Here is a 254,812-nt window from a genome sequence, read left to right as displayed (position 1 = left end):
CAAGTTGCTGCACAGAATGGTGCAAAATCTACATAGTGAGCTTCAACTCCAAGAAAGCAGACAATAATATTCCGTAAAAGCACAGTCTGTAAATGCCATCTCATCTGGGGCACTGACAGACAACCCTGAGGTCCAGAGGTGAGGTCACATATTTTTTTAAACACACAAGAACTGACAAAATAAGTGAGGCTATTATGGACAAAACAGCAGCCAGAAAATGAAGTCAGATTACAAGGTTTTGGTATAACAAAAGGTCATCTCTGTAGCTATGCAGACAGTAAAGGCTAGCCCAGAAAGTCCTGAAAATTCCCAAAGAGACGAAGAGGATTTAAAGGCTACTAAAATATTTCTGTGCATAAAGATGAGTGGTCAGCAGTAAATGCCTCAAAACCCAGCAGATGACATTTGAAAGTGGTGAGGAGACCAGTTTCTTAAATCACATTATTTAAGTAGCAAAGTTCATTTTGGGCACTGGCAACAAAGATGCTTCCCCTTTCTTTTTCATCTTGTGCTCTTGCAGTGGCTGTCATTCTGGGATGGGATTCACGTTACTCTTCAGTTAGTTTTCCATTTGCCTCAAAGTCTTCCTTTTAAAACATGCTCTCAATGTTGTTCTTGTACATACCATGTTGATGTCTATCAATCTTTTCATCCTTGAGGACAATCCCCAGACATATGGAACTGTGGTAATACAGCTGCATGGAGATGAATGCAAGCAAACATTCCCATTTACTTAGAAATTAAATATGCCACAACAATAAAAGGCACGAGCTCAACACCTGCTGCTTCCTACTTGATGACTTCAGTTCCTCTTCCACATGCTCTTCCTGCACCAGTGTTCAAAACCTGTGGCACCGGTGGTAGCTGTGGCTCTGTCTGGACTGACATGATGGTCACATTTTGGAGGAACTGGACTGGCTCTGGGCTTATCTGAGACAACCTGAGCTGTGCATGTCCCTTTGACTGGCTGGGCTGCACAGGCACCTCTGGGGCTGAGGGGTCTGGCCTGTGTTTTTGCAAAGCTGCTGTCTGTCAATTATCTGCTTAAGTGGAGATGCTGTGTGTTTGTGGGGGGACATCAAAGCTCCCCTGGTTCCACTCCAGGGTGGGTGCTCATTTACAGCAAAGCCTCCGAGCGGCATTTGGGCCTAATTCCTGCAGAAAGGCAGCTCCGCTGCCAGCTGTTACAACTCCACTGACCTAATTCGGGAGCTGGGGGCCAGCAAGTGCCGTCCCTGCTCATCATCCCACACCAGCAGCCTGGCTCTGGTGTCCCTGCAGTGTCCTTTGGGTCCTGAGTCATTGCTGTGGTAGTCATGGCTCTGTGGGGCAGTGGGGCCCAAATTTGTGGCTGGCCACAGTGGGCACGCAGCTGGCAGCATCCTGCCCTGCTGAGCCCTGTGGGATGGGCACAGTGTGGGGCTCAGTGCTGGGGGTGCTGAGCTGGTTTGCTGCACCATGGGCTGGGTTTTAGGGGATGTCTGCCTTCAGATAGGGGGGATTTGGGGCAGGGATGTTAAATCCCTGTGGGTCCCCTGGGAGCAGGGTCAGAGATGGACAGGAGGTGGTACACCACAACCTGGCAAGCAAGTGAAAATTTTGCTGATCAGCATGGCTTTCTCCTTCTCAGGGACCCCAGTAGAGAGGCAGTGGTGTGGGAATGGGTGCTGGGCTTGGGGTGCTGAGAGCTGCTGGAGGTCTGTTTCCCCATCCCTTACTTGCTGTTTTTTTTTGCCAGTTCTGCATCTGGCTGGGTCAAGAGCCTGACTCTGGCTGCAGGTGCACAGGCTTGTGCGGAAAGGACCACAGACAGCCTTCAGATATCGTTTATCAGAAAAATAACCATGATTTTGCATTTTGTCCTCAACCCACGTTTGCTGTCCTTCCTGATCTTATCAGCTTCTGTTTACTAGGCTGGTTTCAAGTACCCAGAGCTGGCTCCAACCCTGGAGAGCAACCCATGCAGAGCGACACTGCGGCTGGGTCCATGCCATGCAGGAGCTCAGCTTGGACATCCTGGCCATGGGCCCACCATTGTTGCTGGCTCAGGGGGTCCTCAAGCAATCTGCTCGTGCTGCAGAGGCACCAGCTTTTCAGTCTGAAACACCAGGACAGGAAGGTAGAAACACTTTCTCGGACAAAAACTTGCAAGATTCCTGAATGGACAGCACTGCAAAATTATGTGGCAGGTGCTTGGCACATGGTGCCCATGGAAGAGGTGACACCTGGCAGGGGGGATGGCTCTCCACCAGCTTCCCAAATGACTTCAGTTCCCAGCCAGCTCTTGCCAAATAAGCTGTGAAACAACTGGGTTGCAGCTTCCATGTTTTTATGAACCCCTCATTACCTACGGAGATGGTGGGTTAGTGGTTGGGTGCTGCACACTGACCAAAGTCTCCATCCTCTGGGTGGAGATGATGCCTCACGCAAAGCCTCCTGTGCCACTGCTTTTGGCGTAGTAAAGATGAAGGTTGCTTCCTTGGGCCCAGCAAGGAGCACGAGGTAACTGGTTGCACGGTGTTGGGAGGTGATTTATTAGTGCTGAACTTCTCGTTAACCTCACAGAGGAAGAGCTTGGCCCCTGTCCGAGCCGGGGAAGGTAGCAGGGCTGAAGCCAAAGACACAACAGGACGAACTCCGTGTTCTTGGCAGCTCTGGGTCTTGAGCTACTACCTCAGGGAGTCATCAGCCTGTGGCAAGCGTATCTGAAATCCAGTCACCAGCTAACCCTGGTGTGAAGCAAGCACCATCAGGGGTTACCTGCCCTTGGGTTCAGAGGCAGCCTGCTTTCCACAGCTGGCACCAATGCAGTAGATGTTGGGCCTGCATTCTGCAGGTGGCTCAGGAGAAGGAGGCTCATAAAAACATCTAGTTCGGTGTCTCCTTCTCTGGCTGATTCCCCATCCCACAGGACAAAAAAAGGTGGCTGAGACTCCAGCAGCAGGGAGGTAGCACCCCAGCCACCTTGGTGCATGGCTCACCCTGCCTGGAGAGCCATGCCCAAGCCCTACCTGGGGTATTACTCCCCACTGTCTCAGGATGAGGAGGCGAGGAGAGCCTCAGCAAGGATGCCTGAGGGCCATGTGTATGCCCAGGTCTAGGGTTGGGATGGTTTGGGGTAGAAACATTGTGAGCTTCCCCAAAATCTCAGCTTGGTTCCAACTGCTGCTGAAATACAGTGGGACCTGGGTGCCTTGGATAGATCAGCATGGCTCCAGAGGCAGATCCCTGTTCGAGTGTTGGTGATCCCATCCTAAGACAGACAAGAAGAGAAATTCCTGCTTGGAGGACCCAGGTTTGAGAGCTGGGCTGGGGACACAGCCCCACTCTGTGCTTTGGTGTGGGGTTGGCACTGTTGGCCCCAGCTATCTTAACTAGTGGGCAAGGACAGGAGAAGCCAAACACCTTCACCAAAACCCATTGACACACCACATAGTGTTGGCTCGCTGTTGGCTCACCGCACCGCTGCAAGCCAGGAGGGAGGAACAACGCAGGAAGGAATTGTGCATTAGGGAGAGGCACTATTCCCACTTAATTTTAGCAGCAGCCAGTGGTGTTTATGGGAATTTCTTCTTCTTACGTGTTGCTGTTGATTGCCTGTTGGTCACCAGCAGCAGACAGATGTGGGGATGCTCCCCGAGGATGCTCTCTCTGGGTAGGCATAGTAAAGCAAGCACTGCTTTGTGATGGCTCAGGCCCTGCTGGGAGGCTATCATGCTGTTCCAGGCTGTGTATCTTCATTAGTGTTTAATGGCATAGCTTGTTTAATTAGCACACCTGCTCAGTGGTGGGAAATGGCTGGATGGCACTCTGAAGCCTCGTGCATCACCTCTCCTGGACAGAGCAGAGCAGAGCAGGGCTCTGCAGGCTCTGGAAACACACCAACAGCTGCACAGGGCAGAGCAGAAAAGGCTCAGGCTCATCACCAACCCCAAAGATCCCAGCACCTTCCTGGGGTGTTAGCTGTGAGTGATTGCTGACCCCCATCAGCTGGGATGCAATCCCCTGCAACTGCCGGTTGTATGGCTCAGGTTATACAGGGAACCAGAGGCTGTTGTTTTGTGGCTGTGTTTCCACTCTGGTCCATGTGCTGTTGCAGTGGTGACCTCAGGAGAGAGATTTCCAGCATCTGAGGGCAGGGGTGACTGGTAAATCCTTCTAAGTGAGGGGGGAAAGGAAGTTTTTAGACCTAAATTGTTGTATCTCATATTCATTCTATATAGCTTAAGAAGCCAAATTTTATGTGCTGAGATTCAAACCCTTCTTTGACAAAGATTTTGGGTTTAAGGTAGTTCATCATAGCTCCTTACACAGTGTGCTTTACCTCCTAAACGTATCTGGGGGCTGCTGTCCCTGTAATGGAAACCAAAGCATGAGCGGGTTGTAGGGCTTGGTGGTGAAAAGAAGAAACAAGTTCTAGGGTTTTAAGTCCCTGCTGTGGGGCAGCTGATGTGCAGCTCTGTGTGGAGCAAAATGGTGTGCTTGGGAAGGAGAGGTGCTGTGAGATGTTCGGTGGCTGTCCAAAAAAGCATTGCAGCTAGCAGTAAAGAGCAACAGTTTACTAATGGCGAGAGGGGCTGAAATTAATTGTTCAAAAAGCAGCCTTGGGGGATGGATTCATGGTTTCTTAATGTGCCAAACCACGCTGAGGAATGTGGCTTGGCTGGAGAGCTGCCTGAGGTAGGTCTGGCAGCACTCCTGACCCTGGGGTATGCAAGGAGCTGCATACCCATACACATGCTGCTGTGCAGCTGAATGGGGAAAGCCACGAGTTCGTCTGCCCTGATGGCCTGGTTCACGTTTTGGGGTTGGAACTGGGCGATCTGTAAGGCCCCTTCCAGCCCAAACCACTCCGTAACTCCATGTGGGCATGGCACTGAGGGACTTGGTCTAGTGGTGGGGCTCAGCAGCTTGGGCTGGTGACTGGACATGATGACTGTGAGGGTCTCTTCCAACCTAGGTGGTTCTCCGTGGCTGCATAACTCCTGGCCCGTGGCACAGGTGGCTTTCTGCATTCTGGAGCCTTCTGTAGTCATCCACACCAGCACTGCTATCTGTGCTCCTTGTTCTTCTTCCCTGGACAGACCGCATGGGGAAGATGCAGTCACATCTTCATGCCATGAGTTGCAGAATCCCTGTGTAATTCCTGCTGTGTCCAGTGCAAAGGAGCTTCTAGCCAACCTGAGCCTCTGGGTGTGAGCAGTTGTGCTGGTACCAACAGCTCTGTCCCCTCGGCCACTGAGATTTTCATTCACTGGACTTACGTACAGCTCCGGACACTGTTTTTGGGTGACAGTGTTGAGTTGCTTTTCCAAGAGTGACAAGCAACAGCTGGTGCTGTGCGGAGGGGAAAGCTGTCCTCCTGTGCTGCCTTCAAGGGCAGAGAGGGGAGCAGCAGTTTGTCATTCAAAACATGCTGCTGCAGTAGGCGATGCTCGTGTGCCTTCCCTGCTGGCTGGAGGGGAAGGACAAGCTCCCAGCGGTCAGCTTTTTATCCCCAAATCTGTCTGAATTAAAAGGCAATGCAGGACTTCAAAGCCCCCGTGCAGAGGTCAGTCACCGCCTGACCGAGTGGGTGATGGAAGGAGCTGCCTTGGGCCTGCTCCATGAGGTGTGAGCAAACATTGCCTCACCAGCCAGGACGAGCCCCACAGGGCCACTGCTGTCCCTGGCCCTGGGCTGCAGGTGACCCCACACCCTTCTCTTGGGGCAGTGACAGCAAAGCTAGCCCAAAAAAATCAGTCTTGTCCAGGCAAGGATCAGTCTTTCCTCATCTGCCCTGCTCGCTGCCTTCTGGCATCACGCCTTTCTCACAAGCGCGCTGTGCAGACTTGTTTTCCAGCAAACACTGGTGTTTTGTAATTTTTTGGCAAGTGAGGTGAGCCCTTTGCAGTTGTCTGAACTTTGCATTTGTTTAAGCAATTTGCGGCTGTGTCCTTTGGAGGGGTCACTTGTCCGAGCCTGCTGGAGCAGAGAAGAGCTGTGGTGTGGGCCCTGGCCTTCCTGCTCTCCTCTCCACCCGAGCATTGGCTGCCTGCAGGTGATGCAAGGTGGGCTTAGCTTCGCTCTGTTTGCTCTGTTTGCCTCACTTTACTACTGTAATCCTCTGTAGTTACTGACCACGTGCAGCTCTGAAGCAGCGGGGATGCTGCAGGAGAGTGGAGGCACATCTCACAGCTGGAGAAGCCCGCAGGAAGGCTGGTAATGAAGGGTTAGCAATTCCCATCTCCTGAGCCTCCATCCTGTGCTCTGCAGGGCAGACCCCCCTGCTGGCTGCAGCTCTAAAGCAAGAGCAGCTGTTGCCTGTCAATGGGAGCAGGATAGCAGGTCCGTGTATCGATGCTTCTCAATTAACAGAATTGTCTGAGTTTCTTTGCTGGCACAGAAATGTATTCTTCACATAGCTGTGTGCCCTGCATCGCAAAATGGTCACTGCTGCTATTTTTGTATGTGTTTTCCCAAGCAGTTTTTAGTTTTCTGGGTATCTGCTCCTTGTATGATCTTGCTGCTTAGCCAGTGATGAGGATGAAGTAAGAAAAGGGAAAGTGCTCAGTTTTTCCGTTTGGGTAACCAGCTGGAGGCACCCTGCAAGGATCTTGCTTTTTCAAAACATCGAACACCCTCTGAAACTTTGATCTTTTTGCAATGTTTAATCTGGGCACCCCTAAAAAGGCATCATCTTAAATCACTGATGTATTTTGAAAACTCAGGCCAAGATGTGGCAGCTGGCAGCAGGCAGGGTGACCAGCACAAGGCCACAGAGCCCCTACATCTTCGCTGCTGTTTTGGCCTTCTCTGTGCTCTTCTCCACCAGCTGTTGCAAGGAGGGGTGGAGGTGGGGAAAGAGGATTTAATCCATTTAATCTCATGTCCCTGATCAGAGCAGTTCTCCATGACCATGACCTGCTCTTGCCTGAAGGGGGAAAGCTGTGCAATGAAGGGATTTAGCATCTACATGTAGGCTCCCTACAAGGTGGGAACCAAGCTTGTGTTGGGAGGGAAGTGCCCCTGTGCAAAGCCCCCCAGCTGCTGCTTGTGGCAAAAAGCTACCCTAGCATCCAGGTTGTGTTCCTCTTCCAGAGCACCTGTAACTGATGGAAAGATTTCCTCCTGAACGTGATTCCTGCTCAGTGTCATGCCTGGTGGGCTCACACAGACATTTTTCCCCTGCCTTGATCCCTATGTTTTTCTGCCCTCCCCATGGGCAGAGCACCCCTGTGTTCCAGTTGTGTTCTCCTCTCTCCAGAGCAGACAAAGTCTGTCTTGTTTCCTCAGGACAAAGAGGATAAAGTTCCTCAGCCACAGGCATCGCACAGTGTCTGCCAAATTCAGCTGGTCCCTAGCTGATATTTCTACCGCTGGGCCTGGGTTGGTTCACAAGCCAAGGCTTCCATGTAGCCTTTGGTCCTGAAGGACTTCAGTTTAACTTCTTCCTCTCTGTGTCTTGGAGGGAGGGAATAAAACCCCGTCTTCTGAGTGCCATCCCATACAGAGCTACATTTGGGGGTTAGAGACAGGTGGGCAGCAAGTTTCTAAGCTCCGGGAAAGAGTTTGGGAAGCACGAAGCATTGGCTTGACCCTGGTTCCAGTGGAGTCAGGTGTGAAATTCCAGCTGACATTCCTGGGAGCAGTGTCAGGCCAATGCCCAGCAGCTTGGAAAACTCCCACCCCTTCAAAGCCACATTCACTGCAGGCATCTCTGGTTGTAGAGAGCTCTCTGTATGGCCAAAGCCTTCCCAATAAATATCAGGCTCGCAGTCTCATGCAAGTGGGTTGCCCTGTGCTGCCTTTGGATGTGCACCACTTTCATGTGGGATGGAGATGCTCCGAAGGTGGCCTTCCATGTGGTGTTTCTCTTGGTTGCAAACCAACCCAACAGCACAAAGTCCAGAGCAGGGGGGAGAGAGAGGGGGAGATCCTGCCTGTCTGAAGCTGAAAGGAAGAAATTAATCAGAAATGATTAATATTTCCCTGCTGGTATAGCTCCTCTGGGGTTATTCCTCCCTGCCTTGACTTTTATTAATATTTTTTAATGCAGCCTTTATTGATCTGATATCCACACCAGGATGGCACCCCTGTGATGTGTAACAAGCAGGCGGAGGGTGGAGAGCTGCGAGCACAGATGCCTCTGCAGCCCTGCTGGAGAGGATGGTGGGGAGCTGGCTGTGCTGCGAGGCAGCGTGCAGGGGGCTGGGGAAATGGCAGGCATTTCTGCATGTCCCGGCTGGCATCTGGTGCAGGGAAGGAGTGTGAGGGGAGAGGGAAAAAGGCACGCTCGTTTCGCAGAGCTGGATGCCAGTTTTGTCTTTGCTTTCACTGCCTTGCCAGTTCCTGGCATTGAAAATTGTGACACAGCTCAGCCTTCACCAGAAAACATGCGACTGGTGTAAAAACATCCTCATCTGAGCAAAAAAAAAAAAAAAAACAAAAAACAAACAAACAAACAAAAAAAAAAACCAGCAGTAAATGCCTGGCTCTTTCTTTCCCCCTTCAGGGGGATGAAAGTGCATTTTCAAGCACTCCTCTGCAGGCTGGGGTGATGAGTGAGAGTTGATGCCCTTCCATCAGTGTCCAGAGCCTCCATTTCTCCTTTGCATTTCTTGGATTTGGATGCCCCCTGCCCAGAAGTCTGATGTGAAAAAACTCCTAGGTCATGCATAGGTGAAAGCCAAGCTGGGTTGAGGAGAGAAATGTGGCTGTGCTTCTATATTAGCAACACCTCCTGGAGATAAAGCCAGTTCTGCCTGGGATGTGATCTTTCCAGTAAAACTTCCCTTTGCTCTAAAGGAAAGCTAAAGAGAAAACTGTGAGGGTTTTCAGGTGTTGTTTGGGCCTACCTCCTCTCCCATATTTTGTTTCAAAGCAGTAAATGCTGTGCTTGGTCAAATGTTCCTGCCCGCTGCTGCCACCGCCTCCCCATCTTATGTTTCTAGCACCAGCCAAAATCTGTCAGCAGAAGCCCAAGTGCACTTCCTGACCTGCCAGCCCACTCAAAGCATCCTAGCCATCCCAGCTGGCTTCCCTTGACCTTCACCCAGGGCTTACAGGAGCAGATTTTTCTCTTTCCATTGATGCTGGGACATCCAAGTCTATATGGGGCACCTGTGCGAGCCTTGATTAGAAAACTCTATGCGTTTCCTCCTTCACCTCTTTCAGCACCTGCTGTGTCTTAGCAGATGCACCTGTATGTTATAGACCACATTTGCATGCAGGATTGAGCTGTGGGAAACATAAAGGATCTGTTACACAGGTACTCACGCCACTGGAGCACTCCATGCTGGAGTACAAGGTAGTTTTGGGGAGGAGAGGCACCAGGAATATTTAATGATAAACCTATTTTCTAAAGGACTTGCAACTGCCTGTAAGAAAATGTGCAGTATCTTTGCATTCCCCGTCAATTTCTGGGCTGAAACACAGAGAGCAAAGATTTGCTTCAAGGGACCATAGTATTTATAGTCATTGCCCACATATTGAAAATCAAGCGTATCTGGTTTTTCATTAACCAGAAAGAAGCAAACAAAATCGAAGATTGTTCCTTCAAGAGGCAGTTTATGCTCACTGAGTTGAAACAAATATCTTTATTTCATTTTGTGGAGCTGTTTTGTAAGCAATTACTTTCATCCTTAGCCCTTATAGTTGTTACATGCTGGTAAAATTTTTCCCACAGCCAAGGCACTTATCATTGGCAAATGGCTTCTCCATAAAACTCCAGACAGCTCTCTGGGAATTTTATTTGCTAAAGAGATGACAGCTGAGTGAAATATGCTTCCCCAACACCTTTTTACACTGTTTGAGCTTGATTGGATGCCGCCGTTGGAGACAAACTTGTTCACCAGAGTTTTGAGAATCTCAGCAGGAACACAAGCTTGTGGGGAGCATAATTTAGTCTGATGTGGTTGTAGCCACCAGGGCTACCTTCTACTGCTCACATCGTGCCTTTGTGCAAAAGGATGCAGCCCTCCTGGTTTCATTGTGACCACAGGCATCCTAAAGACAAGCAAGTACTCATGTGCTGTGTCGGGACAGAGCTCAGGAAAAGAGAGAAGAAAAAATATTCTCATTACTGAAGACTTATGGCAGTAGCATTTATGGGGAAGATGCTTGCACTGTACAAGGCATGTTGTAAGGAAAGCTCGGATCCAGACCCGGCAGAGTTTTTCTGTGTAGATTTTAAATGACTTTATTCTGGGAAACCACCGGTGTTTCAGCTGCTGCCTGTTCCTGGCGAAGACAGCTCTTGTGCCCAAGGGGTTTGCAAGATTCTTGTCATATTTCTTTTAATGGAGAAAAAATAAGCAAGTGGGACTGTCCCTAGCAATGTCTTCAGTCCATATCGACACGAACAGCAGCCAAAGACAAACATCTTGGTCTCTTCGTGACAATTGTGGGGATGAGTCACGGAGGTACAGACCTGCTCCATGTCTGCAGGGATGGCCAGGCACTGATAACTGCTGGTGGCTGGCCAGAAAGGGTTTAACCCGGTGGCACGGGGAGGCACGCACAACTTGGGCTCTGTCTGTGAAGCACTGTGTCCCCCAGGCCCTGATCTGGCCGCTGCCTTCGGTCTTGCTGGCTGCAGCCTTGGAGCCTCCCATCCCCACGTTTCCTGATGCCCAGAAAGCTGAGCAGGCAACGCCAGCTCCGTATGGGTGACAGAGATCTATTTTGGGGAGGTGGGTTAGATTTACAAGCACAAGCATGTGCCTGCCGTGGCGAATGGCTTGGATGAACCAAAATGTTAGCGCATCCTGTTTATGCTGCAGCCCAGACAGTGGGAGAAGTATTTTTAAACAAAAATGCAGATCATGCCGTAATCTCTCTCCGTTTAGGAAACAAACGTTGTTGCCACAATGCAAAACAAACATCTTCCCAAAGTTTGGGATTCCTTTCCCTTAAGCTGTCTGCACAAGAGAAATGCTGACTTTTTCCCTCCTCTTCGGATTTCCTCACTGCGGTCCTGTGATAGATCCAGTGGAGAAATGTTTGTCATAGGTAACAGTTTCACATGTTTGCATTTCACAGCATGCCAGGAATTTGATTGCTGAACAGTCATTGTTTTGAAATGTCAGGGGTGTCTGTCCAAATTGACCGACTGCTCCTTGCACTGCAAGCAGATGCTTGTGTTTTGACAACCTCTTTGTATCAAAAGAGAAAGAAACCACAATGGCTAAAAATTGCTCTGTTTGCTAAAAATACTGCAGACAGGAATAGAAAGCTCATGGTGCTGTTTTGTAGACTCACGTGTGCTTTGGATTTTATTATAGGATCAGAGCTGCCAAGCTACGCTGAAGGCTGTGGCTGAACTTCCATTACAAGCCTGCTTTTGGCTTCTCCCCCAGACCACAAAAGAGTTCACAGATGCTGCAAAATCAGTAGGCAGGCAGCCCTCAGGATGGAGGCAGGGTTGCTTTGCTGTTCTCTATCACTGGATTTTGAACTAGGGTGCCTGGAGCAGCCCGGCTGTGTGGAGCATCATCCTGCCTGGGATGGGGCTGGAAATGGTTGCTGGCATCCCAGGGAGTGCTAGGTCTTGCCCTTCCCGCATTACACCTATGGTCTGTGCTGGACAATGGTGGGGAAATCTGGGCTGAAAATCAGGCTTTGTCCTGTCATTTCTGATAGTTCCTCATGCCAGTGAATGACAATATTAGCATATAAGGAACCAAACAATGACCCCCAGCTCCACTGTTGCCTTTTTATGTGTCAAAGTTGAAGGAGTAAAAGTTTCAGGATGGCTTTGAAATGAGCACCTCCCCAGTGTGCTATATTGGGCTGACACCACTTCATCACCCTCCCTGCTTTCCCCTCTTATTTTTTTATTGTGGTTTTATTTAGCATCCAGAATACATCACTTTGCAAGAGCTTAACCTATAAAAAGCAACAAGTAGGCTGAAGCCCAGCTCAGCTGGGACCAGCTCTGCCACTCAGAGTTGTCAAAGCCCGTTTGCAGAGCACACACTGAGGAGGAAAACAGCAATACCTGAGGGGGCTAACCCAGATAATGTGAGCAGCACCATCTCTGCTATCGTTAGCAGTGAAGAACGGCTGCTGCAGGTCATTACAGTAAGGAGCCAAGTAGGCAGAAAAGTGCTGTGAGATTTTTCCCAGTGGTACCACTGAGCAGAGAGGCTAATTCATGGCCCTGCCTTGCACCATTGCCTCTCTTGGTCAGGATACATCTGCACTGCGGCGCAATGCACGAGGGACTCGAAACACCTTGCAGCTGGCGGTAACAATGATAATGCTAATAAATAAGATTGTTTGCTTGTGAAATGACCATTTGTTCCAAAATAGTCCTTATTAATAGCACAGGGATGGTGGTGGCCATCTGGGGCCTCAGCTATGCAAACCACTAAAAGAATTTGCTCAGCCTTCGCTTTGCTCTGCGGCCGACACGGATCCGCGCTGCTGCTGTTTTTGTCCTAGGTCAAATGGGTGCTAAATTTGGTGAACGTTTCCTTGGTGAAATCTACTTCCAGTCAAAACAGCTATTTGTTGCTCTACATATTTCATAACGTGACAAAGAAAAGCATGAAGTGGTATTGACCCTCTGAGTAATGCCGCTGCCTCCAGGAGATTCGCCCACTTGATGAATTTGTCCTGTTTTGTTTCTTAATGGTTTTTCAGAGCTAGTTGAATTTTGCTTGTGCAGATAAGGAAAGGGACTCAAACCAGAAACTGCATCCATGAATGCCCCAAAATTCATTTGGCCTCTGGGACACTGAGTCCAAGGAACCAGACCTCATCTGAAATAAAACCTCGGGGCTGCTTATAGCGCGTGGACACCAGCTGCTTTAGTCCATTCACCTATGGGGCTGAATTACTTGCTAATTATAGCCTCTGGGCATACCTTTACACCCTGCAGAGCTATGCCAGCCCTCCCGACAGGCTGGCTGGGGTTTTTACCCAGATCTGTTGCTGTCAAGTGCTGGGGCTACATCCCAGCACACAGCCAGCTCTGACGGCATGATGCCAGCCAGGGCGTTTTGCATTGCCAGCCCGCCAGGTTGAAGCCGTGATGCCCTCCGGTCCCTCTGCCCTCCCTGTTTGGCCCTGTGGGTGGCTGAGGAGCTACTTATGTTGTTGTGGAGTTTGGGGGGTCATTTTGCATCTGGTCTGGTGGGAGGTGTCCCTGCCCACGGCAGGGGGTTGGAATTAGATGAACTTTTTAAGGTCCCTTCCAACCCAAACCATTCTGTGATTCGATGTTTCGTGTCTACAGGGAAAGAATTAACAGTAATATCTTCATTTTCCCATTCATCTGTGGCTACCGCCTCTGCCACAAGTGTAGGGAGTTGCTTTTGTGCAGACAGCCTAACTGAGGGCTTGTCGTCAGTGGGGCACTGGAGGCTAGGTGGGGATGAAGGGGACGAGACTAGGGAGTGAAGAGAGGTAGATGAGGTGAAAAGGAAGGAGACATGGGTGGGAGGATAAAGAAATGGGGGCCTTGGAGCTGTTTTTAAGAGGAGGCTGATGGGGGTGCCAAGTTAGCAGATAAATGCAGAGAACTATATATAGATACAACTACAGGTGCCCAGGTAAACATGTATTTTAAGAGATTATAAACAATAACAAAATGTTATTAGATGTCATACACATATATAGATACAAATGACTTCTGCAATCGGTACTCGTCAGTGCTCATATCAGCAGTGATTTATAAATACAGCACAACGGAGCCATTGTTCTCTAAATAGCCTGCTATTCTGTCCCAGTGTAACGTTTGCAAAAAGCAGGAGACAAATGGTAATGTAGGTAAGAGACGCAAATTGCACAGAAGCAGAATGATACCTCCTGGGGCACATGCTGGAGGAAGCTCAGCTCTCACAGCCGTTAGGAGGTCTCTGGCAGCAGTATGTGCTTTGTGAGGGAAGGACGTGTTTGGGACATTGCTTGGGTGCTGTTCACTGCACGCTTCATTCTTCTCCAGTGAAGTCCAGGGAAAGTCCCGAGCCGGTACCAAACTACTGCTCAGAATTTCAGAAGTTTTTTATTTATTGCACGGGTAAGGATGTAGGGACTTAGCCGTGGCACCAACCAAGCAGAAGAAAATGAGATCTTAAACCTCCAGGAGCTTACCTGGAGGTCTGGTCTCACCTACTGGGCTGGGATGGCCCTTACAAACCTGTTACACCCTTACAAGCTCACTGTGCTTATAAAGGTGAGAGGAGCCGGGCACTGGGGAAGCCAGTGAAGGATCCAGTTATAGCCCCTTGTCATTGTTGTCCTGCCTTTGTACGTGAATCTTGGAGAAAGGAGCCCAGGCACTTCCAGGAATTAAGAAAGCATTTATTAAAACCAATATGTCTCCGCACAGGTGCTAATCTCTGGGGCACTGCACAAGGTCCATGGCTAGAGATCTTTGAGAGCAGGTCATTCATATCCTTTGAGGATGTGACTTCTTTGATGTCCCTTCCAGAACTGGTTTCTGTGACTCTGTAACAACACATTACAATCTGCCCTTTTATCTTTACAACTAAACATTCTATGGACTTCTTCCCTTGTTACAAAAGTAGGTGCTGACCCTGACTTGTGCAGAGCAGGATCCCAGTGCCTGGCTGGTCCCTTAATCACTTCACCAGCTGAAGGTAGCCCTAAAACATGGACATGAGATTGGAAATCAGAGGATAATCCTGGCGAAGCTTTGTCACTGAGATAATACAGAAGTGCTTCAATTAAATATAAAAGCCCCATGGTCTCTTTAATCCAGCAGTTTAAGACTCTTTTCTTTATTTTTTATTTTTTTAATGCCTGTCCACAACAGTCAGTCTCCTTTGTTTTGATTTTTTGCCGTGGCTCAGCATTTCCCTTCTGGCTTGAGAAAGGCTGATAAGATGTCAGGAGCTGGGATGCCAGGAGCTGAGCCAGGTGATAAGATCACCGAGGAAAAATGCAATCAAATGCCTTCTTGGTCTGTGTCAGCCTCTGAGCCACAGCTGCCTGGCAGCTCTTGACCTGGTGGTGATCTTAGGGCTGATCCACCTGCTGTTTTGGCATCCATCGAACTATTTACATTTGGCTGTATGCTTCAGGGGTGGCTTTGCCCCACTTTCTTGTGCTCACGTGCACAGGACCCTGCCACTGCACTGCCCCACCTCTGACAAGGCTGTGTTTGAAGAACCATGGCTTTCTCTTCATTTTAAGCCTGCCACCTTCATGTAGCATCCATTAAATAAATAAAAAAAACAAAACAAACAAACAAAAAAAAACGTAGTGAAGCGTCCATAAGACTCATGCAGCTCAACAGATTTCAAAGTGATCTTTTCTTCTGCTGTCAGTGACTGAGTGTTGTTCTCCTGTCAGGAAAATCGGCTCCTGCTAGCATCTAATCCAGAGACAAAGCTGAAAAATGACAGTTTGATTCTCCGTTGGGTACATCTAAATATTTCATTGCCATTATTGCACAAGCTAGGGTTCCCTCTGTGCTATAATATGGCATAACGAGGATACAGATCTCAGAAACAGGCTTTCTTAATTTACATCTCACAAGACTTGTTTGTCAAATACAACCAGAGCAATTGCCTGCTTTCCATCTCTGAAATGTGCTAGCAATAAGCTGAAAATCTAACAGGATACACATATTTGGCAGGCTCTTTCCAAGGTTTGTATCAGCCCTACTGCTGGATTCAATAAATACAGATGATTCAAACCTTTTCACACATCTTCTTAAATATTCTCCTCTCAAAAAAAAAAGAAAAAGAAGAAAAAAAAAAAGCCTAAAACAATTTGTGAAAACACTTAAGAAATGTTAAGGTATATTTCTTCACAAAATTTTTCATGTAGTGTGAAACTGGATTTATTGGTAAGTTGGAAATGCTGCTTATGTTGGGTTAAAACTCCTCTAGCGTTTCTGGTTAAATGGGTGCATACTGAGCCAGAGAGAAATTGAATTAATTTCTTGACATCCGTCTCTGGTGGCATCCAGCTATGTTGCCCACTGCAGCTTGAGCACTGTCCAGTCAGATACTTTCTCAAATTAATTCTCACAGCACCTGATGGTAAAACAGGAAAATGAGAGCAGGAGATTAGAGGACAGCTTTTCTAGGGCTTGAGGATCCTTCAGTCACTGAACAGCGGCTGCTGGGATTCTCAAAAACATAACTTCTGCTGAAACAGATAAGATCCCTGGGAAAAGAGAAGTCTTTCAGCTCCTGGTAGTTGCTGCTGTGCTTTCCCAGCTGGTCCAGTTGCCTCTAGAAATGCTGTACCCGCAGCAGAGGTTTGTAGGAAGCCACAGGGCAAGGAGCAGCGGTGGGCTCCCTGCCTCCCCAAGCCAAGGTTAACACAAGCTGGCATTTTCCTGTGTGCTCAGACAAGCTGCTCATGTTGTCTTCCCTTCACCTGCCATCCATCTCTCAATTTAAGGCACCACAAAGTCAGCCAAGCCACAGAAGCCAACAGTGGTCCATGCAGCCATGGCCAGGCCTTGCATGGGGCTGCTTTGCCACTTGCTGCAATCCCACGTGCATGGCTTGAAGGGCGCCATACGCTCTATTTATCCTTCTGGTTTTCATTCTTAGGCTTTGAGTTAAGTTTCCTTCCTAACAGGTGTTGTTCTGAATGAATTAAGCGGTCACTGCTCATCCTAATTGACTGGCTGTAGTGAAAGTTAACAGTGCTAATTATGTCTCTCACACCTTCTTCCTATTTTTGTCTCCTGCTGCTGAATGCAGTGGAGAAGTCACTGTGTGAAAGCCCTACAGCCAGGTGGATTTCTTTGCAAAAAACATCTTCTGCACAGCAGGGAGGTTAACAGGATGTGATATTATTAGCTGTAAACCCAGGTCTCTAGGCTGGCTCTGCGTTGATACATGATTGAATGTTCACTCTTGGTGTTCAGTGATTTCTGACAAATGTCTCTCCACCCATTGCTGATCCTCGTTTACAGTGGGCTATAAATCAAGGCAGGTTTGACCAACAATATACACAATGGGTAAGGCTGCAAGGGTGTTTGTCCAGCTTTGGGAGTGCAGTGTGGCTGTTCTTAGAGCTTGTTGTCCACGTGGCTATGCGAGGTCACCACGATGTGTGCCCTGAGAGCGTTTGCACAAGTGAGCTCCTTGCAGTTTCCCAAGGAGCTGCTTTGCTGCATGCCGTGCACTTTCCCTCTTCCCAGGTCATGCTGCTATGAAAACCTGCACTTCAAGCTGAGCATGTTTTTCCTTTACCTGTTTGCCATCACCATCAGGTTATGCTGTTAAAGATCTTACACACAGAGTGAAATATGAGTATCTTGAGTGTTTCAGCTCTGTGTTGTTAGTAGAGAAGTAAAACTTCTCTCCCAGAAATGTGGGGGGGCTGCAAATTTTCCAGCTAGAAACAAATACTTTGGAGAGAAATAGCGTTGCAAAATGCAACAGTTCTTTAGCAATGGTAATTTATTGCCCAGCCTTCACTTGCTGATTAACACTGTCAGTGCCTTCATTGATAAGCTTCCTGTGACACTCAGCATTCACATGCCATATGTTTCCTTACCATTTATCTTGGCAGATGTGGACGTAGAGGCAGTAAAAGGTGAAATGCCTTGGCAAAGGTCACTGAGCAGATATAGGAATTGGGAAGGGAAGGTGATAACTTTGACATATTTCCTTAGGTACACGTTGTGGGGCCACCAGTCCTGCCTGAGCCTCATGAGGTCCCAGGCAGACATGGTCTTGTACCAGCAGGACATGAGGTCCCAGGTAGTACACGGGGGCTTGGGGCATAGGAGAAGGATGAGGATTTTCCAAGGTGGAAATAGAGCTGTTAGGGGGTGACCATGTTTAATTAAAAGCAAAAACATAAAATGGGCATTTTTTTTGGCATGTTACACTTTTTTGTAAATGCTGTTACTATTCATGTGGCCAACCAGATGGACAAAATTCTCATGTACATGGCCACTGTTACATCAGCTCCAGGAGTTTGCCACTTTAGACAAGCAAAGAATTGGGCTTGTAACATGCATTTATTGTGTCCTTTTGTCCTAAGACCTGTAGTATACAAGACTTCATCTGCTGGAATATCACAAGCTTTACATTTTTTTTTCCTGAACGTTATTTAATATATTTCTCAGGTTTTGTCTTTGGAAGGAAACAATATGAATACTTATACACATACCTACAGAGGCTTACTTCAGTATGTAACTGAGACTGCTTTTATTCCAGTTTGCCATTTTGGAAGGAGGTTAAGACAAACCACAAACCAAAGCACACAGAATAAATATCCCTCCAGGCCTAGTTTTGCTAGTATAACTTTTATCCATTTACATAAGCAGCAAAACTTTCCCAGATGGATTAGTCTTTGGGGGTGTTTTCTAACCCCAATGTTGTCATTCATTTTTTTTGTTTGTTTTTGTTTTGTTTGTTCGTTTGTTTGTTGGGCCCACCAGAAAAACTATGATGAAATAAAGAAGGTGGAGAAATTCTCTTATCAGAGTGACATTCCTTGTCACTCTGGGTGTTCACCTTCTAGCATCCATCACCCGAGGCCCTGGGTGATGGATGCTGGAAGGACTGACCCTGTACTGTTAACCAGCTAATCTCAGTAGCTCGAAACTAGATTTTTTTCATAAATTATGAGGGGAAACAAGCAGAGGAAAGCTAGCAGATCCTTTTGAGCTCCCTGACAGGAAAGCAGCATTCAGACATCTCATTAAGCGTGGGGACAACTTTGTGTAGGTTTGTTATCAGATGTAAGGACATTTGTAAAATCTGCTTCATCGATGCATGAGGCAGTTCTTGGGAGATTTAAAATGAAAAGCCCAGAGCTGCTTTCTCATCCTATGGTTCTTTTCAAGGATTCACACAATGTCTGAGGTGGGAAGGGACCTCTGGAGGACACCTGGTTCAACCCCTGCTCAGGAAGAGCCACTTAGAATGGGTTGCCCAGGACCACATCCAGGCAGCTTTTGAAGATCTCCGAGGAGGCTCCACCACCACCCTGGGCAGCCTGCGCCAGTGCTCTGTCACCTACACAGTACAGAAATGTTTTAGACTGCAAAAATATGCAAAGAAGAGCAGGGACAGAATGGAGAAATCCACCCAGGGCAGTGGGGATGGTCCTACAGCGTTTGTCCCATCACACGGACATCAAACAACTTGAATTACTTTTCCTCCTTCTGTCCTGGCTGCAGTATTGTACAACAGGACCAAAAGCTGCCACTGGAGCTCACCTGATGTGTCTTCATAGAAAAAGCCATTTCTGGCATTGGGCTTCCCACATTCTGGCACATCTCTGAGCGTGGTCCTTGGGCATGCAGCAGGGTGGGCATGTGGCTGGAAATCATGGCCTGCCTGTATCTGTCTGCCTCGTTCCCTTCGCGTTGTACTGTGAGGATAAGGTCTGTGGGATGAATGTGGGTCTTAACCTTGGCTGTAACTCTGTGGCTTGTAGATGAGGTTCCCTTTAAGAGAGCGTAAGCCTCGAAGCGTTTTAAAAAAGATAGATCCTGCCAGATTGGGCAGAGTCAGTGAAGATTTATATTCTAGTGATTTCTTGAATTTCCCTTTATTCCCATGTTAAACATTTTTCCTCCCAGATGCTTTCAGTGTACCACAAGTGCCAAACAAAAGGACTGGGAGCACTTCAGAGGACAACCTGGCAGTGCTCTAAGTATTGCTTCACCTTACTCTTGCTGAACTTAAAAGGTGGTGACTTTCCACCACGGGCCTCCTGGATCTTCCAGTCCATTTTAGAAACTAATGTAAAGCTCCAGGAAGAATGTGGACCTGGAGGATGTAAAGCAAACTGTGGAAAAATGGGAGTGCTGGGGAAGATATACAGTGAACGTATACTTACTATATTTGGAAGCCAGAGTGTGTGCACTTCCAGCAGCTGTGAGCAATAACATTACAAAGGAAAAAAACTACTTAATGGGTTCCTGCCTGCAACTGTGCCGCGGTTTTGAACAGCCGGGGTATGAAAGGCAACAGTGCCCAAATTTCACTTACAGCCCATGGGGCAGCTGGGTGTTTGCAGAGATCCAGAGCACCGATAATGTACAGCCACATTTTGCTGAAAGCACCCACAACCCTGGTGAGTTGCTCTCTGAAATACTCTGTCTGCCTCTTGAGCAGTGATGTTGCCAGCATTTGCAGTTTCTGTGCTTGAGCCTGTTCTCAAATCAGCAATTAGCTGGATTCTAGGAAAACTTTAGTCATCTCCCCCTTCCTGGGAAACATCACATCAGCACTGTGTCTTCCAACTCCCTATTAAAAATCTTTTGAAATGTGGCAAGTTGCATTTGAGTAGGATCTGCGTGAAGCTAGCAGTCTGCCCAGTTTGGCCAAAAGCTGGGAGCAAAAGCACAGTGCAGTGACACCCTCAGCTCTCATGTTCAGGTGCTGCCTGACCAGATCCATCTCCTGCCTGCCAGCCACAAGGAATGCAGGTTTTTATTATATTTGATAAAATTTAATGAATGTTTCTGGAGTTGGGGATATTAAAGTGATCTGCGTGCTGGAACAGAGCTCGCGCCCTGGACTAGCACAAGCTCAGTCTTTGTAATGCTGCTTGAACTTTTCAGACCACGTAGTCCACCACAACTGACCCAAACACTGATGGCCATGGGTCATCTTTGTGCTCGGAGCTTATCAGACCAAAATCTGGACCTGCCTGTAATTAGATGTGGGAGAGAGAAATCATAATGGATCATCACGGCCTCTGTTCTTTGAACCCCCGCAGGGCTCCCCAGAAGGGGAGCAGCCTCTCAGAAGGGAGGGTGGGCAAGCTGGTAGCCATGGGCTAGTTGGCTTTTTGGACTCTCTCATTGCCCTTGTGCTGAAACATGCCCAAGGCAGTGGAAATATATGGTGCAGGGATACTCACACAATCGAAAAGCTAGGAGGGCTTTAAATATAACGGAGCACAAAGGTATGGCTTTAACTTTTAAGGTATGTTTTTGTGTAGGAAAAGGAGAAGCCCTGGAGAAACACAGTGAGCGAAATGAGAGGTATTTAGGGCATTCAGTGCTGTCAAGAGATCTGGAGAGGAAAATTTTCTGCTTGACTAGTGAAACTATATACACTGCCATACACTCAGGTAGACCCATATTTTGGTGGAAAACTAGAGACGAGGCAGATCTGTTCTAACTTCACTACAGTTCCTTTCATCAGACGTATAAAGCTCTAACAAAATATAATTTAGAGAAAAAAGATCTTTGCCATGGCAGAACTGAAGCAAAATGTCTTACATTTTTTATGGTCTCTGTTTCTAAAAATATAAATGACTAATTGAAATCATAAAATATTAACAAAGGCAGTAATCCACATTTACAGATAATGCTGAATTACCCCTGAAGACATTCTTAAATATGAGTTTAATGGACACTTTTGAACAGGACGAGCAGGTTTCTTCTCAGCAGCTCCAATCCTCTGGGGAGAAGCTTCAGGGAACCACCAAAGCCCATCACCTTGTGCTTGGCCTTGCCATGTGGTCCCAGACACCACAGCACACTGCAGGGTTTGTCTTCCCCAAGAGACATCCCCAAGAGACAGCTGGGCCAGGATGCTCAGCTCTCTCCCAGGCTGTGCTGCACTCCGTAGTAATAACATGATTATATTTTTAAAGTTGTGCTTTTGGGCTGTGCGCACCACAGTGAAGGGACTGACCCCGCTCCAGAGCACTCACACTTGTAAAAATATTAACTTTCCCCCAGGAAAAGCTCAGCTATCTGAGGCAGATTTCAGGCACTGGTCCAGGAAACTATGAAAGTTGAAGGCTGTGGAAAACCATCCAATGGACAGATGTGGTGAGATTTCAGTCAGCAGGAGGGTTTTCTCACATCCCTCCTGCCTCCAAGTCAGTCAAGGAGTATGTCCTCAAAGCCCAGGTGAACTTTACTGTCCCTCAGTTAGCTAAGAAATGGAGATGGAATTTGCCCAAACCATCAGAAATCTGGAAGCAATTTAGAAGGTGAAATCAGAGGTGTCAAGTGAGAAAGAGGGATTTTCAGTGGTGAACCCCCAAACTGTCCAACTGTTTGTGTTTCACCAAGTGTATCCTTCCCAGGGAAGGTGCGAAAAGGATCAGGAAAGGTTCATTTCTAACCACAGCTTTCTTACAAAAGAGCATTTGAAGGGAAGTGCTGTATATCATGCAGGCATAGGTGTCCTGGGCTCATTTCCACCTCATCTGTGCAGGATATCTCACCTGCATGCAAGATTTTTTAGCCTACAACCTATAAGTAGCATCCATTCCCTACAATGTGCAAAACGTATTAGCAAAAGGATTTTTGGTGCACTTTCCTTTATTCTTTATTGTTGCTATTAATATGGGAAAATGCACTTCTAACATTGTTACACCAATAAAATGCTTAATTATAGACCAGGCCATAACACACCTGCTGTGTGGGCCATGAAGAACTTAATGAAGTCATTTTATTGATTTACCATAAATCATGATAAAAACTTGAGGAATATATCTCAAGAGAAAGAGTTGTATTTGGTAAAATAGAACTCATTTTCTCTTTATTAATAGGATAAGTTTGTTTCTTACTGAAGTTTTTGTCAAGTAATACTGTGTTTCTGCAAGGAGAGTGGACTTGAGGGTTCATGATGCCATTTCAAAATCAAATTCAAGCAAAATAAAGTTCAACATCTTGCACTTTCACCACATTGGTAGGATGTTCAAAGTTCTTTATAAACAAACTCTAAATCAAATAATAACCCTTATTATAAGCAAGCAAATTATTTTAGTCCCATTTTATAGACAAGGTGACTGAAACAGAGGGTTGAACCAGCTTGACAGGGTGCAGGGAGGAGAATCCATGGGGAATCCATGCTTATAATAAATTGGCCCATTCCTAAGAGCTTTATGGAAGGTGAGAGTGGACAGTGAAGCCCAATATCAAGAAAAAGGTTATTCCATAAACATCTTGGGCTTAAGGGTGGGTGTCCCAAAAGGATGAGAATGCCAGTGGTAAAAATGTTCAGAAATGTATTTCTTCAAGCAAAAGCCTATTTTCCAGCCATAGACAGGAGCTGCTTGTGTTAGACAAGCTGTTTCACTTCACCATAACTCAGTTTTCCACCTGGAAAACCTACCTTGCTGAGTTTCACACCCCCTGGTGTGGATGGAAAGCTGCACAGAAGTCATCTGTGGCCCGAGAGCAGGTAGGCAGCTGGGGCTGTCCCGAGTGAGGACTTCGTGGGGAAGCAGGCTGGATGGGCCTGCAAATGTTGCTGGGGAATAGCCTCAGGATTATTGATTTAAAAAAAAACAACAAAGGAGCAAGCCACCTACAGTGAGAGCATGATGTCATCTGCCATAGCCTCCCCAGATTTTGGTACTGCAAGTAGGTATTTATGAATGTGGTCTTTACAAACTGCTCTAAATACTTTTTGAAGAGGTTTACAAATCTGCTTAGCTTCCAAAATGTTTTATTTTATGGTTTCTACAGTGGTCCCTTAATCTACAATGGAAGCATGTTCTAGGTAGGAGACAGATGATGACACAGGGATAAAATGACCTTTCCTTCTCCTTCGAAGAGGTAACATGCGCACAGCATGGATTATTATGGCTTTATTAGAGAGTTTCTCTTTCCCTTCTTGGCTTCTAATTTCATGATCATTTTTATCTGTTTAAAAAAAAACATTTTTTTTTTCATAGGCTGAGTACCATTTTCCCCTGCATTTTTTCCTCCCTGTTTACTTTTTATCAATTCACACACAGAAATGCATGAATCTGAGCTGAACTTTCCAATTAATTGTATCTGAAGGGATTTGAAATTAGGTCAGACAAGTTCGGACATCCCTACAGGATAATCCTGCTGCTGTGCAACATTGCCAGACATACTGCAAATGGTACATGCTCCTGTTGGAGGTGATTCATGTTCGCAGGACTGAAAAGAGAAGTGGAGATGTACTAAGTGATTAGAGTCCAAGTATGGGAAAATCAGCAGCAATCCTGCTGCTGGGGGGTGTTCACAGTAGTCATTCACTGTCTGGGAAGGACACTATGCTGGACTTCCCTGCTTTTGTTGCAGTAAATCTGGAAACAACATCGCTGTAGCAAAGTGCTCGACTGGGTCTCAGTGGTTGTCACCCCCCTGCATGCCACAGTTGCTCAGAAAGTCACCAGTGACAGATGGGGAAAAAGCAGCTCTCCCTGCTTCAAAGGCATGGGCTGCTGCCATCGGAGCCAGCTTCTCTTCTTCACGCAGGTCCTCTCTGCTTGTCACCAAGCATGAAGGAAACTCTGCGAACTAAGCTTCAGAACATGAAGAGTGATGTCCTTCACCACTGCCAAGGCAGGGCTCAGTGCAAAGAGCTGAACAGCACTGACTCCATACAGTCAAGGACGTTTCCCCCTCTTGTTCCTTTGCAAGATAAGCTATTCCCAGTTTTGATGCTGGATATTAGCTCCTCCTGGAAAGGCAGTTTCACAGAGCAATTGAAATGTGCTAACAAGGTCCAGCACTTCCCTTGTGTAGTGCGCACAAGGAAAAATGTGTCGCTCTGAGGAGAGCTTCATTGCATGAGAAACAGTACAAACACGCACAATGCAACAAGACACTGGTGGGAACAGCCAGTGGCCTTGACATTAGGTGCAGATGTACAGAGACAGGGCTGAGCCCATCTCAGAGGGTCCTGGCAGTTTCCAAATATTCTTGTAAAAAGGCATTTCCATCCCCATTTGGATTTTCCTCTTTGTAATACACAATAAATGTTTGTTCATTGTCTTTTGTAAAAACAAGGAGTTCTGTTTGAGGAACAGGAGTTGTGAAAACTCCCTGCTGAAGGAAGGAGCAGTATAATGCTTGGCTAGACACTATGAAAATTCTTTTGCTTAATGTAACAAAAAAGAGAACCCCCCCCCCCTTCTCTCCTTCTGCATCTCAGTTGCCTCTTTTGTTTAAAGACCCTGCTGCAAACCTCATGTAACCATCTCCTGATAAATTGCTAAACTAGTGTATCAACATCCTGCCTTCCTGTCTCACGCTGGGCCAACATGACCAAATAAAAAAAAAAAAGTTGAACCACAACGCCGAGGAAGACTATGGCCTTCATCTTCACGACCACCAGAGGAACAGAGACGACCCCCTAGCAACAGTGCGCGCAGTCACAGAATATACCAGGATGTGCTGCGTAATCCCGGAATTACCAAGATATAAAAAGGGACCCTGGCGGGGGTGAGGTGTGCGCCGTTGGTGGAGCCGAGACTCCCCGGCCGCCCAGCGCTGTTTTGCTTGCTGTTGCTTACTCAATAAATTCCTTCCTATTATTAATGCAATGCCCTCTGAAAATTAATCAAGGGGGCAACTTATAACACTCTTGGTGGCCCAGCCAGCCCAAGCCAAACTAAAGACTCATTCCTCTTCCTCTCTTGGTTACTCTTCCTCTTTCACCCCAGACCTCGTGGTGGGGCTGGTAACACTGCTTGCAAGGATATGGGTAACCACCTTAAAACAGCAATGTGAGTTAAAAATAACTCCCAGAAAAGCCTCAGGAGAGAGGGAGGCTAATGGAAAATTTGGCACTGAAATGGTTTACTGCAAATGAGTACTCGGTCACTCTTGGGTGCTCAAGAGACCTCACGTTCTTGTTTTTCCATCACTTCTTTGCTCTTTTCCTCCTCCTCTTCTTTCCCCACCTCTAGGGATTTGGCGTGTTTATGGGAGTTAAAGCAAGTTGCCACTTGGCAAACCAGAAAGCCTTGACCAGCAACCCAAACGCCTCTTATTCTGCTCCAGGACATGCTGGTGAGGTCAGAGGAAGTTTCCTCCTCTTGAGCCATTCCCAGAACATCCCAGCTTCTCTGAGAAAGGCCATGCTGATGACCGAGATAAATGCATGGAAGATTTGAGAAACACGAGCAGAGTTCACAGCTCGTTGTGTGCAATTAGTCTTGGTGAAGCCAGAGCTATTTTCCCCACTGGTTCTGCCTCTTCCTATTGCCTCTTCACCAGCAGCATGCTGCCCTTTGCAGGTTCAGCCTCAGCACCCTGCAGGTGTGATGGCATCAGACATACACGGAGAAGGTCACTTGCCTTGAGGGGATTTAAGTGACATGGACTTGAGCGTGGAGACTTTGGTGCAGTGGAAGGGATGTGCTGCTGTTTGGTTGAAAAAATGGGGAAATAATTAAAAAAAAAAAAAAAAAAGGGAAATGTGTATATGTTCTGGGTCTGGCTGGAATGTTAACTTTCCCGGCAGCAGCCCATACAGTGCCATACTCTGTACTTGTAGCTGGAACAGCAGTGTTATCACACCAGTGTTGTGTCTACTGCTGAGCAGCAGTGGCACAGTATTAGGCCTTTCTCTAACCCTCCTAGGGGGTGGGCAAAAAGTGAGGAGAGAAACATCACTAGGGCAGCTGACCTAAACCAATCAAAGGGATACTCCATACCATGTGATGTCACACTCAGCAATAAAAGGTGGAAACTGGAAGAAGAGGGGAGGGGTGGGCTCTCGGGAAAACATTGGTCCTCCTCTCGAACACCGGCTGCGTGCGTTGAGGCCTTGCTTCAAGGACGTGGTCAATCATCGCTCATTTGTGGGAAGTAGAGAGTAATTTCTTTCCTCTGCACTTCCATATAGCCTTCATTTATTTTGTTTGTTTGTTTTCCTCCCTTCTTTTTATTTTCCCTTTTCCCCTCCCTTTTCCCCTTTCCCTTTTTATTTCCCCTTAGTTAAATTGTCTAGTTCATGGTAGTCTTTATTTAATCATTATAAATATTTCCCTTTAATTAAATTATCCTTATCTCAACCCGTGAGTTGTTCTTTGCTTTACTTCTCCCCCTCCTCATCTAAAGGAGTTGTGGGGTTTAGCTGCCCAGCACGGTAAAATCACCACAGTATAGGAAATTGTCGGTTCCTGTCCTTGCTGCAGAAGACATGCAACTCCATGCTGTTCTTCTGCTGAGGTCTAAGTGGGAGTAGACGTGTCAGCAGGAGGAATATACAGCTCTCTCCCAAGTAAGGGAGATCTCCTTGATCTCTGAAATGAAGATCTGAGTCCAGCAGCAGGAGGATTAATCATTTTAGATTTAAAATTAAGTGAAGATACAACGTGAAAACTTCAGTCCAACATATCATGGCTGAGGAAATTGTGTCATCGAAGTTGACACCAAAACTTGCTTTCTTAAAAATGGAGGAGCTATACTAAAATCCCCCCTTCCTTCATGACTGGGTTTTTACCTGCGTCTAGTAGCAGAATCAAGTTTTGTTTTTTGTTTTTGTTTTGTTTTGTTTGTTTGTTTGTTTTCCAAACCCAAATCAGGGTAGTTTGAGGAGACAGCCTCAGTATTTGAGTGCAGGGTGCCCAGCAGAGGTGCAGCACACCCTGCTGCACTCTGCTCACTCCCAGCTCACCACAGAGCATCTCATGGAGGTCTCTCCCTCAAGTGGCTGCCTGCTGGGGCTGCCTTCACCACCTGCAGGGCCTCGTGGTATGCACTAAGGGGAAGGTTGGGACACTCTGGAGAATCCAAAGTGGAGAAGAGCTCCCTGGAGGTGCTGCTCTGGTTGTACCCCTGGTCACGGCAAAGCCACGAAGACAGCGGGTTGCTTTCAGACATTGTGCGTCTGCTGAGCAGCCCTGGTTATCTGCTCAGTGTGCCCAGTGAGTCCACTCAAGCCCCAAGCAGCAGGAAGCTGGTCTTCTGCAGAAACTCCAAACTCCTGTATTTTGGGCCATTACTACCTCTGATGGGAATGCTTGTACACTTGGGATCTACATTCCTGCCTCCTACTTCTGCTGCTATAGTAAAAAGCATCAAAAGCTGGTGTGTAGTTCAAAGCATTTGCTTTGATACAGTCTTGAGTATCCACAGATGTGGGTATTAAAGCATCCTAGTTTTCAGTAATAGGTCACACCATGTTTGCAGATTTTATTAACTTGAATCAAACAAGATAAATTTCATTTAGCTTTCACCATGTAACCACTATGAAAAATGTCAGCTGATCTGGGTTTAAAAAAAAAAAAAAAAGTGAAAAAGAAAGGAAGTATTTAAAGGAAGTATTTTTAACTCCAATTCAATGCACAGCAGTAAGCCCCCCAAGATGTGTGTATTAACAAGGAGGGAGAGTGGTGCAGAGGCAGGGATGAATAGCCTTGGAGAAAGAGGAAAAAAAAGAAAGAGGAACTTCATAAGTTATTATTGCTGTTGCTGTCTTCTTATCTTGAACTGAGTACAAGAAACAATTGAATTACAGTGAAATAATTACTGGGCTAATGCAGGCAGACAGGCAATTGCAATATTCCCAGAGTTTTCTTCCTTCCCTTTCCTGAAAATACTTAAAATAATTGGTAAACAAAGTGGGTTATTTATAAACACAGGCAGACTACACAGCCCCAAACAGTACAGCTAAGCACTGAGAATGGAAACAATTATTTGCCTGGGATTTGGAGTTATTTAAAGGAGAAGCTTCCCCTCAGCAAAAGGTGCTGTGTGCCAGGGGAGCTCGCTTTGCAGCTTGCTGTTCAACACCCCAGCTGCTGTAAGGATCTACCTGGCGATGCTGAACATACAGTTTTCACCCCTAATGAGGTGTTTAGTGGCTGTCAGACGGAGCACCTCAGTAATTTGTTTCCCTTCCAGGGGCTAACCATCACATCAGAAGGGAAAGGGCAGCTACCAGCCTTGACATTTCACTGGTCCCCATTAGGGCTGGGAAAATTATCATCGCCCTGTTTACTGCAGGGCAAGGAACTCCCCTGGTGCCAGCAACACAGATCGATTTTTTTTTTCTTATTTCCATTATAGCATACCCTGTCAGAGCTAAACACAGCAGAATGGTTGACAGAGGAATCATCTCTGCTCAGAAAAGCTCACAAGGCAACCTCAGCCAGATGAGGAGCTCCTCCTGAAAGCCAGCTCATTAGGTGCTATGGGAAAGTATCTAACGGGATGCTAGCTCCTCACTGGCTTTTTTTTTTTTTTTTTTTTTTTTTTTTTTAAAGCATCAGGTTTTCTAACTCAGCACAGGCCATCTCTAATCAGTCTGGTTTTTAAGCCTCAGCTGTCAGCTGCTTGCAAGCAGTTTCTGAGAGCAAAGCAAGGAACAGTTTGCAAAGGCTTTTTCAGCACAGACCAAGGTAAATAGCTTATTTTGTTTTGGTTGTCTTGTACCATGTATGTGTTGTTTTGCTGAGACACAGACTGGTGTGCCAAGCAGTAGGGTGTGTAGCCCTCCATGGCCACAGAGCTGTAGCTTAACCTCCCTGCCAGAGCTGCCTGTTGGGTGAAATGAGGCTGCATGTTATTGATTTCCATGACAAACGTAATGCAAGAAGTCAGTCCATCCCAAGGATGGGAAGTCCTATTAAAAATTACTAGTAGAGCCCACTGATAATGCTGAAATACAGAGAACTTCTTGTTCTTTTGGGGTATTGGTTGGCTCAGTAAAGATAAGCTGTGTGGTGTATTGCATATATTCTCCTCTGATAGATGAGTGTATCCCATTCTGCTGATATCTGATAATCCTTGTGCTCTGGAAGTGTGTGGCTGTGTATGGTCAGGTGTGCAGGTGGGGCTGTAAAAAGGAATAGGGAAAAGACAGCTGTGTAGGACAGGAGCTTATTAAAAAGTGAATATTTAAACCAGAAATCTCTTCCTTTCTATTTTTTTCCCCCTTGTCTCCACATTACCCGTATCTTCTGTCTAGAACTGGATTCTGGGAAACTGCCAGCATGGAGCATCACTCCAGTCCTTGGCTCTGACTCTGAGCCAGCCTTACAGTGAGGCAGCTTTAGTGGGATTGGTATTGGCTTAATAGGAAGAAGAACATGGTGTCCTGATTTCCCCAGGTTAGATGGGCTTTCTCTATGCCGTGATGCTTGGCAGAAGCCTGTCTTTCATCCTCTCCTACGCCAAAGTCTCTAGCTCTGCAAAGGTAACATCACAATAAAGGCTTGTCATACCTATTGACAGTTATGTCAGTCTGTAAAAACAGCTCCGAGTGAACAAAAATAGCTTTGACAGAATGAATTATAGTGTTCTGTTTTATGACTAATTCCAGTGCCTTGGTGAGATAACTCAGATACTGTCACAGTTAAGACTGTATGACACCTTAGTTAACTGAGATTAAGCCAGGAGTCAGGGTTATTTTAGCACTTCGTCTGTATGTGCTTTTGAAATGGACTTTGCCAAGTGCCTTTCCCGCCCTACAGTTTCAGCTAGTAAGAGATTTAACGTTTTCACGTTTTCCCTGCTCTATCACAGCCAATTATCTATTTATCTTAATCTGTCCTCTCCTAGCTGCAGCACAAACTATCTCTGCCAGAAGATGGTACCATAACCACTGCATGCTCATTTATCATAATGCACATAGGTGCCAGAGGATGACTTCTAGCAAAAAAAAAAAAAAAAGCCAACACCTAAGTGTGCATGTACAATCACTAAGTCAGCAAAACCAGTGAGACTAAACTCACAGCAAAATAAGCAGCTTCTTGAAAGAACTGTTGCATGGAGAGTAGTGATGTCCCACCTCATGAAAGGTCTTCCTGTTTATTTGGCTGCACTACATGATCTCGACTGCCTTCATGGGTGGTGGTAGGGAAGGGAAGGCTGCTGTATGGAGGGCCCTTCTGTGCTGTGGCAAAAATAACAGCTCCCAGAGAAGCAGACCAAAGTTCTCCTCATTTGGACTATTCCCCCTCATGCTCTGCAGTATGGCTATATATGAACAGCATGCTGCGTGGACGTAGCTGAAGCTGTTGGTATTCACTTGGTTGCTTGGGTCCCCTTAGTCATGGGGTTATAGGGTGAAAACTTCCAGGGGGGGTATTCCTATTTTAATTGCCTCTGCATTACTCAGTTGTACTCTGTCATTTATCACACAGCAGGAGACAGTTATCCAGAGCCTGTGCTTCGTTCTGTTGCATGTCACCTCATCTAAAATTAACAAATAGGATAGTATTTATTTTATTTAGTAGTTTTAAGGATCAAACACAGAATAGGGGTTTTAGCTGAAGAGTTAGATGCTACAATTCATTCTGACATAGTCAAGGATAAAAATGGATAAGAAGAAACCTTTTCATAGCTAAGCTTTTTATCTGAGAAGCCTTATGGTATATAGCTTTATCTTATTAATACATTAATCTAAGAGTCAGGTGGGCAAGATTTCACAGTCCAGAAATAAAAATGTTACAAGCAATGATTCAAATGCAATACGTGACCATGCCAAAAGCCTTCACAGTACAGTAACGTTTTGTTTTCATGTCCATACAGAAATTCCAGAAATTTATGGATATTGCTTTAAGAAACTGGGGAGCTGGCAGGAGAGGTTGGTGAAGGAGGCTATTTTCTTGATGCATGCAGAATCATGCAGTGTCTGGATGATGTATCTTGAAACAAATGGTTCTCAACATTTTCTCTCCTTTCTGGCTTGACTTTACAGGATTGTCTGCATGTAGCATATGCAATGGAGTAGTTCCAGGGTTAAGGGGAAAGCCTGAGACATATCAAGACCTGTGATTTCAGGCATTTAATTTTATTCTCTAGCTTTTCAGTTGTTTAAAAAAAAAAAGTTAATGGCACCTCCAGCTGTAACAAAGATGGCATGAAGAAAGACTTCTGTGATATTCCTGATGTGCTTTGATTAGAAAGAATGTGTGGTGGTGGTGGTGGGAACCCCAGCAGATGATTTACAATCCCTCATTGTTAGTTTTTTATTTCTCAGCCGTGCCCCTTTGAAAAGTGTAGCAGAGCAAGTTCTTCTTCTTCTCTCTTTTTCTTTTTTTCCCAGCCTTTTCCTGACATTTTTAAGCTTTAAATGTTAATGCAATTAAATGCTAATTCAACTTCAGCCTCTAACAAACACAGCGTGCATTTTTCATACTCAGAAAGCCTCACAGAAGTGTGGGAGTTCACTTCTTTTCCTTCAGTTTCCTCAAGTTTTGGAAACTCTACATCCAAAAGTGATGCCAGAAAACCACAACCTATGTCCTGTGATGTGACCATTAAAATGCAGAAAAGCATAGCTATGGAAAAAACTGCAGGCATTTTAAACCTGAAAACCTGGCCAGAATGATGTATTGTATTGCAGGGCTATCTTATTAACACAATTAGTCATCATCTGATTATTTAATATTGATGTTACCAAATACAATAACTACAAGCTAGGAAGAACTGACAGTTTCATCCAGTATGGAGCAGAATCTTAATGTGACTTTAGTATTTGATGTTTTTTCTTCTGAGAGATGGCAGATCTTTTTTACTGTGGGAGATGGAGATTTATTTGTATTATGTATTCTGTACTGGGCTGTGCTTTCAAATGGGGAAAGGGTCTGCCTCCTGAAGCCAAGGCAATTGTCCCTTTCTGTGTTGATGCAGTATGTTGTCCAATGACTATGAACCCGTCATGGTATCTGTATTTTGCTTTTTAAACAAATAAGTTAAGGGAAAATCTTCCTGTTGTCAATAATGATATTTCTTAATAAGCCATTCGGTTTTTCTCTCTTAAAATTAACCCCACGCATCACACAGAGTGACAGCAGAATATAAGCTCTGTGATGTTTCTGTCAGAAGGGTGAGGTTCTTTTCTCAGGGAAAACAAAACAAACTCTACTTGACTAGGGAGTCTCTCTGCTGGATCATCTCCAAAAAGCTTTAACAGAAGACTTTCAGATTTAGTTGCACAGTGTTAACAGACCATTATCTCAATTTTTGAAGAACCAGAAAGAAAAAAAAAAAAGAAAAGAAACATTGATTATTTGAGAACAAATGGATGAGGGGTTGGTTTGTTCATTTTTGTTTGTTTTATCCAACTTCTTCAACTATCAAAAGTATCTTTCAACTAATATAGATGAAGCTAGTTCATCAGATTAAATTGGGATGTTTCTCCCCAAGGATCTGCCAAGAATGGAAATGAGAGTACCAGTCCCACACCACCCAACCCTCTATTCACCTCTTCTCTTTCCCATAGTGGTGCTGTCTACATCTCACCAAGCTCTACCACTGCTTCTGTCTATCAAGACAAGTCCAAGACCACCATCTTCTACAGAACTTCCTTTATGTTAGAAGGGAAATCACATAGTGTAATACCCTAGTTATAGTAAAGGGGTACTTCAGTTACATGAGGTGGCTCATGACCATCTATGGTTGGGCTTTAAAGATCTCCACAGGTAGATTTCTGAGCTTCTCTGGACTCCTGCCCCAAGGCTGCACCACTCTCATGGGGATATCTGTGTGTGTGGGGGGGTGAAGATTGCTCAGAATTTTCTGCTGTAATGGAACGCATTTGAAGAGGTTATTAATAACTCTTATTAATACTAATAAGTAGGAGTAGCACAGTGAGAAAGGACAAAACCACACCAGCAAGCTGGCAGAGCCTTATGAGCAGAGTAGAGAAGAGAAGAAACAACTGACCCAACTGCGAGGGCACTGGGGTGCTGAGAGAAGCCCTTGTGCCGTCTGATGCTTCCTCTCCCTTACCCATTGCAGCCCGTTCTGTTGATTTGCTGCCACTGATAGCTCCAAGACATAAGGAGCTGTAAAAAGCACAGTCATAAAGAGTGGGAGTGTATGCCAAGTGAAAGGAAGGAGGTGGTACAGAAGGTGGGAAGCAAAGAAAACTGCTGGGTAACTCGGTCCTGGATCTTAATTGCTTCTCAGTGGGCCTGATTAGGAACTACTTGTGACACCATCATACACAAGAGAGTTGTTAAGAGAAGACGTGCACAACTTAGAAGACAGCACGGAGAGAGCTGGCTATCTTCTCTGTAGGCAGCCCTTGAGCTTTATCCAATGATTTAAAATATGTGAATATTAAATATCTGTCCCTACAAAGTGACATAGTAAAGTGAGGTGAACCCCTTTTCAGCTGGTTCTTCATCTGTTCCTTTAACAACTTATATTAGTCAAATATTAGAGATTTTCAAGACTTTGGGAAAAAACAAAATTCTTAAAAGATGCCTTAGGGTTTTCTGAACAGTGAATTTAGAACAATTGTTAGACATTTGTGACAACTGTCAGACACTTTTAGCAAGAATGTCTTTTCTAACAGAGTAAATTTTGTTCAGATATTCCCCTTTCCTAAGTTTCTTTTAAAAGTTTAATTCAACTTTCAATTTTAAATCAATATTACAGTTCACTTCTTATTAAATGTTCCAGTTCTAGAAAGTGAAACTACTTGATACGATCTTGCTGAACATTTTAATTAAAACCGTGCTTTATAGGATGTATGAGGAACTTCCTAGAGAATGGCAGACACCCCTATTTTGGCTTTTATATAAGTTGCTGTTTTGTTGTTGTTTATTTCTTTACTTTTGTCTGTTTTTTGTTCTTTCACTTGGTTTAAGGTAGGATCAATTCTTGGCCTGATTTTTTGCTTCCATGCACAAAGCCTGGCCTGATCTCCTGGGAATCTCTAACTCCTTCCTGAAGTCCAAAGGGAAGCATGCACCTGGCACTGCTGAGGGGCTTGCAGACACCTTGGGGAACTCGTCTGTGAGTGGTCATCTAGGTCTTAATATCCTTTAGTAGTTGGTGCAACGTTTCTACTGGGCAGTGCACCCCAAACTAGTCCTGCCAGGGCCTACGCTTGGGAAAACCAGATGAAATTCAAAGCTTAAGAAAGGGGAAACTACAGCGCCTTCACTGATCTGAGGGATCTTTTCTAACACTTTCTTTCATCATTTGTTCTTGTGAAACAGAGTCATCATTGTGCCTTAAACAATCACCAGCCTACATCCAAACTGAATTGGAAAATTTGTGTCACCTTATCTAAAAGCAGTGAGGACAAAAGCATACAGATGGAGCAAAATTCCTTCCCTATTTCTTTTCAATCTACTGCAAAGCCAGCAAGAACCACTGAGTGTTTGTCTTTGGCAGAATTAGCCCTTTGAAAGCCAGATGGTATCAGGATCAATTGATGTGAATGCCATTTAGTGTTCCTGCCAACTGCTAGCGTACATGGCTGCCTATCTCAAACACACCTGTGAAAGCCACGTGCTGATACCCTTCCTCAGGTTGGGCAATCCACTGCTCTCCAGCTAGGCATACTGATGCTAGAGAAAGTTGGATTCAGTGAGGGCAGTGCAGATGGCAGATCCTCATACACAGCATGCAATGACAGGCCTGGGTCCAAAGACCTCCCAGAGCTGAGCCAGAAGCCATTAGAAATATGCAGACCTCTATTGATAGATAATCTCCAAAACAGTTGGAGATTATACCGGGTTGTATTTTCACCTTGCTGTCTGAAATCATACTGTCCTATGCTATTAGGAGTAATGCTGGCAAACAGTGATGTGCAATGGAAAAAGCTGAAGGGAAAAAAAAAAAAATCAGTCACCCCATTTCTGTGCAGCACCAAGGCTGTACTGCACCTAACATCTACTGTTTGCTTAGTTTGAGTAGCTCATACCTGACAGTTTGAGAGGTAAAACTCATCCAGCTACGGTGGACAGCTTGATGACTGCCTGGTGGTGCTGGATGTCAGATAGGCCAGGGGAATTGGTGTATCCAGAAGAGGCTCCTGAAGCCCCAGGCATGAAGGTCACCATGCACTCAGCCCTATATCAGCATGTAGAGTGAACTCACATCCAGTTTGGGATGGCAATATGTTATATAGGTATACATACTGAAGGAGCAGCATTTGTCTTCCCAGATGTGTTTGGTTGCCAAAGCATCATGTGCCTGCACATGTACGCGAGAAACACAGTCAGAGTCAGCAACTGGCACCCTTGGGATGGAGCCTTAGTCAGCATAAGCACAGTCATTTGCCCAACCATTCCTCTGAGCTTATTATGCTCAATGACTGTCCCATCTTCTCTCTGTCATGCTGGTGACACACCAGCATCCCCCGAGGTCACTTGCAAGGTGACGAGGTAGAGACACATGGCACCTTGCAGCATCAGGAGACAGGAAAGTCTCCTGAATCATGGGATGAGCACCCCTGTGTCCCATAATTGCCTGCCACTGCTAGGTTAAAGGCAGACATGCTCTATGACTAACAGGGGAGGAATGTGGCTCACCTACCAGGTGGCAAGGGTGTGTGACATGGCTCTGTGCAGGGTGAAATTGGAATTAATCAACTGCCTGTTTTGGGACATTTGGGGAAAACATTTAAAGCTGATTTCTTATTACTTAGAGAGATTGTCTTTAAAGCAGGAGGTTCTGGGGGCTGTTCTGAACCACAGCAAAGTCTGAAAATCCATCAAAGGAAAAACCTACATCCTACAATGTTCAGAGCAATGTTTGTGTAGAAAGTACAGCTATCTAATATCTGCTGTGTTGTTTTTATGTTGTCATGCTAAAAAATACACCAGGCGAATATCCTGCAGAGTGTGGGGAGCTCATGTTGCTGACATAATACAAAAGCTTGCGTAAGATGGCAGCAGCTATTTTTTTTCTCTCATGGCTCTGCAAACTTTGGAAAAGCCTGTCTAAAACAGGTAATGCTTGGCTAGAAAAAGGATTGGAGCTCTGGGTGTGACCTCACTGATAACGTCATGCACTGTAAAAAGAACACCGTGACATCCTATGTAATTTAAGCCCATATTTAGCCAGCAAACTCCTCATCTCAGGCTACGTTCATCAAGTTTTTCTTGTGTTCAACAGTACTTCACAGTCCCTGTGATTTCAATTAGGCTGTTTACCAGAGTATATATTACTCGGCATCAGCGACAACCAGCAACTAGGCTTGAAATAGTAAAATCTTGAGGGCTGTGGGATTTGTTTTGGAGGAGCCATTTGTTTTTTGTGACTTGTACAACATCTGGCAGTTAGTAATTCATCAATTCTTTGGTATGATGGCTCTAAGCATCATGTTTTTGACTGTAATTGTGTCATTGCATAGCTATCTTCCTAATCATGTCATCAGGATTAATGAGATCAGCTAGAAACAGCCTTTGGTCTCTACCCAGTAGGATACACTGATGATTCCTGTTTATACTGTGAGCCTTTCCTGACCCATCTGTGGCTCAGTTATTCCTCAGTTTGCATGGATGCTGTGTTTTTTTCTTCCCTAGGTCTCTGCCAAAGCTCATCTTATCAGTTCTGGAACATCCCTCTGATCTGTGAAGACTACTTGGAAATTTGACCCCACCTGCCAAAGTCCTTGCAGGCCATCCAGCCTGGTGCCACCCACAAACTTTGTAAGTATACTTTCATCCCCTACCATCAATCTGCTGTTTCTGTCCAGTCCCTCAAGCCAGTTGCCCTGTCAAAGAAAAAAAGTGAGCTTGGTAAAGCCATGCTGCTTTTATTTTTTTGACCACCTAACATACTTACAATGATTATTTGTACCAGGATCTTTCTAGGGATCAAAGTCAGGTTTAATAGAGCCTTCATTTTCTGTTTGAAATAGATCAGTGCTGTTCAGCTCTAGGTGCTTAAGGACTTGCCTGTCCTTCAGTGGTTCAGCTCACACTAGCTACATAGATGCTCTGCTGTAAATTCCACCAGCTGCTGCTGATCTGAGGATACCTGTCTCCTCTAAGTAGCCATCCTCTATGGCCCGATTCTAGAGGAAGACCTCTATATGGTTCTGCTTTCCTACCTCCTCTACATTTTCATTTGAACAAGCCTGACTTTCATGTGGACAACTATGCCAGTTAATTTGACCAAAAGCACATTCAACCTGCTCGGGTAAAACAGCAGGCATTGTTTTGAATCATTCTGGGTATCCTTCCTCTGCCTTTCTCCTATGGGAATTAGATCAAACCTTCCCGGAAGATGTTGTAATGATTATGCAGCTAGGTGTCGCTTGTTTGGGAGGTTCCCCAGAGAAGTTCAAAGTCTACTGGGAGTGGCTGAGGTCATGAAACCATTTTAATTGTTGGTGCAGAACTTGAAATGTGAGAGACTTTCTCAAGAGAGTAGTGCAGAGAACAAAAAAGATTTTAATGTGAGAAAGATGCTATGTTTATGAGAAAAGTCTTAAACAAAAGATCTTATATTCATTTCATAAACAAATGACCTGATCCTAACAGAGCTATGGATTTATACTGGAGCTCCATCCTCTATAGGTCTCATCTGAGACTCTGGCTGAGGGAAAAAATGATTAAAAAAAAACAAAACACTATACTTTGTGTTTTTTGTTTGTTTGTTTCTTTTACCTTAACAAGCAGAAATTTACACATGAAGAGACAGAAAACAAACGAATCTTAGCACAAGCAAACAATATGCAGACCTTACTGCTCCTTATATTTAAGGAAAAATATGGGTCCAAGTTTTGTTTCTGTGAATAATTTCAGGATCTAAAGAACAACTAGTCATGTGAAAGAAAAACAGAGACTGAGCAATTAAGTTTTTATACCAAAAAAAAACCACAAACACACAAGCAAACAACAACAACAAATCATACAAAAATAAATACCCCAAATGGCAGAAGTTATGTGTAATGTAAAAGTCTGAGCAGAATTGTATTAGCTAATTTAACAGCTGCAGAACTGCTTTCTTCTAAAAAGCTCCTTGTATGAAATAACTAACTAGTGTTCATGAATGTCTTTGAAAAGTCAAAAGTAAGCATGAAATGTATTTTGTTAACCACTTTTTTTTTTTTTAACAAGAAAACTGATGATAATATTTTAATTCTTCATTTACCTAGAAAGGTGAAGTACCTACAATTAAGGTATAGATGATAAAGATGATAAACAATGCAAAATAATAATTTCTTCAGTGAAATAATAAAATGATTAGGAAGTAGGCTTCAATATTTATCTTTATTTCTGGTATTAAACATGCTTAGCACTTGAGATGCCTAAAATCTTTTTGCCCACTTTTTTTTTTTTTTTTTTTTTTTTTTTCATGAAAATCCACTGGACACTTGCTTCTCAGTGGAACCACTGAAATCTTGCCCAGGGTGACTACTGAGACACCTTGATCACAAGTCACAAATCCTGTCTCCATCCCCTTCCAGAATCACAAAATGGTGATTTATGGGCATTTTTACAAGAGGTCTGCCAGACTGGGCCTCAAAGAAAACATTAGCTGTTATACAGGTCCACATGCCTCTAGTCTGGGAAGTTCAGGAGTTGCCACCACCACTGGAGGCCTGCTTCTATAAGACATGGCCTTGGTGTCTGCCTGGGGCGAAGGAAGGCCTGTATTTTCGAATTCCTTTCTGGTTCTGTGACCCCAGGGGCACCTGAGTAATTAACAGTGCCACCTCTGATGTGGGGGATGAAAATGAAATTCCCCCACTGTCTAAGGAAAATGAAAATCTTATCCCAAGCTCTGTAGGAGAACGTCCTCTCTGATGTGGCTCGCTCTCATTTACCTCCAGGATGTTTCACCGTGCGCTAATGAAAGAGCCAGTGGTTAGGATCTCCTGTGGGAGGGAGAGATTGGGGTTTCAGACCCAACAGCAACCAAACGGAAGGCCTAACTGAGGCATAAAGATGAGTCACTTCTGCTCGCCCTTCTGAAGTAGCATTTATCTGTAGGATGTGACACCCGTAACTTGGCAACCCGGCACCCATGACATCACTTAATCTTTTTGCAACCAGTCTGGCAGCCATGTAAAATGTCTTACAGGAAAAAAAGCTCACACCACAGACATTGGATGGCTAAGAAAATAACATCCATGTGATTGTGTTCCCTGCTGCTCTGCGTGTCACTCCCTCCCCAAGGTTTTTATTAGCATGTGGGCTAATTTCAAGCCAATTTGACAGAGAGGCTAAATATCTCAAAAATGCCAAGTTCCTACAAATGCCACAAAATGAATGGCCACATAGTACAGAGACATCCAAATCAATGGCACTGTTGAGAGACTGATGTATATTCAATGTTGTTACCATACATCAGAAAATCAATGGAGGAAAGAGCCATCAGAAATCAGACTTCACAAGTTCCACTGCTCATGAAATTGCGAACTCCTACTTGTTATCACTTGTCTTAATAAAAAAATCTGTCTGTTTTCTGCCTCAGGCCTCTGTTACAAGTGTTAATGAAGATCTACTCTCAGAAGGAAACAATTATTTTAATAAGTCCTTTTAATAAAAATATAAATATTGCAATTATTCAGTTTCCTGTTCAAGTCCTTGCCCGCTAAGAGCCCAGTGCAGCAGGTCTAAAAACATGCTCTCTGGGTGACTTCCTGAGAGCACGTTACAGTTCCTCCTCCCCTGCAGACAAAAGGACTCTTTCCATGGGTTTGGATGGAGCCCAGGCCCTGTAACCTCCACCCGCTGAGTGGGGCTGTGGCATTTTAGAGAATTCCAGTAGAGGAGTCTGCAGTAGGAATGATCCCATTGCAAGTGCTCTTCCTCCTGGGCACCTTTTCTTTCCACGAGAAGGAAACCTGTTAAAAAGGGTAACACATGCAAACAACTTATACTTGGAACAGCCCGGTAACAGCCATCCACGTGTGATTCTCCTTTGAGGTCTGTGATGCATGACCACTCTGCAGTGCCAAGCCCCTGACTCCCAAAGGCTGTGTGAGCATGAGCTGGGAAAGGCACTACTATCACATGGCAGGCTGGTAGGAATCGCAGCTGTGGCCTGAAGACTGAAGTCGAACTTTGTGGTATTCTCTTGAGCAACACCTCCTGGCTCCTTCTGTCCTTCATGGAACATCTTATTGGTTCAGAGTCTCTGCAACATAGATGATGCATCTTGGAAAATATGAAGATAGATTTTAAGGCCATCTTAAAATCTTGAGAAGTTAAGCCTTAAAAATGTAGTGCCCTCCAGGCTGACTCTTTGTATGACTTCAGTCATAAGACATTGCTCAGCAGCATCTGCATCAGCAATATCTTCATCCACTCCATCGCTATGGGTTTAGGCAATTCCATATCCTTCTTAAACATTTAATTTGAAGGTGTTGGAGAAATTCCTTCTCATCAATAAGTTTAGTTTGTTTTCTTCTTTCCTTTTACAAACGGCTGTTGGGCTGTGATAAAATAGTTACTTCCTCACTACCCACTTTACTGTGCTTCATACTGATATACGAAAGCACTACATAGGATGGCTGATGGTTGCTAGCAAGGGCCTTTTGAGGGGGGTCCTTCCTTGTCCTCTCACTGTGGAAGCCCACCTGGCCCTTCAAGGTGCTCCTCAGCTTCACATCCTCACCATGGCAAAACTTCATTTTGCCTGCGCTGAGAAGCTTTTAAGCCAGCCTTGGTGGGCAGCCAGCTGCTTGGTTGTCAATAAGCTGCAGATCCTGAGGAATAAGCCACCCATGGCGTCTTGGAGCCCTATAACCTGTTTGGGCTGACAGAGGTCCAGGAAACCCAGATTTGTGGCTTCTTGTCACATGAAGTGGTAAGCAGCCCAGGGGAGGCTCCCTGCCTGCCACTGTGTACCTGCAGATCATAATAAATCATTGAGCTTGTGATTGGGTTGAAGATAAACCGTAATATCTACCCTTGTTTCACAAGAGCTATTTTCTGTGCATGCACTGGCTGTCAGTAATTTTTGCCATTGTTTTTTCAATCATTTACTGGCTACACCTTGTTGTTAGTTCTCTCATGGTAATGGATTGCTTAACACCGATGTCAAGACAGTACTTTTTTTTTTTTAACCTTTTAAAATACAGACCAAAGCTGTACATTTTCACACCTTTTGGCACTTTTCTGAGAATACCAAGACGTGTCATAAGTTGACTCAAAGCTCAGTAAACTCCCTGCAACTCTCCTTTTCATAGTCTTGCCAAAAAGAATCAGGGTAAAGGGCTAATGGAGTGATATTCCCCCTCCTCACTGTTGCATCCCCATTAGTGTAGGTCATACTCTGGGTTAGGTGATGGGACACCCACTGCATAACCCTGAGCTCTGCATCCTCATCCAGACTGCAGCTGTGTCCAGCCTTGCATATTATCTTCATGCTGCAGATGCAAAAAGTGTTGAGTAGTTGCTGACAATAGAAAATGCTGGACAGGAGTGATGCCTGTCATCTTTCTGGAGATGCTCCTGCCTTTTGTCTGAGATGCAGAAAAGCTGGCGCTGCCTGTAGTCATGGGGGTACACCTCAAATGGATTTTGGTGCTTTTCAGCTTCAAAACTTATTTAATGAGCCTGAATCAATTCTAACCAACCTATGGTAGAAAGCAGAAGAGTGTGTATTATTGAGATAATAGTATTGAGATATTATTGAGATAAAAGTATTGAGATAACAGCTTCTGGAGCTATTACAGTAATAATATTGCCTCGCAAAGAATACTCAGATGAGTGGTTAATTGTTTCCAGCTCTGTGCTAGTATCATTCCAGCAGAATTAGGCCCAGCATGACTTCTGCTGCATTGGCCACTGTTATTGCAGTGCACAGAGCACTTTCCAGTAGACATGGAAGCATTTAATCACCTAAGCGAGCACTTTCACCGCTCCAGCAGTCAGCAAAGAGCCAGTGCCCTAATGCAGCAAGTACCTATTCCAGTAATGATAATTTGCTAACTCTAAAGCTTGGGCAGGGAGAAGAGAAATGTGCGATCTGCAGCAGAATATCTAGTGCAAATGTCACAGCAGCAGTGCCCATGTGCAAGCTAAAAGTCTGGTGCAGCCTGTGCTTCCTAATTCGCATCACATTCCCCTTCCCTTTAATCAAGAAGCTACACAAATTCAGCTTTTTATTTCAGGTGAACCCAAATAATTTCCATTAATTTACCATGGAAAATGCATACATAAGCCGCTATTGCAAGCTGATTAGCTTTTTGTGAGGGCCAGTCCAGAGCCTTGATGTTGAAAATGCTCACGCACCGTGTTCTGGCTGGATAAACGAAACGTATGTGAACTGTCAGCATTGGGGTGCGTAGCTGGCACCTGCAAGCATATGTTGCTCCTTCCTTCAATTGTCCTCCCCCTTCCTTGCAATTACACCCACCGATTATATTTAGGATTCATTGACATTGCAGTCACTTCTGTGTGGGCATGGTCGAGCTGGTTTGGAGTGAGCTCATTTGGCTCCAGATAGCACTGCAGCCAGCCCAGCATGGGGCTTGGTGCAACAGAAGCCAGATAAACACCTCGGTGCCTTTACCAACACTGACTGCAGTGGGCTGCTGCAGCTTTTGGGACACGAATGAGGTTCTTTAACACCATCTGAGGCACACGGGCAATAAGCAGCAAGGATTTCAAGGCGGGGCAGTGGTGCTGTGTGCCAGGGAGAGGCTGGGTGTGCACCAGGGCTGGTGGGCTGAGGCAGATAGGCTAACTTATTGAGGGGGGATCACTGTCCCGAGGGCTCGAGCTGTGCCCCCAAATCTGAACCACCACCACCAAGACATGCAACTGCGTGAAGCAAACCAAAACCTGTGGAGATAATTAACTAACTCTTGCCCCTCCAGCTGCGGGGCTGGGTCTGAGCCTTCACGGGGTGCCCCAGGGGGTGGCTAAGTGCACGGAGGGTGCTCGGGGACGGCCCACGGCGGCCAGGCCGCAGCGGGGACCGCCTGTCCCCCCTCCTGCGCCCGGGGAGGCGGGGATGGAGGCGGTGGTGCTGCCAGGCCCCGCCTGGGCCGGCTGAGGGGCGGGCGCTGCCGCCAAGCTCCTACAACCGCCGGCGGGGCCGGGCAGCGGTAGGAGCCGGCGGGGGCTGCGGGGCTGGGGCGGGCAGGGAGGCGGGGGCAGCTCGGTCGGGGCAGCGCGGCCGCCTCTCCCCGCTGACCGGCGGACAGACAGCGGGCGGCTGGTGGACCCGCAGGAGGAAGAGGAGGAAGAAGAAGAAGGGTGCGGGAGTACTCTGTGGTTGCTGACCGAGCGTTTTGGGGTCTGTCCCCCACCATCCAGGCACCCGTGGGGTCCATGAGTCCCGGGCTTGCAGCCCCCCTCGGCTTGGGTAGCTCGGCGGTGTGGTAGTGGCAGTGAGATGGGGGGCAACCTGGGCTGCCACCGCTCCATCCCCCGGGACCCCGGCGACCTGTGCCACAGCCGCAAGTTCAGCGCGGCGTGCAACTTCAGCAACATCCTGGTCAACCAGGAGAGGCTCAACATCAACACGGCCACGGAGGAGGAGCTGATGACCCTGCCCGGGGTCACCCGGGTGGTGGCCCAGAACATCGTGGAGTACCGCGAGTACATCGGCGGCTTCAAGAAGGTGGAGGACCTGGCGCTGGTCAGCGGGGTTGGGGCGGCCAAGTTGGAGCAGGTCAAGTTCGAGATCTGCGTGAGCAGCAAGGGCAGCTCGGCGCAGCACTCGCCCAGCTCCCTGCGGAAGGACCCGGCCTCTGAGCACCACCTGTCCGCCACCAAGATCAACATCAACACCGCTACACCGGCACAGCTCATGAGCATCCGCGGCATCACGGAGAAGATTGCCAACAGCATCGTGGACTACCGGAAGGAGCATGGGCCCTTCAAAAGTATCGAGGACCTGGTGAGGATGAACTGCATCAACTCCTCCTTCCTAGACAAAATCAGGCATCAGATTTTTGCAGAGAGGTCCCGGCCCCCTTCGACAAACACCAATGGTGGCCTCAACTTCACGGCCAAGCCTCATCCCAGCCCCACTTCACTAAGCCTCCAGAGCGAGGACTTGGATTTTCCCCCCGGGGGCCCAACCCAGATCATCTCCACTCGCCCGTCGGTGGAGATGTTCGGGGGGCTGAGGGACGGCAGACCCGTGCTGAGGGTGGCCACCTGGAACCTGCAGAGCTGCTCCGTTGAGAAGGCCAACAACCCGGGCGTGCGGGAGGTCGTCTGCATGACGCTGCTGGAGAACAGGTAAGAGGCAGCGCTTGTCTGGTAGTCCCAGCTTCCCATGGGATCCTAGGTCGATGCCTTTTGGGTTTTAGAGCAGTGCAATGTCCCATTGTGATCCTGGTACTTTGCATGCCTCATTGCTTCCTGGGATTATTAAATGCTTCCTGCTTCTTGTGGTGGATTTCTGATTGAGTCCTAATGCTGGGGCTGCAGTCACTGTCCCATGGTGGAGCCACCGTAGTCCTTAGAAGGTGATAGCCCACCTGAGGATGTGCATGGGTATTTATGCTCATCAGTATGGGAAAGATTGAGCTGTTACGGTTGGTCGCAGTGGGCCTGCTAAGACTTGTTACTGTGGTCGAGGACAGGTTCTTCATCAAGGCGCGAGCCTTTTGAACAGGTTACAGGCTTGTCTTCCCTACCAGAAGCCAGGAGGGAATACCAGGAGAAGGGTTGCTCTGTGTATACCCTGTTTCTCACAGTGTTTTCCCAAGCATCTTAGTGCCACTTGGGGAGGCTGGATACAGAGCTGCTTCTGCCTTTCTCAGAGCCTTGCAGCAGTTATGTTCTCATTGCCAAGCTGAGACCTTCCAGTGTTTCTTCTCAAAAAAGTTTTGTTTGGGTGGTGACCTCCTTAACCTCAGTGTTGGGGCTGTAGTCTGCCCTCTCTTGGACCCACTCTTCATTGGGGGAGGGAAATCAAAAGACTTCAGAGCACACTCAGTATGTTTTGGGCAGTGTAATGAGCGTGGAATACCACAGCTTGTCTCATGAGGGTGACACAGGTCATTAACAAGCAGTCATCGGGTGCTTGCTAATCTGGGGGTGCTGCTCATCTGCAAGGTGTGGGTCAGTTCCCTGGGCTGCCCCCGTGCCAGGTTGGTGCAAACCCACTGCATCTTCCCTCTGCCCTGGTGGCAGGGCACCTGCTGGGGAGAGCTGGGCTGCTGACACTTGCTCCGCGCAGCCAGCCAGCCCTGATTTCGCTGGGTTTATGGGCATGGAGCAAGATCTGTTTGTGGTGTGGTCAGTGGCTGGGCTGACCTTTGCTACTAAAGGGGGATAGTGCTTCTCCTGTTCATGGCTGAGAAGCCAAGAGCAATTCTTGTAAGGTAGGCACATAGCAGAGCTGGGGGTATCTCTCTGCCAAAATACCTCGTTGCTATATTCTCTGCTTTCTATAAGTTCGTAAGAATGCAATGAGGGTTTCACAGTAACTTTTGCCCTCTCCTTTCCACGTGTTAAATCTGTCCCAGTGGGTCTGGTGTTTGGTTTATGGCACTGGGAAGCTTACTTTGCTCTCTGGCTTCTGTTCAAACTCCCAGCTGGAAATCAGTACAGACAGGTGACTCTCAGACTACTGAAGAGGGGATACGGTGGGGAAAGGAAACGCTGACAAACTGTTATCCTTGGGAGTGCCGAGAGGCCTGTCCTTCTCTGGTACTGGCCTGCCGTGCTGCATAACAGCTATTGTCGGTGTGCTGGCAGAGGTCAGGCATGCTAGAAAGACAGCGACAGTGTTTTGGCATCCTGCATCGTGGTACCGTGTTCCTGGGCAGGGACACCTCTGTGCTGCTTTCCCCCTGCCCTGCTGCGTGCTGTTTGGGCGCCTGATGCTCCGACACAGGAAGCATCTCTCACACTCCAGCCACGACTGCTCGATAGCCAAAATGGGGATGACAGCCCAGCTAGGATTATTAGGTCCCAGTTCTGGAAGAGAAGTGGCTTTGGGGATTTCTGTGCCTTTGTTCATCTTAGAGCCTCGTCTGGTCAAGTGTTAACTGTCTGCCACTTCTGCATCTTCAGCATTGGTGGGGCATCCAAAACAACCCGCCTGTTAAAAAGGATAAGCAAAGAAAGTGACATATAAAATAAGCCTGCATGTGCATGCAGTGTGATCATAACTGTTTGTTTTGCTTTGTTTTATTTTTTAGCCTGCATGGCACTTTTTATCCAGCTTAACCCAGCAGGTACGCGGGTGTGCTGGGGGGTGTGAGTGGGCTCTCTGAAACCTTGAGATTTTCAAGGAACCTGCTACAAGGAGTTTTTTCATGCTGTTCCGTTTAATTGCACAAATACCATCAATCACATGGGGAGAGCATGGGGCAATTGTTCTCTGTACTTGACCACACTTGTGGTAAGTCGGAAAGAAATGAGTGAGTGATGTGCATCCACAGACAGGCCTGTGAAAGCTTCCTGGGAAAGTAAATGTGGGAACAGAGAAGTGGACACAATGCAGGAATAAAAGTATATGTTAGGAAAAGTCTTACTCAGCACCTCAGTGAGCAACGAGAAGGAATTTCCTCTTGCTCGTGCTGTGTAGCTGCAGTCTGTGGAGCTTTGTAGCTGTAAAACAAACTTTGCAGAGCTAAGAAGCTGTCTGTGTGTGTGAAGTCCACGGTCTGCCTCCCAGCCCCAGCTTCCTGGACCCTGGAAACTGATAAAAATGACTTGCAAACTAATCTTTGCCCAGGTGAATCAGCTTCTTACTAATCTTTTACTTCTTACTAACTAATCTTTTGCTTCTTCAGTCAAGAAAACATAATTGCACAGGGCTTATCAGTGCTTCAGCCTACCAAAATCAGTGCAGTATGGAAGGTGCGTGCTTAAGGAGCTCAGCGGATGGCCCATACTTGGTCCTAGCTGGAAACATGAGCAGCAAAGCTTTTTCTGGTGGATCTGAAGGTTATTTAGCCTGACAGCTTAGCTTGTGGGAGCGTCTGCCTGCCTGCCTGCCTTGCTAATGCACTTTGTGCACCACTGTCTGCATGTAAATAAGCGTGCTGCTGCGTGCTCGTACCGTGCGGTCCTGTGTGGTCTCAGGGGCTGGAGGGTTGCTTTGTGGCAGAATGTGTGACAGCCTGCCTCCCATAGCTTTCTAAATCCAGGAAAAATGTGCAGCATGTCAAGAAGACGGTTTTAAAAACATTAAGGAGCCACAAGGAATCTTAGTCTGAGCTGGAGATCTCTGTCCAGGGACTCTCATGCCAGTTGAAATGCTGGTTTTAGTGCTTCTTTCTTGTTTGTGGCTTTTTTTCCCTCCTGTCTGGTTCACCTCAAATAGCTTTGAGACCCCTTGGGCTTGTTCTTTCAGGCATTAGCAAGGAGGGGAATTGCTGCTCATTTCCAGGTGAGGCCAGACGATGAGCTTCTTCAAGCCTTGGGCAGCCTTTGCACTGGGAGAGCAGTGTTGCAGAAAGGGAAAAGGACAATGCCTTCATTTGTTTTTATTTCATTTAAGGAAAAAAATAAGGCAAGAAAAGGTCAAACTTCACACAGAGAAATCTGCTGGAGGAGGGAAAATATACTCCACACTCTCCCCACAGTGCTAAATTTCTTAAGAATAGCAGCAAGAGGAGTGTGTACCAAATAAGTGAGTATGACTGCTACTGCTAAGCTATTTTGAAATCCACCACTGCGGTACGAAAATAGAGAAATACAGCAAGGTCCTCAGTCTCTTTCTTATATTTCAAGGATCTATGTTTATGACTGTGTTTGGAGTGGAGGACAGAGGTGTTTTCATTCAGAGGAGTAGAGAGTAATTTTAGAAGATTAACATGGTGAATGTGGAGGCGAGCATGACACTTAATTGGATTAAAGTATCAAATGTGGGTGAATTTGCCCAAACCCATGGCATTTCTTGCAGATGTGGTACAGCAGATGTGGGATTTGTTTAAGGCAGGACAGAGCTGGCATTCCTTGCAGGCCGCAGGTCGTCTCTTCCTGCTGCCATCAGCTCTCGAGGCTGGGGAGAAGTCACCAACAGTTCATTTGCACCTCAAAAAAAAAAAAAAAAAAAAGTAGCATGAGTTTGGCATGGCGAGTTCAGATCGAATGCACCTGCACCTGCTTCTTCATGGGGAGGATTTGCAGCCCCAGTGGAGATGTTTTCTCTGGCCAAGGTCAGCAGAAGAACACGAGGGTTGTCCCCTACCTGAGGGAAGCGAATGCTTTCCTCTCTTCATCCATACCTGCATGAAACTTCTCCCTCCTGGCCATAAACTGAGCTCGTGGCTGCTGTGGCACCCCACGACTGCTCTCTCTGGCTTGGATGTGCTGCGTGACTGCAGGGTGACACAGGTGAGTGTTGTGCCAGCTGATGCACAGAGCACCCTGGGGATACATCTTCTAGTTTAATTGCTTGCTTGGAAGTTTGCTTGTAGCTGAGGGCAGCAATTAGCTGTGCATGTTCCCCAGCACGTTTTGTGGGGGAGGCTTTCCAACTGGTGGAAATTGTGCTTCACAGTACCGAGCAGGAACTTTTTGAAGACTTTTTTTTTTTTTTTTTTTTTTTTTTTTGCCTTGTAATGATACTTTGCAATAGAGTAAATGGAAATTGACAGTCTGAAAGCCTCACTCTCTCACTCTTGAACCCTCGCTCTCTCAAAAAATAAATAATACTAATTAAAAAAAAAGCATGTGGTGGGAAGATGATGAAGCGCTAGGGTTGGGGCTCACATTCCAGGGACCGTGGCTCTGGCTCCTTCCAGATGTCAGGCGACTCAGTCTGGCCTTTTCCTCTGCTGCTGTCTAAGCTCAGCTTGTTGGTGCAGTTAGCCCTTCCTGATGCAAAATGTGTGTAATGAAGCCTTAACACCTGTTGCACAAACTGCTGTAGAGCAACAAACACAGGTGCTATTGTGAGACTGTGATTTCCCTCTCCTCTTGGAATGGTTTCCCTGTTGGTTCTTGTCTGTTACCTTTTCCAACATGCCAGCCCCTCTTCCCCCAGCACTGCGACCCGTTAGCTGTCTGCAGCTGGGTTTAACGTCAGCAGAGAGGTCTGTAAGGTAAGAATTTGGTATGCTGTCCCTCGCTTTCCTTTGCTCAGAGACCTGTGTGAGGGCTCCTGCTGCAGGAAGGTGAAGCTCGGCCCCAACCTGCCTCCCAAAAGGCAGCGGGCGGACAGGCATTCCCCTGGTAATGCTTGGATTTCAACACCTCTTCCCCAACAAGCTGGGAGAGCCTACAGGGACCAAGGGCAAGGAGAAAGTGGTTGCTTCTTTAGGAAGGATCAGGTGGTGGACCTCCAACCTGCTGCTTTGTGGTCATGTTTCCCAGCAGAATGATGGAAAGGGAACATATCCCCCACACAGACAGCATCTGGTAGTAGTAGCAGCAGCTCTTGCATGCCCCAGAGGCTCGGCACCAGGCTGCATTTGTCATTTCTCTCCCGTCACCGCCACTCTCGGCGACCCGGCAGAGCCCTGAGGTGTTTCTGCTCTGTGTCTCTTTCTGTGTCTGTTTGTTTTTTCTCCGTCAGGCTAATGCTGTGCTGGGGCCCTGCCAAGAATAATTCCCCTGCAATAAAAGAGCAGGAAAGAGGCCTGGCTCAAGTAACTCGGCTGTGCTAGTAAGTCTTAAACTGCAAAAGAACAAATGCACCCTCCCCTCCTTATGTAATGTGTAGGAAATCCTGCCTTCTGCGACTCCAGGAAAACGCTTGAGAATAAAGGGGTTTTTGAGATGGTATATTCTAGGCGTACTTTCCAAAGAGGTTTCGTTATGAACACTGCAAGTAGAGATGCATGTCAAGCCATTCAATTGCATCTCATGATACCTCTGAGGACAAAAATTGGGGTGGGTTTGTGTGGGTTTTGTTGTTACTGTTGTTTTTTTTGTCCTCTAACCCTGTGACCTTTGCAGGGACTTTCTCTTTTAAAGGGTGATCAGGGCATCTGGCTTTCTTTCACGTGTAACTGAGCTTATTCCTTGAACATCTGAGCAACTGTCCCTAAGCAGCCCTTTCTACCTGTGTGCCACCCTTAAAGATGAGAATGTGGCTGGAGGAACAGCGTAGGTAAAGGTCAGCTCATCCACGGAAAATAAAACCTACTTTTCCCCTGACTTTTATTCTGATCTTCCCCTGCCCCTGCTGTTTGTACCACAGAGCCTGACTGAAATGGAACGGATCAGCGAGGAGAGCATTTGTTATATACAGATAACGTTTCCAACATGTGGACTCGATACATCTGGCAGCACTTAATGTCTGCATAGTTTCAATCCATGCCTTCGGGGCTATTCTGCATGTTTGTTTCACATCACTGGGTTCAAGTTGCAGGTTGCAGGTATTCTGGTAAATCTGAGCTGCCAAATTTACTTCTGCAGGATTTGCTGTATCCTGCACAGCAAATATCGAATGGATCAGCTGACTTGCGGTGACAGGCAGGTGAAGCAAGTAATCAGCGTTTTATTGCCTGCTTCAGGGACCACAAGGCTATAACCTCATCCTGCTTGGCTTCTCAGAAGAGTTACGCTGCCTGAGTATAGAGAGCTCACAGTACAGCCCTGGGAGCAGTAGTCTTGTAGCTGCAGCTTAAGAAGAGCAACAGGAGCACCCCTGAAGGCAAAAGGTGCTGGTGCTGCTGTCCTTACCAGGAAAGGATGGGGGCAAGCCAAGCCAAGGGGCTACGAACATGGGAACTGAATCCCCCAAATTCCTGACATCATGCGAGTGGAAACTCGGTCAGCCCTGCTTAACTAGGGGAAAACACCGTCTCTGCAGCCAGGTGCTGGCCTGGCTTGCAGCTCATGCTGTGATCTCCAGCTGTGCTAAGCAGGGACGTTTCGTAAATGCTGGATTTACAGATTCAGCTGCACCCTCCCTGCTGCCAGAGGTCGGCTCAGCGTGGCTGTTGCCGTTGCGCTGGTAGGAGAGCCGTGCTGCTCCAGCCTGTAATTAGCATTCCCTGAAGTCACTGGGAGCCCTGCCCAAATAACAATTTCCAGGCTCGGCCAGATGAGCAGGGAGAAGTTGATAGGACACAGATTATAGCGTGCATATAACTTATTTTTAAACGGCTTTGTTCTTCGTAGCAGCGCAGGTGTAAGCTGACATATGCAAGCACAGCGGCCTCACAAAATAATTACAACCGGCTGCAGTAATTTCTCAGCGCTATTATATGGTGGGGCGATGGAGACAAGAACTGTGGCACGTTATTAATAACGGTGGTTAAAAATAGGAACACAATTGCTATTTCATTTCCAGATTATTTATTTTTTTTTTTTTTTACAAGGGGGGACTTTGCGAGCTCTGATTCACTGGAGAATAATGCTGCTGGCAAAGGAGTGTCTGAGCGCTCAAAAAGCTTTGGCAAGGTGCGGGTGAGACCTCCCGAGCAGCTCCTCTCCCATGCCAGAGGTGAGGATGTGCTTTCCCTCTGCCCAGGGGTTGTCTGCTCCTCCCTCCCCTGGCGTGGGTAGCACGTCTACTCCGTGGTCAAGTCGGGTGCTGCTTTCCAGCACGACACATATTTTAGAGCAGCTGGGAAGATCAGCCCTGCTGACCTCGTTTCCATCCTCATGGTGGGGAGGTTTTAAAGGCAGGAGCCAGGCTTCAGCCCTGCACTGTTATTTCCAGTGCTGCTGGTAAAATTACTAGAGGCTGGTAATTAAGAGGTTACTGGAGAAAGATGGTTACCCTGATTGTGCCCCCTGCGTGGCCAGATGTTCCAGAAGTTGAACAGCGCATGAATAATAAGAAAAATAGTTCATATGGAAAAGAACATTTGAGATCATATTGTCATAGATGGTAGTGCTGGCCTGCTGTGGTTATTAAACATGCTGTATCTGCAGCGGGATGAGTCCAGCAGGCAGTCCCCAGCGACCTATATGTTGAGTTATTTTTTTCCCCCTACTCCATGGACCACGCTCCAGGGCGTGTTGATTCATTGCAGTGACTGTCTAAACGGGGCAACGCGGGGCTGTTCGGAGATACCCAGCTTTATTCTGAACAATTCAGGTGAGTTTCAGACCGGGCATTGTGCTGCATTTTTCCAGGGCTCCAGCTGAGCTAATTAACCTTGTTTCCATCCATGGTTCTCTCCCCCCGGAGCTGGGTTGTGCTGGGCTGTTTGCAGCATCCCAGCCAGCTCATGTGGTTTGGGTTCCTCTAGCTAATGCTGGCATACTCACTTCTGGTTTGTGAGGGCACCTCGGTGCTCTGCGGGCTGTCTGTCTGCCCCATGTCTGTGTGGGACTGTGAGGCAGTGCAGTAATGCCCCCCTGCTCTTAAGTCCCACCAGACAAAGCTATTCCTGGGAGCAATTCGTGCCTTAGATTTATATGGATGAGGAAGAAGAGAAGGAGTTGGGAAGTTTCCTTCTGCTTGCCTTTTTTCCTTTCTTTTAAGTGGTTCAGGTGAAGCTGTCTAGCTGCTGTAAGGATTCAGCTATGGCAGCTGTCTAAATTGTTCACAGCTGAGCTAATTTTTAATGGGTTAGTGAACGGCTAATTGATCAACAAGGATTTTGCTTTGTGGTGTGGTGGCAGGTTTCCTGCCCTAAATCCCTTGTGCTTGTAATATGCTGTTAGTCATGCAAAAAATTATGTGCCCTTTTTTCGCCTAACAAGGGGAAAAGAGCATGAACCTCTCCTGGGTACAGCGCAGAGAGGCTGTTGCTTTTGTTTTGGGAGTTCTCCTTCGGCTCCTTTTTATTTATAGCTGAGTTTTCTCCACTTCTCCCTTGCTGGTCTGTCTGTCATATGCTTGTGGTCACAGCGAGCGCACGCTGCCCCGCTCCGATGGCCTTTTCTCCAGCGCTGCTCGTGGCACTTGCCGATCAATGACCTCCCTGAGGTTTGGCTGGTGGAGATGTTAGCCAGCTTTCTGCTGAGCTGGAAGTGGCCTGCTGGTGCATACATAGCAGATGCTAACTTAGGGCTCCTGTTTGGTCTCTTTGTGTGCTCTCTGTAAGCAAGTAAGACCAAGTTCATCGCTAGCTTATTGCCGCCAAATCACAGAGTGCTATGCCAGAAGCGATTCTAATTTGGTGCTGAAAAATTAACTGCAAAATATTCAAGTCTGTTGCTTTTTAATGTATATGAAGGAAGTCCATGGTCATAATGCACAAAGTGACTGCCTTGTTCCTCCTTTCTCCTTGTAAGCAGACAGAAATGTGTAGAAGTGTGAATTCCTACGAGGGGGGATTATCCTTAGCTGGAACAACCCCTACCATCCGATTCAGAACCACTTGCCTCGTAAGCAAGGTGGTGATTTTGTGGTGGTAACGCCATCTTCAGCTGCTGTAAGCAGATGTGGCTCATCCTCTGCCCGCAGAGCTGGGGACCACCAGCACGAGGGAGGGCCACCTTAGTGACCCCTCAGAGTTGTTCTCCTATTGTGGTGTGTGTGAGTGGCGGTGGTAAGGTGCACACCAGCACCACGCCACGTGGAAGAGGAAGTCTGCTGCAGCAACCCGAGGTTCCCACTGCTTATAAAATGTCACAGCTGCTGTTGAATTAAGAGAGAAAGTAAATGTCATTGGAGAACAGGAAAATGCTGCAGCAGCACCTGACTCGGCTTTGCAACTGTTACACGGGCCAGCTGGAGTTTAGCTATGATTTTGGCAGCAACAGTTTCGGGCTTTCTGTCTATCCACATCTTCCTGCTGTTCCTTTGTAGTGCTCCTTCCCTTATCTCTCCCTGTGTTTACATTCCCAGTTCATAATCGATGCAAAGCAAACTACGAGCACTGCCAACTGTCCTCTGCACTGGCCTCCCTAAGGAAAACATGCTGTTGAGCAATGAGCAGGATGGCATCACACCTTCATTTTCTGCAGCAGAAGGGGATGAGGGAGGTTTGAACCCAAAAACTGGCAGCCAGGGTTTTACCATAGGCAAGAATCCAGGTAGTGGAAATTTGGGTTTGCTTCCAACGTATCTCACAGGGATCTGTTGAAAAAGATTGTTCCTTGGTTACCAAAAAAATAATTTAAAAAATCTGAATTTCTTGCTCTTAATCACTTCCAATTTCAGTGATGGAAGTATTAACACAGAAAATGAAATTGTGGCTTAAGGGACAATATAGAAGTTCTGAGGCTGAACAGTCCTCAGTCAACAGCTCATGGATTTAATAGATATTTGTGCAACTTCAACACAGAGCTGTTGGCCATAAAAATGCTGGAAAAACTACCTATAGATAAAGGTTGTACTGCACAAGCAAAAGCCCTATCTAAGCATGTGATATTTCCCATTTCTTTTTTAAACTGAGAACACTTGGACTTTGCTGTGGTTTGTCTCACTTCACCTTCTGCTGCAAGTCCCATTTTGACTTTTTTTTTCTGCTTTGTGTAAAGCTGATTTTGTGAGCTCTGAAGTGCACATCTGTGCGCCCATTTAGGCAAAATGCAAGTGAAAGTAAGAAGATACACAATAATCTGTCCATCAATTCTCAAGTTGAAAGGAAACTACCTCTATCTTTGATCTGACCCTTACATTTGCTCTTCTAACCTGAATGTGCCCCCCTCCTTCCTCATCCTCTCTCCAGGCCTACTGAACTAAAGCCTTTTTTGTTGGCTTTGCTTGGCTTGCCACACCTTTAGTGCTTCCAGTTAGCCCAAGTATGTTTTGATCAAGCCTTTGCTTTCAAGCTACCAGGCTTGAATTGTGTTATCTTCCACCTGCCTGCAAGGCCAAGAACTCAAGTTCCCTTTGATCATTCTTGACATTTCCTCAAAATCATGCTAACACTGTCTTCTGTTCCAAGATGTGCTGCAGTATTTCTTTCTCCTCTTCTGAAGCCTCTTGGCAGGCAGTTTGAAAATCGGTGTCTTTTAAGGTATTTCAAGTTTTAGGCAAAACCTGCTTGAAAAGTGTAGACTTTATTTTGGAGGGTATTGCAAATTCTGGCAAACAGAGGAGGCTCCTGTACCATTGCTTTGAAGGAAGAAAGTAGTTAAGTTTTAAATTTCTGTTACTCAGATGGGATTAAACTTCTTCAGATGGGACTTTTAACTTCCAGACGTGTTGGACATGGAATTATTTTTATCTTGCAAGAGTGATTGTCCAAAAGGAATTTGTATGTACGTTTGGAGCTGAGCAGCACAACCACCCAGAACTATTTCGCTGCCTTCAGTTGAGCCTTTCTGGTTTTGCCAAGCTGCAGTGCCACTTCACAATTGCTGTTTCATATGCATCTTGTCTTACTAAAGATAGTGCCTGGAGACATCAACTCTGGGAGGAAAGACTGATGAATTTATGTCAGGAGGATCTTTTTGTCTAGCAGTTCTTCAGCACAGAGTGCTATTAAGCATGTCTCTTAAAAATAGAAAGTACTGAAGGAATATCAGCTCTGTCATGGTTGTGTCATTCATCATCAGTGTGTAGATATGGCTTGATTTGGCTAAATCCTGGTATTTGTAGGAATATGTCTGAAGTTGTCCATACAAAACTCTCTATGGCCTGACTTTAAAATACCTAATGGTGCATTTTAGGGTATTCTTTGAAGTCTATAGCCAGAGCAACACTAAGTGGAAGTACTGTCCTAGTTGGTATATAAGTGTGTTTTTCATTGGGAACATAAGTATGATCTGAAAACTCTTCTGCAGGAGACTTCAGAAGTGTCTACATTGTTATTCTGTTGTTGGTTTTTTGTTATCCCAGGGATTTTTTTCCCTAATTTTGAGGTCTTCCCAGGGTCATTGTATCCCAAAGACTTGATCAAATGTTGTCTATAAGCTTTGCACACTCTATTTACTGCGAGGCAATTTCACAGTGCCTGGGAACAAAGGTCTTGCAATAGCTTGAGTCCACTGTCCCAGGAAAGCACAGAGGTTGTTGCTACCATTTTCATTACCGCTGGTGCTCGGTTCAAGTTGTACCTCCCAGGTGGTAACTTGGGACTGGTAGAAATCACGGAGACTGGTAGAGCTGGGGCTCCTTGTTCAGCAAACCCAGCTGGTTCCCTCCTCCTGTGGTAGGCTGCAGGCTGCTCTGCCTTGCTATGGTGCAAGGATGGAGGAAGATGCTTGGCCACGTACCATCACAGGCAGCTTGGGAAGCACGGGCATGTGGAGTTCTCCCACTGCAAAAATAATTGATGCTAAAGGAGAACTGTTGAACCTTTTCTCCATTTAGTGCCACCTGAACTCCAGCAGGGAAACAAATTGAACTTGGAAAATGCTGCTTAATGACACGTCTGTGTAGTTTCCTTATTCCCTGTTTCCACCCTCCTGTCTGCTGCAGCCCGTCAAACACTTGTGCATTTCCCTGACACCCTGTTTTAACATCCCCTTTTCCATACTGTCGCTTTGTCTTATGAGTGTGCTGAATGGCGTCTGGATATTTTAGTACTGTGTTATTGCCTATAGGTGTTAAATCATGAGTTTGGTTGTTTTTATAGGTTGATTTTACTACATAACTTCGGGAGGCAGTCACGTTAACAAAACCAGTAAAAATCACACCTCTTCAAATAACCTGAAATGCTTGCTGTGTAGCAATGATTAGTTTATCCTCAGAATAATCAAGAAATGGGAATGAGAATAGTGTTGTAAAAGGGATGTAATTTCCACTTCATGTACTTTGTAGACCAGCAGGTGCATAAGTACCATTGAGGAAAAAAACACCAGAGCCCGGTTTATATTACTTTAAGCCCAATATTGATCCAGGAAAACAGTCACCAGGGTGCAATGTTCTCACTTATGTTCACTAGGAGTGCCTTATGTTACCTTCTTTGCCACTTCATCACTGTTTTTTGGGGGGTTATCACCTGTTCAGACTGGAGAAGAAAGTGTACTGCAACACACTGGGGTGGAGGAAGGCATTAAGTCGCAGCAGCTGGCAGAACATTGGGGTGAAACCACGGGGAACATCTTGGTAGGCATCCACCTGACTCCGATTCACATCATGCACATAGCATGCTAAGAGCTACTTTATTGGCCTTGGAGCTCTCCCTGTAACATGGGAAGCATGTGTAAAGCTGCATGAGGTGTAAGACTGCACTGCTGGGCTGAGCCCAACCCAGTTCACGAAGCACTGTATCTTCCCATCATCACTTTCTGAAGTACGATTGTGCTTCAGTTTTAATATCTGGGGAGCTCCTCTTCTGGCCAAGCAGGCTTTCTCATTCCCACAGAAGGTTTGTGTTTCTAAGTCTATTTTGCATTGAAGCCTCTGACCTAAATAAGGTTAAGAAGCTGGACAACACGATTAACACTGAATGCCAGAGAGGAGAAGAAAAGGAGAGGAAGAAAAAAAAAAAAAAAAGCTGAGCTTGAGCCACTGTTCTCTGCATTCACAGGCACTGTCTGCGTGCAGTGCTCTTGTGTCCTTATGCTTTAAAGGCCATTCTTATGTCCAGACATCCCCAAGCCTGGCACGCAGGGGTAGTCTTTGACTGGGAAGCTTTCAGAACTTCTTCCTGTGTGTCATTGTGAAGTTTGAAGCTGGGACTGCTTCCAGCTTGCTGAAGACACTCTGCCATTGTTTCCCCCTAATCCCCTCCTCCTTGCAGAATATGGTGTTTATGGAGGATAGCATGTTCTCTGGCTTGCTTTCTGTGCAGAAACACAAGCAGCAGTTCATGGGAATAACGTAACCCTGAATTAGCGATGAGCCAAGGCAGAGGACAGTTGTGTGGCGTGATGGTGGTACGAGTGGTTGGCTCCATGGATTTCTCCAAGTGATGCTTAGCTACCAGGGCTGCCTCTGGGCAGGGCTCAATGTCTCTGCTCACTGGCCGATCATCAAGAAGCACAAACTTTTGGCACTGTGGGCCTTCTGGTTTTCAGCATGAAGAAACAGTGCTTCCCTCTTGACCCTGCTTGCAGTCATTTGGGGGATTTGCTGCTGCTTTGCTATTTCTTTGTGTGCAGGTAGCCAGGGGAAATAAAAGCAGGTTAATAGAACAGGGAGGAAAGGACTTTCCCAGCCTTTTTTCTTCCCAAACACAAGTACAATGAGAAAACAAAATGCTGGGCAAAAAATATATTTCTATACGTGCATGTCTTTTACAAGGGCAGAAATTTAGCACAGAAATTTAGCCTTGGAAGCTTGGATTACATTATTTATAATCCCCATGATGTAGTGATAGTTGTATTATTGATCTCAAGTGGCATTGAGATTAACCTGACTGGTATCAGGAGTGAACATTACTGCTCCAGATTTTGTACAGTTCTTGAAGCATTTGAGAGCCTAAGGAGACAAAGCAGATAAAGGATGAAAAGCAAATTTAACCCAGTCAGGTTATTTCCCCTTTTCCTGCCTTCAAGCAGTGAAGTCAGACTGGAGTCAGAGCTTCTTCCAGTACACCAGATTGTGCTTCTTTTCCCTCTCGTTCACCTTGTGATATTATTTATTATCTGTGGGCCTGTGCAGTGCTAAAGGACTTGATGTGAGGAGAGAGGAGGCTGGAGTGGGATGTGGTCTGAGGTACAGGGAGGTGTGACGGAGGAGCTCGTGCACACCATTCAGCAGTTTGTCTCCTCTTCAGGGTGTCTCCTCCTAATCACTGGAACCCGTGAACAGTTTTAATCACGAATACCGGCCAGCTCCATCCTAAATCAATGGCATACAGATATAGAAGTCACCTCTACAGGACTGGGCCCTAACCTTCAGTCATTGCCAGTTCTGAAAGTTCAGAAACCATGAAGATAGCCCATAAAAAAATAAAATAACAGGATTAATTGGAGCTACGTCTACCAAGTGTGCGGCCAGTTGTAATCGAGAGACTGAAGCCTGGGCTGTGTGGCGTGCCTGCAGGCTGGCTGCAAGGCCCTGGCAGACAGAGGCATGCTGCTGCACCCCCTCCGGTTAACCCACATCCCTTTTGCCTGTCACATCCTGTAGACAAGATGGGTGTTCCCCTTCTTGAAACGGCCTTTTGAACACTGCTGTGTTTTGGGATGGGGGTGGGGAGGGAGGGAAGGCAAAGCCGGACACCCCTGCAGGTGGGTTGCATGCCACGGGAGAGGTTGCTGGCAGCAGTGTTGACCAACTCCTCACTGTAGTGTTTTCCTGACGGGGCTGATCCCAGCTGAGTGTTGGCTCACCCCGTGAGGTTACCAAACTCCTCGTCACGCTGCCTCTGTGCCCGCCGTCCCTGCTTACTCATCGCAGGAGGCTGACACCCCGGCTCTGCCTCCCTCGCTGTGTGGTGAGGCAGCGCGGGTTTATCTGACTGCTCTGAGACCAAACAAAAAGTCCACCAATGCTGTGTACACACCTGGAGCTGAACCCAAACAGCTCAGGTTTCTTTGCTAGGCAGGAGGCGAGCAGTTGCTGGTGGCCATTTGCCTGCTCAGCCCATGGGCTCTGCTAGCCTTCAGACATTGGGAAGGCAGGATCTAGCCATAGGCAGTGATAGAATGAGGAGCCCTATCTAAAGGGGATTTTAAGCTGAAAGAGCGTAGATTTAGATCAGACATTAGGAAGAAACCCTTCGCTGTGAGGGTGGTGAGACAGGTTGCCCAGAGAAGCTGTGGGTGTCCCATCCCTGGAGCTGTTCAAGGCCAGGCTGGATGGGGCTTTGGCCAACCTGATCTAGGGGATGGCATCCCTGCCTATGGCAGGGGGTTGGAGTTAGATGATCTTTGAGGTCCCTTCCAACCCAAGCTGTTCTGTGATTCTTCCACTGCTCTTCAGGGCTGTGGGAAAGAGGAATGTGTTCCCAGCCCTCTGCAGGGGAGAGGGAAGCACCTGTGTTGAGGTGCTCATCTCAATTGTTAAACCGTGCTTCAGGGCTAAGAGTAAAGTTTGTGCCTGACATATTCTTGCTCTTCTTCGAATGGCAAAAGGAAAGTTTGAAATGCTCCTTTCTGCTCCCTTCTTACACTTTGCTTTTCTGGGAAAGCTGTTCTTAACATTTTTCTGTGTGATTGCATCTTGAGCTGTGACGTGCATTGTCATCTCCTCTTGTCTTCCTGAAAGAGGAAGGGATGATGACTGTCTTTTCTCTTTGCGGCCTTCTTTCACAAAGCCTCTTCTTCCTGTGTTACTACATGCTCATTTTCTTGAGCTCCTTTCCCAGAGGATGGTGTCAATTCAAGATGACCTTATTCAGAGTGAGATGCCAAATTGCAATCTTGTCCTCAGCTTTTTCCTTCAGTGTAGTACTCCTGAATGATGACATTTTTGTATTTTGTATTTTTTCCTTTTTTTTTTTTTTTTTTTTCTTCTTCCCCTTCAGGCTCGGTGACTTGGCTGGTCTTTCCCTGAGTATTGGGGTTCAAGGCACAGGGGAAGGGATGATTTATTTTATTTCACGTACATAGGCCATAGCAGAGTTAACATTTGAATAATTTTTGATTGTTTAAACTATCGAAAGACAGCGAACATCCAAGTGGCCACAGCCAGGTCTGCTGCATGACAGAGCTGCTGCCTTATTCTCTAAGGACCATCCCCTTGGGCCTGTCGTCTCTTTCTTCTTCCTCCTCCTCCTCCTCTCACAACGTGAACTGTTGCACTTGGTCCATGTCAGGACATTGCAGCCACCATCAAATCCCAAGTCCTGCTGGCACTATGCTCGAAGAACAACCAGCCTGGCATGGAGACAGCAACCCCACAAAATGCTACTCCGTGGACTCTAACAGCAGGATAAGGCATGGAGGTTTTCTTTCTCTTTGGATGTTCTGGCCAGCAAGACTGTAAAACAAAAGACATCCCGTTAGAGAAATTAGCGTGTTGCTGTGTCTTGAAGCTTCAATACCTTTATATATGCTACACAGCTGCATAAAAATTCTTCGTTTTGTCAAAGTAAATGGCAAAGGTAATTGGCTCATGAATGAAAATGAGTTTGGAGGTAGAAAGCCTTGAATTTAGTCATGGAAGAATAAATAGGAAAACAAATGAAATTACCTTTTTGATGCATATGGGCTGTGCAGAAATGCTATAATTATCCCTATTAGAAGTCCAATAAACTCTATTAACCTTTCTTACACTGCGTAATGTCAGGCACTTTATTTTCCCCTCGTACTTCCAGTAATACAGAGGTTGTGTGATGACAGCTGCTTTTCTCTTTTCTCTTTAGAGCTGAAAAGACATGTTTTTTGTTGGTGGGATTCTTTTTTCTGCCTAACCAAGGGAGATAAGAGAACTTCCTCTTATTAAATCCTGTGGCAATGCAATCCCAGCCACATAATATCTGACTGAATGCTGAGCCATGTGCCTTTGGCAGTTTTTATTTTTATTAGAGAGACAGCATTTCTCTTCTTTGAACATGAATCCTAGTAACCCCAAAGATGTCTGGCTGGATCCTTGCCGGCAGGGGGTTACTTCAGTTCAGTGAGTTCAATCTGCTCAGGGTTCACAGCAGCCTGGATCCAAAGCACCTGAAGCATTTGTGATATGCAGCGTGAGCAAGGCACAGAAGATGGCAAGAATCATGTGTGCAGAAAAGTCTTCGTTCTCTGGCCCTCTGAGAGGCTTTAATTTTATTTTAGTTTTAAAAACAAACAGAAAAACAACACCTCACAGCCTTTCAAAATTAGGAGGATTTGGGGTTTTGCTTTGAAGTTCACTTGTGCCTGCTCTAGAAGAAAACCTTTGGTGACAGAGCTGCCAGCACATTCAGCTATAGTCCCTTGTTGCACACCTGGTGAAGCGGATATGACAAGTGCTCCTTGCTTCAGAGCTTAAACCACCCACAAACTGGCTGGTGAGAGCAAATTCCCCCATAGGCACAGTGCTCTGTAATTCACGCAGGGGTCATTTTTACAGGTTTTTGTAGTAGCTGTTTACGTGACTGTGCCCTGCTTATGTACAGAGACAGCATGCTGTATGAATTTGAGTCCCAGTGGCAGTTCGTAGGTGTCCGTGTTTCACCATAGCTGCCTAATGAAATGAATGTTGATTGCAGTCCTCCCAGCCTGTGTGATTCCTTAGGTGCTCTGCTTTGGGTTTTATTTTATCCTGGTTTTATTTATTTATTTATTTATTTGTTTTTTAAATAGTGCATGACCTTTTAAGACTAAGCTGTAGCTGTTCAGTGTTCAGGGATTTGTTTGACACACTTTAAGAAAGAGGCAGCCTAAAACTGCTGCTGCCTGCCTGAGCCTTTCTGAGAAGGAGACCATGTTTTTTGCTAGTGCTTTCCTGTGCTTCTAACCTAGCACTGGTCAACCATGTGCTGAATGTCAGCCAAATCTGTCCGATGAAATGAACCTGGTTCTGCTAGACTTATTCTTAAAAGTAACTACCAGCGATGGCTAGGTCTTCAAAGGAAACTTACGTTTAGCTCTATGTCTCAAATAGTTTTGAGTTTCACGTGCCCCATTTCTGAGTAGTGCCAAAGAGGCTTTAAGTTTCAGTTCATTTGACATCCTCTGATTCCTTCACATTAGAAAATCCTTACAAACCAGCATTTGCCCGAAACTGTAGCCGGAGTTATAGCTAGGAAATATTTGTCCAAATTAAAAAAAAAAAAAAAAAAAAAGAGCGGGGGGGAGGGAGGGAGGGGAGCACAGAGGCTATTAAAAAATCAGACCAATGACCCAAGTAGCAAAGAGTAAATGCTGAAGTAATGGACATTGCATTAAGGCTTTCTTTAAATCTGAAGTAGGAGTCATTTGCACTATATAATTAACACTTACATAATGTATATGCTTTCATATGCTGTGAAATGTCTAAACAAAGCATTAAAAATTGAAGTGGTCTAAGAGGAGAAGGCGATGGCTTGGGTTGGTAGCCACTCTGGATCTGTCCCATCTCCGTCTCTTCTCTGATGTGATATTGGACAAGAGTCTTCACTTCTCTGGAGCTTCAGGCATGTTCTCAGCATCTCTTAAGAAACACGTGTTTCTGAGATCCTCCGTGTAGCTGTTTGTTCCTCTTTCTCAGTGCCCAGTGCTGATCCAGGTTAATCTGGGAGCTGCCTGTCTGTGAAGTAAATTGGCTTCACTTAAACAGCTGCTGAACGTGGCTTACTGACTGGGAGTGGTGACTGCTTAACCCATTTTATCTGCAGTTGCCAGAGAAAGTCAGACTGAGCCTTGGCCGCCCATCTGTATGTGCTGGGGGCCGTGCTGCTTGCCCCTTTTGGGGAGGCAGGGCTGTGCCATGTGGCTCTTCCAGGAGGGCAGACGTGACCCTAAAGTGGGGAATGGGATGGCTGGCGGTGCTGAGAGGTTGTGTTGTATTGCTAAGTGGCTCTGCTGTGCTCCGTCAAGGCCTGGCCACACCACCAATTTCCTTGCACGGTGAGATAGCTTATCAGATTGGATCGCTTGGAGACTGACACTGCGGTGCATTAAGCTTTTTTTATTGCTGTTTTATTTGTCTTATAAAAAGTGGGGAGGTCATGACTGATGCCCTTGAGCTAGCATAAACTGTACTAAAAACCACATGTGGGCCTGGTTTCATTGCTGTTCTATCCTCACGGGGTCCCTGGATTGATGACAGTCTGTCTGAGCTGTGGTGGAGAACCACCACTCTGTTGACCAAGAAGAAACCATGAGCTGCCTTGCTCCTGTGCACAGTCCTCAACTGCATGAAAGCAGTTACTGCATGTCCCATCGTACACAGCCTTTTTTGCAGTTGTTGACTGGAGGATGGTTAATCCGCTTGTGTGACAGCACACATTATTGCTAGCAACATAAGCTGGTTAGGTACCCATATGACACTCCTAATTTGAAACTTGTTATTCCACATATAAATATTCCACAGCTTAACACTTTCAATGATACCCTACATGAGATCAACTTTAGATTTTACTTTCAGGTAATTTTTTTTTTCAGGTCATTTTAATGAGATTCTTCCACTGATGAGGTTCATGCTGGTCTCAAATCATGAGATACTAGAACAAAAAAGATTACTGTGATAAGTGAATGTAAAATTACTCAGCTGTTCTATTTTCTATGTGTATATTAGAATAAGGGAAAAACTTTCAGCTATGCTTGCTTCAAGGGAATTCTTAGTATGGCACACTAATAAGCCCATGCCAGAAAATGCCTTGAGCTCAGGAGAAGCTGAAATAAATGCTTAGGCAACCCCCTTGCTCCTTGGGTGTGACGTGACTGTGGTTTACTGGTGGGTGACACATCCCCTCTGTAGCATTTGCCAGTGAGAAGTTTCACGTGGGAAATTTTCCATGGAGGGCACCTTCAGTCTGGAGAGCAGCTTCAAACCGACCAGGAAGCTTGGGAGCCACCAGATGAGAAGGCTGTATGGAGAGTGGTGGCATCCCATTACGTCAGAGGGGGATGGGACAGGGGGGAAGTGGAAGAGCTGCTTGGCTTCTTTACTGTGTGTCTCAGTGTCTTTTGAAGAGACTGGCACAGGTCATTGTCAGGGGGAAAAAGTACAAGACTTGACTCATCTGTCTAGTCAGATAAAGCTATTCCTATGTCAATAAAGACTGTTACTGTACCATGTATTTATTACGCAGGGTAATTGTCCTTTATAATGAGTAATACATTTTTATGCTGTGTAACAGTGCGTAATTCAGGGGAGTGGCTACAGCGGCAGATGGTAACCCTTCAATCCAGAAGATCCTGGAGAAACATGACTGGGCCAGCAGAAACCTTATGAAGCTCAACAGGAAACCCAGATCCCAGCACTGTGGGTGAAATAGCCCCTTGCTTTAATACAAGTGGGCGGCTGGCTTCCTTACTCAGAAACTGGTGCAACACTGGAAGAGGTTCTCTCAAGGCAGTAGTGTCTCATGTTTTTGGAGGTTCTCAGGACTCAACTGAGTGAGGCCACAGCTGACCTCAGGATAGTTCCTTGTGGTAGTCGTGACTTTGAGGGGCTTGTTGCCTCAGACGGTCCCTTCTGACCAATGTTTCTGTGGTTGTGGTACTACTGGAGACAGAAATTCAGGATTTGGTTGATGGAAGATCATTCTCTGCACTACACACAGTGTCCAGGAATTTTCTAGGAGGCAGTAGGGAAAAGTAAATGGTAGTACGCTGTGAAATAGGCCGTAACATGCTCTGCTATACATTTGTTGCATGATTTCTGTTTGAGTGTTGGGTGGTCTGTTCCTTCTGCTTAGTGTAGCTCTGCTGGAAAATCCTGCCAGCAAACCGAGTAGACGCTTTGTGGAAGAAAGCAGTTGTCGGGGAGAGCGCTGAGTCAGCCATTTCCCTGACTTTGAGAGCTGGGGAAGGTTTACATTCTCACCAGGGTTAGAGTTACAGATATGTGATGCATCCCCTGGGGGGTTAAAACCTTTCTGCGTTACTCCAATACTTGGAGCAAAGGCTATATGAGGCTGTGGCTTTTGGCTAACCTGAGGCTTGAGCCTCGTGTAGCCCCTGTCGCTCTTCAGAGCCATCGTTAGAGGCAAAATAACCAGACTGATAGAAAGCCCACCTGGTTTGCCATTTGGGTAAACATTATAAATGACACTCCCAATGCCCCTGAGGCTCCTGTCTCCACTTCACTGCAGTATCACACTATGTTGTAGATGAAGCTGGTAGGATACTTTTGTAATTAATTCTTGGTTTTTAGCTTCTCACCTTTTTGTGGCAGTTGTTCTTTTTATCTCATTTGTGCTTTCTGTGGCCTCTTGCAGATGTAACCTCAGCATCATCTGATGGTTATTTTTTGAGTACAACAGCCTTAGCTTCTCTGGTGACCTTTGTGTGTAGCTTCTGTGGAAGCAAAACTCAGGATGATTTAATGCCAACTCCAGTTGTGAGTTGGCTAATTTAGTTGTCTTCAGTGGTGTGTCTGGATGTGAAAGGTTTGGGTGCCTGCAACACAGAGGAGTGCCGTCTTTACTGGTGTGGGAAACTCATTTTTTTTGCCTTTTCTCCCTCTGCCTGCTTCTTCTGACAGTTTCCAATTTCTTTACTTCACATTTCAGAATGTGCAGCTGACCTCAGTTTTAGGAGGATGCATGCCTGTTTGTATGCCTTCAAAGCGTGCAAATTGTTCTTTTTTTTTTCTTTCTATTTTTTTAAGGAAAGTGGGCTAGCCAAGAGACAGTTTTGAAGAAGTCATGTCTATCGCATCCCTTTTTCCACCATATGGTATAGATGCTATAACAAGAACAACCCAGTAGTTAGCAGTCGATCTTGCCACTATCTATGTTTGTTGTGCCAGAGATAGATGTGCTGACTGAAACGCTTTGCTCCATTGAAGTGGAAACTTTACATTGTTAGGCTAGGCCTGCACCAGGGCCTCTCACCAGGGCAAGAATGCAGGGGTGTTATTCTGTCAGGAGACCTGGTAGATACACAGTTATTTGTCTTAATTGTACCCGATACAGGCTGTGGATGAGGCCTTACTGGTCAGGCCCGTGGCTGGTGACAGTGCTGGAAACAGGAGGAACGGAGTCATCCGAGACCTAGAAATACTTCCGCTTGTATTCTTGCTTGAAATGTCTGTTTTGGATGCTGGTGTTAGTAAACTGCCATGATGATCCTGAGGCATGTACGTGCCTGAATATGTGCATGTATATTTTTAGAGTACCTCCTGACTGCTTAAGCAAACACTTTCCTTTATGATTGCTAATTCCTGTGCCTTACTGTTCATTTCCTTAATATCACTGAAGAAGCCAAAATGGCTTCTGGTGCAGTATGAAGATTTTTGGAAGGGTGGTGGAAAAAATGCAGGGGTTGAGGAGAGTTTGTGGGTGCTGGAGGCCTGCCGCATACTCTTGCAGGGCACTGGAGCATCGAAGTCATGTTGTGAGCTCCCGGAGCTCCACACTGTAAAGTCCATTGGGCTTTTAGCCATGCAGTGGGAAGTCCTTAAGACATACAGTCTGCCTGCTATGGCATTTTCTGCTTTATTCTCTACCTGCTGTAATGACACACTTTTTTTTATCCCTCCTCTGGAAATGTCTTTGAATTTGTAAGACAACAGAAGCTGGTCAGGAAAATGCTGTAGAGGAAAATACACTCGACCAAAGTGCTGATCTTGATCTCTCTAGTGCTTCTTTCCCTTCATCACAGTGCCACTTCTCAGTAACTTCACAGCATTTCTCTGAGCACCTCTTGTGTATGTTCTCCTGTTTTAATCCCCAGTGTTCAGCCTTTCCACCGCTTAACCAATTCTAGATCGACGTAAGGTATTCTGAGTAAAATGTTCATATGAAATGCACAATTGTTGTGGAGCGCTGCCAGACTCTTAAAAGTAGGAGCCAGCTTTTCAGGGCCGTTGTCTTTGTTAAGAGCATATTACAAAAGACTTTGAAGTTCTATATTCAGATTCAGCCAGGAAGCTTCAATACTCTTTGTGTAAAGCCAGACTAAACTTTACAGGCACTCGGATACCACCAGCTGATTCTGGGTCACGTACCACCAACCATACATTGTTGCAGGGACGCAAAGGTAAATTCTTCAAATAGAGTCCCTGTTAATTGCTTTGCACCCCAAGCCCCCCACATTTTATCGGTAGCTTTGTTCCTTGTGGCAGCACGATAGCATATTGATACACCCTCTCCCAGAGATGACACTTCGGTTTAATTAAGGACTGGTCTGTTTTTCCACTGCTGCAATAAGGTGGGATTAGATTGGAAAAGGTGCCGTTTCTGGAACAAAGAGGCCCTACCTAAGCAGGGAATGATTCAGAAGATCCAGAAAAAGAGCCAAATGCCAGACACCACTTACACTATAATATAATGCCTATATTTGGAAGCTCTAAGTCACCTCTGATTTTATGAGCTTCTAATTTTTGTTTTAAATCTTGGTCTCCTCCCTTGTTGGACAGATTTGAATAATTCAGTGCAAGTTAAATAACTTGCTCATGTCCAGTTTTAATGACTCAGAAGAAATCAATGTTGCCACAAACACAACACTCTTTGTAAGCCTGTGTCTTCCTGCAGAGTTATGAGGAAAAAGACTTACTCTGAAAAGTGTTTTAAAAATAGTAATAATCCTAAAACTGTGAACATTGTACAAAGCATTTTCCATAATATCAAAACGATTAGATGTAAGGCAAACCAGTTTGAAGGGAGACATTGTTATTCTTAGCTACAAATAGTGAGAAATACAATATGGAAGAGGGAGAATACATTTTGCCACAATACAAATGCAAATAAAAGCCACCCTCTCCCTTTTCTTAATACGGGCAACTTTTTTTGGCTTACTGTCGCCAGAAGCAAGTTGAAACAGAGGGGTTGAAACAATGTGTGTATTTTTCATGAGTAAATATGGCTGTTTTTTCTGGCTTGCAGTAGTATCCCCTTATGCTGCCTGAATTATCGTGTAGTCAAGTCCTTGGCACAGGAGTAATGCGTGAAGGAGTAGGTGGAAGTGGTGACAGAGAAGCCTCCTGGATTGCCCAGCCTGAGTTTTGAATGATTTTGGAAGTAAATCTGCATTGCCAGTGTCTGCACCTGGTTGCTGCTAGAAGATACATGAAGACAAGATTGCTGTGTTCAGTATAATTTAATGTATGTATTTGATTTGCTTGCTCTTTATTCACTAGGTCACTACTCTATAATCACTGAGTTACTGGCAGTCTCAGGCCTTTCATGGTTTGATCTCATGCCTTTGGGAGTTTGGGGGTTGTTTTCAAATGTCTGGTCTACTTTAAAATCTCTTTTAGAATTAAAAAAAAATCAACAAGTAATGAGTTAGAACCGACTGATCCTTTTGAGCCGTTTGTCTAATTAACCTTTGCGTTTCAGGAATCGGGTTTGGTACTGTTCAATTAAGTGCAGTGTATCTCAGCCCTTAATAACCAACATCTCTTCCAAAGACTTTGGAAACCTTCCATAACGCTTACTTTTATTACTGCTGCCACTCTCCTGGCATTGCACCAGCTTGAGGAGAAAGAGTTGGGGAAGAATAGGAAAAAATAAGATGCCAGCAGAAGAAAAGTCTGTAGGATGGCTTCTAACTTAGCAAACAAATAGTTTCTGGAAAGTGCAGTTAGCTCTGGGCTCATGTCTTCAGTACTCCACACCCTGAGTTGAGGTAGGACAGCAAATGTGTGAACATAATGCAAGTAGAGTGCTTCTGTGCACATGTGTGCTGCATGCACCCAAAAGGATGCTCCTTCTGTAACTTCCTCAGGTTTAAAAGTTTGAGGGAACCTTCAGAAAGAGAGATTTTACGCAAGTGGAAATGATTGATGATGTCCAGTCTCCTTCCCCCTTTTCCGGACAAGGAAAGAATAATGTCTGATATGTAATCCTTTATCTGGAGATGAAGATAAACAGGGTTTCCCTGCTGCTCTTAATCCCCTTTAAAACAGAGAAGCCTATCATTCTTGTTGAGCATCAGTGTCTCGCAGTTCAGAAGATACCTTTTCTGGGTAGATGGACGAGAAAAGAACGATATTACTATGGGCATTGTTACCTTTTAAGTTGCAGAGAACCCAGGATTTTTGGTCAGCTCCCCTCTTAATTTTGTGGTGAATCTGTTGTGGAGTCTTCTCTTTGGATATCTTCAAAAGCCACCTAGACATGGTCACGGGCAACGTGCTCCAGGTGGCCCTGCCTAAGCCAGGGGCGTTGGACCTGACGTCCTCCAGAAGTCCCTTCCCACCTCAAGCAGTCCGTGATTCTGTTACACGTGGGCATCTGTGCTTTCTGCTGCTGCTTGTGGTTTGGGTCATTGTGCAAGCATGTCTTACTGCCTTCCAGAGAGCCAGGAAGAAGTTGGATTCTCTTGCAACTTTCTGTTTTTGCACTCGTGCTTTGGCAGTACGTGCAGATCAGGGTTTACGAGTCGTCTATTGCAAAAGCATAGCTATGCTGAAACCAGAGCATCAGTTAAGCCTAAGTCAGACCTTTGATATAAAGTGCATTGCTCCTACAAAATGATGGCCCCATATCTGTTGTACCGCAGATGTAGGAAGGAGAATGGCAAGGAGAGAGCGGCATGCCAGAGAGGATTGAGAGCACCATGGGACTCAGGAGATCGCTGAAAAAAAAAAAAAAAAAGGAAAACAGTACTAAACTACTTACTTTTTCTCCAGTCTGTTGCTGCTTCTCAGATGCCGCTGTTTCACCCTTTAACGCTCTGTACTAAGCATCCATAATTCATGTTTTCCCCCTTTTAGTTCCATTACGGTTTCCTTTCTCTCTGTAACAAATACTCCAGCCGCTCACACAACATAACAGGACCCACGGATGCAAACATCGGGGGAGCAGCATTTGTCCAGCAGGCATTAGGCTGGCAATTTGCCTGATGAATTGCAACTTCTCTGCTCCTTCCATTTACTCCTGGTTCTGTTCCCAGCTGTGGAGCCTTGATGTGCTTTTTGATTTTAAACCTTTATGCAGGCAAATCAATGGTGACCAGGCATCGAAGAACAGCTGCTTTAGCTGCTTTCATCCAAAATAAGAGACTGCGAGAGAGTACCGCTGAATGGATGGATGTGTGTGTGTATGTATATACAGGGGTGTGTATGTGTGTATGTCTATAAAAGAAAATGTGGCTCATGGGTTTTATCCTAATTTCTCCTTACTGTAAAAATACTTTTTCCTGAGACTCTTCCAAGTCATTTCGTTGTGCCATTACATGGTGGCTGGTCTCCAAGCAATATGGCATGGTACACCCACCCAGGGCTGTCGGTGTATTTCACGAGCTCTCTGGTGGCTTCCAGCAGCCAGTAGACATGGCAGCAGGCACAAATTTTCCCTCCATTTGAGGAGTGATTGAGAAGACACAGATGATTTTAGTGGAAAAGGAGAAACTGATTTTATTTCCCTGTCAGACTTCATATGGGTAGATGAAGGAAGTTTATGAGGATCAAAGTCATTAAGTGTGCTGTTTTTCTTTCTTTTGCCTGCTTTTACATGTATTAGTACTGTTGTGTTTGTTTGTTTGTTTGTTTGTTTGCGTGTCACTTTTTGGCTGTTATCTCTCCCCAACGTTACCAAAGAAGCATGTTATCATTGCCTCTGCTCTTCTGCCTGTACTTACAACAATTAAAACCCAGCTCATCACAGTCCTTAGCATCATGCTGTCAGCAGCTGGCTGTAGCGGGGTTGTTCCTCCCTCTTATGACCGCTGCAGTAAACTTGTAATTGCAGCAGCCCCCTCCACAGCCCATAAGCACCACTGCCCTCCTCCTTATTCACCCTGTCATCTGGTGAGCACTGAAAGAAGTGCTGGGGCTGTAGGCTGGCCTGGTGGAGATGAGTCGGAGTGTGCTGTTTGGCAGGGACCTGGGAACTCAAGTCAAGCCCTGGGACCACAGCTGTGAGTGGGTGGCTGATGGGGAGTGCTTCAGTAGCCAGCTCCCTACAGGTACCAGGGGCTATGAGCACAGCTTAGCTGTGTTTTTTCACCCTGTTTTTTATTTTTTGACTCTCGTCTGCGTCTCTTACCACTGAACTGATTTATGAGTAAAGTCAGTTTGTATACGTATGCAAAAGCATTTCAGCGTAAAGATTTGATGATATATGTGTTGGGGCGGGTGGTCTTGGACTATTCATTTGCATTAACCCCAACATGAATCTGTTATCAAGCACTTCATTATAGGCATTTATTCTGGGTGCTTAAAAAGGATTGATTCTGGGATATGTAAATCATCCATAAAACTTCTCTGTGGACCATGGTTATGGGGTCTAATCTTAAGAACAAACTGGAACATTTTATGGGAGGGAGGAGGGAATGATTTAATAATGCTTAAAATAATTGCTTGTGCTCAAGTGGTTTTTGCATAGGCTATTTGTAATAATATCTGTGATTCTAGATGAAGTGGGATTTGGTACAGCTGTATGCTGAAGAAGGAGCCAGAGAGCTAAGAGAAGTCATAGAGCAAATTGAAATCAGTTCTCAGTTCACGTTGCTGCCATATGAGAAACCCAACTGAGTGAGTGGGCTGGTGCAGAAAGCAGAAAGGACTGCAGAGGATCATTACTCGCCCTGATAGACCCACAGGCAGGAGGGAGGCAACCAGTGCTGGCTGGCCAGGGAGCTCTGCTGCTCTGAGCTGGTTATGGAGGCTGGCTGATGAGTCAGAAAAGCAAAGCAGTAACACATCTGGCCGTGCTGGCATGCCTGGAGACTCATGCTGCACTGACTGCTTGCAGGGTAATGCGGCACGGGGAGCTCAGGTGCAGGCTCCAAGCAGTGCCACTCTCCTGGTGGTGACTTGCTGCTTTACCATCACAGCACCTAGTTGCTTCTGCAGGAGGCTGTGATGCATTAAACACTTCAAGAACCAGTCAATCACCCAGCTTGCTCTTTCTCACTCCCTCCTCTTCCCATTTTTCCTGAAATCACCAGGCTCTGCGCTGAATGGGGACCTCACCTCCGGAGTGTGGTTGGCTCAGCTGGTGCAGGTCACTGTGCTCGTGCCAAGAGCAAGTGGGATGTGGGGGAAGTGGGAGGTGAAGAGCTCAAACTGGGAGGTGAAGGGCAGTACAAAACTGTGATGATGGCTCATGGTGAACAGGAACGCCCCAACCAGCAAGGAACCTGTCAGTGAGTTTGCAGCAGTGCTAAGGGTTGCTTTAATTATTCCTGCAGTGGGGTACATGGGATTAGAGAGAGGAACTCAGTGCTACTTGTTTTGAAGTTGCATGCTTTTAGGGAAGGATTGCAACGTTGCCCTGAGGAGTAGAAATACTCTGTAGCTATAGGCATTCCCTCAGCACCATGACTAATCTGGAAACCTGAAGGAATTCCCCTTCAGAGAGAAAATGCTGTGTGTCACCGGCGGCCAAAAAGAAAAAAGAAGTCATGTGTTTCCTTGACAGCACATCATGTTTGCATATTTTTACTGCTGTAGGAGAGTTCTTCATCCTGATCACTGCATGCATTCAAGTATCTTGAGTGTGCTAGGGTGCAAGGATATTAATCTCAGTAGCTTTTTAAAATAGATTGTGGAAAGTAATTGAGTCAGTAAGTACTTTTAATACAGGTTTGGGTACAACCAGGGCCTCTTTCATCATGTCAGTATAGTTCCTTGCAGTACAGCTTTGTTAACGGTGTACTTGAAAGCTGGTGGGTGAGAGCAGCTAGCCAAAAGGTTTCTTCAGGAAATAACGTTTTTCTACAACTTCATTTATGAGTTAGTGTTCACATACTGCAGGTGAGGGTGAAAGAAATGGTATCAGGGTATGTAAACAGAGCACATAAACATAGCGTTGTACAGACAGCTCTGCCTTCAGCATCATCCTTCAGTACCTGTCGTTGCATTTCTGCATTATCAGAGCTGTCCCCCAGGGACTAGGTAGCCGTTTTCCCTTCTACTCTGAAATCCTCAGCAAAAGCATAAGCCACAGTGTATGTGGGCGTGTGCTGCTTTCACTACTTGTCGGATAAAAAAATAGCCAAAATAAGCAGCCTGTTCGTTTGTTTTTCCCCAAAGCGTGAAACCCCCAAAGCAGCAGCTTTAAAACAAGCTGCATTTCTAAGCCGACATTGCATGAAGTAGCACATAGAAACGTTACTTGGAGTCACTGGAAGAGAGAGCAGTAAATAACTGGCTATCGAGAGCAATTTTCCAGGCCGTGAACTGTAACCCAGGGCAGAGGCAGCATCAGTGCCAGTGTTTTGAGGAAACAAGTGTCTTGTGGCTGGCCGTGTGAAGGTGACGCCTGAGTGGAAAACAGTGAGGACCCTTAGGAAAATATGGGGAAAACATTGATCTCTGTAAGTTTAGAGCAGTAGAGGAAAGTCTTTTTCTCAGCAGGAGTCAAGCGCACAGGCCACGAAAACTGTTCTTGCCAATGGTGTAATAGTGTTTAATTCAGTTTTGGTTCTGGCTCTGTATATCCAATATCTCTGCAGGATCTAAATGTTTTGTGGGCAGGAGGACAGCATCTCTCTAAATATAATGAGGTAAAGTGAAAAGGATTCATGCTCCCTTCTTTATCACTCATTTTTCTGTAACTCAGTACACTTTGTTTTAAATAAAAGCATGCTGGCTGAAGGAATTTTTGTGGGGCTTTATTACTGTAAATGGCAATGAGGATAGGTGTGTACAATGAGATGATGATCTCAGATGGAAACGGTGCTTGCATTTTGGCATTCTGCTTCATCTTTCTTCTGCAGCTATTGAGTGTCAGATAATTAATGTTAGTAAAATAGATTGGTAAATTGGTAGAAGCATCAGCAACCTCAATGGATATTTTCTACCTTTTGATGATGAAGTGTTCAAAGTCTCATGCGACTGCTGGCTTCAAAAGGAAAACACAAAAGTAATTTGCATAGTTAAAAAGACACTGTTGAACAGCTTGTGAAAGGGAATGGCAAAATACTAGCTTTCACTACGTGCAGAGGGGCTTGAAGCAGTCTTTGCAGCAGACTTTGCCATATGTCGGCTTTGTGCTTTCCCTGAGCCCCTTCCCGTCCTGCTGGTGTGTGTGTGTGCAGCATGGGGTGTTCTCCACACCATGACAGATCGTGCGCCCCTTGCCACTGTGGCGGTAGTACTTCAGTGGAGTACCTTTCCTTCCTGATCGTCCCTTTGTTTTCTGAACCATCTCTAACGCTCTTTGTCTTAGCAATAATAGGCTCTACAGACTGGGAATGCGCAGCCTGGGGCTATTCATAATTCATTAGATGTAGACTTTTTATGATGCTTTTGAAAACATCTGAAAACTGGAAGTACGTTAAAGTGAAAGCACACGCATGTTTAGGGTGTTAGGCTGTGAATACTTGTAATGGAAAGCACTGTAATACAGTAGAAGGACATAACCAAAGCTATGTTTTGCTGACTGCCATTACAGGATGGTACATAATTAATGTACCAGAGCATTGGTGGGTGTTGGAGGATTATGCAACATTGTCGGCTGAATATGAGCCAGCAGTCTGCCCAGGTGGCCAAGAAGGCCAACGGCATCCTGGCTTGTATCAGAAACAGAGTGACCAGCAGGGCTAGGGAGGTGATCGTCCCCCTGTACTCACAGAATCACACAGAATCACAGAATTTCTAGGTTGGAAGAGACCTCAAGATCATCGAGTCCAACCTCTAACCTAACACTAACAGTCCCCACTAAACCATATCCCTAAGCTCTACATCTAAACGCCTTTTGAAGACTTCCAGGGATGGTGACTCCACCACCTCCCTGGGCAGCCTGTTCCAATGCCTCACAACTCTTTCAGTAAAGAAGGTCTTCCTAACATCTAACCTAAAACTCCCCTGGCACAACTTTAGCCCATCCCCCCTCGTCCTGTCACCAGGCACGTGGGAGAACAGGCCAACCCCCACCTCTCTACAGCCTCCTTTAAGGTATCTGTAGAGAGCGATAACGTCGCCCCTGAGCCTCCTCTTCTCCAGGCTGAACAAGCCCAGCTCCTTCAGCCGCTCCTCGTAGGACTTGTTCTCCAGGCCCCTCACCAGCTTCGTCGCCCTTCTCTGGACCCGCTCAAGCACCTCGATGTCCTTCTTGTAGCGAGGGGCCCGGCTCTGGTGAGGCCGCACCTCGAGTACTGTGTTCAGTTTTGGGCCCCTCGCTACAAGAAGGACATTGAGGTGCTTGAGCGGGTCCAGAGAAGGGCGACAAAGCTGGTGAGGGGCCTGGAGAACAAGTCCTACGAGGAGCGGCTGAGGGAGCTGGGCTTGTTCAGCCTGGAGAAGAGGAGGCTCAGGGGCGACCTTATCGCTCTCTACAGATACCTTAAAGGAGGCTGTAGTGAGGTGGGGGTTGGCCTGTTCTCCCACGTGCCTGGTGACAGGACGAGGGGGAATGGGCTTAAGTTGCGCCAGGGGAGTTTTAGGTTAGATGTTAGGAAGAACTTCTTTACTGAAAAGGTTGTTAGGCACTGGAACAGGCTGCCCAGGGAGGTGGTGGAGTCACCATCCCTGGAAGTCTTTAAAAGACGTTTAGATGTAGAGCTTAGGGATATGGTTTAGTGGGGACTGTTAGTGTTAGGTTAGAGGTTGGACTCGATGATCTTGAGGTCTCTTCCAACCTAGAAATTCTGTGATTCTGTGATTCTGATTCTGCTCTGAGGTTTGGAACAGCTGAAAAAACTTCTTGTAGAACACGGCAAAGTAAATCCTCTGACAGTCTGCTACATCAGCTATGCACGCAGTATTGAATAGGAGCTTTTTACTGTCCTGTCCTGGGTCTGTCTAGAGTCACGAGAGTGATTTAAACAATATTTGAATGCATCATTTGGCTCTTCCACTGCAAAACAAATGTTTGTGTATCTCTGAGTAAAGAAAGTTATCTTCAGGACTACAAGTATAGTATACTAAGCAACAGGTTTTAAGACTGGGTAATGGAGGTCATTACCTAAGTCATGCATCTGTTGGTCTCTGTTGGTGGGAAAAAAAATGTTTTTTTTTGTAATGGAGAAGACTGAAGTGGTGAGTTCAGCATGGAATGGATTTAAAAGTCTACAGTGACTGAAAAAGAATGGGGAATGTCCAATAGGCCCTCCTCCTGATGTGCTCTTATGTTTTAGTTAAATGTCATTGGGAGTAGCCTTAACATCTCTAGTTTCACCTGCTTTCAGGCTCCTACCCATCCTGGGAGCCTTTCAGTTTGGTGGGGATGCAATAAAATCTCTTCTTGATATTCCTTAGTCTAGAAAGGAAGAAAAGACTGGGCTTTTGCAGTAACTGGCGACACGTACAAGTAACTGAAGTTGAAGAAGAGTGGATAATTTATGATTACTTGTTAAACCAATCAAGAAAGTGTAGAAGTGGAACAAGGTTCTTTTACATACCTTGATTTAGAAGTAATTTTACCTGAGTTACCTGTCTTGCAGGGCAAAATCCTGCTTGCGTAACTCTGAGTCTTGCTGAAGTGAATGCAATTCAGTGAGTAGAGTTTAGCCTATAGAGGAATGATTCAGTATATGAAGAAATTGGGGTTTGCTTAACAAGTGGCTTTACAAGGACAACGATTATTGATTGCTGTCTATTCACCCTGCTTTCAGTTACGCATGTTTCCTTCCTATCCCCCTCAAATTTTTTTAGCTGGGTTGCCTTAGGTACAGTACCTCATATATAATACGGTAAATTCCCTGGAATGGCTACTGTGAGACTCATGGAGACCTGTTGATACTGAAGAACAGAGCTGACTAAAAATGATAGCAATGTTTAGATTCTTTCCCAGTGCTCATCGTTCAGAAGATCCTTCAGTATTAGTTTGGGTTATTAAAAATGTAATGATTAATGCAGGCTCTCTGTAAAGTGAACTCAGATATGCTTGTAAAGCAGAAAGCAGAAAATCTCTTTGGAACAGCTAAAGCAAAGCAAAGTAATACTGTTTCTCTCTTTCTTTAGTTGATTATATCCTGAGTGTTTTTTTTATCTATACTTCTATAAATTTCTTTGAGGTGAGAAAATAAGAAGAGAACTTCAGTTCTGCTCTTACTTGTGTTTCTGTAATGCTTGCAATAGTGTGATTCATTCTTTTTTTTCTCTTGTGTGTTTTTTTTTCTTGCAGTATCAAGCTTTTGGCTGTGCAGGAGCTGGTTGATAGAGAAGCACTGGAAAAGGTATTTAAAATATATGTAATACAAGAGTAATAATTAACTGGAGCTCATAAAGACCTCTGTTAGCAGGGCTTCTTAACTCTGTGGAATTTAATGTGGTACGTCTTTCTAGCTGCATAGGACATGAAGTAAGGGGGGGGCACATTTTGTTGAAGTTGACTGCATGGAATAAGCAATGCCTCTAGTCTGCCCGAATCAGCTTTCCCGAAATTGATCCTTGCTAACAGCTTGGAGAGGTAGATGACTTGAACTGACAAGAACGAATGTCTGAAGAAGGAAGAGCATCTCCGGAGCCCCGTTTGAACACAGAGAATGGAAGAAGATGCCTTGGAAGAAATGTGGTTTAACTTAGTGATGAAGGATCAGCGCAGCTGGCTGCTCAGTGTGTTCAATGTCAGCCCTAATGACACTAGCTGAGTGCATGATGTGTCAATCTGAGCTCTCCTCACATCTGCACCAGGGAGCTGCTTTATGCTTGGGTATTTGGGGAGGTGAGGGACCTGCCATCCATCAGCCCTCTTCGGGATAACAGGGTTTGCAAAGAGCCAGTGCTCACTCAGCACAGCAAGGAGGAGCCCTAATGAGTTTTTCATTGGCTTTGGGCAACTTTAATTTTGATAGAAGGAGCTGATTTTGTTAAAAGGTAGTGACAGAAGACTGGGAAGGTGATACTGTGACTTTTTACATGTGAAGAAAACAAGGTTCGTAAACACTTCTTTTGCAAAATAGGTTAATTATAGTTGTTTGCAGTAGTCAGCTTCTCTGATATCTCATACCCTATAAATTTCTCACCTTTTTGTCAGGCATGAACCTCCCTTTGGCCCAAGGCCTCCTAAAACAAGGCTTGGCCAGAGAGTGACGTCAGCCTGGTGGGAATTGCTGTTTTTGCCATTGTTTGTAGCTTTGCAGGAAGCTTTTCAGAAAAGCTCTGCATTAGAAAAATGATCTTTCTAAATTGAGCTCTCTGAATATTTGATATCTACTTTCATACAATGCCAAGATTAAAGAAATTAAAAAGCCTGTTTAGCCCTCTGGAAAACAACAGTATGGAATTATGTAAGTTCAAAGAAATTGGCTGTCTTTATTTGTTAAATAAAGGAGGAAAAAAAGTAGGCTAGAAAAAAAATTCTTGTCCTGCCTGCTTGCAAAATCGGGCTTGAAAATACGTGCTGAATTTTATATTCATAAACCTTTAATCTGTATTGTATTGCAGGAATACAGAATATTATTAAATAATACTTCAATATTCATTACAAAATTGATCTTCTGTATTTTCAAGGGAAAGATTCTTTAAGCTAGCTATGGACGTAGTAACCTAAATGTGTTTTTCCCGTACAACACTTTCTAGGCTATTATATTTCCTTGACGACAGTTATATATGACAGTTTCAAACTTCTGTAACCTGTTTATTTCTAAAATTCAGCACTCAGCTTTGAAAGTGCTGTTACATATTTTTGATACTCGCATGAAAACTCAAAATGAGTAAAAACACTTTGATGAACAACAGTGTCCCCTGAAAAGACATGGGCTCACAGGAGTGTTTGTACTGCAGAGTAGCTCCATTAAATCAAATCACAGTGAAGTGCATGTATAGCAAATGTCCTCAGGGTCTTGAGACAGCATAAGAAAATGATCTGGCATGGCAAAACACGGTTTGCTGTTATCTGTTTGCAATGTTATTATGGGCTGGGAGAGGAGGCACCTGAAGCAAAAGGCTGTTGAAGCTCCTGCAGCTTGCAAGCAGTCTGGGAGCTGCTACTGAACTGCTGGGGTCTTAAGAAGATAGCAGCCCTCCCCACGGTATGTCGCAGGAGTATTTGTGTTCTCTCAGTGGGGTGCTGTAGTGAAGTTCAAAAGTGGTGTATCTGTTACTTACGGAAAAAAGAAAAAAAAATCAATTCTGTTATACATAGTCTTATATAGTTCATTATAAACCTTAGTGATATGGTTTAGTGGAGGACTTGTTAGTGTTAGGTCAGAGGTTGGACTAGGTGATTCTGGAGGTCTCTTCCAACCTAGATGATTCTGTGATTCTGTAATTATCTTCATATGTTTTTCCCACCTTGGCCACTGAAAATTATCCCACTGTGAGAAGCTTTGTGTTATGCAAGCACTGTTTGTTTAATTTTCAAAGTCCTGATGTGTGTCAGGGCAAATTTGGCCAAGTGGTCCCTTAAGCCAAATATCTACCATGATTTGTTGTATTTACGTCCAGAGTTGACAAGACAGAAGGGGTGATTGACAAGATTTAATTGTAGATCCTGTCTCTGGACAAAGTTGTCTGAGCCTTGGTGCTGCTCATCGGGTGCTTGTTTCTCTGTGGTGCTGCTGGCACTTGTATGCACCCCAGCATCCCATTAATACAAACAGGAAAATAATCAGTGGACTCAGTGAAATGGGACCAGGTCACGCAACAAGAACAAGAGTCATCTTTACTTGGAGAAAATTCTGGGTTGAAGACAGGCTTGTTTGTGTTTATTTTGGCCATATTCTGTCAGACCATTCCAGCAGTTACCTTGCATGGCATGGGGGAGGATATTTGCTTCCTAACCCAGCTCACCCTGGCTGTCACGGGCCAGTGTTGCTGACGTGCTGGCATTCCTCTGCTTCAGAAGTGCCGCTGCTGCCAGGGGCAGTCACTAACGCAGGCAGTGAGATGCCAAGTGATGTCTCACCTCTGTGACAGCCTCATTCCCAGTAGGGTTCAAGGCCACCCAGGCTTCAGAGAAAAATGTTTCGAGTACACAGGTGTGCTGGCACTTACAGAAGCACGTAGAAGATCCTGTAAGAAGCATCATTTCCTCTTCTAGGAGCACAGCTCTGGGGGAGACCTCCAGGGTCACTATTGCCCCAAGGTGTTTTTGAATACTTTACCCAGTCTAATTTTGTGAAGTCCTTAATTGCAGATGAAGAACTCCAGAGGACTTGGCAAGTGTTAATTGCATTTATTTGGCAAAGGGGAAAAAATAATTTTCTCAAGAAACGTGCTGTTTTTGTAGTTTAAAAATAAATCTGTTTAGGTAATTAGCAAGTTGATCTGCTTAGCCAGGTGACATTTCACATCGGTTTCTGTTTTAGTGTTCAAATCCATCATGCCTTTCTCTATGCAACAAGTATGCCAAAACAATGCTGTCACTGGTGCTTGATGCCAGCAGAATGTGTAGGGAGAGTTGTCCTCAGAATACTTCTGTCTTTGTTGTGCTGCAGACGTGGTATGTTCTCTTCACAATAAGAGCAAACGCACCACTGACAAAAATCTGGGGCCACATTCTCAGCTGTAGTAAATTAGTTCACTTTTGCTAAATTTCAGCAGAGATACTTCAGTTTGTGTTAGTTGTTCCTCCAACCTGTATGTTTAAAAGGAAGGGTGAAGGTGTTCTCTCTCTACACTCGAGGTGGAGTGCTCTGTACTTTTGTATATTTTGTGTGTCCACTGCAGGGGACGTTTACTTCATTCTTTAGTTTGTGATAGACCATCCCAGCACACCATACATATATATGGCACAGGAGACTTGAAGGTGAACAGAAACCTCCACAGTATTTATTTCAGTAAAAGCAAAACTTAAGGCAGATGCAGAGCTGGAGACCAAACTGAAACTGGTAGGGAGGCTTCCATTAACTGCAGTCAGCCTTGGATCTGTACTGCCAAGTCCAGGTAGATGACGTTGGTCGGTCTTCCCTTGTTGACTGATGCAGTCACTCCATCACAGAAGGCCACCAGCTTGGTCAGGCACGATTTGCCCTTAGTGAAGCTGTACTGACTGTCTTGGATCACCTCCTTGTCATGCATGTGCCTTGATACTGCTTCCAGGAGGACCTGCTCCATGATCTACCCAGGCACAGAGGTGAGGCTCACTGGTCTGTAGTTCCCCAAGTCTTCCTTTCTACCCTTTTTAGAACTGTGAGTGGTTTCCCTTTTTCTAGTCACTGGGGACTTTGCCTGGTTGCCATGATTTTTCAAATATGATGGAGAGTGGCTTGCCAACTACATCAGCCAGTTCCCTCAGGACACTGGGATGCATGGCATCAGGCTCCATAGACTTGTAGCTAGAGACCGCTTTCTTGAAACTTGTTCAGTTTCATCGGGTGGTCTTGAACCTGCTCTTCACTTACAGTGGGTGGGACATTGAAACCCAGCCCCCATCTACAGGTTCAGGGAAATGAGAGATGTGGGAAGCCTGACTAGCAGTGAAGACTGAGGCAGAGAATTGTTGAGTACCTCAGCCTTCTCCATGTCTGTCATTACCAGTTCTGCCTTCTCATCCATCAGAAGGGACACACTCTCCCTGGTCTTTCTTTTCTGAGCAATGTACCTACAGAATCCCTTCTAGTTATTCTTTGCACTCCTTGCCAAGCTCAGTTCCATCCATGCCGTGGCTTTCCTGATCCCATCTCTGCACATCTTCTCAGGCCACATGCCCTTAATCCCACTGCCTGTGCACTTCCGTCTTGTGCCTCAGTTTGCCCAGCAGGTCTTGCACAGCTGTCCCGCTTTCCTACCTTCCCTGGATTTCTTAGAGCTGTTGTGCTCTCAGAAAAGTGCCATTAAAGAGTTGCCAGCTCTGATCAGTTCCCCTGTCCCTAAGAACAGTGTTCCAGGAATTATTTAAATAACTGGAATTTCACTTGTCCTGACTTTGCTCTTTGCCAGGCCCATATTCCTCAGATCACAAACTCAGCCATGGCGTGGTCACTGCAGCCCAGGCTGCCTCCAGTCTCAGCCTCGTCAACAAGTTGGTCTGTGCTGGGGAGCACCAGGCCCAGCAATGCTTCTCCTCTGCTTGGTTTGCCACAAACCTGGGCCACGAAGTTACCCTTAGTGCACCACAGGAGTCTCCTGGGTTGCTCGCGGCCTGCTGTGCAGCTCTCCCAGCAGACGTCCAGGGGTTGAGGTCCCCATCAGGATGAGAGCCTGCAAGCGTCACGCTCCTTGTAGCTGAAGCAGGAAGGCCTCAGCAGCAGGCTCCCTTTGGCCAGGCGGGCTGTAGCAGACCTGTCCTCTGGTGTTCCGGCCTTAACTTCTACCCACAAGCTCTCATCCTGCAGTGGTTGTTTCTCAGAGGCAGCTCTTCATAATCTATCCGTGTCTTAACACAGAGGGCAACACCCCCACCCTTCCTTCCCTGACTATCTCTTCTGTAAAGCTTGTAGCCCTCGATTCAAGTGTTCCAGCTGTGTGATTTGTCCCACCACATTTCCATGATAGCAATTAGATCATAGTTTTCTAATTGCACTGTGGCTTCCAACTCCTTCTGCTTGTTTTCCTGTGTGTGTTGGTGTGTAAGTGCTGTGTGCACTTCAGCTGGGCTATTGGTCACATCACCAAAATGCCTTTGAGTGGTGAACACAGTGAGTAATGTCGTCCACTTTTACAGGATAAGACCCAAGAGATCGGGGCAAAAAGGAGAATTTGTTTCTTTCCAGTTGCATCGCTCTAGCAGAGGAATTTCAGCTACTGTGAAAAATGAGTTTATAAAACACTACAGCATTCCCTGATGTCGCATTTGCCTTTCTACACAGCACATGGAGAATTTTAACTAGAAATTTGCTTTTGTTTTCTTGATCCAGTGTACTGTTTCCTCCAGATATTATCTGAACATAAAAAGTATGACGTCAATTGAGGTTCCAGAATTTCCAGTATGAAATGCATCTGCTGGAGGTTTTTATTTATCTTTTGTCTGCTTTTGAGTAGATTGAGCCAGATCAGTGTTTAATCGTGATTAAACCCATTGTAATCTCTGTTCTTTATAAAATCCCTCTCAGAGCAGGGCAGGTTGTTTATTTGTGAAAGGTTATCCCTAGGAGCTTTGCGGTGTTTGGAAGAGAGGTCCTGTTTTCCATTTGCATGGGCAAGCATGGGCACATGGCTTTTCTTGCATAGATATAAATATGTTTGTGTGCGCACTTGCTAGGGCAGTTGGAATGGCACTATAATGTGCCTTGACATGGAGCAGCGGGTCACCCAAGGACATTTATCTGGCCCATCACCGTGGTAAATGCACTGAGTGGTTGGTTGTGCAGTAAATACTGCCCTTGCAGGCAAACATTACACCTTGGGTTCTGGCCTGTGCAAGCCTGGGAGCTGCCGCCAAAGTCTCCTATAGGAGACTTGCCGCTGACTCACTCAGGACCTTTGTTCAGTCTTTTCCAGCCCTTTTGCTGCCTCATTTTTCTGTTCCCCATTCCTAGAGAGAAGTGGTGCCAAGCCTCCCTGCGTACCCTTTGCCTAATTCAACTTCATGATTCATCAGCTGAGGTTGGTACTCCTGCCCTGTTCCACTGGAGCCACCAAGGAGGCAGTGATTGACTGCTCCCAGTAAAAGGAGATTATTCCAACAGAGAGCCTGGCTGAGTTTATTTTAATTATTTTCTCACATTATTCTCTATTACTTACCCTCTTTTCTCCAACATCCTACCTCTATCTCTGTCTTCCCTTTCTCTTGCTTCTTTATCCGAGTGCAGATAATACTCAAAGGCACAGTCTTTTACTTACCCTTCATCCCCTGTGTCCAGAAATTTCATGGTAAAGGGAAGTAACCTGTTGTTGTACCTATGTCATTGAACCACTTCCACATGATTAGAGCCAGAAGCCATAGGTTTCGTTGGAATGATTCTTGGGGAGGGCATAAGCCCAACCCAGACTTCATACGGGTATAAATGAAATGTGTTCTGCACCATAGGAAGCACAGGCTCAAACCTACTTACACCGCTGGTTTATTTGATCTTGGTTGGATGTTTTTCTCTAGTTGCATTTCGCATCTTTTTTCTCATGAAACAATGCTGTACACATCACTGGGAGCCATGGAGAACATGGGTTGCTCTTAAAATGTCATTTAGGAGGGCACTGTTAGTTTTCCCCAAAGCATGGCTGTGTGTCTCTAGGAACTAGTGGTATGGGGATTGCTCATTATATTAATCGGCTTTTTGTTATTGTTGTTGTTTTTTTGTTTGTTTGCGGTATCTAATTCTGTCCATGGACAGAAGCTAAACTTATCCATTAGTGAAATCATAACTATACTTACAGACCAAGGAGAAACAGAAAATGTGTACTTAGAAATGCTAGCATGTGTTTAACTTCAGTTTGTGGGTGGTAGAAGTAACGTGAAGAGTCCTTAATCTAATGATTTTTCATGTCATGTCTTTCTTCTATAAAATGGTAGAAGACAAAGCCAGTTCATAGAACAGGACTAGTTTTGAGCAGTCAGCAGTTTTGAGGAAGGTTCTTTTTGTCTGCATTTTTCTTCCCCCTACTTTTTAATACATTGACATGGCAGCAAAAGTTTTGTAATATCAGCCTAAATCATGTTTTGTTTTTTTTTTGTTTTTGTTTTTTTTTATGTGGAGTAAGTAATTCATTTACTCCCTCCAGGGAGCCAGAGAGCATTGCATCTGTTTGATCAGAGCTTTGGTCAGGGCTTGAGGGCAGTCTCCTGGACTCGGTTGAAAAGGTGCTACTGGTAGAAGACAGACCATCTATTACTCACACAAACCTTTAAATAAAGAATGTGCTGTTTCAGAGGGGAGTGAGTGTCAAATCAGACTCTTTGCATTAAGGACTAGAGGTGTGAACAATAATTTAGAAAAAGTGTATGAGATTAAAAAAAAAAAAGTGAGATTACATGTCCTAATGCCTGTAAGAGATCCTTCTAATAATAAGCATCCAAGAAAGAAGTAATGGAATAGGATACAAGACAGATATAAATAGCTTTACAGAAGGTGGCACAGTGTCCTGTAATGTAGTGTAATCTGAAGTGTAATTCCTGAAGGAATGATATTTGAGACTGACAATGGTTGTGAATCATATTACATTACTCTTCTCTTCCTTGTTTTTGTATTCTTATCATGGGAAAGAATGCTTCCTCTAAATAGAGATGTAAATCAGCTGGGGAAAACAGTATTCTAACAGTAGGAAAAGAATGGGTGGAAGTAAAATGCCCTGTGAATTACAGTTTTTGATGAAAGTCTCTGTAGAGGAGGTGTCCAAATTGTGGTCTTGTAATAATGAGGGCCGTTTGATTTTCCTTTTTGTCAGTGAAGTTCTCATAACATGCTGTTTTTATTCCTTCTCATTCTACACATCAGCACAGTCCAGTTCATCTTTATCTCTACTTACATCCCAGAAGTTTAAAAAAGAAAAAAAAAAAAAAAAAAAGACAAAAAAAAAAGACAAAAACCCCAACACTTTACTTGTACTTATGGACATGAGTAGACTTTACCATTGTGGTAGAGTGAGATTTAATTACCTTACGTGTTTAAGCAGCTTTCCTTGATTAATAACCCTCAAGACTGTATGATTTCCCCATTCCCCTTTGGTTTTGTTCTTCCTTTGTATTAGCACATTTTTTCCCATACTCCTTTCCTTTGGCTAAAGGTAGTGTGCAGGTAAGGAGACTCAGATCATGGGAAATAGCTCTCTGGCTTGGTTTGTTTATTTTTAATTGGTGAACAAGAAACCAGTTCTTATCACTCCTGGGTCTCATGTTTCATAGGCTGATTTTTTATTTGCCTTCTGTGTTAAGGGCTGGGTTCTGATGAATTGATTTTCAACTTATGTAGACCCGGTGAGTGCTGGATGAGTAAGGTCCTTGTCACGTATTATGGTCTTGCACCACGCCACAGAAATTGATAGGAGCTTCCCCGTTGCATGACAAAAGCATTGGCTCACTAAATGGGGGGCTATTTTTATTTTTAGCCAAGGAACTAAAAATAAAAGAAGGGTTCCCAGAAAGCTACTGACTTCTGGTTACCTGGTGCCTTATATCTAATCCAAATGAGCATGCAGTTTAGCTTTCCAACATTCACTGGGCAAGCTGTGGCTCTGCAAAGTGGTGGCTGTGATGGTACAAAATGAAGTACGTGTGCTCTTGCTGAGCATACAATACCTTACCTTGTGGAAGACTTGGAGCTCTATATTGGTCACTGCTTGAGGCACTATCTGTAATAGTACACGTATAGTATCTCCCCCCAAAAAGAAAAAAGTCTGAGCCCTCAGTGCTTTAATAATGTCAATAATACTTTTCTAAGCATACGTCTGTGTTCCCTGAGAGGTGCATCTGCTTTTTCTGATGGCTGAAGAGGTGGCAAGATGAAACTTGTCTTCTTCATTTGGAAATAATGAGATGGGGAAGAAATGTGAAAAAGCAAATGAACGTTTACAGCAGGCAATGTAGTAACAAGTAAATAATTCAACTGTGTTGTGGCTATGATTTTAGCACAGCCAACTGCTTGAGCAGACAGCTTTATAACAATGTAGGAAAAGCGCTTGAACTCATCCACTCATCTCTTGTAAAAGCAGCTTGATGAAAAAGATACGCTTGTAATCATGAGGGTTTCTTTTTTATTCTTCTTTATACCATATTAGCTCCTATTATTGCTGTTAATGATTATACTGCCTACTTACGCAGACTAAAACACTCATTTGAATGAATTGCAAGGCTTTATGGACCATCCTTGACAAGCTCTTGAGGCTCAATTCCAGTATTATGTTTTAAAAAAAGCGCTCAAGGGTAGGCAAAGAAGTCTGCGGGAAATGTCTTCTGCAAAATGAGTCTTTCCCATGAAGTACAAGGAAAAAGCTCAGCTTGTAATGGAAATGTGAGAAATTGAAAACCCATAAAACTGCTCCTACGCACAGGTTGGCCAATATGGATGTTCTCTTTCATAGCAAAAAGGCAGCCTATATTTCCACCAAATACGTGAAGGCTGTTTCCCATTAAATGGCAGCCTGGCTGAAAGATGTTTCATAGCCCATTTTGACAATAGGTAGTCGAGCATCCAGTGATTTTTTAATAGAGTCCCTGGCACTTAAAGTGTGTTATGATAGTTATCTTCTTTCAGTTGTTGTTTCACTGTTCTGCACCAAAGGTTTCCGTGTCTTCCTTTTCAAGCCCTATAAAAAGACATTGTTTATATAAATAGTAACTTTTGTTCGGAATGAAGCTAGATGAAGGTGCCAGTGAATGATCTAAATTGTTGTCCCAGGAACACCATGATTAAAAGACAAGCATAGAGCTGTTTTTATGGGCTACAATCCTTTTTTTAATCATATAGTCAAAGATAAAGAATGTAATTTCCTCTCAGGTATTACAAAAAAATAAGCAGTTGGGTGACTGTGGTGAGCTCATCTGGGAGGACAGTGTAGAAACTCATTGTTGATTCTTTCCAAAATAAGTGCTCAGAAAGGAAAACAAATCACTTGGGAGTGCAAACTTATGTTCCTACCACTTCCCAACTGATCCTGTAAAACCTAACTTAAAAAAAAATCTGCTTTGGTTCAAACAGGTTCATGTATGGAAACAAATCATTACACACTTTTGATAATTGAGATAATGTTAAGTTTATCAGCATAATTATTTCCCGCACATTCACAAATTACAATGGGTGAGTAACACAGCAGCTGCAGAAGAGAGCCTTGTGTTCCAGCTTGGTTCAAATCCATGGGCTGACTCAAAAATTGGCCAGATTCCTTAAGGGACTCAGATACCTGTTGTGAGGGTGACATGTTTTGTTTTAAAAACTGTGAGTCCTTGAATGCTTTGCTCTGGTGTTCCGCTGATAACGGGAGTTATGCCCAGACTGACCCCAATCTCAGCACTTCAGTTTCTAGCCTGTGCCTGCGCATAGCTTGGCTTGAAAAAGCGCCTTCCTCATCCTGTCTCCTCCGAGGAGTTCAATCCAGGAGGTTTCCTTTCTTGTGTATTAAGCTTAGAAATGGTCTTTGCAGCAAAGCCTGGAGTTCAGGACATGAATCACCTCGCTGGGCAGCAAGGCTGCAGGCTGGTAGACGTTTGCTCTCCAGTCCTTGACATGGTGCTTGAAGCACTCATTTGGAAGTGAAGAATCTGATCCTCAGAAGAAGGAAATCCTTCCTTCATGGGTGTCTGTCAGAAATACCGGGTTGCTGTCTAAGCAGCAGCACATTTTCCAGGCACCACTGAGCTATGCTCAAACTGATGGAAAAGCCGAAGGTGCCTCCCTTATGATGGGCCACTACTTGGGATCCCAAGCAGAAAAAGTCATCTGCTTGCCACCATGTGCTCTCTGTCCAGGAGACTGGAAAAGGACAGGTATAACCTGCATTTCTGAACTCATTGTCTTCTCTTGGCTTGCTCCTGGCATCCCCTTTGCAAAAGAGGAAGCCCTGGGTACCTAACTGGGAGAGTAGGAATGGACTGCACAGCTGGTGCCAGATGATGGAAACTGGCTGATGAAAAACTCCCATTATATGTGGTTTGGAGGGAGCTCTCATATTTACCAACATGTCCATGTTTGTATGTGCATGTTGGCACAACAAATGAGCTTTCTGTGCCCACAGTCTGCACAAACAAAAAGAGGTGATGGTTGTGCCTGCAGGTGCAGCTTTATGTGTGAAGCCAGGTGCTGGTTAGGGATTTGGCTGAATGCTTGGTGCTGAAGGGCTCTGCCTCAGTTTTGCTGCTTGTGATGGGTTTATGGAGCCATTTGAAGGATTCATTAGATATAATGTTTGTGCAGAGCGTGGAGGATGACAGGATTTACTCAATCATCAATGTTTTGTTTTAGCTCCCAGAGTGACAAACCAGTAAATAGAGAATGGAAAGGTGTTGCCCCGGGTCTCGATGACACAGAGCAAACAGGGCACGCTAACATGGCAGGACGGCTCGATAACCTCGCCGAGAGTAGTCCTGTCTCTGTGACATTTTCAGTAGATTTGTTCCTTATCTTTACTTCCATCACAGAATTTTTCTCCTAAACTTTATAACTTGGCTTCTGTAAACCACACTTCTAAAAAAATATTTCTTCACTAACATCTTCATTGTAGAATTATTCTCAAGAGGGAGAAAGAGAAATCTTCTCCAACAGGAAATGTATTGATATGTCTGAGATCTTGTTGCATGTGGAGTTTTGTTCTCCTTTGGAAACACTAATAATTATCGGTCTAGCTGTCTTCCGCCTGCCAAGTTTTATTTACCTTTATGTAATGTCAATACTCAAAGAACACAATCAATAAATATTATGAAATGCTTCATGATGGCTTCCTGGAAGGGACTAATTGAATGGGCATGTATACAACATTATAGCTTAACACAGGACCACCTCTACTTCCTCTGCATTATTTATGTGGTTCACCTGCAAGTGCATCCCCCATGCCAGTGTTTGTGTTCATCTACTTGTTGTTTGAGTCCAGAATTTTTGGCTACCTCTGCAAACAGGATATGGATACACTTCAGGGAAAGGCAAACAAGCAAGAGACTATGCTATTGTCAGTAGGAAATAGGATCCAGTGTTGATTCTGTTTTAGGCTATAGCCGTAATAACACTTCCTTCTCTGCAGTTATGTTTGGTTATTCAAGAACCCATACACAACTGATGTTCCTCTGTGTCCCTTTGCTTAGCTGCTCCTGCCTGCGGGGATGTGGATGCCAAGTGCTTTTCTCTTGCAGCCCTAACCTGTTTTCTTACCCCAGCCTCTGTAGTGAGTCCAGGAAAATACAACCACCACAAAGATCTCCCCCAGCTAATTCTGCTTCTTCCTCATCTCAAACGTGATCTAACAAAACACTCTGTTTCTTCAGGAGCATCAATGTCACATCAGGGTGCTTTATGTGAAAACTGAAGGTGTTGGTTTCAAAAATGTTCTCAGTGTTTCTGCTCCCAGCTTTCTGGGTCAGGCTCGATTAGGGAGCACCAGCTGTAGCTGTGTCCTGTAGATGGTTGATTGGGTAAGGTTTGCAGGTTCTCAAGTCTGCATTTTGAGTTGGAAATAGAAGTACAGTCCACTCTTGGATTTATAAAGAAAATAAAGGGTAGCGTACATTTAATTCTAGGAACATTTGTATGTTACGGAGTACCCAGTGATGGAGCAGAAGAAATATATATTGAAGGATGGATTAATAGTGCTAGCGCCAGATGGTCTTGTGAAGCCATTGTCAGTTTTGTTACATCTTCTATCTGGAATATTTTAGATCATGCTTCAGGATGGGAGTTTTATTGCCAGAGGAATCAGGTTTGGAGGGGGTAGGGTGGCTTTGAAAAAGGTGGTGAATTTTGACCTAATTGTTATACATTTTTTGTTGTTGTTTTTGCGGATGATGAAAGTCTCCTTTTCAGCTATTACCAGCTCCTGTGCTCTTCACAACTCATACTCCAAGTCTCTTTCACCACGGAGATGTCAAATCTTTACTAATGTGCCATCTCTTAACATATGTGAAACGGTAAGGAACTGATAGAAGTTTCATACGCATCTCCTGTACTCATTAAAGTTGCTCCCCCTAGTGCCTGTTAAAAATAAAGGAACTGTGCATATTTAACATTCAGAAATAGCATGTTTATTCCCTAAGCTCTCTTCTCTCCCCTTTCTTAAGAGGAACTAAAATCATCTTTGCTTTGAAGAAGTAAGTTGTTATTTACATTTAATGCAGTGCCCTTTTGGCCTGAAAGCATCTGTGGTAATTAAACAAAATGAACATTTAATTGCCCTGAGTGCCTTTCTAAAGTTCAGGCGATGATTATTGCACTGAGACAAGGCGTATTGTGCCACAATAACAGGCTCACACTGGAAGCTCCTCCTTACAGTTCCTTCTTGCCTCGCTCTCTTTACAGCCTGTGCTCTGACTGCAGGTCTGAAATTAAAATATCTACAGACGAGGCTGATAAGAAATGCACAATTACATCTAGCCTTATTAGGCCCTAAGGCATTGTTTTCCTGGGTCACCTTGATCTCCTAAGTGTGTAAAGGAGTAGTGAGTGCGTCCTCTTTTCAGGCAAGGGATGCTCACCTCAAAGGAGGTCCCCATCTCAGTGTGGTCCCCAGCCCTTGTACTGTAGGAGTTACACCTGATGGGGCAAGCTGTGTGCATGGAGTGGTGTGCCTGTCGGGCCTACTCTGCCTGATTTTGGAGTGGCTGCACAAACAGCACCTCAAAAGCAAGTAAAGATTACCCAGGGCACCCTGAACCTGTCCAAGACACAGTGCCTTCCCTCTCCTGTTCCTACTCTAATGTGTGTTTCCTCAGCTTCTTCCAGCTGCCCGGTGTAAGCTCGTTCCTGTACCTGTCTGCTTCTGGAGTGGCCAGGAGCAGTCAGCATGGGCTCCTTATCAGGGGAAACAGAGCAGTTCCGTCTTTGGATCCTCCCTTTGTGGGTGAATGATGGGTTGAAGACGAACAGAGGCCGTGGGGCTTGCCCCAGTTCTGGGAGTGGTGGCTCTTGACTCCTCGCATTTCACATGCTGGTAGCAGGCAGGTGGCTGTCACAGGGGGTCACTTTTCAGGGGCAGACAGCTTTTTACCTAGAGTGTGACTGGAGCCTGTGTGCTGCTGCATTCCCACACCCTGGATGCACTGCTTATCCAAAACCACTTAGCACTGAGCTGCAAGAGAGACCATGAAGGCATACATGTAGGTATGATACAGGGACAGTCTGTATAAAAGAGCCCTTGTGCTGTTGATATGGCAGTATCTATTTGAGTTTTGACTTGGTTATGTACAGGATTTAATAAAGAAAGACGATTTTGTTCAGGAAACTTGCAATCTGAAAGGCTCTTTAGAAAAAAAAAAAAAAAAGAAAGCTAGAACTTTATTCCTTATGAGGATTTTGGGGGAAAATGTTCTGACTGAGATTTTCATTTTGATTTTTCTTTACCACATGAGAAGAAGCTCCCCAGAAAGATTGATATAGATCTAACTTTGCGAAAGAAGAAAGGGTGTTTTTTCACGCCCAATGTAGGCCATGAGCTTGTCTGTAGATTTTTACTGTACAAGGGAAGCTGTAATTGTGTTTGCTCTTGGGCTTTGTGGGCAGAACAATGTGATTTAAGAAATGCCCTTCTCACTTCAGCAGAGAATGTGACCTAAGCAAGTATTCTGCAAGAGCTTCAAAATCTGTGTGCCTGTAAGCCCTGAAAAACGGGCACAAATTAAAGTCAGCTGCTGTAGGGGATGCTCTCAGTTGCTAAAACTGTACCCAGAGCAGGCTGATGCCTTTTTCTGAACAAACCATATAATTTTATTTGTCATCTTTTTCTTTGAGCAAAGTTAAATCAGGGCCTTAAGGAAATCAATTTGGAGGAAATATTCAAACTAGTTGATTGCAGATGCTCTTTTTAATAAAGCGGTGGTTTCTGTAGTATTTATTCAGCCCTGCTATATCCTTTGTGCTGTCCACTAGGCAGCTGCAACCTGGAGATAAGTTAACTCTTTTGTTGGTTTACAGTAAAACTCCTAACTTCATTTTTTTCCCCCGTGGTTGCTGATTTATGTTATTTAAATGTTAGAAAACTCATTCAGCAAATGCATGCAGTTTAAAGGCAGCAGAACAACATCAGGAATGATAATTATTACTGCTGTGACTTACTATGTGTGTGTGTTATGATTTCACCTAGCCTTCAGTCCAGAGCAGAGCTCCGTTCTCAGGCTGTGCAAATGCTCTGTGTGCCTCGTTGTTTAATAAACCAGCACAGCCCTAGCACTGCTTGAAGCTATATAACGACCAGTGATGCAGTACACACAGCATCTTGAATAAGAAGTTCCAGCAAATCTCTACATTTCAGAAAAGTTTCTTAAAGGATCTTAACGGATGTGCCAGACATTTTCTCTTTTGAGTGTGAATGCCTCTTGGCTTTCCAAGACAAGAAAGATTGCTTTTTGCGTTGTGTGTACTTTAGAGGTAAATGCTTACAGCTTCAGCATCCAGGGTACTGAACTTACAGACAAGGCAGTTAGTAAAAGAGCAGGTTTTGATTTTTCTTTTTGAAACAAAAGATGAAATAGACATGTGAATAAGAACAAGTGGTAAGTTGGAAAGGGGGTAGCCATTCCCCGTTCCAGTAAGGAGAACAGCTGTCCCATCCTTTGCTGATACCCACATCAGAAACGTTTATATCCATGCAGATTTGCACCACAACTGTTCAAACTGTGTTTGGCCAGAAGCATGACCCACCACAGAGAACCATCACTGAGGTTATTGTGTTCCTTGAAATCCTTCTTTGTTAAATCGCTATTTCTGTTGGGCTGACATTTGGGTTACAAGCTTTTGTCTGAAGATGTTTTTTCACTGCGAAAACCTCTGTTTCAGTGCAGCTCTTCCAGTGTCAGATAAATTAAAGAAAAAAAAAAAAAGAAAGAAAGAAAATGCACATTGAAAGTCTCTTACTGTTTCACAGTGATTACTTTTTAATAGCTTCTTTCCCCGAAGCCACAGCTGCTGTGTGCATGCACTTCTACACAGCCAGGGTGTGCTGATGCCTGGTGTCCCTGCCAGCATCCAGCTGGGGTCTGTCTTGACCTGACAGTAGCTTTGCAGAGGGCTCAAACTCCTCCTATTAAGCTTTATTCTGAACCCCCTGGCAAAAAGTATTTCATAGCATCTGCATAAAGGGGATCCAGGTTTTCCAAGGCATAGTCTTTTTTGTTGTTGTTGTTAAATTGTTATTTCCAAATTTTTGGAAATTGTTATCTCCAAATTTGTTAAATTGTTATTATCCAAGTGGATGTGGGGTCTTTTCCAGGGTGTCCACAGTCCCAGTACCCTTGATCTGTTGGATGTTACTGCACAGTCTTTATAGCTCTGACCATATGCCTGGCAGTGTGAATGTGTCCAAGTTCTGTGGCTGTACAGCAATGTCCAGGACAACCAGCATCTCTGGGGAGCCCCAGAAAGATCTGCTATGTGTGAAAATGTGCAGCCAAGCCCTTCCTGCACAGGGAGTCTCAGGCATCCATAAAGCATCTGTCATACCACAATACAGCTGCATATGGTGCATATGGTGGTATTACAGCATGTATATTGTATATGCATGGCTGCAAAATGCCACGTGAAGCAGCAGCATTTCTATTGCCAGCATCTCTGGAAAGGCTGGAAATGTTACGCACAGCTCCTGCAGTAGTTTACAGGGTTTGTGTCTGCTATGTGTTTTATGCTGGTAGTTTATTACTTGCCCATTGAAATGCAGATGTTGAAATGCGCCCTGTAGCACTGAGGTTCTCCTTCCTCTGATTTATCACCCCTTGCAGTACCCGCAACGTGCCCTCGGGCACATTGGCTTGTTTGAGGTTTCTTAGCCTGAGCTCTCAGCTTCCTCGACTTCACCACACCGACTCATTGCTTCTTTACAAACAGCTTTTGAACCGTAACCCCTCAAAATCAGTTTGTCAGCTGAGTACTGGCTGTTGGGTCTATCCTCCACCCTTCCTTCGGCTTCTTCCCCACGGCCGAGGGGAGAGCAGCCAGCCCTCCTACATAGGGGCTTCCTGCCCCTGACAGCCCCCCTGCTGCTCTCCCAGCGGCACTTTGTGGGAAAAGAGCCTAAGGGAGAGACTTAGGCACTTTTAGAATATGTTCTGCTTGCCATGTTTGTGCCATTTTAACCCAATCTCCAAATAGTGACGAGACCCTGGGACAGGTCCCAGACCACCTCCTGCGCAAACTTTCGGGGGGCAGAGGTTTTGTGTTCCTCATGTCTGCTCAGTGTGCTTTTGTGCTTTCTGGGTTAGCCGGCTTCCCCTTCCAGGGCTGGCCTAGGCTATTGTGCTGCTGAAAAATTTGAGCTTAAATTTTGTAGCTAGCATAAACTGGTGCAGCTTCCTTGACCTCAGATTTGTAGGTGGGCTTTCATTTAACATTTCAGTAGAGACGATAGCCTGTGTTTCACAGCATATCTTATCAATGCCTCTTTGCGTGCTTTTTGCAGGTTTTTTTAAAGCCCTAGGAAGCTTATCTTTTTTTTTTTTTTTCTCTCTCTCTCTCTCTCTAGTTTTGTATGGAGCTGAACCAGCCAACGCTGCCAAACATCCGCAAGTGGAAGGGCCCTAGAGGATGTTGGAAGGGTGTTGTTTCCGAAAAACCCTCAGGCCAGCTACATAAGGTACATTAATCCCTACGTTTGAACTTTTGCTTCAATTTTTTTTGCCTTTAACCAAGGACATATTCTTAATCTGTTTAAGGCAAAACATTTTGCAAATCCTTCTGGCAAGGTTTGCAGCTTTTTTTTTTTTTTAAAGCTGACTCTTCAAATGGCATTCGGTTTGACTGTGCTATTGATTATTTGGAAGAGTTGTTCTCCCCCGTCCGTGGCATACTTTTAAGGAGGAAGGTGTCCATGTGTTTAGGGGAGGTATGACAGATAAAAACAGTACAGAAATACAGAAAAAAGGCTACACTGTAGGACAAGGAAGGAGCCCATTGTTTTGCCCCTTACATGCTGCAGTACTTCTGATTTTTTTCTGCTGGTCAGCTGAGCTTGCTCTGTTATACAGCACTGGCTGGAATTTGGAAGAGCTTCCAGTTTTCCTAGTTTACAAACGAAGACCCTACAGAGGAGCTGCTCAGCATGCCGTCCTCGTCTGGCAGAGGAGCTTATCGTGCACATTCCCTAAAGTGCCATACAAGTATCTTTGAAATATGCCTTGGACTCTATTGAAAATCAGCAATTTCATCCAGATAGGGATGTAAGGATGAAGGACTCCCCAGATTATGGGAGAAATCTGTGGCCAAACTAAGAATAAAAATGTTACTTACTGACTCTCCCTTTTAGGTGCTTTTACAGAAGGGAAGTCTGGCTATGCTACAGCACCCTACACTAAGCCAAAAAGCCTTTTCTACCCCTTAGGTTAGTTGATGGGTTCGTTAGGTTTGAACATTGTGCACACAAACACAATGCAATGAAATAATGCAGTGGTACTCCGAATGTATAGCATCTTTGGCACAGAGCGATCTCAAGACACTCTGCAGGGCTAAATAAGGCAAAATAGTGGTTGGTGCATAGGTTTGTGCTCCCACTCATCCCAGTCATTTGGCCTTCTACCAAACACTGATATTGGCCACTGGGTTGATGGAAAATCTGGAGCTAGGGAATAGAGGGGGGCTGCTGACATCTGTTTTATTCTTCTACATCTTTTCTTGTAGCCTACTTGGTTTTCAGACATTAAAATACTGACAAAATTATTCCACCAGTTTCAAGTCTAAAACTGGCCAAATGGGCTACAGAAGGATTTTAGCCAACCTTAATACTTTCTTTCAAGGCTCAGTGGAAGACAGCAGAGCATATAATACTTGTTTTTTTGCAACTGAAATGGAAGACGTTTCCTTGAGATGAATTTAACTATGATTCACTAAGAGAAACAGGTTTGAATGATACCAAGGCAAATCCTGTCTGTGCGATGAGAGGGGAGGCTTGACAGGCTTTGAATTAGATACTGCTGCTGGTGTAATGAGTGCAGCTGGGAATGCCACGGTCCCAAGTAGTCTAAAAAAGCATGAAGGATGATAGACACCGGGATGAAAGGAGTGGAGAACTGAACATGAAGCACTTGAGCTACAAAAGAGAGAGAGAAGATTGACAGGGCTGAGAGGTCTAGACCAGATGTCGTGCCAAGAGGCTGAACGAGCCTGGATATTTTTAGCTCGTGCACGACAGAAGTCTGCAAGATCGCATATGGTGTGGAGAGAAGGAACGGGAAAAGATGGCTTGCAGCAGTGTGCCAGTGCTGGGAAGAGCCTGTCAGGGCAAACACCAGCCTCTGCACACCCCAGCTTCCCTTATGCTCTGCTTGTAAATGTCTGCCACTGGCAGAGATGGGATGCTGGAGACATAGGCTCCTGCTCAGGGTTAGGCAAAAAAAATATCCTTATTTTCTGATGGGCAACAAGCTATCTTATTATTGACCACACTGAGAAGAATCAGATTCCTTGCCAGAAACAGCAGGAAATGAAGGACATGTATCAGTCCATACATGCACACAGGAGGCTGCACCTTTATCTCTTGCTGCTGCAGCAGTCCTGAATGCACTCTACCTGTATAAGATAAAGCAGCTTATTAAATTGTTGGCTGGGGCACGCAGTGCTCAGGTTGCCTGGGTGTCTGATAGCCAGCATGCAAGTGCAAGTGGCAAAGCAATGTGCATTTCAACTCGGTGTGCTCGGCTTTCAGTGAAGCCATTGGGGCTGCCTGTTCCTCCCACACCTCCTGGGGGTTTTGGCCAGGGCAAAACACAGGAGCTTTTCCGCCAGTTCTTGTTATCTCCTACGGGTAATCTAGGGTGCTGTTTCTCCCTTACACCTGTGCACAGCAAGGTAGACTTCCTACCCTCAGCAGGTGCCAGGCCAGGATAGAAACTTTTTCCCACCTCTGCGTATTTTGGGAGTGATGTACACCACTCCAGTACCAACAGTGACACTGAAGTACTGAGACATTTGGGTGAAAGTTTCATCTAGGAGACTGCATTTGGGCAGAACATTTTGTTTTTACCATCTTTTTTTTTTTTTTTCCTGTTCTCTTGTTTTAATTGCAGGGAGTTGAATACTCTGGGTTCCTCTGGGATACGACAGCTGGCATTGAGCTGAAAGATGCCTCTTCTCAGGAGAATGTACAGACTAATGGCAATGGGAAGCATTTGTATCCTCACCCGTATCTTGCACGTTTCAAGGTAACTCATTTGTGCCAACAGACCCTTGCAGAGATGAGCTTTTATTTAAAAAAAAAAAAAAAAAGGACAAGAAGTTGGAAAGAGGCACAGTCTACTAATAGATAAAAACTTGCACAAGACTAATCCATTTCATCAGATCAACACTCTGTCATGGCTTGATTAAAATAAAGTGCTTAGTGGGCCTTGATAGGTAAGGTGGATCACCAGGATCATTCCTTCCCCCTGCTACTGTGGGAGAGAGCCATGCTGCAAGGGAGCATTTAGGTATGTGTGTGTGGGGGGTGGATCTTCAGTAGTGTCTGCAGTCTGATAGAGTGACAGCAGTCACCTGTCACCTTCCCTGGCTTTTGGAGAGGTGAGTGAGTATCCAGCAGCAGGCAATCACAGCTCCGTGGTTCTGGTCAGTGCCATATATCAGGGGTGGAGATGGGGTGAGTGTAGGCAGAATGGATGTTTACAGAAGGTTTTGTGCTCCTGAGAGGCTCGGGGCTGATCTCTTACATCACTGACATAGCGTAGAGTTTCCATTTTAAGGCTTCTTCACTAGGCTGCACCCATGTACAAGAAAGCATTTTGGAAACTGACTCTTTCCAAGCTGTTCTGCATATGCTTGAGTGAATGTACAACCCCTTTCTCCATACAGGCTGTGGTGGAGAGTTCCAGTTTGGTGAATTTGACATCTCTGGTAATGCTTTCAGAGAAGTTTCTAATAAATATAGACAAGTTAAATTAGGAGTAAGTATTACTTGTGCCATGCAATGAAGTGAGTCCCAGAAAGTAAGAAGATTGCAGGGAGCCAACCGCCCATTTCAAGGTGCATTACATTTCATGGCTGATCTCTGTGACAGGCCAAGGCCAATCGTAGGAGAGTAGTAATTAGTCCATGTAACAATGACAACATTATTTGTAGCTTATTAGTGGTTTTGCAGTCAGATTCTCACTGCAACTGCTGTGGAAAGAAGCTGTGTGCTTATGAAAATCAGTTTCCCCAGAACTGTAAGGGTATTAGGCTGTTGCAAGAAGAGGTGCAAAATGTGTTCCCTGTCTTCCCAAAACACCAAGACAAAACAAAATACACTGTATGTGGAGCGAAGTGGGTCCTAGTCACCAGGATTTAGTGCTGGAAGTATGTGGAATAGGTGAATTGCTTGGTGACCTTTCTTGCCCTGTATTGATTTCCCTCCTTGCTCCCGCAGTTTGGGATGAATGATCTGACACTGGTTAACCTTCACCTGGCCTTGGCATCCACAGCAGGGGAGAACACAGGGAAGAACCATGACAGCCACAAACTAGCAACCTTTGCACAGACTTTGCAGGAGACTCTGAAAGGTACAGTGTTGTCTTCCTTCCAGTTAGCACACACACGCTGGTCATCGTGCCTAATCAAGAGGAATTTATATATATATATGTAACTGTCTCAGTGCAGTTTTCAAAAATATCCTCATCAGCTTTAGATTGTCTTTACCTTTATTTGAATGCTTCACAGTGTGGCAAATCTGTTTTTAATCTGCTCATTACCTTTTAATCTATTATAATTAATGCAAATAGCACAGGGTTCCCTACTGGCTTTGACTCCACTTTTCAAGTGAAACTCCTTGTGATTTTATGGTAGTGTTAGAGCAAGTTCAGCCAAAGAAAAAAAAAAGAAAAAAAAAAGACATCTGGCTTATTTTGGAAAACTCAATGCAAGTCAGAAGATGCCCACTAATGAGAAAAGAGACCAGAAACTAGCTTTCGTACATGGGTGTAATATGCAGAATAATTTTGTTGTTTGCAGATAAGTTGCTCTGGTTTTACACCAAGATGAGGGATACCAGAATTTAGATCTCAACCTGAGCAATTTAATGGACAGCTGAAATTCTTTGCCACATTTCTGAGAATTGATTCTTATTCTGAGGCTTGCAGATTAAACTGTTTCCTGTAGAGCAGAACAGCAGGTTTCAGATAATAAGTGGTGTTTATATTGGTGATCTTTTCATAGGAATTGAAAAATCTAGCCCTTTGCTTACTGCTTAACAAGGACACAAAAGGGTTAAAAGGTTAGATACATTTTCTACTTTGCACAGTTTTGCAAGGTTGGTCACTTGGAAGCATTAAAATCCTAATGCAAGATGTATTTGCAGTTTTTTATATGTTTCACTGTTTTTCCTTTTAAGCTGCAAGAGTCCAGTCAGAGCTATTTTTAAGTGTTATGAATTTAAGTATTTATCCACATACCTTGAAAATGAAAAGGATGAAGGCAAACAAAAGGATCATTTGTTTAATCCCAGAAGGCCAAATCGGGACACAGATAAATGTGTAGCGCTTCCAAAGTCAACAGAGTTGCATTTCCGCTGCATCTAAATTTAGACTGTTGACATTAGGGTTTCTTTTTAGTTTGTGCTTTTATTTTCATATGGTGGGCATGTTACTGGAGCGTATTTGTTCTTGACTTGATCTGTCACAGAGCTTCAAATTCCTCCAAACTTGTGGTGTGCAGGTCTTCTTTCATAAACAAATGGTTTTTCACACGTTATTTTCAGTACTGAATTACCCTACCAAAATAAATGTCGTGCTTAAAATTACCGCCGTCCTTCATTTTTTCTCCAAAGCAATCCATAAAATATGGTTAATTAAGACTGATTTTCCTGTGGATACTCCTTTAAGTGTGAGTTTCTGTTCCCATTTTGCAAACAGGCACCTTATTTGCTGTCTTTCATTCTTACAAAGGGACATGTGAGCATCCAAGGGAAGGTAGTTATTACGCACAGTCTCGTGTAATGTCTCCATTCCCCAGAGCAGTGGTGTCCCCATATTTCTTCCATCAGACAAGTGGATCTGGCATCTCTTTTCCCTCCTTCTCTTTCCCTTCAGCAGCACCAGAGGGACTCAAGTCTTTGCTGTGGCCACATGGCCACAAAGATGCCATCCTGGATGTGCTGGACCCAGGGATCAGGGAGTTGGCTTAGTCATTTTCTCCCATCTGGCTTGTCCATATTGCACAGACTACCCATGCATCAGGCTTAGAAGACCTTTGAGAGGCAGCATCTTACCAGCTGATGTGATGTCACATCCTTCTCATGATCTGGTTTTCACTCTCTTCAGGAGGAATTTAGGGGTTTAAGAGTCTGGTTCATTAGGGGACTGATTCAGGGCATGGGGAAGTCAGGAGAGAGTGTCCTACAGGGGTCTCTTTGGACTGCTGTGAAACCAAGGAGGCTTTCACAGTCCCTGCAGAACAGCAGAATTCAACATTGCAGACTTTCCGCAGGTGGTTGCCTTTGTCTCTGTGCACTGGAAGTCCAGTCCCTCAGCTGCTTGCATCAGCACGCAGCTGATGTGCAGGCTGGTGCCCTAGCAGCAGTGCTCAGTCGCTCCACAGAGGGGACCAGAGTTAAGGCAGGGCTTTTCTTTTCTGGGGCACACCCAGGAGAACCCAGACAGATTTGTTTCCTTTGCTCTGGCTGTTTGGTGTCCATTGGGGGCAACAGGAGGCAGATCAGACTGAAACCACAAGGCTGCTGCTCGTGGTATTGCTGTCACAGGAGCTGGCAGAATTAGTGAGCCAGGATGAGGGGAAGTGCAGCTGGCGGTTATCTAGACCATTGATGCTCTCATCTGCCTCTTCTGCTCAGCGCAGGTGGGCTGCACAGCCTTTCTCCCAGGGATTTGCAGCAAGGTGGAACCCAAGAAGCTTCTGGCAGAGGGGACCAGAAGTAACCCTTTGCCTCGGTGATATGCTGGCAAACTGGGTTTTGGCTTCTTGAATGGTTGCTGCACCCCATCTATTCCATCTCTGTCTGCTTTATGTTGCATTAGGATTTTATGCTTAGCTGTTCTGCATGAGAAAGTTTAAAACAGCAAAGAATACAGTGACTCATTTCCTGTGCATACTCCAGACCGACTTTGTACCTGCTTCCACAAACATGTCTACGTGTTGATTGTTTTATCCTCTGCTATTTTTAAATTGTTGAGAACTGAACAGTCAGTTAGAATTTCCACTTCTGATTATGATTTTTTTAATATATTTTTCACGTAAGGCTGGAATTGGCTAAAAGAAATATATTAAGTGCAGGATCGAGGTGCTGTTGCTAGGATTCCTGCTTGCCTGCCATTTGTAATCTGCATTAAGGGTATGCCCTGGAGCTTTCTGTAGTGGCCTTACTGCTTCGTATCACTAGGCTAAGAGCATGGCAGAAGCCAACTGCTGCCTTGGCCATTAAGCAAGCATTAGTCCGGAAGGACTGCAGCAGCATGGTCACCTCTGAGCACCCAGTTACGGCTGCCCTGTGATGCGATTTCCTTGCAGCCTCATGGCACCCAGGTGTAATGTCATCAGGTTCATCCTCCACGTCCTGGCAAGTGAGAGATCTTGGGTTTTTTGCAGTGAGATGCATGCAAAACTGCCAGCTCTCAGCAAGCTTGCTGCTCAGCATTGTGCAGGAATGGAAGCCCATCTGGCCAAGATGTGAGCTGTAAAGGTGGAAGGTGACATTTTGGAGGCACCATTCAAGCACTTTATTCAGGTCATGCGAGAAAAACAGTTCCCTCCAGGGGATTTGGTCCTTCCCCATTAGACAAGCACTGATTTTCATTTGGGTTTTGATGGAGCTTAAAATAACTTGGGTTTGGGTTTGTTTTTTATTTCTTCTAGAGGTAGGTAAGTCACTACCACTAACACTTTGCAGAATAATATTTAAATATCATGTCATGTGAAGTATGGTTTTTGACTTGCAAAGGGCAGAAGAAACACAAGTAGTTTCATTATTTTTTCATCACCCCTCTGCATCCTAGCAAGCATCATGTTTTAAAGTTGTTTTTTTGTTTGTTTGTTTGTTTTAAGTCATAAGCTATCAATCTCTCTGCACTCCTGCCCTCTCCCAATCCCTTTTTGAAGCACTGCAAGCAGAGCAGTGCAATAGATTTTGTTGTTTAACTTCTGCTCCCTCTCCTGGCTAGCTACTTCTACAGCAACAGCAGCCAACAAATAGCTTTATCCATAAGAGCTGCATATGGTAGAGCAATCACTTGGTCCACCCCTCTGCCTCCACACTTCAACCCCAGAAAGCAAAGGGGCTTACAGAATAGAATTGTTTTCTTCTCTGAAGTCAGCTCTGTTATAATTTTTGGGATATTTGTGCATCCCTGTTGCAGCTTCCTCCTTCCCCAGTACCAAGCTCTGCATTGCAGCAGTGTCTTTGCTCAGCTATCACAGTCCTGGAGCTCATCACACCTTTCTGGCAGGGGGTTGAGATGGGCACCGGAGCATGTCCATTCTCCTCTTACCTGGTGCACAGCTGGGATATCTCTGTCTACAGCAGTGGAGCTCTGAAGAGCACATGCTGTGGGTATAAAATTAAGGTCCAGTGTTTCCTTTCTCATTCAGTTAGGATTGGAAATAAAATATAAGTGAGGTAATCATATTTCCACGGAAAGATGGGATTTTTGGATGAGCATTTCAAGTAATTTCCATGGTTTCTTTGGAAATTCAGCCCTAGCCAAATTCGAAGACATCGCAAGTTAAATAGTATCTCTTCAGCCATCTGGGAGAATGAAAGCTTCTATAGCCAGTAAGTGTCTGTGGGGTTTGCGAACTAATAACCTCCTGCTATCAGGACTGCAGGCTGCTACTCAGGTTTCTTCTTTGAGATTTCTTCATTGCACAGGCTTAGAATGAGCACTGCACTTTCAGGGTTCTGATATATACTACCAAAAGCCTGTGTCTTCCAGGAATTATCACAAAAATATCCTTGACTCTTACAGGAAAGCTATAAAAAGAAAATGTCAGGGCAGGTTGGAGCCAATATGTATATCTTGCAGAAGAATTAAAAAAGAAGCTTACAAAGTCACAGATTTATAAAAGCCTCTAAGACCAGAAATGCTAGTCTTCGGATTTGTCACTGTCTGTGAGCAGCAAGCACAGGATGCCAGTGTAATCAAGATATTTAGAACCAAACAAGAAACATGTACTGGATGTTTTTTATTGTCCTGAACAGAAGGGCCATGAGTAAACACCCAGTGAAAAAGGCTTTAAGCAGCATTGCTTTCAATAGTTCAGAGTAAAGTCAGCTTTGCTACAAAGTATTTGTATATTTCTTCCTTCTGTTATCTCCCCTTCTTGAATTTAGGGAGCGGATATCCAGTACTTCCTTACATTTATTTTTTTCTTTCCATTTTTCTTGTTTTCCAGGAGAAAAAGACGTGATCATCCTGGGAGATTTTAACCAGGCTCCCGACAGCAGTGACCATGACATACTGAGGAAAGAGAAGTTCCATCACTTGGTCCCTTCAGGTACCTTCACCAATATCAGCACAAAGAACCCCCAAGGATCCAAGTCACTGGACAATATCTGGATCAGCCGCAGCTTGAAAAAGGTTTTCACAGGTAGAGTTTCTGCTTAGGTGTCATAAACCTGTGTGTGGTTAGCGGTGCGTGGCGAATGTGGGGGCTGTAGTGACTTCCTACGGCTGCTGGTGAGGCTGCCTTCAATTACTGGGCATGCTGAATAGTTCTTTTGCAAGCTTGTGGAAATGCTTAAATCCAGGCATCCCTTCCACATTAATCTTGTTTCTCTGCAATTCTTTTTCATGCAGGCCACTGGGCTGTTGTGCGGGAAGGTCTCACAAACCCATGGATCCCTGATAACTGGTCCTGGGGCGGGGTGGCTTCGGACCACTGCCCTGTGTTAGCTGAATTTTACATGGAAAAGGACTGGAACAGGAAGGAGGTGACACGGAATGGAAATGGGGTGACTCTTGAGCGCAACGACTTGAACACTAAGCACGAACGATGATATGAACCAGGGGGTGTCTCCTGGTCCCCGAGGAGCAGTCCGTATCTCTGTTTGCTTGAGACTTAGCTGCAGAGCAGAGCTGCCTCCCCCTCTCCCTCCTTCCCATCATCCTCCCCGCGTCAAGAAAACATCAGCACTTGACTTTGATGGCTGTTGCTCTCTGTCCCTCACGGACAGTTTTTGGGACAGTTACTGTCTCATGGCAGTAGAGCAATCTGTAACTTTTTATGGGCACACAATGGACATTGCCTGGAGATCTGGATGAGAACTGTACAGAAAATAAAGTGTACTTTTAATACTGTATGGGATCTTTGCTAAACTGCAGTGAAACAGGGCTTTGCTGCCATGGTGTGTGTGATGGTTACTTTTCTTTGCTGCCTTGTAAATTGAGGGGAGTAGCAGAGGCCACAAAAAGAAAGACACTAAATTCTTGGCAATTCCTAAGTGCAGCTCAGCACTTGCAAAAACTGCTGAAGGGAAGGGGGCCAGGTCCCTACATGAGCAGAAGGACCTGAGTAGTCCCTCATGCCCAGAGAAGCGCCATTCCTCCTAAGCCCAGTGCGGGCGTGGACACCTCTCATCCTTCCCTTCCTCTCCCTGCTTCTGAGCAGGGTGCATTTTGTCCTAGAAGGGCTTCACAGAGCTCAGCTTTGGCTTTTAGTTTAATGTTCAGCATTCAGTGATATTTTTTCCTGCATGTTAGCTGTCAGGAGCTGGTAAAGCACTGACTCATCCCTTTGTAGGACCTGGTTCACTTCTCTACCTGTCAGCACTCAAGGCAGTGCCCTTTGCTTTGGTTCCTGTTGGGGATCTCACAGGAACAGCCCTGGTCCTCTGGCCACTGGCATAGCAATCAAAGCAAGCTTCTAGAGCAAGGAGGGAGGATCAAAGAGGTAGGTGTGCTGCACCCACCTCTGCCCATCAGTTCTGCTGGGAGCCTTGTTTTCAATTTCTGCTTCTGGAAGAACAGGCAGTTCTGCATCCCTCTCCTAAGCTCATAAGCCTGTTTCAGGCACCATTAAAAGGAGTCTGAATATGGCATATGATCATCATACGTAGAGCAGGGATGATGTCTGCTTCCAACGTGGGGTTCTCCTATGCAGTTTTGTTTCTGTGCATGTCCTGAGCAGGGAGGAGGACTTTGGTCAACAAGCTGCCATGTAGTGCCTGGGAAGGAGCATCGAATTAACCAAGTACAAAAAACTCGTGAAGTAGCAATTAATAGAAAGTGACCTAGAGGGGAGAAACTTATAAGGACTGGAAAAAGCAATTCAGCACCTACAAAAGCAATACATTGCGTGTGAAAGGCACAGAGCTGCCCGCTAACCCAGCGCGTTCTGCTCCAGAGTCCGGTTTGACCACGCAGCATATTTTAATGCTGAGTGAAAAGAAAAGCTCTCTGACATGACTTACTGTGCTATAAAGGGAAAAATACTCCTGACAGCAGTGCCAAACCAAGGAGATGCTATAACTGAGGGTGTTACAGCAAAACAATGTAATATTCTCATAGCATCTTTGTGAGTTTAACTTTCCGAAAGACCGTCTAATTTCAGGCAGCAACAACTCACATGCAAACACATGTGGCTGAATATTTCAGATGGTGTTTCTTACTGTATATGCCAAACTAAAACTGAAGCAGGGTGGGATAGCCTAGGTACGACTCTGCTCTGCAATTGGTTTTAACTATGGGCTAATAGCCCTGCATGCTGCGAGAACCTCATTTGAGTACAGGCAAGGAGAAGGAAGCTCTTTGCCACAGATCCAGCTGGCAGCTGGATTCTTCTGAGTTTGCTTGGGGAAGAGACATTTTTTTTCTCTCTCGTCTCAGCCTCACATCACAGCAAAAATCCTGCTGGATTGTTTAAGGTTAGAGAGAAGATAATCGAACAGATCAGAGAAGCCAGCTCGGGTAAATTGGCTCTGAACGGCAAACAGGTTACTGCAGGAAACGGTGGCTTGGGGTCCTGTAGCAATCTGCTACCATTAGGTTTCAGGCAAAGCAATAAATGTGCTGTTAGGAAAGAGGCATATTGTCTGCCTCCTGACCGCCTGCCAGTGCGCAATTGCACATTGTGCAGAAGGTGAAATTGTAGTTCATGTTTCCACAAACACATCCTTGTTCTTAAGGCACTGTGCACATGCTCACACCACAGTAGAGGGAGGTTTCATTGACATTTCAAGTGATTCAGTGGATGACTAAGATTTCAGAGCATCAGAAAAAATGTACCTTCACTTTCTCAGCACTCCCTGTTGAAAATGGGAGATGCAAGCATTTGTCCCAAATCATTAAAAAAGGTAGCGAGAGAGCTGGGTTCCAGCTTTGGTTCTAGCTTCTTGCTACTGCTTTGTCCTCTTCCAGTAGACGTAATTTTGCTGTTTCCCCTTACTTTGATCCAAGTAGCTCTCCTGGAACACTGCAAAGTATAGGTTAGGGTGCAATGGAGTTACCATAGTCCCATGGTCAAATGAACACCACAGGAGGTGTGTGGCAGTAAAATCCCTGAGATCCCCGAGAATGTGCTCCCTCTCGCGCATCTTGAAGCTGTTATCTGTGGGCTGTGGTAGGTGGGTAATGTCTGCTGCCCGCTGGGAGCACAGGTGACCTCTGCACCCACCTGGGTATAATTTGGCTTGAGGAAAATTTCATCCTGTGTTTGTTGCTACCTGTGAGACCCTCGTGCTTTCTGGATATTACCACACTGGAAGGCTGCTATGGCTTCACAGCTATGGAAATAAAACTTGAAAGGCCCGGATCCCCTTTAATCTGCTGCAGGTGTGAAGGAAGAGCAAGATGGATCCTACAGAGCATGGGGAGGAGGACAGGGGAGTCTGGTACCTGCTGGTGGAGCCCTCCCTCATGTGGAGGGTCACTGCGAGGTATGCACCTGGTTAGTTCATGGTGGGGAGCAGCACTGCCTGACTGTTTTCATATCTTCACTTTTTTTGTTACTTTTTTTTTTTTTTTTAAAAAAAAAAGAGCTTGCTTTGCTTTTTGTCTCCAATCTTCTTGCAGGATGGTAAGGTTATTGTGAGACTCTTTCCCTCTTGGGTTTTGGAGGTCCCCAAAAGCATTTGTTGTATTGTGGCGGCTCAAAAACTGAAGCGGTGGCTGGTGTCCTCCTGCTTCTACCGGCAACTGTGACTCTGGAGGCAATCTTGAGTAGCAATTTTATGTTAACATTCTTAATAGCAGAGGCAATGCTAGCCCAGATCTCTGTGGCTTTATTCCCCTTGCAGTGCTGAGGGAAGCAGCAACAAGGGAGATGGTGCAAAGAGAAACAGGGAGACTTGCAAAAGACCTGTTGTAGCCATGGCCTAAAACACAATCTGCACCTACGTGCTTTGAGCTCCTCTCCCTGGGGTTATGTTCGAGGTTGAATCACGTGTCTATAGACTGTTTAGGTACAGCTTTATTTTTCTGAAGCATAGTCACTTCTGCAAGGCAAGTCAGCTCACTTGTGCATGATGAAGGGTGTTGGAGCCCTTCCCTGCCTGCTGGAGGTGAAATTTGGCTGCTTCTTACAGCTCCTCTCTTCTCCTGACCATGTGCCAGCTCCAGATTTTCCCTGGCTTCTAAAATACTCACAGCCAATTATTTTCCTTTCTTGTTTGCTCTGACCTGATTACTTCAGGGCAAAGCCTCTGCCTTGTTCTGTGGGATTACACAATTAAGCATATTTATTCAGCAAGTGTTAGTTTGGTCTTACGGCTTTGCAGTGTTAAACTAAACAGGGATGTAAATTTTTGGAAAAAGGAGTTGTGATACATGAGGGATGTTTTGGGGAGCTCTAAGGAGCAAACACAAATAACTGTCCTGGAAATGAATTTCCAAGAGCCTGGTGGTGACAGCAGTGGGCTGAATATATCCAGGTTCAGCAAAGGTGTGAGCTTGATCAAACAAGGTTAACAGCGTGGGTCTTGGCGCTAAGCCCTCGCAGAAATTAGTGATCAGCATCCTTTAAAGGACAGAAAATGGTTCAGCCACCAGCCACGCAGGCTCTTGGCCTTCTGAGCTTTCATACTTTTATATAGAGTTTCTATGCAGCTAAAACTTCTTGCTCTACCTCTTGGTACTGATACAGTTTGGAAGTGAGGAAACTGGAGAAGTCAGGGCTCATTCGCATGTTCTTGGGTCATCGTTCCCCTTCCTCTTAAGGATGCTTTAAGAGGCAGTAAGTCTTAACAGCTTATAAATTTGCAGTTAGTGACAATCTGTGTTGTGTCGGGGAACGGCAGGCTTAACCTCACGAGCTGTTGTTACAGACCTCCCGTAGCTCCCTGCAAGGTGTTGGCTGCTGCCAATTCCCGCTTTGGTTGCGGGTGGTGTCAGGAGGCTCAACCCCATGATTAGGTGCCTCTCGTGGAAGGCCACACATTGTAGGGTAGTATGTAATATAAAGACGTGCACATTCAAGTGGATTTGCCTGGTTATAAGATGAGGTTTGTTTGTTTTTTTAGGGTTTTAAGCTTTAAGTCTTTTTTACCTTCCTATCTGGAAGCAAAATAGCTTCCATGTGACATCAGAGTAACTAAAAGGATTTACTCCAGAGTGCTCACGGGTTAAAGGTACTTTTAGGAAATAAGTTGCTGGGTCGTTCTTTGGCCTGTCCTTCTGGCCATCTCGTAACCCCGCATGCTGAGATGTTCCCAGTCTGAGGGGTATCCCAGGGTGTCTCCTTATCAGCTGTGTGAAAGCACAGGCCTTGTTTAATAGGAAAATAGGGTGGAATGTGCACAGACCAGAACTGCAGTGTTGCACAAACTTTGTGTGAGGAGATAACACAATGTGCACCAGCTCTCAGAGCAAGTTCCCACCAGTTTTTAGGCAGTGGCCTTCAAGGAAATTTTTCCTTCTCCAGATCACAGCTCCGGACCTCCATCATCTTGCACACTGGCAGACAACAGGTGCTGCTATGCAGCGGGATAGTTATTCTGCATCCCTTTTGTCTTACTGCTTGAGCACTTCTTGGGCATCTGGTCTGTGGGAACTTTAACCTGATTCTTTTCACTGTAGGAATGTTACTCATTTTCCTAAATAATGAATAACTCCGAATGAACAGCTTCTGAGCAGGATGTTTCCCCAGCTTGTTACTGGTTTCCTCAAAGGGACTTCCCCTGGGACAGTCAGGGACTCAGGAAGAAGCCTGATAGGGTTGGGGGCAGGAGGGAATGTGTGAGAAATCCCAAATGCATGGGGACCAGGGAACTGGTGGAGGTTCACCGAAGTACTGTATGTCTAGGACATAGCTGCAATGCAGAGGGCCCTAAGGAGAAGGGTGGGGAGATGTCTGAGCAAAGGTGCTGGGAGGTGAGGGAGTGTGGGGCTGTGAGAGGAGCTGGGAAAGGAGGAGGGATGGCGAGCAGGTGGAGAGGTGAAGCACAGCTGGGTGCTTTTCCTTGTGGTCCTGTGCGGCTGGTGAGATATATTGCCAAAACCTGGAAAAGCTGCTTTTCTGGGAGCTGCAGAGCTTCCAGAGACAAAATAAAGGGGGCCTCTGTTTGGAAATATTGGGTGGGAAGCGGCAGAGGCTGAGTCATAGAGCAAGTATGGATTTTTCTGGTGGGTGGAAGCTACTTGTCTGGTTTTCTAGGCTTGGGGATGGATGATGTGGTAGTGAACAGTTTTGTGAGATAAAAAGGAAGGTGAAGGACTGGGATATTAAATTAAGGCAGCCTGAAGAATAAGTACTAGAGACCAAGACAAAATCCATGGAGAAGAAATAACCAAGTAAGGTGGAGGGGACAGCCTGGCCTGTCTCGTTTGGTATATGGCATGAGATAAAAGTAGGGCCTAATGTATCCATGAGAACCTTCAAGCACAACTCGGGACTGCTGGGCTAGGACCTCTGCCACTATAATAGCTGTGCAAGGGGGCTGCTGCTTGTACGTGTGCTCTGGTTCTCCTCTGAAGCCCCACAGCACTGCACAAGCCACTTGAGACGTGTCCCCTCTGCAGGGCCTCTTTCCACCCTGCCCTGCCACACACAAGGAGCGGTGTGGCCTGGGCCTGTTCCTGCACCTCCAGCCCTGCTCCTCACACCATCGAGTCTGCTCTTAGCCTCTCCAGCCCTTGTTGTGCTACCACCAGGAGCAGGGTTCAGGCAGCAGAGTCCAGCCCCAAGTGATGTTTCTCAAAACTGTGCCAGAAAGCCTTCATGTGCAGCTTGGGATGTCCAGGTAGCTGTAAAGTGATGCTGCCCAAAGAGATTAACGCTACAGTACTCTAATCTGTCATTCTTTCATTTAGTTTTATTTGTAAAACTTGTATAAAAATTCCTTGAAAACAGGTCTGGTGAAGCAGGGTGGCCTTCCCAAAGTTGGTCATGTTTCTGTATAGGAACAACACAGAAGTAGTGAGACATTCGTACAGCAAAGCAACTGGACCAGACAGCTACAAAAGGCACAGTCACATCACTGACATCACGAAACTTGGTAGTGACACAAGCTCACATGCACTGCCATCCAAAAACTTTATTACAGAACTTCGGTACCATAAGGTAGTAACCAGGCTATTCACAGTGTGGAGGGGAGGAAATTCAGGAAAACTTACAAAAGCTCTGCTTCAAAATTTGAAATACTTACAAAGGAGGAAGGACAAATCTGACAAAACAGAAGCTGGCAGGTTTTTCATCTACAGCTACAGTAATATCTTTATAGTGACCACTTCCAGACAAACCTTGCACTAGGCAAATCTATTTCTAGAATAACGGAGAACAGAAGTAGTTTGACAACTTTGGGGAAAATGAGACAAGTTTGGTAGTAAAGCAGAAAGGCCTGCACTAGCATTTAGGGCTCCAGGGCAGTGGAAGAGGGTGCTGGAGGAAGGGCGGTGGGCATGCTATCCTGCGGCAAAGCAGGGTGGCAACATGGCCTCCTGGTTCCAGGGACCTGGGACAGCAAATATCTATAGTTCATAGCACACGAGTACTGGGGTAAGGGACAAAGCACTTGGTGTAGAAGTAAACGGAGGAAGGAAATTCTCCATAGTAAGAAAATACCTATTCAAAACCGTCTTTTTTGTAAAGGCCTGGCCCTCTTATGTACCCTTGGATCTGCAAAGTGAGCCCAAATCTTTGTAGCTCAAATGATCTCTGTGTGATTTACTCCGAAGATGGCTTTTGACTGTGGTCTTTGACTTGACCTCAGCCACATCTGGCTTTCTTTCTACTCCCAGCAAAGAGCCCAAATCTGAATCCAGATACCACGGGTGCAGGACTGCAAGTTGCCCCCATCGGGCTGTCTGCCTGGTCCAGTTCTAAAACAAGGCTCTGCAGGCAAAGCTACAAGTGACCAAACTAGACAGTCTGAGGGGGAGAAAAATTGATTTTATTTCAGCATACAGAGGCTGAAAGGCTCTTAGATTGTGAACAACATCGACAACACAAAATTAAGGCTGCTGTGCAGAGTTCTCGGTCCTTGCCTTGAAAGTAACCAAATCTAGTAAATTTATGCTTGTTGAGTGCATCTTATTTTTTGAAGCTGTCAGCCAGCTGCTGCATGCACACTGCAATACTAGCTAAAAGGCAGTTGGTTTCGTGGCATTACTCAAAAACCTTCGGACCCCTTAGCCAACTGAGAACTTTTCCTCCTGGATTTTAGTATTTTCCTGTCATGAAACATGTTCTCAGGATTTTGCTGTCATGGCTGTTAATGTCCTGGGTGTAAAATAAGGCTGGGGAAGGTGGGAGGGTTATTCCTTCTTTTCCATTCAAGGATAAATGGGGAGGAGAGGGACACCAGGGCTCAAATCCATGCAAGGTGGCATAGAGAGAACATTGGCTCCATCTACTTGCCTCCTCCAATGCTGGGCCTGTTACCTGTGGGCCAAGGAAGTAGGGGAAGAAACAACAGAGGCTCCATCAAGTCCACCCCCTGTTCTCACCCAGGCTCTTGTACCATAGCAGCTTCCCAAGAGTTCAGATATATCCCAGTAAAATACTACCTACTAAAACTAAACCCTTTGTGTCAAAGTACTTCCAGGTGCAAAACTCAATTTGCCTTGACAATGCCATAATACTATGGATTCAGGAAACGTAGTCTATGTAGTAAGATTTCCTACATCACGTAAGCTGATTATCGTTTGACTAGCCATTCCTTACAGTAATGTGCTCTCTGTACACGTGTCTGGATGTAGCACCAGCAGTTAAAACAGGTAAGTTTGCTTAAAGTGGTGTAGCGCTTCTGTGGGAACACAGGAACAGGGCACTTGTGAGTTGTTTTTTTCTCCCCATGTCTCATTTCTGCACTGAGCTCTGTGAGCTCAAGCTTTCTGCAGTTTGGAGGCCTGATGCTGCTCAGTGACTTGATCCTCTCTAGGCTCAAGTGACCTGCAGAAGTGGGTATTGCTTGCTGTGCTGACTTATGTTCCTGTATTCCCAAATTTATTTATAACAAAAGTCACAAAATCCCAGTTCTGCCCAAGCCTCCTCCCAAAATGCTACCGTACTGAACTCACTAGCCATGCTATACTTATCCTCAAAGCAGGATGACCCTTTCCAGAATTCGACTTCTTGAAACACGTACGGTACAAATAAAGATGCAGAACTGTAACAAACTGGTGGGATAAAGATGCTAACTTTGCTACCTGTTTACAGGTAGCTGCTTTTTGCTACCTGTTATCAAAGCAGTGATACCTTTTTTCTTTTAATGTTAAATCTCCTAGTAAAAAATCCAACCTTTATAGCTTTTAATCAGAGCTTTCATCCTATTGCACAAAGACCTGCTTCTGTGCACCATGATTGTTTCTTTACTTTTTGTTGCTGTTGTTGCAGTGATGACCAAATAGGAAAGAGTTGTGCAGTGATGTAGCAAGATCTACAACAGTGCAATCAGCATGAGCTGTGAAAGCTGACTGAAGACAGAGCGTATATGAATAGACAAAAGGAGAATCTCCCTTTTCCCTTTTCTTCCACTTCTAAACCTGGATGGGAAAAGGTAGTACGTTACCAAAGAAAGCATTAAGCACTATGACTAGCCTACAAAATAGAGTAGATAAGTGCTCAGATCACTGCAAAGGAATTCCTAAGCCAAACTTAAAAAAAAATACACACAGAAGAAAAACGAAACAAAACACAGCAGTGTAAAACCACAATGCAAAAGGAACACAAAGGGACATTTTCTGAATTCCATGTATTCTAGGCACCCTTCCCTCCCACCCCACCCCTTTTAAGTCCATTCTTGTAAACTCTAGGAAGTTCACTTCTACACCCTCAGTTTCACAGAGTGAATGGTTGATTAATACTGTTAATTTATGAGATCCTGGAGTTCCTCATCAGTCAGCTCATTGACTTCCATAATCTTTTCCAACTGCTCCATATACCGGGCATGATCTTGCAGAAAGTGCGGTACCCTCATGTTCTCAATCACAGCCAATCCTTTCAGGCGGTCCACGTCCTCATACGAGATCTGCAAAGAAGGACATGGGTTAATTCTGCACTGTAGTCCTGCTACTTCTCTGCTGTGACTCTAAATTGCCTTTTGTAGATGAGAGAAGATTTCAGAGCAGGGAGATTTAAAAGCTTGTGAGGTTCCTTAGAAAGCAACCCTAAAGCATGTGTACCTCAATGGAAGATGTGAAAAAAAAGTGTGATTTTAGCAAATGCCTACATACTTCCTGATTCTGCTTTTGATTATATCAGTGAAAAAACGCATGGAAACCTGAATGAGACTGACCTACAACAGCTGCAGGAATACAGAGGGAAAAGATGGGACATGTGAGTCCTGGGGTCTCTTCTCAAAGAGGTGGAAAGATCGATATGAGAATGGAGAAGATGCTGGGCCCGCCACTGAGGAACAGGAAAGGGAGTGGAGACAGGCATGGAACAGGAAGAAGGCAGGCCTGGGCTTTGGGAAAAGCAGGGTGCCAGGTGACCTGAACTCTCATTTGTGTTTTCATTATCACATGTGCTTATGCAAAGCTAAATTAAAATGCACCTCTAGTAACAAACTAACTACAGCTTGGGCAACCTTAAGCATTCCAACCCCAATTTTTTTTTCCTCATTTAATAGGGTACAAATTAGTTTTGCCTCTTGGCATCAAAGCCTTCTGGGTATAGGTGGGACAGTTTTAAACTTTTTTTCCAGCTGCTACAAGGCCTACTACTTGTTTTCTGTAACGGAAGCTGAGATTTTTTGCCATAGTCTTATGATTCTACAAGCTAGGACCTCAAGTCTTTGTGCTCACAATAGCTCAAGCTGCTGCACGTGATAGTCCAGAAAAGTACGAATGCTTTGGCTGTGCAATGCTGCACAGGCTGTACTGCAAACACAGAACCAGTCTCCTTGGGCAAATATCCAGTGTGATGAAATTCGTGTGGTTGTTGCTTGTCTACAAGCTGCATGTGCTGAGGCACCCTACAGACAGGAGCATATGTGCTGGCAAAAACACAAGTCTGGCCCTGGTTACTAACTGGCACGTCCTATTTCCTCACAGCAGGCTTGTGCCAGGTGGCTTGAGAGTGGAGCCTGCACCTTTGAACCTTTTTAACCCATGTTTTTTTCTATGGAACCGAGCACTGCACTGTCAGGGCTCCCTGGAAACAGCCTGCCCTCTTAGCGGGTGGTGGTTCCTCTTCAGAAAAGGTTAAAGTAAGCACAGATCTTCCACTAGTGTGTAAGAGACATTGAAGAGCTCTCTGGAAGGATAGGGGAGTCTAATCCAGATTGCTAAACCCACTCCATAGCGGCGGTCAGACGTGGGGTGCATGTCTCACTGGTGATAACGGGAACAAAGTCTGCAAAGAGAATGAATTTGCCTCTGAGCAGACATATAGGCTTTTCTAGCTGCAATAACGAGATGCATCCTGATTTAAAAAAAAAAAAAAAAAAAAGAACCTGTACGTATGTCCAGGCTTACTCACGTCACTGATTCTGCTGTTTGAAGACGGTGGGGCATTACACCTCGATTACTGTATTTAGAAGTAGATACAGGGGAGCCATACAAGATCATACCATCTCCTCTCAGAGGTGCAGAACCAAATTAGATTAAATATGAACCTTCTCTCCTGTCCAGCTTTTAAATTCCAACTCTTTCCCTCGAAAGAAAAAAAAAAAAAAAGACCTTTTTTACCTCATAATTATATTTAGGGGTTTCTACTTTAGCTGCAACCAAGAAACAAGTATCTGTGATTCAAGGTATGGTTTGATTGGGATTGCTGTAATTGCTAAAACACACAAAAAAATGACGTTCTGAGGAGATTAAAAACATAATCTCATCCTACTGTGGCAACGGGTAGTCTTCCTAACCACATATAATTAAAAATATCGTATTAGGTTAAAAAAAAAAAAAACAACACAACAACAACAACAAAAAAAGAGGCTAAAACAGGCTTACTCAGGCTCTTTGTAACATGTCCACGTTCCTGGAAAACACAACTTGATTTTCCTGGAGTATGTGGAGATACTGGAGTGAGATGACTGAGAGAACTGAACATCTGCTATAGGAGGAAAGGCTGAGAGAGGACTGTTCTGCCTGGGGAAGAAAAGGCTCAGGGGCATCGTACCAATGTTTATAAGTACCTGATGGGAAGGAACAAGGAGGGAACCAGATTCTTCTCTTGCAGTGCTCACTGCTCACAGGGCAAGAGGGCACAAATTAAAAGGCACAAAATTTCATCTGAACACAAAACACTTTTTTTTGTTTGTTTTTTTTTACTGTGAGGGTGGTAAAACACTGACAAAGGCAAACTGTGGAATATCCATCAATGGAGATATTCAAAGCCCTGCAAGACAGCTGACCCTGGTTGGACTAGATGATCTTGAGAGGTCTCTGCTGACTTCAACCACTCTGTGATTCTGAGAGCAGGCAGTGCTCTTACGGATGCATTTCCATTTTGTTTTTACTGCACACTTCTGCAATCAATCAGAGTAGCCTTTAAGTTCCCTTGATTTTTGAGGTTGTAAAGTCAAGCATTTGTAAATCATCATACTGCTAGAATTAAATTGCTTGTAGACCCTTAATATAGGTGCCTTCTGTGTGGATTACAATTGAATCTTCAATTATATGAGCAATGATGATACATTTTTGGAGTGGGTTGACAATACTGCAGTCCCTCCAAAGAGAGCAAGGGATAAAGCAGCGCAGGAAGGGTATGTGTTCAGTACAAATTAGCAGGTAGAAACTGCTTGGAGTTAAGCAGCCTTAAAGGAAAAAGGAAGTTTCAGAGAAAAAAGCTGCAAAGACTTATCTGACAGAGCACAATTTCTTGTAGAGGTTTCTAACTTGGTTCGGTGACTTAAGTAGTTCTGTTCACCAGTAGGGATGTTTCTGGCACTACAGGCAATGCTTCTTAAATGTGGACCAAAAGCCTCTATCATAATATGCTATGCACCTTTATCACCCAGTGAATGCCAAGCAGGCAAAAATGTTGGTATACCAGCTCTAAATGCAAGAGTAATATTAACTTGAATCCTGTTTTATATGACTATGAACCCTGCTTTAGGGACTGGGGAAAAATAGCAATCCAAGGAATTGGTTCAGGAACTCTGACAAAGTTTATGCTGTTAGTATGGTTTTGTTTATCATTTTGGGAACAAACAAGCAATGACAACGGACAGAAAATATGATCTGTGAATTTAGAAATAACGTATTCTGGAAAAGACAGACCATGATTTCTGGAAAAAAAAACAAACAAACAAACAAACAAAAAAAATGGTGAGAGGAATTTGAGATGAAAATCACAGTATTGTCTTTCCCTTTGTGATGGAACAAGATGCCTTAACATCAATCTGTGAATTCAGATTCTTACTAGGACCACCACCTTATCTAGTACCTGTCCTGCTTGCTCAAGGCAGTCCATTGTACTGCAGGTCAGGTAGTACTCTATAAAAGGAGGAAAGGAAAGTCTGAGAAGTATGACCATAAAATCTTAATCTGATAACTGAGGAATGAGGAAAAGCCGGTACGAATTCTTAGGACCTCAAAATATTTTTAACTTGCAGTGTGTGTTCCAGGTGTTGTATGGAAGAGAGATTTCTATCAAAGTAAAACAGAGCACAGTGACTCATAACTCTTTGCAAGCAGGCTTACTCAGATGATAAAACCATATCCTTTAGGTAAGGAAGAGTCCACTCACCTTTCCGAGGGCTGTCAGAAGGTGGAAATCAATGGACTCCCTATATCTCAGGATTCGGAGGATGCCATCTAAGTACACCTGATCTTTATTGAAACAGCCTAAAAGGAAACGATATAAATTGCAATCTGTAAGGGCTTGTTTAAGGCACATTCTCAGAAACTACTGTAAATAGAATCATTTTATTTTTTTAAACTACATTTTTATCCCAGAGTTTGAAAACCTTCCCAAAAACTAACTAGAAGGCTAAACCCACCAGCCAGAGAAAGATATCAAACAGAAGATAGTCTTTGAGAACATCTGGATTGATAATTCTTGTAATACACAGGAAAGGAAGTCAAACTGAATGAGCTTCTTCTGCTTTACTTTCAGCAAAAAATCGTTTACTGATTCAGGTTGAATGACTTGAAAATGAGCATTTCCAGTCTTGTTTTCAACAGCAGAAATCCTGTTGCTTCATTTCAGGAACCGCAGAGTCCCATTTCTCCCTTTTGTAAACATTTTACTGTGTTGAAGGAGCTCTATGCACATTCTGAAAGCTCCCTGAAGCACAAAACTAGATAAGAGAAACAGGGAACCCACCTGGCTGTGATGTGTCAGTCCACCCCCTCTTGGCTCGTACACAGTAATCCCACCTGGTATTGGGGTCCTTGACAAACTTCCCCACGTCCTGGAAAAGCTGGCTGAAGGACATTTGACTAGCCTGATAGACTGTGTAGTAGAGCAGGGCAGCCCTCCAAAGCAAAGGGTCTTTGCGGAAGAGGACGCTGTGAATGCTCGCTAGCCCTTCTTCTGTAGGGTTAATTGGTTTCAACCCATGTTTCCTTCGTCCGTTCCAGTTGCACCAAGGCTGGCTGTTGTTGTTAAACCCTCGAAAATAATGAGTTCCTAAAAACAAAGGGATATGGGACTTAAAACAGTAATAGCAAATGATTAAAGAAACGTTGATAAATATTGAAGGAGATGCCAATTTCAGGACTCTGAATTGGGCTTGGGGAAAAATCAGCAAACTTTAGCCTAATCTACAAGAGAGAATTTTGTCAGAGCTAGATACACGTGCAATTACTCACCTGCTGACTGCAAAGTGAAACTCCCACAAAATGCCGAATGAACACAAATGTCAGCAGGATTTGAGTTCCCAAATCCATGAAAAGAAATTTTCAAAACTGTCTTGCATGCTGGTTGCCTCTAGCATAGACTAGGTTTTGTGTTGAACAGAAGGAAGTAGAATTAAAGGAGGGAAGAGTTCAGTGGGCAGAAACATAGCCTCTTGAAGCTGACTAAAGAGCCCAGCTGCAGCCTTGGAAGAGGCTGCTGTCCCCTTACGTTGTGAGTAAAGCTGCTTCAAGGCAAACACAGGGCTTATTCTTTAGCTGAAATCCAGACACTAGCCACATTTATCTAGTTTTGATGCACTTAAGCAGAACAGTTTGTAGAAATTTTCTACAGGGCTGGGCCAGCCTTGTGCAATACAAAATCAATGCAATCCTGCACGGATTTAGGGGTCTCTGGGTAAATTCTTCATGCCGAAAGCATGCCTACATTTGCAAGCAATGCAACATAACAGAAACAAATTTGTGAAGTGAAATGGCTAGTGCTGAGGTTGAACAGTCAGACTATTTGTGTTTCAGTTTTTTAAATCCAAACTACCTCTAGGTCAGTGTCACAAACAAAACATCCCCAAGCAGTGGCAGCACAGTAGGTATGCCCCGGAGCACAGCCAGGTTAGCATCATCTGAAAGGATTCACTTTGTCTGCTCCAAGATTTCTTTGGGATGTGAACCTCAGTGCAGTGAGCAGGGCTAGTCAGTAGACTCGCTTTAAAAGCTCTCTCCTGACCTGACCTAAAATACTAATATACATGAACCCTAGGGACCCCCAAATGGATAATCTTCCTCCTACTGTGTATTGCAGTGATAAATAAGTTTCTCCTTCCCTTTAGCACACCTACAGCATGGGCTCTTTAGACAGGAATGTTCCCTTCTTCTGTGTATATACACTGCTTGGCTGATTACTGCAGAATAAGTACGAATGCATGCAAGTACTCCCCTTTGTCTGAAGAACTGATGTCATGCTCATACCGATTTCGTGTCTCAGCATCCCTTCCAGCCAGTGCTCTCTCGCAGTGGAGATATTGATAGTGAGAGTGGGGCAGCCATTCACCACTGTCATTGATGCTCGAGAAAGCAGGTCCTCTGTGAGATGGACCACAATCTGAGGATGAGAGAGTCCAGGTATCAGAGCTCTCCTCTCATTCCCATTACTGCTTTATACTTCCCTTTGACCTTTCCAATATTTTGTTTTTGTTTTGGCCCCCTTGCCCTTCATGGCTCTTGCTGACAGCAACTAACCTACGAGAGACATACCTGACTCTGCTGACATGTTGTAGTCACCTGTGCTTCCGATAAATCCCTCAAGCTTCGGTGGGATTCAACACAGGCAGATATGAGACTGCAAAAGTAAATACGGTAACACTGACTAGTTTTGGGGGGCAACCAGCTGCAAAGTAAACTAGAGAAATTACATTTTTTGAACAGTGTCTACTTATCTTGGTACTATTTTGAACTTAACTGTCTGGAACCTTCTTAGTTGCAATTCTGAAATCACATGGAGGAGGGGGGGGAGCACTGTGTGTTTTGTCTCCCAGTATGTGATGCAGAATTTAAATATTTATTAAAATGCTGATACTGTTTTATACAGGAATGTCATTCTAATTTTCCTGTTTTCTCTTGGAAAATTAGTAATAAAAAAAAAATACCTACAGAGAAGGAAATCAGTGCATACTGATATGTTTTGGTGTTTGAGTTTTAAAAAGAATTTTTAAACAAGTGACTGGAAGGGAGATGGGAAACTCTCTTTGAAGATTAAGCATTTTTCCTTCTTCATGTATTACCTAAAGATAGTCCCCGCAGTACTCCTCAAAAGAGTACCTAAAGGAGAGATTGTTTTTCGCTATCAAAGTTAAAAAAAAGGACCCAGGGATAAAAGGCATTTAGATTTAAAGTACTGGTACCACTTAACTTTATTAATGCTTCTTCAAATGAAGAGAGTGCTTCTGTAATATTTCAGGCAATACTAAATAGACATATTTAACTGTACTTTTTCAAAAAGTTTCATTAAGAAGGATGTAGGATGTTTCAGGAAGGTGCAGCATTCTGCTTCCATGAAGACAAACCAAAACAAACATGAACGCTAAGGGATATAAAAGCACAGCGAAGATCTCAATTGTATATTTTTTTTTCCGATTTCTCCAAAATATAGCTTGGTAACCTCACGCTTAAAAACATAGGTAAAGTCTGGTATCAGTGTCAAATTACAGTCTCCCAAAAAGGTGCAATGATTTTAGCAGTTTCTCCTAGTATTATTACGTTTAGTAATTAAACCTAGTTTTATAAACTGATTCTTGTCTATTTTGTCTATCTCTCATTCCAGTCTCATTCACTGCTAATGATATCATCTAAGTCTTGGACTGTGTCAGCTGATGTTTTCATTTGGAATAATTCTCTTTTCCTACACTCAGTTTTGTCTGACTCTTCCAAGTAATTCAATAATTCAATGTAACTCAGTCAGACATTGTCTAAAATCCTAAGTAGAGGAAATAAGTTTGTTTGCACAGGACTGTAAAATATTAGAAGGTTGAAGTCAGGAAAAAACAGCACTTAAACCAACTCAACCTCTTCTGGACATTTTTATTCACTGATGTCACTTTCATTTGTGCAAACTCCTATAAATCAGTCTCTTGGGCTGCTGATTATTTTTCTTGGCCTTTTCTTAACTCTCTTACCTTTGGTGTAATAATTTGATACAAGAGAATGGATAGAACTGTCAAATAAATGGGAATGTGCTACTCTCCAAGTAGCTGAAAAAAAGAGGGAAGGAAGGGTGTCGCTCTTGGGTACTCCCAAAAGAGGTTAATTTAAGAATAAGCACATATGAATCAGGAAACAGGCTCACAGAGATGGCTGAAGTATTCACAAGGACTATGCATCATCTGAATTGTTCAAAAATTGGGACAGGGCAAAGCCATGAGAAAAATATGATGTAAGGAGTATTGCAATTATGGAGGAAAGGCTTCCCAGTCGGTCTCTCAGGTCCTTCCATGTGTAATTTCTAAGATCACAGAATCAGAGAAGCATTTAGGTTGGAAAAACTGCTAAGATCATCTGGTCCAACCTTTCACCTAGCACTACTAAGTCCACCATTAAATCATGTTAATAAGTGCTACATCTACACATTTTCTGAAGACCTCCAGGGATGGTGACTCAACTACTTCCCTGGGCAGCCTGTTCCAGTATTTCACAGCCCTTTCAGTGAATAAATTTCTCCCAGTATCCAACCTGAACCTCCCCTGGCACAACTTGAGGCCATTTCCCCTCTTCTTATTGCTCAGTGCTTGGGAGAACAGACCAATTTCCACCTCACTGCAGCCTCCTTTAAGGTAATTGCAGAGTATGACAAGGTCTCTCCTGAGCCTCCTTTCTCCAGACTAAACAACCCTAGCTCCCTCAGCTGATCCTCATAAAACTTGTTTTCTAGACCCTTCACCAGCTTCATAGCCCTTCTCTGGACATGTTTCAGGGCCTCGCTGTCCTTCTTGTAGCGAGGGGCCCAAAGCTGAACACGGTACTTGAGGTGCAGCCTCACCAGAGCCAAGTACAGGGGGACAATCACTTTCCTAGCCCTGCTGGCCACACTGCTTCTTATGCAAGCCAGGATGCTGTTGGCCTTCTTGGCCACCTGAGCACATTGCTGGCTCATATTCAGCTGACTACACATGAATATCCCAGGTCCCTCTGTCAAGCCTTCCTATCCTCGGGCAGATCAACTTAAGACACCATGTTGGTGTCATCTGCAAACTTACTGAGGGTGCACTCAATCCCCTCATCCAGATCATCGATAAAGATATTGAAGGGAACTGGCCCCAGTGCTGAGCCCTCAGGGATGCCACTAGTGACTGGCTTGCAACTGGATTTAACTCCATTCACCACGGCTCTTTGGGGCTGGCCACCCAGCCAGTTTTTAACCCAATGAAGTGTACGCCTGTCACAGCCATGAGCAGACAGTTTCATTGAAATAAAGAAAGATCTAAATAAAGGCTTCTTTCCTGATCTGGCATATGACTTACCTCACCAAGACAGCCTTCCTTCACCATGTATTTCCTGACGTGATTCCAGATGCGGCTTTTGGTCAGCAAGCTGCCTCCAGTGGCTTGTTCAAATTTTTCATAGCTTCCGTACTTCTGCAGTGTCCGCTCCATAATATTAATGGACTATAAAATACAAAATCGTAGCAAATATGCAGGCAGTAAGAACCCAATGTCAGACTGGCATATCCACTCTTTTCCACTCTTTTTTTTTTCTTTTTTTTTTTTCTGTCTCTCTTATTCTCTTCCATTTATTTTTAACTTGCTGGGAGTCAAAATCAAACTGTAGTCACCGAATGTAGGCTGACACACTCTGTAATCAATTTACTTCATTTTCAGACATATATTAATGCCAAAGTACTGAAAAAAAGATTCTGATTAACTTGTGTTGGATCCACATGCATCAGCATGACACCAATGATTATCACTTTTATGAACTAATACCCATTTTCTCTTTCATTTGGGCAAAGTTGCACAACTGCCGAGTAAACCAGATGTAATAGCTCACAAGGACATTTACAGGTTAAGTTGGCAGCATGTTTCTTTTTATGACTTTCCAAAGTATTTTAAAGATATCAACTATTACTGTCATCTTGCTACAACTCTTCATATTTTCTGATTTACAATTGTTGAAACATGATTAAATAGACGTATAGCTATAATTTAAAAATAATATTTCTACCAAAAATGTCTCAACGATGAAATCCTTTGTACCATGGATTTCTGTGTTTCAGAAAGGATGAGAAAGAACAGAAACTTTATCCACAGAACTTTTCTTTAAACCATACTATCTCTCTATAACCCCAAAAAATGAAGAAGGAAAGTTTCATTAGGCAAATAAAGTGATGCCAACTTTAGCTCTCTTATATATTGCTGCTGGAAGAAGTCCCTTGTGGGTAGGCAGCAGAGCATGATGCCTATTATGTGGTCTGAACTTTGCATGTTGAAGATGTTACTGCTGGGGTGTGAAATGCTCATCCCCAATAACCTACTTTCCAATATGTCATTTCACACTCTTCAAGGAAAATGCAGTCTAGAATAACTTTTTACCCAGCAGTAGCTCAGCTACAGGGAACTGATTTTTTTAATAGATGTGATAGCAGAAGCTGCCAGGGATATCAGTGGGAAAAAATATATATATGCGACTGATATTACCTTAAAGAATGAATGTTCTTGCTAAGAAAATACTGCTAATAATGATGGTAGAGATCCTGCAGGCTGAATCTCTCTTTACCTTGTACAGTTAGTTATATCCATGCACCGAGCTGATAACACTCTCGTTGTTTCCAGCTATGCAATTCTGGCATTGTCTGATCAGCTTATTGTCCACAAAACAGCCATTCATTTTGTATCTCTCACTGCTATTAAGAATCCCATTCTAATATTTTTCAAGTTGAAACTAAGCAACCTTCAGTAATTTCCCTGAGTAAAGCTGTAAGTGCTAGTAGTTATGATGTGTTCTTATGGTCCTGTATCTCTTTGATGAAAGATAAGTTACCTGAATGCCAAAGAAATACTGCACTTAATTTAATATTTCTTTGTCTGCCTCTCATACTTGATATTAAATTTGAAAGGCCTCCTGGTCAGTTCTTTTTTGTTGTTGTTGTTTAGAAGAATAAAGAACACCTGGGTCTCCCAAGCCAGTTTTTACTGACAGAACCCTCCTCAGCCATGGGAGCAAAATGCATGGGCTAGGAAAGATTAATACTGAATCTGAAAATGAGGTACAAGCAGAAACCTGCTGCAAACATCACCTGTGGATATTTGTATTGGGTCTGGCTGGAATGTTAACTTTCCCAGCAGCAGCCCATACAGTGCCGTACTCTGTACTTGTAGCTGGAACAGCAGTGTTATCACACCAGTGTTGTGTCTGCTGCTGAGCAGCAGTGGCACAGTATTAGGCCTTTCTCTAACCCTCCTAGGGGGGGGCAAAAGGTGAGGAGAGAAACATCACTAGGGCAGCTGGCCTAAACCAATCAAAGGGATATTCCATACCATGTGATGTCACACTCAGCAATAAAAGGTGGAAACAGGAAAGAAGAGGGGAGGGGTGGGCTCTCGTTTGGAAGACGTCGGTCCTCCTCTCGAACACCGGCTGCGTGCGTTGAGGCCTTGCTTCAAGGACGTGGTCAATCATCGCTCATTTGTGGGAAGTAGAGAGTAATTTCTTTCCTCTGCACTTCCATATAGCCTTCATTTATTTTGTTTGTTTGTTTTCCTCCCTTCTTTTTATTTTCCTTTTTTTCCCCTCCCTTTCCCCTTTCCCTTTTTATTTCCCCTTAGTTAAATTGTTAGTTCATGGTAGTCTTTATTTAATTATTATAATTATTTCCCTTTAATTAAATTATCCTTATCTCAACCCGTGAGTTGTTCTTTGCTTTACTTCTCCCCCTCCTCATCTAAAGGAGGGGGAGTGAGAGAGCGGTTGTGGGGTTTAGTTGCCCAGTACGGTAAAACCACCACAATATTCCAACAGCTATCCCGCTAGTTCTTCAGGGACAGCATAGCAGCACCATGATGCAGCACTAACACAACTGGTCCAGAAAGGCAGAGTATAGCCAGAGCATGACGACAGCACAAAGAGGCTCACAATAAAGCCACTTGGTGTTGTTAGATGAAACCTGTCTCCCCTCGCTGCCTCCCATGGCTGCTACTCCCTAACCACCCTGCGAACTGCAGCAGAAGTTCAGGCTTGTTAGGAATGTACTGCAGTCATGCACTAGACCCACCCTGAGCAAATTCGGGATTGTAATGTCCTAACCCAGCATCCCTGAGATGATGTCCCACCAGGAGGAACAGCATGCCACCACTCAGCCTTGTGGCGTTGGGCTTGTTCTCAGGATCCAGCCCATCTTGGTAGCTGGCCCCTGCACTTGCTGAAGTTAGGCTAAGAACTGGATGTCATGAAGAAAGGCACCAATGAGGAACATGTTATCTTTTCTTCGTAAAGTTTTCTTTATAAGATCAGGTGCCTGAATGTCTGACCAGAGGTACCATAAAGAGCAGAATGCCATGCCCTTGTAATGCTTGAGCCACCCCATTCACTTTGGTTTTGCCTCTCCCTGTTATGACACTACTATGCAATGAAAACTTCAGCATCCTTCTGCAACTCAACAACAAATGGCATTTTTCAAGAATGTATCGAAATAGAGGATGCACCCTCACCTGCATCGTTCTACCTCCCCACTACTGTTGACAATTCAAATAGGCTTGGTGCCATTATTTTTACTGTTACTTCTGTTAATTAATCACATGGAAATATGAGTGTGGAGAACTACACATCTGTACTGAAGACTTGTGATGCAAATGGTATTTCAGTTCCCAGTAACCTCCCCATACATTAGGTCTTGTATGCATGCATAGTTGTGGCAGGGCCTAACATATAAATAAAGTTTAGAGAGATTACTGCATGTCAGTAAGTAATTCATTTGCTTGTGAATAGTCAAGTTATAACATCACACATCATCTAAAAATGACCTCAGACAAATGAAGCAAGATCAGCATCCAACTTAAGTATTAAAAGGAGGAATACATGAACCCATAATGGAAGGCATAATATTTCTTAGGACTAAGGACAATTGCTTCTAGCAAAGTCTAGGATGATGGCCTAAATGTAGAGAACAAAATCAAGGAAAATCTAGTTCTTAATAGCTTGTATGTTTTCCAGATTTTTTTGTTCCTTTTTAAACTGAATTATTATATACCTGTTGTTAACTTCTTCTGAAAATCTTACAGTTTGCTTTTTTTTTTTTTTTAAAAAAAAAAAAAGGGTTTCAGTATCTCTGCAAAAGCTGAGGTATTTTCCAACAAAACCCATGGTTAAAGAAGCAAACCAAAAATGTCTGACCACTGTCCCAGGAAGTTTATTCTCAGCTGGCCACCTGAGTAACTCATGGTTCTTCAGTTCTTCAGTTTCCTTTGTAAGGTGCCAGACCCCTAAGATATTAACTGCTAGGTTTTGCGGTGTACCTGGTTTCCCTGAATAACTAATTACCTTCATTTGCTCACTGTGAAAGATGTTATCTCTAAATTAATCTTCTGGCACAAAATTTGTCTTCATTGCTTGCTGAGATTAAATTTCAGTGAAGCTCATTAGATTAAACACACTTAAATTCTTTGATGCTCAAACCCCTTCACATGTGCACCTGTAATTTCCATTCCTAAAGTCTTGCTGCCCTGCAGCACTGTATTTTGTCTCCCAAACCTCTTCTTTTTTCCATCTCTATTCACAGCCAACCCTGTCTCTCAGCCATGGATTCTGGTAAGGTCTCCTTCAAGTCCATTGAGATGCTGGAAGTGAAGTTTTGAATGAAAGTTACTAGGTGGTTCTGTTAGCTGAAATTACCTACTGGTTGTTAAAAGACTAATTCTGTCACCAGGAAGAACTTCTCTCATGCTGCTTGGCAATAGGGCTGTGGTCTTTGGCCTGTGTGGTCAAGCCATCTCCTACAGAGCTGTGTGGAAACCTGTTTGCTACGAGATGGCTGAGGCGTCCTGTCACAACTATGTCAGCTTCAGAGCTGTAACAGTAATATGTTGCTGTGATTAATAACACTTTTATAAAGATGATAGCCAGATAAAGAAGCAAGATGTAAGGGGGCTGCTTCAGGCTGAGTTACAGTCCAAACCTGAGCTGAAGCTCTCCCCCAAGGCCAAAGGCAGGGAACCGCAATTCCCCAAGCAGCTGAGACATGTCTTTCTGCATTCAAATGTATTTTGTATGCTTGTATAAAGCGGCACTTCCCTTTAAAAGTTTTCAATAACGGGATTTAAAATGCAGTAAATCCTGTGGGTGGAAAGGTCTGGCTTTAAATTCTCTGAAAGTTGTTCAGTGCAGGAACGGATGCAAGGACGAATGCCATTTTCCAAAGCAGCCACAATTTGGTCATTTCTGTTTTCAGGGATCTTAGGGCACCTTTTAGAAAATATCCAACACTATGTGTTTCTCCTAAGAAATCAAATGCAGCCAGAAATAATGGCTCAGGTGCTGGAATGGATCCATGCACTGAGCTTAACTGCTGGTAGGCCTGCAGGCATGACCCTGCCCTGGCTGAACCAGCCACCTCAGGTAACGCCTGGCCTTGACTGAAGGGTCCCACAGCTCCTGTGTTCCCAACACAAGTGGGAAGGAGGCCACTCTGGTTTGGATGAGGAGTGCTTAGCCATGAGAGCACGAGCCATGCCTTGCCATTTGCCCTCTGGGCCAGAGAACTGGACTAGGATTGTTTTATTCATGAGTATGTATGTAGCCTCACAGTTTCACTGACTGCTGACTGTGAGCAATGTAGAAATTGAAATATTTGAGAGTAACAACTGTAGAAATTAAAATATTTGAGAGTAACAACTAAATTCTAGATGTTTTTGAATAGTGCCTGATTATAAAATCATGGAGTGAGTCGACAAATGGTTTGGAAATCATGACTCCTGTCCTCCACTTAAATTGCATGACGGACTGAACAGGTCTTCTTAACATTATATATATATATATATATATATATATATATATATAATTAATATATATAATAATATATAATATATATTATATATTATTGCAGAGAAGCAGGAACACCAGCACCATTGCTAGTGGAAGAGAAGAACCTTGGCTTAGATCCCACCAAATACTCCGCAGAGAAAGGCTGATCATCACACGTCCTCTCCCAGTCAGGACTGCTCTCAGTCCTCACACAGATGCCACAGGAATAGAGTTTGGCCTGCCTCTAAGCAAACCACACGTGTGAGGTCCAGGTCAGTTTTGTATCAAACTGTGTGAATTAAGCTTTTTCTATAATGTGATGCCAAAGCCTTGGATGGAGAAGAAACAAACAGGAAAAAGATGAGTGAGGTGCACAGACTGAAGGAGGCTGAGAAAGGCAGCAAAAGATGAGAGCTAGGTTTGAAGAAGAGAAATCAAAGAACCACAGAATCATAGAATGGTTTGGGTTGGAAGAGACCTTAAACGCTCATCTAGTTCCAACCCCCTGCCATGGGCAGAGACACCTCCCATTAGACCAGGTTGCCCAAAGCCCCATCAAACTTGGCCGTGAACACTTCCAGGGATGGGGCATCCACAGCTCCTCTGGGCAACCCGTGCCAGTGCCTCACCACCCTCTGAGTGAAGAGTTTCTTCCTTATATCTAATCTAAATCAACCCTCTTACACTCATTGTCGTGTCACTACACTCCCTATATAAAGTGTCACTCCCCACCATTTCTGTAGGCCCCCTTTAGGTATTGGAAGGCTGCTATAAGATCTTCCTGGATCCTTCTCTTCTCGCGGCTGAACAACTCCAGCTCCCTCAGCCTGTCTTCACAGCAGAGTTGCTCCAGCTCTCTGATGTTCCTTGTGTCTCTCTTCTGGACCTGCTCTAACAAGTCCATGTTCTTCTTACGCCAATAGCCCCAGAGGTGAACACAGCACTCCAGGTGGAGTCTCATGAGACGGGAGTAGAGGAGGACACCCACCTCCCTCCATCTGCTGGCCACACTTCTGATGGAGCCCGTGATATAGTTTACACACTTCTTGAAAAGAGCAGGACAAATCTGGAGCTGATCAGAGTAGAGGAGGGATGGAGAACAGCATGTCTAAGGAAGCAGAAGACTGCCGAAACCATTTAAGAGCAAGGTGGCAGTTTCTTCTGAACATGAAAACTCTTAAAAACAAGTGTTTGAGAAGGGCGTATAGGCTTTATTAACCCATTCTCTGTCTTGCCACTGTTTATAAGGACAAAGTACTACTATGAGATGCAGCTTTGTGTGGGTTGGTTTGGCAGTGTTATCCCAGGGGACTCTCCTTAGTTGGCACACAGTTTTTTTTTAAAGCTACCTCATCACAGCAAACAGTGAGAAAATAAACAATGTACATACATTAACCTTCTGCTCGGCCCTCTGTAACAGGAAACTCCCTGGTGCTGAAACCCAAATACCAAGGCAGGTGGCAGGAGTTTGGCAGCCAGGAGACCCACGCTCTTGCTTCTAGTGCCTGCCTTCAGGCACTCTCCTAAACTCTCCCCAAGCTGCTTAAGGTTTTTCTTTCAGAAAAAATCTGTGAGACGCATGAATCGACAGCATAGTGTCAGTAGCAGGCGTTCAGAGAAATATTCCCCTGAAAAAGCACAGACCTACTCTGTCTTCTCCCACTTCAGACACTGTTGATTTTGATGCTTGCCACAACCACCTCAGGTGATGGCGTTACCCGAGGGGAAAAGGTTTGAGATTTTTAGCATCCTAAAAACAACCTGGAGCCCCTCTCTTGGGATTCTGCAGCTGTCTGAGTTGTCAGGTGTTGCAAAAACTTGCTAGGAAAACCCAGAACAGGATGCAAACTGTTGCCTGTTCCAGCATCCAACAATGAGCTTCTTTTCCAGCCTCTGGGTCAGCAGAAAGCAAGGTGCTGATCTTGCCACAGTTCCTAGGGCCAAAGTAAATTCTCAAGCAACAGGGAAAAGAACAGAGCAAAAGGACTACTTGGTTGTACCAGGTCACTGGTTAGGAGCAATAATCCCTGTTCTTTTCATTATTACCAAAAATGTCTGTTTGAAACCCTCTTATCACTACCAAAGAGTGCTAAAAGAAGCAGCATTTACAAGTCCCCTTGCACAGCAAACTCTGCTTATGAATATGAAGGTAATGATACAGAAGCGCTAATGAGAGCAAGGCAAGGCTGTGTGTAATTATCAGGTATAGATTTTGGTGGTGTTGGCTTTTTTAATTGTTTACAGCCAAGTAGCTCTCTGAATCCTAAGTCATCCATGTGCAGTAATACAACTTAGTTACTTGAGAGCTACTGTAGATACATGTACCAATAAGACATGCTCACGAACTGTTCAGGGCAACCAAATTAGAAAATGGGCTTAGTGATAGAGAAACCAGCTCTCCCCAATTTCAGAAGCAGCTCTGCTACAAAAGGCTTGCAGTCTCAGATGAGATTTGTGAGACAGACAAGGCTTGCAGGCACCATTGCTTTCTTCCCTGCACTGCTTATTTGTGTGTAAGCAAGGCGAAAAACCTCCTGGCTGCATGCTTGGGTAACAGTAAGTGGTACCAAATGGAACTTGTTAGGCTGATCAACAGCCATAAACTGGTGGCTGTACCTCCTCTTTGGGTGCAACTGGAAAGGAGGGAGAGAGGTAAGTGCAACTTTTTGAGGATAGCATATTTAGGCTGTAGTGGTTGGGGGGTTGTTCAGTGCTTGCCTTGGCTCTTCTGCATGCTTGCTCTCTGTGTGATGAAGAGTATGTTTTAGTTAATCTGGATCTGGCAGATATATCCTTAATGAAAAACTTTTCAAGTACTTTGTACAGAATTAAAAGTTAATATTCATCTGGTTTTTGTATGAGGTTGCGTACTGAAACAAACCTATGTTCCTACTGTAGTACCACTTGGAGACTTGGATGGCCCCATCACCTTTGCACTGCACGTTAATATGCTTTATCTACAAATCTTAGTTTCGGAGCAGGTTTGGTTAGCAGCAGAAAATGACATGCCTTACAACTGAGTGCTCGTTATAGCCAATATATACACATTCTTGAGACTTCAACACGCTTTGTCTGTGACATGAGCTGAATGCTGCGAGGGGTTGCTGTGGTCAGTGTCTTGTCACTTGCCCTTCCAGCTCCACCTAATTGTAGGCTACCTCTACTAATAACTTATGTGTGCATGTAATACAAACAGAATGTGGCATAATTAATTTATTTATTAATTCAAAATTGCTATTTTCTTATAAGCACAAGGGAAAAGGATGTGCAACTCTTTTACAGGATGGATTACTCCTTCAACAAAATGATTTACTTTAAATGTGTATATATTAACAGCTTTCCTGCCTTCATGTGAAGTTCAAGAAATGCAGGTGTTCACAAGCAGATTACTTGATGTTGCATCTTCTTTGCTAATTTTAGTTTAGCAATCTCCAACTGTAAAGTCAATTGCTCTGCAAACACTGGGGAAAATTACTTCTAAATACACATTTCTACCTATAGCACGTGTGCAAAAATCAAAAATATTTTGTGTTAATAACAACAACAGAGGACAAGAAGTTTGAGCCAAAAGAAAAGCAAATAATAATTAAAAAAAACCTACAATGCACAGCTGCTGCGCTGACCTTGACATACAACAATAAAAGAACCATTTCTGAAACTCTAGAGGTGTCAATCAAAGTAAAAAGCTGCAAGTCTACATATTATTTTTTGTTATTCTCAGGTTCTCTAAGAGCACATTTTGTGTGATTCATGAAAGAAACTTATTGTGAAGAAAACGCGGTGAGTTAGGGGGAGAAACAAAGAAATAGAGCAAAGTATGGAAGTAAAGACACTAGAATTACTATTTTCAAATGTATTAGTAATTCAAAAATGTTTACTGCATGACTTTGAAATGACAATTGATAAAAGGGGTGTACTGTGCCCAAGGTTGAAAATTTTCTTTGATTTGACTAGAGGCCTGGGGAAGTTGGGGCTGCTCACAGGCCTGTGCTTTTCCTTCTAGAGAACTGTTAATGGTTTGCAAATCCATGTTGTTCTTTGCCTTCTTTTTTTTTTTTTTTTTTCTTCAAGGCAGGGTAGGGTGTGACTCATTTTCCAGAAATGTTGCTGCAATGCTATGTTAATCGATTCCACAGATATGCACAGAAGCAGAGAGGAAGATAGGAAAACAATCTATTCTAGTGTCTTAGCAGGCACAGCTGTGGGTAAAAATACTTTGGAAATGATTAAAAATCCTTTAAAATTACAATATGTCAGGTTTTGATATTATTTAACTAAAGGATCCCAGAACCCCACTATGAAATTGGAGAGTTCTGTCAGAGAAAAGCTGTTTTTGCACAGGTATTAGTCATAGAAGAGCAAGCATTAAGTTTCTGTAAGCACCATTTGTAGATAGGTTAGGAATAATTTCATTTCTGTTTGCAAAAAGCAAAGCTTCCTAAAATAACTATAGTCTCCAGTGAAAGCCAAAAACCTAACGCAAAACAAAATGTTAAGGGAAAAGGATGACTATATGCAGTTGTGATCTTATCGCAGACCAAAATCTGATGCAGTATTCTTTATTTTCTTTCAAGTCATCTTTTCTGAATCTTAACGCTTTCTATGAGATACCTGTGTATTTCTTCAGATGAGGAAAGCATGCATGGAAAAACATTAGCAATGAGAAGAAGTGAATGCTTGTACAATATTTGCTGATTAAAATCTTGATTCGTGCTGCTTTTTCTGGATAGTAAATTTGCATGAAATGAAATTCAAATATGTATGAAGATGAAAATTTCTAAAGCTAGCTGTAAATGAAAAAGAGAAAGTGCCACCTGCTGGGCTTACAGCTGTGTTAAAATTGCTTCTTCAGTTATATGATGTGCAGGATATTGTTCAGTACTTTTTGGAGCTGAAACATTTAAGAAATGCTTTTCTTGCTAAAATTTGATAGTAAAATAAATAAAATAATGTTGGGGAATCACTCACCCTTTTTGATAATGAATATTCATAATGAGGATGTGGTGGTTTTTAATTTATTTTTTTTTAAGAAGGATGAATCAGTGACAGGCTTGCTCCATAAAATCATCCATCATGCATAAAATCATTTTAAGGCTACTTCATTTTAAAAGGGATAATTCGCATTAAATCCAGTTTGACAAATTATTGTTGATTTGCTGTTATCTATGATTAATGTTGCTAACAATATCAAGTAACTGCCCCCCACCTGTGTAACCAAGAGGACTTCTACACAATCTTTTTCTCTATTTATTAAAGCTTCTTTATGCTTTGTTGTTGTTGTGTGTTGTTGTTTGCTTTTTTTTTTCTGTGCTACATCTGCTTCACTGTTTAAAAATCTTTCTTGCCTTAAAACTGTGTTTCATGTAAACCCCATTATGAGAAACTGTGCCTTTATTCTATCAAATCCTTTAACAATTAGGCAGACTTTCATTTTTCAGTCAAAAAAGACTGAGTTTTACTGTTGTATTCTCATTGTTGATGCATTTTTCAAACAGCATGTAAGGAAAATGAGGATGAACAACTTTCACCTGCTATAAAGCCAAATGACATTTTGCAAGTGCGGAAGAAATAGTAAAGAGTATAAAATGAGGAAAAAAAAGTAACTGTACCTGCTTAAGAAATCTGTCAGATGCTTGGCTATGTTTAGCTAACACATTTGGCAAAGCAGGGTTTGCATATTCAAATTGAGGATTGTATGTGAAATCTGACTTGAAGAATTTCATTTTCTCTTTCTCCACATTGGAAGGCTTGATTGCAGTTAGTAGACAGAGTTTTTGGCCAGAGACATCTCCCTCTTTTCCACAGCTTTTTGGTGACTGGGATTGCTTTATCTTTGACTGATTGAAATGCCTCTTGGCTCTACTTCTGGGTCCAGGTGGCAGTCCTACACTGTTACCTGAAACTGAAACAGTGTTTGCAAACTTCATGCTGTTAGACCCCAGGCTGGTGATGAAGATGGAGGGCTGCCTGTTTGTGCAGCACCACCCAGCGCTGGGCAAAGGCAGTGGGCCTTGGATTTTGCAGTGCTCGCTGCTCCTCAAGGTGGTAGAGCACTTTGTGGCTTTTCTGTGTTTCTTGTGGTGAGCGGAAGACTGCTTCTGAGCGTAGTGTTTCTTCTCTTCTTTGCTCTGAAGAAGGACATTGTAGCTGCTGGTTCCTGTTGTGAAAGTGTTCTTAAGGACTCCAGGAGACAGGTGCTGGAGGCTGTTTTCATTATTAATGTTCACCTTGTGTTCTGGACTCAGGATTGATTTCTTAGAAAGCTCTTGCTTAGGCCAGTGAAGTTTTTCTGCATTAAAGAGGGGGGGAAAAAATCTGAGAACAAATTTGACTGTTTCACACAGTGACACTCATCTTAAAGACTCAAAACAACAACAAATGAAACGCACAACTTGTCTTAACTGTAGTCATATCATGTCAATCTTGACTTCTAGACAAATGGAAGAAGTCTGCAAGCGCATCTAGAGAGAGGCTTGTAAATATGCAGCTAAACAAGTGTTTTATGCTTGCACCTCCATGTATAGATGCATATCTTGCACGAGGGCAACCAGTTTTCAGCAAACAACCGACCTTTCTAAAATGGGGTTCTGCGCATGGCTTTACCTATGTGCACAGTTACACTTCTGGCTTTAAGCAACATCTGATCTTTATTATGCAAGGAAGGCTTTTGCATGGATAAAGAGTAACTTTAAAAATCAGAAACCACCATGTATCCTGCCTGCATATTCACATGCAGATTTTCCACAGGGGTCTGTGCTGTGGTATCAGTAGTCTAGTAGGCAGGACCTGACTCGCAGAACTTACTCTCGCTAAGGATGAAAATGGTAGAGTGGGCCAGCCACAGCAGACAATTTGCAGCACCATACAAACAGCAGCATGAATTTAGTGTGATAAATTAGTAGGGGTTTGTTCATTGTCCTTGAGAATTTAAAGAATCTACTGAGGAGATAAGGTTTCACAACTCATGGCATTGTAACATGGGGACAAATGGGGAAGGGGGGTTGGGTAAACATCCTTGTTAAAACAAAGATTTTGTAAGATACCACCCACCCACCGCAAGACATCCTATTTTGCCCCCACCTGAACACAAGCACAACTCACCCGAGGAAGAACAACGACCCCCAACAACAGACTGCGCAGCTTCAGAACAAGTCTCGACAAGTCGACAGGTCTCTACAAGTCGACAAGTCTCGACAAGCCAGAACTTGAATGCTATAAAACAGCGACACTGGAAAGGGGAAGTTGCGTGCCGTGGTGGAGCGGAGACCCCAGCTGCCCAGCGCTGTTTTGCTTGTGTCTTGTGTGTGTGAATGAAACATTAGCAAGAGATCATTAAATGCCTCCAAGGAAAATAAGTCAATAGTAGTTAAACTCAAGATCTATTTTCACAGGAAAATTAGGTTTTGCTCCCAACGTAAGCCCTGTGGCAAAGTATTTCATGCTTTTGGAGCTGTCAGTGCGATGTTAAGCTTGCATCGCCCAGTTCTCCTGCCTGAAGGTGCTGTTCTGCAAAGCGAAAGGACAGAGGTCCTGTTTGCATGAGCACACGATTCTCTAAGTATTGCAGGATGAGAATCCTTACTTTTGGAGAAGGACAAACGAAAGGCAAGGTTTTCACCATGTCTGGACATAGAAATATTAAATTTCTGCGCATGAGACTTTAATTTCCACTTACATTTTTGTCTACAGAAGCAAAGTGCATCTTCTTAAAACATAGACAATAAGATAATGTAATGTAAACAGCAGTAATGCTTCCCCTTCTTTAGTAATCAATTCTCAGAAGCCACAAATAGCAGAGGAGTGAGCCTTAAATTGCCACCACATACGAACTAATTTGAATTAATACAAGTGTGTATAAGAAGTGAATTTTTTATTTCCTAGGAAACCACTCAAAAATGACCTTAAATGGGACCCCTCCTCTCCCATACCTCTCGCCCCCAAGCTCTTGTGTCTATCTGGTATAAAAAGCTCCTGACAGCAATCTTTCAGCACTCAGTAGTATTGTTGGGCAGTAATAAATACACGTGTCTGTATAACCTCTGATTATCGTAAGTCAGGATTCTCCTGAGCTCTCCCTGGCAGGCTTTGCATGCACATGATTGCTACCAAAAATGTTGTCCCCCAACTCTGTATGTGCCATCTTTTACTTTATACTAGCAGTTTTATAGCAATGTGCATTTCTATAGCAAAGGGCTTTTAAGGTGCCACACTAAGGTGGTTGTAATTCACCTTCTCCCAACTGAAGGAGGATACTGTTCGATGTGTATTTCTGCTGGAAATCTAGAATCAACAGAAAATACATCAGATTTGGGAGGTCGTATCAGGTAACACCACAGTTCTCACAGAGGTCATACATGTATAGCCGCTGTTTCAAATTCTTTCACTGGTTCCTGTGGTCATCATTGTTTTACAACTAGAAAACTATATTTGAGACAATGTCAACCATGATGACTATGTTGCCACACACCAAGCTTCTAAAGTTCAGCTTTGAATATGTCAATTTAACCAATAATAGAAATTGTTTCAGACTACCTACAGACCAGACATCATTACCCAAACAAAAAACACGCTGTCTTCTAGGAACCTCACTTTACTAAACTATATTTAAGAGTTTCCAAGGTCCAAGTAGTGGGTGGTGATTGAAACAGATATTTTTGTATTCTAGATATAAAGCCAGTTCACCCTATGGTCTGATAATGTGTTTCAGTGTTTTCAAAAAGTGACAACAGCTCCTACCGCTGTAAGGCAGCCGGTGGATCACCAGCCCGTGTTAATCATGCAGACTGGATAGCAGTGATTTGCAGCTTTTACAGGATGCCTTGAGAGGTGTCAGCAGATTACCTGTAAGAAGTCTGCAAAAGGCAACTTGGATGCCATTGTAGTAAGCTATAGCTCTATGCTGCATATCACACTACATTTCATATAGGTTTTATCTTTCATATCTCATTCCTGTATGTTACAGCTGTTCTGAGATGTATATATATTATTTTCTCTGACTTTTTACATTTCAGTCTTGACAGCAGACAACAACAAAAAGCACACACCAATGACTTATGCACACAGATTCTCTCCACTGATCTCATTTCCAAATGCTCAAAAGTCACAAAGCCCCAAGTCCTTCAACTATTAGAAACCAAAACTGACATAGTCTCTCCTAAGACTTTCCCAGCATGCTTACTTCCATTTATTTTTATCTTGTTCCTCTCTGTAACAACACAGTAATAATTCACCAGGATCTAAATTTTTACTGAACCAAACAACCAGCCAGGTTTGGGAGTGGAAGGCAATAATGTAGAAGGAGGAAAGGGGCAGAAGAGCTGCCTGTCCCCACTTTAGCATCAGTAGGGGACCAAAAGATGGAAAGCCCTTTCAGTGGAAAGTTGGTCTGTCCTAGACCAGGGTATGATTCTGACCCTGTTATGAGCAGCTGCATTTGGCTTCAGCCACCCCATGAGGTGGGTTAGCAGGGCAGAGCACTGGGCAGAGCTAAATCCCTCCTGTCTGGGTATGGGGCCCTGCACACGAGCAGGACCACCTCCTGCTCTAGCCCCAACCCTGTCATTTTCAAGGTACCTACTGGAGCTGGCGATGCTGGGCTTGCCACATACCACAGATGCCAATGTCTGATGTGTCACAGAACCACACAAAATACTACTGGAGAAGGGACATACACCAAATCTGCTAACACAGGGTGTGTGGGATCCACAGATCTCCTCTTAATTCCGTGCTAATGAAATACTTTGCATGTCTATGTTGCACACCTTTTATCCCATCGTGAGCTTTGGATCTTGTAGCATCACACACTGCCTAATCTTGTCAGAGGCTGTTAGAAAAATATGTTAAATTTTATGACAAATTCAGAAACTAGGTTATATCATTGGTTTCCATTTCATGTGTTGAACTAATACTTTATTATGTTGATAATATGTGTAATAAGAACCCCATGTAAGATTTTTTTCTAGATTTTGGATAGCATTTTAGAAAAAAATCTTCCTCACCTAGACTACTGGCTTGTTACTATCCAAATGGATTCAAAAATAGGTGGCATGAGGTGAATAATGACATATTTGTGGGCACAGATCTCCATCTGCCCAGCTAGCCATGCTCTAAAAACATAGAGAGCTCGTGTTTTTTTAGCACCTGTCACTCAGGTTATACCTGCATAATGGACAAATCCCTTCCAAACTGCAAGTGTGCTTTTTACAGCGTGTAGCAGAGATGTTCTTGGAGATGCGTGCTTATCCTTGGAATGTAATCACCTGAGACACTGCTTTAGTTTTTCAGTTCAGTGTTACCATTTTAGAACGTGTTTGAATTTAATTTTGCCCCAAATGAGAAAACACTTCCAATAGCTCAACTTGGATTTTCAAATGCAAATAATTTTTGATCTGCCTACAAATAATAAGAAAATAGCAAAGTCTGAAACTGAAAGATGAGAAGAAAATATAAGAATATGACAAGTAAGATTTCTCCTTTGATATATTTTGCAAATGTTAAATTATGTTACATTTATCTTCAGTATCCAGGTGAATAGATTACAAACCTACACTTAGTTCATTAGCTCTAGACGGCATGGTTTGGGGGTGCAGAAAGGTTATAGAAAGCATGTTCTGCAACAAACAGGCTATGGAGAGGGCTATGCATGAATCTCTAATGTCCCACTGTCTTTCAAATGCTGCAGGCTTATTTGTGGAGTAGCAGAATCTGACCAAAGTTTTGTGGTAGCATCTGTTCTTACTATTATTAAATGCCTTTAAGGGTTACAAGCACTCATCAGTTTGAAGAGGGAGAGTCAGGCAACTTGTACTTGACAGCACTGGAAGCTCTGCCTATAGCAACTGGAAATTATTTTGCTATAGGGCCAGCTCCTGCAAAAAAAGACTGGCGCTGAGCTGTCTAACGCTTTCGCACCAAGACATTCAGTAAACAGAGCCCGTGCCATGCTGGGAATGTTGAAGTGCCACCTAAGACCTTTTTTTTTTTCCCAAAAAAATATCCACCTCTTTGCTCTCCTCCTGCAGCAGCGCATCCATCCCGAGGGCTGACTCTGAGCAGGATAAACCTGAGCTGCAGCCCCGAGGGCTGATTTCAGGATCCCACCCCACGGCCCCCCGGGGCGATACTCACCGGTCACACGGATGGACTCCAGCATGGTGCCGGGCCGGGAGGAGCCGGGCAGCCCCCGGGGGCTCCACCCGGGCCCCGTCCCTACCCCGTCCCCGTCCCTGTCCCCGTCCCTGTCGCGGCCTGGCCACCGCCCCGCAGGAGCCGCCCCCGCCGAGCGTCCGCCCTCCGCTGCCGACTACAAGTCCCAGCATGCCGCGCGCCGTCCCAACCCTGCGGAGGCCGGCACTGGAGGGGCGAGGTGCACGCTGGGAGTTGTAGTGCGGGGGGGCTGCCTCATCAGGCCGCAACACCCCTGATTTCTCCTATCAGTGTGCGGGCACACCTTGCCCTGAACTGCGCCCTCGCCGTGTGCTACGCTGACAATTAGCAATGATCCTCGTTGCTGCTAATTGATAATAACTGATAATTATCAGCCTGACCTGAACAAGTTGTATTGAACTTCATGAATCCTCCTTAGAGCAACTCTCACAGACGCAACCCCAAAGCTGTGTGGCTGGACTATCTCCACAGAGTTCTGGTCTGATACTTACAGTACAGGGTAGTAAGAAGAACAAACAAACAAACTTTAAAGCATGTATTTTCATTTGATCTAGTACTGCCTCACAAAGGGAGAGACTCTTAAAGACCAGCTATGACAAGACTGCGGTGTCTTTTTTCTCAGAGCCTAATGCAAAGGCTAGTACTGAAGCACAGCTATACCTAGCTGTCAAGCTGGATGCCCTTTGTAACTTGAATTCTTTGAGGAACAGTTGGAGATACATGCTCTGTTCATGTGTCCAAGTTTAACCTAAAAAAACCCTCTTTGCTAGCTCTGTTGTATCTGGGACCCGAAGGCACAGAGGAGAAATGTTAAAAGGCCAGATGCCCCTGTATGCTGCTTTGACTCAGAGCAAGCTTCGTTATGCTTGGTGATTAAAAACATCACATAGAAAGCTCAGTCAAAAATAAATAAATAAATAAAATTGCTAGGTATCTCAATATATATGACAAGAATGATATATATACATACATGTGTTTAATGTACTTGTAACAGTTCTGACCTCAAAGGCATCTGAGTTTGAAAGTCTGTAGGGATGGAAGCTGGCAGCACGGTTGGCACAGATGGCACTGCAACAAGTTGAGATGACATGGGGACGAACAGCAAGGTTTTGACAAGAGCCACACTGTGGAGTGCATCTAATGCAATACAGTTACACAACATGACTAAAATCTGTATCTGGATATCACTTGCCTGTTGTTAGAGACAAAATTAAAGAGGGCATGTTCATCTTGTATTTTAAGCTCAACGTCAGCATGCCATTATTTTCAGAGATAATTATTTCCTATTTACCTGGCCATCAATACTGTGATGTCTAGTACATAGAAGAGTATCTTTGAAAGAACATTAGCATCAGTAATCTCTGCAGCATGTAGAGCCCAGAAGAGCAGTGATTTTATTCATCTCTAAACTTGCCAAAAGCTAACGCTGCAAAATCCAAACACACACGTATATATAAATATGTATGTTTATATGTGCATTGGGGTTTTAAATATATATACGTATGAATATACACAAACGTATTTTAATGTCTGCTTTACTTTCTTCCTCTCTCATGTTCACTCCATCTTCCTTCCACTTCTCTGTGCTGACTGAGGAAGTAGGCAAGCTGAGAGTGAGAGTATTTAAATAACTTTGCATAATTTGGCACAGCTTCAGAGCCATTGGAGTGGCAAGGTTAGCCTCCCCTCCGCGACTTAATGACTTAGCTGGCTGCATATCTTCTGACCAAGTAATTTCTTTGAACAAGTGACTCTAGCTGACCACCCTCCCAGTCACACCCTTTCTAGAAACTCCTTCTGAAATGTCTGACATTGCTGTCTGATTGCAGCTGCATCCCACACCTCTAGTACACACTGAAGGCAGCACATGCTTGTAGAGCGTTAGGCATACAAACATTACTATTCAATGGGACTGCTATTTAAAGAGGCCTTGCAGAGTACAGCTTGTTACAGCTCCAGTATTTGGATTGATTTATCCACCAAATTTTTCCTGCTTTATGCCAAAGAGGCTCGATACCATAAGCCCAGCCTGACAATGAATAACAAAATGCAGGCAAAACTTTCAGTAACATTCACGGAAATGAAAGCAGGTTAATATTCACATGATGTGAACCTCGAAATGTAACCAGTCATTGTCCTTTATCAGTACGGGGGAAAAAAAATCAGAAGTATGTGTTGCATATAAGCCTTTATAAGGAAATTAGCTCAGTCGATGAAGAAAGTGGATTTCCAGAAGTCATTTCCTGGAAAAATGTGCTCAGCTTTGTACACCCACAAAAGACTACTAGGAAGGAAGGGGCTACTTTCTTTCCTATGGCAGAGACATGGGTTATATAAATGTATCAGTCACAGCCAGGCATGCATGGCTTACAACACAGCTGGTGGACCAAGACACCTCCCCAGACTTATCCTCCTCAACCCATCCATACATTTTCACAGCGGTGCCTTGTCACTGCCAGAGTCCTTCTGAGGAGGGCAGGACGGTGCCCCTGGGAGTCAGAGGTACCTCACTGAGGCCACACTAACACCAGGGAGGCAGCACAGGGGCTGGCAAAAAATCTGGCCCAAATTGTGAGCGTTTTCAAAATGTTCATCCTTGGGACTTTTTGGCTGCCAACTCTTCTGCAGCGCTAAGATAATTTCAGTTGACAAATGAATGTTTGCCTAGAAAATTTTGGCTGGTCAGGTGGGGACTTTGCTTATTTCTTAACCAACGTGAGGAAAGCACAATGTTCTGCCCATTGCCGTTCATTTCCATATCTCCTCTTCCACACTGTCTGCTTGATCTCTTATTTATATATGTTATATTTATATATATTATATTTATATATATTATATATATTCATATATAAGTATATTTACTGAGCTCTAACAGAGTCTCTATGTAACTGTATATGTAGTTTCTATTGTAGCAGAGATGACTCTATTACCAGTGTCCCTCATGGGTAGCTGTGGGGAAAATAAATATCATCACCATTATATTTTAGTTGTGTTTGTTCAGATTTCAGTAGAATTTCTCTCTGTAGCTTCAGCTGCTATTTATTTCAGGTATGCTTTTCTTCCTCTCCCCAAACAGAGAAAAACATATTTCCAAAGCAAAATTCATCCTAAAATCCTGTACAAGTAACACCCTCTAGTGTAGACATGCTACTACTGCACAGATTTCATGTCTGCATGGATTTATTTTCAAAAGTATGACACGAAGAGCAAAGAGCAAAAAGGCATGAAGTCATGTAAGACCCATTTCATACCCTTAGGTGTTTCTTTGTTTAGCAAAGCATTTGGGCCATGCACCACACTTGGAGCACCTACTTTTGTTTTAATAACACCAAGGTAATTTTGTAGGTACTGTCCTAGGGCTTTCTGATGCCAAATACACCATTACTCATGGTATATTTTCTGCGTGTCTTATAACTTACTTATTTAAACTACAAGGATAAGATGGCAAGAATAGAGAGATCAAAAAAGTATCATCTGCTGAACTTATTTTTGAGTCTTCAAAAAAGTGATTAGAGCTGATGAAACACTTTTTTTGTGTGTGTGAAAAAAAAAAATAATCTAGAAGAATCCCGCCCTCCCCTCCCCCCCCCCCCTTTTTTTTCTATCTTTCAGAAAATTCTTTCAGGATTATAAAATATGATACTGTTTTGGTTGGTGAGATTGCTGATGTGATAATGCAATTATTCTCTTTGCATTATGCTACAGAGTTGCAAGCAAATCCTTGGGTACTGTAAATTAACGGAATGGTCTAAATTAACATAATGGCACTTAAGTACTCTCAGGCCCTTTGCTCTGTTTCAGAATTTTTATGTCAGCAAATTGTAAAGTTGTACTGCATGGATGGAGAAAGAAGAGAAGGTATTTTATAATAGAGACACGAAAGAAGGAAGTATTTGTAATTCTCCATCTTCTGTGTAAGTTGAGATCAGGAGACCTAAACAAAAGGTCCTGAGAAACTTTCAGTGATTTATTGATACAAATATAGTATTATACTAAGAAAATTGTGAATATAATGAATTTCTTCAGAGTACAAGACAGATGTTCCTTAACTCCCACAGACTTGTAAAAATGCAGATTTCAACTAACCAGAGGTTTTGCGTTTTTTTTTTTTGTTTGTTTGTTTTCTGAAATTGAGACCACTTGACAAGTATCTTCTGTTGTTATTGCAATATGAGATTTGTCTCATTACTTGTTTCACTATTTTTTAATTTTCATTTATTTTCTTTTCTGCCTTGTCCTTCTATTGTTTATCTCACCTCACTATCTGCCATTCTTCTCTCTCTTTTTTTTTTTACTCGCCATAATATTTTCATTTGTCCCTCCAGCTTCAGTAACTGCAATTTTCCCTCAGTTGCTGCTAGCGTAAGATGGTGCATTTGATCTCTAACAACAGTAATGCTAATCCATCTATGTCATGAAATGGTAATTTATTGTGGAATATAAATAACAGTTTGCTTCTCCAACCACTAATATAAATGGTATCTTCTGTAAGCTGGTATTTTCTTGAGTACCCCTTCCCTGCCATATTTTGCAAAGGACAAGTGAGGGAATAAATAAAATACATGCTGTTTGAAAATCATTCTGTATGTTTTGAAAAGTTAACATATATTCCCTCAGCAAATGTGCAGTTTAAGGGTTTTCCCCCCAGCTATGCTTACCAAGGCAGGTCAATGAATGAGCCCTTTTGGTATGATAAAGCACAGTCCCAGATGAGAGTTATGCTGTAATGGTTATGTGGTCTTCCGTTCTCCTAGTCTGGTTGAGTTGATTATGAATCTCCTCCTAGGGCTCCTGAAAGACAGATATATGCTCTGAGAACCCTAATTTAAATCCACATCATGCCTGCAGCTGCACTTACTCACCAAATGTGCATTGTTCCTGACATACATGTAACTGTATTCCTTTACTGGATAATACCAGACTAACTTGCACGTGTGATTATCATATGAGCCGACAAAAGCAGTATAATAACTTTTGGCTTGGCAGAGAACAGATCGTAAGTGCTGGCCACCATAAATTATTCTGATCATTTAATAAACCACTGTGTTTTGCCACACTATGGGCCAACCCATCTATTTGCTGTTTGGCGGTGAAACTACCTTTTCCCAGGTCAAATACACCAGCACACTAAGATATTTAATGAGAAGCACTTCTCCTTAGAGAGCTGTGACTGCTCCGCCTGGAAAAGAGAAGGCTCAAGGGGTATCTTGTCAATGTGTACAAATACCTCAAAGGAAGACGCAAACAGTTTTAGTTGATGGTACCACCAGTCTGTAAACTCTCAGTGACATGCCTATACTACTGTTTGAAGAGTGAATTTTCTATTAAAATGCTTTTTGTGTGTAAATCTAAACTACAAGGAATAGTACTACACACTGTATTATAATGTACTGCACTGCCATGCAGTAGAATGAAATTTGTTTGCAAGGGCAAGATATGTGAACATCAACTTTCAGTTTGAATTATTTATCTGTGGAAAGGAAATGATTTTTACAGGTTGGAAGTAGTATTTTTCTTTGAATGACATGATTACTGAGATTTCTCCGTGAAAAAAAAAAAAAAAAAGAAAAAAAAAAAAGAAAAAAAAAAAGTGGGATATTGCTCTCAGAACCATGAACTCCATTTCTCAGCAGAAATAAAGTTTGAGGAAATATTCTCTGAGGGTTATAGAACAGAGCTATACAGAACTATACACTGGGATCAATGTTTTTTGTCTTCAATATTTTACATTTGTGATTGTATTGGTACTGTAAGGAAGCCAGACCTACAAAATCTTTGGCTAGCACTCTCCTTGTTAGTTAAAAAGTACTCTGAAAAGGGCTAATACAAACTTGTATAGCCCTCTGAAAGATGAGAGACTCCTGAAAACAGTCACTATGTGTTAAAAAATTTGAAGGGAGAAATTGGGAAAGCAAAAATGTTTTTCTTGCCACGTTAAATGACAAATAACTGTTGTTCGGTGCCCACATTCTCAATTCCCATGAAAACTGCAAGTCAGCAAAAACTGCTCTGCAAGTGCTTTGCAGTATGTTATTTATCGTTACAGAAGAAATTACTCTTCATTAGCTACCCCTGGCAAGATGAAATCTTAAACCATATCACATGGGGTGAGGAGACAGTGAAGGGCATGATTCATAGTTTTTGAATGCAAAAGGCTTGTGTAAAATACAAAGCTGTTTAGTAGGCAGAGCTGGCCCATTGTCCTGCTGGTTTCAACATGGCATTCCTTTCTTTCTCTCCCTCTTTCTTTATGCCTTCAGATTGCAAAACCTCCCTTGATTTTTTCCATAACTTGCTACTTCTATTTAATTCTTAGGAAGAAAATAACCCCGATTAGAAATTTCCTTGCTACAGGCCTTGCCCCCCACTGTTCTGCAGACAGTGGACCTCATAGCCACTCTGTGGCACCAGTCCCAAGAAAGACTGGTGTCCTTCCTTGGCTCTCTCGAGCAGCAAAACGATATTATATTTACTGTCTGTTGCTCTTCTGGAAGACAGACATAACCCTCTGATAAAGAGAGAAAGTAACTATCCTTATTTGATTCTAGCAGAGCCCCCCTGGGTCTGGATCAAAGTGATGAAGTAATTATTGGCTCTGTAGAGACCAAAAGGAAAGGAAATTTGTCACATGCATGTTGCATTAACCTTGTAAGCAGTTATGTACTCCTAAGAATCTTGATTTTATTTTTCAGAGTAAACTTCATAGAAATAATTTTTATGGGAAATTTCTTTTACAGAGTAAAATGTTTATTTCCTTCTTTATAGTATTACATAGCAGATGAGATTGTTATGTACACTGACAGTGTACAGCTCACGCTATTTTGGCTGGCTGGATAAGGCCCTTAGGCAGAGCATCGTGCACTGTGTGCTGACATTTGAAAAATGACAGAAGTGGATAAAAACACCTTTGGACATGCATCAATGGCAGTGGGAACTGCTCTATATAAATCTCACAGATCCACACGTAAAGCAAAAAAAAAAAAAAAAAAAAAAGTATTTAAATTGCAGCAATTCTGTTTTGTAATAAAAAAAAGGGGGGGGGAACAGGACCTCAAATTGTGCATGACTTTTCGTCTTTTGGGATGGTAGGAGAGAGAAAAGACTTAATGGTAATTCCCTCTCTTTATTTTCAGTCCAGGGCTTTGAACTCCATATTGGTTACTTTCTCTTCTGGTATTTGCCTGCACTGATTTTTCACTGATCAATTAGAGGAATTTTTCTATTGTTTCCCAGTGATAGTTTCAACTAATCCCATCTTGAAATGATGCCTCTCCCTTCTTATCACCTTAAAGGCTGGATCAGAGATTACAAATGAGTCTTATGATGGCTCTCCGTTTAATTCCCTGGCAGCCTGGCACATGAGCAAGTCCTGAGCCCGGACCTCGGACTGCTCCAACCCTCACACAGCTGAGAGCAATGCAAGGACTTTTGCTGGCCAGGATGTCCAATCTTGAAGATCCCTTCAGAGGTTATTCAATGTTGTAATTCTAGATTCTGCTGCATTTTGATTCCATGTTGCTTGCAAGCAAGGCATTGGAGAGATTGTATAATGAGCAACGATTAAAAGAGTGTGGTTTATCCAGCAAAACAAAGGTTGGAAGAGGAAATGCCTGCTGCCTATATGTAATCCAAGAGGCCAGATGCACGACGCTAAGGAAGAAGGGTATTCATGCAAGGTCATGAACAATGATGAGCAAAAAGGCATAAAGGAGTGCAAATATGTAATGAATAAGCTAGAAATTTGTCAGGTTTTAGTCATGCACGCAGTCAGGCATGGAGCAGCCTACTGGGGTGAATACTGGTGACAAGAACCAAGCTGTAGTTGAGATGGCATGTAACTCACAACAGGGATGAGCGAGATGGTGCCAACGGCTGGATCTGAGCACCAGATGAGCCTCTGCCAATTCAGTCCCCAAACACTGGTGTTTTCAGGAAAGGTATGAGGAAATAAAGAGGTCAGCAGAACGAGGAGCCACTGGGTTGGGTTTGGTGACGGGCTGCAACACAAGGACAAATGTCAGAGCTGTGAGAAGAAGCTACAGCCTTTCCAACTGCACTGGGCTGTAAGTCTCCCCGGTTAAAAAAAGGGAGTGCCACGTTTTTTTTGCCAACACCTCCTGTAAAAACAAAAACCTCGGGGCAGAAAGGCACCAGGGCACTGCTACTGAGCACCGCCAGCAAGCTGTGGGGGCTCATCGGGCACCACCCGGGGAAAGGGGGCAAACCACTGTTTTTTATTTCACAGAAAGTCGGGTTTTCTTTATTCTGGGCTGAGACAGGGGGAGGCGCTAGGCAAGCTACCGGGGAGGGTGGGGGGGGGCCAACATGGCGACCGGACCAAGCCGCCTCACGCAGGGGAGGGGCGGGAGGGGGGCGGGCAGCGTGCTGTTTGGGCAGCGCTCCCTCCACTCCCCACCCGCTCGGGGAGGAGCGGGCGGGCGCATGCGCAGGCGGAGCGGGCGCTGAAATTCAAACGGCGGAGCGGTTGGGGCGGGTTGAGGCAGGCTGAGTTGTCGACGATGGACCCCTTCACCGAGGTGCGCTCGGGGGCGGCGGGGGGTGGCTGCCGGCACCGCCGGGCCCTTGGGCGGCCGCCTTTCTTCTGGCCTTCCCAAAGCAGCCGGCGGCTCGTTAGAAAGCCGTCCTCTCTGGCTCCGTTGCCTCTCGAGATGGGGAACTTCAGTTTGCAGGCGCCCTTCCTCTTTTTTTAAAAAATGACAAAAAAAAAATCATAGTTATCATAATAATATGGTGCGTTTGGGGTGTGTGCTTGTGTTATGGGGTGGCTGGGGTTGGATGCCCTGAGTCTGTGTGAGGGCTGGGGGTTTGGTGAGGATGCTGCGCTCTGCTCTGGTCGTATGTCAGGCAGATGGGAAGCCAGGGAGCAGACTTCTAACAACTCAAATAAATGTCGTAGGGAAAACGATTGGCCACAGACTATTTAACCAAAAGCTAAATTGATTTTTAAAACTGAATTATTGGAAAAAAAAAAAAGTCAATTATGTTGGTGAAATAGTCTTTCCTCCCCTTGAAAGCCATCTACACGTCAGATTGCAATGCCTGTAGTAAATTAGGTGCCTGTAAAGGCAGACTGTACAGATTTGACTTAAAGAAACTCGAGGTAAGGTATTGATCTGTCCTGCCAAGGCAGGTTTGTGCCACCTCCTTGTAAGGTTTGCCAAGCATAAACATCTACAAACTGCTTCCTTAATAGGAAGCGAGTGACATGATGAGGCTAGTCTTAAATAAAATGGCAAGTCCAGAATACTGAGTCAGGTTTGAAATGGTTTTGCATGCTGGGAAATATTCCAACCTTGGCACGCCCTTTGTGTAGATAACTGGCTTTGAAAAGCTAGGACCAACACAGAGGCCACTCCTTAGTGTAAACTTCATTCAAATGTTTGCTAGTATTGCCAAATGCCTAAGATGTTGTCTTGTCAAGAACATCTGTGCTGTGGAGGACACTCCTGTTATTTAAAAATCTGACCAATATTAACATATTTGAATCCAAGTTTGCTAACATTCCTCAAAAAGGTTTTCTGCAAAGGAAACTTTATTGCCACCTACTATAAAGTATCTATGTCCAGATTTTTTTTTTAAATATGGCCTTTCTTAGCTTAACTACTTTCGGATAATTTTTGTATGCACATAACTCTATTCTTCTGTTTGCAGTGAGCTGGTGAGGCATTGTAAGTGGTGCTTATGTAAAGCAGTGTAATTCAACACTTAACTGGCCAAAATAAGCATGCTGTTAATTCAGTTTTCAGTCACTTGACCTTACAGTTAAAAAACAAACAAAAAAAACAATTTGTTAGTCTCAATCACTTCAAGCTTAAATCTTTCTGCAAGATACAGTGCAATGCTTTCAAACCAGACAGTTTCTAAAGTAACGTTTCTTTTGATTAATCTTAAAAGCAAAATCTGATAACCTGCTGGGTGTCAGCTAAACTGTTCATATGGAATGCTGAGGAGATGATAGATGGTTTTTTAGAATCACAATAAGTACATCATTTGTGACTTTCAGTTGGTAGTTGATTGTATAATTCGCTTTCTTGTACAAAGGTCTTAGTTTGGTAGAACAAATCCTAGCGTGCTGGATGACTAAAGAGAAAAAAATGATGCAGTTGCTTGAGAAAAGGTTTGCATATGTGAAGTCTGAGAGTAGCTGTTCCTTCAGTGCCGCGGATAAACTTGCTCCCTTTGCTGCATTTTGCTTGCAAAGCCAGGGTAGTTGCAGCGCACTCTTGTAGTCACACGGGGGCCTCTGTCTTCTCTAAGACTGCTAAGTACAGTTCTTAGATGTACCTTAACACATACATATGTTGTTTTGTTTTGTTTTTTCTTCAAAGGCAAGACTGTCAGCATTTAAAGTGGGAAGGTGTTTTCTCATTTTTAGAAGGTGCTTTTGCAATGCACGCTGTGAATCCTCTAAGTATGACATTTTAGCTTTCATATTCCTATATATAAAGAAATAGGTATGTCCTACTCTTGAGTTGTTGGCTGTCATCAGAACACACAGAGAATATACTGGTAGTAAATGCCTTTATGATGAACTTGAAAAGTAAGTCTTAAGTTCTGGTAACTGGCTTACTCATCGTGTGTAATAGCAGAGTCTGAATTATGGCAGTTGCATGGAAAACTTGAGGTGGAAAAAGCCAATGAGATTTGGAGATCAACAAGAGAGGCATGCATTCCTGTGAAATGACATCCGCCTTGTAGCAACTGAAACTCCAATTCACTCAACTACCACAGGAAAGGAATGCAACTGCGTTTGAATAGAACTGTAGAAACATTGTTTTGGAAGATGTACTCAAATTTGTGCAAGAAGCACTGTTAATCTGTATAGCCTATGTTTTTTTTGTGTGTATCATTTGAATGCTTTGTAGCTCAGCCTTTTGAGGGTTGGAGGAAGAAAACTGGACACAACTGCATGCAACTTGTAGTGAAGGCACTCCTGGAACTTCGTGTTTCTGGTTTTATTAAAAATTTTCCCCCCACTTTCTTTGGAAGCTAGGGAAAAGGCTTTCTCAGAAAACTGTTGAGATTGATGTTCTGTTTGTCCTTTGTAGCCCTACAATGAAACATTGTGTAAGACTTCAGCCTTAGACAGTTAAAAATGCAAAATGTGTATTTAATTGCTATGTGACAGGGTAGATAATGGCTGGCAAAGTCCGTACAATAATTCATGTGCCACCAAACAAGTGCAGTTTATATGCTTCCCTTTAAAGGCCATTGGTTTGACCACACAGTTTCTTGTCTCAGAGTGACTTGAAACCTAGATCAAAGTAGTAACTAAGCATTATTTAGATGTGATCAAACGGTTACCTTGATTTATAAATGCAGTATAAAAAAAAATATTATTTCAAACTTGGGTGCTATAAGGAATTACTCTCTGCTAGTGTAGAAGAACATTCATAGAAACAGTTATTTCATATGGAATATGATTATACTATGCCAAGTTCCAAAAGGTAGGGAATGAAAGAACTTCTTAAAGTTTAATAGACACCTTGTTGCAAATTTTCCTGCACAAAATGGATTGTGATAAATCTCCTGTACATTTAGAGAGACAGCTATGACATTAACTATTTCTCAAAAAGAAGTTCACCTTTTATTTAGATGGCACAATAGCCACTTTTTTCCTGTATTTTAACAACCTGTTATTTTTCTTATGGACAATTCAGAACCACTTTAATCTTTTTTCTTTTTTTTTTTTCCTTTTTGTTGTTAGAGAAGGTTAGTGCCCATCAGGTCAGTGTTCAAGAAATGCTTGAGCATATCTTCAGCAACATGTTGAAGACAACTATTCAGACTTGACAATTCAATACTATCATATGGTGGTTCAGTGAAAAAATGGAATTACTATCTAATGTTTCTGATTACTTCAGGGTCTATAGAAGCCTCTTTTCTCCATTTTTGCCATTGCTTGTCTCTCTAGCTTGATTTTCTTTGAAAACCAAGTTAATGAGAGACACTCATTGATTTAATAACTAGAACTTGGAATCTATTGGGTAGCTGCATCTGTTTTTAATTTAACAGTAGGTGTCTCAAACTTTCATCAGTTTTTGTGAAATTGTGTGGCTAGGTAATAAGACCCAAATCAATGAAGAAAGTGTTGGAGCCTGGTATCTTGTAGGCCTAAACCGTTCAGATAGCCTACAAACATGAACTGGCCGGACAGATAGGAAGAAGGTAGCTTGGAATTTGCTGCAGTGTGAGCTAACTCTTAGCTAAGTTGCTGAGAATGGGAGAAGCTGTATATGTTGCAATGGTGACACAGAAGTGTGGAGATCAGGGCTTATTGCAGCAAGGAATGGGAGGAAGTCAGAAAAACCATATCGATGACAGTATAGAAAACGTTTGTTTTGTTCCCTCTTCAGGAGGAGGTAGGGATAGCTAATCAGGAAATCAAACTTTAAATGTTTCTGTAGCATTGCAGTACAGTGGATCAGTTATCAGCAGCTGAGAGCCATATCTGTCTTAGTGTAATTATTATACATTTCTAGTATTGTGGATCTTGGTATATGCTTATGACAGTAAAAATTGAAATATTTTTAGTTTGAACTGTTACCAGTAAAAACACTGGAGTGTATAGTAACATGATTTACTTACTCAGAAACTGCTTGAACGAACCCGGGCAAGGCGAGAGAACTTGCAGAAGAAAATGGCTGGGCGGCCCAACATGGGAGCAAGACCTACAGTGCAGACCAAGAGAGTCAGAGAGCCTCTGCTAGAAACTGGTAACCAGGCATCTTTTCCTGGTGAAGAAGGTAATTTTATGAAGTTTTCTGTAGGATGTCTCTTGATGCTAGTCTCATTTTATTTTGTTTTGATGGCAAGTGAAAACCCTTCAGTGGTTATTGTAAAGTAAACAGCAATGAATGCAGTTACCTGAGGGAATATGGCTAATGTTTACTTAACCTGAAAGCTGCTGCTCTAAATAATTAGTAAGCTATTTAAAAAAATCATATAATGCCAAAGATCATGCCAGATTTTGAAAGGCCTATTAGATTATTCATCTTAACTTTGTTTGCATTGCAGTTTTGTACAGTCTGAGAATGTTTTGATTATTTGAATGCTAATTTGCTTGAATACTCCCACCTATACAGTGAAACCTAATACAAAACCGTCACCATCTAAGAGGCTCTGCTCAAGCAATACGGAGACTCAGGCTTCCAGCATAGAGAATGTTCAGCCTGTTCCTTCAAATTCCACAAGCCATCATTCTCCTGGGGTGACTTCAGAGTCGCACGTAACTGCATCTAACAGAGCTTCATTGGCTCAGCCTCTTGAGAAAGGACAAACAAACACCAAGTCAGAAACTCCTGCAGCCCTTTCAGTCAAAACACGTATGCAGAAATTGGCAGAACAGCGACGCTGCTGGGATAGTGAGGGTATGTTTCTAGTACTGGTGTCTTTCAGTGTTTGTATAGATGATAAAGTGTGGTAGTAGACAATTTTTTGTGTGTGTGAGAATGTTGGTGTTTTCATACAGAATTCTAGTAGGCAGAACTGGAAAAGGCCTAAAATAATGAAGCTGACTACAGCTGAATTTTAGACATTTTGCTACTAGTGTGAAGCTCATCACAACAGTGATGTAATACTAGTAAACTACTTGGTTGAAAGTGTTGGCTTTGCAATGAGCTTTGACTTGATTAGTCTCAGTGCTTTCAACAGCATTTAACTGTTGATAAACTCAACAAAGAGTGAAATGCAAATAATATATTAAATGCAAATAATTTATCAATATAATTTATTAGGAAAATGTGTGTTCTTTTCCAGATCCCTCTGAATGCACTTCTCTGTCCCCCCTCCAGTCAAAAGACCTGCCTGTTTCTCCACCGAAGCAGACACCTAATGCTCTGGGGAGCAATACTCCTATTGGGAGAAGGGGCCGTTTAGCTAACCTTGCTGCTACAATTGGCTCCTGGGAAGATGACCTAAGTCATCCATCTGCAAAGCAAAACAATGCACAAGAACAGCCTGGCACTACTTGTTTATCCAAATTGTCCACTACAAGTGGAGCATCTGCTAGAATCAATAGAAGCAGTGTAAAGCAGGAAGCTGCATCCTGTTCTCAAAGGCTTGTTGAGGCTTCTATTAATAAACCAGCAAGCTCAAAGATAGCGGTGAGTGTCTGATTAATTGCTGATTAATAATTGATTTGGGTACTGGGGGGACAAGCGTTAACTCATACCTGTTTAATCTGAATGTTGCTAACAAACTTAAATGTTTAGCATGAGCAGTCTTAGCTGACTTACAGCTTTTCCTGTATTGCAATCCCATGTTCTTTTCTTAACAGCAGACCTGAAGCAGCTTAAACTTGCTTTTTTTTGAGACTGAAACTGAGTGTACTGAGTGTATGAGCCTTGTAAATTTTGGTATCAAAGTAATCAATTGCTGCCCTTTTGATTATCAGAAGGGGTTTCTTAAGGTAACAAGTAACCTTTGGGGGTTTCACTATAACTTCGTATAGTTAATTGTCTGAAACTCTAAATATTAATGCGGTATAGAAATTCAGACAGCCTGCTGAAATTAATAGTGCCAAATGCTTATTCTTCCTTTTATGAAATGGCAATAATAATGCCTTATCCTGTTTAGGGAAACATGAGAAACTACCTGACCTAGCTGGCAAAAAAATAATGGAATCAAATACTGGAACAATTTGAAACACTGCAGCAAGATGCTTTAAACATTGTACAACATTTTGTCAGTTCTTTCTATTTGTGAAGGAATATAAAACATATAGCGTGCTGTGCAGAATGTTTTCTTTCATTTTCATCCTCAGAGAATGATTGTACAGTCACACTTTAATGTTATTCCTTTTATTTTTCTGGTTAAGGATTCAAATAATTTTATAACACAATCCTTGAGCATCACTGTTCCCACTCCTAAGGAATCTGAAGTACAACGGCCACTAATAGAGAAACCCTGCAGCCCTCAGAAAACTGAAAAACTTACACAACCAGTAAAATCAACTTTGTCTCAACCGGTTCAGTCCAAAGAAGAGCCAGTCAAAGGAACACATGTGCAACTCGAACCTAAGGATAAACCCACAACACCAGGTAAGCTGTCTTTCAGCTGCAATGAATCTTTGTTCAAACCACCTGTGTTGGAAAAACTACATGCTAGTTAACTTATAGTAACAGCACGAAATGTACACTATCTGATATAACTCCAGGAAAGTACTGAAGGAGTCTATGATAATCAGAAGTTGTACAGCTTCCATATTTTGCAAGGGTATTTTTGGATGTATTTTTAATAACTCTTGAAAGCAAAAACAATCCAACTCTTCTTTATGTAAAAATATATACCACTAACATTAGTTCAGACTATTTAAAACTTATTTGCAATTGTTGGTTATAACAAGTATCCTGTAGATAAAAGAAAGAGCATGTGTATGTTAGAAGAAATCAAAAGTAAATACTTCCATTCTTGATGGCCATGTAGATACTCTAATTTTGTATAGTATCTTTCCTTTCAGTGACAGCACTGGTGTTAGAACAAGTGATCTTCCCCAGTTTTACATTCAACTGCTTGCTGGGTTAGAAATGTAGACTGGCAGCCTGAACTCCTTGAAATGAGGGCTAGTAGAGGAAGTGCGTGTCTCTAGATATGCAGACAATTAAGGATAAGCTCAAGAAAATGAAGTGGATTTCAAACAATGTATCCCCCTTATGTTGTAGGATGCTTGTTCAGATGAAAGATGTAAATGAGGTTGGTTTAGGGTAAATACTGGAAAAAACAGACCAATTGGAGTAATAAACTGGTGTATTGGATGTGGAACTTAGAAAGAGAAGGACATCTATTTGCTCTAATTTGCTGCTTTAATAACTTCAGTGTTCTCTTATAGTAGTGACTGGCACTTCAAGTTTGGCTTGTATAAAATGTCTCCTTTAGAGCTCTTAGTATTATATCTTAATTGTTTCATTGAGAACCTTCAGTGGGATATAAAACTGTTGTGACTTCCGTTTGAGTTTCTTTTAAGCAAGATAACTGTTCCTGCAGGGGGAACAGGAATTAAGCCCTTCCTGGAACGCTTTGGAGAACGCTGTCAAGAGCATAGTGCACGCAGTCCTGCTACGAATACACCAGGGTACAGAACACCCATTGTCACTCCAAATACACGGACAATCCAGGAAAGGCTTCTCAAACAAAATGAAAATTCCTCTACTGCCAGTTTAGCGCTTCAGCTTAAGCAGGTATGACTTGCTACCTTCATAGCTTGTACTTAAGCTTGAGGAAGATTCCACCTGCCTGAGGAATATGAACTGTTTCAATGTCTTAAACCTGTCAACTTTTCACCTACCCCCTTTTATCTGCTTAGGAACGTGAACGAGAACTTGCATGTATTCGTGGCCGGTTTGACAGGGGCAATCTGTGGGGCGCAGAGAGAAGTGAAAGTTCGAAGAGAAAACTTCCAGAAGCTAAAATGGTAATGTGCTAGCTGCATGCGTCAGAAGATGTGTGAATTGCTTTTACGTGTTCTGAACATGGAGGTAGAGGCACAAATGTAGATAAAAGATGAAAATCTAAGCTTTATAAGTACCCAGGCTACACAAGACTGCTCCTCAAGTACACTGTATGATTATAAATGAAGCACTGGATTTTTTCCTCTAATAGAATCGGTTAGAGACAAGTGATACTGACTTGAGCTGAATAGTTATTTTTGATGGCTAGTGTGCTACTACTTATCTTATGTAAGAAATGTGGGCTTATTTTTAATATATAAATATTATGTCTTCCCCACCCCAAAAAAGACCATCCTAGAAGCTCTTCACACAACCACTCAATTTTGTATTTACTACTTCATCTGACTTTCTTATTTAGGGTCTTTCTTGATATTGAATAGGTAACTTTTTTTTTTTTTTTATTCTAGCAGGTACTACAACGAGTTTGTCTCAGGCAGTATTTGTTAGTCACTTTGAACACTGGCCCCTGAACATACTATATTCTTGTTTTTTGCAGGATAGCCCATCTCAAGCTAGTCCAAAACGTTCTCCTCATTCCTATGCCACTGCTTCTGGATCAGCTGAAGACATACCAGCAGATGACAGGCCACCAAATTCTCCCAGTGTAGAATCTTCAGGTGAGAACTGCCACTGTCTGTCTGTGGTTAATACTGGACTGAAGCATTGCCCTTAGCATTCATACGTGGATAAAGAGGGTAGTAGTACCGATGTCTGGAACTGGACCTCAGTATGACCTTATTTGGTTGCTGATTTGCCTAAGTCTTCTCATAAAAATCTCATACAATGGCATTCTGTACCCCTGTATTGCTTGAAGGGTTGGCAAGGCAGACTGCCTTGCTGAGTAGGTTTACTGATGTTTCACATCTTCATGTATGCTGAGTTTAGACAGTGCGTGAGAAGGGCCAGTTACAGGCTTCATTTACACTGTACCTGAGTATCTGAACTTACACAAACTCTTCCCTTGTCAGTATCCTGTTATGACATTAATTATTTTAGTAGGAGATATAAAAAATTGAGACGCTTATGACATCCTATCTGATGTTCAGTGAGTGGACGAGCCCTGAGTTCTTTGAAAACAGTGAACTTCTTTAAATGCTGCTTATACACTTTATGGGCAAACAGGCTCTCAAACACGTGTCTATAAATGCAGAATAATATGCTGCTTTTAGGTTGGGCTTGGGTGTGGAGTTTTTTGTTGCAATTCTATTTTGCTGGAGTGGTTGCACTCTGCTATGTCTTCAGCATTTTTCTCATACTATCAATTTTCTGATGATACAGAAGTTTAGCTGCGCTGGTTGTGGAGGATGTGTATTCTGGTACTCGTTTTGACAGCAACGTAACTTGACTTAGTAGTGTTTTTGTAAGTTGTCAGCTACGTTAAGAATCTTCCAAATCTCAGTACTTTAAATACATAAAACAAAAGGCTAGACAATCTTTTACTGACTTCTTTGAACTTCTCAGATGCTCCTAAATGTGAAGAGGCTGATAATTCCAGTCCTGTGGAAACAACTCAGCCAAAGAGCCCTGTAAAAGCGGTATCTGTCCCTCAACTTGAACAACTTGCTGAGAAACGGAATGGTTTGTATTGATTAGATGCATATTAATGTGCTTAGCTATCTGTTCTCACTTGTCCACCAGTGTTAATGTCTTTCAGGTCTGAATAATGAATTCTCTACATTTGCTGACATGTGTATATGCTTTGTAATTGGTTTCCTGACTTGTTTTATGTAAATCTGTCATAATTCTTGTCTTCAATAAATACCAAAACTGATGGTAAACATCTGGGAAAGGACAGCAATAACTAGTGTACTATGGGAGACTGCAGTTTCAGATTTGCTTGAGTTGAAATGTTGAAACTTGTCTAACAAGTGCATCTCTGTTTTGCTTCTCTGTACCCCCATTGGGGAATTATGCAACTTAAGGGCTAATAGTATGTAAAATGAGGATGGAAGTAAAATTTAGGATTCTACTTGCCTGACTATAGTGCTTTTAAATTGATCTTGCTTGAAAAGTGAAAATGATTGGTTTGTTCTGTCAACTCTTAAGTCTTATATAAACAGAAATACTGTCTTGATGCTACTAATATTTCTTTATACATCCGTTTTCAGATGATGTATGTGAAGTTGAAATGAGTGTGGATGATGAAATGAATAGCTCAAAAGTGATAAGTGAAATCTTTGAAATTCTTCAAGAGGATGGTCCAGATATAGAAAAGCTGAAGAAAGAAATGAGCATGAGCCTAGAAGGTGAAAGTGATGAGGACGAGCAGGAAGAGTCACTAAATATTTCATCAATGTCTCTGTTAACTCCTCTAGTGGAATCTGTTGGTCCAGAGGTGAGAGTTCTTGGGAGGTGGGGAAGGGCTTCTTTGTTTTCAAGAGATGTGATGCTTGCTTGTGAATGGTTATGTTTTAGTGTATTGTGATACCTGGGCAAATACTAAAGTCAAACGATGCTTTGCTAGTGACAGCATAATAAGTTAAAACTTCTGAAGTGTTTTTTTTTTTTTCCCTCTGGAAATAAAATAGCACCTGCTGTGCTAAACAAGTGATTTAGCTTTTGCTAAATCAAGCTTTAATATATAGATCTATTACTCACACTGGACTTGTATGCATGCATTCAATGAAGCAGTTACTAGCAAAGATCTTAATTATTTAACTGGACTAGTTTGAGAGCTAATGGTGAAAAGTGCTGGAAGTTGATCTATCAGCATCTTTAAAAAACAAAAGCAGTGCCCCCTTCATCCTAGGAAATATTTGTAAACTATCTGCTTAAATAGTGTTCTGCTTCCTCTAAAAGTACGGCATATATGTAATCATAAAACTTATAAAGGTAGGAGGAAATACGTCATGATTAACATGAACAGATATTTGTAATACAACTCTTTCATCTCCCTAGGCCTTTGTTTCTCCTTCTAAGTCAACCGGTGCAGATAGCAGTGTCAGTGATGTAAGTCTGAAGTCTGATAAGTTCCAAAGGACTAAAGTCCCCAGGGCAGAATCTGGAGACAGTATTAGCTCTACGTCAGAAGATCGCAACCTCCTGTATAGGTAATAAAATAGAAAAGATTCTGTAAGTAAATGAGTTAAGATGCCGCATGGCATTTTTTAACTCTTCTAGTGGAAGAGTTAAACTGCTTAAACTACAAAAGAAGCTTCTTAAAGTTCTCAGCCTTTACCAAAGGTCACCTCTGTGATCTGTTGCTTAAATTTAAAATGAGTTAAATACTTTTCTTTTTAAATTGTTTAATCACAATGGAAAATACTGACTGATATATGTATGTAGGTGCATAAATAAGTGTGTATGTATAAAGATACTTGGCAAGTATGCAAAATGCATTTAACGCTGTTCCTTGTTTTAAAAGTGTTGATGCATATAGATCTCAAAGACTTAAAGAAATTGATCATCCTTCAATAAAGCAAGTCATTGTTCGCAAAGAAGATGTTGCTTCCAAACTAGAAACAAAAAAGAATGGGCCATCTGATCAAATCAATATCAAAAAGAAGATGCAGGTATCTAATGTTTTTAAAATCTTTCTGCTGATGTAATATTTCTTAACCTAATTCAACCTTCAAATGACCAGAACACTTGCTGTTTCAAGTAGTATGTTAAATTAGGTTGTCGTGCGTAAAGGCTTAATAGCATGGGATCATACAACATAACTTAATGAGCTAATGCATCCTTTAATAGGATCACGCTATAAAGTACTTGTCTGAAGAAAACAAGACATTGTTTTGAAAAGAGGATGGGGAATTATGTTTTGTCGTCTCTGATTCAGACAGGATTCACAGCCACGTTCTTTCAGTAGGCAATGTTCTGATCTTCACTGGTGCCTCATCGTGTATGCTGCTGATTTTCTGTTTAGCTGCTGCTGCCACTGGTCAAACGGAAAACTATCCTGGATATAACACATATACTCACCACCATATTTAAATTACCTCTGGGGTAGAATAAAGTTGAGCTGGAATTATTTGTTTGCAGAAGTAAAACTGTAAGCTGCAAGGTTTTTTGTGGTTTATTTCTGTAACTTTTCCAAAGCATAGCCGAAATCTAAGTCTCAAGGCATTCAGCTTCATTTTTTTTGACATAACTGTAAAGCTGTTTCTTTCTAATTATTTCAATCCCTGTTTTACTATAGGAGCTTAATAATGAGATTAACATGCAGCAGACAGTGATTTATCAAGCCAGCCAAGCTCTGAATTGCTGTTTTGATGAAGAACATGGAAAAGGGTCTCAAGAGGAAGCGGAAGCAGAGAGACTACTTCTCTTTGCAAGTAGGTTTTCAGATGCAAGTCAGATTTTTTTAGTGTGTGAACACTCAGAAGAACTGTAGTCTAAAAAATCCATTTATGATGTTACTTGCCTATCTATAGCTCTTAATGTGGAAAAAGAGACGAAAACATCTATTGTCTCAATTTTTACAGTAGGCAGGGAAATACTTCTGATCTTTCTTGTCCCAAATATTCCTACTTCTTTGAAAGGTGATTAACATTTATGTTGCATTTTGCATACCTGTGGTTTTAAAAAAGTTTATGTTCAGTACTACTTACCCTCTTACAACTACAATTCATGAATTTCTCTACACAGCTGAGAAGAGAACTGCTTTGTTGGAAGAATTAAATAAACTGAAGAGTGAGGGACCTCTTCTTAAAAGGAATAAAGCTGCTTCCACATCTTCTGAGTTTACTCCATCCAGGGGATCTGTTTCTATTTCAGAGATGCGTCTACCTCTAAAAGCAGACTTTGTTTGTGGCACAGTTCAAAAACCAGGTAAGAGTAGCAACTGAAAGTTACACACCTTCTCTCCAGTGTTTTCCCAATTTTCCTACATAGATTTGCTTTATTCTTCTTGTTTGCTTTTTTTTCTAGTCCTGTGTGTTGGTGCTCCTCAGAACTCTGGGTGCAATAGAAAACTTAGCAAGTACACTTAATCAGTCTGTTTTTGGCTAAGTTTGCAATATATTTTTTTTTCCCCCTGGTCTCCTTAGTGTCATCATCTTCTGGCTTGTGATGCTCAAAAGACATTAGAGTGACTTTCCCCAGCCCAGTCTTAAAGAACCATGGAAACTTATTTTTCTAACTTGTTGGGAAGGGAGTAAAACTTAGGCCTTTCTTACTGCCTTGGGATTTTTCCATGGATGCAAGTCTAGTACTAAATATCATTATGTAAATTCTGACTTCTGAGGTACTCTGAAACAGTGACTAAATATTTTTTTTTGTCCTGTTAACACCCCAAAATACTCTAATTTATAAATATCAGTTATCTATTATCTGCTATATTTAAGTCATTAAGGTGGGTATTTTTTCTTTTGTTTTGGAATAGTATCTGGGAATCATAAAAATCATTAGGGTTGGAAAAGACTTCCAAGATCACCTGGTCCAGCCATCATCCTACTACCACTGTCACCCACTAAACCATGTCCCTCAGCACCATGTCCAACCTTTCCTTGAACACCCCCAGGGACAGTGATTCCACCACCTCCCTGGGCAACCTGTTCCAATGCTTGACCACTCTTCTGAGAAGAATATCTTTGTTCCAGGATAGTCTCTGGACCTTAGTAAGCTTCTTTGTCAAGTGATTGTTTAAAGAATCTGCACGGCTGCAATAAGTGCTTTTTTTGTAATGATGTGAAACTTGATTGTAGCTGGGTTCTAACAGGGTCATACTTCTTACTTCACTAAAATTTGAGAGCAAAAGTCATTGGACATTTCTTATTTAATACTTTTTCCAGAACTTCTTATGAATTCATATGTAGCATTTCTTGCTTTCTTTTTAACTATGCTATGAAATACATATTTGAAGATATTAAAAATATATTTTATATTACAAAAAACATAGATTATGTCTGGTATTTCCATTTAACCTTCTGACACCGGTATAGTTTTTGTTGTATGAGAGAATTTATCTGCGTTTATAGAAAAATCTCTTTAATGGTTACAAAAGTTTATTTTCAGTAATTCTTGCAACTGAATTGCCTAAACAAACAACTAAGAATTACTTGTCATCAAAATTGTATTCTGGAAGTGCAGCATTTGCTATATACTGTGCACCAGAACAAACTCTATGTATCATTATCTCCAAAGAGAATGTCAGCTATAAAGCTTACAAACTGATGCTTACTGGACTGCAGACCACTTGTTCTGAAAGCTGACTTGTCCTATGTAACAGACCAACCAAGCTGTTTTGTTTTTAACGTGACATTATGCAATGCATCAACTTGGTGCACAAACACCAAACCTTCAAGTCATCTGACACTACTGAGATATGCTCTTGTAGTCTTTTTCCTTGTGTGCAAAGTTAGGGAAATTGATTGCCTGGACAACAAGCTCATTCACAGGACTGAAAATTATGCGAATGGGCAAAAAAAAGTAAAAGCTGATGTGTGGTTAAGCTGGTAGGCCTAGGGAATAATGAACTAAGATTAATTTCTCAGTCTGACTGAAAGATCTTCCTCTTATGTACTGGGTAGTGTAGGTCTGGCCTGAGATGCACCAGGCCATAATGCACTTGTGAATTCTGTGAAGGTGACTTCAGTAGTGGACACATTAGGAAAAATAACTTGTTTTCAGAATTACTTTTTTAAGTGAATCTCAAGTAAATACAAATTTGGAATAGGAATGAAACAGAGGCATATTTAATGGCAGTGTGGTACTCTAGATTTCTTTAGATACTTGGACAACTTTTGCTAACAAAACCATCTAAATCTGAAACATATTTACAGAAGCAGCAAACTACTACTATGTGATAATACTGAGATCTGGAGCAGAAAATGTAGTTGCAACTCCATTAGCAAGCACCGCCAGCTCCCTGACTGGAGATGCTCTTACTTTTACTACAATGTTTACTATGTAAGTATAAGTGTAAAGACACTTCTGGAGCCAGTTCCATCTCTGATGGAGCATATATGAATATTTTCAATAACATTTTTATATAAGAATGCTTTATTCTGCAAAAAAATAGGGTGAGGCCTTGTGGTATGAGTTTTTCTAGACTTAAGAAATAGCTAGAATGTACTCTTGAAAAGAGTAATCTAGATTTATTCCAACATTCATCAGCTAATTTGTCTCTTGCTTTTTCTATGATTGTTAGCCCCTAGAACCTCTAATGATGAATAAATTGCTCTCTGAGATAGTGTTTCTTCTGCAGCAACTAACACTTTATATAGCTATTTGGTTTTGGTATCTCAAAAATAGTATTGTTAAAACTAAAGCTTCAGTTCTCAAATGTTAGCTAAAAGAATGTAAATTCAAATGGCTGGTTTGTTTTTTAAAAAAAAAAAAAAAAGACCACCAACAACAAAAAACACTTCACTTTTAAAGTCCAGTACACTCATTTAGAAAGCAGTCTTTCTTTGTGGAAATGTGGGCCAGCAGTGGACTGAAGGAGTGCATTTTGAGAAATGGTAGATGTATTCTTTTTACCCCTTACCCTTCTTCACTTTTGTTCTTGGAGTTCTAGAAAGCATCTTGAGGTAGTAAACCTTGGGGTTTTAGGAATAGCAATGCTGCTTGCACTGGGGAGTAGTATTGCAGAAGTGAAAGGATTTCAGACATCCCTATTGACCTGTAGGAACGAACAAACAAGGGCTTACTAGTAAGAGTGGTAGTGCTGACCAATAGTCAAACTAAGCTTCTTTGAGTAGAACCTAGATATTCCTAGTTACTCCTTGCAGAGTTTTAGGGAACAGGAGGAGGGAAGAAGCAATGAGTAACGCTTAATAACAACAAAAAAGCCTTCTTTGTTGCAGTCTGCAGTTTAACTTGTTTTCCACTTCTCCCTTTTAGGCATGATGTGTCAAATGACTTTGAAATAAATCTAGAAGTTTACAGTTTGGTATGTATCAGTCTCTGTCAAGAGGATACATAAGGGAGAATGATGTGTCATGCTTTCTTAATACCTTCTTGCCTTACAGGTGCAGAGAAAAGAAGTTGCAAGCACAGATAAAAGGAAAAAGGCAAACAAATCTAAGGTAAATGGAACATGAAAATCACTGTTGTATTTCAACAGAAGGTACACTAAGATGACTGCAGTTTTCAGGGATAACTGACTAATAGTTTTAGACAATCTGTTGCTTTCACTCTTCTTGTTCTTTTATGTAACATCTGCAATAACAGATGGGTTAAAGAGTCCTGCAGCTATCAGTGGGTTGGACCTTCAGCACTTTGAATCTGAAATCCATTTGGGGAGACAGTCTTATTAATTCTGCAAAATGCTGTGCTTTGCAGACTTTTTATTTAATAAGTGTGGTTGCCCTTGATAACGATTTACCCTTATGGAATTTAAGTAAAATGGAGAATAAGTCAGTATGCCCTACCCTGCAGTTTGATTTGTCTTAAAAGTTCTATTGGTCAACTATAATGCTTTTTTTCTTTCCAGCCTTAAGTAAAAGCTTATAAGGTGCTTATTTCTAAAGCAAAAGTTTTAATAGTGCATTGGAAGTAAATGCTTCAGCCTTCATAGCACACACACTTCAACTGCTCGTGCTTCATTAAGGCTTTGTGACCCAAAACAAGCCAGCACCTCACTGGAGGTGACTTTCTGCTTGCCGTTCCAACAGTTGGGCACATAGTGCTTTGACAGTTTTAGGTCCCATTTCCTCCTTGTTAAGATGTCTCATGGTAAAAATGAGGAACTTGAGCATTCTCCAAAGAAAATGGGATGAATGCTTAAAATCCTGTCTCTGAGAACAGTACATTCCTTAAATTTTTACTTCCATATTGCAGTGAAAATGTGCTTCCACCTATCCCCCAATAAAACCAGTTTGAAGTCTGGGGTTTTTCTATCCTGTGTCTTAGTTCACAGAAATCTTCACTTAATACTGAATGTTTTTGTGGCACTCAAGGTAGTAGCTAATGTGGGGCTGATGGCATACTGTAGCTGCTTTTTGACAATATTATTATATTTGTCTTTCAGGTTCAAGAATAGATGCATACATAATTCTAGTTCATTTTTAATATACAGTCTCATTTCAAACTTGGGGACTTTCACCTGGAAGTATAGATAACGTACAGCAGTAGCACACTGAACATCTCTGTACTTGTTAATATCTATCTTTAATAGACAAATGTAACTTTGAAGCCATGCTGCAAAAAAGAAAAAGGTCTACCAACATTGCTTTCTCAGATACATGTTAAGTATGCGATAGACTAGTATAAACTTTTCTGCAGTACATCTTTGATGCATAGTATTTTTTCCACTGAAAGTCACTATAGTCACTTTGGGTTCAAAAAACAAGACTTATAAAAAGAGCTAGTATGTTTTCAAAATTGATTTAGATGATAAGCCTTAAAGTCTAATTTTCATGTTAATGTAATGGACAACGTAAGTACCATGAAATCCAAATGCATTCATTGTGTGTCTTTTTTCTTTTTTGCAGGTTATCACTCCAAAGAGATTATTAACATCTATTACCTCGGTAAGTATGAATGTAATATTGTAACAAGCTCTAAATACGACTACTTCCAAAGGCTGTATTCCCATACTTAATAAGATTGTGCCTATAACAGGCTTCTTGTGTCCCTTACTTGAACCTAAACTGTGCAGCTTTCTGCCAAAGTCTTCAGCATCAGCTCAAGAAATAGGTAATAGCTCTGAATAGATGATGCTGGAAATATGCAGTTGGTACATGTTTATCTGGATTTCATTTTTTTCAATTACTTCAAATCTAGTTTCTCTCAATGTATCTTAGTGTTCTGTAGAATTCTCAAACTATTTTCCCTCTAAGCTTTTGTTTTTCTCTCTTTCTAGAAAAGCACCCTTCTTACTCCAGGTAAGCAGAATCTAAGCATGTTATATCAAGATAAATAATAACATTACTATCAAAAGTGGTGTATTAATAAATGATACTTGTACCATGATAATTATATTTAACGAATGTAGAATTAGGCCAGTTTGCCAGTTAAAATTGCTAAATATTATATCTAAGTTACTATTTTTGGAACTTCTTTGCAAAACCAAAATCATGCATCTGATACCAGATACTGTAGTTTAAATTCTGTTCCTGAAGTGATGGAATCAGATGAATTTTAAGATGTAAACTAGAGCCTCATATCAACAAAGTAATATAGAGAAAACTTGGAGATTCTTGAAAATATGAACAGATTATCAAGTATTTTTATGTAGTGTTTTTAACGTGTTTTTCTGACACTTGGGAAGAAGGAGAATAGCATCTATGAGTTTCTCTGACCACTTAAAAATGGGTTATACATTTGCCTACTTTAGGCAAAGTTTGCCTTGTAAGTTTGACATACTTGAGCTAGCTTTAGTACAAAATTGTAGCAATAAGGAGCTCATGAGCTAACTGAGATGTCTACAATGCTGCTGCAACTAGCCTTATGGGTCCCTTCCAACTCGGGATATTCTCTGATTCTCTGATCCCTGTGTCTAAGCCATATGGCTTGTTTCTATTGGTACAGAAATGCAGGCATGCGAGTTCTGGAAGACTGCAGTGTGTTGACTTCCAAATCTCTTGACTTCTTTTCAAGTCCCTGTTGCACAGTATGTGTACTCTGTAGTATGCCCTAGAGCGTGCTCTGTCCCCCTCACATCTCTTAAAGTGAATTATCTTATCCTTTGCAAATGTTTCAAAGCTTTTTAACAAAAACAAAAAAGGTCTGCTGTTGAGCAATGGGGTATATAAAGATCCTGTCTGAATGTGCTGCTGGGCTGTACTGCAAAGAGTGCTTCTGGAGTACTGAATAGGGCATTTATACGGTAGTACATATGTGGCCACTTACACACTGCAGTATCTCAGTTGCATGTTGTATTACAACTTGCCTTGAACTTTTCTCCACAGCCATGGCCAGTCCAGGTGGCCCTAATGCAGTACGCACTACTAATTTCATCCTTGTTGGATCCCACAAGCTATCATTGTCTTCTGTAGGAAATGCCAAATTTGCATTGGAAAAGGTAATGGAAATTACTGTTTACTAATCTAAAGATAATCACATAACATTAGAATGAAATGAATGAGCCTGAGTTCACTGTTTCCAGGCAAAATTACTGCTCTAGAAATGAAATCACTACATAGATGTTTGTGTGCATGTATGTATCTATATAAACATACACAGGTTTTACTTGTATTAACTTCAGATGACTGAACTGTCTTTTTGAGATGCAACAGAAAAAAAACTTTGTTATGACAAGTGTTGGCTCTTCTCTGTAGCCCAACGTATGGTATATCTGTGCAAAGACAGTGAATGTGTTTGGTTACTGACAAAATTAATGTATGCAGCTACATAGTCTTCATGTTGCTTGTTGCTTTTACTATCAAATATTAAATACTGTATTATTAAGTATCTAAGTATATTTAGTATGTTTAATAATGAAGTTACTCCCAGGTGAATGTAGTTAGGAGTATAAGTTTCTTTAGGAGTACAAGTTTCTTCTCTCATCCCAATTAAATCTGTCAAAACAAACTATCTTTATTTTTTGAGAGCCATTATCAAGTTTTATACCTTAGTTCCCTGTCTAAACAATGTGTATTGGCTCTTACCATTAAAAGTTATAAAAAAAAAAAAAAACATTCTTGCATTCATTGTAAACTCTAACCTTATAACATCTTGCACCTAAATGTTATTTTAATAGGTGTTTATGCTAGCAGCTATTCTAAGCTAATTTAATTTTGAAGCTGCAACAGACTGTACTAGTACTAAATTGCAACTTTATCCAAATGGCAGTGTCAGAAGAAATTTTCTTCTAGACTAATTAGCTTATTGTGATGATAGTAGTATTGCAATTATAGCTTCAGACAAGAGATGACTTGTGCACAAGATTAAAAATGAGATCAGAATAATCCAAATTTGCTCTTCAGATTTACTTATATGTATAGAAGCAGACTCCTTTACTGAAACAGTCTGCAGACCATATAGTTGAATTGTACTGCTACTATTTGTGTAGCAGCTTTGTTTCTACAGCACAAACATTCCCCTTACCAAGACAGATCTCATAGATCACACAGATCTCGTTTTGCATGTGACTTGGTTATTGAAAACCCATTGCTCTGGGTGTCATGGAAAACAGCTTTTACTTTATACTTGGCAATGTAGATTTGAGCCTTTTTAGTTTACTCTTTAGGACAGAACACTGGGCTGGATGAGTAAAATATAGTATAAACACAATGTTCAAATAGGATTCTTGAGAAAACATGAAAATGTGATTTGGTTAATTTCTTCCAGGTGCATGACTTAAACAGTTGTGAATAAGATTTTCAGTTAGCTTTTTCGTGAAATTATGACCTCTGCAAAGCTTCAGTTTTGCTGTGGCCTGTGCTTGCACTGAACAGCTGCTCTTAAACTTGGCTCCACTCATTTCTAATATGAAATAAACTGCCAACTCAATGGGTTTTGAGTTTCATGCTTCCCAGTTATGTCATGCACAGCTAAAATTCAGAGTAGATCAGATCAAAATTCACTCATGTAACACTTCTTTCCTCCCCCCCCTCCCCCCCAAAAAAAAACAAAAACAAACAAAAAAAACCTTTAACCTTGTACTGACCACATTGAGCGTGTTTCTTTTTTCCTTAGATGAATTTTGAAGGGGAGGAAAGAGAACTATTGAGCTATATGTTCCAGGACAAGGTTGCTACGATTGCTTAGTTTATAACTAAATAGGAAACTGCTTCCTGATGCATGTTGCTTACATCTGTCTGCCCTCTACTCTCTTGCAGTTCTTAAAAATTCTAATGAATACTTAATGTCTTTGTAAGCACTTTTTTTATAACAAGATGCTGGGAATCTTAAAAAAGAAATACGAAGAATTTGACTTCTTGTATTGTACAATGCTAAGGATGCTGACAGAACTCAGTTAAGACCCCTAGGGTTTTTCCTTAATTAGCTTGTCTCTTGTCTTCCTAGTTGACTAGACAAGGGCTTCTCTTCAAAACGTATCAGTGTCTCTCTGAAAATTTGTTAGCCAGGAAATTTAAGCCAGTTTCTTGTTGAGCTGTATGGAACTTATTAGCCAATTTTAACTGTGTTGACAGAGATTGATAGAAAATCCACTAGCAGCCTAAATATTGGTTTAACTCAACTTGTTGAAGAAAACTAACATTGCTCAGGAGCTAAATCTTTTTCCTTATTTGGTCAAGACCTTGCTTGAATACAACTTTTAAGCAAATTTTAAGCAAAAAGTGATCATAAAGAACTAAAGTTTTAAAAGTATTAAGCCCATCAAAATGAGGTTCTTATCTGTATACAAATACGCAGTTGAAATATTTTGCCTGGTATACGTATTTTTGGGGTTTTAGGAATTATGTAAATTAATGTGCTTAAAAGAAGTAATTGTTCTTTAATCTCTGAAAATAGCTTTATGTAGCTAACTCTGCGTGGATCTCGGAAGAAAAAGGATTTTATATGTTTTCTCACAAAATTAAGGTGTAAGCTTAATGCCTATCACCTTCTACTTGTAATTCAAGCTCTCTTAAGAAAATTACTTTTTTTGCAAAATTTTGAGGGTTATCTTGAGTCTTATTGCAGATTATCTTCCTTGACAGTAAGCCAACTTTATTTTTATGGTGTATATATGAATGACCATACCAGAAAGCAAGCTAGGCTAGTCATGGACTTCAGTTTTCTCTTCATTTAGCTATTTATTCAACATATTGCTTTCTTCTCACTACTTTCACCCTACTTCATTTTGAAAGGGATATATTGTTGACTAGAATGTAATGCATACACTACATGTACAGGAGGATGTTCTGAGACCTTTTTTAATTAGTGATGGTGTCGTAGGCTCTGCATAACTGAAATGTTCAATTTGCTATACAACAGTTTTACTTTACTGTCACACAACTCTTAGTTAGTAAACTCTTCATAATCCAAGTAAGTGTTTCTGTCTGACACAAAATAGAAAGGAATCCAGAACACACAAAATTGGGGAATTGATAAAAATTCCATAAGGCCCTCATTTAGAAATGTATTTTATTGCACGTTGGAGTGTTTGTAACACTTCCTGATGGAATATGTATGACTGTCACACACCTTGAGTGACAGTCAAGAGCTACTTTTACTTTCTCTCCTGCCAGGCATTGTTTTATTGTACAAATATTTTTCTGAATAGGCACTACAACATCAGTATCTACCAGAAATGCTTATGTCATCCAAGTACCAATCGTGTTTAAACCCACTTTGTTTTTTAAGCAGCTTAATGTCAAACTGAGGCAGAAGCTTGTAGGATGTGGACTGCTGCCATGTGTTTTTCTAACCTTGCTTGTTGGTTTATAACCAACATCCAACATGCCTGTTGCTTCTAGACAGAGGTATGCTTGTGCATATATCCTGAGCAAACTAATAAATCTTAAAGCTTGTCAATGAACTTGAAAGAATTGTTGATTATTACTGTCCTGCTTGATCACTGCTTTCTGGCTGCGGATCCTCAGAACAAGACAGTGCTAACTTTCTGGTGCAGGTGACTTGCTTGAGCTGGTAGAGTAGATGTTGAGAGGTGTCAAAATCAAATGACTAATTGTTTTACTTTTTTGCAGGTTCCTGTTTTGTCTCCTTTGGAAGGTCATATTTATCTAAAGTTAAAATGCCAAGTGGACTCTTCTGTGGAGGAAAAAGGGTTCTTGGTAAGATATTCACTTCAAATTCCTTCCTCGGAAATAAGTCTTACTAAATATAGTCACTATTTTAACTTCACACATGCATTTGTGGTAGTGAATCTTAACTAAGATTTTTCTTCCTGAACTAAATCCCCACACTTTCCTAGTTTATATTCTAAGGCAGCATAAATTAAAGCTATCTTTAGTACTGTCGCCTCTTACTAAAATTTTCGTTGGTGTGTTTTTATTGTAAACAGTTTCCCTGTTACTCTGAACTTGAGTTAACTCCCTTTTTGCTGTAGTCTGTGTGTCATGAGATGAGATTCTAATTTCCCTGCCAGAAACTCTTACAAGGTATCTTGGATTCTTTTTGGTCTTGTAAAAATTATTTCGATCAAAAGAGGTTTTCCTCACTGTTTGAACATACTTTAACTTAACAAGGAAGCTACGCTACTTTTTGTGAAACATCTTAAGCAGTTCTGTCTTTTAAAGCTGGACTTGCATAAAGAGCACCTGAGCCTAATGGATGGCGCTGTTAAGCTTGTATCCATCAGATGGCAGTAAATGTGCTATGAAAATAATTCAGCAAAACATTAAACTTTACTGTTACTCTAGTGTATTCATAAGGCAAAATTTCTTTTTTTTTTTTTTTTAAGCAGTTCTGTCTCCTTTCCTTTTACGTAATGAAGTCTCTTCAACTTTGATTAGATGCAAACATTTAACAGGATTGTTTGCTATCCCATATTTTTGTGCATGGATTATAAAGTATGTGTTTACTTTTACTATACAATATGTGAGACCTGGAGAATGGTGTGCATATTAAATTTTTCAGAGTGAGGGTTTGCAAACACCCTGTGCCATTAAAAATATATAGTATGAATTACAAAGAGGGGAAAACGCAACACTTAATTTAATTGGAAGAAAATGTTCTGTGTAAGTTCAAGAGGGATCAGGGATAGAAGGTAGATACTAAACTTTCCATTTCAATACCAAGGAAATGGGCCTTGAAATTGATGTAATACAGCATCTAATAAAATAAACTGCCAACACAAACAATTAAAATTGATTTAAACTGACTGGACTCCTGAATGTAGCCTGCAGAATAGCCAGACATACACTTCGTAATCCTGACCTGTAAGTCAAAGATGACTCATATACCTAATCATAATAATTTGTGTTATACTAGTACGTGTCTTGTGAACTCTGCAGAAAGTATCTTCTATAAATAACCCTCCATTGTATTAAAATGATAAGAATGATTACTATGGTCAGTATTAAAATCTAGTCATTTAAAGTAGCTGGGATAGGTGCATTTTGAGCTGAAGGCTGCAAACTTAAGAGTAATAGTGTAAGCTCATTTTCTACACTGTCTGGAAAATATACTAATAGAAGTTTCTCCCAGTATATTTTTTCCTGCTTTTAAGTTTACTGCAATGAAGGGTTGTACTTGCAGACCCACTCTGTAGGGAAAATAGCTGAGTACAGACCAAGCTGAAGGTGATAATATTTTTCCTTTTTTTTTTTTTTTTTAAGACTATGTTTGAAGATGTTAGTGGATTTGGAGCATGGCATAGGCGCTGGTGTGTACTTTCTGGAAACTGTATATCTTACTGGACGTACCCAGATGATGAAAAACGAAAGGTAATGCTGTTTATAAAGATCAAGCCTATAAAGTTCTGTAGTACGCTATGCAATTCACTGATCACTTTTAAAGACAGCAAATACTTTAGGTTTCAGGTAACTGTACGCAAAGCATGAGATTCAGACTCTTAAAGTTTTTTTGGGGAATGGAGGAGACTTGTCATAAATATGACCTAAACCAGGGCAAACTTAGAAATTGACCGTATCTGGTGGGGAAGAAGAAAATTGGAGGAAAATCCATTTTCAATTTTCCTCTTAGTTTTATGGCTTTCCATTATATTTGTCAAAAGACTAATCTAGAGATTACTTAATTGAAATCGATCAGGGTTGTACAGCAAGTTGCTTCCAGCTGGCCTAATCTTTATACCGAACACTGACTTTAGTTTTCAATGTGGTGAAGAATGAGACTGGAAAATCCTTCTATATTGTAAAAGTATAGATGTAATTACAGACTATCTTGTTTGCAGTTGTTTTCTTGCAGCTCCCACACTAGCTGAAACTGGTAGGTTTAAATAGTTCTTGCAGAAACTCATGGTATTGTCTGGCTAATGCACCAAATCAGAGGTTCATCTGTCAGTAAAGTGAACTTTCTTGTCTCTTTAGCCTGTTCCTGCAGTTTGTACTAAAATCTTTCCAGTTGCTTTTAAGAGTTGCTTTCAAGAGGCTTTTTTTCTGACTCACTTAAGCAATTTGCCATTAAACCTTTGCTTTTTTGTTGGCAGAACACTTTCTTTCCCAAATTCTGTGGTGAGCTCTGGTCCTTTTGGGTCTTCTATGCAGATTCAGCTGCCTGAGTTTAATTTCTTCCCTGCTAACAGAGGAAGACCATATGCTGGTAGTTGTCAATGCCAAAATGTATCAACGTACTCTTTCCTTGCCAGGAGACAGGAAAAATCTCTGCCTACTGTAATTAAAAGGCAAAAAAATGATCAAGAAAAAGCTTCCTGTTCTGCTTTTGTGCACAAGAAAGCTGCTTTGATTTGTCTTAGATTGTTCTGTTCTTAAAAATGTTACAGACTTGTTGCTGTAACTGAGAAAGGTATACTTAAAGAATAATATAGATGTGCTCTTATTTATAATCTACAGCAATATTAAACTCTATCCTTATATGCCTGCCTCTCCTTACCCCTGCTATGTTTGTTCTATTATGTGAAGATGCACATAGCTCAGAAATACCAGTGTTGGACAATGATTGCTTTAAATTATGATATGTTTTTTAGATAAGCTTTTCAGATGGGGTATATATGTATATCTATGGGAACTGTTTCTTAATATTCATTGAGATGGAGCTATCCTTTTTTCTTGTAACCTAGGTTGTATTAACTGTCTCTGGAATAGCATAATGAACATGCCTAATAAATAGCAAGCTTTTTTCCTAACCAGGAACTGCTTGTGATGTTTCCGTGGTGAGGTGTATTGTAGGTGTGATAAATTGGAGACAAGGTCTGTAACTAACTTTAGGCATGCAGCTGAGCCTCCCTCTGTAGTCAGTGGGAAGAAATAACTGCCTTGAAAACTGAAATGCTCCCTGAAGAGGTCTAGCCACTAACTACAGAGGGAGCTAAAGCACCTGAACTCTCCACTTAAGTGCCTTAGTTGCGTGTTTGAAGGTGAATCCATATATTTACAGGTTTTGATGAGAATGATACAAACATTCCTGAAGTGCCTGCCTTCCGTAGGCTTTAGTAGAGCTTGCTGTATTGGCTTGGATTGTATTACCAATCACTCCTGAATTTTTGAGTTTAAAAGCAAGTTTCTCTTGAAAGGAAAAAAGAAAAGGGTGAATGTATTTTTCTGGTCTAAGCCTCTGGTAAGGATGGATTTGTTAACTGTATTGTATGTGACAGAGCAGGGCCTATTTCATTGTCTGTTATCTTCACAGAATCACAGAATCACAGAATTTCTAGGTTGGAAGAGACCTCAAGATCATCGAGTCCAACCTCTAACCTAACACTAACAGTCCCCACTAAACCATATCCCTAAGCTCTACATCTAAACGTCTTTTGAAGACTTCCAGGGATGGTGACTCCACCACCTCCCTGGGCAGCCCGTTCCAGTGCCTAACAACCCTTTCAGTAAAGAAATTCTTCCTAACATCTAACCTAAAACTCCCCTGGCGTAACTTTAGCCCATTCCCCCTCGTCCTGTCACCAGGCACATGGGAGAACAGGCCAACCCCCACCTCTCCACAGCCTCCTTTAATGTACTTATACAGAGCAATAAGGTCACCCCTGAGCCTCCTCTTCTCTAGGCTGAACAAGCCCAGCTCCTTCAGCCGCTCCTCATAGGACTTGCTCTCCAGGCCCCTCACCAGCTTCGTCGCCCTTCTTTGGACCCGCTCAAGCACCTCGATGTCCTTCTTGTAGCGAGGGGCCCAAATCTTGCTTCCCCTATTCTACTTTTCACATTGAAAAGAGCAATAATAGACTTCTATTTATTTGGGTGGGGGGGTGGAATTCACTTCATATGGAAAGATTGTCAGAGCCATATGTTCAGAGTTAGTCTTCAGAACAATATTCTTAACTGATGATTAACTTCAATTTCAGCATCCTTTGGGCCGGATAAACTTGGCTAACTGCACTAATCGTCAGATTGAACCTGCCAACAGGGAGTTCTGTGCCCGTCCCAACACTTTTGAACTGATAACTGTCCGTCCGCAGAGGGAAGATGATAGAGAGACACTTGTTAGCCAGTGCAGGGACACACTCTGTGTTACAAAGTGAGTGGATAAAATCATGGTTTGTGTAGGCTGTGGGAGGGAGGGTGTTGGGGGGGCCATGTCTTGCCCTGTGTGATGGTTTTAATGATGTAGCCTTACAACTTTGGCGTGCCAGTGCAAAGATTGTTAAAATCCTAAGATTTCTGGATGATACTTAAGCTGTCTTGATCACTTTTAATCATGTTTTGTCTTACTGTCCCATTTATTTCTTCTGAGAACAAAGAACTTGACATTTCTCAAAGTGGAAATGGCAGATAGCTTGGCAGTACTCTGCAGAATTCTAGAATATTTTATTTTGTTTTTCCCCTGCTATTTGGGATTCCATAGATCAGATTTTTCAGAAAAATTATGGGGGAAGGCATCTAACTCATTGTGTTCTTTGCTTTTTAGGAATTGGCTGTCTGCTGATACTAAAGAAGAGCGTAACCTTTGGATGCAAAAGCTAAACCAAGTTCTTGTTGACCTTCGTATGTGGCAACCTGATGCTTGCTATAAACCAATTGGAAAGCTTTAAGCACTGGAAGGGGAATATGAAGAAAATATATACATGCAAAAGGTCACATGAACTACGCAAAGAAAAAAGTTAAATGAAAATTTGTGGAAAGTTCTCTGGATCACTTCAGCTTTAAATTTGAGAGTACATACCTTTATATAGGACTCTTATGCAGTATTTTTCTCTCACTTTAAGAGTTTTAAAACTTTTTTCCTAGCTTTTGAGTGTGGTAGGAAGCAATTAGCTGTTTCTAAATATGCTAAATATTTATATAACTCCTTTTTTTGGAAGTCTATTTGGCTAAGTACATTCTCTTCTTGAAATAACTAAATTATTGGAGGAAATCGCACTTCTGGGGAATGAGGAAGGTGGGGAAAGCTAGTGAATACACAAGCTTACTAGTTAACTCAGCTCCTTGAAAGAAACATTAGCTCAGAGTTATATCAGAAGGATGGTGCTGAAGAAGGAATTTTAATGTTGGAGCATTTCTTATAATGATCAGGCAAAGTAGTTAATAGCAAACTTTATTCTACAACATGCAGCATAAGCATTTCTTGCTTTCACAATATCCTTTTCTTCTGGTCAGAACAAAAGATGTGCACAATGTTCATACTTCTTTGTATTAGATTTTTATGCTGTTTCTCATACCAAGCTGGTATGGATGCATGTATGCTATATGGTTTACAGGTATGGAATTATGTATGCAGTACATTGCACTTTGATAGAAATTAAAGGTCTTGAATATTTTTGTTAGGACTACTATATAAAAATTAGTTCTAGGTTTGCGTATGTCATTATGTATTAGAACTCATGATTTGTACAAGCTTGAATTCTACTTGATTTGAGAACCAGAAATAGATTATAAAATTGCTTTTTCTGTAAGACTATAAAGCTGTGTTCTACCAACTAATATTCTTGCCGTAAGTATGGATCTTCTCCCCTGCCATAGTCATGTCCATAAATGCAGACAAAAAGAATACTTCAGACCCATCATTTAAAATGGCAGAACTAGTCAGTTGATGTTCCTGCAGTTTTCAAAGCTTTTCACTGGCTTAGTGAAATACTATCTCATTACCCCACTATTGCACATGCAGTAGTGGAATACTGTTAAGTTGTTATTCCTGTTGTATATTCACACTTGAAACACTAAATTCTGTTATCTTAAACTGTTTTCATCCAGCCACTTTTGTACTTTTGCCTTTAAACCTAGTTTTCTTTTCCAGATGTTCTTAAATATTTCCAAATTATGTATTGAAATATATTTTATCCCTTTAAAATAAATAATAACTTTATGTAACTTCTCCTAATGTCATCTGTGCATTTGAGACACTAGTCTGAAGACAAAAAGCTAGATTCCATGTGGTGTTTGGGAAATTCTATTCAGTATGTATATCCAAAAATACCTCCTGATTTGGGAATATAATGCAACATCTTAGGGGTAGCTAGCGCCAGATTATTTATGGGCAGTTACTATGAATATGGTTGGAACATACATGGGTGTAGAAGCAGCTAGACACGAGCAGTTCATTGAGTGTGATGAGGAGAGATGGTTCTCATCTCACATAGTAAAGACATGGCAGCAGAGTAACAATGGTACATGAACAGTGGCAGTACAAATTTCATCCGTGGATTCTTGGTAGGCTGAGTTATGAAGCAAGAGTCTATAGAAAGGAGTGACATGCTTTCATTTGGACTGTATTTTCAATTTGAACTATTATCCATTGTAGAAACCTATGTGTTTTATTATTGCTGAAAATGGAAAAAATATCAAGGAAATGTATGAACTTTAACAGGTGATGCAAGTTTGAAAACCTGACCTGAACATAAATTGTCAGTGACTAAATGTACTGCTGCAGTCAGCAGAAGCACGTGACACCTGCTTAGCAACAAGCCTCCATTTACACCTCTACTGGCTTGCACTAATGCCTACCTCCTCTCTCACATCTCCCAATTCCTTCAAGGGTGAGCTGTGGAAAAATTTTTTTGAAAATGTAGGCAGGGATCATCTGTTTTCTGAGCACTGCAAGATAGGCATGAGGGAGTAAGGAAAATGCAGATGTGAGGGAGAGGGTTATTTGAGGGTTTTTTTTCTGCAAGTGTATTAGAACCTTGATGAATGTTGAAAGCGGAGAGACTACAGAACAACAGTTCAGTTTAAACTTGTACTCTACCATAACATTAAAAAATGATTGTGCTGTCTGAATCCCAGAATCCTCGAGGTCTTGCATGTTTGTATTTTTTTTTTCCTGAAGTGGAAAGACAAATACAGCTACAGGGTTTGAAAAGTGGGATGGAAACGTCACCAAGATGTGAGAGCTTTCAGCTCTACAGGTTAGAGTTTTCTCATATTTGTTGTTGATCCTTTTGTAGTAGGCCAGGCCAATTGAATTCAAATAGCTTCAGGTAGATGTAGCTCTATAACCCAAAAATAGTTTCTCTGATACTCTCATATTGCAAAGCATTAAGTTGTTATAAAATAGTCGAACAGAAAAACAACAGCAAAAGCCTCCTGTGTTTAGTGCACTGAAACCATGTGCTGTAAGGCATTGATGAAATCCCCCTGTGTCTACATTGTTCAACTATGTGGGGGGGATGCCCAAGATAAGACATTCCTTCTTAAAAATCTGTACTATTAATAAAGCTTGATTTCATGGTGCTATACATAGCTTTCCAAGGGCATTTTTTTTCTTTTATTCAGGCATTTGTCCTTGTCATCCTAAGCATCAGGAGATGGTTAAATTAGGGAAATAGACTAGAATACATAGCTCACTGCTGCTTTAGATTAAGCTTTGTCAGAACCAGCTGTTTAAAATGGGGTGTTTAAGTTACCACTGCTGCTCAAAAAGCATTTGGGCATGCAGATCTTCCACTGTTTTTTGTATTTTTGAAACAACAGATGTAGTACTAGTAAAAGGTGGTGACGTAATACACCCCAAGTTCATCTTTACTGGCAAATAGTTACTGCATTATTTACAAATCAAGTTTATGTGTACTGCCTGATCTTAAAGCTGAATTGCAGAGTTTGCTGCTGAGGCATGACATGGTTGGATTAGTGCTCCTGCAGCCAGTGGCAAACCCATTTTGTGAAGTCCCTCAAAGACCATATCAAGCATGGAGTAATTACACTGCTAGGGCAAGTCTAAGAGCTTTGGGGATTTCAGGCCTCTCTCGCCTTTTTATAAATTTAGAACATCCTCTTACTCTTCTTTTTTTCCATTATACACAATTTCAAGATGCTTACTAATAAATTCTACAAATGAATATGCTTTGCTCTGGGCAATGAAGCTTATTTTAACTGAGGAAATTTGTGTCTTACTAGCTTTTAAAACTCTTAATTGGCATTATCAAAGCCTAAGCTCAATTGGGATGCAGTAATGGCTTGAAAATTTGGCTTCTAAATGCAGTGTTCTCTTTCCTCCTTTGATTGCCACGTTTCTGTGTTTTGATATAAAGGAAATTATCCAGTATGAGTCTGGAGGTATTGTCCTTGCTGTACATGGTCTCTTGTAAAACAATGTGGATGCACTTGCTTTTTGTCCTGCTTTTGCTTTTAATGACAGTAAGAAACCTGACCTGGAAAGCGTATATTGAATGCCGTGCTATTTGGCAGAGATTTTTGTACAGCAAGCAGGTATGCTTCCTCTTCTAGAACTAAAGGGAATAATAGAATCATATCACGAGTTGGAAGGGACCCATAAGGATCATTGAGTCCAACTCCTGGCACCGCACAGGTCTACCCCAAATTTTAGACCATGGGACTAAGTGCACAGTACAAACGCTTCTTAAATTCTGACAGGCTTGGTGCAGTGACTATTTCTCTGGGGAGCCTGTCCCATGTGTGACCAATAGCGGAGGCATGTCTGAAGATGACTGAGTTGAAACTGTTTCTTGGGAGACAGTGGCTATTTTGGTAACATCTGAATGCCTTGAATGAAGTGGGACATGATAGTAAGTATCATTCAATTAAAGAATGCATTCCCTCTTGGTTTCCTAAAGATGAGTATTTCCCCAAACGTTAGTGGTTGTCCCACAAGAATTTAATCTTAATAAAAGATGCTGCACTGGCTGCACTTTAAAAAGAAATACAAAAAAATAGGGTATCTAGAATTTGCTTCAAAACAGTATTTGCAAGTACTCCTCTGCCTCTTCAAACTACAGAGCAGATGCAGCTCCTACAGATGTGGTCAGTGTGCTTGGGCCCGCGCACAGCCAGGCCGTCTGTCTGTCCTGCAGCCTCAGAGCTGGGTCACAGCTGATGCAGCCATATACACAGGCACATTCAGAACAAAAAAAAATAGAGTATAACTGAGCCCTGGCTAATTTTGATGGCTTTAGTCATGCTGTGTTAACACTTTCTATTTACCATATTTTTCCATGTGTAATTAGTGCTATTTTATGCTGTCTCATCCCTTTATCACCAGTAGGGCTGCTAGTAGAGCTGTATCTAATTTTGTTTGGGTATTCTGTGGTGGTGTTTTTTTAATTTTTGTTGTGTTCTTGTTTGCCTTTTTCTAGAAGTATTGGGTGAGCTGGTGAAATAAATACTTTTAATTCTCAACCTTTAATACTATGTGTAAAGTAGAGCAGGTAAGAGCTGCCCATTACCTTCAGCGATTCCTTAGGTCATACCTGCACAATGGTGGGACTTATTGTGCATATTGCATTTATTATGAAGCTAAAGAGTAGGGATGTGTTAAAGCTTTAAAAAGCAAGATGTGTTAAATACTTGAAGGGTTGTCAAGTTACGAGCTTGTTAATGGTGGGAAAGGGAACCTGTACTCAGTCAAGCTGAACTACTGCTGCCAGGCAAATCTAACGTCTAGTGTCTTGTTATTCCTCGCACGTTTTAATAAGCAAATAGCAGCTAAATAACATATTGACAGTTGAGGAAATTACATGTATACAACTCACAGCAACAAGATTAGGTTGGGTTCCCCCTCCCACCCCTTTTGGGATCAAATTAACTGTTGAAAGGTACAAATGGAAAGCCCAGAAATACGGTTCTGCAGGGAAAACAATGAGGTAGGGCTGGGGGGTTGCTGTATGTGGAAACAATCGCATTATGCATTTGCAAACCAGTACAATGAATGGTCTAGCTGGCAGGTATCCTTTGATTTTATTTTATTTTTGTAACTCCAAAGAAAAAGCTCAGTCTACTTGTACAGGTGGGTGACTTTGCAGTTAAGATACAGCACTGAAAAGAATGCTGCTATGCTAACTTCAGCACTACCATCTCTTTGTACTGCTATTTTGAACAACAACAACAAAAATAAGAGTGGCTCTTGTGCCCTCTGTTTCCTTTTGTTTTGGTCTCTAATCATGTTGTTTTCTGGAATGTACCAGGAAGCACCCCTGTGAACCGTGGCTCTGGCAGTTTGGGAGTCAGTGTCCACCTTGATCTTTGAATATAGCTTCAATCTGGTCATTGAATGGATTCTCCTTTCCAAGCACCTGAGGCCATTCGTGTAGTGCCTTCTGCCAGGTAATGCTTGTTCCCAGGGCTGCAGCAATCTGTGAACAGCACATATGAGACAAATTATCAATTTCTCGTGCCTGTATAATTCAGTGGCTTTATACCAGTCCCCATTAGAAGGCAGACTCCCCTCCATAAACATGTGATGGAGCGTAACCTCTAGCTAAAGAAAATACTCTGTTCCAGCTGCTTGAAGAGGTGAAAATCCATTTGAACAGTAAAATAAGGTGAGGATTACATATTATATTACTTCCCTGACCAGAGCAAAGACTGGATTTATCAACAAGAGCTCATTTCTGGTAAAATGGGCAGGGGGGGATTCCAAAAAGGTGTTTTTTTTTGTTTGTTTTTTGTTTTGTTTTGTTTTGTTTTAAGATCAAATGTGAAGCCTAACATTGAATAACCCTTTTTAAGTTACTTATCATAGAAGGAAAATGTGACCGTATGTGTAGCTCACAAGCATAAAGTTCTACTCTCTGTTACAGTTGTGTTTTGTCTTTGCAAAAGAGTTGTAAATTATTTTTATCAATTACAGGAAAATAAAGACATATAAGCAGACAATCAGGTCTAATGAGACTCTTCAACTATTTCCTGATGCCTACAGTGCATGGTCAACAAACTTCTGTTCAAAAGCCATAGAGTCTCACTTTTTTCCTCCAGAGCATTATGAAAATATTTCAAAAGCAGCGCTTGGATATAAGGTATAAATCTCCTGCCAGTCCAAAGGAATTCATGCTCTTGAATTCCTCTGATACTTCTAATAACTATTCTCTTTGCTATCCTGTAAGGAAACCCCAGGTGCTAGGAAAAAGAGGCCCAATTATATCCAGGTTCAAAACTAACCACCTCTGATTCTCTATGTCCACACCTGCTGCTGGCTGTCTTCAGAGCCTTTTCCCATGAGACCTGCAGAAAATGGTAAAACAGCTTTTCTCCTCGCTATCAGAACTGCTCTAGCCTTCATAGAGTGTTTGCCCTGGAAGTTATGCACTAAAGAGAAATTATATGTACTATTTTGCCAGGGTGAAAATCATCACGGGTAAGAGAAAGGGAAAGAGAATAGCCTGATTCTCCTTTAACCAAGTTTTCACACCCTGCTAACACATTTTTGTTTCAACTTCTGACCTACGGTTATATTTTGCCTACACAGTAACTTTACTTTCAAGTCTAAAACTCATGCTAACATTGATTATAATTACAAGGCTCAAATAGAGCTAACAAAGCCTTCGTACGAAGGCCCAAGATGGATTTATGCACTCAAACTATTTGAACCCTGTTTCAGAGTTTCAGAAAGAGACTGGAACCTTTGGGGAAATTTTATGTGCTTTTTTATGCTGTGCATTTGAAAAAAAGCTGTAATGATGGGCCAGGAGAAGAAAACTTTATTCAGAGCTAATGTACAGAGAGCCACATTTGCAGGGTGGAAGCTCTTGGACTCTTGTCATTTGCAGCCTCGTTAAGCTATCAGACATTAGGCAGGGGAGAGGGATAGGGGAGATTTTGTAACGTGGCATTTTTTTTCTTGGTACAAATTCCTAACTTGACCAAACAAGCTTCTGGGCCGCTCAGCGGCTGCCAGGCGGTTGAGACCTGTGTCAGAGTGGTCCTTTTTGGCATGGGAGTCTCCAAACCTCCCTCACAAGTCCCTAAGTCTTCCTTATGATTTTAGCAGGATGACTTTTTTTTTCTCTTTTTTTTTTTTTTTAACAAAACCAAACCCACTATCTTTGCATGTTGTACCCCCCTGAAAGAGTGAAAGAGTATCACAGGAGGTAAACTCTACAGTGTTCAGGCTGCTGTTGATTACAATTTAAGATGTGCTTGGAATGCCCTAAATAACATAGGTCCTGCTCAGACACCTGCTCACATGGTGCTGATAATTTGCAGTGGATGAGTGGATGAGTAGTGAGGCACAGAGAAAGGTTCATGACTCATGGAATCTTTTCTTTAGGTCCTTTTTAAATTCCAAACAGCTTGTGTTTTGGCACCAGTTAAATTTATTTTTATTTTTTGCATTTTTTAATTTTAATCTTAATTAACAAATAAATAAAATCCTGAACAATTTTTAAAGGAAATATTGCCTATTTCTTATAGAGTCCTGGATGACTGTGACTTTGAGGTGGCTGTGTTATTTTAGCAGCTTTTGGTTGTTTTTTCCTTCTGTACCAAAATGGGGGTGGGAATGTTTCTCAGCAAAGTATAAATACACAACTAATCTGATGTGTTTTGTTTCATTTTTTTTTTTCTCTTCCCTGGTTATAATGTGCTTTCCTAAGACTTAAAAAAGGAAAAAGAGAGAATCTAATCACACTGACGCTGTGCTTTCCTGCAAGTACATAATCATTAAGAATCTTCCAAGCATCCCTGTTTCCAGTTTGTGATGCTCAGGGCTTTTGCGCTCTCAGTGGTAACTTCATAAAAGCAAGAAATGAAGCTATTTGCACAGGATCCTCTTGAAATGCATGGTCGTGCCATACAAACAAAGCAATCAGCTGTTCCAGAGAGAAGCAATGTCCTTGAAGCCATCTGGCAATCAGGATGGTTTGCAGTGAGATTTGTAGGAAGGAAAAGCTGCTGAAAGCCCCTGGGCTCCCCCTCTAGTAAAGGGGAATAAATTTCTTCCAAGGACAGTCTTGGCAGGACTTGGGGGAGCACTGTCTCAGAGATTACTTTAGAGGGATCTTGGGAGGACTCAGGCATCATGCTTTTAGGAGTTAAAAGCAAATGGTGTGACTTTCATCCACTTACAGCTTGATCTGGGTGTTTTAGTTTTTAAACTTAAGAGAAATACAGATACACCAAGAATGAGTCATCTCCAGTTTTGCAGCTTAACGAAAACACGCAGGAAAATGCTCTTCTTCCTGTAGGAATGTCCCCTAATGAAATATAGGCCTGGGCTGGGCTAAACACGAGTGCTTGGTGTTTATTCCTTCCTTCAAGGGTTCTTAGATCAAAATACTCTCTGTGAACACTACGGAGACTTTTTTTCTTTTCTTCTTTTTTTCTCTAAGTGTCCTAGCCTAGCCTTTTTGATGCATGAAAAAACAGAATAGGTCTGATGGGACAAATGGGTGGTTGCCACCTTGCTTTTTTTCCTCATCCTTCTCTTTGCAGTGATTTATCCATGGCTGTCTGTTAGGAAGGTTCAATTCCCTTCCACTCTACTGCATAATTGGAGTGATGGTCTATTGGATATATGTGCTGACACCTGTTTACACAAGTGGATTATTTATTTCTTCAATTAATGAGATGCCAGATGAATGGCAGGTGAAATCCAGGGCAGATATCAGACTTCTCCTGCCAAGTAGTGCATAGTAACAAAGCGGGAGCATGGTGTTTCTCCAGCTCACCTTGGCACAGAGTGGCACTGTGCTTCTCACACCCCATGCTCAGTTTTTCTGCATCTGAAGGCAAGAGCTAAAATGTGTATATTTTCCTTAGGGTGCTGCTCAGTTCAAATATTCATGACTGTTTCTCTAATGCTTTGAGATCTTTGAGAAAAATGCTGTAAAAAAGATTGAGTTAGAACTTATCAGTCATATTTATTTGTTGGGCTGTGTGTGACAAGTGGGGAATAGCTGCAAAGATGGAAGTAAAAGATCCCCTTCACTTGACAAGCATCAGCTCTTGTGCTAGGCAGCACTAGATGGTATTAAAGCTGTATCTGGCCAGAGGCATTCACGTCGGTATAAAGTAAAACTTAAAATAAAACTTGCATAAGGAGTGAGTGAGTTGTTTATCATCTCTCTCAAGTGTACTCTTAAATATCACGCTGTGCTCACACTTCCCCTTCTTTGTCCTGAGAGCCACTCTTTCAGAGCAGAGTGCTCTGTCTCAGTCCCAAGAGCACTGTGTTGATAACAGACTTCCCTATAATAGCAGGAAAAGAAAAATGGATTTAAAGCAGTGGATGTTTGGATAAGGCTAATTAATAAATCCTAGAAGGGCAATAACTCACTTGAAGTGAGGCATATCTACAGCTGGCACCTTGACTGTACGGGAAAATGTACCTATAAAAGCATTAACGTCATCCGAACAGCAGGAGGGGGAGATGGTAACGACTGCAGGATGCCAGGCCCAGGGGGAGTGAAATACAGCAGCATGTGGCCAGGGCCTGCAGCCTGCCGCTCCAGGAGCTGCGCCCGGCTTGGTAGCTGCTCTTCCATGCCCTTCTGCAGCTTTCTTTTGGCTTAGGAAGGGTCCCTTCGAGAAGGATGCTTGCTGTGCCTGACTCCATGCTGCCTTGCAGCAGCTGGTGGGGTGCAGGGCATATGCAAGAGCCTGGAGGGGAGTCTGTGACCCAGTGAGCTTGGCTCCCTTGGTGGCTGGTTGCTGGTGTCTATGGGAAGCCTCAGGCCAGCCTCAGGGTATCGGGGTAAGGCATAAAAACAGCACAATGATCTTCTCTGTTCTGCTCCAGCCTCCTTCTGTGTATTTTCCCCAGGTAGCAGAAGTGGGAATGGGGTTTGTTTCATCACGGCTTTCACTCCTGTTTCATTTGCCAAGTTTTCTCCAATTGCTTCCTTTTAAAAGGCCTGCACCAAAAATATCCAGACACGCTTCCCCCATGTCCTCAGGCTCTAAGCCCATGCTTTCCCACAGCTTCCTCATGGTACTGCTTGGTAGCCAAGCAGGCATTATTTCTGCTATTAAGGGGCCCCTCTGTGACCAGGAAATTATTCTGACATGGCAAAGGTGAGGCAGCCAGCATGAATGTAAAAGACAGCAATGAAAACACTTATGCTTTGGATGTCCCTACGCCTTTCCCCACGGGCTGAAAAGGCAGTCCACAGAGAATATGTGTGGGGTTGGCTCCCATCGTTAAATCGCCTCAGAAATTCAGTCTGTGCTTTTGGGCACAGGGGTTGGCCCATTGTGGCACTGTTTGCTGGGCAGTCATACAGTTTTACTCAGGACCATATCAGGAAGATGGGCCACTCTTTTGTTTCCACTTTAATATTTCAAATGTGAATTTTTTTTCAACTGTGTACACACCTGAAACCTGAAGCTAGCCTATAGAAAATGCATTGCGTTGCTTGTAGCTGATTGCATGACGTGCTCTCCAAAAGCATTGCGCAGGTTCAGAAAAAAGTACTCTGAAAGTGAGCGCGGTGGGAACAGGGCAAACCTTGCACAAGGTCATCAAAGTGAGGAGTTACAGCCAAGCAGCTGTTTCTCCTTCCCTTTCATTCATTTCTGACTACAGACTTTCTCCTGCCACCCATCCCTGGAGGCCAAGGAATTGGGAGAGAAGTGCTTCATCATGTGGCTGCAGCGCATAAAGCAGGTATGGCTTCAAAACAAAAGCTCTGTTCCAGGCTAGGATGGGGGGCATCCATGGCCTTGGAGGCTGAGGATGTGAGATGTAGGGGCACGGACATGGGCAGGGTCTTCACCATGGTCATATTTATGGGTAGGGACGGGTCAGGGTCTCTCCTGAAAGGAACCTCTCCTCTTCCCCGCTGCAGGACACGTGGGCACCGCAGGCAGTGTGAGCAGCCAACCCAACGCAGGCGCTGGCATCCCTCCCACTATGAAACCCCTCACCTCGGGTCTGGATTTTACCTGGCTGGGGTGGAAGCCATCAACCGGCTCGATCAGCTGCCAGGGCTCGCCACCCATCTTGCGCCACTCCTCGGCCGCTGCCAAGCACACAAGCAGAGAGGTTACAGCACCGCGCTCCTCCTCCCAACGTCCCCGCTACTTTTAAGCTCACAACAGCTCTGCATGAAGATTATGATAATTTATATGAAGTTGTCAGAGCCAATACTGCATGAAATCCCCCTCTCCTTGGGGCAGTATTTAAGCTTTTATTGTATTTTTAGTGTTTTGTTTTTTTTTTAATCTGCAATATTTATGCAAGGAAGTGCTTTGAACATAAATGATTGTAAAAGAATTCACTTTCCCTCCTAACTAAGACTGAAGCTGTAGTGAGTAAAGCTATAAATTATTTAATACTGATTTAATTCTTTTGTATTTCCCATTTGAGTTGCAGCTTCAGCGGAGCAAAAAAAATATACGTGCGTACATATATATATATGACGAAAAGCTAAATAAAACAGTGATTTTTAGAGAAATAGAGGGTAACACAGTGTTTTCCGGGGCTGATGTCTGCAGGAATAAGATGTCATTTTCAGTTACTTTTCTTCTGAGTGATCTTTTTCAACTCCAACAGAATAACCTTTTGAATTACATAAGCATGACATTCAATGCAAATGCTGCTCTACTGTAAGCCCCAGAGCCATTAGAGAAGTAAAAAGCTTGCTTTCTTCAAAAGGGCTGTAGAGTGATCAAACGCGGGCCTGGTGGATATAGCATTAACAGACTGTAAATTTTATATCTTTTTTTTTTTTATAATGACAGATTAAGAATTCTTAATAGTGTTATGCAGGCAGCCCGTCATGAGAAAAATGTTCTCCTTTCAAGTGCTACAGTTCTGACCTAGGACCAGCACTGCTGGCTGGATTCTGGCTGTTGTGTCAAGAAGCAATGTCTGGGCAATCATTCTGACTTCGATTTCACAGAGTGGCGGTGTTCCCGCTTTAACTATAGAAATGTACTTGTGATGCTGTATTCAACAGCAAAATAACTTCTTTCAAGGCACAGGGCTTGAAGGTCTGCTTCAAAATTGCATGATACTGGACATGAAAACATTTTAATCCTATTTTACACCAGGGAGTACACGTGCTCACAACATACACATGGTGTGAACTAGCCCCTAACCCCTTGTATGATGTTATACACCAAGTATGAGGCTGTGTGCTGTAAAACACACTCAGTAGACGCTACTGTTCCAGTCCAGAAATAGCAAGTAAGTGAGGTTTCTATCAACAAAGGTCAATTTATTCCATTATGCTTGACCTCCAAAAATCCTAGAGCAATTCTGGGACAAATAGGCACTGAGTAGAGCTGGAGATTGCCTTAGAAGTGCCCATTGCCTAGGCTGGACTACAATAGAGCTTACTCACATCCCCACAAGAAAAAGCAACCCACACCCTGTATTTATTGCGCCCCTTTATAGAAACACTAAGCACTTCAGCCAAAGGCAGCATCTGAGCTTGCCTGTCCATCTAAACCTAGAATAAATGCTGGTGTACTCAGTTTTCATTCCAAGGAGATTAGCAGCTGCTATGTACACATGCACAGGCCCACCTGGAGTCAGTGTCCTCATGACAGCACGCAACCACCACTAAATATTTGATGCCTGGAGAGTCTAGGGGAGGATCTGCGCTTGCTTCAGAAAGAGACCAGGAAAGTAGGTCAGCAGCCTCAGCTCGCTTCTGAGCGCGCTTGCGAACTAACAGCTTTACTGACAGGAAGCTCATATGGTCGGCACCAGGGCTGCAGGAAACTTCGCAAAGTGTCTGTCAGAGCCGATGTTTGTATGTGCATGTGTGATTTTGTTTAGCTCATTTATTTAACGCGATGTAATCAAGTACAGCAAATTATATTAAGATGTTTCTTTTTGTGAAAGCAAATAAATTACCTGAAGTTAGTAATTGAACTTATTAAAGTAATTTGCCTACCCAGCAGGTAGTTTGTTCCAAACCCTAATGATTTGTTAAATATTAAGTAGCTGATACAAAACCCACAAAGAGACTTGGACATCCTGAAACTCTGTGCTATGATAGCTAACTTGCAGTGAGGTCTGTGTCTCCAAGCTAAGGTGGAAAAACTCCCTCTCCCATCCTCTTCTTTACCTCCTCCCCTGTGCGGTCTGCATGAGACCCAGACCCAGCTTCATGAACTGTGTTGTACAGAATAAAACAATTTTGTGAGTTTTGATGTGATTTGGCTGCAGCTGAAAATTTCACAATAATCTTCGGTGCCTCGGCAGCTTCATGCTTCCAAGGACACCCAGACACTGATGGGGAGAGGTGTCAGAGATGTACACTTTGAAGTACTGCCAGGCTGCTTCTGTCCCTTCATGGCTCCAGATTTAGCTGTCTACATTCTGGGATTTAAATTATCATTAAAAAAATAAAAAATAAAAGAGCATATGGTCCCCAGGCAATTTTTTTTTCAAGCAGAACCTCTCTTTGTGAATACCAATATAAGGAAATGCAGATCATATTTTATTATTATTATGTATTCTTTACAGAATCTAAAAATTCATGGTATTCGGGAGGCCCCTAGGGTGGCCGGTGCTGGAGCTTCTGCCCCATGCGCTAAGGGATGGGGATGGTTTGCTCTGGGGAAGAGGTGGCTTCAGGGAGCAGCTGCCTGTGGCCCCCAGTGCCCACAGGAAGGTGACAAGGGGACAGGGCCAGGCTCTTCACAGCAGTACAAGGTGTGTGTGTGGGGGGGGCAAGAGGCAAAGTTGAAACACAGGAGGTTCAGGCTGGAAAAAAGCTGTTTTCCTGCTTTTCCATCACTGTCTACCTGCTTGAATACATTGCCCACGTCAGTCCCTCAACCCATGCTGATCCTTTGCTTAAAATGGAGGACCAAGCATATATATTCCTTTTTGTTTGTTTGTTTGTTTTTGTTTTTTTCTTCCCTTAAAATGTCAGTTACAGAAGGAAGTGAGTTAGGTAATGCACTTACCTAATGTCACTTAAGATCACATAAGGATGAGTTTTGTAAGGTCCTCGAGTCAATGCTGCAGAGGTATTCTGGTGCTTGAGGAAGCTCAGGAAGGAAGCCAGTTCTTATTGGGAGAGATGCTTTTGAAAACACTGAGCTAAGGGAGGGCAGCTGTGTTACTCAGGGAGGAAAACTGGCCAAGAAAAACTTGTCTTCTGGAGGCAGTGCCACCAGGGTCACCCAGGCTGCCTTGGTACAGAGCTAACATGTACAGAGGGCATTAACAGCCCAGCACAGGACTGAAAGCTGCCTGAGAGAAGGAGAGAAAAGCAACTTACTTTGTCTCAGTGGAAAATCCATGTAGAAAACATCGAAGTTGGCAAATTTCTCAGATCTCGCTATTTCTTTCAGGACATCGGAAAGTTGTAAGGCTCTCTGCAAAAATCAAGCAATTTGATGTCAATTCATTGCTACTCATGCTGCTTTGAGTGGGCTTTGTTTTTGTCTCTGATGTGCAGGCAGGAATTTGAAAGCTAATATACCCCTGTAACTGGGGGAAAGGAGAATCAGAGTTCTATATCATGACACAGACATGCACCAGATATCCTCTGCCTTTGGGCTACCCAGCTTGCGATGCAATGTGACATTGCAGATTTGTACCAAGACCTCATCTGAGATAACACAATGAACACAGCATCCAGTTATTTCACCATGCACACCACCTAGCAGCAGCTCTAGTCCTGTATACTCATTCAGGCTCTCTCATTTTCAGAGGCCTCTTGACAAGTGGCAGCCCCATCATTTCCAATCCTCTTAAAGAAAACAGAAACTTTCTGCAGAGGATAAATGTTCCTCCTTTCCCACTATCCTTCCTGCTGCTGCGTTGTGGGTACTGGCACTCAGCTAGCCAGACCACATTCTGCTCTTACTTTCAGTGGAGTAAATTAGCTCCATCAGCCACAGATGTAACTGATATATCCAGTGTAATTTCTACAGCCTAACAGAGATCAGGATCTCCTAAATATTTATCAAGCGCAGTTTGGATGATAACATAGACAATTATTTTCAGACAGGAAGCCAGGAGGAAGATTAATTCATGCCCTGCAGACGCAGAAATTGTACATGGACAGCAGTTACATGTGCTGTATGTCCTGTGGCGTAGGTAACATATAAGCCGCAGTCCTGTAAAGATTCGGGAATCTTCTTAATAAGTCAAGAGGGATGGGGCATAAAATGACACTTGTATGTAAACCTTGGTGAAATTAAGGCCATATTTTCTGTTTACTGAATGCATACATTAGTATGACAATGCACAGAGATGGCACCTTTGACTATGTCTGCTTACTGGTTCTTTTACATGGCTGCATGGAATAAGTGCCTGCTATGGAAAAATCAGGGAATAAGTGCCTGCTATGATGTGCCACCAGGTTTTTAGTGTCAGCTTTAAAGGACACCTGTGTCTGGCTGCTCCCACTCCTGCCTGCAGCCTGGGTGCTCCTTGGCTGTGCCACCTGGTCATTAAGGCCACAGTGATGTGCCTGAGGGAGATCAGCACAAAGCCCTGACAGCGACGGGGCCAGGATCTTGATCTCAGGGGCTGCTCCAGCTGCCAGCAAAATCTGTGCCATCGGCACTCCGTGCTAGCAACTACCTTCTCCATAAGCAGTTTCTTCCTTACCAGGCACATTTTCTCCTCAAAGAGCAGGACCCTGAATGTTTTTCGTCTGAGGGAGATCACATCCCCCAGGAATGAATTTGGACAGCTGAGGGATCACCACAGGAGCTCATTTACAAAGCCTGCAGCTTAACTGTGCTGCTCTGAGGGCCTGAGAGGTGTTTCAAAGGGTGGGCATGGAAGTTTCCACAGCTTTGGAAGAAAAAAAAAAAAAAAGAACTGATGTCTTTCATTTGGGCTATCAGGCTTAGGCCAAGAAGCTATTAATCATATAAAAGACAAAAGCAAAAACTATATCACTACATAGATTCAATTTAAACTTTCTCTTGACGTGGAATTGTTGCATGTTTCTTTTGTCATCTTCCATCTAAACTATCCCTTTTGTTGCCTTACATCTAGACCATGAGTTTTCATCTGTTCTGGTGATTGTGAAAGGATTTTGGGGGGTCCTGTGCTCCTCAGTGAAGACACTTTGATGTACAGCACAAGACACCTTGTATTTAGGAAGAATTTCTACATGGTCAGGCATTGGAAGGGCCTGCCCTGCCAAGTGGTGAGGTCTCCATCCCTGAAGGTAGTTAAGAGTTGTGTGGGTACAGCACGAGGGCATGGCTGAGTGAAGGGACTCGGCAGGTCAGGTTTGTGGTTGGACTTGACGATCTTGAAGGTCTTTTCCAACCTAGATGATCCTATCATTCTATAAAATGTACAGGGGCAAGAGGGTGGACTTATGTGACCACCGCAGAGTTGGTATTCCTCCTTACCTCTGAGGTCAGGTTCCTGAGTGTCTTGTTGGGAGTCAGCCAGCCATTGCAGGGGCTCACCTAGGTGGGCAGAGGAGACAGCACATTATCAGTGGGCAGGTGGGGAGCAGAGGAGACCAGAGGGATGCTCCTAAGGCAGCCCTTACCTTGAGGCAGTTGAGGAAAGAGTAAAGCTGGCTGTAGGTGATGTCTCTGTTCAGCTGCCCTGCAAAACACAGAGAGGGAAGCTCTGCATGGCCAATGGCCAAAGGCACCACCATCACTTTTCTTAGTGGTCCCTCCCCATGCATCAGAGCCCCAGGTGAGGAGAGGCACCCTGGGAGCCCCACCACGACCATGCATGTGGGTCTGGGAGGTGCTGGTATGCCATCCCTTTGCACATCTCTCACTCTCTAAACAAAACACAGGCATTGCACAGCCAAAAGAAAGGCTGAAGGTGAGTGTGTGTACCTTGAGCTCTGCATCTGTCTCAGAGAGGACAGCCTTACAAGGGAGAAACTATTTTGCTGTCACTGAGGGATGTGGATGCATTTCTGTGGGTGAGCAAACTCAAGCACCAAGTTAAACACCCAGCTGACATTCCCTGAAATTCATTGCTGCACAGTAACCTTGCTTGCTAAGAAAAATACCCATTTTATCAATCCTTTTGCTTCTTTGGTGACTACAGCCAGGATGGAGATTAAATGGACACTCAGTTAGTTCTCTGAGTTCGTGGCACACTGAGCATCCCATCAAACTTCTTTATTTTTGCAGTGCTGAAATGTGTAGTTTTTGTCATTGCTGTTTCAGGAACTGCAGAGTATGACATCACCCAAATTAAAAAGGCTCCTCAGGCTGCTTTGTAGGATCTCCACAGTACAGGTGCAACTCCTCCCTATCTTACCCTGCAGCAGTATCCATTCCTCACAGAAATGATTAGGGACCTCAAAGATCAAGGGTTGGTGGGAATGTCCCAAAACCACATGGCCCCAAAGGGTCAGGCTCTGAGATGGGCTGTGGGGAGGAGTGGGGAGCAAAGGGCTGCAGCAGCTGATGGGTTTGGCTGACGTGAGCCCAGGTGGGTATTTTGGCTGAAACCCAGAGCAATGTCTTGTGGTGCTTGACTGGCTGCCTAGCAGGGAAACCTCCTCACAACCCATCAGAGGATCTGCCAGAAGTGATATCTTGCTGCAGAATGCTGCTTAGGATTAATTGGTTCCCTCCAAGGCGAATGAAGCCCTCTGAAAAATTGCCAACCGGTCCTATAGCTAACCGCTCCCGGTTTGGCTTGTGCCAAAAATGCTACGTGTTATCTCTGATAATTAGATATCCAGTAGAGGAACTGTCCCTGTGATAAACATGCACTCAAGCAAAGAAGTGTATTTATGTGACTGAAAAATAATTATCACAGGTTCACTCTGTGCCAGAAGGGATGGGAGCTTTCTTTTTTTTTTTTTTTATTTTCTGTTTTCACTTGATAATAATATAGTGCTTATTAGAGAAAATGTGATGATGAATCAAGAAAACAACAGCAATGGATACCTCAGACTTCCTAAGAGGCATGTACTTTAGAGGGATAAAATAACATGTAGAAGAATATTAAGAAGAATCTATGGGGCCATTGGCAATGATTAACGTTGGGAAACCAGTCACAGTGCTTCTTCAAAGCTCTAATACCCTGTGGTTGCCAAACCCATCTGGAGATGTAATCTACCATTTTAATGATGTACATTAGCTTTTCTTTCTCTCTCCATTTACTGATGAGGACTAATATGGCAACAACTTCCCACTTACTCAGATGCACTGGATATTCATTTACCCAGAGACAAAAGGAACATGCTTTTGGTCTAAAACTTGACAGGAGAATGGCCTCGCTGTTTCTTTATGCCTACACTTAAATGGAGAAGGTTGAACATACTCGCTTGTATAAAAGCAGTTTTTGGTAGCAGGATGAAATATTTCACATTCTTTCCTTATTGACTTTGGGGTGGTAGGAATTTGTAGAGAAGGGGTTCTGGAACACCCCCAAACCTGCCACTCCATAAACATCCCAGTTCTCCATGGATATGTGCCCACACTGACCCCAGAGGCACAGACACCAGCCTAACCACAATGCAGGATGTGTTAATGCAACTCCACCAAGATGATGTTCCTCTTTGCTGTTTGACATAGCATGAGCAAGTGGCCAGTCAATGGTCAGACATGCAGCTTCTCTGCATGTGCCCTCAGTGTGCTCTGAGGAGACAGGCTCCCAAAGTTAGCCTCCAAATCCCTGCAAACACTGCCTCAAGGAACCTTATGGCAACTGCCCTCTGAGAGAAAGACCCAAGATGCGTCTATACATGGTGTGACGTTTCAGTTGTCACACCTGTGTGCAGCGTAGGAGATGCCAGACACCCAGAGCTTGTGGCAAATGTATTCCTTTAGCATCTACTCAGTCTTTTGCAACTCCCTGGATTAATTCTGTCCCAGTCCACACCCAGCATTATCAAGACACCCATCAGTCAGTGAGTGGAGCTGTTCACCAGATGTCAAGCTCCACCTGTAACAAGACCCAGGATGAAGCATGCTCAGGCTGGCCACAATTTGGGTCCAAGGCTGAAGCAGAACATCTTGTCTTGCGCATCCACAGCATGTGTTGAGCCTGGTTTGGAGCTGATTGGGTCTGGCTGGTGGGGGGCAGGGGGCATGGGCACCATAGGGATCTGACCTCTAGGTGCTCTATTCTGCACTGGGGGTGACTCTCTTACTTCTACTGCACAGCCAATATCAGCGCATATTTTCCAGATCTCCTCTACTCTGTCAGGTTTGCTTGAAATATGTCAACAGATCCATAAATTATTCAGGGAGAGAAGGAAACACGAGCAGGCAGATAGCTGAGAGAACTCTGCAACATCTCATATTTACCTAGAGGATGGTATCTGTCATGCAGATTATCCCAGAGGAAGCGTCCATCCACCAAGCCTGTTAAAATCACGTGGCTGCCGTTCGGAAGCCGTGAGTCCAGGTAACGCAGAGCTTGCATGACATTGGAGAGCATTTCTTTGGGGGTCGTCATGTGAGCCAGGGTGTCATGGTTCCTGCAGAAGGAGAGGACACAAACAGGACATTGTGTCAGGTAACACAGTGCCACCAAACAGGCACCTGAAATTAAAGTGTTTTCTTGTCTTCTGTTCTTACATGTTAGGTTAGCTAAATGAAACCTTATAGAAGTGATGCTGATGTGCTTTAATCCCTTGTTCTTATTGCCAAAACAAAAAGTGATGCAGAAATCTCCCTCAGTGTAACAAACAAAAGCCTTCTCCCTGTTAAAAACACAGGCAGACATGCAACCCTTCATGCAACCCATTTTTGTGGAGTGACCTCCATGTAGGAGAAAAGCCTTAGCTCTCTTCCTAGTTTCATGGTAGAGTAATCCCATTGTTTGGAATGAGTTAGTCTTTATTTACACTGCCAAGGGCGAATCGGAGCTATAAAGCAGACTATGACTATATTGGTTTCTCATGGTGCTGAGATCCATGTAGAACCACTAGGGAGCCTCACTCTTTGCAGCCATTGCAGACCATCTCAAGCCACTTGCTACAAATCCAGAAAATTGCCAGTTTCTAGTCATTAAAAGCCCATGCTCTTTTTGCTGACTGCAAAGATACCGACCATGGCATACTTGTCAAACTCCAGTGTGGGACTGGTCTGATGTCTATGCCAAGTTTCAGCAGGAAAAGGAATCCCCAGACTACTGCACCTGGTGGTTTTATTTTAGCCTCTGTGATTCAACCACGGGGAACCAGTGCTGTTCTGCACACATGGCTTCAGGGTGAGGGGTGCCCCAGAACAGATGCAAGGATGGCTTCCCCCACTACTTGCTGTGTGTACCTCACATTCAGCATCCTGTTCAATTATGCCAGGTAGGAATATCTAAGGTAGCTTTGCCTCCCACATCTTGTACACCTCCTACCACCATGCTGCAAGAGAGCAGTGAGGGGTCCAAATGAATGTAGGAGACTGGAGGGAGAAGGAGGAGGTATTGAAGCTAAAATAGTCCTCAGAAATGCCCACTAGGATGCAGGAGCTGTGAGAGTGTCCCACACAGACTAAATGCCCATATTTTATAGCTTGCCAGTGGGCCTGAACCTCACCAAGCCAGACTCTCACACTCCAGTTTGTCCTTCCCTTGCACGTAGCTGTAAATGCTAAAGGACAATAAAATCTTGAAGTTGAAATAAATTTCAGCTTGTGTAAGAAAAGCAAACAAACTCCCCCAGGCTACCTAGAGAACCCTGCTCTAGTTATATTATTGAAACAACCACTTTATTATATAAAGGGCACATGTGTACTCTCCCCTTAGAGCTATTGCCATGCATCTGCAAAGGGTGATGAAGAAGAGGGTGAAGGCATTCCCAGTGAGGTAAACCTGTCCTAGCAGGAGCCAAGGGCTGGGGAAATGAGGCTGGTCCTGCTGTGGTGGTGAGACTCAGCTTGACCAAGGTTTTCAGAGACAAAGGGCTTTATCTGGAAGGCTTCATCCTAAGAGCATGCTCAAGCCTTCCACATGGTACAGGAGGATGGAGACCTTTCCCTGGAGAAGTCCTTTGAGCTCCATGCCCCCAACCTATGGCTTTCCCATGGGTAAGAGAAAGGCAAACTCCGTGTGGGGATGACTGAGATGTTGGGAAATCAAGCGGAATTGCTTGTTGGTGAATGCCCTCCAAAAGCAGGAGCCTTCACAAGCTTTGCTGTTTTGTCTTGAGGACTAGACATCTAGAAATGGTTGTGCTCTGGGGTAACTGAGTTCCCTGTGGGAGAACTGCATTCCTCTAATTAGGATTTGGGGTTCTTTAGCTGCTGCATTTTGCATGCAATATAATAATTAGACATGTTCCCTGGGCCTAGAAACTTATCTTGATGCAGAATGTGCTTCTGCAGCATTTGAGAATTTCTGGTCAGGGAGAACTGAAAAACAGCATTAAGATTCAAGCTCATGCTTGTGACAGCCACCCGAGCAAGGTACTTTTGAGATAAGACTGTGGTTTTGCCCTTAAATTACTTCATTTTTGCCTACAGGTGTTGTGGCACTCAATTTCAAAATACTGCTCTGATGTAAGGCAGCTACGGCAAGCAAACACATCAGCGGGAGATGAAATTAATATGACATTCATAGCTCCACAACCTCTTGTCATCCTCTACTGAAGTTACACAGGTGTTCCCATGCATTTCTTCACATTTCCTCTCTGTGCCAGGCTTTGAAATTAAAACCAGCCAAGAAGCAAGCTATCTTGTAGGCACATGCATTTTGGCTTGTGCAATAAGGGAGGCAGCACCAGGGATGGCTTCTGCACACCTGGGACCTCTGTAAGCTGATGTTTGCCACCACTCTTTGCGTCAGCACATAAGCAAACAGCCATCAATGGTAGGGTACTTGGCTGCACAGAGACCTTCTCCAGCACCTGGCACCACCACATCCTGCAGGGCAGGTCTGGTCTCACACCACCAATCCAAATAAATCCTCCCCAGACCATCTTTCATCCTCAGTGCTGCTTTCTAATCACATCTGTAACACTCCCAGTGTTTGGGCCACTGGCATATGGGGCCACCAGGTGCACGTGTGGTTTTCATTGAGAGCTCACGTGCCCATATGCATGCATGCACATATGCACATACATACACATACACAACTGCAAAGCTGGGAAAGAGAGGCTGGAGACGCAGTGCCTTACCCCAAATGCAACTAACACACAGTAACTGCACAGCATCTGGGGCTGCTGGCGTTATTTTCTTGTTGCTTTTTTTTGTTGTTGTTCCAGGTCCATGTGTCCCACATGGTGTCCCACATTTACACCTCAGTGGGCTGAGAGATACCGTTGCCATCTGTCTTTATTTTTCTAACCCCTCTGTTTGGACTCCACAGTGTGGAGACTACTGGGAACATACAATGCATGCTGCCAATTTCACTATCTTTTTCCTCTACGAGCATCCATGTAACACATCACCCCGCTCTTCACATGGGATGAAATACTGGCATTTTATCAATTCTTTGGCTAAAAGCTGTGCTCAGCACATTGCTCTCTGAAGGCAAAATACAGGATATGACCAGAAGGGCTCTATTACTGCCCTTTAAAGCTGTCCTTGAAAAGGTTTTTATTTGTCTAGCTTTAGGTTTAAAGTCAGGTGCATCAGATGCTCCACATCCTCTGCAACCTCTGTGGTTATTATCAGAGCCAGACAATGACTGGATCCTCAAAAATCCCTCTCTGCTACCCACCCCACTCAATGAAAACAGTGTGTTTCTATAGGAGCTGCAGCACCTTTCCTTGCTGGAGTCACAGGGATCACCACAGCCACAGCTTCTTTTGATGATATGGGGGTTGTGGAGAAAAACAGACAGCAAAGAGAACTGGAGCAGACAAGAGTGTCTCTGCCAGGCAATAGGCACTGGGATAAAACAACAAGCGGCATTTTGAGTAATACTGTTTTGAAACACAGGAATGGATGCTGCAAGGCCAAAATGGTTTAAATTTTGTGGAGAGATTCTCTTTTTCTTTAGGCAAGAATAGAAAGCCGGATTAGACGCAGGGGAAGCGAAAGGATTAACCTGCAGCATGACGAGTTAATCAGAGGCAAGAGCAGTGACTTTAGCAAAACAGCAGAGTCAAAATACATGCTCAACAGAGCCTGGCCCACTCCTGTAAGAAGACACTTCTGAAGTCTTTTATATTTGGCAGGGTTCATCACCTTGGAGGTGGTTGTAGCAATACTCCAGAAGCTTCTGGATAACCAGATGCCCAGGACAGGCATGCTAGCAGGCAGCAGGAGGCCTGGAGGGATGGCTGTGACTGCTTTTCCCACTTGGCTCAACGATAAACTTGCTGATAAGCAAAGTTTTAGGCCACTGAAAATGTTTTTTTTTTTAGAGGCAAAGCCTGAGAGCCTTAATAATAGCTCCAACTTAATTACACAACTTGCAGGTGAGACTTTAAAAGCTCTGAAAGGAGACTTAGCTGCATTGGCATCATTTAATAAAATGTTTTGAGTGTTTTGAAAGTGTCCATGTTAATCAGATTTATTAATTTGTCTGTCCAGGTTTTGGCTGGGATAGAGTTAATTGTCTTCCCAGTAGCTGCTATGGTGCTATGTTCTGGATTTAGGATAAGAACTACAACACATCCATCTTTTAGCTGCTGCAGAGACAAGCGCTTGTACAGAGACAAGGCTTTCAGCTCCTGGTGCTACCGTGCCAGTGAGAAGACTGGGGGTGCGCCAGGAGCTGGGAGGGGATGCAGCTGGGACAGCTGGCACACACTGACCCCTGGGATGTCCCATAGATGACCCTAGGGGCTCATGCTCAGCAATAAAACTAGGGTGGCTGTCCCTCTGAGAATGGCTGGGCATTGGTCAGCAGGTGGTGAGCAATTGCATTGTGCATCACTTGTTTTAATATGTATATATTTATTTATTTTTCTTTATATTTTTTTCTTCCTTATCAAATGGTCCTTATCTCATCCCAGGAATTCTTGCACTTTTCAGTTTTCTCCCCCATCCCACTTTATGGTGTTGGAGCGAGCAAACGACTGTGTGGTGTTTCGCTGTCTGCCAGGTTAAACCACATCACTGGCTAAAAAGGCAATCTGAAGCTGCATCAAGGTGAAAATAATGTTAGGCCGACAAAGTGTCCATTTGGACCACTTGCAAAACCAAAGCTGGAGTGTGGATGCAGTGTGCATTGGCCTGGTTGAAAGGTGGCTTGTGTGTGAACTTCCTGGGCTGTGGATTTCTCACTATGGGAGGAAGAGAAGCATCAAAATGGTGACCTCTGTGTGCCCCTGAGAGAGTTGTTAATAGGTAGTGCCAGAACTGTTAGCTTGGAAAGCTTCAGTTCATTCTCCTGCTGAGCTTGTGATAGAAGTAAAGCCAGAAAGACAAAAAACTTTATGAGAGCACAATGAAGGCTGCAGGCAGCGTGCTCAGAGGCAGGGTGAAATTAAACCTCAACAGAGGACCACACTGTGGTTCTTCACAAAAGGTAGGCCTGTAACGCTACCTTGTCTGATGGGAGATGGTACACTGAATAAAATGGATATACATGCTCATAATGCTCTATTTTTTTCCTCCTGTTGCTTTCATTTCATCTACTTTGCAAGAAATATTAAGCTTAAAACATGCCTTTGGTCATTTTATCACTGTGAAAGAAAGACGGACAAGCTCTGAATAAGGACAGGTAGGTGGCAACAACAGATACAGGTAAGGATATAACCAGTATTTTTAGCAGAAAAATAAGAATGAAGCAAAGATCAGCAGCAAAGAAAAGTGCCATTAAGGGTAGGCTCTGAGCAATGAGACAGAAATGTCCAAAGAGCCAGTAGTACTCTAAAGAAGCCAATGACCATATAAATGACCATATAAATGTTAGTACTGATTAGACCTTACCCGTTGCAGACGTCATTCCCAATTGTAGCATAGATAACTATGGCTGGATTGTCCAATAGCTGGTTTCTGGCCAAGCTGAAAGATAAATCAGCAGCATATTAACGGGCAAATATATTCTCAATGTCTGAATCACACACCATGTGCATTGGAAGTAGCTTGTTCAATTTTGGCCAATGCTCAGATGACTATGCTTCTAGGCTATTTTTTTTTCCTATAATTTTGTATTTTAATCCATATTCTTACATATTATTTTTTCCCTTGTCCCTCTTACCCCCTCATGGACTTGTCTTTTTCACTGTTTTTCTTGCTGGATTTCTAGCTTTGCAGTATTCAGAAGCCAAATCAAGCAGCTCCATTTCAGGGCAAAGCTATAAATCAAGTTGGGAGGTTTTTAGTTAGAGTTGGGAGAAGAAGACTATGTGGGGCTGACAACTAAGTTTATGTGTAGGATTGGGCTCAAGATCAAATCAGGATGTGGCTTGCAGTTCAGAAATGAAGGATTCATTAATACTTTCTCTGCAGTAGAGAACTATAAATCTCAGGATGTGAACTACATCAGCATGGAGAAGACTAAGTTAAATGCAACCATCCCACGGCTGACCCAAATTATTCTGAAAAGCAGAGCTGCTGCCTCTCCCTATCTGGTAGCTACTCAATCATACCCATATGGAGACAACACAGCAGGCCTGCCCGTGTCTATCCACATTGCTGGGGAGTCAGGGAGACCCCCCCAAAAAAAAACAAATTTAAAGAAAGACTTAGCCTCTTCCCTAAAATCACTGGAAATACTACATTGTCTTAGAGTCAAGGCCCTGGGGATGGTGAGACCCACATCCAAAAACAGTTTTTCTTCTGTTAATGAATGTTGATACCAGAGAAGAGACCAACAGTACTTAGGGCAGAGTGGCCAAGTGAAGCTCTGCTTCTTGAGACAATTCTGGATAACACATTCATTACAGGGCTCTGCTTCTTCCATTTGAGGGTGTAGGACCCCAGACACAGTTCTGTACCTGCAGTCAGTCTTCAAATCCCATCAAACACTCACCTTTTCATTAAATTGAGGAGATTTCTTGAAGAACCACCTGATCACATGCAGTGGGAATAAGAGGAATAGTACAACACTGTTACAGTGGCAAACAAAATGAAAAGCAAAACCCAATTTCATTGCACATTTCTAAGAATGTAGGAGTATTTTATTTTATTTTATTTTATTTTATTTTATTAAATAAAAATTGAGCAACAGGTAATCTCTAACTTTTTTGGGTGCCAGCATTAGGAAGTGAAGCCAAATCCAGTGACCTGCTGCCTCTCACATGAGTTCCACGTATCAGACTGTAGAAAATCAAATACTTTTACGTGCTGAGTTGTTTGGATCTGGCTTTTAATCCAGATCTGGCAGCTTCTTCCCATCTGTTGAACACAGTAGTCTCTTGTAAACCAGCCAACCTGACTTGTCAACAGTCAATCTACTTTTAACTTTCCCTATAAATTGCAAAAGGAACTTTTCTCACTCCTCTAAGAGAGTAAGTGTCTCACAACTATGTCACGTTGGGAGTGATTCAAGCCCTAAACATAGGCACCAAGTGCCATTTTTGACATCTCAGAGTATCCAGGACACCTGCAGGAGGGATGACAGATACAACACAGGATGCGTTAGAGATTGTGCACTTCTGGAGAGACAGCTGGAGGTGGGAAAGATACTGTAAAGCATCTTAAATGGCACTATACACCAACATTGGGGTGTCTGTATTGCTCTTGCCACCAGTGGCAGACTTACAAAAAATAGTATTTGGCCAGCTGCAGCCCTCCGGATTATTTACATTTAAATAGAAATTCACCCAAATGGTTGGATGCAAATCTCTCCTCCTCCAGGAAAAGAACTAGCTAAACCTAAGCATCTGTGAATATCGATCGTGTTTCATTTATGTCTTGAATCAGAAAAGCATTTCTTAATCAGGAAAGCTTTTATGCGTAAAATTTACTAGTGGGACTTTGAAGGCTGTGCATAAACATCCCAGCAATACACAGCATGCAAATCAAACTCCATCACCTGCAGTGCAGGAGTGACAGCAAAGAAGCAGACAGAAAAGAAATAATGCTTTGTTCAAGATTAGACCAAGACTATGACTGCAAGCAGCTCACCCCACAGCAGCATACAGAAACACAAACTTCAGGCGCAGGCCTTACGCTCTGTACTTGTTTCTATTTTGCAGTATCTTCATTCTCTATCCTCTTTTCTCACTCATTCTCTTCTTGTTTTACACCCCTGTTCTCTGCTCAGCTCCACTCTGGTCTCTCTCCTCCTCTTTTCTGCATTGTGCCTTGAAGCTTGCTTTGAGGAGCAAATCCTGTCCCCCCGCAGCTCTTATGGGGAACGTTGTGGGCAGAACATCATTAAATCTCCGCCAGATTGGTGTCGGGAAAAGATCTAAGAGATAAACCCCTGAGGTAGCAATAATACACTTTGCATTTTAATAGTGGTGCCTTTGTTACTATCGCTGACAGTGATGCCAACTGCATATATCAAGGAATCCTTTATGTTTTAAATAATCCAGATCTTCCAAGCTAAAAATGAACGTATCTCTCTGTTGCCTCTCTCTTGAGGGCTGCTACTCCATACAAAATCCAGTCCTCCTGTTGAGAAACTCTTTTCAGCTGAATAAGAGCCCCACACAGTCCTTAGAAAATATGGCTTGGAACAGAACCACTGCTAGCTGATTTTTTTTTCCGTTTAATATCCTTTTTTCAGATCAAATTCAGCATCCCTTTGTTAAGCCACTCTGCTGCATGACTCCCTGGACTGAGGCTGCAGTGCTAGCACAAATAAATTAATCAGGATCTCTGGAAATTAGATGCATTTACAAAAGGTAAGAGGCTCTTCTTGGGTAGGTATTACCTCCACAAGCGTAGGTAGTTATGAGCATCTCAGTGGAAAGCATTGGCACAGCTATAAAGCAAGTCAAAGGATAAAGAAAATGAAGAGCTTTCTTAGAGAAGTGTTTTAATGGGTAAATTGAGTCATCAAGGAAGTGCTTATGATCCAGGATGTAATTTCTGATGAACAAATTCAAGAGAGAAAGAAGAGACCATGCAGAGTAAGTATTTGAAGTTCAGCTACCTTTGCACTGTGGAATGTCCCCCACCTCCTCCTGGACCTCTCCTGCCCCCCTCTCTGTTGCTTTTCAAACTTCTTCGGACCAGTGGCTTTTATTAGTTTTGGTGAGGAATCAGGGATGGTTTTACTTCCTCTTGTGAATAAACCCAAATTTCATGAGCCTTGAAATATTTCTGAGGTGTGCAGAGCTGCTGACAAGGAGCAGTGCTGGCCTGCACAGATGTGACTGGGTCCAGATAGCACCAAAACTGCTGCGTGGGTGCGAAGGGCTCCTTGCTTACTAATCTTTAGATCCTACCTGCCGTGAAAGCAATTGGAAATGCAAAGATACAAAGAAAAAAGTCTCCAGTTTTCCCCAGATGAACTCTGGTCTGACTAGAATTTCCAAAATTCTAAAATTTTGGAAAATTCTAAAATTCCAAAACAGCAGAAATTATATATTATATGTTATATATGATATATATATGTATATATCATATATATTTATATTATTTCTTAATTGGTTTTGAAGCCACAATGAGCTATCTGGTTCTTGATTGCTCAATGAGCTATGGCATGTATTAACAAGGTTTAATTTTTTCTGGTCAAGGACAAGAATCCCAAAGAGACAGATCAGCCTATGAGTGGCAAAGAAGTATACAATATACCCACATTCTGAAATAATGTATGGTATCCATATATCTCAAGAAAACCATAGACGATAATTATAAAATTGTTCTGTAATTATTTAGAAATTCATAAGGTATTCACTTTCTCCATATTTACTTCTTCTTCTTCTTCTTCTTCTTCTTCTTCTTCTTCTTCTTCTTCTTCTTCTTCTTCTTCTTCTTCTTCTTCTTCTTCTTCTTCTTCTTCTTCTTCTTCTTCTTCTTCTTCTTCTTATTTTAATATTCTAGCAACTGATTTTACTGTCAGGATGCTTCTTGATAGAAGCAAGGGGTTTTCAGCAGGTGATGGAGGACATTCAGAAGAACTTTTAAATCCCACACCTGATCATTCATATCCGTCCCTCACACCTTGGGATCTCTCTCAGTCAGCCAAAAACCAGAAATAACACATGGTCTGCAAGCCTGTGTGAAGATGCCAGGAGGCAAGACAATTAAACCATGCTGAAAACAATGAACAAGTAAATTCAAATGTTGATGGAGAATGTTGATTAGGAATGTGAGCTGCTTGCTGTGCATCCACAGCCCCCCTGCTGGCCCCCAGCTCCAGCACCTCTCCCTTTGCATCTCTTTGAGGAAGAAGTATTTTTGGAGGAAAATCCAGCTCTCCCATCTGTGGCTATGTCAGGCTGGTGGTCAGCTTTTAGCTTCACTGACACCGACAGTGCCCGTTTAAATCCTCCCATTCTGGGAAACAAGGCAAGAAATTTGAACCTTTACAGCACTGTGTCAATGTGATGATTAAGATAAGATACTGAGGGAAGATACGCTGGGATTTTTCTATCACTTGTAATTTTCTTCAGACTCTTTTGCCGTGACACAGACTCACCTCCTTTTATATCCTGCAGATGTCTGCAGTGAAAGTGTGAGAGAGAGGCATGTAAAAAGGAATGGTGCATACAATAAGACCCCTCTCCCCCACGCCCCCAATTTTTTGTTTTGTTTTGTTTTAAGTGTAAGGGGGAATTGGGAAGAAGGGAAAGCACATCTCCTATTAAATTAAAGAGAACAGAACAGGGTGATAGGGTATCAGGCACTGAGGTTAACTGCCTATAGATGATAAGAACTGTTGACCTCATCTTTTTCGGCCTTTTGTTATCCCCTCACCAGAAGGGATAGATACCTGAGGGACTGTGGTCACAGAAGCCACCAACCCCAGTGCCCTGTGTCTGACAGACGAGGTGAGAAGTACCCATAGCCATCCAAAATATCAAAGACATTGACATATATTAGTGCAAAAAGACAGCAAGTCAGAAATACACGTGCCTCGGGAAGGAGGAAGGTGTATGGAGGCATTGCAGTGGCCTAGGTGCTGGCACCCGAGGGGAACTCTGATAACTCTGATGAAAAAGCCCAACTGAGCCTGCAAGGGATCCTTGCACAATACTACCTGCTTGGACAACATCTTCAGCGCTGTGAGATATCTGGCTCATGGAGCTGGGGGTCAGGGCAGACCCCTTCTGATCCTAAATCTGGCAGAAAACCTAATGCCCAGCATTTAACACATTTCAATATAACACTAGAAACTAGTGCAACTGTACTCCTCACTTGTGGCCAACATGACTCATCACTGTTGAGGAAACATATCCCAGAAACTCAAACTATCTGCCTAAGGAGATTAAATTTTCCCTAACTTTTGCAGCCTGTTTTCTGAAGAATTAAAATTAAATACATGCAAACACAATGTGGTAATCACAGAATGATCAAGTATCTTTTAAACCAACTGTTGGGGACATCACTTAATCCGACACACAACAGTTAACATCATAAACCTTAATTTCAAAGGGAGATTACTCTCATCCCTTCATGCAACCACTTTGGCAGATTTAATCAAACTCTGTCTTGAAACAGCTCTGGGCTTCTTTTTACCCCTGGGCTTCTTTTTACCCCTGGGCTTCTTTTTATTTCCGGGTAGATTAGGCCTTCTGCGTATAACCTTGCCAACACAGAATGCTATTTTATAGGAAGATGTTAAGCCAGCCTCGCAAAATTAATTATTGACAAAACAGTGCTAAGGTTTGTCCTCATTTACCTTTGTGTCCTTGATTACTTCTTCAAAATCTGGTTTACGTGCACACAAAGCTGCCTGCACCACTGACTGCTGCAGTTTTGCAGAAGGATGATGGTTTTTCAACAAAGGCCTTGCAGGACATCACAGACATCCTTGCTGTGAGGCTCCAGACAGTTTCGTGCCTGCTGTGCTTGCTGGTGTGACAGTCCTGTGAGCCTCCCTGTGTTACCGTGGGGTACAGCATAGGACCCCCAGCATCCCCAATGGGGGTGCAGAGAAGGGGTGTGCAAGGAAGAAGGCACCATGCCATAGCCTCCAGAGGAGATGGGGTCAGGCCTCTTAGCTCTGTCACTACCGGCAACACCCCTCACATTCCCCATTTTGGTCACCGGGGAAAAAAATAACTAGAGTTACAGTGGGGTACACTGATCTTTAGTTCAGTGGAAGTCCTTAGTAAAAGCACAGATAAAAGCAACCAAGGAAGGATGCTGAGTTAAATAAGTGATGGTCACTACTTTTTCCACAAGGCATGCATGCAATTTGGAAAGGTTTTCTCTTTGTTTCTGGAAGACGTTCATTAAGGCCACATCAAATTGTGGGACTTATAAGATTAAAAAAAAAAAAAAAGTGAAATATGTTAACTTACCATTTTGGGAAATGTTCTGTAAGTCTCTGTGATTACAGCGATTTCTCCTGCGTAAACGTAGATATAGAGAGTCTGTCCAGCCTCTGAAATAAATTGAGAAAACGCAAGCCACTAAACTTTTATGATGTGGATGAAAACAAGTCCAATGTTTAAAAAGTTTGTTCTTGTCTCTGAACAACACTGTGCACCAGTTATGCATATACTTCCATTTTACATTTTCTCTTTTTTTTTTTTTTGAGGTCATAAAATTATTTCATTTTGAATAACACTGCCTAAAATGGAAGCCCCAACATTCTCTGAGAAACTATAAATGGTTGGAGAGTTTTGTTTGGATTGTTCATCCTGGATGCTTTCACCCTAATCTTTCAGGCTAGGTGTTTAAGAACCTTTTTCTTATACATCATTTATCAAAACAATCCTGTTGATTGCTCACTAATTGACTTTTCAATTGGCTGTTGTGGAAGAAGAAATAAAGAAGAAGAAATATTGTCAGGGCATTCATTTCCCAGTGCCATAAATCGTGGGTGGATTGATCAGAAGACAGGTTAAATTTGATTTTGATTAGTTTTCTCCATTACTTTGCACTGTCAAGAAAAATTAAAATGCAATGAAAAGGATAACAGCACACAGGGAAGCTGATGGGAAGGCCACACTCCGAGTCCCAAGTACCTGGCCATGGCTATTGGAGCTGTTGATCTTGTGTTTGAACTTAGGCACCGAAGAAATCAGATAACTGAAATGGCTCAAGAACAGCCAACTTTGGCTAATGCAGAGGAACATGACAATGATAAGTTTTGAAACCAGCAATAAAAAGTAACTACCTACATAGAAACATATGATAAGACTAACTAGTAAGCAAGCAGTAGGCTATGCAAGGAATGTGGGAGGTCTTTGTCTTTCAGCATAGCAGGCAGGGTGATGAGGAGAAGCAAACAAAACTTCTTGGTCAGAGCATACACTTCTTAGCTAATCCGTGGCATCCCTCTTCACTGACTTTTGGGGAAAGGATGGGCACAGCCTGCATCAGTCTGCATCTCTGTTTCTGCAGGCTCGGTGTAAATGGGAGCCTTCTGCAAGTTGTCCTCTCCCACAGCACATTGCCTACCGGTCTCCTCTAGACTTCATCTTTGTGCTGTGAGATTTTGAGCTGCTTCTCTTTAAAATGCAAAAAACTCCCAAGCAGTTTTCCTTTATTTTCTTCCAGGCATGGAAGAGTTTAAAAAAGAGATCAAAAAATCAGCACTGGTCCAAAGACAGCTGGCAATGCCATGGTCAGCACTAAGCTCCTGTCACTTAACAACTTCAGATCCTTTGCAGCCCAGTTAAGTACTGTCTATAGAGCAGCTGGATATTGTAATTGATCTGTAAAGGCTGATTTTGTTGCTATCTCTGAGTGAGGAGCCTGCACAGATCTTCTCCGTTTGGCTTGCCAGGTAGTATACAACTTTAAAACACACACCCTGTGAATGTAACTGCGGCTGGGAGTCCAGTTTATGCACAAGCAGAAAAGAGCAAGCAGAAAGAACAAGTGTATGGTGCAGCAGATATCTTTCCTGGAAGACAGCATGCTGTGCCAATTTTTTAGTTCTGTTGGTAAAGGGCCTCTGTAGACTTGCCTCATGCTTTGTTTGGCATTTCACTGTATTCATGACCTGTCCTAGACACATCAAATAAAAAATACCTAGAACCCAGGCCAGACCAGGCACTTTTGAGGTACTGTACCCTTTAGATCTGGCAGGAGGCATGGGCCTCTTAATACTAGCCAAAAAGATGACTGAAAAATACTTTTTTTTTTCCTTTTACTTCACAGTTCAAAATGCCAACATTTCAAGGTGTTTTCTTTATGTTTGTTTTATTTTCCTTACCTTCTGGCTGAGACTTAGACTTTTTTTCTCTCCATCTATTCCAGTAGTCTTCCCCATCCACATGAAGCAATTCAACAAGGTAAATCAAGTCACATACTTTTCCCTTATTCTTTTGCAACTTCCCTCTCAATGTGAAAAAAATAAAACAAAACAAAACAAAAGAACGGGGAAGAAAGATCACCTTTCCCCCCAAAAGGAACACCATCAAAATAACCTCAGGTTATCATTTATTCTACTGTTTCAACACCAGAAAGGAAACAGGACGAAAAGGAGAGGAAAAAAATAAAAAAAAATTAAAAAAGGCAAATGCTGATTTTGTTAGTTTCAGCAATGCTTATTTCTCCCTGCCCCAGAAGTTTGAGATATTTTTTTTTACTATTTTTTTTTCTTTCTTCTTCCTTCTAAGGACAGAGTAATGTCCATATATTTCAGATTTTTAAAATATGGCTAGATTACCTTGATTTCAGAAATCAAGCTGACTGGTGTTTTTTGTCTTTCCTTCCAAGCAGCATTAGTCTCACAATGTTTTGAGGGCCTTCAGACTTGTTACAGCTCACCCTCCCCATCCATTAGCTTACCCAATGGTAGAGTTCAGGAACCCAGTGATCTCTGAGAACTGGGGCCAGTCAAGCTCGTCAGTGAAAGCCATGGGGAGGTTAGCAAATGATTTCTGAAAGAGAAAATTTTAAATCAGCCTGGTTTCATATTCACAGCCCCAAACCAACAATTGTAACAATAGGTATAGTGGTAATTATTTATGCACGTACTTAAGAAGTTGAGTCTTGCATGACAGGCATACCTGGGGCACACAGAGGTGGCTGAATTGCATCTATTGGCACCCTTTGATTTTGGAGGGGTCCAAAACTCCCCCTCAGGTGTAGCACATGCTGCAGGTGCACACTGTCAAGACAGCAGCTCTTTGCTGCAGCACTGCCCTGCCCAAAGGTGGGTCCACCTGGACACAGGAAGAGTAGACAGCACGGTGTCCCCAGCCTCTACTGCAGATGGAGGGGAAGGCATGGATGATGCTGAATTCAGTCCAAACTCCCTTGCTCTCTCCAACATCATAAACCATGAGCATCCAGCTCTTAAAAACCTCTAATTGGTCCTTACTGCAAATGTCCTCTTTTCCTGCTTTTGCTCTTTTGCTGGTATTACTCCCTAATGCTTTTTTTTTTTTTTTTTTTTTTTTTTTTTTTTGGTATTTATTTTAAGTGACTGCCCCTGCAAAAGCCTCAATGCAGATGCAAGCTCGGCTGCACATTCGAAACACTGTGCCCAGTTCATCTCCACTTTGATTTGTGAAAGTGCCAAAACTGGTGAAAGGCGAGAAAAATGGCCTCAAGAAATTGTGTTGCTGCACAAGGACAAGAACATGGAGTAAATTTGCAGCTTCTCCTAGTCTGGACTAGGCTCACAAAGACAAATGCATAAATCCAGTGTACTCGAACTGAAAAACTGTTGATGAAAAAGGTAATAACCAAAAGAAGGTCAACACATAAAATAAGAGAAATTACAGGCTGGTTTAATCGCTGTAATTCATTAGCTTCATTTTCTTTTAAATCCATTGTAGGGTTTCCTTAAACCCGCACTGCTATCAACAGCAAGCAGGTTGGAATTCTTCCTCCAAGAGGGTCAGAGGTAACTGAGAACTAAATCCTGGTGTCCCCAAAAAGTCCTCATTCTCACAAAATTATCATTTATGTGAGCAGGAGTTTAGCTTGAGTATATGGCTACAGGCTTTGTATGTAAGAGGCTGGAGGAAGATGGTGGGAAAGGGGAGGAGAGAAAACAAGGGGGGAGAGAAGGGACGAGGGGGGATGAAATCCTAAAGCTGAGCTCTGAGAAGCCTGATGCAAGCAGATGCCAGTGTAAAGCATGTAACAGCGTATTTGACCTACTTACGGTAGATCTGCATTAGTTACCAGGGTGAAAATGGGTCTGGTTTAATATATTTCAGTTGATTCTCTCTCATATATATGTGCATGTCCTTAGCTGTATCTGTATATGCGCACACACACATACACATATATGTACACACACATACATACATATTTTAAAGACTGGAGGGAACTTCCAAACCTGCCTTCTTCAAATGTGATAGCTTTGTGTACAAACAGGCCCTTAATCGAAAGGCTAAGCAGAAATGGAGGGGTACAGCACTGCCATTTGGCCATTTGGAGTATTTGCATTATTTAAAGGCAACTGAAACATTGAAATAAGTGACTTAACATAGAGAACAAGCTGTAGATACTGTCTCTTACCAGTCACAGAATGTCAGCATGCATGTGTATACAGAGAGACCAAAAGAGATTAAATATTTTTTTTTAATCAAATCCTTCTATGACCAAGCCTCTCACTATTTCCATTAGCACTCCACGATAATGTTTTCCTTGGACAAGGCCCACAGTAATTTTCAATTTATTTTTTTTTTCTTTCTCCTGCAAACTTAGCTTAAATATGAATTAGCCAGAATCTAGCTGAGTTGCAAATGGCTTTGAAAAGAAACGTTTGAGCCCAGAATTATAGCTGCATTTGAAAACTGTATGTACGTTTGGCATTGACACTGCTCCAGCAAAGCACTTAAAGCCAGACTTTTCAAGATATTTCAGAACTGAAACGTGAAGATGAGTATTTAATGGAAATTTAACAAGAATGCTAGACCATGAACTCACTGGGTTTCAATTTGGAAAGCACAGTCTAACAGACTGCATTTTGCTTAATCTCAGATGCAAATGTGACCCACACTAGAGATTGTTCCATGCTGACTTTTAGTTCAAAACTTCTGAGCACAGCCTTGTTTAAATACCATTCTTTAGGCTATTCTGGCTGAGAAACCATGTTTCAGCCTACGTGTCATATTTCAGCAGAGAATGATTAGAAAGTTTTTCCAACCTAGCTTCAAATGCTGTATTTTAGTCTCAAATGCTCCAGACGGGTCTCACTTTGAAGGAAACTTCTCACCTCCTAGATGTGTCCCAGCTTGAAATACATCTCCCCAAACCCTCCTGCTTCTCTTGCACCAGGCAGCCAAAGCCATGGCTGATGCTAAAGGCGTGCACCAAGCTGTGCTGGACAATGTTATCTTAAATGGAAGACTGCTCAGTGCTGCCACACCAAGAGGTTTTTAAAATACAGCCTAAAAAGGACCCTGGAAATGTAACGCTCATATGAGCCTTTAGAAATGGCAGTTGCAGAAATTATGAATGTGCTGAAGTAACCCTTAAATTGAAGGAGAATTAGGTGTTTGTTTTTATAGTGTTTTTAATGATGTTCAAAATCTCTTTATAGCATTCAGTAGCTCAGATAGTATTCTACGTATAAAAATAAGCAGACCTTAGAGCTTGTGAGGAGAGAGCATCCTATCTTTTTATAAACCACGTATTGCATTTATACTTTCTCTGTAAAGTTGCAAGGGATATAAATGTGGAATTAGTAAAATTTCCTTATTTCCTCCTTATTTCCTCCAATATACAGCATCTTAGTCATCACAGTGCTAGTTGGGAGAAACTTGCCTGCAAATCACTGGATTTAGAAAAAAGCTAGAGAACGCTTTTAAAAAGATTTTCACAGATCAAATTGCTGTAATTTCTAACAGGGGGAGGGAGGGAAAAGAATTCAAAGAGATAAGTGATCAGGATATCCTGAACTCACTTTTAACTCACTTGTAAAGAAATTATGGTGGGATTTTTTATTTTTCATGGGAAATATATAGTATGAACCATTATTTAAATGAAACCTGGAAATCTTTTGAGTTTGTGGGCAAGTAGACATTTTGTGGATATAGTGGATTACAGATATATGTGGGAATTATTTTTCTCTTTATTTAGCATGAAATAGAGATCCAAGAGTGTTTAAATGCATCTTCCTAGAAAGGGTATCTCCAGCACATTTATAAATGTATTGCTTTTATCTCCAGATAAAATGATCTCTAAAATGAGATTTAAATGTAAGCTCATATCCCAGACGAACAACAGAAAAATGCTGCATTTAGTAGCTATTTGGAAGTCAATTGTAAGCAGATGGACAGAGCAGCAGGAGTGCAATATCTATTGCTAGACACACTAGTGTTATTAACATTAGCTTTCCACAAAAACCATCATCCACAGACAAAACCAACAGTATATCTTCTGCTTTGTTAAACCTCATAAAAAGCATGTCTACTGCATTAGTCTTTATTTTAAGTGTCACAATTTTCACGTCAAAGGAATGAGCATTCAGCTCAATTCTTGCTGAACTTTTCTACAGGAGAAAGGGCTGGTAAACCCAAGACCAGTTGACAAGAAGGAAGCTAAAATAAGGGTGACTCAGCCCCTTCTTACATCTGAGTAACTCCCGCCCTGTAATTGTGCAATGACTATTTGGGGATTTAATGGTGTTATGGGAGGTTGAGGACAGAGCCATGTGCTCTGCTGCTTCCACAGGAGCATGCAGGCAGGTATCCTCAGTGATGGTCCTAAGGTTATTTTCTCAGTGTTGCTGCACCTCAGCCAGATACTCATAGGGTAGATTTTGAGACCTGACAGCACCATGTTGGTCAGAAACATTGCAACTGAGGTACCTGTGACTTCTCCTAAAGCTACACAGGGTAGTTTTTTTTTGTTGTTGTTGGCTCTAACTTTCAGATCTGGAGAAATAACATGTCTATCTGAGTATAGCTTTCAAAGATGTGTCCACCTTGTAATGAATACTCTCCACGGTGAGTAGAGTCTCCATATGCTTTTGGGACGAAGAAAGTACTCTAAGGGAGATGATAACTTTATTTGTGACTGGTTCCCACCTTGACAGAGAAATCCAAAGCCCAGTATAGAACAGCTTTCCATATAACAGCTTCCCAGCAGTGGTCTATGAGAATACAGAGCAGGGATCTGAATTCCAAAACTGTTCAGCACCAAATTAGGTGCCCATCTGGTCACTCCCCTGCTGATCAGCCAGTTACCCAAATGACGTCCTGAGCCCACTTCAGTGAGAAAATTTCTCTTTCGTATTCTTATTTTTCCCTTGTTCAACTTTGCTGCTCCTTTGCATGGTAGCATAATCAGGAGAAGCACCCATTTTGCAGAGCCTCTTAACTGAATTCTCAGCTTCTCTCTCATAAAATTATTTCCCCACCTAATTAGCTCTAAAGCAAGAATTAACAGCTGCTGCTGATGTGGTGCTGATTAACAAGAGGGCCTGCAGAATTGTTAAAGTGCAAATTTTACTTTACAGTTGTATATGTAAGCACTTGTATATGTGAACAAGTGTAAGGATAAATATGAAATATAAAAAACAGATAAATATACAGAAAATAAGTAACACAATATTAAATTTCATAAATTTGAATTAAGAGGCACACAAAGCTTTCCCTGGAACATGGTAAAATTCTTGGGGGGGAAAGCCTTATTCGGTATTCCATGCAGAGGGCTGAGATGCCATTGAAATGGAAATTAAAGCTTTGAACTGACTCTAGTATTGACCGTAGAGGAAGCCATCTGATCAACTAATTTTTCAATGTGTCTTATCAAAGAAATTTTGGCAGAATCAAAGTGAAGTATCTTGATCTTGATAGCACCAGTGAACAACAGGTAGATGAGGCTAACAAATTATCCTCATAGAGCCTGAACATCAGATTATTGCTGTGGTCCCAAACTGAGGATGGTTTCTCTGCAATTAGGACATAGACACTCCATGCTCTCTCTGGTCACAAAACCAGCCCTAGATGTACTCAGAAATTCCCCTCAAGGAAGACTTAGTACTGAGAAAAAATGGGTGCCTATTGACCATGAAAGGTGCACTTTGACTAGCTTCAAATCACACTGCTAGCTCTTGGCTTTTACAGGGATGGAAAACCATGACCTGCTGCTTTAACCCTTTCATTTTTCCATTTTTCAAATGGGAGACAATGAGAGAGAGAAGAGGGAAAGAGGATGACAGGAAGGAAGGGACACTTCTCATGCAGACATTTCTCTGCAAAGTGTTTGCATGCAACAGTACTCCCCACTTTCATTCTTCCCTTGCTTTGAAGAAATATCTGGAATAATTTTTCAAATGCTCAAAAATAACTGTTTTCTTTTTTAATTTTAATTTGTTAATTAAACCTACACATGAAGGACATTTGCCAACAGGATTTAACACGAGAAAGAAATATTGCACCTACAAGACCCCAGAGCAGGGTAGGCTGCTGCTATTGCTATTCCACACACACAAAGAGTGAGACACAGAGGGCAAGCAAGAGAAGGAGGCAGCAGCAAAGTCTGAATTAGCTTAGAAATTTCTTTGTTAACAATTTTGTGCACAGGTGACAACTTTCTTAGTTAGGGTGAGCTGCAAATTAAGTAATATTTTAGAGCTCAAACACTTGTTCATTTACAGCGCTGAACTCTGTATCTCTGCATTAACTGTTGTATTTTTGCCAGGTCAGTAAGAAAGTTCGCAAACAGCTGTATTTAGCTTCTCCAGTTCCTGGAGTGATGAAGAAAACCTAGAGGGAAATGTGTCTGTCCTCACTCATTCCCCTGGTGCAGGGCTTTAGCTCTAACTTAGAATCACGGAACCATGGAATCATTTTGGTTGGAAAAGACCCATAAGATCATCGAGTCCAACCATCATGTAATGCTGCAAATCCACCACTAAACCATGTCTCTAAGCACAACATTCACACACCCTTAAATACCTCCAGGGTTGGGGACTCCATCTCCCTGGGAAGCCCCTTCCAATGGCTGACCACCATTTCTGTGAAGAAATTCTTTCTGACATCTAATCTAAACCTCCCTTGACATGACTTGAGGCACCCTTCCTGTGGGGAAAAAAAAAAACACTTCTCCTTTTCCAGATGGCCCTTGCTCTTCCCAGCAAGCCAGCCAACTGGATTTTAATACTGAGAAAAGTTTTTGGATTTTGCACAGAGAGAGCCACACAAGTTGCTCAGTGTCCATCAGACTGTAACAACAGGCACCAAAACCCACTTTGTGATCTGCTCTCCAGCTCCAGACCTCGAAGCTTCTGGCTCTTCATGCCATGACCAGCTCTCGGTCCATGCAACTAGTGGACCAGCAAGAGAAGACGAGCAAGTTTCAAGGAAGAGAAATGCCTTCTAAACCCTCAGATATGTGATAATAAAATGCTGACTAGTCTGAAATTATTGTTGCCTATGTGGGTCTACCACCAGTGTTACTGCCAGAATCATTACCATCAGTGTTATTACTGTCTTTATTAGACAAGATAATATCAATTACCATTAGTGCTAATTTATTATGCTCATCATCAGCTCTGTCATCAGTGTCATTCATCTAATTATTGCTCATAAACGTTTAACAAAGAAAAACAACTGCTAATTGGCAATATTTAAATCAGTTCAGCTCTGGGAGCAAAAGAGGGAGAATGCATGAAACTCTCAAACCTCCAAAAGCACCATCACTTCCTGAAATTTTGGAATAAGGATTGTTTTCATGAAATTTTCAAGATCACTTTTCCACAGAGGCCAATGGAGGAGTAGCAGGTGTTCCCCAGGGATAACAGGCAGAGGCAATCTGCTCATCCTTGCAACAGGGCCCTCATACAGGGAAAGACAACAGTCCTCCCTGGCCAGGGAGCCACACCAGCTCTGGGTAGTGGGGCTCGTGGGAGTGAACAGCAACAAAGGATGGGAGCATGCCAGTGAATTTATCTCTCCCCTTTCCAATTACTCTTTGCTTGAATGATCTTTTCTCCTGTTATATCATTCACATCAGTGACCTGCAACAGCTGAATCTCAGCGTAATTCACAGCCAGGCACATTTTGTTGAAATGGAAAGTGTTGGAATACTCCCCAAAGATAGAAGTCACTGTGCTGGTGATACTCTACCGTTGTTACAGAAACCATTTCCTTTAGGACAAGTCTATTGCAAACTCCTGTGTGACCCCCACACATCTGCAGACATATTTGTGCAACAAGCCTCAGAGCCTGCATGCTCGAGTTCCCCATCCTATTTCATATATGCCAATGATGAGGGAAAACAGCCCCGAACACGTATTTCAAAACCAGACGCCTCGATCCGTGGCAGAGGGGAGAAAGCAAGCAGCAGTTTTGACAAACTGTGTGCAATTTCTCACCGCTGACATCTGCGTGACGGTCATCCACTCAGGGGGGATGTGGAAATGCGCGCCAGCTGAGTCTCCCAACAGCACAACACCTCGTGAGTCTGCACCTAATAAACACACTTGATTAATGGCATGAAATGGCCCTGGCAGATATAGCACCCCTATAAGCACAATGAGGCAGAGCATGGAGAGCAGTGCTTGAAGAGCAGCTGATGGAGTCTGAGTACACCACCCTTTGTATGGCCAAAATGTTCAAGCCCTGCAATGGGATTTTCACACCACCTGCAGAAAAAAAAAAAAAAAAGAAAAAAAGAAAAAAAAAAAACACATACTAAAAGGCAACCCTAGGGCAACACCTGGGTACTGGGCATGAATACATGAATAGCAGGGAGAGAATTTGCTAATCAGAAAAAAAAAATCTTCGTTGTACTCAAGGATGTTATTTCAGCACAGGCTCTGCTGTTCAGCCAACATTTATTTTTACTACCCATAGAATATGTATGAAAGATACTTAAACATTTAGTTAAATGGGATTACTCAGGAAAGCACTCAGAGCTCTTTATAGCAGGACTTGGTGGTGGGTGCACTACTCACACAAGCATTTCTGCTGGAACAATCTGGCAGTTTGGTAATTATGTATATATTATATATATATAATCAAACTTCTTCATAAATTTGAAGATTGCCTTTCACTGAAAAAAGTTGGAAAGGCTTGCCAGGCAATGCCTTACCTTCAGGGCTTTGGTGCAAATGTCACGCAAGGTGAGCAGCCAGTGGTGGTTTAGTGAGGGTGTTCTTTGTGTGCGTGCACACTCCTACACACCCACACTGCTGTCTGGGAGATAAGGTTAGCAGAAGCACTGCTGGCACACCAGTGGGTCCACCTGGGCACACATGGACACCCAACTGCTTCCTCAGTTGGGCTCAGTCAGAGGCAATGACTCCATTTGCTGGTGTCCCTGATCTATGTATTTCAACATAATAACCACACTAGCTTTTAACAGAATATTACCAGCAGCCCGTGCTGTTCACAGGTTCTTTCTGCCCATCTTCAAGATTAAACAAGAAAAAAGGATGTGTGCTATTTTCCTTTTTCATAAAGTTGTGAAACCCATTTTCTTTCCCCTACATTGGTAATGACCATGCAAATACTAAAATATTTATGAAATGAATACAAAATACAAATTGCTTCTTGCAGTGACTGTAAAGATTCACCTTTGCAGAATTTCTCCTCATAGGGAATTCCATCCTTTGGATCCACACCCTGTTGGAGGAGAGAAAAGGCAGATGAAAGTCTCTATCAAGTGCCTGAAAAATGCTAGTACAAAACAGAGACTGAGAAGTTATGTCTTGAATGTTTGCCTGTAGGAAGCATTGCATCATAACAGCAACACTTTCCATTAACTTATTCTAATAAGTGTGTATACATTTTAATTATAATAGCTATAATTTAAATAATCATAAACATCAATAAACAATCTCTCATATCTGCTTACTCTGTTTCCTTATAGTTTAATAAATACAGTTTTATTACTTGGAATATCCAAGACAGTAAATACATGGAATAATCCAAATCAGTTGATAAGCCAGAATAATAAAAAATCCACCCATTTATGGACTAATTCAAAAGGAGGGAAAAAAAAAAAAAAAAAGAGGTAATCAGGAAAGAATTTGAAAAGGCAACTTCTTTTACTTACCCATATGCCATTGCAGTTAGAGTCACTTTTCACATCCCAATTATCAGGACTAAAACAGAGTTACAAAAGATATACAGTGTTACAGAAAATAAAGAAAAAAGAGGCTTTGAAGGAAATCAGATCATTTGTGCCATTTTCTATGAAGAATAGCAAATAATTAGAAATTCCTTTCTCCACAGAATGGTGCTTATTTTCCATTTAAGTCCAGGAGAGGTAATTTTTCTTGCAAAATGAAATATTAATTTGAAGTCAGTACAGGAGGATGTCAAATGCAACTTACCCACTCAGTTTGCATTTCCACTTTGGAGAAGTGAATGGGGACGACTTTTGCAGAAGACCTGTCCTTTTTTCCCCGCCCTTTTCCTTCTTTTTGATTTTTTTGTTGAAATTCACCAAACCCCTGACTCCAAATTCAGTGCATGAGGGCTGGAGCACAGCCTCCCTCTTGGCACTGATGACAAGCATGGTACGCACAAAACACATCAGATTTTCACCCCTCAGGCTAATACACTCCCATCCCTGGTCTCAGCCATCCCCTCTCATCTCCATCACAGTGAAATTAAGCACAAAGCAGTGGTGTCCCCTCCCGGAGTTTTGCCAAAAACAAATATGGAACTCATTCTTCACAATGCCACAAGTATTAGAAATAATTAAATTATTTAAAATATTTAAAAGCTTTACCGTCTGCCAGGGTACACGATTGTGTTTCTGTCATCGCAGTCTCTGCCTCGCCAGTGATAGCCCCGCAATGTCTAAAAGACAGGAGAAGCACGCAAATAGGATGGTCATTGTTACCCTGGCACTTTGAATTTAAGGTATCTAAAATGAAAATCTAACTCAAGGTGCAGGAATAAAGCCCACTAAATGGGTTGTATTCCAGAACCTAAGCTTTAAAAAATGACACCTTGCGCACTTTGGTGCTAAAATAAAACAAACTGGCAATTTTCTTATATATTTTTTTTTAACTTGATGTTACTTTACCTCGTTTAAATTCAATAAACAGACCACTTTGCAGCAGAGCAATTTGCTTTTGCAGGGAGCCCAGCTTTGTGTGTACATCTCCCCAAATGACATAAATGAATGATTTTTTTTCATCCAGAAAAAAAAAAAAAGAGGAAAAAACTCTTTAGATTTCACTTATTTTCACATGAATGAATAAGGCTTTGCAGAAAGTAGGAGGAATCTCATATACATTCTCATTATCAAGGGATTATTGTACCAAAGAAAAGGCTTTGCTTACTGGGAAAGTACTAAATTTATCTCCATCAAAATCTTCAAAAGGTAGTTTGTTTCTTATGACACTGCAAAAACAAAAACAACAAACACCGTGTTAACAGATGGAAGGAAACCTATTCAGGGAAAAAAAAAGAAAAAAAAAGTTCAGAATAGATGATAGCTTCCATGCTCTTCACAGCTCCACATTCAGTTTTAGTTCTGTGCTTGTACCTCAGCAAAGCGATTCTGCCCAAAGGAGCAAATCCAGATTTCTTTCAATATCTGCTGAGTGAGCACCAGAGGCGAAGCTGATAGACTCCTGTGTAGCTGCGATATTGAATCCTCAGTGTCTAGAATAAGCTGGGGCATCAAATCTGCAGTAAAAGTAACTATCACTTTTGGACATAAATACCAAACTCAGCCTGGCACATCTTGCAATCTGCTAGATATGTAGTATTAACAGAAATCTTCTACCTGGGAAAGAACTGCAGAATGGGGTTTTATGATGATGGAAGCCTTCTTCTCTGACAAATAAATGGCATACACTCATTCTGATATGTATCCTTCATCTCCTTATGCCATCTCTCTTCTGTTGTGACAGGCCTAGAAGACTTGCCATTTGCATACCAAGTTGCACAAACAAATGCTTATATTGTCAGGTAAAAAATATGCTTTAGGAGAAATAACCCAGATGATGTCCTTGCCCTTTCTTTGAACTCTGACTCTAAGCTAGCAGTGACATGAAGCTGTTCTTATTTCATATTAATTGGTATTCCTCACAGAGTTATGTAGCTGCTGCTTGCCCTCAGCTCAGTAGAGTATGGCTTCTGGAGTTGAGCTGTGGGCAGCACAACTTGGTGAATAACACAACGGAGACATTTCTATGACTCAAGAAGTCTCAGGAGAAAAACAGCTCACACTTGGAGGTGTGGTATCTTTGTGTGTATGAAGTGAGGGCTCAGCCCTACATAAGAGTATATTTGTACTCTCAGGACTGCTAACTATATGTATGCAAATATTTTAAGTATTGCAAAAGCACAGGGATTTCTCCAAGCACTCGCACCTGCCTGAACCCTCTGCAAGCCCCCTTTGTACTGCCTGGACAGTGGTCATGTGAAGAAGGAAAGAAACAGCAGTAAAGCATAGGGAGATTTGTTAAGCTGAAAATTTTCTTTTTGAAAGAAAGGAATGTACCATACTCTGTTACTGGTTGAGGACTGAAAACTCTATACGTACTATTTAATCTTCTCACATAGGTTAGCCAGAAGAGGAAAGGCACATAGATTTGAGAACCTCGTGGTGCTTTTCTGGAGGGGAGGAAGATAAAAGATGAATATATTAGTTCATAGAGGCCGCATGGCTTGGGATATTGTAACAGTCAAATTCAGAGCTACATCATGTTTTCTGCCTAACAACATCTGAAAACACCAAAAACTCCACTAAAGATGCTACATGCCAGAGGATTTGAGGATTTAGATGTGACACAGCAGTCAACTTTGGGATTTCAACTGAACATTTCACAAACCAACAACGCTTATTTTCAGAAAGCTGTAAAGCTAAATGGAAGAAGCTCTCATGAAGCTGTCTCCTGTCATGTACCAAAGTTACTTTTTTCACCTCTCATAAAAACCGCAGTTCTCATGTTGGATAAACACAACAGTGTCTGATACTTAGTGCAGAACTAGTGAACGGGAGCACACATTGAGACTAAAAGGCTGGTTTCTGCACACTTGGTGGGGAGCTTTGGATAAGCCAAAACTCAAAAGTAACCCCAAAAAGGGGAGAAATGGGAGGATCCAGTGTTTGCATAGAATGTCCTTGATTTTTCATGAGATTTTTTTACTTGGGAATCTCATAACTAGCTTTTATCTTGGCCAGCCCTGCAAGCTGTAAAAGGCAGCTGTTGCAGGATAAACTCTTTCATCATGAGTACACCATAACTGTGGGCCAATCCAGGAAGCTTCAGGAGAGAAAGAGACCTTCCTAGTTAACTCTCAGGTTACAGAACACCGTGCTGCATTGGAGATCAACCCCACAAATGTGCTGTTAATGTGGTTTCATAAGTTCAGGTGGTCTTTAAACACGAAGGGTGTTCAGGTGGCCAATAAATACAGAGGGATAGTCAGTGCACAGTCTAATTAACTGTACTCACTAAGGCTGTATTCAGCATGTAAATATGATACAGTTGAGCAGGTGGACATACTCATTACTTTATGCAAAGGAGGGTAATTATTTATATTGCCGTAGCACTTCTATCCTTGGGCCAATCCCTTGTGTTACACACTTTGCATACACAGAAGAAAAGTAAGATGGTTCTTGTGCTAATCAGATTACAACCCAAATCTAACATAAAACAGAATGCAAGTGTTGGATACAACTCTGAAGAGGACACTGAAAGGCTGCTAATTGCCATAAGGGGCAGTAACTTCAGCATATAAAGTTCTGAATGATGGAGGGCTCTGAGGTGTCACTGCAGGGCAGAGGCGGCTCGGCCCTGCAGCTCCAGCAAAGGCAGGAAGGTGTTCGCTTGGATAGGCAACAAGGAGTGTTGGAGATGAGAGTCCCACTCTGTTCAGAGCAGGAAGAAAAAAGGAGGACTCAGGGGAGCCAAGAGACAAGAAACCTGCGGAAAACCCCAGTTAACTCTCCTCAGCTCTGTCAAACTCAAATGACATGGGGAAACAGTGGCAGGATGAGGGGGGAATGGTTTTATACTAAAAAGAAGGAAGATTTAGGTTAGATGCTGGTTGGAAATCCTTTACTCAGAGGGTGGTGAGGCACTAGCACAGGTTGCCCAGAGAAGCTGTGGATGCCCCATCCCTGGTGTTCAAGGCCAGGCTGGATGAGGTCTTGGGCAAGAGGAATGCAGCCCTTCACTTCACACTTGGTCCTCCCTCTGCAAATATCATGCTTTTACCTTGCTACCACATTGTTTGCCATCTAACCAACCACATAGCTTAGTGGCACGATTTTAGTGGAGGTTTTAATTCCGTCTCTTCTACTGTGCAATGACAGTGCCCAGCTGTGGAGGGTGTACATGCCTATGCACATATGGCCAGGTAGGCAGTGACTGGGAGGCACAAAAGCAGGATGCCAGTTTTCTCAAAGTGCTTTGCAAACCAAACCTCTGTACACCTTCCTGGAAAGAAGAAAGAAACCACTTCCCCCACTTCCTCCATGTAGGACTAATCCCAGGGCTGCCTAGAAAAACACTAGAGGCTCTTAAAGCTTTCCATCATGTTAAGATTTGCGCTGTCTTCATTTGAGCTGTTGGCTTCTCACTTCAGCCTAAATCACAGCAGGCAAAGTCTTTGAAGTTAAGGCATCCAGAGCCGAAACTCTGCCAGAAATACAAACTACATGGCTTCCAAGAAATAAATTAATAAAGCAGACCTCCTTTTATTCTGCTCTCAGGCTTCACTTAAAGTTTACCCTTCGCTGTAAGTAGAATAAAACCTTTCCTGCCTTTTTCTCAGCTAGTCGTGAAAACTGCTGCCAACTAGAGCTCTGTTAGCTTCAAACGGAGACAATCCTACAGCCCCAGCAGACTTCCCAGCTTTGGCATGATGGTGTCATGGGAGAAGTATGGGTTATGCTGAACTGGGCTTTGAGGACTAGCTGCAGAAGTTGTCTGCAGCAGCTGCTGGGTCCCCAGCCTTTGTGTCCTCACAGTAAGCAGGGTGTAACTCTTTGACTCTGCTTACATGGCCTTAAAAGGCAGCAAAGGAGCACAGGGATAATTTTTGTGTGCACATGTAAGAGAGAAGAGCACAGGTGAGCAGACATTCCTAGCCAAACCATGCTAAAATTGCAAAACATGTCTTAGGGAAGAGGCAGGCTACTTTCTTTGAGTAGCCTGAGTGGGTGAGCAAGAGGCTGGTTCATGATCTGCTGTGCCTTACAGCCTCTTTTGGCTCCCTCTGTGGCTTCCCACTTCTCTTGCTGCAGAGGCGTGAGTTACAGGCAACATGTAGTCACTACAGGACTGTACGCATGGAGCTTACTCTCATTAAATGCTAATGCCACAACTCTTCTGCCTAAAGTATTTTTTTCTCTGTTGTTGCTGAAATATGCCTCTTCATGTCTTCTCCATCCATAAGAAAAGTTAGTGCTGGAGGTGCTTACAGTGATTAATAACACAACTTTTTTTCAATACCTAGTAGCATTCCATAATGACATTTCAGTTATTATTTTAATTGGTTTTATATATATAAAAAAAAAAAAAAAGCCCCTGATGTTTGTTGGTGTTTGTTCTAAAGCAGTCAGATGGCTTACTACATTTAATGAATGGAGATACTTATTAGATATTTTGGATTGTAGCCTTTTTCAACAGAACTCTACATCTGGAAAATACCTTTTCTTTTTCCCAGACCTACAATGTTCTTAAGAAATGCCCAGTAAATACGATGGCCCTGGCAACCAGGCAGACCTCCCATTCTCCTTGCCAACAGCAATAATCACTTCTGTTTTATGCACACATGCATGCAGCTGCCAAGCAGAGCTGGGGACAGTTAGCTTGCAAGAATCTTTCCAGAAAGCTGGGGGGTCCTTTCCCCAAACACACCACAGTACAAAAGAACCCAAAACAGTGGCTGTGGGAAGAATGCACAGATATTACTTGTTGTTTCCCTCCAATATGGGCCAAAGCTCAAAAGAGACCCAGTGAATGCTTTTCTATCTTCTCTGGCCTGGATGCAGAGATGTCCTACCACAGGCATGGGGTTCTCGGATCCTCCAGCTTTCATCACACATTGCCATTCTGGGCTATGGGGCTTATGCAGGGCAATACACACTGTGCTCTCCTGGTGACATTCCTTTCTGCTTCTTACTATATTGCTTTTCTGGGTTTCAGATGAAATTAACTGCAACCCAGGTGAAGGGGAAGCTGCAAGAGAGTTATGCCCTTAGTGTTATTTTAAATTTTCTAGCTTTTAAATGTGTTTCTAAAAGGATCATTTCAAGAAACACACTAGGAATAACTGCAGGAGAAGCCCAAGCAATGACATGCTATTTGTTTTAATCTGAACTGACCTCATATTGTGCAGTTATGTAGGCTTAGAAATACACTGAAGCCCAGCTCCGCCACACTGTATTTAGCCAGGGCACAGCTTGCTCATCCTTCCTGCTGATAACAGGCAAGTAGGAGCTGAAAGAGGCCAAGGGCACAGCAATAGAGAACAAGGAGGCATAGAGGCATTGTGGAGCAGCTTTGAGGACACAGGAGAGCGTTAGCAAGTTGGAAGAGACCCCATTGTGCCAAGAACTAATACCAGCCTACCTTGGAGAGCCCAAAGGACATGGTATGGATGGCCCATGGAGGCCAGCCACAGCCTGCCACACGATGGATGCAGCCTGGCATGCCAAGGGTAGAAAAGAGAAGGGATCGCCCTCCTCATTCCAGCTTGTGGAGTGCACGCAAAGGAGGTAAGGAGCCCTGCATCCTGAGAAGCCGCAGTTGCACATCGATCCCTCTCCATCCCCACACCTGTGCCCAGGCTCAGTCCGACAGCGAGGTCCTCCTTGACTCAGTGTCACTGAGTGCTGTAGGCATTAGCACATGGACTTGGGAAGGGGATTAGGAATGGCATGTAATTTGAGCGGAAATCTCAAGCCATCAGAAGCACAGCACCAAATAGGAAGGAAAATGAATAAGATCCTGCTGCTTGCTGTTCTGCAGGAAATGAGACCCATCTCTCCAGTGCATTGTTTACTTCTCTGGCATCACAATTTGGCAATTGCCCGAAGGCTAATTAGGCACCTCAATTTTCATTTTTGTGAGTAGCATCACAGTGAGGGTTCAGGAAGAAGCAACATCAATAATTTCTTCACAAAGAACAAAAAACGTTTGCTCTAGGTTAAGTGCATGAAGACAACTGGAAGCAAACTCTATAGCTGAGCAGACTTTCATAAATTAGAATAAAAACTGCTCTTCTCTTCTCTGCCTCTGAGAAGAGATCTACTATAATCTGCAAAGCTGACGGAGGCAGAAAATTTCCAATCCCAGCTTTCAAGTTTAGAGGCACAGAAAGGAAAAACTAAGTAGAATTTGCAGTTAGGCCACTGCCTGAATTTCAGACAACTCCAAAGAGCACTCACTGTGCTCTGAGGCAGCAAGGCAGCTCATGAGACTTCCCCCTACAAATGGCCACAAGGGCAAGGCAGGGATAGCAAAGGGGAAGCTTGAAATGAGGAGGAGCTGAGGCTCAGCAATGATAAACACTGACAGAAGTTTGAAGGAAGGATGCATCTCTGGGAGTAAGGTCACAGCACAAGGCTGAGTGGAAAATACCTAACTTTGAAAAAAATCTAAACAAAATGTGTATATGCTTGTATTTTTCACAAGTGAGTGCCTCAGTGCGGAGCTACACTATGGAGCCAACAGATGCAATGTCCTCAGCTGCTGCACAGATTTCCTCTCTATAATCTCCATCTCCTTCTTTCCAGTCTCACTTGATAGAGATGATCCTACACAAGCTAGGAGCAAGTCAGCATCCAATTCTATGATGATCAGATGGGTTCACAATTAGCCAAAATAAGCAAGGACCTTGATAAAATGCAAGTACAGTGTAAAACACCCTAGTGCCACTGAATTCTTACCAGATCCTTGGAAGTCTTCAAAATCCTTTTTGCTTTCCATATTGCAGTACTCAGTCCCACCTAGGAAAGCAAGAAAAAAGAGACAAAATAACAACAACAAAAAACACAAAACAAAACAAACAAACAGATCAGGTTCACAGTATCTCAGATTTTCTCCCCTTTTTTATTTTTATTAGTCACAGCACAAAAATGATGTATGAGTTCACAAACGCATCATCTTCTACTTTTTATTGGACTAACAATCAATTATCTGATCACCCAATATGAAAATCCATTGGCAAGAGTTCATTTATTTTGCTCCAGGGCATCATTTATTTCCTGAGGGATAGTCCAGATCAGGATATGAATTTCAGCTTTTAAACTGACTGAATCACATGAGCTGTAGAAAACCAGCTTCTCCATGATTCCTGCAGAAAAGTAACCCATTCGTTAGATGGTCGGAAAAGGGTTATGTTTGTGTTGCCTTGCTGTGGTAGAGTATGGTCTTGCACACATGGGGGCTATCCTCGTCTGAGGTTCATCCCAGCAGAGAAACAGCCAGAGTGCAGGACAAGAGGGAATAACACCTGAAAGGCAAACCTCCTGGTTGGACTCTAGGAATGTCATCTCTTCATTCTGGGAATACCTGTCCTGGAGGGAAAGTACTTGCTGACAACAGCAAGAATTGCCTTACTGCTGGGTCATATAAAATTGCATTGAAGCAGTGTTTCGGGATTCTTTCAAAATGAGGATAATTGAATTTAAACAGAAAGGAAGAATGGGAGGACTATTGAAAACAGGGCTAGAAAAGACCTTGGAAAGGCATCCTTGAAAATCGAACATCAGTTGGCCATTATGAGGCCATGGAACACAAAGACATCAGCTACCAGTGATACCTCAATTCCCCAAGCTCCCCCCCAGGTAACACACATCCTCCTCAAAGGAGGAGAGGAAATTTCTCGCAAAACACACCAACTGCGAGTGCAAGGGACAGCCAGGAACCTGCGGCCAGCAGGAAGATGGCCATGCCATGTACAGTGTGGCAGGGCTGTGGTTGAACGTGCACCATCTGATGGTTACCACAGCTGGGGACTGCCAAGCACTGAGAAACGTCCCTGGGGAGCAGCAGGGATACCACACACGAGGAAACCCTGTTAATATGACAGACAGCAGCTGGGTGCCCCAAGATGATCTCAGCTTGCAGATTTGTGTGCAAACTTCAGGCAAAAGCATTTGCTTTTGGTGAATTATCATCACCATGCTTCCTCCTGCTGCTCCATTCTCCTTTTTGGACAACATTATTCCATCTCAATGATGATAGATCCCATATACTGTCCTGCTTTTATAAGGCTATCTTGGCAAACAGTAATATCTATGAAGACTTGGTCTGCATGAAGGCCACTGCCTTTTCCCTCAGCATTTAGCTCAAAGAAGGCTGAAAGTACCGCTCATTTACCCTCATTCAGAAAAAAAGAACTGCTTTTGTTCTGTGGGCTTTGATGTTTGGCTTAAAAAAAATAATCAATTACTTCTGAAATTCGCTCAAATGGAAAGAAAAAAAAACATACCGGTGTGTAACAAATATATTAGCACTTTGATTCTTATCAAAATGGTTAGTAAGGACAAAATGTTCTGTCAGAAGATGACCTCTCATCAGTTCCTCCTACAGCCCAGCCTACAGTATAAAGTACTAAAGCATTTCTAAAAGAAAGAGAATATCCCTTAAGTGACAGCACCTTAGTGAACAGCGGGCATGCCAGCTTGGAATATTAAAGCAGCATATATTTGCATTTCAAGTAACCATTATCAACATTTTTTACCGTGGATAAAATTTAGCATGTCATAATAATTGATTTAGGCAATCATCAAAGCAAATTAATTAAGTGAGAGATTCAAGGGTCAAAAATTTATGGTTAACAATAGAAAAGCATAAGGAAAAATAAGAACAAGCAGCAAGGAACACAGACTTCTAAGTGCTTTATACACATGTAAACCATCTTTGTGTCTCTAGTCTTATAAAAATGTGGGTATGTCACAAATAATAGATGAGAGATGCTAGGAAGGAGCCAAGATAATGTTTTCTAGTTCCATCCCACTGGGCAAGTTCTGTCCCCAAAATCAAACATGTATCTTGCATTTGCAACAGTTATATTGTGTGTGCTGCCAGTTGCTGTCTTTTCTGCAATAAAAGACATTGATGCTCAGATGAGGAAACTGGCTTAAAATAGAATACAATGTATGAAAAGTTTCCAAGGAGGTAAGGCTCATCAAACCCTTTCTGCTGGGCAGGAAGGGAGAAATGTTTCCTGCTCTTGGCAGCAATGCATCAGCACACAGTTTAGACAGCTACAGCAATACAGTGCTGAGAAAGTGTAAGAGAAAGGACAGGACTGGGCTCCCAGGGCTCTGGCAGCTGATGGACACGGGTGTGCGGAGCCTAGACAGCAGCCAGCCCCATCCACCCAAATCAGCTCAGCCTGGCCAGCTGATTGCTGCCGTAGTGCATAAGGTGGCCATGCCATGGATGAGGCTAGGATGTGGGGTGATCACTGGGATTTCAGTCGCTACCTTCCTTTAATGCCCTCCACAGAGCCCTGGTATTCCCAGCTTTATTATTATTATTATTTGTAAACAGATCTATTCCTCATCATAAACAAGTACACAAAGCAACTTTAACTGTCTCTCATTTATCATCCTTGTTAGCTCGCTCTATCCTGGCTAGATAGGAGAGCAGATATTTACAAAACATTCCAACAGTTCCCTTTCTAACTCCTTTTTATCATCTTTTTACCAGGAATAGGCATATCAAGGTACAAAAACATTGCAGAACTCGTTAAGCAGCACCAGCAAAAATGGGATTTGTTCTATAGCTCCCAGCTTTCATCCTGCAGAGGCTTTAAGGGGAATCATTACAATTGCATGGGACAGACAAACCAAATAACACATGCTCAGAAATCAAAATAGGGACCTTCTGTGCAAGCCCAGATCTAAAACATGCAAGGCTTGACTCAGAGCTTTCTCCTCCACGGAGAACTAATTTGATTTCCAGCCCTTTTAATCCACTTGTTTCTTTTAGACTTGGACTCTGTGTGTTCTGGGAGCCACATTTGGATTTATTTTTTCTCCTTGGCCTCTGCAAAACACAGAGCTGGCCTCCATGAGCAACACCTTGACCTCACACTCTTGCCTGCCATTCTCCTGCCCCAAACACTGGTTTCTTTCACGGAAGGTTAGGATTCTGGTGTTTTAGTTTTGCATTTTATTTTCTGCTAATGAATGAGAGCAGAGACAATGGTGAGAGAAAAGTAAAAGGGGAGAAACAAGTGCTGCCTTCTTTAGCTTGCCTGTCAGATGTTTCTTCAGGGCTCAGTTCTGACTGCAGCAGAAACACTTCACGTTTCAGAAGGCTTTGCCTATCTCCAGAAAGGAGATCTGGCTTCCCAGGACCCTAGCCCACCTGCCAACATCTTGCTTTATGGCCTATGGCTGCAAAGCAAGGAAACAGGGCACAGAGACAAGATTTGCCTTTGGCTGGCAGCTTGGTCTCCTCAGGAACACAGAAGCACTCCCGCCCCACAGCTTGGTTCTGCCCCACCACCTGGTACGTGGTTTGCGTTTTCACTCAAAAAGGGAGAGGAATGAGAGAAAGTAGTAACTAGTAGCAGTGTTTTTATTCAATGAAACTCTAAACAGCTGCTTTCCCTAGTCAGACTTTGTTGGCTTCTAGTTTGTAAAATCTGAGCTGTAGCTGAGAGATCCCAAGCTGGAAACCTAGAAGAGCATGCCAAAGACCTCTCTTCATTTGGCTGAAATGTGTGTGCATGCACTTGCTCGGATAGTCACCCAGGCAGACATGAACAGTTTTGGACACTTCTTTATGACCAGGACTGCCACTCTCAATCTAGCCCAACTGTTTGTATCCTTTTCTTTTTTCATAAACATCTTTTGCAAGAGGCTCCTAGCAAGGCCACGGACAGATCCCTATTCAAATGTGTGAAATACCTTCATTTTAGTTCTCATTTCCCTAGAAACAAAACTTCTGTTAACTCCACTGCATTGGCTTTGTAACATGACCAAAGTGCTCAGCCAGTCCATGTCACCCAGAAAAACTATGAATCCCAGCCACAGTACTCAGATGCAAGCTGCACAACCAGGCTTGCTGCAAAGATCAGGCTGCCCACAGTAATGTCCATGAGGGATGTGTCTTTTGTTTTGTTCAAAGTGAAAGGTCTGACAGTGGGGACATGAACCAGCACCAGCGCTTGTGGCAATGAAGCTTACTTTGGTAGAATAAAATGACATTAGCATAAATATGTATATTTTTGCTGATACAAGATGACTCCCAGTAAATTTCTGCTACTGGAGATGAAGCTAAAGTCTGCAGTCACAAGGCCTCTAATAATCTGGAGCAAAAAAGGCACTCTGAAGGGCAGAAAGAAGAATGAAAGCTCCTTCCAGCACCAACTGTTCAGGAGACTGGCAGCAGCAGGACACCAGTGCTGAAATCAAGCCATTATTCTAGCCCGAACAAAATCAATTTAAGTATTGCCATTTAACTGAATAGTCCAGCTGGCTTAACACAATCTAGGGAGAAATTGAGATGAGCTTCCTGCAAATCTGCTCCCCACCTGGAACACAAGGATGGCTAGCAGCGCCAAAACCTTCACCCTATTTCAGCCCTTTTCACTTGGTGAAGGAAAATCCCTGTCACAGGACCCAGTGCAGAAAGTCCTCCACCATTGGAGCTGATGAACATTTTTAGCTAAAACAATATCCTGTCATCCTAAACCAAGTAGCTTGGATAGACGTAGCCACTGGCAGCACTTCTGTGCAGTACTGCAGCCATCATTAAACTATTCTCTGTTGATGCACCTTTACCCACAAGGCATGTTACAGCAACTGTAGATGCTGCCCAGACCTCAGCTGCCAACGGCAAACCTACATGTCACTTCAACTGCACCATGTTATTTGGCCTCCTGACTTGGAGGAGTCCCCAGAGCCACTTTTCTCATACAAAAGGGAGAGGACAGCCTCTGGTAGTACAAGAAATATACAGCGGGAGAGCCTACACTTGCACCTGCCTTTCTAGCCCTGGTCTATAGGCCACTGGTGGCAATGAGGTGGGGTCACGGGACCCCACACCAAGTGAAATCTGCTCACAGCACTGCACAGCCATGCTGGTGATCTGCACCAACACCTCATCATCCTTCCATTTCTCCCCACCAACATCAGGGTTTGCTCCCAAAACGACCCTCTTTCAGGCCTGGGGCTGCCCTGCCAGGCAGCTTGCTGATGAGGCTCTGCCCTCCAGCTCCTTGCTGAGAGCTTTGCTCCATGGAAAGAGAGCAGTGGTTTTTATTCACAGTTGGAGCCAAGTCTCCTAGAATAATCACAGAGCACTAATGGCTCCGGGCAGGTTGGCAAAAAATTAATTTCAGCTAATTTGTCAGAGACTGGGGAAGTGATATAGTGCATATACCACTTACATGGTATGCAACGTCTCAATTATGCAGATAGTTTGCTGGGTCTCTGAAGACATGGCTCTTTCTGTGATACATGTGATTTCGACTAGAGCAACATCACAGAAACGTATCAAAATAAACTAGATTGAAAAAGCAGCTATGTGTTGATATTTACCATGTTAAAGACAATTAAAACCAGAACATTATACTGCTTTATAAGGGCAAGTAGCTCAGCTTGCATTTCACTCCCTTTGCCAGTACAAACACAATACTAATTCTTGGAAAATGTGCATCCAAAAGTCTAAATGAATAAATGAAGTACCTGAAAAATCGATATTGTTGAACAAAGCAGTCATTAGTATTAAAGTCTTGCTCAAATACTTGGCAGGGGACTGAGCCAGCACTTGCAGGCTCATATAACTGAAGTGATCAATCAAATTACAAACCAAAGGAGCAAATGTGAGGTAAACTGCATTTTATGCATCTGTGTCTCTGACTGTATATTAATTTTTTTTTTCCTCCACCTGTAATTCATCTTTACCCAGTCTGACTTGTCATGGAATTACTGTGGGCAATTTATCAACCACTTGAGCATGAATTCAGAGCCCTGCTCTTCTCCCATCTCGCTGTGCTGTCTAGGGGCACCAAACGCGCTAAGATGGAGACTAAAGCCTGGGTAAAGAAATCATTTTGTTAATAGAGCTCCCTTAATCCTGGTGAGAAGCAAATATGCCTTGACAGAAAGTAGGACATAACCACCATTTGGAAGGGAGAGCTTTTCCTGATGTACAGCCACAAAGCAAAACAAAACAAAAAAAACAGGGAGGATGGGTAAGAATACCCTGATTTTGGTGCAAAGGTTTATGACAAACTCCTAAAACTGGCTAAAAAGCTGCCCTTGCTTTCTAACACATCCCATTTCCCCTTGGCTTGGCCTCTTTTGTGCCTGTGCAGGGCTAGCTGTGACCTTTAGAAATTGCCCTGAGCTTCACGGTCTGCCAAATCAGGAAAAATTTTTGCTTACACGGAGAGCCCAAACCTCTCTTTAACTGAAGTTCATTGCCTGCATCCCCTGTCACCCCAAGAGGTGGCTTGCACTTCTGCCCCAGGCAGAAGTCAGGATGCAGGATGGTTTCAACTTCTTTTTGTTCCCCTGACACAAGCAAGGAAGTCCATATGAAAAAATCCGTGTCTGGGGCTGGCACTGCAGTGTACGTGCAGCCATGGGTGCCACAGCTGTCCTCCTGCTTGCTCTGCTACACTGGGAAAGCCTGCTAGGCTCTCACCTCCAGCCTGAGGACTCCTAATTATAACAAGAACAAAAATGGAAAAAAAAAAAAAAAAAAAAGAGACTGTACGGTCACTGACAAGGTCTCTGCTGCTATAACAAGTGAAGAGGAGGAAAAAACCTATGCAATTATCGGGGCAGAAACTCTTGAAGACTAAAGAAAATTTGTGGGATGAATAAAGACCTGGCTGTCATTAATAGAGCACCCGCAACAGGGCAGATCTGCTGTGCTTTGGGAAGGGTGGAAAGAGCCATGAGCTGTTTTACCAGTTCAGATGGAGTATTTCTGAAGAAACATGTTTGATGAAGTTTGGGCAATGTCCTGGTTGAATCAGGTCAGTGTGGGCCCTCTCTTCTCCAGCACACATTTTCTTTCATCCCTGCCTGGTTGCACCCCTGTATATCTTTATGCTAACATGGTACAGGGCACAAAAGTCATATGGGGCACCCACCTGTTATAACATAAACGCTATTGTCATTCTTGGAATACAAGCGTTTCTGCAGCTCTTAATATTGGGTGAACTAAATCCATCCTGGAGATGAACCACAGCTCATTGAAGCCCATAAAAAGGCTCTCACTGATTTCAGTGGCTGCTAGGCAAGACCCTGTGTAAAAATACCTTATGCAAACCTTTAGAAATCAGGGAGGAATTTATCCAGATGCAGGAAAAATATTTCCAAAAATAGACTTCTCAGTGAATCACTTGTGTTTTTTTTTGACATTGCCAGACAGCCACTATTGCTGTCAGGTTTCAGTGCGAACTGGGCTGCACGGTAACTGAAAGCAACCACAACAACCAAGTGTATCTGTTTGCACACCTGTGCATGTGTGTTTGTGTCCTAGTGTCACGGAGCTCTGACACACAGTCAAGTCCCCATGGCATAATAACCATCCATCCCCACTGCTGTGGGGATGCATACATCCCTAGCCTGTGGTAAAAGGTTGTGCAAGTTAGCTTAAACCTCTCCCACGGCAGATCAAGCCAAGTCAAATAACCCCACATTTGTGGTGGGAAGCTAGGGCCCACGCAGGCTCTCACGGCTGATCAGACAATGCAGGATAACTTCTCGTGCCATGCTAACGTAGGGGTATAGGTGAACTGCAGCTGAGTATCAGCTTGGGGGTTATTGCGCTGCTTAACAATAAAGTCTGGGTATAATGAGTTTTTTTGGTCTACTCTCTGTCTCTGACCAGGCTGGTAAAAGGAAGGCTGGCACTGCAATTCCCACTTCCTAATACCTACATTACTGACACTCCAAACAGCATGCTGTGTACCTTCCATTCAGACAGGCATTTTCTGAAAGCATCCGTATTAAAAATGTTGATTCCCCCTCCCCCCCAAACAATACACATGGCCTGAAAGCCTCTGTACTTCTCAATCCCAGCTTAAGGAGCCGTCCACAGCTCACAGCTTTGAAAGAAGTCAAAAAGCAACTCACCTTGGGAGGAGGGTAAAGATGACAAAGTGGTTGTCCTGGATCCTGTTTACACAGCCTCAAGGAATGGCAGACCACATCAGCATTCATTTCCCTGTCTATGCTAAATGAAATGGTGCAAAAAGAGAGATAACTATGTTCTATTGGGTGCTTGGAAGCAGAAGCTATTCCCATGGGAAGCTAAATCTCAGAACTACATGACAGCCTCAGTACACTTCATCATAGCCCATAACCACTGCTCCGTATGCTGTTAGACTCTAAATAACTTTCTGCCATGGTATCCTACTCAGCATTTAAAACTGGATGATAAAAAAGCACTGCACTTGACATGCACCTGAACCAAATACATTATGACTCTTCTGTTTTTTAATCAATCAAAAGTCTGACAAAAATTTAAAGGTTAAAGTTAATGCATATGCAATTTGGCACATATGAATGTTCAGTCATTAACTCAGAAAAATAACCAGAAATCCTTCAAAGATCCTTAACCTTTAATCACCAAGCGCAAGTGCTAGGACTGTTTCCTTCTTTTTGGGACACACCTCTGGGCCAATCAAGAATTAAATTAAAATGTTTGATTGGAGCACTTCTTCCTGTAGGCACTTTCAGTCCCTTGGCTAGTTTGAAAAATAAAAATAAAAACCCTAGGGAGGGAGAAGGTCTAACAAAGACTCTGTTAATTAAACTAAGAACTTTCAAAGGGGAATAAAATGATCTATGTTATTTTTCTTTAATCACTTACATTACTTAGTGGGCTTCCCCAAGAGTGTGTATCAAGGTCAGGGCTAAGAGCATGTAGGGGCTGACAATTAGAAAGCTTGATTAAAGATAAAAGGGAAAATGAGAGACAAGTGTTAACATAGTGGGACTCTGTCGAACCTGTCTTGCACACACAGGTTATTCAGATTCCTCCGTCAGCCAAACAAGCTGGATTTCAAAATGTAATTACATCAGGTGGGCCTGATCTGAGAGGCAAATGCAGCATGAAAGCGGTTAGCAGCAGCAGCCTGTATTTATTCACTCAGGAACAGCTGTGCCAAATACCGAGCTGGAATTGCTCTCAAGCATTTCTGCTTTAGAAACCAGGTGATTTTAGGAATGAAAACCCTGCATTTCAATCTGACGGTGCATCCATACTTCTGAAAGCACAAACTAAGCCAGGACTCAAGAAGATACAGATATACTTACAGTTCAGCTATGTGAGGTCCGTAAAGTTCAGCAAGGATGTAACAGAAACCTTGCAGTTTTTCTAGAAAACATAAGTTTTTAAAGTAACTCAGCACAGTGAAACTGGTTTTATGATAGTCAAAAAACAGCAGGATTTGCTTTAGGTGAATGATGATTTATCTAAGAGAAATGCATGTGACCCTGACTTCAGCATAGAACCAGAGAATGGGTGAAATTCTGAATTTCTGACCTAGGCTGGGACATGAAGACCTTCTCTGGCTTTAGGCAAGCCACATGGAAAGGACTGAAAAGGATAACAAGCACTTGCTAAACGTTTGGAGTGTTGCATCATGTGAAAGCTGAAACAAATCATGTATGCTGCGGCATTTTCTGAGCAGTTTAAGCAAACTGTGACAGGCTTACAAGAGGAAAGAAAACAAATAGATAAAGTGCAGCAAGCGATGAAGGACAGGAAAGAAAACAAATAGATAAAGTGCAGCAAGCGATGAAGGACTTCACGCTACTGCTGGTGCTGCCTCCGTGTCTCTGGGGGATTTTGCAAGGTAGAAGATGCTGTTTTGTATAGAGCAGGAGTAATACCATTCAAACAAATATTTGACACTTTGCATGTTGGTCCCTTTCACAGTCTCCAGCCATTTGCTGTCTCAGGGGTCTTTTTTGAATCTGGGTGCAATGTGCCCTTCATGCCCTGCAGAAGACAGCTCATCAGAGGTTTCTTTGAGGTACCGTTGTAAAAAAGCAGCCCCTCTACCACTTCACAACCCCTGGGAGAAGACTTGTTTCCCAGCCTGAGCAGCCAGGAGCTGGCTAACCATGCACACATCCTGCAGAGGAGGTGCTATGCCCTGCCTGGGCAGCACTGCTGCTGGTAGGAGCCACCAAGAGGCTGGGTTGCACCAGCAACCTCACACCTGGTGAAATTCCTGAGAAGTCATTTCTTCTTGCACATCCATGACCCTGGCTGTACTCACCCCAGAGAAACGAGAACATGGCCCTGGAAGGTGCATTATTTCCCCAGCACCCTCCTACTCATTCAGTGTTGCAGACAGCTCTTGTAACAGCAGCAGCTGATTTTTCTTATCCCATGCCAGATTTTTATTTCAATCAAGTTATTAGCTTCATTTCTTTGCCTTTTTTGCTGCATAATTCCTCTCTATTGGCTTTTTAGGAGCTATCTGTGAGTCAAAAATTGGTCTCCTGGCTGGAATTAGATTTTATTCATGTTTACCTAAAAGGAAAGGCATCACAGACATCAATAACCCCACATTTGGTATCGTTTCTGATTATAGCACCCTTGGATGAGGCTGGGCACCTGTCTCCCTCCGGCATCCCACAGAAGGTGGCTGGCTTCCCCAGCCCATCCCTGGGGCATCACAGGGGATGCTCTCCATGCAGGTTTCCCAAACCAGCTGATTTCCACAAGGTTTGTGGAGCTGGAGAGCTGCCATAGCCTGCACTGGAGGCTGTGAGGAGGGGAGGCTTTGGCTGGCCATGGTGCTGGGAGCCTGCTGGCAAGGCACATTGCTAGGTGCTGATTTCCTTGTGCCCATTTACAGCACATGCCCTGTATATGTGTGTCCACAAACCTACTGAACTCACACAAGAAGAGGATACTACAGAGAGAAAGCTCTGTTGGGAAGAAGATGTGTAAGTCAGAAAGGAGGGGAAAAGAGAGAGATGATGACAGATAATGTTGAATATTCAGGGACAAGATAAGAGCTTAAACCAAACTAAGCACTGGAGAATTTAGAGAAAAACTTTGAGGTGGTTGGCCAGAAGTAAATATACTTCCTTCTGCACTGCTTCAGGGAAGAAATCCCCTAACTTCCCTGTACTTACATGATAAAAATCTTTTTTTTTTTTTTCCACTATAGCTTTGTAGTGTTAGAAATACAAATCCTGGTTGAGTCTCAGCAGATAAATATTTGCAGGAAAGATGGTATTAATCATGTTGCCATTTCCACTCAAGCTCTAAGGTGTTTACACAGCAGTGGTTGACAGAAGCAGAGCATGACTTGGATGCAACGCCAAGACAGACAGTCTCAAAGCACATTTTGGATATCAGACACCTCTCTTTCATCCAGCAGACAACCAGGATCCAGGCAAACACATATTCTTGCTAACATCCCTTTTACCACAAATACTTCCCGTTCCTCCAGACCTGGCATTTCTGTCTGCTCCTTCACTGGTGTTACTATTAATACTTTCATAGTTTTATTGTCGCTCAAATCACGTACATGGCACATACAAATATTTTCTTGCCAGCACGACTGTGTCTTGTTCTACACAGCCTATGGGATTGAGAGGGAGTGATGGGTGCTGAATTCCTCTCTTTTTCTTTAACTATTTTTGTTTTTGAATAGCATGTAACATCACTGAAGACCTGATCCAACTCCCCTTTATTGCAATCAAAATTATAAGAGGCCCTTTAACAAAAAAAAAAAAAAAGAAAAAAAAGTTCTTATTCCCTTTTTGTCCCTAGAAAAATTCTCATTGCCATTGATTTGCCACAGTTATTCTTAAAAGTAATTGTAGGCATGTGTCTAATAATGAAATGGTTCCTTCAGCAGAAATGGCATGGCCTGATTTAATAGGCTTGCTCCTCATGAGTATCCAAGCTTTTCTATTGTTTCAAGGAGCGAGAGGAAGCTGATGAATCCTGCTGGGCTACAGAGTTCACCTCCTAGGGGAGGATAAATTGCGTTACACAGTAGCTCCTGCACAATCCCTAGGATTTTTCACTCCTTTCAAGTTCAGGGTCATTTTTTTCTATTGGGTGTATCCATGCATCTCACAGAAGGTAACAGGATTATACAGATTTAACTAAAGGGATAATAGGATTTTATGTGTGTAAAGAATGGCAGTTGAAAAGAAATATCTTGACATGTCAGCTGAACATGGTCCATGGAGTGAATCATGATCATAGACCTAGCATGTCATGTTTTAAAGAAGAAAATTGTATTTTAATATCAGGATCAGCGCTTCTAATTGCAACTTCATGGTTATGTGCCTATAATTTAAAACACTGAGGATATTACTTATGGAATAGAAATAAGATAAGCATCATTCTGTCAATTAATGAATTCCAGTAATTACCTCCCTGACCCATCCTGTATCAGGAAATAATGTCTTGGAAAGGAAGGAATTAATATTCTACATGCATCTTCTGTGAAACGGAGGTCTATCAAGATGGTTTCTTAGAGATACAATTCATGAAGGCCTATAAAAATGGCTCTTTAATGTAGAATCCTAAGCCACCTTTTTGCATTCATAAAGTTAAAAAGATGACATTAATGTGAGATCTAGCTATTTAAATAGTTGTAGGATGGGTCTGTGAAGCACAAAGCTATTTTGGTATTCAAACTGTTCTCTATTTAGAGACGTGCTTGGACAGAGAGACTCCCTTGGGATAAAATAAGAGAAAGAAAAGGGGGAGTCTACATATATTCATATGGAATAGCTCTCACTTTTGAAATTTTTCTCATCAGTTACATTTCAATAGCTTTTCTGTGCAGACCAAATGGTTCACATCTTATCGCTGTCAACCTCAGCTAATTTTTATGATTTTACAATAGTGGCTTCCTATCCATGCTGAAAATATTTTAATCTTCTCAGTTGCTACAAAGACCCGTATCAACAAGAAAGAGGAATGGCTGGACATACATCGAATCTGACTATTTTTAAGCTGTTAACAAAGAGACAAAGGGGAGACAAAGAGCAGGGAGAAAGAGACTGACAGGCATGTGGGCATAATACAACCCCATTCACTGTAGCTTTGGGACAAAATCCCAGCTCCGCTGAAGCCACGTCTTCCCTGCAGATAGCACCTGCCTATCTTTCAGCCACATTGATTTTAGATGCTGCATGAGAAGTGGCTAAGGCTTTTTCAGACTCAATGTGTGAATTTTTAATTAACAAAGAAATACAGCAGTACCGATGTAACATATGGCACATTATTTGGTACTTACCAGGTATGTAGTTGCACAGTCTCTCCACAGCTGCCTTTACTGTACTGTTGTGCCACTGTGCAAGCTGTTCAATCACAGAGACCACAAGCACACATCCTTCAAACAAACAAACAAACAAACAAACAAAGAGAGTGAATACAGTTATCCACATTGTGTGATGAAGCACCCTGTGCCATACTTCAGGTGTCATTGGGCATTTAATTTCTTGATATGCTCCATGGCAGATGAGTGCTTGGGGGTTGGGGGAGTGAATAACTGTAAATTTCTGACTTAATTAAAAAACACGTAGGTTATCAGAGAGACATATCGATGTAAAAGGAAAGCACAGAACAGCCTGGCTTTTACAGCACCGAACATGGCTTTTAAATAAAGGATTTTCTATCCTTTCAAGGATGAAAACCAAGGAGTACAGTGGAGAGCTGCAGCTTACACCTGTCAGCTTTGCCTCCTGCCCTCCTGGTACCTTTCACATGAAAAAGGACACACTTCTTTACCTGATGGGACTTCTTGTTCACACAAGCCACACAGAAAGCTACCAAAACTACAAAATGAATGGGTGATATGGCTGCCTGCAAAAGCAATGTCATGGACCAGACGTGTGTGCCAACAGCCATGGGGCATCATAACCACTGTGGCACCATTTCTTCACAGGCTTTCCTCTGAAGCCCAGTGGTGTTTGGCATGTGTAGGGCCATTAGGCCCAGCTAGCCATTGCCTAAAGCCAGAATGCCACAGGGTTTTTTGGGCCCCTCGCTACAAGAAGGACATCGAGGTGCTTGAGCGGGTCCAAAGAAGGGCGACGAAGCTGGTGAGGGGCCTGGAGAACAAGTCCTACGAGGAGCGGCTGAGGGAGCTGGGATTGTTCAGCCTGGAGAAGAGGAGGCTCAGGGGCGACCTTATCGCTCTCTACAGATACCTTAAAGGAGGCTGTAGAGAGGTGGGGGTTGGCCTGTTCTCCCACGTGCCTGGTGACAGGACGAAGGGGAACGGGCTAAAGTTGCGCCAGGGGAGTTTTAGGTTAGATGTTAGGAAGAGCTTCTTTACTGAAAGGGTTGTGAGGCATTGGAACAGGCTGCCCAGGGAGGTGGTGGAGTCACCATCCCTGGAAGTCTTCAAAAGACGTTTAGATGTAGAGCTTAGGGATATGGTTTAGTGGGGACTGTTAGTGTTAGGTTAGAGGTTGGATTCGATGATCTTGAGGTCTCTTCCAACCTAGAAATTCTGTGATTCTGTGAGGGTTCTTTCTGCTCTCCCACAGTGGTAAAGAAAACATTTCCTCTGAACTACAAAGGTGATCATTTCACATCACTAATCTTGCTGCAAGCAGGAATAAAGCTTAGCTGCTCCTTGTAGTGGGTACAGCTGAGACCTAAGAGCTTACACATCATAGTAAGGCGTTTCTTGAGGTGTGAAGCACTAGTTTTCTGATACTTTTAAGATGAAGAAGGTTCAGTGTCATCTGCATATACAGATAATTCCAAATTCACACAATGACCATAACCCTCTAATTTCAGGCAGATTTTAAATTGCTGTGAGTCAGCATTGCACTCTCCATTTCTGCAGTGGCTCCATCCTTTTATTAAACAAACAAACAAACAAAAATTCAGTGGTGTCAACTCTAACAAAAATAGTTACACTTCACAGCTATTGTGGAGAGTGAGGTCCCAGCCTGGACTCAGAGCCTATGTAACACAGCTGGGTATCCCAGGCAGCCAGGAGACAGGGAGCCAGAAGGCCAATTTCCAGCAGTACGAACAAAGATTTCTCTTCAAAATCCCTGTAGCCGAACCCTCTTTCATCCCTGGTACAAGAAATCTAAGTTCTCAAAATTGGCACTGACACAGTCCAGAAATGGAGGGCAGCTGCAACATTTAGAAGTGGATGAAGATCCATCTCTTTCCAGATCTCAAGAGAATTAATGTTTAGGTTTCCAGACTGGCACAGCTCTTCTAAGTGAGCTTATAAAGTCCTACCAAGTGCCTATGTGCTATTAAATCAAAGTGGTATTTTTCAACATAAATAACTTCAGTGCTCCTATGGATCAAGTAGCAAGTCAAAGAGGAGGTAGAATAATTGGAACTTGCAGTTCCAATATCTTTGAGTTGTCCGTTACTCCTCCTGCACCAAAAACAGTAATTCAGTGGAAATTACAGTGAACTTGCCACCTTTTTGCAAAGATAAAAGCCCACTTCTCCATACTTATTAAATAAAACTCTCACTCAAAATCCTCTGCAGAATGATTTATAAAGGAGGTCATTACCTCTCATCAGCCTAGAAGAATAGGAGAGTATATGGAGACAAATTCAACCAAGAGAAAACCCCGAAACAAGTCATTCCTTCTTCTCTCAACCCTGCAAAACACACAAGCTAGCCTGAGCAACACTCATAATCCAACAGGTTGTCCTGAGGATAAAAATACCCTTGGTGCTTCACTTTCCTCTGGAATACAAAAAGACAGCCTCCACTGAAGATGTAAGACATTTTCTCTCTCATGTTTGTCAAAGTACTGCAGAGGGGGGAAAAATAGCTATTTTTGGTCCAGCTCTGCCAAACAGAAACAGAATTCTTAATCACAAAAACAATCATTCAGGTAGCCCTACTCAGGAAGAGGTTTCCTGGCAATTAAATGGAAATTTTTCATGTTTATTAAGTCAGTCAGGCACTTCTGTGTCTATTGAACCACGCCCAAGGGGAGATTTGCTTTGCCTGAGAATTAACAGAGTTATTGCTGAGATGGTGAAGTACTTAATGCAGTACCTTGGGCTACTGGATGCTATATGAATATAAATAACAATAATAGCCTGACAACTTGGGAAAAACCCACGGAGCTGAACTTCAGGGTGTTTGGTCTCATAAACCCATCTTTACTGTCACACGGAAGATGCTATAACCCCTCCCTGCTGCAGGCACCCATCAGCCACAACTTCATTCTTCGAGTGCTCCCCTTGAATGTAGTTTCTCCTGATTAAACACTACACTTGGCAGGACAAGCAGGTGAAGAAAGACTTGACTGATTTTCAAGGGGGTCTGCACTTCCAGTTAGAGGTGTCCTTCGCCTCAGATGCTGTGGCTCTCTGCTCCTCCTGGTCTGCTGGCACTTCTTGTTGTCCCACCACAGGCCATGCCCCTGGTGACTTCAGAACTTTTCCTCTAGACTGAGGTCATCAGGAGCAGCTCTTGGCTTGGAGACTGTAAGTTACTCAGGAAAAGGAGAAACGTATAAGGACTCACTCTAGTCCAGGGAGTCAACCCCACACATGCTCCCTGATTTTTGTATAAAAAACACACTCCCCCCCCAGGAGCAATTCAGATTTATTCTCTAGGAGAACCTGTGTCCTGTGTTGAGTTATAGGTAAAGCCTCAAGGGGTTAGTGTCCATAAGCTGAAGTTAACTCAGACTATCCTTGCTCCTACTACAAATCCTTGTTTCTCATCATATAGGGCATCTTCCTCTGGATTTAGTGGTAGGAAAATGATTCATGGCTGGCTGCAGCAGCAGAAGCCACTACCCCCTAACAAAATCAACAGAAATGTCCCTGCATGCTAAATAAACAAATAATCAGAAATGCTAACAAGTTATCCTAACCATTAATAGCTCTTAATCCTGTAGGCTAAAAATGTAAAATAGCTAAAAATGACAGGGGGAAATCATATGTCTCTGACTGTGGAAATCTCATTGCTATAATTAAGTATGATTACTTGTGTGTGAGAGTATAAACTTCTTAATTCTCTGGGATCTGTAGAAAAGCACTTCCAGATCTGGACAGTCATTAGCAACTATTGCTTGCTTTTAATTTACTAGATATTTACATGTGATAAATGGGCACATATAAAGCAATGTATCATAAAATGGCTGGGATTGGAAGGGACCTTAAAGATCATACAGTTCCAACACCCTGCCATGGGCAGGGACACCTCCCACCTGACCAGGTTGTCCAGAGCCCCGTTCGACTTGAACACCTCCAGGGATGGGGCATCCACAGCTTCTCTGGGCAACCTGTCCCAGTGTCTCACTACCGTAAGCAAAGAATTTCCTTCTAGGATCTAATCTAAATCTCCCCTCTTTTAGTTTAAAACCATTCCCACTTGTCCTACCACTATCTGCCCATGTAAAAAGTCACTCTTCATCTTTTTATAGCCCCCTTTAGGTACTGAAAGGACACGGTGAGGTCTCCCCAGAGCCTTCTCTTCTCCAGGCTGAACAGCCCCAGCTCTCTCAGACTTTCTTCACAGGAGAGTGCTCCAGCCTTCTGATTATCCTCATGAGAGCTCTTGCACTCTAAGTGTCCTTAAAGAGTTGCCAGCTCTGATCAGTTGCCCTGTCACCAAGGTCAGCATCCCATGGGGTCTCACCCACTAATTCTTTAAACAGGTGGGATTTTGGTCTCCTAATTTTCATGGTCCTGACTTCGCTCTTTGCCAGGCCCATATTCCTCAAGATCACAAACTCAGCCATGGTGTGGTTGCTGCAGCCCAGGCTGCCTCCAGTCTCAGCCTTGATAACAAGTTGGTCTGTGCTGTGGAGCACCAGCAACACTTCTCTGGTTGGTTTGCCACCAACCTGGGCCTTGAAGCTACCCTTAGTGTACTGCAGGAGTCTCCTGGGTTGCTCATGGCCTGCTGTGCTGCTCTCCCAGCAGGCGTCCAGGGGTCGAGGTCCCCATCAAGATGAGAGCCTGCAGGCACAATGCTCCTTGTAGCTGAAGCAGGAAGGCCTCAGCAACAGGCTCCCCTCGGCCAGGCAGCTGCCCAAAATGCTCCTGCCCTACTTGCTCAGGTGCACCCCATCCAGTGTCAGCATGCCCAGTCTCTCAAAGGTGCATCTGAGATCACAGAACCCAAACCTGAGTATGGTACTAGCCATGCAGCATATCATTCACCTGATCCATCCACCTCCTTCTTTTGGGGTCCCAGTCTCCAACTGGGAGGATAGAGAATACTACCTGTGCTCCTGATCCCTTCAACATCTTTCAGAGGGACACAGAACCCTTTTTGATATTTCAGAGTCACTTCACTGCAGCCTTATTCGACGCTACATGAAAAAGTAGGGATAGGTTTTATTCCCTTGGCTTTACTAGGCTTGGTAGCGTCTTTGTGATATTGTGACTGTGGGTTCCCAGCAGGCAGAAAACATCTCTGGAGAGATTGTCTGGATGGCAAATTGGTGCTTCAGCGCCTCTCAGCAAGGAATCTCCAGTCCCTTCACCCTAGAGCAGCTTCCTGGAGTTCCCTGCAGTGTAGGGTCTGGTCTGGGTCTGGATAGATAGGCTTCATAATTAAAGATTATGAAAAGCTCACCTTTTCTTTTTTTTTTTTTTGTAGTTGCATATGAATTTTGTTAGAAACAAGTTTCAAGAAATTGACTTTGCTGTCACACTTCAATAACAGGTTTCAACACCTTGCCAGGCTGAAGGATGTTTTCTCTGGATGAAATTCATTGGCGGTATAATGCCTACCAGCCATTAGAAACTAGACTTTGGTATTAATAAAACACTTGTCTCTTTTAGTGGTAGTTTGTCCCATCTGCTATTAATTTCTGAAGAGATAAGAGAAAGCCATAACCATTTTACTCAGCAGCAGTAATCTGAAAACACACGTCAGGAAGTACTTCTCCCCAAGTATTTGAAAATAGCATGTAATAATAAAATGATGTTTCCAATATGCTTGGAAAAAAAAAAAATCATACCCCAATAATAAAATCAGAGCTAGAGAGATTCATTTCTTAGCCACAAAGCCTCTGGCAGTTTGAACAGACTATTTAACTTAATCCACTTCTGCTGCACATGTTTGAAAGGATCTGTAATTAGAATTATACCTGCGGATGTCAAGGAGTGTCTGGATGCTGAGAGATGCTTTTGTAAGTTTTGGATTTGTGGATATTTTTGTCCAGTAAAATGGATCTCTGGCACCTAGCACATCTTCCTTTGCCATTTTTTGCTCAAGCTCGTGAGTATTGGAGCCTTTTCTTGCCCATCTAGCCATATCACCATTCCCCAGCTATAAATTAGCTGTACCCCTGAAGCACAAGAAGAAATAAGCCAAGAAAAGTGGCCTTGGACACAAATAGCTCTCCACAAGCCCTACCCACTAGGCTGTGGTTGCCCTGCCTGCTCCCGTGGTGCAGGAGCTGGAGCCTCAGTTGGTGAACTGGCAAACCTCTGCCTCAAATACCTGTCTGCAGCAGCAAAGCACCTTTAAAAACAAATCCACCTATCACATTCCTGGTTCTATACAGAAGATGAAGGTTTTCATGAAACATGGGCTTCACCTCTCCCATTTCGGATGATCATTTCACGTTGTAGGTTCCAGTACATCTTTTAAAATGAATCATACAGAGGTGGAGTTCCCAGAGGTAGTCTACAAAGTGTATTAGACCATACTGTGACTTCTCATGCTGATGCTAATGTTCTGGAGTAAAAACACCTCTTTCCGAATTTGCCTAATCCAGGTCCAGTTCAACCCAAAATAAGGCATTCCTATTTGAAATGAGTGTGGGGAGCTAATTAGAAGTCACCAGGTCTACTGTTTTCTCCCCTGAGACGGGGAACAAAACTGCACATGGGTACTCCAGGTGCAGACAGACCATGGATATTCAATGTCCCAATACAGGAAAGATTTCTCTTTTACTATATATACCTTTTCTAATACTTCCCCACACCCATTTTGCATTCTGCTGCTGCTTCTTAACACTGAGCTGATACCTTCAAAGAACAACCCATTGAAATCTCTGGATTTCCTTCCAACATGCAAATAGTCAGCTCAACAGATAGGTGTATAGGCAAAGTCAGGATTGTTATTTTCCCATGTGCATCCACAGCATTTGTTGCCTTGAAAGACTATTTAGAAAGGGATGTGACTATGAAAGTCTTTTAACTCAGACTTTGTTTTTTATTCCATTTACAGTTAGAGTTATTGTATTTCATAGAGATACTGATGTGATGGAATATAATTATAGGTGTCTGTATTCTAATATGTTGGCGTATACAAGACCTTTTTTGACCTAAATTTGCCAAGTGTCATAAAATATCCTGAAAATGCTAAACGATATAGTACTACCAAACGTGACACTGGGCATAAAATTACATATAGTATACTGGGTAAAGATATTTTTGAAATTTTGATGTCAATATAGCAGTATCTCAAGTGTATCATAGCTCTGTAACAAAAATAGCTAACCCTGGAATATCAATTATCATTTCTGTTGTTCATGCCTCTGCAGCTCATGCAACAGCAGTGAGACACTTTAGACCCTGAGCTTCAGAGCTCTACTCATTCATTATTATTTCCTTAAGATGTCCTATGAGGACTCTGATACCGTTACGCTGGTACAGAAAATTTAGTTTCCATTTAGTGGAACACTCTGGTATCTATACCTGCCAGCTAAACGCATCCCTGGTGTTTCCTGTAGTATACTTTAAAGAGCCCTATTTAACTAGATCTATAACCCCAGGCATTTCCAATTGAAAATTAATTAATTAAAAAAATGTATGCGTGCCATTAACATATTTTTCATTTTCAAATCTGGGAAGAGTATTAGAAATGTACTGAAGCCTGAATGGTGGCAGAGGCAGTTTTATTATCTCTTGACATTGGGATTGTTCCCTTGTCCAGTGCCAAACAGTAAGCCACATGGATAATTTCATTCAGTCTGCAGAGATTTGACCATTTTAAGATCTGGAATGCACAAAACTTGTTTCAAATGTACAGTTCCTAAAATCACTGAAAATTACTGCCTTAAATATATATGCAGGTTGTTCTGAAGTTCTGTGTAGGGCTAACATATGAACAGTAGTGGGAGGCACATATATTGGGGCAATCAGCAATCAAACAGACAATACTAAATAAGTAAGATTATTAAAGAAAGCATATACTAAAGGCAATCGTCAGTGACATACAAGACTACCCATGTCTGTATATGCACATATAGATATATGTATGTGTATTTACACCCAAATGTATATAGGTAGGTATGCGAAACACACCTTTTTATTGAGATCAGTAGATATATTTACATTTTATAGTCATAAACTTTCAATAGGATTTGGGGTGATCTTGAAAATTAAATTTTTACCATCAGTTGTTAAAAAATACAAATTGCTGTAGAAAATATTTCCTTTTTAAGAGTTGCTTTCATATCTTCCTCACTACTCATGCCTGTGGTTTTTCTGTCTGACGAACAATCATAGCAAAAAAGGCTGCAGTTAAATATGCTATTTGTTGCTGATCATCAGACCAAGTTTTGCTGCTGTGTTAACTGACCAATGTCAGTGAAGGGAACAGAGGTGCTGCAGCTTCATACCAAGTTAACTGCAATCGAAACCAAGCCCAGACTTTCCCCAGACATGCACACAATATGCACACAGCCGCTTTGTCTGAGCGTGGTGATGAAAAGCCTCCAGCTCCCTTTGGTGAATTGCATAAAGTTTTGGGGAGCTCTGAATGCCACTGTTCCTGCTGCCACTCTGTGGGCATATTTCATCCCTGTGTCCATGCATAGAGGTGAGCTGCTGGGTACATCGACTATCACACAAATCAACACAGGTGAAAACCAGTGTTTTGTACAGCTGGGCAGCTCTGACACGTGCATTTTTTAATGTAACCGGAGCTGAAAATATGTTTGAAAACCACACATCCTCATATGTTAGGAATTATGTTCTCATGGGTGAACGGAAGAGGTAACCCATGAAGGTTACTGAGAATGGCATTATATTGAGCACAAAGGCGGTGAAATTTGCTTCCCTGGCTGCTGACCCACAGGATCTCGCTTTGCTAGCGAAGAAGATGGAAAGCGTTGCTGTCCGGGTGTATTGAGCACTCCCTGACTAATAGCCTCATTCCAAAAAGGCCAGCCAAAGTTAATCGGCAAAAGGAGCAGGGCAGCCTGCTGCTGGGGAGAAAATAAATAAACTCTGCTATTTGCAAATGATGCTTGCAGTCACAGAAGAGAGAGCCAGAAATGCTGTCCAGGAAGAAGCCATCCTACACACATCTCTAGTCTAGCAGCTAATCAATGGTGTCTGTGCTGTTCCTAAGGGACAGGGTAGACACAGAGCTGTTAAGACCTCTAATGAGGTCTTCTACAGCCTCCTCAGGAACTGATGACAGTGCTTACTTATTGTTACCATTAGCATACACTCTTCCTAACCTGAATGCCCCTAATCTGAATAGTATTTATTTCCATTATTTATTGCTGTGTCTGTTAGGATCCTGGAGGATAAATCACACCTTTAAAGTTTTTGAGGACAGATTTAACATCTTTTCTCAAGTTTGTCCTCTCTAGACTAATTAACTCCAATTTATTCAATCATGCTTTATAGTTTATGTTCGTTTTCCTCTGAAATCTCCAGTCACTCTGCTTCATTCTTGATGGACAGCCCCAAAAGGGAATGCAGAAATTCCTCAGGGGCTTTTTCAGTGCTGAGAAAGGTAGTGGGTTACTTCATATGTCTTGCAAGCTAACTCCTGTTCACACATCTTGGTGTCTGCAGTGTGTGTGTTCACCCTGACAGCATGCCATCATTGTGCCACTACAAGCCCAAATGATCTTCCCTGGGGATGCTACCTAGCCAGCCATTCCTCATCTGCATACCTGTGTTGAAATGACTTTTTTTTTTTTTTTTTTTTTTTTTTGTGGGGCAACCACTCCAAGTTTTCAAGACTGTTTTGAATTTAATCCTGCCCTACACTACACTTGCAAGCCTTCTCAGTTTTATCTAAGCTATTAATTTAATAGCACTCTATTATCCAGGCTAAACAAGATATGGAATGATACTACATTCAAAGTTGAGGTCTAAGAAAGATCTGATTTTGTACATCCTTCTGCATAGAGGGTGAGTTATTTGTAATTACTCTGTGAACAAGGCCATTCACCAGTTTTATTCCACTGTGTAGAAACTTACGAGGTGGTGCCAAAAGCCTTACTAAAATCAAGCATCTACTGCTTCTTCTGTGTCTACATGCTGTTATCCTGTCATCAAAGAAAATTAGGTTGTTCTGACACTGATTCTCCTTGATAAATCAAGTTAGGCTCTTATTCATATTTATTTTTGAAAGGTGCTTTGAAAAAATTTTGATTAATTACTGCATGAATTTTCCAGGAACTGATGCTTAACTGACTGATCTACAGTTCCCCAAATTTCATTTTTTCACCATTTGGAAGAGATGAATGTATCAGTTCCTTCCTGTCTTTCAGCATCTCCCCTGTTTTTCAGGGCAATTTCTGCCTCTCCTGAGTGTGGTTCAGACACTTCTGGATGAATTTGACTTTGCTAGAGTACAGGACAACTTGCAGACACTTTAATTGCTCTGTCATAATTCAGAAGGGGAATAAAACCTTTACAACTTTTTCAGAAATAGTATATAAATAATGAACATCATCTTACATATAAAGAAATATTAACATTGGCATTACTAGTTACTGGGGTTACTGTACTATCTTTGGGTACATTAGTACTAGCTTAAGTAAACATTTACTTGCCTCGTGAAATGGGTGGTATTTTCCTCATTTAACAGATAGGAAATGTCAAAGGCCTGAGCTGGGTATTCAAAGGTCACACTCATACTTAATTCCTGAGAGAAAAACACACAGCATCTTGCTCTCTGGATGCCCCAATGAAACTCTCAGGCTGCTTCTAGCAAGAGGTTTTCTAGGTCTCGTCCTGAAGAAACCCCTTAAGACATATTGCCAGTTAACAACAAACCCAGAAACTAAAACCAAATCTGAAATCCAGCTCCCAAAACAGTGCACAGACCATAAACTCGCTGTCTTTGCATGAGCAAAAAGCATCTTCATGGGTATTCACATAGAGGAAAACATATGAAAGCCATTTCACCTGTCATTGGGACAAACCAGAAGCGTACATCACATGCAAAGCCTGCAAGAAGACTAGAGGGAGAACCTGAGCTGGTTTCACTATATGCAAAAGAGGGAGCATTTCCCCAGCCTGGGGAGGCAGGAGACAGTTTCATGGATGGAGAAAAGAGACTGTCAGGTGCTGGGAAGCTTTCTGTGAAGACAGGGCCAAGGAAAGACCATGTGGAAACTCTGATCTCTAGTACCTATTTAAAAGTAGGTTGGAGATGTTTAGGAACTACTTAGGAGCACTGGATCTGATCTCAAGGCCAAGAGGGTTATCACCAGGTTCTTTCCCTCTTTCTTCTATAATTCTAAAAGGCAGCAGCATTAAATCCCTTTCTAGGGGGATTATATATATAATATACATATTCTATATATTTTTTATACCAAGTCAATTGTGAAAAGTAGTTCTTTGAATTAAGCAGCCTTTTTTTTAAATAATAATTATTTTTTCCCCAAGAAAATGCATCAAAAATGACCCAGTCATTTCCCCAGTATGACCAGAACATCCTGGGGGATATGGTGCCTACCCAGGGAGTGCCGCTAGCAAGGGGAGCAGAAAAAGGGTGACCAAATTGTAACACATTCAGCTGGGGTACCAGAGCTGTACTTCACTCTCCCATCATATAATTTCTGCATACTTCTTCGAGGTGAGTGCTACTTTCAGTGGAAAGATTTTATGGAAAATATTTTCTGTGTTTTGTAACTGAAAGATCATCTATTTCCTCACTGGCATTGGCTACTAACATAGTAATCTCCGTCATGTGAGTTCTGCACACAGAGCAGTGCTCAGAAATGACTATTCAATGTGCAGACACCTCATTTCACTTAAAAAAAATAAATGAGACAAATGTTTTCAAAAGATTAGTCCCCTGACCAAGCATTTAATTGAGAAAGTCCATTTCTTCAAGAAAACTCCTCTACGTTTTGCAGTGGGTGCCTCTAATGTTAAAAATGCTGCCTTGGTCTATATGGCCAAAAGGTCAGCGGAAGTTCTCACAGCCCTCTTCTGATGCCTTCCCAGACAGAAAACTGAGCTAACAGTGTCTGTGGTCAAGCTGTTGAAAGGAAATTACACTTGCCCTCCCAGAGATGTGGTGCATCTCGACTTCATTTCTGCTCCTAGGAGGGCTGGTCACCAAACCAGATGCTACCCCTGCTCCAGTGCAACCAACACCCCTGTCCTCTTTGTGAAAGGGAAGAGGCACAGGCAGCTCATCCTCCTTTCCAAGAGATAGCCAAAAAAGCAGCTAACCCACAAATCCGTGGGGTGATTGCTGGGGTGCCTGTGGGCACCAGCCTTGCCCTGTGATGCTTCAGTGCCCCGCAGACTTCTCTCTTGTGGCTTACAGGAGTGGTGAAGGTCTCTGGGGGTCATTTAGGGTTTTTGTGCATCGATGGGGCAACTAGGTGCTCATGAAGTAGCTGGAAAGGGCAGACAACATTCGGAGCTGAAATTTAAAAATTCAGCTGTAATAATCCCAGGGGAAGCATGCTCACCTCTTCCTCCGTGCCATTAAAAATGCTGCTGACTAAAGATCTGGCCATTAAAAAGCACCATTTCCCTCTCACTACCTGCTCCAGCAGCAGCGGTCCCAAGCAGCCATTTCTGCTTTTCACCACTTGCTTTCATTTTCTGGCTGGCGGCTGAGCCCTGGCTGGAGCTACTCAAGTCCATGACTTCGCTCTGCTTTCCATTCACCCTGCCTCAGCACTGCTCAGATCTGCACTTTGGGTGGCTTGGGAGCGTGGGAAACAAACAAACAACAACAACAAAATTTCAATCAAGCTTAGAATTATTTCTAATTGTGTTCCTTGAGACACAATGAAAAGCATTTTTGCTTGAAATATTGCCTTCTGAGGCATGGAGAACTGCAACGTGATTTATGTTTATGGCACAAAAATGCCCCGAAAGCTAAAAAAAAGACAGTGTAAAACATTGGGTCATAAAGTTAAGTGATGGATGTGGTTGATACATTTGTGTGCATGCAAGATGTAAGCCGCCACATCCCTCTAGGCATACAGAGTGTCACACCGACAGCCCTTCTGACACAGAGATACCTCCAGGTCACGCTGACCAGTCACCAGTTCTGCTTTGGGAAGAAATTAGTCTGGGGTGTCAGGGCTGCACGATGCTCCCAGCCACAGCTGCTGTGGAAATCCCCACAGGCACGTTGGCTCTGTGGGAAGGGGCTGCCAAAACACACCCCCCCACCTCAGCTGGGCTGCCACAGTCCTGTTCAGGGAGCACATGAGAAGTGCAGGATACACTCATGAGAAGGAGAGATGGGAGGAAGGAGCCCTGGCAGTTTGTTGGCTGCACAGCAGGAGATGTGACTACCCTGATGTCCCCCCCTCCTGGCATCCCTTGGCCCCAAAACCAGCACAGGGATCAGCCATGCCGCCAGGTCCTGGGGAATTTCAGCTGCAGCATGCGAGCACCTTGGGTAACAACCTTCCAGGCATTTATCTGTGGCCCAAGCGAGGATCAGCTACTCTCAGGAGTGGTCTCCTGGGAAAGGGAATCACTGAGGAGACCCTACATGAGCCGGGGGACAGCGTGTCCTCCCGTGGCTACACACCACCCAGCCTGACCCACCGCCAGCATCGGGAACTGTCGCCAGTTTTCCAGGTCCCAGACTTATAAACGCTGAAGCCACAGCTTCAGACACCATTCCCTGTAGAGCAAAAAACCATGAACTTTGGGAAGCAGCCGCTCAAAAACAAAATCATAAAATAACTCCAGACCCCACACTGGCCTTGCAACATCTTAAGTGACAATTTCGCCAAAGGCTTTGGGTATTTTGCAGTACAGCTGTAGGAACAGATAAAGGAGTGATTTACAACGTGCACAGCAGTGCTCCGCTCACCGGTGCAGTAACAAATGAAGTAGCCGGCCAGGCAAACAGAGCCTGCATACATACCGACACAGGTGTGTCCTTTGTACAGCCTGGAGGGGAGCAAAGGATGCGGTGTGTCGTCTCCGCTGGGCAGAGGGGAGCAAGAGGCAGCCTTCAGCAGCAGCAGCAGCCAGAGGATGCAGAATAAATTAAGAAATGTCTGCCTAGAGGCCCTCATCCTAAGGAAAGAGAGAGAGAAAAAAAACAACAAAAAAACAAACAAACAAAAAAAACAACAAAAAAACAACAATCAGATGGGAAGAGCGCACGTGCGCCTGCATTCCCTTAATGCGCGGGGAGCATCCTGCATCTCTGTCGCACTGGCAGCTCCCGCGGGGGGTAAAATACGATGCAGGGCTGCTCCCTAGCCTGCCCCTACGGGATGCAGGGAGCACCCCACACTTGCCCCATGGCTGTGGTGAGGGGGCTATGTCCCTGCAGCTCTGGCTGCCCTCCACACCCCCCCATGGCCCGCGGCCCCACTTGCAGCTCTTCCCAACCTGCCGGTCTGGCAGGACAAAGAGGGTTGCCTGAGCAGCTCTGGCTCGGTGCTCTCACTTCTCCTGCGCCAGCAGCGGGTGACTAACGACCTTAAAACCACAGTAGCTGCCGGAGCCACTCAGCATTAATAACGCAAGACACTCCCCTGAGCAACTAGTGTTGCAAAAAGAAAACAACCCACAAAAACCTTCCTCCCCCCCCCCCCCCCCCCCCCCCCCCCCCCCGCCCCGGCCCCAGCACTCCTCTGCCCTCCGCCCTCCTCCGCTCAGATAAATAAATAAATAAATACTCTCCTTCTGCTTCTTTAGAGCAGAGTTTCCGTACGGGAGGATGGGATAAAAATAAAATTAAAAAAAAAAAAAAAAACAAACCAGAAAGAGGCTGCCGACGGCAGACACCAAGTCAGGAGGATGGGCTGGCAGCTGCTGGCACGATGGCAACAGCGGGAGCGAAGTGAGCTGCACATCTGGGAGCGGGCTGGGGCAGCCCTGCTCCCACCAGCCTTGTGAACATCCCTCAGCTGCCTGCGAGGTTTGGAAATGCTGATCTGTCCCTGCTCGGGCAGGCACAACAGCTAAAGGGTTTTCCTGCCTGTGCTGTTGTTCTCGAGGACGAGGCTGCAGCCAGGCATTCCCTGGCCTGAAGGCTCATGGTCGGCTCTCCCAGATGTGGGCAGGCTTTCGTTGCAGGATGCTGAAGTGCAATGAGGAGCCTGTCTCCTTTGGCACCTCTACAGACTTCTCAGGCATAAGTAAAGCAGGCTCATAAACGGCGCTGTAAAGGGAAACATGGATAATATAAATCAGCAGTTTCTCATCTTTAAAATCAATGATTCCCTGCCAAATCCTCAGCCAGTCCTGCAGATCAATATGACCCCACAGCAATCGTGTCATCTCTAGTATTTAACATGGTTTTTGTGAATGGTTTCTTAAGGCTTCTCTTCAGCAGGAGCCCAACCTAAGGCGCTTTCAGAGATGGTCACTGAAAGCCTGCCTCAGCTCTGGGGAACAATTTGCCTTGTGGTCCATGGTTTTGTAATCCAGTGGCTATGGAAAAAAAAAAAAAAAAAAGTTAACAATTTCAATATGAATACGTATCACTGTATA

General features: G+C 43.1%; 4 protein-coding genes across 8 annotated transcripts; 2 read left to right on the top strand and 2 right to left on the bottom strand.

Moving 5' to 3' along the window:
- The first annotated feature begins 43,343 nt into the window (after positions 1–43,343).
- Positions 43,344–105,002, top strand: EEPD1 (endonuclease/exonuclease/phosphatase family domain containing 1). Its single transcript, XM_038174923.2, has 7 exons — positions 43,344–44,523; positions 77,478–77,529; positions 95,258–95,368; positions 97,794–97,928; positions 99,125–99,257; positions 104,098–104,292; positions 104,502–105,002. Exons 1-7 carry the CDS (start codon positions 43,670–43,672, stop codon positions 104,699–104,701), a joined length of 1,680 nt encoding a protein of 559 aa, XP_038030851.1. The 5' UTR covers positions 43,344–43,669; the 3' UTR covers positions 104,702–105,002.
- A 5,926-nt stretch (positions 105,003–110,928) lies between these two features.
- MATCAP2 (microtubule associated tyrosine carboxypeptidase 2) lies at positions 110,929–139,683 on the bottom strand. Of its 4 annotated transcripts, none has more exons than XR_003495384.3 (8): positions 139,515–139,683; positions 133,997–134,676; positions 122,897–123,040; positions 119,853–119,985; positions 118,354–118,659; positions 117,775–117,872; positions 115,561–115,734; positions 113,966–114,106 (listed from the first exon to the last, which is right to left on the bottom strand). XR_003495384.3 is itself a non-coding variant. In XM_027451432.3 (7 exons), exons 1-7 carry the CDS (start codon positions 139,537–139,539, stop codon positions 113,945–113,947), a joined length of 1,548 nt encoding a protein of 515 aa, XP_027307233.1. In that variant the 5' UTR covers positions 139,540–139,680; the 3' UTR covers positions 110,929–113,944. The 4 variants fall into 4 exon arrangements, 2 of the variants coding, with proteins under 2 accessions (XP_027307233.1, XP_027307234.1); XR_003495385.3 differs by having other exon boundaries at positions 115,561–115,728; XM_027451432.3 differs by lacking the exon at positions 115,561–115,734 and having other exon boundaries at positions 110,929–114,106; positions 139,515–139,680.
- Positions 139,684–147,945: 8,262 nt separating this feature from the next.
- On the top strand, positions 147,946–176,715 carry ANLN (anillin, actin binding protein). Of its 2 annotated transcripts, XM_027451434.3 has the most exons (25): positions 147,946–148,090; positions 152,167–152,320; positions 152,660–152,944; positions 153,333–153,679; positions 154,393–154,615; positions 155,559–155,752; positions 155,878–155,985; positions 156,519–156,639; positions 157,484–157,600; positions 158,131–158,357; positions 158,921–159,072; positions 159,387–159,534; positions 160,161–160,296; positions 160,610–160,792; positions 162,745–162,871; positions 163,808–163,856; positions 163,936–163,992; positions 165,400–165,438; positions 165,771–165,792; positions 166,819–166,931; positions 168,548–168,601; positions 170,506–170,592; positions 172,099–172,206; positions 174,753–174,925; positions 175,316–176,715. In XM_027451434.3, exons 1-25 carry the CDS (start codon positions 148,073–148,075, stop codon positions 175,437–175,439), a joined length of 3,366 nt encoding a protein of 1,121 aa, XP_027307235.1. In that variant the 5' UTR covers positions 147,946–148,072; the 3' UTR covers positions 175,440–176,715. The 2 variants fall into 2 exon arrangements, with proteins under 2 accessions (XP_027307235.1, XP_027307236.1); XM_027451435.3 differs by lacking the exon at positions 168,548–168,601.
- Positions 176,716–180,509: 3,794 nt separating this feature from the next.
- AOAH (acyloxyacyl hydrolase) lies at positions 180,510–253,831 on the bottom strand. The gene is given in 23 exon segments (XM_027451438.3): positions 180,510–180,929; positions 186,457–186,533; positions 189,756–189,852; positions 191,857–191,916; positions 192,003–192,061; positions 194,743–194,915; positions 200,257–200,331; positions 201,302–201,338; positions 206,694–206,776; positions 209,137–209,228; positions 216,632–216,726; positions 217,835–217,883; positions 218,317–218,365; positions 218,998–219,068; positions 219,557–219,617; positions 220,768–220,838; positions 226,129–226,188; positions 234,298–234,397; positions 235,483–235,543; positions 239,451–239,546; positions 253,230–253,384; positions 253,706–253,800; positions 253,802–253,831. Coding segments are annotated over 23 exon segments (1,875 nt in total). The 3' UTR covers positions 180,510–180,800.
- Positions 253,832–254,812: the final 981 nt, after the last annotated feature.

The sequence above is a fragment of the Anas platyrhynchos genome, chromosome 2, assembly GCF_047663525.1.
Source record: "Anas platyrhynchos isolate ZD024472 breed Pekin duck chromosome 2, IASCAAS_PekinDuck_T2T, whole genome shotgun sequence".
Classification (NCBI taxonomy): Eukaryota; Metazoa; Chordata; class Aves; order Anseriformes; family Anatidae; genus Anas; species Anas platyrhynchos.
Note: the sequence above shows the minus strand (reverse complement) of the source record. Positions and strands in the feature narration are given on the sequence as shown.

What these genes read in the sequence shown, in the direction of transcription:
- ANLN (XM_027451434.3), top strand. An exon ending in TTTACTACAATGTTTACTAT is followed by an intron (nt 162,872 to 163,807) that starts GTAAGTATAAGT and finishes TCTCCCTTTTAG; the next exon opens with GCATGATGTGTCAAATGACT. An exon ending in AAAAGGCAAACAAATCTAAG is followed by an intron (nt 163,993 to 165,399) that starts GTAAATGGAACA and finishes TCTTTTTTGCAG; the next exon opens with GTTATCACTCCAAAGAGATT.
- EEPD1 (XM_038174923.2), top strand. Translation starts at nt 43,670, where the DNA reads ATGGGGGGCAACCTGGGCTGCCACCGCTCCATCCCCCGGGACCCCGGC. An exon ending in ATGACGCTGCTGGAGAACAG is followed by an intron (nt 44,524 to 77,477) that starts GTAAGAGGCAGC and finishes TTTTTCTTGCAG; the next exon opens with TATCAAGCTTTTGGCTGTGC. An exon ending in CGTATCTTGCACGTTTCAAG is followed by an intron (nt 97,929 to 99,124) that starts GTAACTCATTTG and finishes TTGCTCCCGCAG; the next exon opens with TTTGGGATGAATGATCTGAC.
- MATCAP2 (XM_027451432.3), bottom strand. Translation starts at nt 139,539, where the DNA reads ATGCTGGAGTCCATCCGTGTGACCG. An exon ending in CTGACAGATTTCTTAAGCAG is followed by an intron (nt 123,041 to 133,996) that starts GTACAGTTACTT and finishes TGTATTTTATAG; the next exon opens with TCCATTAATATTATGGAGCG. An exon ending in GACTGACACATCACAGCCAG is followed by an intron (nt 117,873 to 118,353) that starts GTGGGTTCCCTG and finishes GTTTCCTTTTAG; the next exon opens with GCTGTTTCAATAAAGATCAG.